Source organism: Strigops habroptila, chromosome Z, assembly GCF_004027225.2.
Source record: "Strigops habroptila isolate Jane chromosome Z, bStrHab1.2.pri, whole genome shotgun sequence".
Classification (NCBI taxonomy): Eukaryota; Metazoa; Chordata; class Aves; order Psittaciformes; family Psittacidae; genus Strigops; species Strigops habroptila.
This window is the reverse complement of record NC_044302.2, coordinates 34,089,666-34,333,458: the sequence shown is the minus strand read 5'-3', so window position 1 is coordinate 34,333,458 and position 243,793 is coordinate 34,089,666. Positions and strand designations below refer to the sequence as shown.

The window sequence follows — 243,793 nt, the reverse complement described above, 5'->3', positions numbered from 1 at the left end:
AAAAAAGCTAATACAGGACTGAATGTAATGCATTATTTCACTCTAACTCCCATTCAGCCTCATATATTTTCCTTTGTTTACAACCAACTATATTTTCTATATATTCTCCTGCATACTCCTTGATTAAGCAAGACCTACCTTCATTCCTGCAGAATGCAACAAATCAAAGAATTTTCATTCATACTTTGGAGTGAAATTTGCAAGCTTCTGAGATCCATGAAAATATATACCCTTTTTTCTGTTAGCTGCAAATAAAACACAACTATGTTAGGAGATCTGGCACAGTATTCTGAGATTTAACACCACTGAATTGCATACTTCAGAGAGTCTGTTTGATGCTGTTAGATTACTTACTTTGAGTGAAATCCAGATCTCACTGAAGTCCAGGCGGAATTTTGCCTCTATCTTTCTAAGCAGACCAAATGAAAAACTCCAACTGCAAAAGGTCTAGGCCCATACACATGACTGAGAAGTTATTGGCAACCCAGGCTGAATACTTTCAAACAATTGTTATGCATATGCAGTACAAACAATAGTATATTGTGTATGTGGAAACTTTGTGCAAGTCTGAGCCCTTTACTGCTTCTGTGTCTTTTGATGTTAAACTGCCACTTCTTTTAAAATGTATGCTACCAAATTACAGACTGTTCTTATAAATCAGTAACAAAAGCAAAGAGAAGCTAGAGAATATCAAGGTAATACAAGTGCAACTACAACTGTCAAATGTAACCTGACTTGCTTTTTAAGTGCTGTTGCTTAAATGAGTATAAGAAAAACAGATAAATAACAGTAGATGAGGAAAAGGGCAAAGGACAATAGAAGTATCTTGGGAAAACAATACAACAAAGCATCTGTTTTTTTCAGTTCTCTAAATGGCTGACATGCAGAGCACAGTTCTTTTCCAACCTTTTTTCTTTTTAAATGCTTCCAAATAGCTTTAATATATTCCATCTATGCTTAGAGAAAATAATGAGCTGACGAATAGATGATACTTTGAAGGGATTAACTGTCTGCTGCAGAAGAAACTAGATCAACTGCAAAATAACCACAAAACTTAGTGAACTTATTATTTATAGATCCTTTCCAACAGAAAAGCAATATAGTCAAAATTAAGTAGTCTTTCTTTGAAAATTGTAGTTATTTTGATAAACAGTGCTGTCAAAGCAACAAACGTGAATGCCACAAACTCTAGATCACTCACTTTCATGTAAGGTTTACAAGGTTTCTTGTGAGAATACTTCATAGTTAAAGTATGTCTTCCCTTGGGGAACACACAAGCATTTAATTTTTGTTTTGGCATTGGGCCCATTGTGTTTATGAGGTTCTTTGGAGAAGTGGAATTGATGACCACGAAGGAAAAAATGAGAGTTACTTATTTTAAACCCTGACTATAACTTTTCAAGATTTTTCAGAAAGAAACTATGCTTTCTTCCAGATATATATGCATAAAAGGGGATTTTGTTGCAAAAAAAGCTTTGGAGTTCCTTATTTAGCCTATCAATATATACCAGTCATATCAGGCTTTATATTGTAGGGTTATTTATCAATCTATAGTGATATCCTTTGCTGTTTTGCCAGCTACACTAAATACCATGTACTACATTTTCTTGATCTCCAATGCACAGTATTTTTGTTGGCAACCAGAAGATTGCAGGTAAAACTTCAACTCAGTTGAATATTCTTCGATTTTTTACATAAGCTTTTAAATTATTAATGAAAATTTAACAAACATTTTATTCATCTTGATTGCTCATGCATCACATTTTTAAATTTACACTACAGATACAAGAATCACTTTAGGACTTCTGCACAAGTCCTAAAGACTATGCAGTGGAGCATGGACTTACAGGTACAAGTCATGCAAGAGAAGTTTTTTTGTGGCAGGTCTGCATGACACTGGCAGGACCGTGTGATGTGTGTTGCTATAGCTTTTCTCCTAAGTGACTCTTTCTGACAATTTGCATAGATTCTGGGCACAGTCAGTTATGTTTTATAGCAAAAGACTAATTTTCTTTTACTGTAACTTGTGAAAGATTTAGGCACTGTAGGCCTAATCTTTTTGAGTTTAGTCCCATAGAACTCTAGGCATCTTTTAGTGCACCAAAGATAGTGAAAAATGAATATGTTCTGTGTGTGACAGTCTCACTTGGTGTCTTCCAGGAGCAGGAAGTTTAACTGAGTACTGCTATACAGCAGTTGCAATGTTAGCCAGGTAATGTGAATAAAGAACATCCATTCTGCTGCTTGCTAGGTGTCGTGGCTTAAGCACAGCCAGTAACTCAAATCATGTAGACAAACAAGGAATTTAACCTCAGGGATCTGTTAAATGGGAAGATGGGGCAATAAACTTGATAAAGTTCTGATACTCTAATACATGTTAAACAAATGCTAAACGAATGTGAAACTGGTCAAATCCTAGGTCACTTGGTAATAAAAAAAGCCAATGTGATGACCTCTTAAGTTGAGTGTCACGTTCTCTTTCAATCTGTCTGGGGTCTTTTTTCTTTTTCCCTTTTCCTCTCCACCCTCTTCTTCAGAGAAGATACAGCAACATTTGCAAAGCAGAAAATATCAATTTTCACTCAAAATGAAAATCTTTTTACTGTCGTGATAGCAAACCTGTTGATTTCAACATCAGCCTTTAAAGTAACATGATTTTCCACTCTGTTTCTACCATATGACTGTTGTCAAAGGATTTCAGAAGTACAGCACAGTTAGAGTTTTTCTTTTGTTTATGCAGAAATGCTAAATGCTCTAATGCAAAGAACATACAGTGGATTTTACTAGATATTAATCATCTCTTTTAAAGAAAGATCTGTTTATGAATTCTTTTCATTATCATATTTTAACAACTTTATGATATATCAGTAATTGCTTGATTCTCGATTTTGGCATTTCCCTTCCTCAACTGTAAGACAGTCTTAAATTTCAGAACTGTTCTTCAGTCATCTGGTAGCTGGATTCCACTATATCCTCTACTTTCTTCACTTTGAAATGTAAGTTTGATACAATCAGTTCTGAGAACACCTTTCCAATATCAAATACAAGATGCATGTCTTTGGAGTGCATATGGCAAAGGCCCAAAATGAAGAAAGTAAAAAGCAAATGATTGCCAAAAAGATATGAAATTAATTTCTTAACTGTACAGGTCTTCTGTAACTTCAATTTCTAAAAGTAATATTTTAATGAACAATTTTCATTAAGCAGTGCAGTCTCTACAGAAGCTAAGCTGAGATGGAACATGTTAAAAGAAAAATCCTAATGAAACAAGAGGGATCATGAGTGCCAAAAGACTACTTTCTCTCATCTAAGTTTTTGACATTATCATCCAAGAAAATAAAATTCTCGTATTTTCTACACTAATGGTACAATGGTTTGCAAGGCTATGGCATGGCTGACGATAAGGCGAATAATATTCACTCAGAACTGGCACAAAGCAGACTATGTCATTCATACTTTTGCAATGTTTTCATAAATTTGCTCTTGGCTACATCCACAGCAGTTTCACTGACAATGGCACTATAATCAAAGTCCTGATACGCAGGCCTAAAAATTTTTAACCTTATTCCTTTTCAGCTTCTGGCTTTCCATAACAGTTATCAGACTGGCATTTGTGAAGCTGATGTCTGATTTGTTGGCATAGTTCACACACGGCAGCTAATTCTGCTGGGTTCTTGTTCAGCTGAATCTAATCTGTTGGAATTCAAGAGTCAGCCAGACTCGTATGCAGTATGCAATGGAAAAGGCTGCTTATGAAATCTAACACAGAAGCACTAGTTAGTGGACCTTAATAAAAAGGGTTAAGAAAATGTTCTCCTAGTCCCTTCTCTCATGCTCCTGTCTTGAAAGTTGTGGGTTAGTTGCTTTCTAAAGTGTTTCTGATAACTCTTCTCTGTCTACTGTGTACTGAAATTGACAGAAACATAAGTCTGCAAATGCCAGGTACCCAAGTCAAAAAACACTTAAGGTTCACTCTTCAAACTCTGGTCTACAATCTGTGCAGAAATGTATTTTTCAAGTGAATGGCTGGATTTTCTTAGTCACATGATTCTAAGAACTGCCTTTTTCATTAAAAACTCTGTTGTAGTACACAAAGCATAGCTAAAAACATTGTGTCTTCCATATTGCCTACAGTAAATGTGCCTACAGCATTTCAACTGAAATCTCTGAGATCTCTTTCATCCAGCTAAGACCTTCCCAGGTGCATAGCTGCACACAGAACTTCTCCAAAATTTCCTAGCTAATTGTAATAAGTCAGTCTTGTTTCTGTTTGTTCTTTTAACCAGATAAGATTTTCTCCACAATGCAAAGGACCTTATTTAATTGTGGCAGTACCAGTGCGGTACCAAAATTTTCTCTAACAGATAAACAGCACTGGTGAGAACCTGCACACAGTAGTATCCACTCAGGTAACCTTTATGCCATACCAACAGACATCTTGAAGTCCATCACTTGCATAGACCATGTGCCTTTCATGGCACGTAATAAACTCACTGTCAGGTCTGTTGCTTCTGTTAAGAAAACACCTACTCTGCAAATGGCTCTCCAGCATGTAATGCACACAAAGTTTACATCAGCAAAGGAACTCTGAAGTTTCCTAAATGGAAGGACTATCTCAAGCCCTTTAGCCAGCTTTGCATACAAACTTCCTAGAGCTGTCTGTAGACTATAGAACTCTGCCTTTTACTTGTGCTACGAATCAGGACACCTGCCCCCAGTACTAACAAAGGAGAGTTGTAGCATGATCTTTAATAACCTACTTTGCAACTCTAGGTTTGTTTTTCTTGTTTTTGCATTTTGGTTTTGGTTTTGGTTTTTTAATTTTTTTTTCTTCTGTTGATTCATTTTCACTAATATGAGTAATGTGAGTTGATGAGTGGTGCTGTGAGAGAAGGGAATGGTATCAAAGTCTAAGACTTTGTTATGCACTGGAAGATGTGCACAAGCAAGCACAGGGTTTTGCAACAGATAAGAACTGTTTATGATCTTACACCTTATGATTCATATATGAAATGGGCAGCAAGCATAATGGTTGCAGTTTCGCAAACTTAAATTGAAAATTATCCTGAATGGTGATTAAATTCTGAAAAGTGTTAAAGGGCATCTTGGGATCTATTTTTACTCTTCTAAAGAGTGTTATTAATAACAATGTTTACTACATGTTTACTACATTACATATTAATAACATGTTTACTACACAAGGCTTGAAGGCAATCAAGTACAGGATTTCCATCATGTTTCCAGATGATAACAGTAGTCCACCCCTTCCTTGATTTTCTAACTTGTTTTTCTTCACTTATCTGGATATGGACAGTAAAAATCCCTGCTAGTTGTCCATCCCACTCAACAAGACTTCAGCAAGCAACAAACAAAAGGCAGCATGCACATAAATGAGATTAATTATTTGTCCACTAATCAACATATTACTACAAAAACAAGAACTACATATACCTGCAAACACCTGCGTCTGGCCATACATGATTTTGAATTCAGTATTCAGTTTTGGTTTTTGTTTGTTTATTTGTCTGTCTGTTGATTTTTTAATCTCTTTCTGTCTATTTCAAGGAACAGGGTTTCTAAGCAAACACTGGTGTTCTAGACCACCAGCTGTAGTTACTCAGTGCAGAAAAAACATCCTGAAAACCTAACTTTCATCAAGAGGACTCAGAAAAAATGTGGTCTCAGTATGGGCATTTGAAGAGCAAGCAACACAAAGTATCATTTTAAAACATCGCAAGGTCAAACAGAATTATTATTTAATTTAACTGGTTCCAATCCTGCCATGTCATCATAGGAGATGCACAGATGCTGAAATGAGAGCCTGCTCATGTAACATAATCTGCGTAAGGTGTATAGTTATCTGTGCAATTCAGAGCTTTTTGCAGGAGTTAACAGCAATCTTTGGACTAGCTATAGTCATACTGTCCACTGTATCTGATTGATTTTTTTTTTTGGCCTTATACTTTAGTTTTATGGTATAGTACACAATCTTTCTTGCACCTATGAGGTTTAGGTACTTGATTCTACAATGATAATACCAAAATAGAGGTTTAGTAAGATATTGGCTCTGTAATAAATTAGGATTGGCTCTGTAATAAATAAATAATAGCTTTCAAAAGTCTTTTTAAAAGATCTTTAAATTAATGTCTTTAATTTGGAGAGTATGGAAGAACTGAACTGGATGGCAGGAAGGAAAGCTATACACTTGTCCTATGGCCATGAATTCTCTTGCTTTGGCTTTAACGCTGGGTTATTTCAGTTATTCTTACTGACTCAATGTTAATAAAAACTCAGTGCAATAGGTTTCACTATTTGTAAAGCCAGAAACTGTACATAGGATCTTGACTGGGTAGAAACAAACACTTTAATTTGGCCTTTCAAAATGATAGTATTAAAATATTTTAACTTCACAAAGGCGCAAATTTAGAGCTATCTAAAGTGTGTCAACAAATTAATTCCTCATGATTAGATATTTAGCAAACGTGAGTGAAAGTATTTGCAAAGACAAAACCCCATGAAATTGAACGGCAACACGTGGTGTCTAAGTTATTACATATATACACATGAAACACTGGAATATTACACTGAACTTTAAAGTAGATTTTTCTGTTGTCTTAAGGGGTAGATAAGCGTCCTGCTTCCATTTATATTTTTTAAAATCTCCTACCTTGTAATTCTTCCTATTGCAAACTTTGGGAGGAGAGGTGGGAGGAAAAAACACCCAAAAAACCAAACCAACAAAAAACCAAAACCATAAAATGTCAATATGAAGCCAGCAAATCTTTCAGTTTCTTTTCAAAGTTTTCCTCAATATATTAAACTTCTGAATTTTTCAGACTAACATCTATAGTTAAGTACTGAAGAGGTCTTGCCTAATTTGTGAGCTGAAGCTCTTCTGACTGCTTAGCAGACACAGACATATTGAACTGACAAATTGAAATGGAAGCAAAGCTGATACCTGTAGATAATTTTCACCAAAAAAAAAAAAAAAAAAGGGCAAGCAAATTCTTAAGAACCATATAGAAAAAGAAATATGTATGATTTCCAGACAAAATAACAAGCCTGAAAAAGTCACTGGATGATAACCTCTTCCTCACTCCAAGTTGCCTAGTATTCATTACTGTATTTTCTATTAGGGCTTTTTTCTTCTTTTTTTTTTTTTTTTTTTTTTTTTTTTTTTTTTTTTTTTTTAGATACAGGATCTCAAAGTTACTCCTTTGGACATTTGAAATCATGAAGTTATTGAGCCTCAGCACATCACAGTAAAATAAGCATATATGTTATTTCTGGTTGGTAGAGTGGAAAATGAGGGTTAGAGAAGCAAAGGAGTTGCCAGACAGTTTAATAAAAAGAACATTAAGAATCTTCATTTAATTGCTCTGTTCTAGCCAGCCAAAAATACTCACACACACAAGTAAATACTGGGTCAGGTTCATCTGCAAGTATTTCATTCTGTTCTTTTGCATAAGATTATTTCTTCCTCCTACTAAAAAAAACCCCCACCCAAACCCAAAACACAAAGGCACATATGGAGTACATACACACACAGTCTCTCACAGGTAAATGTAATCAAGAGGGAAAAAATACCATTAGGTTAGAGAAATCACCTAGAAGGAAAACTCTTCTCTTACTTGAGAATATTTGCAGTCAAACAGTGAATACACTTCCCTACAAAGAATTCAGTGATTCTTTCTAACAGTATTATTTATGGCTTTAGTACCTACTCCTCTCACATGGAAATTAGTCTGAGGTTTTGCTCTGTATTGCTCTTTGACAGCTTACAGTATCAGCGATTACAGGAAAAGATGAGAGAATTTGTAATGATTAACCATTCTCTTCAGTTATTAATTTTCAGAACTTGAAGCTGAGATTGCTTCTAAGCCATTCTTCAGCAACATATTTATGGGATCAGAGAGTAGTTAAAAATATAAGGAAGTGTGATGCTTTCAGTTCCTGAAAAACACATTTCTAGGGATACCACCAATAAACAAAAAAGCTGTATTTTTGTGCAGTCCTTTTAAACAAAACACCAAAGATCATTTAAATGCACACAGGCTAGAGGATTATATATTTTTCTGCCCAACCACCTTTAATCAAGTTCCTCTGAAATGTTAACACATGATTTAAAGATATACATTTTCGCAAGACTTTTAGAAAACAAAAGTTTTGAAATGCAGCTATATTCTTTACTGATTTGCAAAATACACCCATTTTTCCAGCAAGGTTTTTCTTTAATTCTCCATGTTTTAACAACAGGGGGGAAAAAATGAAAGAAAAAAAAATAATGGCATGGGATTTGCTTGTTTAACTCATTAAAATCATCGGAGCTTATGTCAGAAAAAGAAAAAGCTGGATTGGGCTCTACTAGTTAGTTTTACTTCTGAAATACTACTCAAATTTACAAAAGATAAAAATAATACACAAAAGCTATAGGAAAAAATGTGGATGTATCTACTTTCTGTGCTTCATGGGTGCTGAAGTACTTTCGAACAGCAAAGTAAATCACTTCAATTATTGTAACAATACTACCTACATTGTAATGCCAGAAGTAATTTGTATCTGCTCAAGATACTAAGTATTGCCGAACAATGGTAGAAATACAATGTGTATTTTTAAGAGAAATCAGCAGAGAAAGAAAACTCACCGATTTATCACTTTTGCCTGAGATGAAAGTCTTAAGCTGTGCTCAGTTTAATTATTCTGAGGTACATGGTCAATTAGCATAGTAACTGCAGCACAGCATATCAATACACTGAAATTCCTCGCAACTACCAAGAAAGTAGGAGCTAAACACTGTACGTTAAAGACTCATTCACGCTGTGAAGCTGGAGATACAGCAGCCACAGAGGCTCGTTAGAGGCAGTTTCAGACACTTACTGTGTCTACATATTGTTTTTTTCTGAAGACTGTATTCAAAATGGTTTAACTGATGTTGAATCACTTGTTAACAGTCTTTACCTTTCTGCCAAATGAAGGCTAATGCCGGAGGCCATCGGTATACAGAAGCGGTTTACAACTATGACATCAATAATTGTTTAATCATGTAATCACGGAAATAGAGAGTGGACTAGAAGCTGACATGCTTCTGAGTATTGGGTATTTGATGGGTTCATATAAATTGGCTCTGATGTAACAAAAATCTCGCCCTCTGTTCATTAAAGTATTGCTTTTTTACTTGCAGAATTAATTTACTTCTTATTTTGAGTCCAAAGGATTTATGTCTTTGTATTGTTTATGAACTAATAAGAAACAGCCACCTACAGCTTGCTTGCTAAGTAAAGCAGGGGAAGAAAAAGATACCGTCCTGCTATAGTTAGTCCTTTTTGGAGTGGGTTTTTTCAGTTATTAATAGTTGGAATCCTTTTGCACAGCTTTGTATGTGTTAAAGAAAACAAAACCAAAAACACCACAAACAACCTCTTCCCCCAAAAAACTAACCAATCAAAACCAACAAAAACCCCCACACCCAAAGAACAAAGAGAAACCACAAATACTACAGCTCTGCAAGAGTATTTTATATACTACATTAAGCTCTGACTTCACTATTGAAAGATGCTTTAAGTTATACAAACTGACCCCTCATTCTTTCCCTGTGATAATTCTCACAAGGCATGAACAAAGGAAAAAAAAAAAAATTATTAAGCTTTCCTTACAAACGTGTCTGAGATTCTTCTGAGGCAACCAAAAAAAAAAAAAAAAAAAAAGTGTTAATTATTTTGCCTTCTGTAATGGCAGTGATTTCCACATGTCTGTCCATGCTGGGGGTAAAAGACGAAGGAGACATTAGATGTGCTCATTCCTATTCAAAAAACTCAGTTCAAAGACAGCAAAAAATTGGAAACACTGGTTTGTTTGGGTTTTTTTAAATGAAAAGGAATGAAGAAAAGTTTGTTTTTATGGTGCCTGCAATACCTGGGGTATTCAGCTGATGTACTTTGAATCCTAGTAAGGCTAGCCCACAGACATCAATATATTAAAAACAAGGCTGAAGGAGACCACAGGGAGACAAAATTGAGACAAGTTTTTAGGCCTTTGATAATTAAGATTTGCAAATCGTACAGATCTTTCGATAATATAGATATTAAAAAAATGAAACCACGGGATTGATTCGAGGAGAGGAGAGGGACGCAGGGGAGCGCAGAGGAGCGTAGAGGAGCGGAGTGGAGCGCGGAGGACAGCAGAGAAGCGCGGAGGAGCGCAGGAGAGAGCTGAGGGGCGCCGTGCGCCGCCAGCCTCGACCGCTAGGGGGAGTTGGGGCGCTTCCGATGGCGGCGAGGCGGGAGGAGCGGCCAGCGCAGCCCCCGGGCCCCGGCAGCCGTCACCCCGGCAACGCGGCGGGGCGGAGCCTGCTCCGGCGGGAGCCGCTCACCTGCCCGCGCTGAGCTGCGCTGCGCGGATGACCGCGGCCGGCGCCGCCTCCCGCTCCTGTTCCTGCTCCTGCTCTGGAGCGGTGCCGCCGGCTTCTGCAGGAGGGGTGACCGGCCGCTGGTGCCGCCCTGGGTGGTCAGTGGGAAGGAGTTTTTTTTACGACTGCGTTTCTCGGCGCACCGTTATGGGCGGCAGACGGAAACTCATCCCAACACAGCCCGCGTAAAACCCCATTGCGGAGTCCGGCGCTGAAACGGTTACCTTCAGCGACAAGGGCTGTACAGGAACCACTCCGACGTCTCTGTAATTCAATTAGTCAGGTTTCCAGAAGGTGGGGTTGGGTGGTTTTTTTTGGCATGGAGGGGGAGGAGAAGCCTGGGATGACGCCTCCTTTCTCGTGATTCGAGCCAATGGCGTCGAGGTGGAAAAAAAAAAAAAAGGAAAAGAAAAGAAAGGAAAAAACCCAATCTGTAAGCAAACAGCAGGCTGTGCGCTGAGTGGCTGCGCGGGCAGACCCCCCTTCGACAAGTAAACTGCATGCAAAAACCCCACATGATCGAGCAGCAGCGCCCGTGCTCCGAGCCTGCCGTCCGCACCTCCACCTCCTCCTCGCCTCCGTCCCTCCCGCACACCGGCGCCAGATCCCGCCTCGGACACACGCGCGTGCATGTATGTATGCGCGCGTACCTCCGCGCACCGCGTACCACCCGCTGCGGCTGCCCCGGCCGCGCACACGCGTGCACCTCGGCAGCGCAGCTCGCCTGGCTCCGAGCGGTTCCAGGTTGCTGATGTCGGATTTACACGCAGTGAAGCGACCGGTCATTGCAAAAGGGGGCGTGACTGTTTAAAGGGGATTTTTTTCCCTCCCATAAAGCAATTTTTTTTCTTTTTTTTTTTTTTTTCCAAAACCGACTTTTGCCCCTCCAATCCTCGTCGCTCTTTACGATCCCTCCCTGCCTGCCGCTGCATTCAAGTTTATTTATTTGCCTGCTGGCGTGGTATATTTTTCGTCGCTGCTCTTGCTGCTGCTTCAGAGGGGAAAGGGGAGCAGCTTTTGGGCAAGATCTAGACGAAGAATTGGGTTTCTTTCCTCCCACCCCGATATCCTTGTGTAGTCATCTGAGGGGTGGATTCTTTTTTTCTCACCCCCTTCCTGCTCTTTCAAACTGTTTTGTCCTTCCGCAGAAGTTGATGTTCCCGAGACTGGACCCTGCTTTATCAGAGAGAGGTTCCGGGAGACTGAAGCAGGAGATTTCCGCACCTCGCCGTATCGCTCCGTTCGTCCCCCGAGCAGGAGAGGCGAGCCAAGACCAGCATCATCAGAGGAGTTTGCAGGCTTGATTTTCTACTTCTCCGAGGTTCTGCTTTTTCTCCACGCCCCGTCATAAAACAGTTTTTTTTTGATTTCCATCTCCTTGGTTTCCACGCCGCAATATTTCTTGGATTGGCCGTTTCCCCCCTCCCCCACCCCCCCACCACTCTTTTTTTTTTTTTTTCCCCCCTTCATTTTTTTTTTTTTTTTCCCCCCTTCCGCCTTCTCTGTTGCTCAGTCCTTGGTGCATCCACCGCCCAGGAACAGGAAGGACAAGAAACCACTCTACAAAGTCTCCATCAAGACACGCTCTGTGCTGCAGAACAGGCTCCCCAACTCCATCAGCGCAGCAAACAAACTCCTCAGGGCTTTTGCGTCGCGCACCCTTTCCCTCCCCCCTTTTTTCTTCTATTGTTCTTTTTTTTTTTTTTTTTGTGTGTTTGTTTTTCATTTGCGGAGGGGCAGGAAGGAAAACATAAACTTTGTACTTTAAGATCCGCTGGTTCTTCTCGCCCCTCTCCCAGCCTTTAAGACACTGCCAGGACCGCCCGTGGGCTTGCAGGGGAAAGATCTCCTTCCCTTTCCCTCCTCCCCGCTCTCCTCCTCGCTCTCCCGGCCTCTCCACAGCCGCGGGGCCGCTCGCAGGGGACTGAGGAGCGGCGCCCCTTTGCCCGCCGCGCCGGCGGGCCAGTGTATGTCGTGCCGTGGGCTCCGTGCGGGACGCCCGGTGAATGAGCACCGCCCGCCTCTTGCCGCCGCCCGCCTTGGCTCCCACCACCCCGCGCCGGGGTGAGGCTCCCTGAGGGACCGCGGATCGCGCCTCTTTGCCGGCTGCCCGTCTGCGGCGGCAGACGCTCGGTGCGGAGCCCGCCCGGCTCTTGCGCACCGCTTTTTATTTATTCACCCCGCCGCCTCCAGCGCCCCGGCTCGGTCCTGTCTGCGCCCTCCACACTTGCTTTTATTTTAGTTTGTTTTTATCACCCCTCCGCCCCCCTTTCTCCATCTCTCTGCATCCCGCCTCGCCGCGATGCCGCACGTGGAGATGCTGCTGCTGGCGGCCGCGGCGCTGTGGGTGTGCGTGCGCGGCCAGGAGCCCGGCGCCAAGGCGGTGGCCGACCGCTACGCCGTGTACTGGAACAGCACCAACCCCAGGTACGCGGGGCGGGCGCGGGGCGAGCAGAAACTGCCCTGGCTGCAAGCTGAGGGGAGGAAAACTCTTTTTCGGAGGGTCCGGGATACAGGCAGCGACCGCGGGAAGGGGGAGAGGGGCGGTGGCATTTTTCTCCTCTGTGTCCCCCCCCCCTTCCCCCGGGCTCGGCGGGCACCGGGCGGATGCTCCTCCGGTGCGGCGTGGGCTGCGGGAACACAGGCGCCCCCGGGAGTTGGAGTGGGATGAGGGGACGCGGGCAGCGGCCGTCCCCCGGCGGGCTCCCGCGGCAGGCGAGGCGTGTTCCCGAGGCGGGGGTCTCCCTTCCTGGCGGGGCGGGACAGGACGAGACGGAGAGGAGCAGCCGGCCTCGGCTGCGCGGCAGCCGCGGGCGGGATCGCTGTCAGCTGCGGCGGAGGGGTGTCTTTCGCCCGGCCCGGCCCGGCCCTGCCCTGCCCGCCCAGCGGGGGGCTCTCCCGGGCAGGCTAGAGGTACCCGTAAGCAGCGAGGTAGGTACGGCGTCCTGGGCCAGGGCTGCCGGCGCACGGCCGGTGCCCCCGGCGGGGTGAGCGGTGCTGCAGAGCCTCCCCGCGCACGGGTGCGCAGGAGGGTTTCCGGCAGCAGGCTTAGCATGCGGTTCAGCGAGCCTGCCGCTGGAAACGGAGGCTTCATTTTTTTTTTTTTTCTGGAGTTTTCCTTCGTGTTTATCATCAGAAAATTTCAGTCCTGCTCCAAATGGCATCCATGTGTTTGGGTAAAAAGCCACCTGGGTATTACTTTTTTCTTTTTTTTTTTGGTGCCTTGGTATAGTGCTTGTGAGCAAACTTGTCCGTTTTTTAATTGTCTCTACCCCACCCCCCCGCCCCGGAAAGAAAAAACACCAAATCCACAAAAAAACCCTGTCTAGCTAGAGTTTAAGTAAATCTGGGGACATTTTATCTTAGGTTATCTATTTTTTATGCTTCTGATACTGCAGTTTGGTTTGAGATTAGTGCATTGATTTTTGTCACAGGTCATGTTTTTTAATAGATCTGTGTTGCCTGCAGAGAACTCCTCTACTCGGTATTCCAGAGTAGCTTCAAAATAGGTGATGCAGAAGTTAACGGGCAGAATTTTCAAGTGCCCAGGCTGACTTAGTCTGCCCAGCACTTTAATGCTGTGTTCCTGGTAACAACGCCCCAGTGATAAGTAGTTGTCAAAAAAAGCTTGAGACAAAGAAGATTTGTCCAAAGTAACAATCGTGCCTGGGAATGATGAACATTTATAATTCTAAACGCCCCTCTCTACATTTTCCTCTTTTTACATGTGTGACTTTAAAAAAAAAATAAAAAATAAGATGTTCAGAGTAAATAAGGTGAAAAATTACATCTCACGTCAAAGAACACACTTCTCAAAAAATTGTTTGTCTCTCAAAACCAGAGTTTTTTCTGTTCTTCTTAAGCAAAATGAAATTAACTGCTGGATGGGTGGGTGGGTGTATAAGTAAAATTCACAAATTCCACTGGGCAGAAGGAGGATTGTTGAAATAGGTCTGACTAAATGCACACATTGGTGGTGTAACAGCTAAAATACTGCAAAAATAGCCTTACATTCAAGATTTTTCACTTCTGCTGTCCTGTGTGTGATGAGCTTACATAGTAACTACACATAGGTGAAGGTAGTGGAAGGTACAAGCAGCACTTATCTAGTTGGTAGGTATTATGCATTGAATGGATTTGTAAGGATTCTTGTAATTTTAATCTTATTTTGTTACCATCAATGAAATTTCTTCTTAGTCCAACATTAAACATCAGCAGACTGCAAAGAAAAGGTAGTCTTGTTGTTCTTCCAAATGCTAGAGAAAGAGTGAATTATGTTTCTAAACCCTCTCTTTTAAAAACAAATTTTCTTGTCTTAAAATATTCACTGTGCTCTCACAGTGCAAGTGTCTATTTGGACATGGCATGTTTATCTGTGAGTGAGAAATATGAGAAAGAGCAGGGAGCAGATATATTACTCCTTTGTTTTACACAGTGTGCCAGTTTTTGTGTGCTTTCCAAGTTACATGATCATTACAGAAAAACAGGCAAACACCTGAATTGTAGGTGTAAGAGACCCAAAGAAAAGAGAATGCCCCTGTTTTGAATTCGTTTCGTTAGAATTTAAGCTGAAGGCAAAATCCGCTTTGGTTATCAAAATTGTCAGAGCAGTTAATTAACAATGTTGCAGGAATAACTTCACAATGATGTATCTGCTTCCAGAGGCAGACTTGGGAGATGAACAGTCTGTTTCTTATACACATAGAAGTAAGTAGGGTTGCTTACTTGGTGATAACCATTTGAAATTAGAAGGCAAAATATACTGTCATTTGTTAAACACAAATACCATCATTGTGCTTTAGCTTACTTCTTTACTGCATTTATTCAGAATTAATAAACTGCTGTAGTGCTAATTTATTCACTTTAAAAATGAAATGTTCATAATTTTGATAATGATTAAAGGCACTCTAAGGTTCCATCAAAACTTTGAAGAATTTAATAATGATTGTACTTTCCTCAGACACGATGATGTTTAGTTTTTTAATATGAAACTCTAGCGATTTATTGAAATACATAAAGATCACCTTCTTTTTAAAAGGCACATTAGTAAATTGATGAGTAGCCCAATTGATAAGTGTTCCTGGTGTGAACAATATTTGGTAAATAAAAAAAAAATCCTAGGAGCCTATTAGCAAAGTTCTTATTACATTTCTTGGTTAGTTGCCAAAGTTCTGCTAGAACAATTAAAAATGTCCTATGATCATTAGCATGTAGAAGTATTGAAGTTGCATATTCTTACAGAGCCTAACTCTGTTCTTAGAAATGTTTTAAGTATTCCTGTGCCTTATTTTTGTTATGTATTTAATTATCAGTGTACATGAAGTACCATAAATACTGTAGTCCAGTTCTAGGTGAGATTATGTTAAAGTGTCAGGGTCCTAAAGTATAATGAAGTAAGGGGTTTTAATAAAATTTTTTTTTTTTTTTTGATTGGTAATAAATCTCAAGTAAGCTTGAAAATCTGTTCTAATATATTTTTTTTTATGTAGGCTTAGAATTAAGCCTACATAAATTCTAGTTACCATCCTAAAGTGCATTAGTCTTTCAGCACTGTTTGCATATGTGTTCTTATATGGGACAGCAAAATGTTATTGTCAAAGAATGTTATTCTGAACCCAACATTTAAAATAGTTTACGGATTTTGTTTTGTAGTGGAGCATATTCACTTACTCCTGGTTACTAGTGTCCTTGAAGTTAGAATTTAGCCAAAATGTGTATCTGGGCCAAATTTTGAAGTGGCCTACTTGCTTAGTGCTTGCTATTTCTTTTAATCTTGTCGGAGTTCAAGCTGAACTACTTGTAATTGTTGCTACATTTTTCTGCTTGCAGGGTTGTTGCTTCCAGATTGTGGTTTATGTTTAGGTATTTCCCTGTAAGTTGTTTCAGTGGCAGGTTATGTCGTTTCAAAAATTGTTGCAAGTTTCAAGGTGGTTACAAATACTTGCATTTCAAGTCTAGTTTGTGGTCATATATAGAGGCCAAAGCTTGTACTCTCATGAAAGCAAATATTTTTTTTATTAGAAGTATTATTGGATTTGGCTGTATCTTATACAGGAAAATTGTGTATAAAGTTACATCCACAAGCGAACTATAAAGATGTAGGATGCTCATATATTTTCTCTTTGTGTGTTTATGCGGATAATAAAATCAAGGCATCAGATGGTTATTAGAGAATTTAGATACTGAAAAATCATTTCAACTTCAATGGGTGAGTTTCCATAATTAAGCTGGATACCACTATTTGATCAATATTGCTAGAGGTGTGGGGTTTTTTTGGGGTGGTTTTTTTTTTTTTTGTTACTTTGTTTTTTGTTGTTTTGTTTTGTTTGTTTTTCAAGATAGGTACTTGGGAGCAATGAACAGAAAAATGAGTGCATGCTTCTGAAAATTCTATGCATAGACCAGAATTTCACAATGGGTGTCTAAACTTAGGTGAATTCTGTAGCTGAGTATTTAGGCACTGGTTCAGGAAAGCATCCGACTTCCCTGAAGTGCATACTGATGCACTTAAGTTCTGTTGCAGTTATGTGGATGAATGGATGTGTACTTAAGTGCCTCCCTGAACCAGCCAGATGCATAGAGTTAATTTTTAGAAGCCCAAGCCGTGGCTGCCTATGCATGCCTGGCGCTGCTCAGGAGTATTCTGGCCAGCTGGGTGGATGTCTGAGCAGCCTACCATCCATTTACATGTGTTTGCAGATTTCACCATGGCATGTTGGTTGATATGTTGAGGTCATGTGGCTGGTTTATTTTCTTTGTTTGGCTTGTTTGTTTTCCAACTAGGAATAGTTCTACCTGTGTTCAGAGATTAGAGAAACCATGCAGGAATGGCTGAAGTCGAATGAAGATAGTTATGTGCACTAAGAACAACGAAGAAGTTGGGGGTGAAGAGGGGCAAAACCAAGGCATTTGCTTTTGTTTTGGTATTCCATATAAATTTTATATGTCAAAGGAAGCATAAGAACTGAAGTACTTGGGGTACACACACACTCACTTCTATGTAACTGTTTTGAAACTACATAGCTTGTATTTTGAGAGCACTTTATCCAGCAGCTTGCTCCGAGGGCTCAAGAAATCTCTGACTGATTTCTTGTAATGAATGACTGGTAGTAGAGCCTTCCATTCTTTACACCTACTTTCTGTGCTTTAGATAGTTTCACTAGCACCTTGTGTATCCAAAATGTTTTTATTTTAAAAGTGGGGTTTTGAAACAGTTTGAAACATTCTGTGGAAAAATTACACAAAGAACAATAGTTTCACTGGCTTCCACCTTCATATAAAAGGCACCTTGTTAAAGCAGTACATGGTCTTCAAGAAATGCTTCTTATTAAATCTTTTCCAAATGCACATAGTAAGGACACTTTACTGCCTTCTGTTTGCTAGCCTTATATCCTTTCGGAGAGGGACAGATAAAGATGATCCTTCCTTTCTCTTCCCTGTTGCTATGATCCCAGCAATCTACCAGTTTCATGCTGGGCTGAGAAAATGAATGAATGCAGTTAGTTCTTCAGGAGTCATGGTCTTTGCGTTCATATAGAGAGGGATATGTAATATGTATACATTCATATGCAAATATGTATACATTTCAATGTATGTATATGTATACTTACACATATATATGCACATATATACATATGTGTGTATGCATTGGCGTATGTCATTAGAAGGTGGTGTGGTGTAAAGTAAATCATGATGGTTGAGTGAGAAAAAAAATCTCACTCTTAAATGTTTAGAAAACAGGTAGCTTTACAAACTAACTCCCAGGTCCCATCTTCCACCTAATGTCTTTTGTTTTAAAATTAAAAATAATAATGAAATATTATTTTTTTTTTTTTTTTTAGAATCTGTGGTTTTGTTCTTGGCCATCTTCCCATTGTGCTGTTTCTTTGCACACTAGTAGTTGCCAGGTCAATAGGTGGGTAGGTAGATAAGCAAGCACTCAGGCACACAAATATAGAGAGAAACAGAGAAGATTACAGGGATATGCTTTGAGAGCTCTCTGGGCCTATTAGAGTACCTTGTTACTGCTTCTTCCTAAGCTAGTCTGTTGCTGGGCAGAGTACTACATTGTTGGAATATCAGACTTTAAGAAAGCACGTAAAGAAGGCTGGTCATTTGGATCACCTTAGAGAAGATACTAACAAAGACGCTACCTTTCCTGGAGAAAGCATGAATATACAATAGTTTGTCCATAGCTGTGAAATATAACCTCTTGCTTTGGCTCACTGCTTTTCAGATCTTTAAAATGCAATTAGAAGTATTCTGGAACTGAGATTTTCTTCCAACTTTTTGCTCTGCTATCCAATTCTGAGCATTGTTTTTTTAAAATGTCCTTAGTCTTATGATTAATTTAATATTCCAGTGTTTCTGAGTGGTGTAATTGACTGCTGAGAATAGAGGTCCCTATTTTGTTTAAGTTCTCATTGCATTTGTGCTTAAAATTTAGTCAGTCAGCAGCACACCAACATAATGAAATGGAAACGTTTGTTTTAAAATAAACAGACATGTTATTGAAATTACTTTCTGGTGGTATTACAGTTTTTGTGAGTAAGCTCTACTGTAATGCGCTTCAGCATAGCTGAATGGAAGACTAGAATCCTTCATGCACTAGAAGTCTTCCTTGCATTTCTGCATTCTCTCTACTCATTGTAATCTCTACAAGCTAGATTATAGTTGAGCTCATTTAAAATGGTGGTATTATTTTGTAGTATGCAAGCATGTATAGATGTCTGAAATCTTTTTTTTAAGAAACTGAGCATAGATTGTTACATTACAAACCCACAAATTCCCACTCCTACAGATTTTTTAAGTAATTTGTGTTAAAATCAGTTATTTGAAAATATTTGCAAAAAGAATGCTGGTCCGCAAGGATTGAGATTGTATTTCTCTTCTGTAGAACTCCAATAAAAGAAAAAGACGTGCATCTTCTCCAATACACAGATATGTATATACATATTTCATCTGGGGAAACATCCTTCATATTTTACTGTTGACAGGTCAATGAAAATACATTGTTAGATCCTAGTTTTATGAAAAAAAAAGGGTTGTTTTATTTTTGACTGCTGCAAAATGTAGAAAAATTGTTTAATGTCCATGTTCTGTTAACTGATATGCTTGGAGTTTTGTGGGCATTTTTCTCTTTAAATGCATGACAGTAAAAATGCTGTCAAAAGAAAAATCAGCTAATGAGAAGATACACAAGACTCCTGTTAATTAGCAAGATCTGCTTGAATGGCTAATGCCAATTTGTAGCAAATTCTTCTTCAGGTTTGGCAGTTTTTACTTGAAAAGCCTTGAAAATTACAATTCTTATTGTCACTTGCATCATAGTCTAGTGGAAGAATTTACAAATCCATGCTGATACATGGCATGGAAGAAAAAAAATATCTCAAACTGACAAAACTTCTAAGTAGTTAATTTCTACTTTGGTAATTCTCTTTTCCGTCATGAATTCATCATATTAATCTAATGAGGAACTGTTCGACAGTAATACCCACACTAAAACATTTTACTTTGTGTTTATCACTGAGTATATTTGTTGTTTGTTTTCATTGGACTCTTGAAGAACCATCTTATTTGGTATGCACCAGTTTTAGGTTTTGATGATGGTAATGAAATGGCGCTGGAGTGCAGACAAGGAATGATTTGCTTGTGAATCATCTGGTGAGGTAAAAAACTGGAGTAGGAGATGCATTGACTTTGACCACTCTTTGCTAGAGTATCTTTTTGTTCCATTCTGAAAGATAAAATTTGGCCTTGTGACATTTAAAAGGATGCATATTTTTACATGTGTTTTGTGTTGTAATTAATGTTAGCTGTGTATCATTGACATTGTTTATCTGCTAAAATACAATTTTTCCTCCCCCAAATATTGAAGTGTTTTGCTTAGAGGTGAGTGCTGGCCAGTGGTGGGCATCTTCACATTGTGTGAGTTGTTCATCAGTAACAGTTGATCGCTGCGGCCCTTCCCTGGTGGGTAGCAATGAAGCACCACCTTTTTGCTTTTGTGGACTTCAAAGCAGTATTTTTCATATTCATAATACAGTTCAGAAGAAATTCTGCTTGCTCACATTATGTTATCACTTAGGGAATTGCTAAGAAATATATATACATTTTTATTATCATTCTAGTATTATACATTGGATTTTTAATTTTTACTTTGTATTTGTTTTAATTTTCTAAATAAATCTGAGTATCTTTCCTCAGTCTGTACCTTTTAAACTGGAGCTGAACACATTCTAAATCTTTTCATGAAAACTAAACAAAAAAATGCCATATCCCTCAATGTCTAGTATTTTGTTGTTTTGGCAGTGCTGTGTAAGTAAAATATAGATGTATTTTTTTTTTTGAGAGGACAGAAAAAAGTAAGTATTTTCCTTTAGTTACTGATAGATTTTATGACGATCTTTGAGGCTATGCTAGTTCATCAGCATTAGGTAAAGACTGCTAGCAGCTTTCATGATGTTGGGTCCACCGGAATTGTTAAAAGTTGTTGCAAAGAAATTTGCTAATTAAGGTTGTTAATGAGCAGGAAAACCAGCTGGGGTTTTTTTAATTTTGTTTGTTTGGTTGTTGGTTTTGGTTTTGGTTTTTTTTCTTTACTTTAGTTGTCTGATCAGATTTCAGATTTTAAAAAAATAGTTATGTATTCATACAGGCAGGGTGTTTGATGAGCAGAAGTTAACAAAATAGGAGCTATCAATCCTGCTCTCTTTCCTATTGTTTCCAGCAATGAAGGAAATAAAGAGAGACTCTGGAATTTGAAAGTATTGACCTTCTGACACGCACACACAGCATGGTCATTGCACTGGCACACAAAGTGCCTTAAGCCACCATAATGGCAAACTGCATTTTTGAAGTTGCTGATTTGAGAGCCAGCTGGATGGGGGATGGACTGCCAATGTTGATTCTGCAGCTATTTGAAAGTTACCACTTTAGAGCCAGACAGCTTCACTTTTATATTCCCAAACTTACCACTTAGGAATAATGTTGCTTTGTTCAGCTTAGCCAGGGATTTGTGACTGCTGCATAGACATAGAACCGTTTGGTCCAGAATTGTGTGATCATTCTTCATAGAGATCTGCTTCACAGAGTAATTTCATTCATCTGGTAGTGGGGGAGGGATGAGAAACAGTGAAGGGACATTCAGATATAATGTTCTTCAAGGAAATTGTGCATCCACATTAGCTAGTCACTCTTCTAAAGCTTTTTAATGATAAAGGAAGAGATTTTGATCAAGTAGTTAAAAGCCAATTTATACCTATGTCTTCAGACTACATGTGATCTCTTGGGTAGGCTCTTCATGCATAGTCTGGAAAAGACCTCGTATTTTATGTACTGCAACAGCTCTTCTACCCTGCCCCCCTTTTTTAAAATTTATTATTTGTTTACAGTTATTGCTCCGATACACTTATACATCTTTTTGCAGTTCTCTTGGGGCTTAGTTTATTAAAAATTAGTGATCCATCACTAAGCGGGGTACAGTACAAATGCTGGTGCTCCCAAAAGGGAGTTTTTGTGCCAAACTAGAAAAAATAATAGGGATACAAAAGCTGCCAAAAAGCGTGTCTCCCAATTGCTAATTAATCAGGCGAAAAAGCACCTCAGCAACTACAGCTGAATGTGGGAGAGTTTATTGTAAATACTGAATAAAGATATGTTAAGGGGGCATAGTGTCTTTGTTTCTAGCTATGTATAATTAAAAAAAAAAAAAAAAAAGAAGTCATCTATGAGCCAGAGTTGGTGGGGATTTCTTTTATGTTGATGGCATTGTCAGTGGATAGATCTTTCAAAAAAACCTTATGCTACTTTTGAACAACAACAACGAATTAGCATTTTGCCTGGGTTTCTTTTTCTGTCTGTTTTTAAGCTGGTGGTTATTAATAATAATATCTGTAGGCAATAAGCAAAGCTTTAGAAAAGATATTTTAACAAAATCATATCTTCAGTCTTCTGGGTTACAAGGTATGGGAGAAAAAGTACCATTGCTGTGAATATCTGGTATCCAAAGCTGCCAATCACTTTCGGCACAGCACCCATCATGGTCACTATGCCCATAATTAAATTCCTGTCATTAGTGTATTTTTCCATAACATTCACAATGGAAAAGGCAAGGGGTCCTTGCAGAGCTATGGCTGTCAGGGGAACAATAAAAACTAATTACACACTCTCCTGTCACCATTGTCAGCTCTGCTTTTGGGGGGAAAGAACATGGGAAGTGTGTGCCTAATAATTATATATATAAAATTATATATATACAATACCCAATTGGGGAAACTCAGTCATAGTGCAGTGACATTTACTTGGAAGTTTATTATTCCTGCATTCAAATGATCTTAATTTTAGGGTTGTATTTGTCACTTCACTTGTGCCTAAGTTGCATATACTTTTCCCTTTGCATTTCAGTCACTTTTGCTTTTCTCTCTTTCTGTCTTGCACGCTTCCCTGTGAACTGAGCTTCCCAACAAAATTGCTGAGATCAAAGGCAATATTTGCCTGCATTTATTAACTGGGTGTAAATCATCTTAGCCTTTGTATACTTTTGCTTGTGTCCTGCATAGTAAAGCAGAATTAAAAAAAAAAAAAAAAAAAAAGCTGCGTGAAAGCAGCTAGTTTGCATGTTCACCTTTTCCTTCTGTTTTCAGTCCATGATGTGCAGGTCATCTTCAGCAAAATCGGGTTAGAGATTTTTGAATACTACAGTAGCGGCTTTGGTGTGTCAGTTCTACTTATCGATGCACGAATATTTCCAAATGCAGGCATAAGTAATTGCAGAGTGAATAATCCTGAATGCTGTCTTTAAAGACAATAAAAAGTGAAGTTGTGCTTCACAATAATATTTATAATTATTTTTTGGTATTTTGTAAAATGAGTAATTTAAGCAAGTTTTTTAGTCCACTGATTTAAAAGACAATAGATCCTCAAAACCAGAAGTTTAACTATATTTAGGTACTTAGAGTTGCAGACAGGAGCCATGTGAGATTTTTGAGACTGCTTGGTGCCTGATTGTCTTAGATTTTATTTCTGTATTTTTATACCTATATGTTCTTAAATATCTTAAAAAAAAAAAAAAAAAAAAAAAAAGTCCCTAAATTTGATTAAGGAAAGTGGTTTAAATAAATACCCTTGGTTTTAAAAGTTGCTGGAGTCAGTAGGAGCTGATGGATACTAATGAGGAAATTCTTCTATTTATTTGGATTGTGTGCCTTGATAGATATTAAAAGATCTACTGTAGTTTGGTTGGTTGGGTTTTTTTGACACACCACTTTCCAATGCTTTTTTATTGCAGTGTTTTTGGCAGTGTTCAGATCCAGCTCTGTTGAAGGAAAAAGATTCTGCCACTGCTTTGTATGGGAGTTGATTTAGGTCTGTGTTGTTGATTTTATGGTGTAGTTCGTGAATAAGAGTTTCAGTATTTGGGCTTGTTGATTTTTGTGAGGCCACACAATCTGCATGTATCAAATCTAGTGAGAGGACACAGCAGCTTCAGACTATATATCTCTGTGGGTATTTGTCTGATTGGGTCACAATAAGTTCTAGACTGATTTATTTTTAATTTTTTTTAACAGTTTTTGCGGAATAGGGACCTCCATCTTTTAGGGGGTTGAAGCAGGTGAAAGAGAACCTGGTAGTTGATTTGCTACCAGCAGTTTCAAAAGTGAGAATTGGTTTATCATATGTGATTAGCAGATAGGCATTAAACTCTGAGAGGTTGGACACCTTATACAGTTGAGGAGAATTTGGTATGTGCCAAAAAAAAAATTAACTTAAGATCATGAAGGTAAAATTAATCAAATATAGTAGCACACCACTGGGATACAGGTTATATATATTCCAAAGCACTACATGCAGTATGTTGTTCTCTTCTAGATAAGATATTTCTTAAAGACCAGATGGATCTTGTGAATACCCAAATAGGATAGAATTACTTTTTCTCTGAAAAAATGAAACACTCTATTGAGGAAAGAAGTCTCTGTTTTCTAAAAAGTAGAACAATAGTCTTCTACAAAACGGAAGTCCCTGTTTTGCTGGAGAATGCTACCTCTTCTTGCAAATGTAAACTCTTTAATATATAAACCATGTAATTTATACCTATTTACCAAAATGGTGAGCAGGGATTCCTGTCCTGTGCTATGCCACTGTATTTTGAGGCTGCCGGGAGAATGAGAAAGCAATTTTTCTTGAAGCAGTTTCATTTAATGGAGTACCAAGTATGACATTTTTCTTGGTTTCCAGTGGACTTGTTGGTGTCTAGTGGCTATGAGATACAACATAAGGAGAGGAAGACACATCTTTCAGGAAGTGCAGCACATGTTTAATTTGAGACAACAGATGTTGATGAAATAAGTTTATTTTTCTTAAAATTCAGTCCCACAAAAAATCAAGTTCTAATTCTTGAACTGTATTTATTATGCATACATGCGAAATTGGATCATGTTTTGTAGCTTCTGTGTTGGTAGATCCAGTTGTAATGTAAAACACTGGGCTCAACTTAATGTTATCTGTATGTATTCGTAGTGAGTTGCCTACAAGGTTTCAGGAAATCCTTGAAAATTTTCAGTGAAGTTGATTTTTTAAATATATTTCAAAAGTGTCCTGTGAATGTTTAATAGCTTTTTATGCCAAGTTCATAAATGTTGCAAAGGAATACATACACAATTTTATTGAAGAACTTATGTTTTAAACAGTCCCGAAACAATCTACCATTGTGAAAAATACTAGGAACACTTCCTGCAGAGAACATGATCATTTTGTAATACACTTCATAGCATAATCCTTACTTAAAACCACGAAATATAAATCACTCTCTCAAAAGTTATATTGTAGATAGGAACTTCACTAGCAAAAGGGCTGAGGGATTTCAGAGTATAAAGAGATTTTTCATTAAAATAAAAACAAAATAAAAAGTGTTGTTATTTGCAGTATCTTTAATCAAGGTGGTATGAAATTTGTCATTAAGTTTAAGAATCACATTATCATAACAAGTGGCAGTGTGGATGAAAAAGGAAAATTAATTAGAGAAGTAGATCATACTTGTTTCTCATTATATAAAGGCTATTCACTGCATTCAAATTCCAAGCAAACCCTTTCTCTATATCTCAATTATGTAAAACTTGCTTGCAAAGAACACTTTATGAAGAGAATCTCTGTATTCACTGTTTCTAGTCTGAAGCATGTCAGCTTTAAAAAAAAAAAAAAAAAGAAAAAAAGGTTTTTTTTTTTAGTGATTTACAACATCACTTTAATATTACTTTTTCAGACCCTGTCTCTGACTGAACTGCATTTTATAGCTTACTGTAAAAAGAAATCTCCATTTTCCATTTTTCATACTAGGTGTCTTGATTTAGTATTGATCTAATGGCCATCTTCAGAACAAAGCATTTGGAGGAGTTTTGTAAGCATTTTATTTCAGGTGTAGAGTTTGGACCTATTGTATTATTACTGATGAAAACAATTTTGCCTTTGTAACTTCTGTTCTGTGAGTAAATCAGACCATTGGCATGCCCAATTAAGATTTCTGTACTGTTTTTTTTCTTACGTATGTCAGAGCAATGATGCATCTTCTTTGTGTTTGTGCGGTTATTTTCTTCATAAAACTAGTACAGTGGATGGCTATGAGACTTGATTTTTAGATCAGAATTAGTATCAGATAGGTTTAACTGAATCTTGTTGAATTTTCTGTTTTCTTTCATATTCACCTCTACCCTTCAGACAGAATGTCCTCTGCTTTCCACACTCTAATGAAAATATCAGAGACAGAGCAAGTTTTGGTGATGTCTCAGTCCCAAAAATATGGTGATGTACCCAGGTGAAAAAGTTCTGTGGTTTTCAGTTAAATATGCTAGAGATTAATAGTGGTTCCTGTTAGGGATAGTATTCCTAATGGGTTTGTTCTGACAAACTTTCCCACCTTTGAGAAGGAAAAGAAAAAATAGTATTTTTTTTAAGACACATTCATAGGTTTTAGAGAGAACCTTTCCTGCGCTTTCTTCTTATCATGGTCCACATCATTACAGTAATGTTCTTATTTAATAAATAATATGTCAGAATCAAGAATAGTGTTTGCACAAATATGGCTTGTCAGTTGAGAAATTACCAGACTAATGCAGAATATCGTGAGTTATGGTAATAAGGGATTACTAATTACCTTTTTCTGCAGTATTCCATAATAAGTGGTTGTGAATAGACTTAAAGTTGTATTCTGCAGTATTAATCTAATGAACAGAGGGTAAAAGAAATAGTGTGTTAGCCATACTCTGACCATATGCTGTGCTGTATTTGCATGAAATTCCCATTGAGCTTACTGAATGATTTGGGATGTTATTTTATTTTTTATGTTGCAGTAGTAGACGACAAGGAAGTATCAATTGCTCAGTCAACAGTACTTCACTGTGCTTCATTCTCTTTTATTTCTCTCCAAATTAAAAAAAAAAATTATTAGTAATGCTAAGCTATGTTAAAAATTAGAAAATGATTAAATCTCTCTAACAAAGATTTAATGTGTGTTTTCATTTAGCACTTCTGCAAAGCCTGTTTTACTTTTTAGTTCGGTGGTTGTTTACAGGATATTGTTTTCCTCTTAAAAACTTTGTTTCCATCTTAGCTACTGTTTTGAGTATGGTCACAGATTTGTTTTATATATGTTAAAGCTTATTTATCTGTATATTGATTAAAATTTTCACCCTGCGTATGGTGTTAGGAGAATGCAATATAAAAGATGGGTAAGATAAACTTGTTACAAACCTGTACTTATTTCCTCACGACTGGGAAGCCTTATGACTTTATTCTTTTGAACTCTGTTTCGGAAACAAGCATTTCATAGTTACTCAGGAGTCTTACCTCTGTTGAAGATGTGTTTGTGTCTTCCTTTAATTGTACTAGTTCATTCTACCTATCTTTTGGTGCTTATAAGCTTTCCCTGAAAGTGAGAGGAGTGGCACTGGGAATCAAATTTCAAAAACTGAACAAATGCCATGACAGTAAAGCAACCTTCTCAAATAAAGCAACTCACACAATTAAAACTCCATGCATCTGAAAATTGAACATGTGAGGTGGAAAGGGACATGTGTTCTGCTGTTGCATGCCCTTTAACCTCAGGGCTGAAATAAAATGTGTTTTTCAAAAGATCCTGACACATCTGAAGCTAAAGTTATAATTTTTCCTGATTTATGACTGGTTTGTCAGGCTCTTTTACACAAAACTTTCAGTGGAGTCTAACATAAGGAAGCATGTTCAGACAGGACTCCAACTACTCTAAACAAATCATACAGCTGCCTTTCTGTTTAAACAGGTAAATTATGTTTGTTAATCCAATTGTATTTCACTGTCAGAAATGTGTTTTTGGAACGTTTGTTTTTGTTTTTTTTGGGGTTTTTTTGGTTTGTTTTTTTGTTTGTTTTTTCTTTTTGGGCAATGTGGATATGTTAAGGGGAGTAAAGGAGGAATCTGAAAAAGAAGGTGGAGAGATTCTACAAATGACAACCTCAGTTTTCCACCAGGATGTTTCTTTTGATTTTGTTGGTTTTGCTGCAATTCTGCAAGCTTCTGGAAATAGATGAATACTTCTGCAGAAGCGTGATAGCAATGCAAAAAGAAAAAAACCCATGATATTTTAATGAGAAAAAGAATTATTTAAAAACATTTAATTGTTCTGTCATTATGTGTGACAGAACACATTTTTCCCCTTTTTGGGGACAAATACAGCTTTCATATGACCGGTGCTTAAGGTGCAAAAATGTCAATTCTTAACCATTTTTCTATCTTTGTTCTCTTGATAAGCTGAAAGTGTGTTTTTTACTTATGGTTTACAAACATCAGAAGGTTGTATCTGTGCAAAAGGGCGCACTGCTATACTTTATTGACATGCTATAATCTGTGGTCATGCTGTGACCTAGGTGTTGCAAAGAGGACAAGAGGTGGGTTTCTTTTCACACTTCATTTGCTTGGGTCACTTTAAATGGATTTGCATATAGTAGCTGTCTAATGCATGATTTTCAAACTTGGTAATCAGTTTAGGGGGAAAATTGCTTTCCTAATTGTAAGTGGCCGATCACTCTTCAAACATAACTTGTGGTATTGTTCAGCGTCCTCTATACTTTTCCTGTCCCCTTTTCCTTTTCCCTTTTTCTGTGACCATGAATATTTCCAAGAGAGAGTATTTTTGGTTGTAATCTGTTCATCCCTTTTTTTTTACCTTGTTAGAATAAAATTAAATAAGGTCTCAGGGTTCCCAACTAATGCTTTCTGCTTGGGAGGAGCCACGAAATAATGGCTTCGAACTGCAGTAAATATTGACTGGATCTCTGAGCTGATCCTTGCTCAAAGCTGACTCTGAAGATTTGAAAGGCTCCTATTGTTCCTTCTCAGTCATCTCTCCATAGCCAGGGCTAAAGTATGCATGTGTGAGGAGAAGAAGAAAGGCAATGGGGGAAATTAAACAGTGAACACAGCTGAAGGTGTAACTGCTCAGTGCAAAGAAAAGGGAAGCTTCCAAAAAAAAAAGGGGGGGGGGGGGGGCGGCAAGGACTTTAAGCTGTGGGTTGCATAAAGCTTTGCAGAAGTGGAGTGTCCAAAACCACCCTCTTTCTGTGTGAGGTATTAGATGAATGTAGTCTTAGCATTATTTAGGTCAGGCGTGGAGAAGGGGTACCAACTTTTTCCTTCAGGGGATGGTTCTTGCCAAAGATTCTGCAATCCTTTGTGAACAGCTAGGCAGTGAAGGTGGCTCCTTGGGCAGCTCTCTCTCCCTCACTGTTTTAAGGTTCTAATCAGAGCAGAAATGGATGAAGTATTTTGGAGAGTTTAACCACTCCTGTTCTGTTCCATGTAGCTGTTGTCTTTGCTGTGCAGACAAAAGGCAAGATGCAGAGGATGTAGTCTAATTAGGCCACCACTTTTTATTAATTCATTTGGGAACATAGATTAGCAATAAAGCGCAGACTGCAGATTGTTGTGCTTTCCTTGGCTGCTCCATCCTCACTGCATGACATCCTCACTGGATGGCAGAAGCTTATACTTGTGTTGGGTAATACTGGGTGGGTAATACAGCCTACTACATTACATTCACCAAAACTCCGTATGCATATAGATCCCCGGCTTCTGTGATGAACTTGAAATTTCATCCCATCAGGCTTCCTAGCTCTCTCCCTCCTCCCTCCCTTCCTGCCCATGAAAAGCCTTCAAAGAAAAATGTGATTGGCATTGTACCAGTCTCAAAAAAACCAACCAAAAAAAAAAAAAACCAAACCAACCAAAAAAAAAAAAAACAAAAACAAAAACCCCAACCCACCCAAAAAAAAAAAAAAAAAAGCTGCATCAAACTAAAAATCTAACAAACACAAATAAAAAAGATAGGTGCTTCTTGAATGTAACGAGAGATGTCTTTCATATTTCACAATGGTCAGCTGCCCTTCTCCCTTTCTATTGTCTTAGTTCTCCATTCCCTCCTCTCCTTCAGTCTAGATGATGTAAAGAAACTTCAAAGGGCCCATGACCTCCTTTTCTTCCTACTTGCAAGACAAAGCCTTGCCCTCTGTGTTTAAGATTACCGAAATGACAGTGTATCTGTCTCATTATTGTAAAGCATATTGGGATATTTTGAATATGAAAGGAGCTATATAAAAGCAAATTCTGTTTACTCTCCTCAGATGGGAATAAGATTGTCTTGTTACTGCACTATTCCTTTATCTATGTAGCAGAAGTGCTTGACACTGCATTAATAACGAGTTTGCACTGTGCTTTGCTTGCACCCTCTAGCAGCAGTATAGCAGGAAGAAACCAATCTTCAAGGGTGGGGTAGGAGAAGTTGAAACAAGGATGGAAATTACCTGAAATAAGAATATACTTTTGATAAGAAACTTCAAGTATGATGCCTTAAAGCTAGCAAAAGCATTGTTTTTCAAGCTTATGGAGCTTGATTTGAAAGCCAGAAAAAATGACTTTTGATAAGTAGGTAACACCTTATTATAAATTGCTGTGGAGCAATGTGATTGAATTTTAGTTAACCAGGATTTTAATTTCACTAGAGATCAGTTGATTTGGTGTGTAGGTTAATTGAGAATAATTGAGAATATAAAACGTGTTGGGTTGAAGTAGAACTCCCTCTCACAAACATTTTCCCTCCCCCCTCTTTTTTTTCCCCTAATGAGAAGAATACCCTATGTAAATATTATTTGCTGATGTCCAGATCCGTTCAAGTTCCTTCATCTGTTCTGAAGACAGAAATGCATAGTTGAGGCATTTGTAGTTGTGATTCAGAAGAGGAAGGTTTAGATTTACTTTTTTTTCTGCAGTGTTTTCCTTTGAGCTAGTATTTTAAACACAAAAGATGTACATCTTGTTAGTATTGCAGTTTTAACCAGTACTTATGTTTTCTTCTGTCTTGGAGTTTGAACCAAGAGCTGGAAAATACATTTTACTGAAAACCACTGCATCACAAATGAGGACTTGAAAAAGTTAAACATCATTAGAAAGAATTTTTCTGTATGCCTTGAATGCAAAGTGACTTTCAATAAAGCCCATTTAAGGAAACAAGTAACTAGACTGTTGTCTAGGCCACTTTTTTTTTTAATATCTTTGTCATTCGTGTGTATGCTTGCCTTCCCCCTTCCTTACCTAATACAACAATTTTAGTATTATGATTGATATTTTATAGACAGGAAAATTCAGTTACTGCTTCTGCAGCAATTGGAATACTTCTGTTACATGACCCATAAGGTTTTTATTTTAACCTTAAAGCATATGTATATGAGATAGTGTGAAGTGCCTGCATTTTGGAAGGGTTTATTATTCAGAGTGGAAAACAATGTACTGTTGCACAAATTATCCCTCTTCTAGTTTACAATTTAGAGTAGGGTCTTGGGGTTTTTTTTTGTACTTGCCAAATCAACAGTTTTAAATGGCACTCATTTGTGAATTGAATGGCATTTATTAAAAGAGAATGACCCATCAAAATTGTAATGTATTTATTTGCTTCTTCAGTCTTATGCTAAAAATCTCAAATATCCAACCCCCCAAAAAACCAAAATTGTGTTCCTTCACTATGGTAGCTGATATTTCAGCTGCAACCACGAGATTTTTAGAAAGCTTATAAATCTTGGCTGAAATATGGTCTTACTTTTTTTTTATCTCTCATGCTACATTTGCCTGACAGCTCCTTAATGCAGCTTTATTTTGTACGTTAACGTTCTAAATAGCTGTTTTCCCATTTCTGTAGAAGTCAGTTTGAAAAACAGGTAGTTGTTTGTACTTAGTACAGTGCACCGAGTTACATTTGTTTTCTGCAAAACTTTTTGATTGTTTATTCTGTAAAGATTTATCTGATTTTCAAGTGAGTATGATAACTGTACCATATTAATGCAAAATACTCTGCTTCATATGCAGTCATGCCCACTGTTTCTCTTAAAAGTTCCACATTTACCTTTCCCATTTTTATAATACCAACATTTTATGTTGGACAAATATTATCATAAAATTGAATGGGTTTCTTGCAGTCTTTTGTTTTTTTATTTACTTTTTTTTTTTTAAATTTAATTCTACCAGTGTTTTCTTGAAAGAACTTGAAGCATTAGGATGTTGAAGGGCTGTGAGAAGCTGAATTTCTTCAACACTCTCCTCAAGAAGAGTGTTTATTTTACAGTAGGAGGCCTCAAAGAACAAACCAAAATCATACGAAGACCTGTTAGGCATGTTTCCATGAAGACTGAAGCAAATGGATGTGGGGACAATTTGCAACATAGAGTTACATTGCCTAGTGCATTGCTAACCATTTACATCTTTTACACTGAAAAAGACCTACTTGAGAAAAAAGGGAAGAAAAATGCCCATCATTCATGCAGGTACTGATTTTCAGTTCAGGTTCACTGTTATCTGTTTCCAGGTTTGATTGGTACAGCCCATTTCCCGTGGTAGTGTGGCTTTTTGGTGAATTAATTGAAATCACAAAACATGATGAAGAGCTGTTCTCCTAGAGCATGGGGTTTGTGCCCAGTCAGTCTGTTGCTTTAGGCAGATTAATCAGGGATGCACACAGCCTGCTAACTGAACACAGTTAGTTCATGTGTGTCTTTCCCTCTTTGTTTTGGATTCAGAAAGGAGTTAAACTTTATGTTCTTCTGTATTTGTTTGCTAACCAGAGTCTGTGTTGACTTGTTCATTTGCGACTAACGAGAAATGTAGAAATGAGAGTTAGCAGGATTTGACTTGGTTAGTCAGAAACAATACTAAACAATGGTACTGTAATTGGGCAACATAATTTTATTTCTTGACAATCCAGTACTGAGTTTCATTGCTATATTTTAATTGTAACAAGAGAATAATTTAGGACATGAAATTCAGGAAAATATACAGGTGTATATTTTTATTATTATATGTTTCAATTATTCTTGGGAAGGATTACTGGAATTGCTGCTTTTGCCCGCACTGAGGATATGCATATATATCCTGTGTTCGTATTTGATATTTCTATTTAAAAAATCAGTTGTGACTTACACCGATTAAATAAAAGTACTTCTTGCCAAGCTGTTATGTCTAAGCCAGTTTCCTTCTATTTTTCTATATTCTTCACGTTTGTGTGTATGCCTTACTTCCTTATTTCTCATCCAACAGAACAGTTCTAATATTATGATTGGCATTTTACCGCCAGGAAAATTCAGGATGCATCCATGAAAGTTCTTTTTGAAGCATTAAAATTTACTCCTTCAGAGTCAACGACATGCATGGACATCTTCTTTTGCATAATTACTTATTCTATTGCAAAGTATTAAAACGGCTGTACCAAACAGGACATAACAAAGCATGAACCCAAGGGGTTCCTGAAGGTCTCCATTGTAGTTTACAGTCTCTTGTCTGAACTGGAAGTTCAGAACAACTTAATTCTATGCCATTTTTGTAAACAAAACATGAAAACGCTCATTTAATCTCTGTGGATGTTAGATATAAGCCCAAATCATCCTTAAAAAGCAAACGCCTAGAGAGGTTACTCACTGATTTAACATAAGGATTCTTACTAAAAGCTGCTCTAACTCTGCCCTGTGGAATATCAAAATTGGTGCATGTTTTAACAATGGTCTGTGCAAATTTCAGCAGATAAAATTCATGATAAAATAGCACCTTTAAATTCTGGTCTAATATCTGTGAAAATAATTTGAACGTGTCATATAAGTGCCTGTCTGACCAGGCAGTTCGTTAAAGTACAGGGACATTACAGTGTTTTAGTAAAGTATGAAATTGTGAAGGGCTGGTTTTACTTGTACTGGTTAAGATACTGTGATTTTTTTGTTTAAAATAGGTTAAAGAATCTTACAATTCATAATAGGCTCTGCCATGAGTAGTCAGGAAACAGATACAAGTGGCTTGTTTTTTCTACCTGATCTTTCACTTGAGCGTTCAACCTCTGATGTACTGGGGAAAAAATACTTATTTTCAGAAATGTATTTTGGAAATACACCTCAAAATACGAAATCTCTAATTTTCAGCTAGAGAACAGATGTATAATTTTATTCTTAGAGCCTTAGATGAAGAATTACCTTCATTCATAGTGAATTAAAACCAAATACTTGTAGTGGCTTTCAACTTTATTAATGCAGAATTTCTAAATTCTGGCCTCTAGAATATTTTTAAAAACCCTATTTAAGTTAACGTAATTTCTGAAGATAGGCAAATTGCACATTCAACTTCAGTTTTGAGTGTGTTTTTCTACTAAAATATAGCAACTGACCAGCTTTTTCTTCAGCCAGTTTCCCGAGAAGTGTTCAATAATGTCTTTTCAACAGCTTGTCTAAATAATTGCTGAAATGAGGGAAAGCTTTCACTTTCTTGGTGAATTATAAAACACACACACAAAAATCCCTACACTTTGGAAAGGTTAAAGCTTTTCGTGAAGGTTAATAGAAAATAAAGAAGTGTAGCAATGTAGTGTTTGTTTGAAGAATTTGAGCCAAGGTGTCTATTTATCTCTAATGGTGGATGACAATGAAGGATTTAAGAAGTCATCCCACTTATTGTCTCCAACACAAAAACCTTCCGCTTGCATCTTTCAGCCTGCTTCACTACTTCTGAAGAAGAAATGGGCAAACTGCTGAATTTTTATTAATCAGCTTAACTTAATGAGATGAAAAGACCTTTTACAGAATTACTGGGGGAGAGATATGCACATACAGAGAAAACCAGGTTTGAATGCTTTCACATCTAGAAATTTTCTTCATAACAGCTGGGAAAAGTCAGACCTCAGTTCTGCTTCTGGCTCCCTCACCTGTCTCTTCGTTTCACTTTCCTACCTAATTTTAGGTCTTCTGTAGACACATGTTCATGAGGTGTTCCCCCCTTCCCCACTCCTTCAGAAACAATTAAAAGGAAGGCTTAATACAGGTTTCGGTGGAGATACCTTTGAGAACTGAGAAAAGAAAGAATAAGCTGATAAAACGTGACTCTTCTGATGGGGAACCCTGTTTGGGTAACTTATCTCTTCTAAATTCTTCTTTCCCTTTCCTCCCTCCCCCCTGCTCCCTCTCCTTTTCTCTCTTATCAAGCCCACTTCATAAATGGTAGCAGCTGGAGATCTTTTTAGTGGCACTTAGGGATTACTGCCCTTCAGGATTTTAATAAGCCCCACTGCCTGAAATGCCTGTGAGGGTGCTCTCTGAGACAATTACCATTCAGGACTGGGATTGAGGGCCCTTCATGGCCCAGATGTCCAAGGGGCTGTGCACGGGCAGATAACATTCCCCAAACAACAGATCACTGGACAAAAGAGCTAATGTTTCCTTTTTTTTTTTTTTTTTTTGGTTGGGGTTTTTTTTTTTTTTTGTTGTTGTTTTGTTTTTTGTTTTGTTTTGTTTTTGGGTTTCTTTTTTTTTTGTTTTTTTGGTTGGTGGTTAGGATGAGGAGTGGGGAGAGCAAGAAAAGGAAGTGAATAAGGGGGTTCTATCACTTTGCAGCTAATCAAAGCTGTTTGCTCATCCTCATATATAACCGGATTTAAACTGTGACCTCTTAAGAACCACAATTTGAGGTTACATATCCCTATTCATTGTAAGGCAGCTGCTTTTTGTAATTTAAAAGCGCAATACCCCTGATCATGAGTAGTATTTCTTAGCTGCCCCACAGGAAGAAATAACCTGCAAAAGGCTAGAATGAGGTCTCTTCTTATAACCTGCAAAGGGCTAGAACGAGATCTCTTCTTACTTACTACTGGGAACAAAGGATAAATATTCCAAGCAGAACTAATTGGTAGCTGTGGATGTCTGGGAGAGTCGGGAAAGTTTGGAAAATACAGCTGAGTAACAGGGGGCAAACATTTAGCCAGAAGAAAGTGCTCATTTAGGTTTGCTTTTACCTGCAGCATGGCATGGCTTCTAAGTGAAGCACATCAAAATGAAGTGGTGGACTTCTGAAAACACTTTTGCGTTGGGTTAAATTTTAGCTACCGAAATGAGGGAAGTGCAGGGTTTAGGAGAGAATGTTTGGAGTTGTTTTTGCAAGGAGCACTCCTTGGTGACTTAAGTGCTTGCAAAGCTAATTTCAGTACAGCCAGAGCTTTTTGGTCTTGCAGTCCTGTGCAAAAAGTGGAAATTGTGGCTTATTAGCTGAACAGCTGTTCTCTGTCTGGATGGACAGACATTAATTTTTTAATCCTTGGACCCCCTGATGTCAGAAAAACCAATTTGTGCCTCTTCTCATTAAAGTTAATATTTGTAATACAGAGCTCTGTTGCTGCCCATTTGCTTTTGACTTCTGCAATGAATACCTCATTTTTAAAATCATATTTAATAAGAGAATAAAATACATTATGTCATAAAAAAGAGAAATTGCCTTAAATAAAAAGCATACAGCTAGACTGTCTTATGGCTGAATAGTTTGGATGAATGGGACTAATTCTGTAGTTATTGATCTTGAGGTTTCTTCTCCCATACTCCGGTAAACTGTAGCAAGTTAATTTGTGGAATGGTTGAAATACCAATTCAAACTTTAAAAAGAATATTTGAGTGCTCTCCAAGAAAAATCACAGGTATGAATTGGTGGTGCGATTTTACATGCTGATAATGTGTATGTAAACAGCTGTGCTTCATAAATGGTTGATTTCAAAGAATTACACCTAATTAAAGTAGGATGATAATTTTTTACTCTAGATTGTGTGGTGATGACTAGGGCACAGAGAGAGAGGTCCTCCTGTTTGTTTTAATGCTACTGAACTCTTCCTCCAAATATTAAGATTTCTCAGCTAGGTTAGCTGTGTTGAGGGATACGTCTGTGGTTAAGAAGTCATTTGTAACAGAAATAGTAATAAAGGAAGACAGTCACCTGAAGATTATGTTTCATTAGCCTCTTTCATCTGATAAGCATGATTGCTTGGATATACCCTCATTAGGAAACTGAATGAGTGGCTTTGTTTCTCTTCTGCAGACCCATCAGACCTTTTTTTCCTCTGCACTTAAGTGTTACTAGGATAACAAAATTAAGAAGAAATAAAACATTCATAAATCAGAGAAGACTTGGCTTGCAATGGGTGCAGGTTGCTGACATTTTCACAGCTCTGGTATCAATGGCCATATGAGCCAGACAGTGCAATACTTGCAGCAGTTTCTCAGTGTTACAGGTTTTGAAAATTCTGCTTGCCACACTTTGATGAGCAGACTCATCGGTATGATTTGAATAATCATTGAAGTGGATAAGGTGAGTAAAATTTCTGTAGTTTTAAGAAAAAATACCAGTTTGCATGGTATCTTTTGAGTCAAATTTAATTTGCATGAGAGACAGTATTATAAATTGGAGCAACTGATTTAACATTGCAACTTGAGTCTTCTGTTCAGTTTGAATTGGTAAGACTGGAAAACTTCAGCTAAAGCTTACTTATGTATATATAAATGGTGCTTCAAAAAGTCTGGTATGTGGTCCAACACTTGAGAATATCCAGTGTATGTACTGCTGCATTTTAGCTATCTTCATGCTGGAACATCTAGGCTTTTATTTTGATAATAAATACCTATGTAATGCTACATATAGTAGCAATTGTGCTCTTCAGGAACATCAGTGCAATTCACTGATTGTCCTAGAATTGGGTGAATACAAAACTGGACTAACAGTGTCATGGTGAATCAGGCTAAAACTTTAGCTAGGATGTGTAGAACTATTTAGAATAATGGTACAGTGTTTCTTTGTGTCAATGTAACATTAAAATTGCTTTATGGGGTTTATGGATGATTTCAAGATATTTCCAGTTTCTGGTATGTGGGATTTATGTAAGGAAGAGTGTGTTTTCAGAAGGACTTCTGGTCTGTGAGTGCCATGTGCATCCCCTCATCTCTGAGCATTGCTGCAATGTCCAAATATTAATCAAAATAATTAAAGTTCTATATAATAGTTCCTATACAAAGCCTATGATTCCTCATACCATGTTGAACATCTAGGTTCCTTCTCAATATTCAGGCTTTTGCCAACTTTTTTTTGTCTTTTTTTTTTTTCTCTATAGTAGGTTAATTTTTAATACCATTAAGAGATAAATTTCTTACTCTCTGTCTTTTATCAATATTCATTGTTAATAGCAAAGAATGCTAAAGATACATGTAAAGACAGGACTTGAAAAACAGAACTGTATTTGAAGGGCTATTTGTAACATATAAAAGCATATACCACTGGAATATTTTTATTCCCTTTCCTTCATCTTCCAGCATGACGTGTCTGATTTTAGCCTTTTCACACTTTTTTATTTCAGTGTCAGCAGACAGTGTATGCGCAGTAATTTACCTGACAGTGTCTACTGCTGCCGGGTCTAGAAGCCTGATGGAGTCATGGAACAGCATTATAGTGCTTGTCATTCTAAATGTCATGGGCATTTAGCTAAGGGCTCCTGCAGCCTGCATGGATTATCTCCATTTTTTGTTTTAAAAAAGGTACAACTCTTAATTAAAATTTATACTTTTTGCATAGTTAATAATATATGCCATTAAAAAATTATTGGATCCTAGTATCATAAAGGCAGGTGTGTAAAAAAATTATCTTCCTTTCATTTACCAACAATGTTGACTGTCCTTCTGTGTATTTTTGTATTCCTGAATAGTTGCAGAAATCACAGAGGAAATACTTCGAATAAACTTAGATCAGGTGGATGAAATAAAAGCCATTAAAAAAATGGTTGCTTGTCTATTGACATAATCTCTGGATATTATTTATAAACTTAACCAGCAATTACAAATCTAGGGGAAGTAATAGTTTAACATTAAAATATAAATTATTTTATTAACATGTTACCTTCCACTATTGTTCTGTTAACTGCAGAATCATGTTCTGTAAGTGATAAAATATTAAGTAATTTCACTTCAGCAGTTCTAAAATCTTGGACTTCTGTCTCATGTCTTTAATGAAGCCTGTGATTTTAGATTTCTGTTCACAGAGGAGGGTGCTGCTATCTCAATGTCTCCGTGAGCACGCCCATTCACACTGTTACAAGTGCTGTCCTGCAACACAATCTGGTACACTTAAATGGCCAAAATTTTTAGGTGTCCTTTAGAGAAATGAAATGATGTTGTTAGTATGTGGGAAAATGAAAGCAATCCTAAAAATATAGTGAAATGTAGCAGTTAATAGGAATATTTTTCAAAGTGTTCCATGGATATAGTTTCCCATTTGTATGCTAGAGTAGAAATTAACAGTGTCTTTTCCATTTTATGGATTAAAACTATTTCCTCAAGTCTAATGACATGTAGAAAGCTAGAGGGGAAAAATGCTTCAAGGAATTCATCAGAGAAAAAGTCTCTGGACCCAGCTGGGCCCTTGATATTGGGTCTGGTTTTATGCATCAGTGAACAAAAGGGACTTAATTGGTGTTTATTCACTCCAAGTGTCCCAAACAGTAAACAGGAATAAAAGTGTTCAGAAGTGTCTGCACGCCATTTCCTCACAACTTGCTATGACTCCCTGGTGCTTCTGGTTTTGTCAGATTATTAGTCTGTGAAGGAAGAGATAAAGCATTTCCTTGTATTGAATTTTAGCATGCTCTGTGCTTTGGGCTGAATGAAATATTAAAGGCTGTTTGCGATCTCACAGATCAGTGGGGTAGGCAAAGTTTCACACGCACATGGAAAGGGAGGGCAGACTGAGGTAGAGGCATCCATGGATTCCTGAATTCAGATTTGTTCATCGTTGCTGTATTTCCCTCCCACATACAAGGACGCCACACCCACATAGTTTTGAATGACAAGTTTTAATTATTTTTGTAAGCATCTCTGGACCGTATCTACTTGTTAATCCTTCCGTTGGCTCTGGCTACTTAAACTATTTCATAAAGACAGTAAACATCACTAATTGTAATGAACTTTCCCAATGTAGCATTCCTAAAACTGTAGAACCTGCAAGATGTGCTCCTGCGAATGAGAGGGTGTGCATTTCCTGGTCTCGTTTTCATCAATAGAACAGATTAATTACAGTTGGGAAGGAGAGCAATAAATGATAGAGTCCATTTGAGAAAGTAAAATACTTTGGGATATGTGAGGTGGTTAAAATGTAAAGGGTTGGGCGTACTATCTATTTCTCATTTTTATAAATATGTATACTTTGTATATGTGCTTACATGGTAGCAAACTGTCATTACATATATAGCGAGATTGTCAGAGTATTTCTGTAGTGTTGACTAATGTTCTTAATATTATATAATACTACACAAATGGTAATTGTCCTATAGAGAGATGTTGTCCGTGGCAATCCTTCTTGATTAAAATTATCTTACCCGTTGGCTCACTGCTGAGACCTTTCATCCCATGGATGGCTGGTTTTACAAGTTTGGCCTTATATGTCAGCCTGCCTGTGTGGAACAGAACTGAAATGTATCTATATTACTTAATGAGAAACTTTGTCCTAAGTGTAGGGAAGTCTCCCACTGTGAGGCTGTCAACTGCCTAAGCCCTAAAATCCATGATAATTATCATGTCCATAAAATGCCCCTCATTATGGCACATAAAATGCTTCACTGCAAAGAGCTGCTGTGTGAAGATTGTATGCTGCATACCAGTCAACATAAAACTCCAGAGTAAAAAATAAATAAATGGACATTATACTTGGTTTCATTTGCACATTTTTTGATGAAGGAAATTTCCAAGTTGTCTGGCCGTGGTACAGCAGCAGTTTCATGCATTCAGTCTTCACTACAGAGGAACTTAGTGGCACTCTCTACAGTCTGGTGTGCCCTTCTAGTCTGTTACAAATACACATGCTGGCCCTGGCAGAAAATGGTGCACAAGGAGTTAAGAAGGCTATTTGCCATCGATCAATGCTGAAAAAAAATATGCAGTAAGAACTCAGCAACCTTCCAAAGAAGTTGCTTTGAAATATTCATAGAACAATAAAGGTGCAAATCCTCCTTTTTATTTGAAGGGAACTTAGCAAAGATGCATCTAACTGGAGGAAATATGAAAACACTTTTCGTCAATTACTGATCGTTAGCTCAAGGCAAGTAATGAAATTGTTTCAGAAAATAACTGCATGATTATTTATTGACTTTGGCCACATTGATTTGCTAAATCATATGGATGTTATTAAGGTTTGCTTTTTTAAGCAGCAACACCCACTGCCCCCCTCCACCCCTTTCTTTCAACTGACATGGTCAAATCCCAACACAGTTTTGAAACCACAGTTTGAAACGTTGTGTATTTCAGTTATACATGTAATGGTTTCATATTTCTTAATTCTGTCCTCTTGGCCATCTCCACCCTTTGTATTTTGGTCTTTTTCTGTATAGCATGACCCTCAGCTCAGATGTGAAACTATGAACTGTATTATTGTATGTGTACTTTTGGTTCAAAACTCATTTAACTAGAGTGTGGACTATGTTTTTAAAGTGGAAACATTCCACGTATCCTACATTACAATGTCAAATTATTACCGGATTTTCAAAGCAAACAAAAAATGTAATTTAAAACCATCTCTCTCAACTGCAGATATTTTAAACAGTCCCCTGGCTGTTTTAAAATAACATACGTTAGAGCTGTCTCACATCTTGTTACTGTGAAGGCTGGTGACAGAAATGCTGAATCACGCAAAGGATATTATAGAAAACTAGGAGCATACTTAAACTAATCCAGATATTGCAAACTTGTTCCTTAGCCATTTTTATCCGAGAAGGGCCCCATTTTGACCTTTACCTATGCATTTTGAAGTAAGTATCAGGTGCTCAATATTTGACTGTCTGTGAGATAGCTCTGAGTTGAATACTAGGAGCAAAATTTGACTCTGGAATAGAAGTTTTAAAATTTGGTATCAGTGTCTAAGTGGCAGCACCAATGTACTGAACATCCCAGCAGAGAAAAATGGACTTCTGATAGTTAATAGTACAGAATAAATTTTTCTAATATTCTGTTCCTTAAAAAGGCAGATTTCTTTTCCACTCTTAAATAGCCAAACATTTTTTTATAGCTGCCTTTTATAACTTTAATATTGCATCCGCTGCCTGAAAACTCATTTTTAACCTTTCGTTTGAATGAGTTAGAGGTGCGGGAGTCAATGTACCAGAGTTTGCAAGCTTCTTTGGACCATAGGCTTTGAAACTTGCATTTTCTTATGTATGTGACTCTCAGTGATTCTCTTTTCTAATTAAGAAACTCTTTTTTAACCCTCTCTGTTGCTAGACCAACAGCAATATTGCAGCAGGTTCTCCCCATCATCTCAGCAGGGGAGTTGTCAGTACATTAAAAGGCTGAGCTTTCCCTATGAGCACATCCACTAGCCACATATCACTGCTAAAAGAAACATGGCACGCAGGTGTTTAAATTATTTACACTCATAATCGGCCTTTATGTTACATTGCCGAGCCAAGCCTCTGTTATTCTAGTGCATAATTGATGTTGCTCAGAAGTGGAAAAGTTAGAAAAGCGGAAGTAATGCGATGCGAAAGTGGAGTGCGGCAACTCCAGCTGGCTCAGCCTGCCTGGGCTGATCTCCTGCATGACCAACTGCAGACACAGGGTAATGGGCTGGGTCTGGGCATTGTGTCGGGGGCTCGAGTTGGCATTTGAGGAGAAAAGGATTTCTTCAGCAGAGCTGTGTGACTAGTGAGAACTTGAAGGTGCTGGTAGTTTGTCTCAGACTGCTTCCATAAAGGTTTCATAGGAATTAAAGTCTGTATTCTCAGAAGGGGGTAATTTGCCATGAATCCTGTGTGATTTTGGTGCAATGACAGGTATCAGTGGATGGCAAAAGGGTTGTAATGCCCTGGTCATTCTAGAACAGAGAATTGCTTAACCAGGAATATTTTATAAAGGCTATAGACCTTCAGAAATTCTGACCATTCTGTCATACACAGGAATGTCTCTCACAAAAAAATAATCCAAAAACTGTCCTATTTTGGGAATGACTTTTGCAATATTCTGGCTAACTTGGATGTGAATTAGTACAATATATAATATACACAATTGTTTGAACATGTCAATTATGTTATTTCCAGATGCTTCTGTTAATTTATAAAGCAACTTAATAACTAATTTCTGACATAAATATTGAAATATTTTGTAAAGATCTTATTTTTCTGCCCTCCCCTCCCTTTGTTTGGCTTTTTAAAATTTTAAATCAGCAGTTTTATTTTTCTGTCTCTCTAGCATGCTACATGTGTGTCTTGTATGCTAACGCACCTCGCACAATGTTAGGACAGAGGAGGACTGATTGCTTCTTCAACGTATAAAGAAATAACCTTTTTATTAAACAATAATGATCGTTGTTTTGGGCTTTGGCCTTTATCTAATAAAGTCTGTAAATGTTTAGTACTAAATTATTTTGGGACAGCAGCAATTCCTCTGTTGCTACCTTTTCTAGATTAATGTCCTAATCACCAAGCCCCCTCAGCGCTTCCTGGTTGTTATAATCAGGATGAAAAAGGATATTTCACTACAGAAACAAGAAAGATGGTCAGAGTAACAAAGTAAGTTAGTCAGGAAGGTATTGTGGTTTGTATTATTGATCTCTAGATACATTGAATATTTTTTTGTAGCAGTATTTGTCTTTGAGGCAACTGGTGTTTAGCCACTTGGTGTGGTTGCAAGTAGACCTCTTGTGTAACTGGCAATGCATGGTGCTAATGAGAAGGACTTTCTCCACTTTTGTGAAAACAAGGGCTGCAGCTTGAGTAAACAGTATTGGTGTAGCTGAAAAGGACATATTGTGGCACAGGATGCATGGCTGAAATAATGAAACATTTGTGCACCTCACTTTTATTTTGATAGAAATTCATGCACTTCTAATAGTTGCAGCCCCTGACACAAACACAGTGTTTTAATGAAGTTGAACTGATTGTATGTTTTTGTATGGAGTAACACACTTTCTTGTGTGCATGTTGGAAATGACCACAAAATATACAACTAAACCTCTGCTTATATTACCTTCATATACAGAGGTATTTCTAATGCTGGCATTTGCATTCTAAATGCTCACTCTGTGACAATTCTTCAGATGATAAAGTGGCTAGTAAGTTTAATTATTATTTCTAAGCAGAAAAAAAGAATGTTTAATTCCCACTCATTGTGAAGAATGGTGCAGAGATCCCAAAAAATGTCATCCCTATGTTTTAATAAACTTGTCTCATTAATATTTCCTGTATTAATTCTGCCAAAAAGATTCAAACAAACAGCAATAAAAGAAAAAAAGAAATGAAGGAAATCTTGCAAAGATTATTATGACAAAAAAATGTGCAAAATTACATTTCATACAGAAATGCAGTTTTGTAATGTTTAATGAAGCAACACAAATCCTTACAGCTTCTTTGATTATGGTACTATAAAATACCCTAATAAGCTATAAAGAAAGAAACCTGTGTCCTGTTGAAAATAATGACTGTAGCAAAGTCCTGTGCCACTACATTAGGGAGGCAAAACCAGAGAGAAAAGTAATTAGATGCTGAGGAGGAAAAATCCTCCAGCAATCTTTTTTGTCTGGCACTGTGTTAAACAGCAGTTGTGAAGATATGATATTAAGAAGCAGATTTTTTCAATTAGAAGACCTTTCGAAGACTTGGTTTTGTCAAAGTTATTTGCATGTTGGAAGTTATTTTTGTGTTCCAGAATAAGGAAATCAGTGTACATACCATCTATGTGTTTATTTATGACCATGTACATACATGGTCATGTGTTTGTGTGTATATAATTGCTGTATAAACTCATATTCTTGTAGACTGTTTCTGTCTACCATAAGTATACTAATATCAGTGTCTAAATCAAGATTTCAACCTACCTTTGGCTTCAGAAGAGACAGAGGAAGAAAAGGCTTTGTGGTATGAATTGGGGTCTCTTCTTCCTTGTCTTCCATCATTTAATATGTTATTCAAAACATCTACTTTAAAGAAAAAGATTTGTAGTCCTCTAGATAAGTGAAGGATTTAGCACTGACTGACAGAAATTAGTATCCTAGCTGCAGAGGTGTAACGGTAATGGTGACAGCCTGAGTTTTAAAAGTTGTCTTAGGGAAGTTCTTGCATGCCAGCATTTTAAAAATCCAGATATGTAGTCTGTTTTGATAACTTAAAGTGCAGTTACCATTTCTTGTGTATTATACAGTTAGTGAGTCAGCAAATATAAATAGTTGCAATAAATAGTTAGGTGCAATAAGAAGTTAGGTATTCAATCAAAAGTTCTTAAAATGTGACGTATCAATTTATGAAACATCTTCAGGTATGGGCTGCTAATATATGTGGGTTTCTTAATGCATCACTTATGTCTCAGGCCTTCAGCACTCCAAGGTTTTGTGTTCTTTTTTTTGTCCTTTTCTGTTTCTAGGATACTTTTTGTAAGATAGTTATATATATATTATTGGAGTGTAAATTTGTATATATGTATATATGTAATTATATTTGTAAGATAGGTATATCTTTAGTAGCTATAAATATATAATGATATAAATTTAAAGAGTCTCTTCTTCTCCAGCAATAAAGGTGGGCTGTTTTCTCAAATCTGTCCAGGCATGTTCCTTTTTAAACTGTAAGGAGAAGGCTCCAATGATTTAATACTTTGTTGTAATGGTAATTAGCACTAAGTTATAGTATATTTGTCTTTAGAACTACATTTCTTATTGATCCCAAATTAAACTGTTGATCATAGAGTCGTAGAATCGGTTAGATTGCAAAAGACCTTTAAAATCTTCTAGTCCAACCATTAAGCTAGTTCTGCCAAGTTTGCCACTAAACTGTGTCCCTAAGCATCACATCTACAGGTCTTTAAAATACCTCCAGAGATGGTGACTCCATCACTTCCCTGGGCAGCCTGTTCCAATGCTTGACAACCCTCTCAGTGAAGAAAATTTTCCTAATATGCAATACTGAGCCCTGGGGAACACCACTTGTGGCCAGCTGGATTTAACTCCACTCGCTGCAACTCTCTGGACCTGGCCACCCAGCCAGATTTTTACCCAGTGAAGAGTACGCCCATCTAAGCCATGATCAGCCAGTTTCTCCAAAAGAATGCTGTGCGAAATGACGTCGAAAGCTTTACTAAAGCCCAGGTAGACAACATCACAGCCTTTCCCTCACCCACTAAGCTGGTCACCTTGTCGTAGAAGGAGACCGGTTAGTCAAGCAGGATCTGCCTTTCATAAACCCATGCTGCCAGGCCTGATCACCAGTATGGACCACATGATGGCACTCAAGATGAGCTGCTCCATAACCATCCCTTGTTCTGAGGTCAAACTTAAAGGCCTGTAGTTCCCTAGATCCTCCTTCTAGCCCTTCTTGTAGGTGGGCATCACATTTTCTAACATCCAGTCAACCAGGGACCTCCCTGGTTAGCCAGGACTGCTGATAAATGATTCATTTGTCTTAGTGAGCACTTCCACAGCTCCCTCAATAGCCTTGGGTGGATCCCATCCAGCCCCATAGACTTCTGTGTGTCTAAGTGGTGCAGCAGGTTGCTAATCATGTTTACTACTTAGTAAGTAGTAGCCAATATTTTTGAGTTGAGTTAACAGTGGGGATCTGTCATTTTCTGTTTGGTTAGAGAGGTGCGCTTTGGAGTGGCTGGTCAGAGTCCAGCTTGAGACATAGTGGTAGATGGCTAATGAGCTTTCTGTCAGAAGGATGAGAGTTAAATCTTGGATCACAGGACCATCCAGGCTGGAAGAGACCTCAGGAGATCTCTTGCTGCCACATGTCCCTGAAGGCATCCTTGCTCCCAGTGGACAGGTCAGTTCCTTTGCTCTTTGCAGGGCTTTTGCTGAAGTCATGATGGTCTCCATGGCCTCCAGCTCAACTCACTTCAGTCTATTTAGAGTGAGAGATATTACACATGAAAGAATTGCACGTAACATACATAAAGCACAAGACCTTTAAGTGTGCCCAGAGGGGTCTGTGCAGGGCATCCAAACCACTCATCTATCACACTGAATCAGGAGGAGCTGAGGTTGTACTTTTAAGATGGTTTCTCCACCTCCTTACTGCCATTTCGATGCTCAAGCTCACTCAAGCGTCAAATCTTTTCATGAGTGCACGGCTTGACCTCTGCACGCTATCACTGCAGAGGGAGTGCGCTGCTCGCACCCGAGAGAGAAATTAACCCGACTTTGCCATTCCTGCAATTAATCAGCTCACCATGTATGAGGTGGAGACATCTAAAAAACATTTTGCTCTCCTTAAGTAAATTTAAACTTTTTTTTTTTTTAAATTTTAATCCTTACTGTTGTTTCAGGTCTTTTTTTTAATGATTTTTTCATATACTACATTCCATACTGCTTGGTATAGTGTGTAATTCACTCTTAAGAGTAAATCTGAAAACACCTTGATATCACAAGTTGCTCTTGTTTTGGTTTTGTGTATGTATGTCTGTGCTTCTTTCTTTATGTGCATAAAAAAAAAAAAGAAAAAAAAAAGGAAAGAGAAATTGAGACAGATATTTCCAGAGGCAGGCTAAATTGCAAAAACTTCCAGTGCATTCTTGGCTGCTTTTAAAATCATATGCATTATCTCAGAAACTTGTGGTTAAGATGTGCATTTGAACAGGTACCTTCTGTCACATGTAGTTTTCCTCTCTTCCTTTCTTGGTCCTTGTATTTTTACTTTTTGTGTCCAGCAATATAGTCCTGTGCTTGATTTTGCAGAGGCAGAGGTGCCTAGGTGGAAGACATCCTTATTAAAGTGTATACATTTTTTCTAGGGAACTGCATATCTGGATGGTCTGGATAGCTCCATGGTGTTTACCTGAATTCTTACTAGCCTTATTTATGACTTGTACTTGTGTGAGAACATAAATAGCTGGAGAGAAAAGCATGCAGGAATACTATTCTGCAGATAAAGGAAGGTGGTGTATTTCCGTATTTAGCTTGTCTTTTTCCATTGGAGAAGGAAGAATTAGTGCATCCTTCAGGGACATAAAAGATTTTTCTGCCAGAGTAATTTACAGCATGGACTAAGTATTTTTTGTAGCTGCCAAGTGCTTTTTTTAAATGTTTTTGGAAGTAATAAGGCAGGATTACAAACTATAAATTGTTATAGTGGTAGCAGCTCACAGGCTTGCCCACCCGTTCATGCTGCATAATACCTTATGGAAAGTTATGTTTAATTTCACTTACTGGAAACTTAGGACTCAGTCCACTCAAATGCTTTGATGGGCTGCTAAATTTGCAAATGTCCTGCAGCTATAAATTACAAATAAAGATTAGTAGAAAGAGTACGTTGCCATACATTTCACGTGGTTTACTTAATGTCACAGTCTTGCCTTCCCCACCCCCCCCCTCCCCCAAAATGGAGGCCCACAAATGGTGCAACAGGGTATGTCCACCATCTGCGACCATTCTTATTTCTGAATTAAGGTTTAACTACCTTTTGTTGTTTTGATAATTTTTTCCTGTTTGTTTTTCTCATGAGAAATGAGTAGAAGTGTGTGTGCACGTTTATTAACTCATGGACAACAAATAGGAATATGGTAATTGCTATAATCTATAATGACATGATTAAATTGGATAGAAACACTTTTTCACCTACAAAAGGAAGTCAATTAATACTTTTTATTCTCAAATATTAATGAATGTTGCTTCTACCAATAGAACATACTAACCAAACTTTATGAAAGGCTTAATCATTAAAATAATCTCTATAATCAAGTAGCCATTATTCTTTGACTTCACTGACACTTTTTTACGTGAAAAAGGATTATTTTCAGTAGTCTATGGATTTTGGAGTTGGGCCCAAAAATCATTTGCTTTATATATATAACTGAAGGGCAATAGCAATTTATACCTTTTTGAAACAGATTTTTCTTTTTTTTTTTTTTTTTAATCTGTGAAGGGGACAGCTTGGGCAGCAGATGAAATAATTGGATTTCTTTTCTCCTGAATATTTTCCAAATTTGTATAAAATAGCTGTCACACTTTGGAATTAATTGCTCTCATTCTTATGTTCTTGGATTTCAGTTGAGTTTTAGATAAAGAAATGTGACTGTTTTGATTACTTTTTATCTTGAACATGTCATGTTGTCCTCCCTTCCTCCCCTAAAAATAATCTTTCATTGCACTTGTCTTAATAAATGTAAAAGCTGTTGGTAATTACAACTAAAAATGGTACTGATTGATCACTATGTATGAACAGCTCACTTAAGGAATAATAAATGTGCTTTCCTAGTACTATTTTAAATAAGATACTTTAAAAAAAAGTTTTTTGTTAATTATTTTTCTTTAAGAGTGTATCTGTAAATGAGTGATAGCTTTGTAGTTTTGCATGACCAAGATTTTGTGGAAGGGGAAGATTGTTGTTTTTAAATGCTTTTGAGGAGAGCCCAGTGTGCCTGTGAGGGCTTTTTAAAAATATTGTTAACTGTCCTTTTGGTAGGACAGTAGAAATTTGTGGGAATGGGTTCTGTTATAAAATCTGAGGGCTGGAGAGTTATTAACAATTCGCCTTTTTTTTTTTTTTTTTTTAATTGAATGAATATTAAAAGTATGGTGCTGTTTCTAGTTGTAAGTTAAATTTATGCTCGTGATCCTTCTGTGAAGACAATAGAAGCTACAGACAGAATGTAAACTCCTATAAGAAAATCATACAGAAGAGAAATATTTCACTGGTCATAGATTATGTGACAAAATTATAAGTGGAGTCTTACAACAGGAACTGGGTTATTAAAGTACAATAGTTACTTTTACATGTATCCATATTAAATTAAAGAGTGTATTGATTGTTGTCCTCAGAAACATTCTTAAATCCATTTTATATTACACACTAAACAAGAACATGGACTCCCTTATTATTCTTTTCTGAAGAAAATAATGTTTATTGTCTTCAGGAGAGTTTAGGAGAAAAAAAAGCAACTTACTAAAAAATGCTGATTTGAAATATATCCCTGTATGGTTCATCCTCTTTCATTTGAACCAGATATTTTCAGTGCTTTTCCTGACTTAACGGACTGTTCTGGAAATACAGTATGTAATTTTTCAGAGCAGTCGCGTGGCAGTTTTTTCACTTGATATGGGAAATGCAGCAAAATGCTGCCATTTTCCCTTTAAGTACTGTTCTCTTATTAGGTGCTAGGTAATGGCTAATCCTTCTTTGTATCCAGTGTTCATCTAAGGTTACACAGATGTAAGATGTATTTCAGATATATTTCAAAGTTTACTCAATCTGAGGCTTGCTTCTTTCGATTGCTCGGACAGTTGGCCTGAGACAAACAAGTATTGTTATAGGTGATGTAGAACAGCAACTGGGGAGCAGGACTATATAGCAAGTTTTATGGTGCCCGTCTTTGGAAACTGAAAAGGACACTTAACATATTCCAGAGGAAACCTCAGAAAGGACAATATTTTCAAGTATTTGCAGGTCAATATATTAGGATTGCTGGGAAGTTCGTAAGGTTGTTGAACTGTGAGCACCTCCAGATGTTCTGGTGAATAGCTTGCTAAGTAAACTATTGCAAGTCACTTGAACTTCTCTCTGCCAGTAGTCTCAAGTGTAAAAACTGATATTAAAAGCAGTGCTTTATATAATTATTGAGTACTGCTGCCAAATAATGATTTTAAAATCCTGCATTTGTGTTCTACTACCAGTAAAAGAGTGGGAAATAGATGGTAAAGGAGATGGGTGAAGCCAGAAATTAGTTAAGGCTAATCTGAACATGGTAGATTTTTCTAGGGGCAGGTAATTCTTTGGAGGCTGTTAATACAAACCAGGTGGAGTTGTATCTGAATATTCTGAAATATGCATGCTAGACACTGGAATTTGGCTCTTCATTTAGTTAAGTAAAACGAACAAACAAAGAGACCATTTTTGACCTTTAGTTTTTGAGGGAGAGAACCTAAGAAGAGGACTAACTGTATTTTCTGCTTCTTAAAGATGCCATTTTCTGCTCTGGCATTTTTGACAACTGCACTTCGCAGCGATCAGTCATTTTTGAAAGAGGGTATTTGAAGATTAACTGAGATATTAATGTCTTTGACATACAGTTTTATGTCATTAGTGTAGATTTTTACTTGAAAACAAAGAATTTTCTGCCTTGTGGGTAGTTTCGCTTGTTTAAAAAGTGTTTGAAAGTCTCCCCACATCTTTTGTTTCTGGTCATGGCTAATTCAACAATGTTGTTAATAGGAGGTATCCCCCCAGGTGAAGCCACACTTGTATTGATTGCACCTTATGGAAAGTGAGAATTTAAATGTTGGTTGTTGTAAGTCACAAGTGTAGTGTTTCAGTTCCAAGAATTGTGTCTATTTAGGTATGTTTTTAGTATCTTCTTTAGAAGTATGAGAAGAGAGGTAACAGTTTGCCACACTTGCACAGTTTGGCAAAGATCTATTCTTTTTGAATTCATTGCTTGGGAGTTGTTATTTCTAATCACATGCTTGATTGACTCCAGCTAAATGACCGAAAAGGCAGGGAGTTAAATCTAAAACTGTAACTATGTATTTTAACTGAAAATAGGTATCATCATGGAATATGTTCTCAATCAGCACTTGACATTCATCTGAATGTATAGCTTAAAAAAAAAGGGGGGAGAAAAATCAAACAAGATAAGCACTGTTCTATCCTTGGGCAGGAGCAGTGTGTGAAAAACTGTGATTGAGCTCTGAGGATGAAAATTGAAGCCCTGGAGCATACATAGAAGTAATAAAACTGAGGCCCCTGATGGGGTTATTCTAAGTGCGGTTAATATTGCAAATATAGTATGAGAGGAAAATCAAGTGACCTTTTGAAATCCTTTCTGAGATTGCCAAATCATTTTGAAATTTCAGAAAGATACTTTTAAGTGAGCTAACGAAAGAACTCGTTTTTGGAATAAAATGGGATTATATGCAAATGTTATCAATGTTAGGAAGATGTACACTACGGCCTTGTCAAACTGTTTCTTAGACAAGAAGATCTTAGATGAGTGCTCTCGTTTTCTCCATAATGAGAAAAAGGAGCTTTTCAGTTGTTCCTAAATTGAAAGGAGCTAGAGATCATAACACTGGAATAGCCAAAATGTAAATTATTTAATTTTCAGAAAAAATATGCAAAAGGGAGTAAGGGAGTGTTTTGGGTTTGTTTGTGGTTTGGTTTTGTTTGTTTGAGAGTTTTTTTGGGGTTTTTTTGGTTTTTTTTGGTTTTTTTAACAAGGGAAAAATAATGCTCCTTGCAGATTTTTTTATTTTTTTTTTTAAGATATCGGAGTTGTTTTTTTTTCTCTGTACTTCAGACATTTCACTTTGTAGTTTTTGTTCTATCTCATAACACAGATAGAAACTGAGATTTTAAGATACTGATGGAGCTCCTTTTATGTTCAGCAATTTCTTGTTCTATTATTCTACAATTTAATTGTGAACAAATCTTTTTTGCCCCTGAAAACCTGTATGCTTTGAAGTATCCAAGGTGAACAAAGGAAATTGGCTTTTATAAAACATGTGAATATATCTGAAATTAGTAACAGCAAATAAGAACAGAATTGGTAAGGTGAATAATTTACAATGCCTGACAATGATTTTTTGTTTGTTTGTTTTATTTTTAAGGGAGAAAATTGGCAGCAAGAGGATGATAAAATATGAGATGTATTATTTTGCAATTTTTAAATCCAACTCATTATCTCATTGAAGTCAGTGGAAAAAATAGTGATTGCTTCAAGTAAAATTAAGAGAATGATCTTTACGAGAACAAAATAGACTTAACCTCTAATACTTCTGGGCATGTTTTCTTTCTTTCTTTCTTTCTTTTTTTCTTTTTTTCTTTTTTTTCTTCTTTTCTTTTCTTCTTCTTTTTTCTTCCTTTCTTTTCTTCTTTTTTCTTTTTTCTTTTTCTTTTTTCTTTTTTCTTTTTTCCTTTTTCTTTTTTCTTTTCTCTTTTTTCTTTTTTCTTTTTTCTTTTTTCTTCTTTTTTCTTTTTCTTCTTTTTTCTTTTTTCTTCTTTTTTAATTTTTTCTTTTTCTCTTTTTTCTCTTTTTTCTCTTTTTTCTCTTTTTTCTCTTTTTTCTCTTTTTTCTCTTTTTTCTTTTTAAAGCAAGGCACACATGCTCATATTTTGCTCTGGTCGTTATTGTCTTTTTAGTAATTTAAAAGTGAGGTGATTTATAAAGAGATATGAAAGTTTTGACATGGTCAGAGTATTTGGTTTTCTTACAGGTAGAGGATGCTGATGCGAAGTTCAGCCATAAGAGATTGATTTACATTTGCAGATGAGAGGAAGATTTGCATTTGCTGGATGTCATATAAGAGAGTGAAATATGGATCATATTAGTGCATGTTGTAGACAGTCCCATACACCGGGAAGAATATTTTTGTGTAGGTTGTCGGATAGTGACCACAGACAGGTACTTGAGTGGCTGTAGGTTCCCCCGGGATCAGAAGGTTGGACAAACTGCCCCTAGGATTTAAACAGGGCAGTTGTTTCATGTCAGTTTAATTATCCTTACATTTTGGGAGGCAGTCACTCCAGTGGTTTGGAAATGTTAGGAAATTGGAGGCTTTCACAGCTTTGAGGGCAAAGTTCTGATTGGGTTTGTGTGGTATACATTCACTTTGTGATAGTCTTAATGCAAGTGATGGGCTGTTGGAACCACAAGGCATGCTTAGTGCCAGTACAAGATTTAATCAAGACACTATCATTCAGCGGGAAATGCCTTTCAGTCCAATTTTATTTATATGAATTTACCCTGCAACTCAGTAATCTCTGCTTGGGGTCATTACTTTGATTTTAACTTAGCAATTTAACTCCTGAAGTGCTTCAAGTAGAAATATCCTTGAAGGAGTAATAAGCTTAAATAGCTCCAAATCAGTTGAAAATAGTTTTTTAATTTAGTTCAGGCTGGGAGCACAAACTGCCAGAAAAACAAGTGGATGGAGGGGAAAAAAAGAGATTGAGCAGAAATAGTCACAGTGCACCATACAATTAAAGAATTTAGAGATGGGGCAATAAAGGTTAAATATACCCCTTTCTAACATCCTGGTATTAATAAATATCTAGTGACAATAAATAAAAAGTAATCAGTCAAATAATATTTGCTTTAATACTCAGGATTTTTGTTTGTTTGGCTTTGATTATTTTGATGGCATTAATAATACAGGAGATATAAAAATGTAACTACCGCTTCCTAAATTAACCATTTAGTTACTAAATGAGGAGAAAACGTCTTAACATAAATAAAATAAAAATCTCTAGTCATTTCAGCCAACCCCATTGCTTTTATAAAGCACTTGAGATTTTATTTTCATTAGCAGTGAGAGGCACTTTGAAATGAGTAACTAGCAAATAAACAATCTGAGATAATTCAAGTTTATATTGTTGAGTTAATAAAACTAATAAAATCTCTACATTTCCCAGGGTTTTCCATTATTACTATTTTTTTTATTTTTTTTTTTATTGCAGGAGGAAATTGTTAGGGTTATATAGTCTTAGGCATCATGGAAATTTTCTTTACCAGTTTTATGTTCTTTTATGACTTGATGAAGAAAATGAGGCTTGTTTTGCAGCTTGTGAACAAGGAAAATGCATCTTTCTAGTGGTTTCATCTGGGTGATTGTTTCTTCAGCAGCTTTCCCTCTAAGAGGACTCTGGCAGTGTAGCATAGATTTTACAGAATAGTAAATAGAAAGTTTCTTAGGAGCTTCTTTCCTTTAACAGTTACTCCGTTGTATTAATACCGTGACCGATAGAAACACCAGGAGTTGCGGTTTCACTTGAAGTGCCCCAGTCAGTCAGTTCTGTAAAGCATTATGCTTTGCCGTACTGCTAACAGTTTTTCTTCTATGCAGCTACAGAAAATTTTACATTTTTATTCTTTTAAACATTGCTTCTTTCCCCCGTCTTCTTCCCCCTTCCCTTCCCTTCTCTTCCCTTCCCTTCCCTTCCCTGAGCCTGATTTAAAAATACAGTGATATTTATCTAACGGAGGTTTAAAATATGCCTTTTTCTTCTTTTTTTTTTGCATTACCATGTGCCTTTCTTGTGCTTATTTGGATCACTGACCTGTAATATGTACTTTCTAGTAACACCAAACCTTCTCTTAGTTTTAACAAAGTCTGGAAATAGACCAGATAATTTGCAAAGGTGATCTAAGGGTTGTTCAGTAAGGTGTATTACTGAAAATCTATAATCCTTTTATTTTATGAGAGGATATTTTGCATTATGCTATGTGGCTTTTTCTCACATTTTCTTAGTTACACTGTAATTTGCATTCATTATCTGGCAGAGTTATTAACTATGTGATGCGTAAATCTCAGTAAATATCAAATGAGAAGACTATGAATATGAGCAGAGCAAAAATGCATACAAAATAGCCTAGCAAAGTTTTAAGTAATTGAAAAATATGAATACACCACAAAATATTTGAGTGAGGTTTTTTTATTAGGTCATGAGTTTTGTTTAGTTTTTAAAATAAATGTCAATCTAACATTTGTTTTCCTGACTTCATGGTTAATAACACTGTTTTATGATCTGTACATCGCACACATAACTATATATGCATATATATGTCTGTCTGAGTGTGTGTGCATCTCTTCTGAGCTGTGTGTATATGTACGTATTCTTTCCAGAAAAACAAATTAAGACAATTGTGTTTGGTTTGTTTGGTTTTTGAGGTTTTTTTGGTTTTCGGTTGTTTTGGTTTGGTTTGGTTTTGTTCTTGTTTTTTTTTACATGGCAATGACATTGAATTTAAATAAATGTCATTTGTATATAAATATACTAATAATTTGTAAAACTTTATAATTAATTTTCACTGCATGTATGGTAGCATTTCAGAAGGAGGAAATGGGAGAGTTGAAACCACACTCTGTTTGATGCTCCTTATTTTTACCTTCCTCCACTTTTCATTGTAGCCAAAATCCAGATAGATAGAATGTTTTTCTGCATAAGAGGGAGAACAGCACTTCTTGAATGAACAGATGTTTTGGGTTTTGCACTTAGTCTTGCTGTTAGCAAGATGGTATCCTGAACAAAGCTTGGCTTGGGATGAGCAAGCCATCAAGTAGAGATAATTTCACTTCAGTGTATGGCTGAAGAAGAGATTTTTTTTTTACCCACACCTTTTTTGTGTGCAGGTCAATTCCAGTGCTTGCTGTTTTACCCCACGCTGGGTCGCGGGTCTGATTATAGCTCATGCTGCATTGTCATTCCCTCCTCCTTCCTCCTTCTTTTTTTTTTCACTTTGTTTGAATGTCACATTAGTCAGTAAGGAGTTAATTTCCAATGAATACTAGACAGGAGCTCCTCTGTGGTGTGGTGTTTCATGCAAGGTTTTCATGTTTGTCATTGCCCCTCCTTTCATGCTTCTGTGGGTATAGAAATGTTTGGAGGCAGAGTGGGGAGCAGGCGCTGAGCTTGGCGGCCCTATGACTGCCTGGTGCATTACCCGCTGCCACTGCCTCCCTCACACTCCTCTGCTACTCATGGCATGTAATGCTCTGGGAAGCGTGGAGGAGGGAGGCAGCGCTAACTCCAAATTTAGCCTTCCAGAAATTTCGTTCCAAATCCAAGCCGTCCTCCCTCTCGGGGAGGAGGAACAGCCCAGGGTGGCTGTGCTGAGGTCACTGTAAAAGTGCCAGCCGGCGCAGTGATAAAATGCAGGCAACAGCAGTGGTCGGTCACGTAATTGTGATTCGTTGTGGTTGGTTTTTAATAGTCTCAGATTTGATGCCCAGAACCTGTATGCTGCATTGAAAATGGCAGCTAGCCTTTTTTGTGAAACTCTCACTAAGAGCGTAGCTCTCCGACAGCGGTGCATGGTTTTTATTCTCTGTCCCACCCCCAGTGAAGTAAAACCCAAAACACTGAGAAAGAAGCACCCATGAAGCAATGAGGAAAGGGAGTGGTGCAGCATTTTTTCACGATAAGATGTAAAAGGTAATAGCTCAGCAGTTTAACGGGCTATTTTCCTTTCCACCTAGATTCTTTCTACCTAGTTTCTGTTCTATGATACTATGATTCTGTTTGTTAGTGTGACCTCATTACAAAGACTGTCTTTGAATAACGAAGCCAGTTCATGCATTTGTTGCACTGTTTAGGTTTTCAAAGCCTCATTTATTGGAAAATATGGAAATACTAGTGATGCAGCCTGTCTGAAATGGGTATTGTAACCTCTGAACCCAGAAGAAAAAAACAGGTCATACTTCCTAAAACTATTGTGCTCAGCAGAAATTCTCTATAATATGTTGTCTTTGTATGTTCAGAAACGGGAGAATCTAATAACAGTATTGTAATGAAACAAAAGAAACCTCTGAAAGTCTTTATAGCTGGCACAAAGTGCTGTAATATTTTCCCCAAAGCAAAAATTGTCTAACTGTGTTGTTTCCCTCTATAAAAAACTGTAGTGCTATGTGGTGTTTCATACCTTTATCAATTTGTCTATTTAAGCCTGGAAATATAGGAGAGATGTAATTTAAGCCTGTGTTTTGAATAGAAGTGTGGGGTTTTTTCTTTTATGTTGCCATCCTTTTGGGCTTTACCTATCCTTTACTCTTACTGTTCTTATTGGCCTCATGTTCATGTCTTTAAATTCATTTCTTTGCTCTTATTCGTGGTTGTGGGGTTTTGGGGTCTTTTTTTCCACTTTATTTTTTCTTTTGGCAATAATAAATTTAATTTGTTACTGTAATCTTCTGAGATGTTCTACTTGGTTATCTTTTTTTAATTAGTTGCTGAGTTTGGAAATAAGGGAAAAGTAGACTACAGGCTAGTTTCACACTCAAATATTTTGCTTTCTAGAAAATTATGTGCAATAGGAATAAATAAAAACTTTATTTTCACAAAGAAAGCTGTTTTACCAGTGATTCAGCATGATGCTGAATCTCTCAGCCACACTTTTTGCTGTTATTATTTGGAGTGGTAACTATAGAAATTCTTACTGTTATTACTGTTATTTTTTTCTGAACAGTTCAGGCTGGCATCTCGGCTGCTTGCCAGTTTCGGCTTCATTCCACTCAGGAATTATTTGCTTCATTCTTACTTGAACCTGCCACTCATGTTTATAACAGAGATGGACAGATCAAAGGAGTCAGAGCCCCAGGAAGAGGGAAGCAGAGCAGTCCTCATTGGCACAAAAGGCAATTAATTTGATTGTTAGGATTATTATTTCTTTAATCTTTAGGAGAGCTTTAGTAATGGAAACTCTGTGAATTAAGTAAGTATTCTCAATGATAAATCATGATGGTTTAAGAATAATAGTTTTTTGTATGCAGATGTGGAGCCCTATCCTAATTCTGAAAACAGTATGAGCAAGGGTGCTGGCATCCCACCATGTGAACAGGAGGACTCAGTCTAGTAGGTGCCGTGCTGAACACCATGAGTTGTTGTCACAGGGCTGAGTCCACAGAAACTACCAAAGCGGCAGGCCTATCTGGAAGGTCAAAACTACCAAGTGCTTGAAGGACCTGCTGCGGAGGGGCAAGGTTTTAGCCAAACCCATTTTAATAACTGTTTTAGATTAACAACAAACAAAGGAAGGAACTTGGTTTTACAGTAATTTGTCCCAGATGCTATTGCACATAGGTCTGAGGTCTACATTTTCGGTGGAGTGAATGTTTTGGTCAGAACCAAAACCAGAAACGGACAGACAGTAAGGAGGAAGAGCTGCATGCTTTAAAGAAGATGGGGATCCTTGCCTTTAATTAACAGGCCTTATCTTCTCTCCAGTAAGTGACATGATCAATTCCTTTTTAAAGTGTATCTTTGTTGTCTGAGTAGCAATAAAAGTTGGCCAGTTGTTGTCCTTCTTCAGTCACTCTGCATCCCAAGGTAGAATGCATTTGTGCTGCTTCTCTTTACTGCCACGCTGTGGAAAAAGAAGCCTGCCTTGGATGCTGTACTGTGTTTTCCACAGCATGGCAGTAAAGCAAAACATTGCAGTTTTATTTCACTCACAAGCAGGATTGGCTTTGCTTTTTTTTTTTTTTTTTTTTTTTTTTTTTCTTTTTCCCCTCTTTCCACTCACTAGGCAGCCTTACTCACACTAGATGCATCCTTACATCTTATGTCTGGGGTAGGGATAGATGTGCTACTCTCCTCTCATATTGCGGCATTGTGTTGACTGATAAAATCACGATGAAAAGAAATGAATTTTAAATAAAGTATTATGCTTCTGAATTAACTACGTAGATGTGAATTTAACCATCAGCACCATGCCTGGGAGCCTGCCTGGGTAAGAGGGACCCTGAGAGTCACATATCAGTGCCTGGGACTGCAAGGCGTGATATGGCAAAGGAGAGGGCCTGGTGCTCTGCAGCTGGAGTGGATCAGATGTGGATCGGAAACTTCTCTTGAGAGGAGAGGTCTGTTCAGGATGGAGTGAATGTGCTTGGACATGGTCTGTGCGGAGTGAGCCTTTTTCGATTCTTGAGCATTGGGCTCTTGCCAGATTAGGTTTGGGTGAGCAGCTGGATGGATTTACTGAATGACACTTAGGTAGTAAAAAACTGAGTGTTAGTGGTTTAATTTTAAGTGTCTGATCTACTGTCTTTGTACTGTAGACGTAACTTGTCAAGACAACGAGCAGTGTTTGCCAACCACAGTGGCAAACGCACTGGAAACTTTGTTCAGTGGAGAAAGGTACTGCTAATGTCTGCTCTTTCCTGTGCTATTTTAGGACTTTTTGCCTCATGCCTGTCTATTTTCTCTTCTTCCATTTCTCCCTTCCCCTCCAACCAGTAAAGTGTCTGAGGAATAGAGAAGTAAGGACTGTGGGAACTCAGCCTTCCCAATCAATCTGCCCCAGTCTTTTCAGGAGGTGAAGCAATGCAGGAAATGTTCAGTAGGTCAAGCCTACTCTAGGTTACTGCCATTTAAAGGCTATTCATATGCACAAGAAAAGTGTGTTTTTCTTACTTCTTCACAACTTCTTTCAGTGAAACTAGCTAATATTTCTTTTTCATGAATCTCATGCAGACAAGGAATAATAGATGTCTTTAATGTAACAACAAATGGACATAGTCGTCTAGAAAAATCTAAATTTGCTTTGTCGCAAGACAAGGTCTTTTCAGGTTTCAGCCTCTACAACCTCAGCTGCCTGAGAACATCTGGGAGAATAATTATATGTGACAACAACAAGGCAACTATGGGGTTTTTGTTGTTCTGTTCTGTTGTGTGAGGTTTTGGGGTTTTTTTGTTAGTTGGCATTTTTTTTCCCTTGAGGTTGATAGGGATAGCTCAGTGGCTTAGCCCTCATCCTGGTTTTTTTTTGATTCTGTCAAACAAATCTTAATTAAATGTGTGGCAGAGTGTTTTGTTGAACATTGCACCTTATGATGGTGAATAAGTTCATATAAATGTGTGTACTAAAAAGACTGAGAAAGTATGGTGTTTTCCCATATAAGTATGTAGAAGATGCTGCTCCCTTTTCCCAGAGGTTATTGGAAGCCACCTTAGAGTGGTAGTTCAAAAAACACATTCAGATCTTTTAGCATTACTCCTACATCATAAAAACAACAGTAGGAATGGTAGTTATCGCAAGAAGAACCCATAACTGGGTATGGAAAACAGTCTTCTGTTATGTGTATTCTTTGCAAGGAGAAATACCTTTCCTACCAAAAGTCATAAAGGGAGTTATGGTGGGATCATGAGTTAGTTACTTTCTCAAAAAGTCAGAAGGTAGGTGAGTAAAATGCAATCATTTGCTCTGGGTATGTTTTCTGTTGTTTAATGCGAAGGACATGAAAGCAAAGCAGTCAGAAAAAACCTTTCTAGCTTTCTTTTTTCACCCTTCATATACCAGATGCTTTTTGTCTTCTGTTTTGTTTTTGATTTGTTTTTTTTTTTACTTAAAAAATTATTTTTGAGATCGGAACTGAAAAGTGTGATCATTTGTTTTAAAAGAAATGAGAATATATTTAACCATGGACAGTGAATGTATTTAATCCTGGACAGTAACAAATAGAAGAGAAGCCTCTGACTGTGGTCTCAGGTAGCTTGCTGTTGGGGATATTGGATTTAGAACTTTTTGCCACTGTCACTGAAGGACAAAACCATCTTTGGGGTTTTTTTTGTTCCTGTGACTTAAAGCAAGAGCCTACTTTTAGGTGACTGCTAAACTGGAGAAAGGTATGTTGTTACAGTATTGTCTTTGTTAGCATCACCTGTTGAGGTGCTTAATGCAATAATACCCTGTCAAAGTAGGACCAAAGCATATAATTGTGCAGAAAAATGGACTGTGAAAAGTACATGCCTGCTACTAAGCTATTTCTGATTCATTCACCCAGCAGGGAAAGTCAAACCATTTGAACAGTTAAATGAAAATCATTCTTGATTGCATCTGTCAGCTTTGGCCAGGCACCTGTGTTTTGCTTTTCTGTGATTGCACTTAAAACTTTGAATGCTCTTTTGCCTCTTAATATGTTGGTCACCCATGGAGTCAGATCAGCTTTTCTGATGTATTCCTTCTTAAGAGGAGCAGAAAGAGTGAAGGGGACTTCTTTGGTTCTTGTATAATTTGGTTTCTATGCAATTCTGATTTTCCTTGAAGTTTGAAATCCAGATATTTGCCATTTCACTTATGGCTTCGTATGTGGAATAAGCATGAAGGGAGAAACAAGAGACAGAGGAGAGGTGGAGAATAAAAATGGGAAGAGGCAGAAATATTTTTGGGAGGAACTGGGGATTGTCAGCTCTTCGGTGGTTTGGAACAAGCAGTCTGTGTTGTGTCCCGTTCATTCATTCCTCCTTGTGTCCTCCTCTATTATCTGTGATTTTGGTGTTCATCCCACCCTGAAATGACCTCATCTGATATGAGATGAAGGTGAAGATTGTGGTAAGGCATGGAGGGCTGGTATCCCCTGGAGTACTGATTTAGCTATTACTTAACAATAGCAATTGAAGTTGTTCTCCTTGAGTGCACTACGTGAAGTATTATAGTAGTAAGTGGGAAGGTAGTCATGAGAAGATGTGAAAGCAAAGAATTCCTCCAAGGGATTAAGTTATTTTCTATCTTTTGTATTTTGGTACCATGTATGCATTACTTACTGTATGCTAAAGTTAAAACTCAAAACTACTAAGATTTTTTTTTTTTTTCTGAATAAACAGCATTTCTTCTGTACATGATGATGTGCCTTGTTAGTAGATGGTGTTTTGGTATTTAGAGGGGTAGATGGGTGAAGGAGTACAAGGAAGGTTTAATCCAGCACCAGGACTGCCATTCACAAAACCAAAGTGGAGCATTAGGTCTGAAGATGCAGGTTGCAGCTCAATTATTAAAATGGATGTTCTAAAATTGCAATTTTACAGCATATTCTCCATATGATACTTGGAGAAAATAAAGGTTAGTTTTTTCTGAAAAAAGTGGGTCTACCAGTTGTGTTTAATTCTACGACTAGGTTGCCTCACTCGTACAGATTACATTATATTCTCATGCCTTATATATGGAGAAGAAGGGTCAGTGATGCATGCTTGCTCACTTGCTCTTGCTTATGCATACACAAACACACATGCTTACTTTCTCTCATAATATCAATAAGGGGGTTAAAAGAGTGAAGGAGAAGAATATAAACAGAAAAACCACATCCTGACAGCTGCCTCCTGTTACTCCTGTTTGTCCTCCAGACTTTTAAATCTTACAGTGGCTCCTAATTTGTCCCGCATGAGTCTTCTCCCAGTGGGGCTGTTTTCTGTTTCCTTTTTGCTTTCATTTGATCCAAAGTAAACAGTTAACAAAGAATAAACCAATTCAGGCAGCTGTCAATGGACCATCAGCTTTCAGGTGTCTCGGACAGCAAGAAGAGAGCATATTATTTTGAAGGTAAGAAGGGAAAATGAGACTGAAACTTGATGCCTGTGTGGACCATAAAAGTACTTCCAGGTCAAGTTTGCTTAAGGCAATGTGGTCACAGTTTGTCAAGGACATAAATTTTGGGACATTTGTCTTAATGTAAAAAGTCTTTTAGATTAAAAATGCATGGGGTGCATTACTCAAGGGAAAAAATCACAACATTTTACTAGAAATACATGAGATCTCAAGACTCTTTTCACAGGGACCTGTTGGAAACATTGTGCAAACATTGCAGCTGCAAAATATGAGACTGCTGCATTTGTTTGCTGTTTTTTAAGATGAGTTTTCCTACAAAGTCTGGATGCATCTTTCCTTTTACCTGAAGGAGTATCCAGGAGTGGGGGAAATAACCCACTTTTCTCTTAGAGGTGTATAGAGGTGTATAGAGCATATCAAAGCAGCTTTCTCCTGCCTGCCCTGTTAGGTTAATCTCTTCTAAGTGCAAATTTCTTATCATGCCTGTAGAAATCAACAAAGTAATTTATCTTATCACTTCAAAACTTCTCTAATCAATGTTTAGGAAGGATCTAAAGGGTTCCCATGGCACTTCCTCCAAAAAAACCCAACCCAAGACTTGATGCCAAAATAATACACTTTATATTGAGGTCTGCAAAATAAATGGCATTGCAGCTAGTCATTATTGGCTCCGCCTTACAGTATTAGAGTAAAACCTATCTTGCTGCTACCTAAGACTTTTTATGAAACCCTATCACTTTTGCTGAAGCTCTGCTTCCACTGAAATTTGGAGGCGTGTCTACATATGCCTCCAAATGATCAATCTACAAATGACTCGCTTCCTGTCATTTCCTAGCTTTGATGGCTTGGGGTTTTTTCTTTTCCATAATGTTTGTATGAGAATGATTTTCAGAAAGGGTAATTCCTGCTATAATGATATGTGGTGCATTTGTGTAATGCAGCTCTCAGGGCTTAGTGCAGTGTTCTGCAGGTTCTCCCATTTCTCAAAAAAAAAAAGGTCCATTAGAAGAAAGTGAGCTGTGTTTCTCAAGTCTGCTTTCATCATTTTCCATTATATTGAAATAACTAAATACTGAAGTAATTCTCTAATGATAGAAGAATAATGCAATTAGCTTTGAACACCTACTTCTTTCTCAGGCAAATAGTCCTGCTTGACTGATTTGAACCTCAAGGAGAAGTGGGACTGAAGGGAGACTCGAGCTCCTGCATGGTGAAAGAATCTTTTACCTGAATGGTAAAAAAACCTGTAGTCCTTGCGGTAGTCCTATAGGAAAGCAACATAATGAAGGCTAGCTGGAGCTTGGATGGCCTTGCCAGGAAAAGTTACATCTACTGAAAGTGAGGCAAGAAATATATGGCAGAAGTAGGCCCTGAAATCAGTCAGGCCTCGTGAGAGGGAACAGGCAGGTTAAAGGGTATTTAGGGTCAGGACACCTATGGGAAGAATTTTGGAGGGAGGGCTGGAGCTTGGCCAAGCCAAGGTTGTGAACAGATAGGCGGAGGCAAGCTTAAATGGACACTGAATTTTGGAGGAAGAAAACAGTAGAGCCTGTAGGTGGCATAAGGTGCCTCATTTGTGTTTTTTCCATGAAATTGCAGGGCTGGCTAGTGGAATGTCAGAGAAACATTGAGATCTGGCTATGTGATGGTTGCTGCTAAGATGTTGGTCACAGGCTGAGCTTAGGGGCAAATACAGATGTTTCTGGGGTAGTGGCAGCCGAGGTATTGAACTGTAGTTCAGTATAGACGGGAGGTATGTTATCTGTATGCTGCTCGCTGTTAACAGTACCAATTTTTAATTTCACTCCAGTTTTTGAAACAACGACTTCAGGCTTTTTCTGTTGGAGCGACTGGTAAAGCTAATGCACTTTATAGCATTTGCTACATTCCTGCCACCATGTTGCCATGACATCTATCTATGTAAATTTTCGTCTCCATGAAAATACCCCATGTTCCTCCCTGCCCTCCCAAGAGTTTGAAACTGACTCAGCATTTGTTTTGGTAAAGTACAGAGGCAGGGATACTTTTTTCTCTCTTCCCCAAATTAAATAAAGGAAAAAGCAGTCCCTGTGCAGCTTTATACGACGGAACACTGTATATATATATATATATATATTCTGATTACTCTTATTTTTAAAATTCTGTTGAGGCATGAACTCAGTCCACACCTTACCAGAAACACAGAAATCTCCAGTTTCCTGCTGCTTAGCAGTTGTACAAATGGAATATATATATGTCTCCTTATCCTACACAAATTTGCTTGTTTAACATTTATTGAAATGTATCCTATTATGCCTGATGCGTATCTCATGGACAAGCAACAAGGAAGCTTTGGGGCCAGCTGCTCACTCTCTTTGGGGCCAGTTGAAGTTTTGGTTTCATTTTATCACTTTTACTTAGTCTAAGTGCTGGACTGTTTTTACTTTCTGCCATTTTATTGTCAAAATCGAGTGTCTAAGTATGCTCTGATTTGGTTTTCTGCTTTGGAGACAGGATATGCCATATTGTTTCAGTGAGCCTGTCAGCACAAAATCATGGTTTGGGTTGGAAGGAACCTTAAAGCTTATCCAGTTCCAACCCCCTGCCACAGGCAGGGACACCTTCCACCAGACGAGATTGCTCTGAGCCCCGTCCACCCTGGCCTTGAACACTGCCAGGGATAGGGCAGACACAGCTTCTCTAAGCAACCTGTTACAGTGCCTCACCACCCTCACAGGGAAGAATTTTTTCCCAACATCTAATCTCAATCTCCCCTCTCTCAGGTTAAAGCCATTCCCCCTTGTCCTGTCCCTACAGGCCCTTGTCAAAAGCCCCTCTCCAGATTTCTTGTCAGCCCCTTTAGGCACTGGAAGCTGCTCTAAGGTCTCCCCAGAGCCTTCTCTTCTCCAGGCTGAACAAGCCCAACTCAGCCTGCCTGCAGAGCAGAGGTGCTCCAGCCCTCAGAGCATCTACGTGGCCTCCTCTGGAGTCACTCAACAAGTCCACATCCTTCTTGTGTTGTGGGCCTCAGAGCTGACTGAAATACTGCAGTTCTGGGAAGTGGTGGGGGGAAAAACACAGAACCAAAACCAAATAAAAAACACTCCAAATGAACAACAAAAAGAAAGAAACAAAAAAAACCCCAACCAAAACCACACAGAAAGTAAGAGTTAGAAAAAACTGCCAGTAATTAGATGGCTAAGTTGAAGAAGTACTGCTGTTAGGGGTTTATGTCTAAGTGAACAAGTTATGTTGTGAACTATGTGTTTAATTTCCCTAGTTATAGTTACTGTGAAAGAGCTAAAAGAAATGTGAGGATTTGGGGAGGTGGTGGTGGGGGAGCGGGGAGACAGGGGGAACTAGAAAAAGGGCTGGGAAGGAGGGGAGGTGTCCTCTGCAGGAGCTGGGAGCTGGACTAGAAATAAGGAGGCAGACATGAATGAGTACTTTGTGCCAGAGTAAGCAAGCAGTGCACGCAACACATACGCGCGAATGTGTGTACACAAACCTGTATATTTATGCGACTATGAAAGAGTGGTGTATATTTATGCTACTATGACAGGGGTAGGTGTTGAAATGAGTATCAGCGATGTGCAGTTTATGGGACTTTTATTGTTGGCAGCAGTATTTGCCCAACTGAGTATAGTAATACATGCTTGTCTCCCACAAGACATTCCTTTCATCTCCAGCTAATGCTGTTTAATGGGCCTCGATAAGGACTTCGTAAACAGAAGCAGAAGCTGCATGGTCTATGTGTGTGTGTATGTGTTTAGCTTCGCTGTTTTCACTCTCCCTCTTGCTTGGTGAAACAGCAATTGGAAAAATGTCACCTGGAATGGAAGAAGGGCCTTGTGCGGCTGTCATCTCTCATCTGTTTTTACATGCTTTTGCTTCACCTGCATCGTTACCTTCTCTTGGGTTGCCTTAGAAGTAAACATAGCACTGTTGGAATAAGAATAAATCAGCTGTATCTCTTCATATTTGCTGATTTCTATGCTAAAGTGTGGGAAAAAGAGAAGACTATCAAGTACCACCAGCTGATTTTTGAGAATATGAGTATGAGGCACTCAGTTGGGAACGAAATCTTTTGCTCTGTTATTTATTTTTCCCCCTTGAACTATGTTAACATTTTTACAAATTAAATATAGTCTGAGTTTCATTCTTGACATGGCAAAAGCTTAATAAAAAAGGCTCCAGGGAGACCTTGGAGTAGCTTTCCATTACCTAAAAGGGACCTACGAGAAAGCGAGAGAGGGACTTTGTACAGGGACATGTAGTGATAGGAAGGACAAGGGGGAATGGCTTTAAACTGAAAGAGGGTATATTTAGATTAGATATTAGAATGAAATTCTTCACTATGAGCCTGGTGAGACACTGGAACAAGTTGCCCAGAGAAGCTGTGGCTGCCCCATCCCTGGCAGTGTTTAAGGCCAGGTTGGACGGGGCTTGGAGTAACCTGGTTTAGTCCCTGCCCGTGACAGGGGGTTGGAACTAAATGATCTTTAAGGTCCCTTCCAACCCAAGCCATTCTATGATTCTGTGATTGTAAAACAGAATATTTGCTGAGATCTTTGCTTTGGATTTGTTCTTTTGATTTTTTAAGATGGTATTATGCCCTCCCATTCTACTCCCCCCATTCCCAATCCTTACATCCAGCAGAAAGAACATAAATGCCCTTTCTACCCAAGTTCTTTAAAAGCGTCCTCCTGCCTCCTACTCTGTCTTGTACCCTAAGATGTATGAGAGGAAGTCATTCAACAATGAAGATGTGTCTACTGTGCTGTAGTATTTATTAGAAGGATGGAATAATGCAAGCTCTTCAGAGATTGTCATGAGGTTAAAATTAAGACAACTGAAAAAGTGTGAAAGAAATATAGTTTTCTGGACATGGCCTTTCTGTGTATGCTAAAACTGAGGATGTGGTCAGACCACAGAGCCATATACGGTTAAAGAAAAAGTTTAATACCAGGACACGTTCGCTATTATTCTTGTTTCTTGTCTATTCAGTGTTTCAAGCTGCAAGTAATAGATGTTGGCCTCCTGTGTGAAGTGTATCTATTTTTCAATGAGTCCCTGGCCTAGTTAGTTGTTTCTGCATTTATTAAATGACACAGAGGACCTCCTTTTGCAAAGAGTTGTTGCTTTTCCCATTCCTTATGATAATGAATTAATAATTTTTCTCTCTTAATTAGGTTCCATCTTCTGTTCCTGTCTTGAATTCTAAAGGTTATAGTTATTATCATATTCATAAAATCACCCAACTGTGTAAGAGAACTTTAACAACAATTTTAAAGCCAAGTTCCTCTATTATGCCTCATTCAGTGTGCGTTTTGCCATCAGTGATAGGAAAGCTGATCATGTGGGGCAAGTCCTGCAAATGCCTTGCTGTGGTATTATAGCAGAAATATGCCACCTTGCCAAGAGAAGTATCTCTGTATTTCAATAAAACTCATACAAACTAGGGCTTCCAAACACAAAATGCCCAAATATGCATAGCTCTTGGAAGAAAATCTTTTAATATTCTGGCTTCCTGTAAATCTATACTGCTCAGAATCTTCTTGCTTGCTATAGTAAATTGAATGCCTTAAGAATATATACTGGCTTTCAGTTGAGAGTGGATTTGGCATGAACTGGCAGCCTTGGCTTTCTGTCTTAAGAAATCTAAAAACAAAACCCGATAGACCAAGATGAATACTATGTGAGGGTCGAATAATGATTTATTTTCCTGAAAGGGGTGGAGGGCACTGGCGATTTGATCTTAACGTGCAGGTACAAGACCTGCAGCTACAGGTAGATCACATTGCAGTGCTTGGCACAAGGTTAAATTTTGCTTCTCTCTCACCCTACAAGTACACTCCTTTTCTTACCTTTCTCTGCTTTTCTCTCCTGTGTTCTCACTTAGTCTGTAAGAAGTACCTGAAGGTAAAGCTTTCTTTCATCTGTTTCCCAGCCATCCATTCCTTTTGACCTAGACTTACATTGGTTATATTTAAATGACAGTATATTTACAAGAAGAGAGAAAATAAAGATCTCTGGATTGCCTGCTTGACTTAATCCCTTTCTTAAAGGAATACCTCGTTTTTCCACTGATAGCTAAGTAGTATGGTCACTGTCTGAAATCAGCTTTAGTAAGTGATTCTTCATCTTGCCTTGTGAGTGATTCCTCACCTCATCCAGTGGGTGGTTGTCTTTGGTTTTGGCCTGGCTTCTCCTTCCCCTTGCAGTCTGCAGTCTGCAGTCCTGTGTGATACACTGTGCTCCTAGCTCGATCTGAATGAACATGCAACATGACAGATGATCTTTGGCATGAGTATCAAGCAATTCCTACACATCAGAGATTTGAGGGTCTGAGAGTTGAGATCCAACAACTCTTCTCTGGTCAATTATAATATCTTATCTCCTCTGGCAACCTGCTTCGCCCCTTCTCTCAAAATTACTGCCTGTTCAGTATGATGTCTTCACTTAACCCTCTGCCAGAGGTTACCAGCTTTGTACCTAAGTGCTAAAAGGGAACATGTGCCTTTTCCCCTTCACAGGTCAGTGCATTGGTTTGTTCAGCTCCTCAGCTGCTGAGGAGAGCAAGAGGACTGAAGAGTGTGGGTGATGATGGCTGAGAGGTTGCTCAGTGATGGAGGGGCGGGCAGGCAGCTGGTATTCAGCCCTCCCAGCATGGTTTGCCAAAGACATCTGTTAGTGCCGTCAGTCCTTTCTTATAAAAGTGGTAATTTTTTGCCTGCCTGCAGTGGTGAATTATAGTTCTCAACCCCCGCCTGTGTTCTTGTTTGGATCTATTTTGGAGGTTTTGTCTTTGTGTTATTTGAGAATGGCCAGGGAGCTCTGGAGCAAAGTGGATTAAATGTTTGTTAATCATCCTTAATACTCTTTTTGCAGTTGAAAATTATGCAAACTTGATTCTTCTCTACCTTACATCTCAGTTGGTTCCTTATCATGCTGCCTGCCATGTCTCTTGACAGGGACAGGCAGTGGTATACTCATAATTGTGTGTGCACGGAAAACCAGTATGAACTGAGTGTATGTGGTGTGCAGACTGAATCAGGCTGTATTCTCGAAGTGACAATCTACACAAGTATTGAGGTACTGGAGAAAAAATCTTGTCGGTGTTGCCATTTAATTAACTCTTGATGAAGCTGGGAAAGTGTGCACAACTGTGTAATTTACATACTGACATCTATTTTAGAAAGTAGCAATACATTATGGGGGCTAAAAGTGAAACTACACTTAATTTCAGCTTTTGGTGATAGGGGTTTTTTTTGAGCGTGCTGCTAATGATAAAGGAGCTATGGGCATCTCCCAGTAAATTTGTTTGTATAGTGTAAATTGTACTCACACAGGTGAGGAGAACCTTGGGACATGGATCTTTGGCACTGAGCTATAAATTTCCTTTATCTAATAGGCATTTGAATGTATTTCTTCAAGCACTTCAAGAATCCCATCCTTCTCAGTGTTGCCTTTGGAGTTCAAGGTTTTGGAGAAGAAATGCATCCCAGGAGAAGGGTCAAATTCTGTTTGCATTTGTGAAGATCAAATATATGTATAGGAATTGGTAACACTTTGCAATTTGTGTCTGATTATTTTTTTGTAAGTTTGATGAAATACGTGGCTGTTGCCAAATATACTTTTTCCCTAAGGTCTTTTGTGGGTGGGTAATATCTTCTTCTCTTGTCCTCAGGGGACGGAGTATATTTGGATCACATTTACAGATTAGTCAAAGGTGTCTGTTGCTGAACTCTTAGCAAGTTGCTACATTCATCCCTATCTCCACTGTCTCTTGCTGTCTTTAAACACCTCTTGGAATTTCAATAGTTTTAGGAGATATCTCTTGGGAGGTGGAGAATAAGTATGAAGTATCTCAGTCTCCCTATATCACCTGAATTGCAGTTATTCTCAGGATTTGGCTTTTGCTGTGTGTCTTCCATCTCTAGTTTGTGGTTTTTATTCCAGAATTTGGTGAGGAGCTGCTTTAGCTTTGCCCATTTTACTGAACTAAGGAAGTCTGCCTGGACAGGGGTTCAGTGCGTGTGCATGCAGGCAGCTGATGGCTTTGTATTTCATTTTGAATTCAAGATGCTGCTGTAGCAACTACAGATGGTGGGGGTTTTGCATAGAATTATCAGCTCTGTAGCTTAGGTGGCTGAAAAGCTGTTGAACTCATAAAGGAACATATAGATTTTTTCTAATTTGGATACCTTTTATTTGGAATTGAAAATGATAGCAACTTAGATCTTATTTGAAATGTAACATACGAGAAAGCTTGAATTAACATTCCTTCTTGTATAGCTAGTGTCTTTGCTTTTTTTGTGTAAGATGAATGGATAGAAAGCAAACCAGTAACACTTCAATTTTCTGGCTTGGCTCATAGGACTAGAAAATTGGGAATTAGCAGCTGGGAATGACTAACATAATTTTTAGCTTACTTACTCCAGGAGTTCTGGTGGGGATAACCACCAACAAAGGTGACTAGTGGCATTCAGAATGAAATCTTGCTCTCTTGGGATTAGCAGCAGTTGCTGAAGCAATGAATAAACAAGGAGTTAAAGGCTTGTAATTTTTTAATGTTTTAGAATAATAGCGAGGAAACAGCAGCAAAGGACTTGCTTGCCTCCTTGTCCAGCAAATGGAAGAAGTGTCCCTCCTTCCTCTGCTGGAGTTCTGTAAAGCAGTAAAGTGTTACCCAAAACCTAGGTGGAAAAGTGTGTTTGTGTTGCACTGAAGTATGCTTATATAAAATTGAAGTGTATTCTCTGCCCTAAAATATGCTACCAGGTTTGTGTATTGAGTATAGCTTAAGGCCTCATGGTAGACTGCATATAGAATCATAGAATAGCTAAGGTTAGAAAGGACCTTAAGATCATCTAGTTCCACCCCCCTGCCAATGTTGCTGATTGTAGGAGAAAATAATTCCCCCCCCCCTTTCCCTAAACAAAGGGAAATTTCATGCAGAGCCAGTCAGTGAAACACTGGCTACAACATAAAAGCCAGAATGGCGTATGCATTTGTGCTTTGCCATAGAGGCAAATCACCTACTCCACAAGAGCAATCAGTGAAATTACTAGACGTAATTGATGTTTGTGCAAAACAGGGAGTACTTGTTTTTTTCTTTCTTGTGGTTCATGTTTAGTGTGATAATGCAAATAAGTCCTCCATACCGTTCCCTACTCTGTCCTGTCACATGTACTTTTCATCTTTTTTCTTTGTCTTGTGGGTACTAGCAGTTGCTAAATGGCTTTTATGGAGGGTAATATATTTAGGAAGCAATTTCCATTTGAGATTTTTACTGCTACCTCTCCCTCTCTGTGACCTAGGGAGTGAAAGGCTGATATAATACAGTTATCTTTCCAAGTTGAGTCACTTTAAAGCATGTGCTTGTAATATACGGTTCTTAATAATCTTTCCTGCCACAGAGCATAAACTGGTCTCTGAATGAGGACAACCAGATGAAACTTGCGTATGTGTTAACATGGCTTGGGCAGAATCAGCCAATTTCAAGGCGGATTAGTGTCAGCGCAGTGAAAACAGGATAAGGGAAGTATGAATATGGGGAGAACTTGAGTGTCACTTGTGAAAAAAGAAAAATCTGCATCGGATTGTTTCCCTTCATCAGTCCCTCCCAACTCTGAAACTTTCTTGTCCTGTCTCTTGAGCCTTTTGTGCTGTAAGTGTAGGATGACACAACAGGACACAAAAACTGAAAGGAGAGCTGGCCTCCTGCACCGGCTGCTCCCTGTCCCAGTCTGCAAGACTGCAGGTCCAAATCAGCAGGTTTCTGTTCCTTGTGCTCCTCCCAGGCGCTACCTCTGCTGTCCTGTTTTTGACCTACCTGGGATTCAAGTGTGTTGGTGTCTAGGCTAAGGAAGATATATTTTAAAGAAAAAAGGCCTTGTATAAGGTAACATATTTTGAGAGGTTTGTACCAGCTGCGCTGGCAGAGAGTCCTTAAGCCTGGGATATCTGGACACCTGCAGAGACCTTTTTTCTTAGGAGTCCATCCTGTAAATAACCTTTCACTGGGAATGCTGTATTTGGGCAGCTGTGTACCTTTTTTCATCCCAGGAACTGCTGCTCAACTTTGTGGCAGTAAGTTACACAAAAACTTGCATGTATGGTGAATTTGCCCTTTATAACCTGGCTGAGCAGCCTGGAGCTCATGTCATTGCTAACTTTTGTTTTACCCTTTACTCATGTATTGTAATAGTCCAAGAGATGCTGTATGGTTAAATGGGTTTCTGCTGCAGGTTTCGTGTGCACTGCTGGTTTAACACGGCCTTTTTATTCTGCCGAGCATATAGTATATCTTGAAATTTTCTTCCTCCAAATTATCTTTTTCCATGAAAACAATAAAAAGTGCAGTTTATCCTGGAAGTCTTATTTTATGGAATTTACAAACAGCTTACTCATTCTTAGTACTTCTCTCAGATGTGATTTTTTTCTAAATGGCCTGCTAAAATTATCTGAGAACGAAGCTATAAAAAACCTAGGGCTTTCACATCTGAAATGATGAATAAAAAGAAACCTTCAGAAATTTCATTCTGATTTCCATGTGATAACTGGGGTTTTGCCTTCAGGAACAAAAGATTAGTAAGTGGCAAAGCTTACTTCTTGTAGGAGTTTTAAAGTAATGAGATAGTTGTCCCAACTTGCATCAGCTCATTGAAAAGCATAAAATATATAACTGGATCAGCTTTCTCCTAAACTACGTAATTTAGGTTAGCATAAATGCATTTTTATTGAAGTGGGATCTTATATTGATTTATTATCTGATTAATGTTATCCTTCCTATCCAAAGTGTGTGTTTTCAGATTCCATTTCCTACTGATTTTTAGTACATAGTTTCTCCAAGACTGTAGTGCGGAGGGAGTTTCTCTTGGGATGAAACATTTCTGGAAGAAAACTTCTTTTTGCTAGGGAGCCGCATGTTGATTGGCAATGTTTTCTGAGCTGGTTCAGCCATCAGCATCCACATATTTGAATCTGCAGAGATTTCTCTGAAAGATCAATTATTTTTAACAGTTGCTTTCAGTCCCCTCAGCTTTCATTTTGCCCCTCTTAGCAAATATAAATAATCCCCAAAATTTTGTTATTTTCCCCCTCCTCTTATAAAAATGGATGCAAACCAAGAAATGAGACATTTCTGCTGTAATATTTTGGATAAGCTTCGAGCTTTACTAACCCTATTTTATTTTAATCTTCTGTCACACGCTGTAGATCTTGGCAAGCTGAAAAGTTGCGGTTCAGCTGTTGTTTCCATTTTATTTTCTAAAGATGTGATATGTTTACCCAAATAATGAAAAGCTGTGAAAAGAGCATGATAAACACTTCTCTGCACCTCCTCCTCTCCACTGAAGTGTTTTAGGGGTATATAAAATATTAAATAATTACTCTGCACCTCAGGAAGTACCCAACTACTTTATCATGGTGAGGTAGATACAGCCATGTAGATATATGGGGAACTCCTCTTCTTCTTCAGAACCATAAAAAGAATCCTGACTGTAAGTTACTTAAGCTATTTATCCAAAAAGCTGAAATTCTCCTTGTCTGATTTTAAAATCACTGGATGGCTCTTTATGAGCTTTGTTTTATTTTGTGTCTCTCGTACTTTTTTAATACAGCAAATTGTGGCTGTAAAGTAACTCTGTGCTGTAATATGGAAACAAAGAAGTAGAGATTTTACAGAAATTATTTTTTTCAGAGCAGAATCTCTCAAGCAGTTAAGCTTGTCATTTTGGAATCTAGTGCATGCACCATAAGCAATAAAATTTCCAATTCAGTGGTAAACAGTCTCTTTGAACTGAGCTGGGGAGCAAGCTGTCTAGTTTAAGTCCTGAGCTTGACTGCTGGTAAAGGTAGAAGAACATTGTGCTAGAAGGGTTATTTTCAAGTTGCCTGGTATCACTGAGGTCTCTGAAAGGATCTCAGAGGAGCCTAGTCCTGTTCTTGCTATTCTAGTGTTATGCAAAACTGGTAGCAACAGCTTGCTTTCTTCTGTTGCTAATTTTGGTCTGTACTTATGCACCTGGCATTACTGCAATTGTTTTGTAAGTTTTATAAACTTGCAAGGAAGGAGTCATTAAGCATCTGTTTGTAAGTATGGAAGAAACACTGTCAGTGCTTTCACAGAGAATCGGTTCTTTTTTTTGTTTTGTTTACTTTGGGTATGCACAGATTAGTTAGGATAATAAGTGCAGCAGTATTGGCTGTCTTGCACAGAATCAGATCTTCAAGCCTGGTAGTAACAATATTGAAGGTTTCTAAGAAAGTTTACAAAAATATAAATCAATATATTTCCTCAGTGTGCTAGCCTGGCTGTTGGCAGTTGGTGATTTAGAATAAGAAAAAAAAATAAAATCTGAAATTTAGCTATTGAGAGTCATTTAAAATATTGGTTAAGAATGAGATTTGGAAGCATTTTAACTTCTTGTGATTTTGAGCAGACACTGGGTTTCTTCTCTGTGTGGGAATAGTTCTGTGAATATTTCTGATGGCCTAAAATTGCACAAAATGCTTCTTTTAGTTGCCCATAGGTTGTAAGGCGTTAAAAAACAGAAGGAAAAACTCTCACGGCTCTAGTGAAGAAAATAACTATTCTTCCTATGTGCTTTGCTGTGTCTATGCAGGGTCTTCTGTAAATTATTTCATCTATCTTGTTTTCTTTAGTAGTGGGGATATGAACTGTTCACCACACCGAAGTATGTTTTGATCTAGGAAAAAATGCTATACCATTTCAAAAAACCCTCAACCCGAAGCCAATTAGTAGAAAGTTTCTCATATTCTGGTGGCAGTAAAATTTCTGAAACTATAGATCTTGACACCATTCGAAAAGTAGAGAAAAAGTAGCAGGAGCAGATTAAATATTTAGAATGATATTTTTGTGAATTTTATTCGGAAATTAAAACAGCTGGGCAATAGGATTTAAGTACAAAGTTGGCCAAGAGATTAATAACTTGAAAGGTATTTATATAGGTAATTTTTTCATTTTGATTTTTAAACTCAGGGACTTTCAGTAGTAAGCAGTACTCCAGCTGCTGTGTGGCTTTCAGAAGCTGTTGCATGGATGTCCGTGTTGCTAAATATGCTTTCTTGCAGCTTTAAGAATGTGATTGCATAGCTGACTAGTATGTTGTCTTTATGGCAGGACTGAGATATTGCTGCACTCCTTGTCCAGAGCATTTAAGACCAGTTTTTATGTCCCATAAAGTCAATTATATACTTTAGACTCACAGAAGATTTATTAACAGAGACTTCAAGAGTGAAAATTATGTGATGCTTAATTGGTAGGGTATTCTCTTCCTCACGTGTTATAGTTGCTATAAGCAGGGAAGAGTGAAACTAACTGTCATATAAAATTACTGAACAAAGCAGCAACAGAATTGCGGCTTAATACTGTCTTATATGCGATGTAAGCGATCACAAACTACGTCTTCTAAAACAGATAGGTCGAGTGCAGCTGGTGCTCCAGTAGCCTCCTGGGGCTTTCTGTTGCTCCTTTTCAATTTCCCCTCATCCTGAGTTTCCAGTTTTAATCTGGTGAGGATTTGAAGGACTTTTGCAGCTCGCTGCAGGGATCTTTCGAAAAGATATACATGGGAGCAGCTGAGCCATTTGAGCACCGAGAAAGCTTGAAAATGAGCTGACCTTGAACGAAACATTTTGCTTTGGTTATTGTTAAAGGTAGGAGGGCTTCCTGTTACTTTCTGCCAGACAGCTCACCCGTTGAAGTGAGAACCTTAGCTTGCTCTTGGATTAGCTGTGAAGCTGGCTTACTAAGCACCTTGCTCTAGTGTGTGTACAGGTTTGTGCTTATTAGTACAAAATCAATTTGCTTGCCTCTTCCCAATTCGAAGATTGTCTTTTGGCTAACCAAAGTTTTACAAAATGTTTAGCAAAGATTTCTGCTAAGCAGGGTGGAGTAGTGCTGTTCATTTTTTCCTTTAAAAACAAAATGGTTTTATGTACAAAGAGAAAAATGCTTTTCTCATCAAAGGCATATCTCAAATCTGCAGTTAAAAGAGGGTGTTCCCACCCTCCACTCCAGCCAAATTCCAATTGAAAAGCATAGCTTGCAAGTTTGAAATGGGGCCCTTAGGTTGTTTTAAGCTCCATCATACTGATATTTTTCTCAGCTTTTGGATGGTAAACAAGATCTGTGATTTCCATTGGTAATATAACTTAACTTTTGGCAAGGTATAGAGCTTTGTTCAGAAACGAGAGATGAGCTTTGTGGCTGAAGCTACTGAGGGACACATTTTACATTTAAAGATCACCCAACTAATCTTTGTTTTTACGTCTCTACAAAAGCAGCTCTTTATGGAGCTCAGCAATTTTAAATAAAATCATCTTTGCCATTCCAAAACTTGGCAAAACACTGTGTCCAGATTTCTTCTAAGCAGGGAGAGGCCAAGCTGATCTCTATATTTTGTAATAATATTCTTTCTTGTTCTGTGTTGGACAAGTAGATTTTGGATGCAGTCCATCTGGAATGTTAGGTACATCGTAGAAACATCCCACTGTTGCAACAACTACTCTAATTTCCAAGTGCTACTAGACAAATTTCAACTCTGGTTCTGTCAACATTATCTCTTGGGGGTTTAACAGATATGGGTCACCATCCTTGAGACAAAGGCAAATGTGCTTTCTCCCTGTACTAAAACCACTGCTGTACAAGCAGCATCTATGTAAAAAACACACAAAAAAACCTTTTGCCAGAATCCCAGGGGGGTACTGTTCATGTATTTGTGATTCATTTGTTCAAAAAAATAATAACCAAATATGAATGATGGCTTCAGATGAACTCTGAAGGACACAAGAAATGAGAATGTTGTTTGCTGCTTTGAAAGTGAGGATCTTGGCTTAGGTTTTGTGACCTGGAAACAAGTACTGGCAGTGAAAGGTGAAAACCTGTTTGATTGGCCTGTGGTCTTCTTGATCTGTGAACACAATTTTGCATACCATCTGGGGAAAATATCTTCAACTGGCACAGAGAGGAAGTAGGCAAACCAAGAACAGTGTCCAAATGTACTTTAATTTCTGTTGCTCTTGAATCTGTTCATTTTCATTTTGATTAAGGGACTAGAATTGAACATCTGCAAGGTACAATGTGCAGCTATCCCTGTCACTGGGTACGAGATCACAAGGTTGTATTTAATCGTAAATCTATTACAATCTATTACCAAGGCTTCAAAAATGCCTCCCCCTACCTTGCCTTCAGCTTCCTGCTTCCAAAAACCAACAGAAGCTTATTTTAGATAATTGTAAAGCTGTTTTTTTTTAAAGGAGCACTACAAGCAAGCAAAGGAAATTTAAGGTTTGTTACTGTTAATATTAATTACTTTTACTTAGTCATTACCGATAATGTGTGCATTGCTGTCTTGATTGCATAAGAATTGTATCTGAATCTTTCCTTAAAGTATGTATTAAATTAAGTGGATAAACTGAGTTATTAGGGTTCCTTTGTTAAACTGTACTATACATACTAGCATTGTTTTTTGTAGAACTTTAATTTGTGGAGGTTTTGTTTAGGTTTTTTTGACAAATCTATAGCTGTCCCTGTCAAGAAAGAACAGTCTAATTTAATCTTTAAAGAGACTGTTTTTTTGTAACTGGAGGGAAAATATATCCAAGGCATTTCCAGCTGTCCACCTCATCTCTAGAATCTAATGCTTTGTCAGTAGCAGTCAAATACCAGATCTTTTCTCCCTGTAAAATTCCTTACAGACATGGAGTAATTTAGACTCCTTCTGGTTTTGCACTTGTTTGCTGAGTATACCTGCAAAGCATGAACAAAAAAATTACAAATTAGAGAATGGAGCAGAAACACAGTACAATATAGGTAAAGAGAAAACAAAACTGGCTGTAGAGAAAATGTGGAATATGTGAGAAGGAAAAGGAGAAGAGCCTAAAGCACACTTGAAAAGAGATGGAGCTGAGTCTTCACAAGGCTCTAAAGAAATTTGTTCTTTCAAAGTGCATTCAGAAATACTGGGCAGATGATACATTGTTGAAAGCAGAAAAAGCTGCCAACATAAGGGAGTTGGACATTAAAAGGCAGTTAGTATGGCTTTCTTTTATCCTCTACTGTGTCGAATTAACCTTCTTCTAAATTTTCCTTATTCATTAAACAAATCAAATCTTCTCTGAGCATTTGAGAAATATCAGAGACTTCATGGTTTGTTTTTAGTGAAAGCTCAGCAAGCTGAAGGGATTGCTCCACTAGCTGTTTTTTCTCACTTTGATGCTTGTATGGAAAGTACTGCTGCCACAGAGCTTTTGGGGTAAATGCTCAATTCTTTAGCTCTAACAGTCTGGGGTTTAAAACAAAATCCTTCCAGTAAAGGTATACAAGCCTGCCCTGACTTACTGGAGCCATACCAGGCTGTATTGCTGAAGCAGTGGGAGTGGCATGTGTGAGGTGGGAGTAGCAGAGGGGCCAATCGAGAATGGCCAAGGGTGGGACTTTAAAAGAAATGTTACTTAGGAGTGTGTCAAACCCTTCTGTTTTTCTAATTCAATAATAACAGAATTCTGATTCCAGAATTGGTGCAAAATTGTAAAATATTTTGCCTGGAAAAAAAACTCCTATCTTTTTTAAGAGACCACTTTGTGGTAAATATTTTTCATCCCTGAACCCTACTACTAATTCTAGCATTTGACAATTCCCCAAATTATTTTATAAATAACTTGTAGATCTTATTCCTTCCAAAGGGCAGTCTATAAAATGATCATTTGGTATATTATCCAAATTTTTTTTTCTTTTTTTTTTTCTTTTTAGACAGTCAGGGAAAACCTGGCACTACGATGTAATCCTCTTAGCTCACTTCCTTAAATAACATTCTAAAGTTATATGATTGCAGAATTGTTCTAGTGCGTGAGCCTGAGTGACACAACTGTTACGTGCAAAGTACTATGAACTTATCTTCATAAGTTTATATGTTTGGGAATGAAAGACGATCATGTGTAAAATGGCTTACCAAAGGCAGGGGGAGATAGCAGAGCAGGGAAAGGAGAGGGGTAGTTTATGAAACAATATCATGGTAATTGTTTCTCTGTTTCTCCACATATTGGGCTGAGCCAAAATGTTGATCACTTTAAAATGTGTTCTGTGTAGGACTCTTGTTAATCTTGCATTTGGAGATGGTCCTTTCATGTCTGGGGTCTGGTGTGCACTGAACGCTCGAATTTACTGTGTGTCTTTGGAGATGAGCCAATTTATACAGCACAGCATACGAGGTGTTGAAGGCATGTGCTAGAGGAGGTGGTGGCCCTTGGGGAATATTTCTTGCAGGGGAAACGTTACTATGGTGATGCCAGTAAAGCAAGAAATGAGGTAATACTTTGTGATGGTTGGAGGGAGATGTGAACAGCTCTTGCAGATGACTTGTTTGATACCTTGGGCACTGAAAAATATGTTCTGATTTTTTTTTTAATGTTTAATCTGATTAATCGGTTATGAATTTCTGTCTGCAGAAGTTACATTTTACACAGTGTATTTTCACCTTATGGTCCACTTTAATTCATCATCCATGCTTTCCCCTGGTTGAGAAGTAGTGAAAGACTCCAGTTTCAGGGATTATTGTCTGAAAATAGTGTCATGCTTTGTCAAGGGATGAATTTTTCATATTAACGCTTACAAAGCAGAGACAGTACCCTGCACTGTGGCTCTTTACCATATCAAACAGGAATGTCCTTCAAAGTCTTTGTCAATGATGGGTACAAATCAAAGTGAGAAAAATGGTACATACTGAATTTAACACAGCTGTATTTTTTAACATGTAAGTAGGCTTAACGTTTCCCCACCGTCTTATGTCCATCAAGATCAAACTCAAGTAGGCATTCACATCCACAACTGAAAGCTGTGAACCTTCTCCTTTAAGTTAATCATAGTCCAAACTCTCCCCCACTGCTTTTTTTAATATATCTTTTAAAGGCAAGCGCTAAACTTAGGTTTGCTTTAGTCTTTCTTTTTGTTACTCTTTTTCTTCTTCACAGTTTCAGGCCCAAAGACCTCTTTTAATAGACATTAGTTAAGGCCTGGAATTGAGTGGACATTTGTGAAGGAGACTTGAAGTTTGGGACAGAATTGTCCTTTATAGTTTTTCCATGGAGGAAAAAAATCTTCTTATGAGAATAAAGACTTTAGCTTAATCTCTTGCCATCTGGAAAATGTAGAAGTCAGAGGTTGTTGGCACTAGGTCACATCCCTTATGTAAACTGTCAAATTCTTCTTGTATTAATGGCATATCAAGTTAAACCCATGAGGTTTATCATTGGCCAGAGCTAATTTATTGATTTCTATTTATTTATTTATTTTTAATTCTGATTATGTCTTATTTAGTACTTTATAGTCTTGACTGATTTTTGGTAAATATTCGTCTTCTTGGCTTAGTACAGAATTTTCTAGTCTTTCCCAGTTCCTTAGTTCTGTAGTAGATTATTATGTTTTTTAGAGCCCTTTATGTGAAATCCCCATGAAGGGGAGAATTTTCTCAAGTGACTTTTGCAGCTAATTAGCTTGAAATGAAGCTGGAGACAACTATTAGGTACAGTGAGATGGCCTGACACATGCCACCATATGTAATTCTGGCACTTCAAATTTCTGGATGCATACTGCGACCCAGTGTAGTAGTTATGTGTGGATGGCTCCTCCACAGCCTTAAGTAGAATCAATGAAATTAATGGGGTTTTTCCCTCCTCTCCTGAAGGATTTAGCATGGTGTTTGTTTTTTGCTTTTTGTTTGTTTGTTTGTTTGTTTTATGAGCAGGCAGGCTAGGGGGAGTAGGGTTGCCATCACATCACACTCCCCTTCTTTGTGCTCACAACAAGCACACAGAAGTGACAGCTTTCCTCTGCCGATTACCACAGGAAAACAAAGAGTGTGGGGATGGGACAGAAACAAAGAATGTTTATAATCATTAATTTTTGGTCTGGGAAGGTACCTCTCTCTGGAAATTGGCCCTTCAGCTCTTTGCTATATTGACAGCTTTATTCAAAGATGGAACACTTGACAAGAGCTGCTGTTACCAAAGTTGATATGTATTGATTTTTTTTTTTTCTTTTCTGAATTTTTTCACAGCTTCTCTCCCATCCCCAAATAAAAGAGAAACTATGAACTCTGTTTTAACTCTTTTGATGATAGGCTAAAACATTACACCAGTGAAACCCTCTAAGGCTTGTTATTGCAGAAAGCAGGCTTTAATGTTGCATGCTGAGAATAATGGCCAGTAGATAAAACCATAACGTTTTATTGCCAGACACTTCGTACCCAGCATATTTTGCCAGAAGGTAAGATGTGTCTGGGAGAGAACAGCATACTTGCTTTCACTAGTACTTTATTATTTCGCCTTTCCCATGTGATTAGGGTCTTAACTAAAGTAGAACAGTAAAACAAGACTAGGCAAACAGAAAGTTTTTACAGCTGCTGATTTATTTTAGCCATTATGTCTCCACTTACTCATAAATCCCTCCTTTTCTTTGGGATGTTTGGAGGGGAGAGATGGGAGCAGGGGCAGGGTAGGTGTTCTCAAGCTACACAGCCCATCCTCGTCCCGGGGTAGTTTGTTCTCCCTCAAGTGATGAAGAGGAGGGGTTTTTTTTTGCCCTGGGATAGCAAATCTGAAGTACGGTAGTTAAGAGAGGGGAAACTGCCATGGGCAACAGTGGCAGCCCTTGCAGTAAGTTGCCTGGTGCTCATTTCCAGCATCGTTGTTGCCGTCAGAGCAGGCAGAGCTGAGTGGAACATCTTAGCAGATTTTCTTAAGTAAGTGTTTCCAATTGGTGATGGTGGGAATGTGCTGGTGGACAAGCTCACTGCCTATGTTACACAGGATTTTCTGTCAAAATCCTCAAGTACTACAGGGGTACTGATAAAAGGGGCCCCTCTCTGGTGGTGCAGAAAACTGTTGCTACAAAATACCTTTGTCAAACCCCAGCCACAAAACAATGTGAAAAGGGACGGTTGAATTAAGTGTGAAGGTGGAATGAAGAATAGGAGTGTGATGGAAGCGCGAGAGAGAGATACAAAACTCTCACATTCAGTTGCTATTCTGAGATCTTAGTTTGTAATACATTAACTCCAAACAACGTGCCCTATTGTTGACTAGCAGGATGTCAAATTTGTTTATGACTGTGCCTCATAGATATTTGCTTATAAAACTTCAGCATTTGCTTGACTTCCTATTTTTCAGCAAAGGAAACATGAGTGTTTCTCTCAGTACTATGGCTCTGCTGCCAGGGTGCAGGCTAGTGCCAGCCTAGGTTGTGTTAGCTTTGAAAGGAACTGGGGCTGGAAAAGTATCATGGCTCAAGGTTTTTTATTTTACTAAGCCATTTTCTTTTCTTTTATCCCTTGGTAAGATCTTGCAGTGGCACAATTGGTCAGGATACAGCCGATCAGGTTAAGGATCTTTCCAAGGGACAGTGCCCATGATGAGGAAGACAGCAGGATGTGTCCTGGGCAATTAAAGACAGATGTGGGAAGGGTACCAGATTGGCGGAGAGAGGAGGAGTTCACAAAATCAATCTAATTTTCTCCTCTTTTGCTGAATTAATCAACAGTGAAGCAATTCCAGACTTCTTCCCCGTATTTCCCACCCCTTACCACTCCCTTTCTCCCCCCTACTCCCCCAAACTGCAAAACTGGTTTAGTCTCAACAGAAGCCGGGGAATTTTACATTCTTTATAATATTTAGTACCCTGTGTCTGTTCAAAATGCATTTCAGTAGGCAGGTTCTCTATCGTACTTCTCCCACAGAGATTTTGCTGGGCTGTAGGGAAATTGCTGTGTATGGATAATAAACACCATCTTTAGGGAACAACCGTTACTTTTTAGACAGTAATATTCCCAGGTTATGTTATGTAGTTGCGAAATTATGTCAAGCCTTTCATCCTCTGTTGTGTATTCCTCCACAGACAAGGGTGTACGAACACTCCCTTGACAGCATGAGAACCATTCACTGCCCTTGCATTTGAAACGTGCTCGAAATTCTAGCAGGAGGATCCCACTGAATTCTTTCTTGTAGCCTGCAGAGGAATGTGGATTATTAGTGGTACAATTTTATTCAGAAAAAAAAGTGCAGACGTAGATTTGATTGCTGTTACATTTTAATTGGCGGATGTAGATTTCTCCCACTGCAATTTGTAAGGCGAGTGGCATGATTTAGCATCATGCCCCCCAAAATATGAGTAACACTAAAATAAAAATAAAATAAAATAAAAATAAATTAAATATAAAATGTCAGAACTGGAGATCCCTTTTACTGACTTTAGGTGTGTTATGCTGTACCCAGACAGCAAGCTGTCTGCACAGTGAATAGTTCACTGGTTGTGTACTTCAAGCTTGTAACCACAATGTGTTGCTTTATCACTGAGTGCTGTGGAATGACCGACCCAGTGGTTTCCCATGCATTATCACTCACGTCATAATCAAGGATTATGCGCATCCTTGATGCTGGAGTTCTTCCTATTCTAACTGAGGCAAACCAGAACAGAAGCCACACAGCAGGTTGCACAGCTTTTGATGAAGCTTTTTGCACAGTCCACTTTCTCTTTAACTGGGAATGATCCCTAATAACAGCTGCTACCAGTTTTACTATTAGTTACTCACTTACAGACAAATCTAATCCAGGAAGGTAATGTTAAAAAAGCACGCATACTGTCAGAACAGTTGAAATTACATGCACAGACAATTAGTTACACTTGTAGTGGTTTTTCTTTGTCAGTTTTTGTGTTTTTGTTGTTGCAAATTTCTTCTGCTTTAATTTTTAATTGTTTCTCTTTGGAAATAGTCTTATGAACACTGTTAAGTCTGGGTAAGGTTTACATTTACTGCTTCCTAATGTGCTCACAATTAGTGAAAATGTGTACACTGTATATAAAGTTAAAATTCTTGTTAAAATTCCCTAACACATGAGTTTTTACTGTTTACAAATTAATGACACGAACCCATTTGAATACCAACCAGGAACTTGTTGTAATTGCTCACACATAAGTAAAATCTTTCCATGTGTTTTAATTAGTTGATACAAGGGATTAAAATGATTATATGGAAAACAGTGCAGCTTCTCTCTTAATAAATCAGGCAATGTTGGTGCCAAATCAGCCCTCGATCCCATTTGAGCAGAGTGCTTTGATAAAAGCACCAATCAGACCACTAAGGCTTCCTGTGGCAGCAGCAGTGTAGATCATTTGGTTTGCTGATACTGATGTGCAATGTGGGATATTAATCAGGACTAATTATACGCATTGGCTATGAAACAAACTCAAGGCCGGTGCAGGGCATGCTTCTGTATGTAATTACTGACTTTAAGGTACTGGGTTAATTGATAGAAATTAAGAGGACTTTTCATTTTCTGATATTGCATTTCAGAATACCAGCTCGCTACATTTGCTCCTTCTTTGTAGTTTGGTCCAGTTAGTTTTAAACGTGTGCCCGTATATGGTTAAGTAGACATCCATTACACTTTACCTATTTTTTTGCTTTCCTGTTCTGTACCTTTTAATTTTCTCTTAAACCCTATCAGAGAGGCAGCAAACAATGAAATACATCTAATAACGTTAGGCAGCATGCTCTGGGACTGCTGTGTAGAATGCCATTAGCTTATGTTAGACATTCAGAAGAATTGCAAAACCCTGTTTTGTGTGAATAACACTCAGGGCTGCTTTTTTGATGCAGATTAGAATGTGTACATGTTTACCATATGCATTTGGTGATGCACTTTGTGTGTTAGGCCAGCAAATGTGTATATATTGGGGGTAAAATGTCGGTCCAGTGTGCTCTCATATCTATGTATCTATGTATAAATTTGAGTCAGCGCGCCTTTCTGATTTATGGTACAAGTGAGCTTATTTGAGATGTCTGAGAGGTGAACTTGAACACTTGCCCGTACAGAAGGGAAACTGGAATGAAGAAAGTTTGAGTGTTCTTTGACTGGTGACTACTGATGCTTTTGTAGTTTTACTATCTTAGTCCACCAAAGGTAAGCTAAGATTGATTACAGAATTGGACTGTCGTTCAGGGCTTTCACCAGAATAATGTACCAGACAAAAGAATTCAACAAATATTCCCCTTGTTATTTATTAACTTTACACTTGTGCAACTGTAATCGTAAATGGAAGATGAAGGTCTGAGTATCCAATTAAAACAGATATTTCTCTTTGTGTCTTATGTCCCTGCTTCCTTGAGGCATATTGTTAGGTGGCTGAATCAAAGAAAACGTAAGAATCGGGTTTTGTTTTTTTGATGTGTTTGTTGTCATTTGTGCAGCTGTAAGAAAAATGCTCTTCTGTGTCTATCAATCAGGTCTGTTTTAATAAAAATTGGTGCTAATGGGAAAAGCACTGTCTTCTTTTCACAGAAATATGTGACTGCGGTTTGCTCAGCGCCATCCATAACAAGCAGGAAACTTGCTACTGTCAAAGCCTTTTTCTTTAAGTCTGAACTTCTGTGGCATAAATTGCTTGTAGGTGGGGCGTGAGCCAGTCCGTTCCCATTGTCTGTGCAGAACTAGCCACGTGAATGCCACAAATTAGTCACATCTAGCGTGAGCACAGAAAGCTCTCACCCACTAACATGTTTGTTAAAGCAGCTTTGAATCTGAGGGAAAGAACCTCTCAAATGAACATGAAAAATGTTGGGCTTTTAAAGGCCAGGGAATTGTGCAGCCTGACCAGACCTGCCTGCTACCATGTGGGGATGGGAAGACTACCAGCCTGGGAGGTTTTCTGCTAAATAATCTGCTTTGACTGACTGATACTGGGGTTATAAATGAGCTGCTAGCTACGGCTGGGTTGGCAATCAGAGCGCAGTGCCAGCTGTCTGCCTTGCTGGGGAACAATAGCAGTACCCTTTGGCGTGTAAGAAAGGGACATTCAGGCATAACGTTTTATTAGACTTTGAGATAACCTTTTCTTTTGCAAACCTCAAGATTCTTAGATAGGAATTATACAGTGTCATTTATAATTAATCTTTTTTCTCCATGCCCATTTGTGCATAAGAATTCCTTAAAAATTATCCATGAATGGCCATCATTACGCATTCTGGTCTTGTCTTTCTTTTCCTCTTTTATGTTTCTTACCTGAAAACTGAGGTGATTTTGAATCATTCTCTTCATGTAATTTAGGAGGGGGAAAGAAAACCCAGAACACCCAGAACCCCAGAACAACCAAGTCAGGAGTACAGACAAGAATACTATATTTCTCTGGGACATGCTTGTAATGCTGTGCCTGAAGAGAAGGGTATTAATGTCCTTCCCCTTCCTTCTCCTCAAGTCCTTTGCATATAAAGGGATGATAGATGGAGAACTTTTGAGCTTCTTTGTTTCACAGGATTCTTGGAGTACAAATTCTTTGGAACAGAAACAGTTTCTATTTAGGTACATGCATGAAAGCAGACACATACCAGCCACTGTCAGAACATACACGTAATTATTATATTTATAGTTTATGATAACAGGGCTGAACATGAACAGCAATCGTAGCTAAAGGACAACTTCTTAACTCGTGTTAAAAGCATGGTGTTTGCCTCATCAAAAACTTCAATTGAATGCTGTTTTCCCTAGTCTTTTGTTTAAATATTTACCCTAAGATGCTAAAAAATCTTGTCTAACAGAAAAAGTGTGCTTTTGACAAACAGAAACTTCACTGTGGAAGGCCAGAAATCATATTAGCAAAGAAAAGAAAAGACACCATGACATTTAGATGAAGATTATAATAAGTACGAAGCATCAAGCATGCAAACTTTTTGTGGTTTTTCTGATCACCTGAAGATCCTAGCTAAATCGAAAGTCATTTCAGGTGTGGAGCCTGAGTTCTTGGGCTGCACGCTTTGTATTATTTTCCTCTTAAATCTTCATAAGGCTTGTTTTCTGCATCATGTGTAATTTTCTTCTTTCTTTCTTTTTTTTTTTTTTTTTTTGTGCATAGAAAGCACACAGCCTGCCATGGAAGGTGTGGAGGGGGGGGAATGACGACATACAAGTCTGCTGTGCACTTAGTCCCACCATGGACTTTCTTCATGGCTTTGCCTTGGAATTGCTCTCATACCACTGCTGCCCTTCAAATCTGCTGCAGCATCTGTACTTTTCCTACCTCAAGCCTCAAGTCATGCTGAAGGTCACATTACAGCTAACCCCAGAGAGCAGAACATGAAGTAAAGGGTATACAGTTTGTCAGAGGTGACCCTTCTGCATTTGGCCTCTGGGAAGCTCTGGTGTAATGACAGAGCTTAACAGCTTGCGCAAGCACTAGCAATTTGGGATTAGCCCTGTTAAACAAATGGCTGGCTCATATTACTTGCTTTCTCTATCATATTCATAACTTGATATTCAAGAAGCTCCCTTTAGGAAGTTGTGAAAAGGAGGAAATAGAAGAATTGCACTGTCTTGGTGATTCATTGCTCACAGATGTTATTCAGAAACTTGTCTGTGTATCCTTTTTCGGACCTCTGTCTGAAAACAGCTTGTGAAGACTCCTGTATAACAAAGTTTTACTGAAATGTAAAACAACTGTTTTCTGAAATGCTGAAAGTGCTAGAAAAGCATGTCTTTCAGGTACTCCAGAATTAACTGAGACATAGATCTCTGAAACCAGGTTAGCTTTGAACCACCACCTTTTTAAGTACAGAATCTTTACCCAGATTCAAATGTAGTATAATTTTAAGGAAGAATATAGGAGTCGAAGTTGGAAAAGGCTGATTTTATCACTGACTGAGATGGAGTTAGCAGTATGATAATAACTACTATTAGCTACTCCTTGCTTACCAGAACAAGTTCTTCACTGCATGTATCTTCAGTGTTGTTGACAGCTGATGCTTGCTTTCTATTCATAAGTGATTTTGGATCATTCATATTATTGCACTCTCTTATTAGTCTCCTTGTCACTTCTTGTTGAAAAACCATAATATTCAGAAAACTATATGGAAACCCCGATAATGCTCTAAAAGCATGAAACACTAGCTCGGACACTGACAAACTGCAATTCCTGTTCTCTAAGTAGACTAATAAACAAATTTGGAAGCTATCACCTATTCCATTTGCAGTGATGTGAAGGAATCCTTGACAGGTCAGAAACGTTGTTGACTTATCAGAACATTATCTAGTGTCTGGACTTTTTGGATACCTGTGAAAAGAAGAATCTGGAAGATTGTCACTTGCTAAATAGTTCATGCAGTATCTTATCAAGAATTCAGTGTAGTCCAGCAGAGTAGACTACATGGTAAAGTCTTGTAGTAAAAAATGTTTACTATGAAGGGATGTTGTTACTGCAAAAGGCTATCTGCTCTTCCCCCATCATCTCATTACCTCTTCCTTTGTATCAGCAGAAACATCTCTTTGCAGCAGAATGGACCTATGCCAATTCAAAGGCATTGTGGACCTATAACATGAGTCATGTGGTGTCTGTAATACAGGTATAAATAGATACTGAAAAAGACCGGCAAGGTCTCAAAGGCAGGAAAAGAAGAATGTTTATTATTTCAAAACCCCCTTGTCTAAATTTCAGAATTTGGTTCCCTTAGACTGGAAGATTTGTTTAGGGTGTTTTTTGGTTTTGTTCTGTTTTTTTGTTCTGGGGTTCTGGTTTGGTTTGGTTTGTTTTTTTTGTTTTAGTTGGATTTTTTTGGTTGTGTTTTTCTTTTGTTTGTTTTGGGGTTATTTTGGTGTGGGTTGTTGGTTTTTTTTCCTTAAGTGTGGCTAGGAAAAATGTATAAGCTATGTAATCACTGCATGGCTGTCAGAGGACAAAGTAATTTTTTACAGACCGAGGGGTGATTTATTGCTGTGCTCGTGGGTTTTTTTAGTGTCATTAAAATTGAAATGCCCTTTTACAACTACTTGCATTTGTATGGTTATATTTATTTATATATTATGTTTTGGTTAACTTTCAATGTTTAACTTTACAAAAGTATTTTTACCTCTTGTAGATAACCTAGATCCTGAGGTAGTAGAGATCTTCACAGGTGTGTTTTTAAACTCAGCGGAATGCTGTTCAGCAGTAAGACTTCTTCATGCTGCTGTATTAAAGCATGTCTGTATTATAGGGACTTATACAATATATGAGCTGACTACCTGATTCTCTTCTGTTGCTCTTTATGCAAATATTTCTTCTGTTAGTGCTGTATTATGAATACATTTGTACTGTAATTCATCATGTAAGAAAAATCTTTAAAAAAAAATATTAAATGCAAGGAACTTCAGCCTCAGTGTCAGGAATCTAAGGAATTTAAAGTAAATTTTATGTAGCATCTTTCAGATTTTTTTATATCTCAGAGTACTTCACAATAATTGGTTAGCGGCTAGAACCAATCTGAATATATTTTATCAAAAGCTGGTCTATTTATCTTGACAGTTTCAAAATGTATGTTCAGGTAAGTTATATATATATAGATGTGCATTTCAGTTTAAAGCATTCTGGATTTTTCTATTTTGAAGTCGCAAAACTAAATAAGTTTCTTTTCTAAAAGATAATGGCTTTCCAGATGTATCAGCAACTATCTTTTCTGTTTATGTTTGAGTTATAATGCAACTGACATTCTCTCTCAGTAATTCCACTCATTATACTGCAGAGATCACTACGGAAGCCTCCCTCTTCAGCAAGGCAGAAAGTTGTTTTAAAAAAACTTCTTTTCAATAATTTATTTCCCCTGCTTTGAGAGAAAATATTCTTTCTACTCTTTAAGTTAACTCAATGTGCATGCTGATGAATTCCATGAGAGACAGTCACTCTGCATTTAGTCACAGATGGATCAGTGGCACCACAGATTATTACTAGGTTTTGGACTATGGTGTTGAAGAATTCACTGTATATGTGTTTTCTGAAAAGGACAGATGGCACTGGAACTGTGTTTCTACCTTTATTTTTAAATATCCTTTAAGTAGTGATTGTATAGGAAAATACCTAGTCACATTTGGTTTCATAAATCTTTGGAAACAATCAATCCCATTGATTCTTGTTATTAAAACTCTATGGCGCAGAACCCACACACAGATACATTTGACCTTCTTGTATCCAATAAATCCTTTTTTTTTTTTTCTTTTCCCTTTTTGCGAATAATCTTACTATATTATTTCATTTCTTTAATAAAAGAAGAGAATTGGAGGGGAGTAATTCACTGGCTAAAACCATGGCTTCCACATTCAAAATTACTGTCATACATGGTATTTGCATGCTAAGTTTCTATATATTTGACGGACTACTGCCTTAGTTGGCAATTTCTTTGCAATCTTTTTTATCTTTGTACATAAAACCTACTTAGCATGGGTGGACAGCTAGATGGTTTTGAGTTTTCTTTCCATATCTGTTGTCAAAATTGCTCAATATTAATGCTGTACTTATATTTCTTCAAGAAACATGCAAATGCAAAACTGATAGCTGAGGAGTCAGTAAAAACAAGAGGTAGTTACAAGCTATTTGTCCCAGAGTTTTGTTTTCTTGTTTTTTTGGTTTTTTGGGGGGTTTTTTTGGTGGGGGGGAGGGGTTCCTAGCTGCCTGCTATCATTCCCCAAAATCTTTTCCCATGAGACTGTTGTCTGCTCCTTGCCATCAGCCTGGATTCCACTAAGGTACCTCAGTGCCACAGGCAGAATGCTTTTCAAAAAGAAATTACAGAGATGCTTTGTATTGCTCTGGAGGTATATCCTCTGCCAGAGTAATGTGTACTGCAAGGTCTACTTTAGATGACTCTCATTCCTTTTGGTATGTAGAGAGTGTGAACGGATATGGGGATTTTACCTTAGCAATCCAAGGCATGTGCCCTACAGAGCATGAAACGATGCAGCTATCGTTTTCTAAGTCCTGCTGGATGCAGAGGAATGTTTATATAGGAATAATCAGGGTATAATAGAATATGATGCTTTTTGTTTTCTTCTTTCCCTAAAAAAAAAAAGGAAAGGTGAGTGAATGTGTTAATTTGATTAGTGTCAATCAATCAAATTGCAGTGTGTGCTCACAGCCCAGAAATCCAGTTGTATGTTGGGCTGCATCAAAAGGAGCGTGGCCAGCAGGTAGAGAGAGGGGATTCTCCCCATATACTCCGCTCTTGTGAGAGCCCGCCGCTGCAGTTCTGCATGCAACTCTGGGATCCCAACACGAGAAGGACATGGAGCTGCTTGAGTAAGTTAAGAGTGAGTCAAGAAGATGGTCAGGGGACTGGAGCACCTCTGCTATGGAGACAGGCTGAGAGAGTGGGGCTTGTTCAGCATGGAGAAGAGAAGGCTCCAGGGAGACTTTATAACGGTCTTTCAGTGCCTTAAAGGGGGCCAACAAGAAATCTGGAGAGAGAATTTTTACAAAGGCCTGTAGTGACAAGACAAAGGAGAATGGCTTTAAACTTAAGTGGATTTAGGCAGAGGGTAGATTTAGATTAGATATTAGGAAGAAGTTCTTTTCTGTGTGGGTAATGAGGCATTGGAACAGGTTGCCCAGAGAAGCTGTGGCTGCTCCATCCCTGGCAGTGTTCAAGGCAGATGGATGGGGCTTCCACCTGATCTAGTGGAAGATGTCCCTGCCCATGGCAGGGGGGTTGGAGCTGAATGATCTTTGTGGTCCAGTCCCTTCTAGCCCAAGCCATTCTATGGTGCTATGTTCATATCTTGTATACATTCCTTAGCTCCTTACACACAAGTTCCTCTGAAGGTAAAATCTATAGCTTGGTTTCCTTACAACTTACTTACGACAATGATACTTAGCCAAAATATGTTGAGATGACTGAGCTTGATAAAATAAGATAGAAAGCCTTCAAGTTATTGATACTCATTTTAAATACAATAATGCTTTAGGCATCATCTTCATTTTTGTGACAAGGTTGTCAGACAATTAACTGCCACAGCTCTGCAGGCTGAAATTTGGTTTATTGTGGGTGGGAAAGGCAAAGAAATCAGTCACAATAAAACCAGCTAGAAAGCTAGAAGAGAATAGACCGTGCTCCCTGGACCACGCAGATCTTTTTGCTGGATGTCCTGCCAGACAACGGGGGAGAATAACTGTCTGAAGGTTTTGCATGTTTTATCAGAGCAGGGTCATGGAATTGACTGTCTGGCAGACAATCTGATTTGGGAATTCCAGTCAGCCATACACCCATGTGTTGACTAATAAGTCAGTGGCTTACTAAGCCTTGTTGTTACTTAATATGTTTTTTGTTGAACAACCTGAGGCCTTGCAGGAGAGCCCTGTTTGTGTTGTAGTCTCTCCCTGTTTTATTCCTTTTCCCCTACCTCAGAGCTCTGCTGGGTTCAGAAGCTTGCAGGTAAAGGCTCTTGGCAGGAGATGCACCTGCATTTCTGGTGTGCTTGCGATAGTCATTTGATGATGTTACTGAGTAAGGAGGTCTGAACTGTTGACATCATACAAGTTAATTACCTATCTAGAAAGTGGAGGCAATAATATGACCAGTATCACCACTTTGAGACTTAGTAGTTACTAAGGCAGTGTAATTGCTTGATTTGTGTTGCTGAACCAAACAGATGTTAGCAGTCATTTTTATAAAGCAGGATTCTCTTAAAGCCTTTTAAAAGGAGATTTCCGGCTATCTAAATTTGAGATTTTGATTTAGGTTTCTTGGTATGGCATACTATGAAAATACATATATAATCCAGTATTTTTCAGACCTGCTTTTGTGGCTAAACCTTGGTATTTACAAGCAGCTGTATAGGTTTCGATGGTGTTTTTTGTGCTTTGAAATGCCGGTACTTTCACATCTAAATACTTGTTCTAATGCCTAAGCCTGGTGATTTTAGTAATATGTCACTGATTCATTACAGACAGAAAACTCTGAGAGCAGGCAATTGCTTAGGACATTTAATTGCTTGTGTGTTTGCTTTCTTTCTAAATTCATTATCTGCTGCACAGGAAATAATTTTTCACGTCCTATCAAAAAATTAAAATCACATTCCCTTCCAGTAAAGATTTTTTTCTTTTTACGTGAAATGGTTTGTGTTTTCCCTACCGAAGAGCAAGGTAGCCAACAGAGGGAGCACAAATTCTGTCATGTTCCCAGTCTTGGATGCGGGTGATAGCCTGACTGGTAGGACAACTGGGAGCCATGTCTCATAACAGATGTGGCACAGAGAGCAGTGTTAAAATACTGCATCAGTGCAGTGATATTTGAGTACATACAGAGTGTTGTTATTTTTTGTAGGTAAAATCCATTTTGATTTTTATTCTTTTCTTTTTGATGAATCATTGTTAGGACACAAAGTATTACTAAGGATATAACACTTAAAACCAAGATTCATGGAAGTAGAAACAGCACACATTTACTTCTGAGTTTTGTCCCTGTCTTTATACACGTCTGACTGAATACAACACTGCAAGCATAATGGATGCATTATTTATTAATTATTACTTTTCATGATTTGTGAGGGCAGGGACAAAAGGGTAGTAGCATCTGTGCATAATTTGAATACAGGTTTAAAGGCCGTAATCACCTTTAATTTCTGTATCCAGAAAAGCTGGGTTAAAATGAGACTCTGACTTTTCCATTAAATGGACTTGGGAACAAATACTTCCCATACGTAGATGCTGTTTCTTATCACTATGATTTGTTGTTACTTTGATGTTCTGAAGTTAGAAAGGAGTATATTAGTGTAGCTATTATTATTGCTATTTATTAAATCAATTTTCCTTGAGAGTATAAGGGTTTCCTTTTGACTTTATATTCAGTTGCATGCAGTGTTTATGCACTTGAGTTTTTAAATTATTGTTTTGACAGTTTTCTTCACATTTAGTCATTTTAGCCTAACCACGTGTATGACTGAGCTCATAGGAGTGGTTTCTCTGAAGTGAACAGGACTGCCTGTATGCAAGAAGGCTTGGGCATGTGTAACTTAAGTAGAATTGCTGTACAATTTACAGAGACAAGAAAGTTTTATTAACTTTATTTTAAAATGTGCATTTCCCTGTAGATGTTTTTTTTAACCTCCGAATTTACAGGATGTTATATGAGTTTGCAATGGAGAGCTGGGACAGAGGCTTGCCAAACTCATCTCTCATGTACTTAGACTGCTAAGTATAGAAACAGCTTAATTGGCCTGGTTCAAACTGGGGAAATCCACAGATGTTAAAATCTTTGTAGCTTGCTAGCATTGCTCTGAGACATCCAGCCACCCAGTGTGTGCTACTGTTAAACCTTTGAGAATGGAGTCTGCTTTCTTGGCAGGGAATTTATTAAATCAAATACTGACCTTTTTAAAGCCAGTAAAGGCAAGTGTTTCCTCTATCTGGATATACAAACTAAATCTCCAGCGATGTGGTCTTGCAAGCACACTGCACAGCCCGCTGCCCTACTCTTCTATAAAAGAGGCGCCACATGGTGACAACACAAACATTGTCAAAATCCTATAATGGGCTCCTAAAGACTTTTCTATCCCAAGTATGCTATTAATTTGTACTGAAGGAGCAACTTTTGGCTGACACAATGAAAAGAGGAAAACATTGATGGTAACAATAAGGGTCCCTGTTAGTTGTAGTGAAAAGTGACGACAGTATTGTCTGGCAGGAACCTTAGGCTCTGCATGTGTGAGCAGCGTCGTTTAAGCTGTAGTTTTATAGATCAGTGTGTTGTGTTTATTCTGAAAGGTAGTGGGCATGGCTCTTAGTTGTGCCTTGCAAGAACATGGGGATTTATTTTCAGTGCAATGTATTAGTTTCCTTAACTGTGGATGAAATGTCAGTTTCTTGCCTCCTGAACAGCTGTGAAAATTTTGTCACTGAAACAAAGGTATTGAACTGCACAATGGTTTTTACACTGCTCAGTAGAAGAGATGGAACCAGAATTTCTGTGTAGCGAAGCAGGAAAGAACTATGCTGTAAATGTGTGGAGCAGAGATGCGGTTAATTTTTACCTCAGTGTTTTTATCATAACAGCTTTTTCCTTCAGCTTATTTATGTGGAAGCCAAAGAAGAAGCAGCTCTTTGCCTTGCTAGAACATGTAGAAAATAAATACATTCTGTATTTCTAACTGAACTGGTTTCTTAGGGTCAAGTTTTACTCCTCTGACTTGCATGAGCAATGGTGTTAAACTGAGGGAAACCACAGTACTTAAATTTGACACTTAGAAGTCTACTGAAGTATTTTCTCCTATCTACAGGCTTTGGAAGACAATGGAAATAATTAGTAATGAGTGCTACCGAAGTATAATGGACCACAGATAATGTAGCCTGCAAGGGAAGCTAAGGTTTAGAAACAAGTGATAGCTTTAAGTTTATAAGGAGGACATTGTATGTTTCATCCTCTTTCAACATTTGGATCATTTATTTCCCCCTGAGCAAGATGAGACTGTAATGTGAAAAGGTTCAGGCCCTTCTTCCCCACCCATATTAGTGATTAACAGAGTGAGTAATGACTTCAGGCACCTTTGTGGCACAGTGATCACGGGAACAGAGTCCCACCATAGTGAAATGTGGTAACAAATGTAGTAAAGTAGGAGAAAGGCAATATAACATCTGCTTTGCTTTTTGTTTGTATTTTAAGCACAGCCAGAGCCCAGATAAGATCTCTGTTCTTTTGTTGTTCTTCACTGAAATAGTGATTCTTTAAATCTATCTTGAAACAAAGAAACAAAACTTGAACTTCCCTGTTTTAGAAAAGAAAGAGAACACTTTAAGGTGGGATTCTCAGGACTCTCAAACCTTTCTGTTATTGAGTTGTTCTTTAGGAGTCCTTTTTCGTTTCACAGCAATTTTAAAAATGTTGATCAATTTATTTGTGTGCTAGAAATTATCTTAAGGAAAATCTAAATTAACCTCTTGCTAGGGAAAAGCCAAAACAAACCTGAAAATGTTTTTTTGAGGACTATGAATAGGCAGGATGTTGGGGTGGGAAGAAAAACTAAGTAAAAATGTCATCTTAGAAAAGCATAATCTTTGTAATGGAAATTCCAGTTGTAATTGTAATTGGAGAGAGTTCTGTAACTATGCAGCACTACACACATCTGTTTTAATGACTTTGAATTAACTTCATTCAGCAAGTCGTGTTCAGATTGCTAGGGAAGAGCACTGAACTAACTATGTGGTTGGCTCTGATCAATGCTAAAATACACAGACAGATTGTGAAGAATTTCATGGTTTCCTTGTGTGCTGAGATATCTTTTTAAATGCATCTAATTGCTTTGCCATCTAAACTGCACTTCTTAGTTAGGATTTTGGAACTCAGTTATACAAAACTCTATGCCCAACTTGCAGCCCTGACTTCTGCCACAACAGGAAAAACTTGTCTACTGCTTGTGTGCCTATGCAGATTGTGTGTACAGTTTGGTAGAAGTTAGCAACTGGCATGTTTCTAGAAGTCCTTCTGATGTAGGCTTGATGGGTTTAGATGAACTTGCAAGAGACATTCTTGAATTCTACCTTTTATCCACAGGCTACATTTATCTCAAATACTGAAACAAAAGGTTCAACTCACTGCACAGCTTTCCTGTCTGGCCTTTAAAGCACTTATTTGCATGAGGGAAGTTGAAGATCAGTTTATTCATGCCTTCTTTGCAGAAGACTCTTAGCAACACTTACTTAGGACTATTTCAAAAGTAACGGAGGCTTCTGTGAATTGATACCTGTCTGCATGGATGAAGACCACCAACTTACTTCCTATAGTTATTAAGGTATGTCAATGACGAGACCTTATGTGTTTTGTCACTGTGCTTGAACAAGTTCTTGAAGTAATTTTGTGTTGCTGCTAAGCAGTTCTGTGTCACTTCTGAGCTGTTAGAGCAGCCATGAAGTCTGATTTTTCCATAGCCCCATGCTTTAATAAATGTCAAAGCTAAAGAAAAATATTTGTTATACCTTTATGGGAAGAATGTGTTCATACCATTCCTGAGCATGATAAGTCCTTTTGCCCAAGAAGAACCTCTGAAAGAAGAAATCAATAATTTTATTATACTTCTAGGCACATGCAGTAGTATAATGCAGGATTAATAGCCCTGGAGATGATGCCTTGCTTGTATGTGTGGTGGCTTTCTGTCTTGTTTGTGAAGTGCACTCTGCTGCAGCATATTGCATCACTCCCTCCCTCCCTCCATTCCATGGTCTGCAGTTGCTGCTGCAAGATGTCATCCCAGGCCCTCTGTGCAGGTCAGACTGCAGGAAGGACAACTTACGCAGCCAGTAAAGGAAGCTCAGCCTCTAGGTTTGTTCTGCTTTCTGTTGCTTGACAAAGTTGTCTCATAAATATACTAATCATCAGCACCACTGCTTGATTGTTTTTTTTCCGGCTGATTGGTTTCTTTCTGTGCTGTGCATTCAAGTTTCTTACCAGTAGGAGTAAAATTGAAATGACTGGTGGAATTTCATAGAGATCAGTAGTATATTTCTAGCCATATTTCATTTGATTAGCAGCAACCAGGCCTGCTCCAACCTGCTGGTCATGCTTCTTTTGATGCAGCCCACCACATGGTTGGTTTCTAGGCTGTGAATGCACACTGCCGGCTCATGCTCAATGTTTCATCCACCAGTACCCCCAAGCCCTTCTCCTGAGGGCTGCTCTCAATCCCTTTATCCCCCAGCCTTTATTGATATGGGGAGTTGCCCCAGTCCAGTGGCAAGACCCTGTACTTGGCCTCGTCGAACCTCATGGGCTTCACATGGGCCCACTTCTTGAGCTTGTCTAGTTGCTCTTGAATGGCATCCTGAAGACATCTCTAAGCCTGTCTATCTGAATCCGTTTTAGAGTTAGAGAGGTGTATATGTTTAATGGACATTGCAATCCATCTCCTGGGAAACAGCTAATTGGATCTCATTAGATATTCCTGTTAAATTCATGAAAACTTGCTTATCTGGTAATTGCTTTCTGTTATCCACGGTATGTGAGTAAGTATTATTATGGTGTGGAATATGTATGGCATAGGCACTGGAGGGTAGGCTATAACTCAACCAGCTACCCTAAGAGAGGTAAATACTACTTTGCTCTTACAAACTATTAAATCCATGTGTACTCCAGCATCTTTGTTGACATTACAAGCAGGTCATAACTTGTAAGTCGGGGTTTATGTGAAGCTGCCTTTGTTGAAAGAGTCTTTTTGTGTCTCAGGGTGTGTGGGGTGACCATTTGTGTTATTTTCAATGTGTTAAAATTTTCAGACAGAGAAATGCGATGCAGCATTTCCCATGCTCTATGTTTGCAATAAGGGAGCAAGACTAGAGGAATAATAAAAAGAGCAGCTTTTTCTCAGTCTGATTACAACAATCCTGTTTATATCTGCTAGGTTGTCAGCTCAGGCTGATCTCCAACTCTTTTCCTGCCTTATTTTTCCATTCATCATTCCTGAGAGCACAGAAGGAGGACTAGATAGAGTGTTCTGTGCTTGCTTAGGCCTTGGCAAATAACAATTCATCAACATCCTAGCTTTAAAAAAGACCATTCTTTGGCTTGGAAGAGCATTACAATTTACCCAGTGTCGCCTGGTGTCAAGAAAATCACATGACTGGATCTAAAACAAAGAGAATCCTTTCTATCAATCCTTTTCTCTTGATAAATTCATGGAGTTATTAATAAAAATAACTGCTGTGTTGAAGGGGAAGTGCATTAAAGCTCTTGTTGGGTAACCTTGATATTTCATGGATATTTCTTGGAGAAAAATGTTCAACATAATATTCCCCTCACACAACCCCCAAAGCAAGAGCAAAAAAATTAAACCCCGCAAAATGTTGCTAGAGGGCTTTCTATCTATAGAGGCTCTTTTATTACTATTGTTTCAAAGCTGTTGTTACACTGGGGAAGAGTAATATAATCAAACCAATTGGCTGCTGGAGATCTTTTTTAATACACTGCTTTGGACACAGTACATATGCTCTGCAAATAAATACAGAATTAGTGTTCCTGTTGGAAGCACTTAGTGAGAATGAGTGATTTGTCTTCCTTATGAAAGGTGCATATATTTCTTGTGTTAGCTGTTTATCAGGCTGCTGTTTTTCTGCTTATGGATTCTGAGATGGAATTCATCATTTGTGAGCAGATGTTCTGGAGACAACCAAATTGATCACAAGGGTGAACTGAACAGCAGTACCAATGTTGGAGGACAGCCTTTACAAATCATATCTCTCTTGTTCTGGCTCCTCCATCCTCCTCTTATTTTCAGTCATTAACTGTCCTCCAGAAGGTTACAGGAAGAAAGAAAAATCTCATTCATGTATGCATGTGTGTGCAAGTTTGTTTTTCTTTGGAGAGACACTCTCCAGTACAAAACAAAAAGAACGCAAAGACTGAGCCTGTACTGGAATGTCTCTACTGTAAACCAATTTCTAATTCTATCAAGGAGGGCAACATTTATTATTGCTGGTCTTTTTTTTTTTTTAAGAAAATAAAACAAAATCCCTAGCATGCAAAATGCAGAATTATAACTCTTTAGGAAGTATTGCTTGCTGTTTTATCTAGCTGTTGCTATGATGATTTACTTTAATTGTTGGTTGTCTTGCATGCATATCAATGTTTCAGTGAAGTTGATGGGAAGGGAGAGATAGCCTATTACTTGTCAAAACTGACTTTCAAAAGTTCAATTTCCTCTCAGTAGATACAGAAAAGAACTGCTGGAGCCGTGTTGATACATGGCCATTAAGGACCTTTCTTGCCAAAAAAAACCACCTTTTGTGCCTATGTGCAGTTGAAAATTGTGGGCTGGTGCCAGAGGATTGAAGAGCTAAACACATGCTGCTGAAGAGCTACATGTGGCTTTCAAACCACAGGTTTCTGACCCCAGCCTTAAGTAATTAACAGCAGCCTTTGGAATGATGCCGCACTCAGTAAGAATTGCTGTGAAAAAATACCTGCCCTTCTTCAAAAAAATGGAAAGGTTTGGAAGCAGACAGTCTATTTCATTTAGAGCTGAGGGCAGAAATGGAGTTCTTTGTAACCTTTGTAAATGGATTGATGTGTATGGGGGCGAGGGGTTACTGTGAAATGTCCTAGTCAGAATGGTGGATGAGGAAGCATATTGTGTTCAGTGCTCTACAAACAAGACTGGTGGAAGAAATGTGCTTAGAAAAAGGTGAATATTTTTACATTAGAAACTGGAAATCCCATACATAGTTGTATTTGTGTTTAATACAGGTCTAAATGTTTTCTACAGCACTGGGTTTTTATTTCATAATGGTTTTCTTCATTTACGCCAAAAAAAGGAGAATGAACTGGTTAACCTCTTTGATACCGGTAATGTTTCATGTTCTACTGAATATGCACAAACATGAGGGTTTTGATACAGAAGCTGGTGGAATAAATAAATATGGCTAGCAGCTGAGATCACAAAATGCATGCACCATTTGGCATGTCGAGGCCTGATGTCTTGACAGACAGGTAATGTTTGTGAAAGATGTGGTTTTGATGCATTAAGAAACATGAGTGGTTCAATGCATAGTCTTTATTTCCTTGCTTACTGGTAGGCGAAGAAAAGTTTGGGTGACAGAGAAGAACGTATGTTCCAAGCCTAGCATTTAGCTTGGGGTTGCTGCCTGCGGTCACCTATGTATGTTACCATTGTATTGAAGCACATTCGTTGCAAATACTAAATACCATAGGTAGGCTTGTGTGAAGCCACAATTTTAAAATTAAGAGGAGGTTATCACTTTTTAGGTGTGACTTTTAAGGATTGTGTCTGTCCGTGGGAAAACAGGATCCTTCAAAAGGTTTATTCATGCTGTCTTTACCTGCACTCCGTTTTTTAGAAGGTTAGAAGGAGCTACTTTTGGAGTTCACAAAAATCCGATACTTGCTTTTTTCCAAGCACTTCTTGTGCCTACTTGAAAACTTGGAGTTCTGCAAAAGTGTCTGAGGAACAGACTTTTTCACATGATGAGAGAGGTGGATGTTGTTTGGTACTACATGTTGCAGAGGAAGAAGCTCATCTGTGATCTGACCAGCAGTGAAGATCAGGGAGGCTGCCACAGATGCTGGATTCTAGGAGCTGTGTACTGCTTATTGCCGCACTCTTTAGAGGTAGAAAGGCCTCTCTTATGTACAAGCAGTGTGGTTTTATTCCTTGCCTGCCTTTCTAACTTAACAAATACCAGATTCAGTCTGCATTGACGAAACGGTGCTGACTGGCCATGACTTGGCGCTCTCCATTTCTCCATGCACCTCTTCTTCGTGTTTCCTAAGCTGTTTTAGTTGCCTAGCACAGAGGCTTCATTTAGAGGTTTCTTTCAGTGCTAGCTGCCTTTCCTTAAATGAACGAATATTAAATTCAGTGTCTTGCGTTCAATTTTAAATTAATATCAGGCCCAGCTCTGTCTGACTTGTGTGTCTCAATACCAATCTCTTAAAAAAAAGTTTCTAATCTCTAATGAATTTGTGTTTTTATCACAGTACCAAACTTCAGATATTTTTCTCAGATACCTTTTTCATGAGTAGTGCTGGCTTTCTCAGGAGCTGAGGATCCTCAGAATATCTTCTGGCCTTTTTTTCAATGTCTCAAGTTGGGCACTTCAGACTTATGCACAGAATTAATGGACACTTTGGAAATACAGCTTTTAATCTCTGTGCCCTAGTTTTCTGTTGTAAAATGCAGGTTTATAATACTTGGCTGCATCAGATGGGAATATGGGGTTGTGAGGATTAATTAGTTATTTTTTAGAAGTAGTTTGCATGTGTGAAGAGCCATATAAATGTGACACATGTTCTTGCTGTTGCTGGGTTTTTCCTTTCTGCCTCCTACCTATCGTTAGTTTGACCTGGTTAAAGAGAAAAGAAATTAGTCATCTAACCATATTCTATCTGTGTGTTCCTTCCTATATGTCTTAGCGATCCTATGCCTTTTTTACTGTTCTTCTTCACCTTACTATGTAAGGACTTCTCATGAAAGATTAATAGTCATAGCCAAGTGCTTGGGATTATCTGAAGAGTACTTGGGTCCTTCTTTTTCAAAGTAAAAATGCTGCTTCAGTTAGAAATTTTGTTGTCGAGTGGTTTATTATTTTATTGATTTTCTTTACAAAGTAGAATTAGTTGCAGTGGCATCTTCTTAGCTGGAAAGTACAGTTTATTATACGGTAATAAGATACTTTATCCCCAGGGCCTAATTCTTACCTAGTGCTCAGAATGAGCTGGGCACAGGAAGAATATGAGTTATTGAGTGAAGTAAACTTTTTTGAAGGGTTTTTGTGTGGTCTTAGGCAAATGGATTAACCTAGACTTTTCACAGCTGATTACTAACTGCATGTTCCTCATTTTCTGGTTGACTTGAGTTGAAACTATGGGATCTGATCTAAAAAAGTGCTGAACTCTCACAAGTGCAATTGTAGTCAATGGGAACTATGTTTTGAACATGAGTGACAGACAAAGTGCTAAACACACTGAAACACTGCAAACTGGGAGGGGGAGGCTAAATTGTTGGTCACTCTTAGCATTAACTTTTTTTTGCCTCAATTCCATCTCTGTACAGTGCAGTTAATAATACCCTTCAGCTGACAGAAGTGTTAAAATGTAAGTTTTGTCAACATTTGCAACCTAAGTAAATACTGGAGTAAGAGACAATGAGAAGCTTGTGACATTTCTTATTGCAAAACTTTTTTTAAATAGGGTGAAAAATCCCGCAGTTCTGTTAATTAAAATGTTTTCTGCTGACAAAAATTAACTGTTCCTCAAATAGAGTTTTCTTGTTCTGGCTGACTGAGGCAGAGGTCCCATAGAACAAACAGTACTATAGTCAAGTAGTTATGGACTGCATCATAGGAGATGCAAAATAAGACCAAGGTAGAATGCCAACTTTTCAGCATTTCCTAATTTTGAAAAACTTGATGTTGCAATCAGCAGATGTTTTTAACAGTCTTCTGGAGTGTGCAAGTGCATTTTTTTATTTTTTTATTTTTTTCATAGCAAATCAAGCTGTTGGTGATCACTGAGAATGCTGGAAATTGTAATTCACTCCATAGTTCTCTGCTGTTTGGGCTAACTGAATAAATGGTAACAGCAGCAGGTTGTAATCTTTTGCATAGTAGCACTGTGCAGGGAGGGATTTGCTGATGGGCTTTGATATTTTCTGACAGCAAGGTAGTGGTGGGAGTTGGGAATCTCCGTGCCAGAATCTATAGGGAAGCATTTTCTAATGGACATAGATTCTGCTATCATTCCTTCTGCCTTCGCATCTGTACTGTCCTCTGCCAGCCTCTTTTCCTGTTTAAAATGCCCAACAGAAATTTTCCAGTTGCGGAAAGTTGGGCAAACTAAGAAATAAGTAAAAAATTGAGCTTTGCAAATGAGAAATACTAGATTTATCTTCATAGATGTTGTCTCCAGTACCTCCATTACTTTCAATGTAAATGTTTTTGCTGAAAGATCTGATACACTTTTTTAGTTGCAGAAGTTAGTTCTATATGTTCGTGTTCAGTCCTGGTACCAAGACTGTAGTAATAATAAGGAAAAAATTAATAAAGACACGAACATCCCAGATGTCATGCTCCCATCTACATAATAGTAGCAGACCTACCATTACAGAAGCAGATCTATTGCCCATGTTACTTAGCTTGTTGTTTTGGGGCTTGAACTACTGAGAAGATATGCTCGAATGTTTATGGTCCTAAATTTGGAAAGATAGGCAGAATCCATAGCAAGTACTATACTTGAAGAACATGTTCCAAATTAGCTCTTTAACATAGCTGTTTAAAATCTTATTCTTCCCTCCCCCGTCACCATTTAGATGCAAAGATAAGGTGCAGAGTAGTGCCATAATTTATTTTTTTTAATAGAAATTGGACATATTAAAATAAATTACAGTTGCTGATGCTATTCGTAAGAGATTCAAGAGTAAGAACAATTGGGTTTTTTTCTTGTCTTGTATTTTCATATGTGCAAGTTAGTTTTATACTCAAGAAAGTGGGAGACAGAAAACACCTGTGTTCAAGAGACACCTTTGCCGGTGCATGCTGATTCTGCTCTTCAAAACCCCACCTATTTCCATTTTGGACCTCTTCTGAGAAGAAACTTTCAGATGTCAGCTTACTTTACTTTTTTCCTTTTATTTTTGCTTGCTTGTTTGTTTTTTTCACACAAGGTATACCACTGAAGAATTAAATTTGCCCATTACTATCCTATTCTATAGGATACTATTCTAATTATCTTAAGCCTCAGTCTCTCCAGCGTTTATGTGTGATCTTGAGTAACTTGATTTTACAAATGAGTTCTGCTGAAGTTTCTTACATGAAAAAACTCACAAGCCTTCATGTTTGTGGGATCTGAATGAGAGAGAAAGAGCGAAGGGAGCAGGGAAGACAATTTGAATTCATATTTTCAGTCCTGAACATTGACAGTAAAGAATGTTATCTTGCCCTTCTTTGGGGAAAATGACCCATAGTTGAATTGGATCAAAAAATCCATTAATGACATGAATTTGAGAAGTTGACATCTTAGGAATTTTCTAAGGTGCTGCACTGGTTTCTGAGTCTTATTGCATTAGTATGTCAAGTGTTTTTGAATCACGCTGCCTGTAATTGAAAGGACACGGGACTGGATTTTGTTTTCTTGATCATGTACACATAAAGGCTGTTTGCTGCCAGTAGAGAAGGAATGCCTTTTTATATCTACCCACATGAGGTAGGCTTTTTACGTATATTTGAGTTTAACGTTCCTGTCTTTACAGGACCTGGTCCTGGAACTGTATCTTCATTTTTTTCCCTCTTGTTTGGACGTAGAGACTCCTGGTCCTTCTCTCAGCAAACTCTTGATGTGCCTAAAGAACTACATAAAAGAGAATATTTTACATTCAGTTCTCTTCATCAGTACCATTGATGAAGAGAATGGTACTTCTTCAGAATGGTACTTCAGAATATTTCTTACTTACTTCCTAAAGCCTTTTGTTGTTGTTTCACACAGGTCTCTTCCAGTCATAAAACAAAAACATAGACAAAACTGCTCTTTCAAAAGAAAATTATTAAGAAAATGGAAGAATTCTTATATTAAATACACTCTCCTATGGTGTTTCTTCCTTCTTCTTTCATCCTTTCAGTGATGAGTTGTAGTCTAGGGCCTCAGGACTTTGATTAGTATCTAGTTAAGGCTGCAACCTGTGAAAATATTGGCAAAATCATGGAGGACAATGAGGGTTGTTTACAAAAGTTTAAAAATTTTGAGTATGGTGAAATCACATCAACTTGTAGTTGTTATTACTGGACATCATGTTCACCAGTCTTCACATGCCCAATATTGTATTGAGATTTGTGTAAGGAAAACCTGAGAGAATAGCCCTCAGGCTTAGCCTTGAACTGGGACAAACAAGATTGTTTTCTTCCAACTTAGGAAGGTAATAATAGTAAATTAATGAAACTTTGAGAAGATCCTGAAATCTCTCAAATAAGCCTTCTGTTTGAAGGTGTGACTTGAAAGGATTTATTATCCTCATATGCATACAGCACCTGAATTCATGCTCTTGTGAATTCAGGAGTTATAATTGACAAGAGTAGCTCATTGATAGTATGTAATTGTAGTTCTGCTTATGGCCACATGCATAGGAATTGCATTTCACACAGGCAATATTTGATAGCATAAGAAATGGCCAGAATTTTTTTATTCTTTGAAATTCCCTTGTTCTGTTTCATCTCAGTCTGTCAGACCATCTATCTCAGTGTGCAGAATTTCCTAGCCTTCCTAAAATAGTCTGGAACAAATAGTCATGGCCATAAGATAGCTAATGAGTAATTTAGTGTGAAACACCATGTAGTAGCTGTGGCTGGTACCTGTTCTAACTGTACTACACAACTAAAGGTACAGATATTTTTTTTAAAAGCGTATTTTGAGTACTCGTGGCATGAAGCTGTTTAAATAGCAAAACAGCAGTAGCATAACTATTGCCTGTAGTAATATATCTGTACTCGATATGAGTTTGTCTATATTTAGAGTATAAATGGTCTGAATCTTTTTAAGTTCTTTATGAAGCCCAGGAGGATTTTTTCTTAAATCCCTTTTGTGTACTGGAGTAGTTTCTTTGCAAGACAGTGATCTTGAATTAAGAACACTCCCAGGAAACTGAACTGATGTTCATTGCTGCCTCTTGCCGTTCTGCCATAGCTCTCGAGAGACAGACTTAATCCTGTGTGCGTACAGTGCAAACTATAGTCCCTTGCATTTTCTCTGTAAAAGCTTCAGCTTCCCTAAAAACATATAGTAAATTAGCATGTGTTGCGCCCTTAAACAGTCCAGACGTGTAAAGCATAGTTCTCTTGCTGAGAAAATGATCATGACAACATTCAAAGAGCCTAGTGTCTCCCAGCAATCTCCCAAGGACATCTCAATGTGGCATGACCTTTTCAGGATAAATGGGATTTTAAATTCAGCCTTTTCATTAGCGTCCTCTCTGTGTATTATGTCTTGAAAGTTGGAGGGAGCTTTGAAGCTGTGAATGTTGTGACAGTGGCAATTGTTTCTGTATGTGCATTGTTAATTGTAATAGCAGGAAATGTGCAAGCCAAATCAAAACAAGTGAGAAGAGGGCAGAGGGGGGAGAAGCCTGAAGAGAGAAAACTTCAAAGTGAATGTAAGCAGTAAAGGTGCAAAAACTGCAATTATGTTATAGACAAGTAAAACTGTATAGACAAACCGAGTTGTGCCTTCCCCCAGGAGAGAGCAATATGGAAGCATTAGCAGCAAAACTATTTTCATTCCTGAAACTTGTTTCGCTCTGAAGGATGTATTTCACTCTCTCTGAAGAAGTGAAGAAGAACGAGCCACTGATCTCGATAAGATGCAGAACAATGGTTTGAATGCTGAAAAGATGCAGTGTACATATCTGAAGTAGCTTGTTGGTCTCAGGGTTGCACTGCATACATCTTGTACCAGGCATATTTTTGTAGTTAAATGGGCAAAACTAGAATCATAATGTAAGTAGCTGTAATAGGCCACTAAGCCTGTCTGCTGGCCATATTTTTGAGAAAAGGGGCGTTGATTCAAGAATTATTTCACTGATTCAAATGAAGCAGACCAGAGAGGATCAAAACAGACAAAAAGAGATGTATTTAAAGCACGCCCTATGCTACAATTTTAATTAAGATAAAAGGAGGTACTTATGGAAAAGCACATATTTATAAATGGACTGAAAGAGTAAAATCGTAGCTCAAACATGACATACATAGAGTTGTAGTTCTGTTAAGCTTCTGCTCATTTCTCATCTATGTTTTGATTTCTGTGGGCTCAGAGGCAATGTGGATAATGAAACTTAGGGCATGGTGCTTCTTGAAGGCTAAAGAAGTTGTAAGTTGACTGGGATCTTAGAAATGATCTTAAGGCAATGTAATCAGCTTTAAAAAATGCTCTAATTAGTATTTTTAAGGCCATTTATAACATGCTCATTCGTGGGGGTTTTTCCGCTTTCTGTTCTCTTAGTGAACTACTGTCACAAGGTAAGAGAGAGGGACGTAGAATATGAAGGATGAAGCATATGCCAATGTTGGTGGGCTTGAAAAAACAAAATCTTTAGCTGTAGAAAAAAGATTGGGGTAGGGGAGGGGAAATTGAATTTGGGAAAGGGGTATTTTTAGATGTTTAGGTTGAATATTGTCCAGGTTGGTTAAGAAGGGGGAGAAAAAGTGTGTATTCTTTTTTTCTAATGTGAGCAAGCTTCATCTGAAATTGTAAAAGATTGTCTACAGAATGTCACTTGGAATATTCATTTTGCAAGGTTTAAGTAACATTAATGGTTAAATAACATCACAGCAATGCAGTATTAAAAAGAGAGAAAGAATCAGAAAGAAAACGATGAAGTCAGGATTCCATTCTACCTGATGACAGGGATGCTAGTGAATTGTGTGAACTGGAAAGCAGAAGCTGCTCACATGTAAGGCAAAAGAAAATACATGCCCTGTAAGTTCTCTGGGAATATTAATGCTGGTGGCTGAAGCTGTAAACAATCTTTCTAAATTTAAAATTAACCTATCTGTGCTATTGGTATCAGTATTTGCAATCCAGTGGTGTTTATTAAAGCCATTAACAGCTGCTGTGTTTAGTCCTGAATATGCAGTGTTTTCCTTCATCCACACTATGCTATTACCTCAGCTATATGTATGTGTCCTTCCAGTGCTGAAGAAGAGTTAGGTCCTAGGACTGTGTTCTTGATGTAGCAGAGAGCACATTACATCTTGCCACTTATATGTGTTAAATTATATTCATGGTGAAAGTCAAGGTCTTGATATGCTCACTGTTCTTTTTAATTGGCTTTATTTGCTGCTATCATAACAGTCTTATCTCTGCAGACAGTTGCATGGATAATATTTGGAGATCAGAATTCAAGCCCAGCCACCCAGTGTCATCCAGCAATTAAGTGTTATTTGATAGTTCTGTCTGTGGCTCAGGTGCTGAGGAGCTCTTGTCTCTGGTTGACAGTCTTTATAGCATCATAAAACAGTTCTCAGGGGAAATGTGGATATAGAAAGCTTTCCAAATGGAAATGGGTTGAAAAGCCTGGGCAAAGTGCAGTTCAAGCTCTACTGGCAGTTCAAATCATTGACTGTTGGCTAATGACTATGCAGTTCAGGTCTGGAAGATGTTTAATTATTTCTGTTACTGCATTTGGTGAATGAGTGAAAAAGCTTCTGTCTCCGTGACATGGGTGCTTACGTGTACTATGAGGGAGAACATTAAATGTTTCAGTATTGCTTTTCTCATGGCTAATTTTATCTTTCGTATGAGAACTATGTAAAAAACATGCTATGTTTATTGGAATACTGGATGACTTCAGCCTAACTGCATAAATCGAGTTAATTGCAGTTGCGTTCTTCCTAGGTGATTCACTGGTTGATTAGGTAGACGTTCTGTTATTTTGTTGGGGTTTTGGCTTTTTTTCCTAGTATATGTTGAGAGAAACATTTAATAACAGAGCTGCGAAGGGAACATGATGCAACATAAGTAGAGTTTGCAGCGACTGCAGCATTTCTTTACACCCTTTTTGTTACTAAAACTGTGCTTCCTGCCTGTTGTATGGAAAAATGAGGTAGATATACTAAAGGTTTCTTTCTCTTTATCCAGTGCAGATGAGGGCAGAGACAAAAGAATGACAAATAGGATTGCTAAGTGGAGCACTGATCAATAGAGAGTGCTGTCCATTTGGGTAATGGACATCTCTGTCATATCAACTGTTAAAGAATTCAGTTGAGATGGGTCCCCATAGATCTACAAACCGTAAACCATCTAATACAAGAACCATTACTCTACACCCCTAATATATAGAGGTAAATCTCAGGAGCTCTGTCTTTGAGATGCTAGAAGCTCTCGTTTGCTAAATTTATTAGGGTTTTTGTTCTTTATTTTAAACCATCCTTTGCTTGGAGACAGCACTTCTCTCCTTGAAAGACAAGATATATTCACACACACGTTATGAACATCATTGTGCTTGTTATGTTTAATAGAAGTGATAGCTCTCCAGTTCCCCTGTAGCCAAAGAAAGTAATAGTTTTCTTTAAGACTGAAAAAATAGCTTTATCCTCTCAGAGCAGTTGTGAATAACTAGTACAATAGATTCTAGTGATCGTTCTTAAGTCCCCTTGTGTCCAAAGGTGGCTACGTTCCTACCAAGTTTTGCCACGTAGGATTTCATCATCACCTGTGTGAAGTACATAAGCCAATGACATTGAGATCAGATTTAGAATTAATCATTTCTGATGATCACCACACAAATCCTTTCCTGTCCATGAATGGCCAGATTTTCTGGAACTGCATGCTCTGTGGCCCCTCTCGACTGTACAGGCAGAAGGCTGAATAATACGCTGCTTCTGTCCTGACACCCCTGTCTCTGGGAGATCTTAAAAGCCCATGCTCCAGTAAGGTTAGGTCAGCTCATGAAGGTCTTGCAGGAGAAAGATATCCTTGGCAGACAACTGAAGACTTTTGAGGTGAGAAAACATATCTGTATCTTTCCATCCTGTGTCACCTTTTCGGAATTTTGTATGATGGGATCCTCTTATTGTCTGCTCCTTTCTACATGCTTTTTCACATATGCCTTTACTTCTTCAAGGTGGTTAGAACTCTCATGCTTAGTAGGACCTCTCCTGTCATTTGCTTTCCTTTACTCCAATATTCCTTCAGAGTTAAATACTACCTTTGGTTTCGATCCATTCCTCTATGTCCCCCGTTTTTCCATTCAGCATGCTTCTCTGTTCTGTCATCGTTCATTTCTCAGGTCAATATATTCCATCAATGGCTTTCCTGTAATTGCTTTCCCACAATAGGGAAAACAAAAATTGGTGATATTTTTCTTTCCAGATCTCACTAAGCAGAGCAAATGCAAGAATTCCCTCCCTCCTCAGAAATTAGGACATCAGGATGTGGGGTTTTTTTTGCTAAATTTGGTGGAAGATCAGCCCAAAAGATCTGCCAAGAAAGGGTCCTGAAGCATAAAAACACTTTGAGAAAATCTGAAGGCAAAGGGGGCTAAAATATGCTGGTAAAAGTTTAAATATATTTATAAAGGAAATAAATTAAGCATTTAATTTCAGTGGGAGCGGATTTGGATTAATATTACTACATGCTATCATGCCATTTTGTAGAGGCTTCTTGTTGCATGTGGTAAGTGCTTTCTGTGCTGATTATTCTCACAAGTTCAAATCCGACAACAAAAGAGTAAGGTTTTATTAGGAAGTTATTATTTAGCTATTATTTAGCTTTTGGGGTACACCTTATTTTTAGAATGTTGTTTAATCCTCATATGATAAATGGAGAAGGAAGTGGAATAAAATGGGCTGTGTAACAGTAAAGAACCAAAACTGCACTTTAGCTGAAACCTTTGTTGTAAGTTCTTTTCCTTTCCTTACTTGTTTGCTATTTCATCTATCATCCTTGACTGCTATCTTCCCATCTTTGTCTGATCTATCCACAGTTAGCTTCAGACTACTGTGTTCATGTATAAGAAATTGTTTCAGAAATTACCCCAGAGATGACACTCATAACGTTGCAAATATGATGTTGGTGCAAATTAGGAAAAAAGGGAGGGAAAAGGATCAAAGGAAAGGACCAAGACATTCCTTCTCCTTTTTGAAGCTAGAGGCTAAACTTTTGTGTTTCCCTAATTGAATTCAATGCAATAAAGTTTTTGTGTAAGTCAGAGAAAATAGTTGAAATATTTTATGTATTTTATCCAATTTTTCCTACCTCTATGTAATTTTCACTTTATGTTTTTCTGTATCAACTGGTTCAGTTAGAAGCTTCTTCTGTCCATTAGCTGTAAAATCCAGGTGGGAGGGACCAAGTGAAGCAAAGGTAGGTTAGTAGTCCAAGTACACAGGGTATGGTTAATGAAAATAGTTCTACTATAATGGTTATTTATTTCATCAGTTTGAATCATATTTTATCTGAATGAATTAACTTTATGATTGCATAAAAAATGCTTACCTGTAGGTTAATAGTTACTTTGTACCTTTGAACCTTAAGCAGCTTAAATAGTTTGGTGTCAGCATAATGCCCAAAAGATGCGGTACTATTTTTTGTGTTTAATATAATATGTTGATCTTATTTCCCTCGTGCTTTCTGATACATTTTCTTGTAAAGCATCTAGTTTGCTGTGTACTTCATCATTGACACGCTGTAAAGGCCTCTGGATTGTTGGTTACATGTTAGCTGGTGTATGCCAGTCTATGAGGTGTTGGACATCGTATGTGGTTTTCTGTGTTCTGCACTGAGGAGCTGAGTTTAAGAGAGCTTTCATGAGCTTTATGCTTGCATCTCCATCCAGATCCTTCCATCTTCTGCCTTACGAATTATGGAGTACACAGAATGTAGTTTTTATTTCTTCTGCTTTAATGCTTTCTGGTTAAAATCAGTTATTCTCAAACAGTCCACAGTAACTGCTACCTGCTAAATCCATTATCAAATCTAAACATTGTTGTGAAGAATAGGTTTTCACTAGGCAGTCAGATGCAGGTCGTTAATTTTCAGCACTGCTATTTGACTGCTAATGAGGTCGTGACCCAAATGGCAAGAGTGATTTTACCTATCAAATGTCCTACATATTCCAATAGGCTGCTCACTTGCAGTCAGGGGTGTTCATCAGTAATTGTCCTGTGTTGCATTCACGCTGCTGCTTTGTCTTTTAAGCTTACCTTTTAAGCACTTTCTACATGGTGGAGAATTCCTTATGTTCCTCTTTACAATCATTTATCTTCAGCAGGACCCAGAAAACAAGGCTGTTCCCATACTCCATTAACCTCCATGTCCTGAGCCTAATTGATAGATATACTTCTTTTGTCTAAGGACTGTTGCCATCTGTATATTTCTTAACTGTCCCTTACTTTGAGGAGCATCACTCCGCTTTATCACCTTATATAAGTGTGCTGTTCCCTTGCTCATATGGTTGACATTTATTTATGGCTGACACACTAACAAAAAACAAAACAAAAACCAAGAAAGAAAAAAATTATATGAACAAAATAGGTTTCCTAGCATAACAAATTTGGGTTACATATGGATTTTTAAGACCTTACAGCGCTCTGGGAGATCTTTACTCTGGTGTGCCCTAAAGGTCCATGGATTATGTCAAAGTACTCTCTGAAAAGACGGCCGCCTTGTGATTTTTCTCATGCTGACTGTGATCTCCATCCCTTTTGCTGTGGCACGCAATTTTGTACACTTGATATGGATGGTGCATATTGCACTCTCATTTTTAAACGTATTTACACTCAACATGGAGCAGAAGGATGGTGTTGTTTGTCCTATGGCTAGAACAATGTTGAAAATAATTTGTTTTGCTTTGTATTCTGTAGCAGACCTGCTGCATAACCTTGGTTAAGACTCTTTTTGTGTTCATCAATTCTCTTCTGATACAAATAGAAGTTATTTTAATTCCTTTTTTCCTCCACCAGTAGGGTGGGACAGTTTGTAGATGCTAGCGGTAATTGAATGCTAAGTATGGTACTGGAGCTATCCAGACACCCGGATGATATTAGATACTGAGATCCTGAATAGACAGTCTGAGCAAAACAGCATTCCTTTCCCACAGCAGTAAGCAGTATTCTGCAGTTCTGAACTGGAGCTTTTGAATTTTAAATTATGAAATGTCTTGATTTGAAGTAAAAAAAAAACCCTAGCAATGCACATGCATACCTTCCAAGCCCCAAACCAGGTATATCAGACTTGGCTAGTAAAATCCAAACACCTCCTCTTGCAAAAAAAAAAAAAAAAAAAGAAAAAAGGAGAAAACGAGTTTTAGGCTACTGCCATGATTTTATAATGAAAAGAAGAAGGGTGCTAATGACGCACCAGAATCCTCATATTGACTTTCCTTATTAAAAACATGTGATATCCAGTAAAAACTGCCTTTCGTTATGGTTAAGCATGTGGATTCAATGGAGTATAAAGAAAGAGTAATAAAAGTGAGATATTTGTGTATGTGGATTTGGTCTGTTTTTCAGCTGAAGTACAATATATTTTTCAGCTGAGTAGATTACTGTTTTCCAGTTAATATACACTTTCTTCTTCAGTACTGCACTTGTAAACATCTCTGATTGAACTAGTACATTAAAAAAATGCTTCAGCATGCAAATATGTTGTATTCTAGAAAATAAAGCATACAAATAATAAATCCAAGTATATAACCAGGATTTGACATGTCAATGGTATATATGTATGTTTAAATTATGGTGTGTAATACTGCCTGGTGTTCTATTTTAAGCATATAGGAAAGGTGTTTCCTACAATAATAATTATGGCAAATATTAAACTTTCTTTTTTTTTTTTAATTACCATGAAACTATTACTGATCCCTGTATATATTAAAGAATTTATTTTCTAAAAGAGAATTAGCAAGTTTTAATGGAACCTTATTTGTATTATTAGGATCTATTTATACAAGTAAAAGCAAATTTATGGCAGAAGAGGAAATAAAAATATGACTAATAAAAGCATAAAATCTCCATGTTGGAGATTCAGACTTCAGTTGTCATTCTGAATTTCCAAAGGAAACCTAAATACAAGCATTTAAACCTACAGTCAGTCTCTCCTTAGCTCAGCTGCAAAATAAAACCATTATTATAGCTTTATTACAGCTAAGCTTTCTGGAGGCAAGCTTTCCAGAGGCGAGCTTTCCTAGCATTTGTGTGATGTTCTTCTGCAAGTGCACTTAGAGCAGGCTGCAGATAAATTCACTTGATGATGACTGCAGTACAAAATATATATATATATATAAAAAAGAAGTTTTTTGTTTACCGTGCAGAGCACTCTTGCTCCATGCAGCATATAGTATAAAAATTATGACATGTCAGTATTTTTGCCTTGCCACGGTGTTCAGTACATTCAGTAATTTATGGAATGTTGCAGTTGTCTATTTTTCTGTTTTATCTGTAGCTTCCCATAACAAGGAAAGACTCTATTTAAAATTCAGGACTTTCTTGTGAGAGACCCCGTGTTATCCATTTTCAAAGCAGTTTCCCTGTGGTGATGATTTGACATTATATTGGGTGACTCTAGCGGCTTTGGGTCAGCCAGTTTTATTTGCTTATACGAATATTTTCCAGAATAGAATAAAGTAGCTCTGATCCTGATCCTTCAGAACATAAACCTTTCACACGTTAATAAATACTTTAATAAATCCTGTTTTGATTCCAGTATTTTTATGCCATTCATGCTTTCCCCATTCAGTTTTGTTCTCCTAAGAAAAAATGCTGTTCTTTTTACCTTATACAGACTATTAATTGTAATTTTTAATCTTAAAACAATTGTAAAGGACTGCCAACACATACTTAGCATAATATGTGTTGTTTTGTGAAATAAAATTTTGATAGAGGAGGAATGAGAAAAAAACCCAAGGAAACATGACCCAAAGAATCATTCTGAAGGTGTCACAGCCCCAACATTAGGTATGTTTTAGGGAACTTAATCCTATCAGTGACTGTGAAGCCTGGACTGTTCTGGTATCATGGGAGGTCACTTGTTGGAGTAAATTTTTGCTGTTGTTGGAAAGATGATACTCATGCTGATGGAAGTGAGCAGGGTTTCTTCCAGAATGTGACAAGCGTTTACTCTGCCTGTTGTGTGCAGGACATGCTTAATGAATAATGACTTTTCCAAGCCTTGTTCTTAGGAGTTCCAGTTCAACATATGTGACCTATGGGTTGCATATGCTAACTTCAGAGTTTTAACTTCTATGTTATGTGCTACTGATTTTTCATCTCTTCAGTGCATAGCACAACACTGTGGAAAAAATAAAAGCAATAGAAAATTTTTAACAACAGGTACGTTATAGGTGAGAACAGTGTTTCATAAAAGGGGGGTGACAAAAGCTCCAATGCTCTGAAAGCACAGCTAGTTAAAGAAAGACAGATAAACATCCAGAGAAATTTAGACTTGCTATTTGTGTGGTAAAGGATTATAAACTGAGGAAAAATGGGTCTGAGAATTTTATATGTCTCCTGGTCTGTCAAAACAAAGAGCCTGGCTATTGCCACCTGTGCCCCCAGCATGAAGTGCAGATTAAGCATTGTTTTTGCCAGTGCTTACTGAGCTTGTGGAAATTTCAGCCTCTGCAGGTTTTTCAGGGGTAGGGGGATTGAATGTTTTGATTTTATTTTTTCTTTATATGTCTTCTAACATTCTTTTCTTAACTTCATTAGGTTTATTTTACGCTGGACTAAGGCAGAAGCACACGAGATGTATTCTGAGGGTCTCAGTTTCTGGTAGTCTGTGTTTACATTTGCCCCTCATGACTGTGAAAAAAGGTTTGCCTCAGTATTAGTCTCAATGCAATGGTGTTTGCTGAAGACTGTAGTTGAGAATTAGGAACTGATGCATTCATCTCAGTGATGATACAGTTAAATTGTAAGACCTGCTGTGTAAAGGGAGAAGATGACATTAGAGAAGCAAGCCTGTCAATTAAATATTTTTTTTTCTCCAGTGTCTGCAATACCCACTAAGAACCTTTGCCTTTAAGATGAGAAAGATGCTCCCAAGCACTGCATTTGCTGCTTTCAGGAGGAATAGGATGCTGGTGATAGTTCAGAGGGCCAGTCCTTGATTCACTGTGAAGCAAAAGCCCACCACCCCTGCTGGAAAGCAGGGAGTCCAGGCTGTACTGGCTTTACAGCTTAGATCACATCTTTCAGCCCTCCAGAAAGTTTGCTGTACTGAGAAATTTCATCGCAGTTCAGGTTTAAAATACATGTTGCCAATACGTGTCACACTTCAGAATCTGTTAATATTAACAGTGAAAACCTATTATATAGCAGCACAGACTTGATTGCTTTCATGTCTGAGCTCTTACAAACTAAACTTCTAGGACAGCCCCAAATAATCACATTCTACTGAGATGTTTCCAGTCTAGAAGCATACAATAGATTTTTAAAATGCACTCTTTAACATAAAAAATTATCTATTACTTCTAGACTAATGGCTGTGGGCCTAATTCACCTGCTCTATAAACCTGTGAGTTCTTACCACGTGAACAGTCTGAGTTTGATTGAAGACAATGAGTCAAATTCTCAAACATGTTACTAAATCTGTGCATTAGAATACTGTAATAGATGAGATTCACAGGAGTGTGTCTTTCTTAGATATATATCACCCTACAAACTGTAAATCTGAACAGCTAAACAGATTTATTACAAAAATCATTAGGAAAAAAATACAAAGTTTCAATATCTGGTTTGAGTAATAGTAGCAAAATTAATTCCTGAAGCAGATTCAGTTATATTTTAGTCCACAGAATTTGATTTATTTTTGAGACATAAATGTTACTGGTATGGAACAGTATTTTGTTCTGGTGAATATGGCTAGGAATATTTTTGCAGTTAGTCTGTATGTATATCAACTATTTTATTCTAGAGAGAATTTTTTTTTATGTTTTTTGCAAGTTGAAGAAATGGATGTAAAGAAGGGGCACCTGTTAGATGCATGTATCAAAATACTGTTGCTAAGGACAATCGTATATTACTTGCGTACTCTACGTCTTGATAAGATGTCAGAATATGACTAACATCTAGACCCTGGATTTTCTTTCTGATAATAATCTGTATGCTAGGAAAAGTTGTTGGTTTTTTTTTTACAAAGTTTTTAGGCTGTCACCTAAACCTATCTAACACCTAATTATCTAGGTATTAGATAAATCATAACTAGTATAATTCTCTAAACCCTTTCCAAATGCAGCATGCTCAATATTCAAACAGTCCAGTTGTATCTGTAAGTGCAGATATCAAAATAGAGTGTGTTTGACCAAAAATTTTCAGGAATCACGCATGTACAGAAGGAAGGAAATACCTTAATGCACTAAACTCTAGATAGCACATATGGAAGGTACATTAGATGTGCTGTTCCAACTGAACCTGATTGAAGTTAAAGAGGTTATGCTACTGATATTACTGCATCTGTGGCTATGTTCCAACATAGTTCTGCCTGTCTAATTTTTTTAATATGTATATACTAAGCCAGGTGATATTGAGCCAGGTATAAACTAAGCCAGGTGATACTGAGGAATCGAGGGCTATCTACACATTGGTTTATGCTAGAAGGCTGGAGGAAAAGGTCTCCTATGGCAGAAAGCTGGAAGTGGGGACTACATGATATGTCTTTTTCATTTGGCTCACCTTTAACGTTTTCATCATTCACATGGTCACCACAACAATATTACTGAAAGAATTATACAGGTCCAATTTAGTCATATGAAAGAAGACCATATATAGGTGGGACTATTTGCTGTCATAGTACTACTTAAAGTTGATCCTTTCAATGATAATCATAGAATCATAGAATAGTAAGGGTTGGAAAGGACCTTAAGATCATCTAGTTCCAACCCCCCTGCCATGGGCAGGGACACCTTGCCCTAAACCACGTGGTCCAAGGCTGTGTCCAAGCTGGCCTTGAACACCGCCAGGGATGGAGCATCCACAACCTCCCTGGGCAACCCATTCCAGTGCTTCACCACCTTCACTGTAAAGAACTTATTTTCAGAGAATAATAATTGTATAGAACTCTGGTGATTCAGCAACACAATTCTAGTTCTTCTGTTTGTCTATGCTTTCTTTTCTTTCCTTTTACAAAATTAAAGACTTCCAGTATTTCTCTAAATTTTTTGGAGGGAGAAATAGACTTTCCTATGTATATTGTTGGTGATACATTGAAAAACTAAGAGCAGTGGATATGTGTCATGCGCAGCAAAACTGTGTGAGTTCAGGGCACTGGAAATACACAATTCAGGAACTTCTAAATTGGTTGTTACTTTCTTTAGTTATTCTTCACTTGAGAATCCCTAAGACCTCCTCAAAGGTATTGCAGATGATCAAGTAGATATAAAGGAATATATGCTGTCAGTCTTGCTGTTGGCATGTTTCTGTATGCTGGTTGGGTTTGTAAAGTGTGTTCATAAATTTTTATATGCTATTTTAACTGAGAGAAAATGCACATGTACTGTAGCTCATTATTGAACCTGTTTGCATCTTCTATTTTAAGAGTATTCATGTTAAGATGGACAAAATCCAATCTGATTACAGAGTTCCTTACCAAATGAAAAAAAAAATCGTAAAGAATTTTAAGAACTAATTTATTTTTATTTTCTTTTTTAGTTTCCATGTTATGGTAGAATACATGAAAGGGAATCTTAAAGCTCAATTAAAATTCTTATTCTTTGTAGATAGGTAATTACTGGTTTCACTGATACTGTTACATGTAAGAGAAACCACAGTTTCTTTCAGAAATTAGTCCTGCATCCCACTTTTCCACCTATCCAGTTCTGTTCTCCAGAAACTGGACAGGTGTTGACTGTGAGGTGTTTGCATACGTCTCTTCAATCACAGCTGTTTTCAATCATCAGCCTTGCAAGTAACAATAAAAAAGCCCGAAATTACATAGAAAGTAAAGTTTCTTTCAACTGTGTCATAAAAGAAAAAAAAAAAAAAAGAAGCTTTAAAATATTTTTAGTACATATTATTTCCTGCAGGAAGGAGGGTTGATCAATTGGTAACTCATGGAAGGGCAGATTAAGAAGTCTAATAAGAAAGCATGGAGAATAAATTAAAAATGTTATGTTTTTATTTCACATACATATGATAATAAAGAAGAGTGCTGTTGAAGGTGAAGAAAGGGATGGAGAGAATTTCCAAAACACAAACTTTTTTTGATACCTGCATAAATGCTTAATTTATTTTTAAATTCTGTATGCAAAGTATATTGTAAGAATATTGTAAGAGTAACGTTAAGGTACTAGAATCAACATAAAGAGTGGGGTTTCTACTTTTAGAGAATTCTGAAGGTACTTATGGCCTGGAGTCTTTATTGAGCTCTTTATGATTTCTATGTATGGATCTGTGTTTCAAATATTAAGTCTTTATATAGATACTTATTAAATGCTTGAGAAAAAGAAGGTAAACCCATGTTTATATCTTCTTTTTTTATTATTATTTTTTAATTCTTTTTCTTGACTATGGCGCTTTTATTTATTTAATTGTGAACATACATGGACTGTGCAGAGTGACTTATTAATTTTGAGTTGTTGTTGTGTAAAACATTAAGGCTTTTAAATTGCAGGGGAAACTTGTGTAATGGACAATAATAGACAATTCAGCATTTTGGAACTAATTCTTTATCATCTTTACTCATGTGAATGTCCTCTTTGTCTTCAAGCCCTTCATGATGGAAATCACAGATACAGTCCAGACCTCTGTGCCCTGTTGAATGAAATTTCAGGCTGTTTCCGTAGCTTCTAAAATATTTAAAAATTATTCTTATAGGGGTTTTGTAACTTTGAAACTTCTATGTTTACTGTAAAACACGTAATTTATAAATTGCCATTTAACTAATATGTAAATACATTCAGGAAATCCTTTTTCTATAGCAAGTTTTTGGTCATTCCCCTTCCCCTTATTTCTAACAACTACAATGAACATCTGTATTCCTCTTTACAGCAATTCTTAAAAGCATTCCTAAGCTGGTGAACTGTAGGGTATCCTGAACTCTGTAAGTGGCTTATGTCTTTGAAAGCGTATGGCAGGACTGCAGGAGTTCGAGATGTATAAATAATATGAAACCACTCCCCTCACTTTGTTTCTGCCCACTCTGACTCTGGGAATGTGTTCTCAAAAATCACTAATTTAAAAATAATTTAAATAAAACTAAAGCCATCAAAATTATGTAGAAAGCTGTAGCTTTAAACCACTATGTATTGGAATTACTCTGTTATAATAAGAAGGGTTAAAGAACTTAAGGGGGAAGGGGAAAAACAGGGAGATCCATTTAGTTAATATTGTCTGTAATCCCTAAACAGTTCATGCTACCTGTATGGATTGTCTTTTTCCAGCCAGCTGTAAAAGCAGCTGTGCCCCTCCTCATCTGCATACAAGCTAAGTAGCAAGTCTTGTTTGTTATTACAAATGGATTTATTTCAATAAAGAAATGAAGCAGGGGATTGTCAGATAACGGCACTTAAGCCCTTTGAGCATTACAGCAAACTTGTGGAATATGGGCACTGAGCCTGATAAGCTTTTCCTTCTTTGTTAGTGATAGAGCCTTGCTGAGAAAATACATTGTGGCCTGGCCTGTGGTCTTCTTTCAAGCTTCTCTGGCAGCATCAATCCTTGCAAAAAACTTGGTCTGCAGGTGTGCTACTGAGATTTCCTTCTGTTTACCTTTGAAAACAAGGACATGCTGCTTCCAGTGACATAATCTGTGGTGTATATTTTACATTCAGACATATACATGAAAGGATATCCACTTTTTGCTTCATGTTGCATCTTGGTTTGGGACTTGGAGGACATTTCTTCATTGCAGAGCTTTACATATGGTTGGCAGATTTAGTGACTGATCAGAACATCTGATGGCTTGATCCTTACGAAAAAGTCATGCTTTTTGAGTCTGTTGTAGTCTCAGAAATGTAGTAGCTGAGCTGATATATATCACTTCCTCTACCTTGCCAAACCAGACATGCTGTAATTGACCTGTGCAAGGAACCTTTCCCTATCACTCACTTGGTCATGCATAGCTCCAAAAATTAAAATTTCAAGCTCTGAGAAGAACTCAAAAAATCAAGCTTTCTTGCCTTTGCAAGTGCCTTTGCACTGAAAGTAATTTTTTATTTCCAATTGTGAAAGGAAAAAAACCACAAAGTTGTGTTTGTGAAGGGCATTTTGCCTTTAGTATTTTGTGTTTGCAAAATGGATGGCATCTTCTGAGGGGATGCGCTTAGATGATGGCAGTACAAGAGCTAATATTAAGCATGCTGTACAGAAGTTAGACAAAGGGACTAAGAAAAGGGAGGACTGTCAGGAGTTTTGTAAAAAGATGTTAAACGGAAGTGTATCACACAAGTTTAGATCTACTTCAAAGTTAATTTAGACTTTTAATATATCCCTAAAAATATGTGTATATATCCTGTTCTTTTAAGAGTATTTGTTCAGTTTGAAAATGATGACAGGCTGTTTGTCAGTTGCTGTTATTTTTAGGATCTGAGACCAACATGTGAAGCAGTATGAGCAGATCACTATAACAGATTATGTGGCTTTGCTGTCTTTATTTTTCGGAAGAGCACTGATAAGTTATCTTCATAGATTATATGTCTGTATTTTACTTCAGACAGTGCCCCTGCATTGAATATCTGATAAAATACTTGTGCAAATGTTGGTAAGTGTAGAAATAGGATAAAATAATATCTGAATATACTGTGCATTAAGGCAGGAGTCATTTGCTAATGTCACAAGAATGTGAAACATTAATATCTAATTCAGTTTGACTGCCTCATTTGTTCTTTAATGTGTCTGTTTATTTAACTTTAAACAGGTATGCTTATGTATATGTAAGTTCTATAAATATTATTGTCATGTTTGCCAGCCACACTGCTACCAGAATTGAATAATGGTGTGGACATGGGGAAGCTTCAGATAATGGACGAAGTTATGTAGCTTTTAGTTACATTAAAGAAATTTTGCATAATTTTAGAGGATTTTGTGGTTTCTCATGAGCTTACCATAACTGGATTTGTGACAAATGGAAAAAAAAAAAAAAAATCTAAAATGGGTTCTTTATATTGGAAAAAAAAAAGCAGGGCAGGAAGAGAGGGGAGATGTTGATGATGTTATTTCCATGCCATAGGAATTTCTAGCTGCAAAGGGTTACAAGAAATCAGACCTTTATATCTGTCACTTTTGCAGGATAAAATGATATGGACTATAGAGTAATTTGGAATGGATTTTTTTTTTTTTTTTTTTTTACATTTGGAAATGAAGACAAATTTCTCTGACAATTTAAAGCTACTGTAAGACTTGAAATTCAGGGAAAGATACAATGGCTATGATGCATGTGCGGGCCAAAAAAGAAGTGAATGGTGAATCCAATTTACTTCATGGACATGACCAAGGTGTATGTGCATGTGTGAATAAAGAAATCACCAAGACTTGGAGAACAGCAGAAGTTTAGTGGAAATAAAAAAATAGACTAGAAAATGCAATTTGCAGAAATGGGTGAAGTCCCTTTGTTTTTTTCTTTTCGCCATAAACTTGCCCCAAAATGGCTGTATCATTTGTTGCTGCAGTATGGAAAGGATTTGGAGAGAATTTCTTTTTTTGACCTCATTTATTCTTCTTCACTGCCTCAATAAGTTTAGGTAAGTTTTACTTCTAGACCATCATTTTCTTAACTGGTTTACCCATTAAAGATAGTTAAATATTTTGAAGTGTGTGCTGTGGTGTGGGCCGGAGACCTTGAAGAAGGGGAAACTAAGGCTCTACTTACAATCTTCAAACAACATGCTTGACTGTATAAATAGCCTGCAGCAGCTGATGATTACTTATGCTGTGGAGGTGGAGTAAAAGTAAATTTTCAGAAGTAGTATCACAATGACCCCACCCGTCCTTTATCACTGTCAAACTAAATTAGATTGAATGAAATTAGGTAGAAAAAAAATGTGTTTTAAGACACTTGAAAATGAACGTACTCAGAAGATGACCTTGGTGGGATTGCTCGTGATGGCACAGTGGAGCAGGTCCACGCAGTTACCGTGGTGTGGAGCACACTGGTGAAACAGGCCTTTGTGCCCTCATGAAGGTCTTGTCATTTGAGCCGTCATCTTGAACCTGGTAATTGGGGCTGGTAATACCTCATGTGGTCCGTGTCTGTGAAAGCTCTCTGTAACAGAGCGTATCAAGAACTGAGGAACAATCTCTTGGTTTATTCCATTTATAGTAGTTAGTGACAAGCCAGCTGTGGTATTTGCAAACTATATCAACTAACCCATACAGAGAGGGATAACCCAGAGTATGTTACAAGAGAGCAGCTATTGTTGTAATACAATGACACTGTGATTTATGAAACATCTGACAAACATGCCACTGAAGAAGTCTGTTCTTTGTATCTGTCTTTAGTGCTTACTTGTGTTGTGCTGGTGACATCCTGTTCCTCTACCTCCTCAAATACTTCTGCGCCCTTGTTGGAAATGAATGGAAGGCCCCCTCTTTCTTTCTGAGTAGGAAAGACCAAGCTATGAATGAGATATTGGGAGAGAGTGGGAAAATGAGTCACTGTGCTTTGTCACAGTTGGACTCATTTTATCACACCTGACACAAGCTAAACAGTACTTACAGTTCAAAGGAGAAAACCAGTCCTTACTCTGGTATCATTTAGTTTCAGTTCCAGAGCTGCTGAAATAGTAAAATACCTCCCAAATGTGTGCATGGCCTCTTTTTTGCTTGTTTTTGCTTTCAAAGAAAATATCCAATGAAGTTGTTTAAGCAAGACTCCATTTTCCATCAACCCCAAGCATTTTTAGTAAGTCTGCAAAGTAACTGTGGCACTTACTGAAGATCTTAATTTCACTTTTAAGAGGTACGCCCATATTTTTAATTTTTTTTGTGTGTGTTACATGCTTTCCAGGAATGCTTCTGTTTGCCAAAAATAATTACTCAGCCAAGCTTCCTATCAATATTGAGTTGGGTTTTTTTTAAGTATAAAAACCAGTAGACTTTGCTGGTTCTGGCATCAATTTTCTTGTAGTGTTGAATGTGTTCTTTTTTTCCATGGAACTTTGTTCCTGCACCTATCTGTGTCTTGTTTCCATATTGTGCTTAAACTGCACATGCGGATTTCACAATAGATGAAATGAAATAGTTGAAGAGCCCAGCCCTACCCACTGAGCTCAGTCACACAACACCCGTGCTCCCATTGTTTCCAGTATTGGACCAAGACCCAGATCCTTTCTGGACAGAAAATAGGAAAAACAAGAGAGCCTAGCAGGTCTTTGAAAGATAACTGTGCCAAGGCTTTAAGTTTGGTTTGTTGGTGGGTTTTTTGTTTTGTTTTTGGTTTGGGGTTTTTTTTGTGTTTGAGTTGTTTTGGATTAGTTTGTTTGTTTGTTTGTTTTGGTTGGTTTTGGGGGTTTTTTTTTTAGTTGGTTTGGTTTTGTGGGGGGGTTGTATGCTTTTTTTTTTTTTAATATGTCACAGTAGCACTTGAAAAAGTACATGAGAAAAGAAATGAACAGTAGTTCTTTGTGCAGTAATGGTACCTTATATGTCAGTGGTGATGCTGACTTCCTTTGTAAAATACTATTTACTAGTGAAAAGTGCCAAGATCAAGGTATTATTCTTACTACAAGTGTGGTGCCTAAATTGAATTCAATAAAATAAAATAAGACTGACTCTTTTTTTCTTCCCACCTGTTCTTCTTGAAAGTTTAATCACATTTACATTATTCTTCCTCTTGTCTATGTAGAGATTCAGTAAAGCCTGAAAAGCGTAGTCAATATTATTGGTCAATAGTTCTGTTCATGGAAGGGATACTTTTAAACACTGAATAGGGCTGTTTTTCTTTTGCTAAACAGACACAGCTGTCTTTAAACTGTTAGCTAAAGTTAGATGCAGCTTGAGGTATAACCCAATGAGTTACACCATGCTTTCAAAACAGCAAGGAAAAGTTAAAACAGCTGCAGAAGTAGACAAGCACATATAGAGGAGGACAAATCCATGGAGCCACATCATAAAACACCATTACAAGCATGCCTGTGGAAGCAGTTTGCTGTCTTTAACCATACATAGAACAAACACACAAGAAACTCCACAAGACCCTGTTTAGAAAGAAAAATGGAGAGTCATCATCTGCTTCCCCAGTGGTGTTTCTCTTCCTTCATGCTGCCCAAGTGAAGGCTAGGGACTGAAAGAGAAGCCATCTGGTGATGCGCCGGGTGGTGTTTGTGTATGGTTGCAGTCAGCACATAGGGTGGGATCCGTGTGGAAGGAGCCTTGTCTGGCTTGAGGCCATGGTTTCCTGTCTCTGTCACTCCTTATGAAACCCTAGGCTTAGCGCTTTGGATATGGTAGGATGTAGAAACTCAAGCCTGTGTGCCCTGGCTCCAATGGCTTTCCTAAACAACTTTACTGCCCTAGCAACACGTACAGCAAATTCTCTCGAGGGAGCCCAGGCATGTGTGTGCAGCAGAAAGGTGCATGCTAAGAAGTGGCAACAAAAGTAGCTTTATGAAAATGCCTTGGAGTGGGGAGAGATCATTATTTGCATGGTATACCATACCCTCCTGCTTTCTAATTGTTACTAATCGATGGAGAATGTAATTTGCAATCTTTCAGTCACCCTTAGTTCATGAGAGTTTGCTTGCTACATTGTTCAGCCTACTGGCTGCCCTTTGCTTATTAGGCATGGTCAGTACTCGGAGCTTGCCTCTCAAGCTATGTGTATGCATTAGCAGCCCTCCTACAGGCACCAAAGGCTTGTCAATCACTGTGACCTCCAGGGCCCTCTAACAAACCCAGCAAACAAGGCATTGAGGTCTGCAATGGGTTTTTTATTTTTTCAGTTAGGCTTTTTTGAGTGGGTTTCTCTAATTACTTGAAAGTGTATGCAAACACTGAAGGAGAATTAGGAGCATCAAGTGGGGCCTCTGCTTTTATTAGGAGACTCTTTCTTTTCTAAATAGATGTCAAACATATTCTTTACTCTTTAGACAGTTAACCTTTCATCTCTCCTGTAGCAGAAATTCCACTCTGAGGTATGCTAATTTGCTATTCGCCACATTCTAAAGTAGAGGGAAAATGTCAGTTGCAGTGCCTTCATTAAAAAGTCCTTTATACAGATTGTACACATTTTTTGCATTCTGATTAGTTACATTTTATTAAATAACAACCATCTAGTCCCCTTTCCTGAAAAAATAATAAAATTAAAAAAAAAAAAACCAACCAAACCCACACACAAAAACTGAAGATGAATCCTAGCCATAGATGACTCTTTCCCAGGCTTGAATTCAGCATGAAGTATTCCCTGGCTTCATTTACTAAGAAGTAGGATGCAAATGTCCCCCACCATCTCCTGTCTTCATTCTACCCTTACTTCAGACTGAAACTACAAAACCTTCTTCCACAGCTCTGTTACTGTTACTAAATAAATGTCTTTTATGCAAGACTGGGTGCTAGAAGGGATAAAACTGGGAAGAAGGAGGCACAACAAGGCGAGACTTGTGTGAAAAAGTGAAGCTTCTGTTGCCCCTCTCTTTCCAAAGTGATCTTCACTCTTTTTCCTGTTCAGTTGGTGTGTGTGATAGAGTAAAATGTCTGAGCCAGCTCTGGCTGCAGAAAGGAAGAGATACCTGTCCTCCTGAACTGGTCTGCTCAGACATGCTGCACTGTTTGAGCTAGCATAGGTTTCTCTGTAAGATACTTTGCGCCAATAGTACCAATGCCACGTTTTCAGTTGCAGGGGAGTGAGAAAACTCATTCATTGCAGATTAGCAGTGCTGGATTTCTTATGGCATCAGGAACATCTATGCTGCCTTCTTCTCATTTTAATTTTAGTTGTTTTGAAAAACGAAGGTGAAAGGAGCATGAAAAATGACTTTCTTGTCCTTGTCAGATTGGAAAAATATGCTGTGGTGTCCATCAGGTTAGCTAGTGTGTTACTGGTGGCTGTCTCTAAGACAGGTATTTTTGTATGTGTGTACAAATCTATAGCTGCTGTAGGAAGAGGGAAGCTGTTTAAAGAACTTCCTATGCACTTTATGGGTACTGTGGTTACAAGCTGTGGTCAGGCAGATGGTGGGGAGGAGAATTGCGCTAAGCTGGGGAGATGGACCCTATGCTATTGCTTGTGGAGATGTGCCTGTAGAAAACCAGTAGCTTTTGTTGCATCTTTGAGGTCATCCATCAAGAGATAAATGTAGCAGGATTTGTTAATTTTTTATGCTCTTTCCCTGACATTTTCCATACTCCTCATAAAGAGACTTACATTCACGGGCAGCTGTGAGCTATTCCAATTTGTTTAGTGCTCAGGATTTTATTTTGAGGGAGAAAAAACACCAGCTCCCCAAACCACTGGGCAATTTGAATAACTCTGCCTCTTGGTCTCCTCCCACAATATAGTTATTTTATTCCTAGAACTTCCTTCTTACATCCTTTTTTTTGTTTGTTTGTTTTGTTGTAACTAATGTACACCTTTTTCTATCAGTTTCTGTTGGGAAGCTAAGCCAGATTTCTGTTTTGAAAGCATGTTTCATGAGAATCCTTTCATTTTTTCAGCGCCTTTTGTTTGTTTGTTTATATATGATTTCAATAAATACTTATTCAATGATTTTGTGATGTTTCTAACTGAAGTAATTCTTTTAAATTTCCTACAGATTGTTATGGAAGGCAGTAGCAGCCATATGAGGGGAAAGTAATAAAAAGTCAAATTTTTAAGCATAAGTAGTAAAAAAAATATGTTCTGAACAAGAAAAAGCAGCCAATCATTTGTAAAAAAACCCCGAAAGGTTTGAAGAATTTTTAGGATACGTACTTTTTGTGTTTCATCCTTTTGAGCAAGGACTTTGTTTTCCTGACAAGGTAAGAGTATCTCATTTGGGTTATTTCTGCAAGCACTGAAGGCACACACGTTCTTGAGCAAATTAATTTAGCCATTTGCATGTGAACGGTCATTCCTCAGTACCTTTGCTTTGTACACAGCTAAGTGAAAAATTGAAGCTTTGTAAATGGATTCAGTTTCGGGTGCTGGTATGCTGTTTCATCTGCTTACCCTGGGAATAGGAAGGACGAAAGGGGGAGGAGAAATAATTATGGACAAAACAGTAACCTTTTCTTCTTCTCCCAGACATTCTCATAGGCAGAGAAAAACACACAAATGACTCCTTGCCTATCACATACTTGGACATTTTGTTAAGATGGAACTTTGTGGATTCCTAGGAGGAGACTCCAATTTGTATTTAGTCTGAAGCACCCAGCGGCAGAGGGGAGAGGGGGAGGCGGTGAGAAGGGGCATGCCAGAAGCCCTGTGCAATGGTCCTCCTTTGTTTGGGTCTAGAAGACTGGCTCTGTCAAGGTCTCAACTGGGGGATGTTTCCCAACAGTTTCAGGGAAAGTAGAAGGATTATTATTTTCTTTAATGATGTGGCAAAACACACAGCTTAAACCAGGAAATGAGGACCAGAGTGGCCAGTGAATGCGATGGTCAGGAAAAAACTTAATTTTGCTTTTGTGTTGTTTTGTTGGCTGGTTTGCTCCATGCAATGCAAGATGTGTTATTTTTTTCTCCCTCCTTGGTACTGGCAGCTGTTTTTTGTGTTTGCTGCAGATGTTCAGGAAACTAATTCCATGGCTTGCACCTGTGTGACACTGACCTAGGTCTACCTTGCCACATCCTGCTTTTATTCTGCTGAACAGATCAATTTGCAGTTTATTCCTCATCCCTCTCTCTTTTGTCCACAAAACCATCCATCAACCCTCTCCTGCCTCCCCACACCTCCTAGGTTGGGGGTGCTGCTCGTTTCTGTGTCTCAAGGCTGCACTGGCAGAAGAATGGAGTCCAAAATTCTGTCAGGTCAAGGTGCCATCTATTAAGACAGTGTTCACATTTTCATTATGAGACTCTATTTGAGGGATTTATAACTTGGTTGCACAAAATTGGTGCAGGCTGAACTTGTAATACATAGCTTTTATCTGGGGAAGCAGTTTCTGTTCTCTTCTAGATTCTCAGCCAAACCCCATGCATATATAGGCTTTGCAGCTCCCCCCACCAGGAGGTGGAGACAGCGGCACTTTTAGAGAACATTTTCACTTTTGTTTTGTTTTTAGGCATCGGGGGGAGGGGGGATGGTTCTCAGATGTGCTAATGCTTTTAGCTAAAATTGTGTTTTGGCAGTCTTTCACAGGCTTTCTGAAGCCTGGAGTCAGGCTGCTGCCGTTTGCTTCCTCCTGTTTTTACATTGCTTATAACCTGAGCCTAAATTACCTCTATTTTGCATTGATGTCAAGATAATAAGGAACAAAAAGTAAAGCCACTGCCTGAGGCTTGCTGAGTGAACCTGGAAGTGTGCTGAAGCACTTGGCTGCTGCCAAGTGCTCTCATGGCTGGGAGCCCTCAAAGCTTTTGCAAAGGTGGCTGTGGAGAGAGGGCTCCAAGGAGGACATCTCCTCCCACCCGGCAGCCTCCCCTTGCCCTGCAAGGCACCATTGACAAGGCCAGAGCCAGAGATGGCCACTAAGGCCCTGGCAGGAGCACTTCATATGCTGCATTTTTATGAAGCAGCCTGGTTTTGTGGCATGCAAAATGAAGGGGTAAGCTGTGGGACAGAAGCAAGAGCGATAGAAAGAAGCACCTCTGCCATGCTCCTGCACGCTTTTTTTGTGGATGCAGTTATGTGTGAGACGTCAGGGAATGCAAGCAAGGAGGGATCAGCGTTGCTACGCTGTTCACTGATCCCACAACTGAAGAAACAAAGATTGGGGTCTCATTAGGCAATTCCTTATCTTCCTGAATACCAGCTATGACGGACTTAAGAACACAGACTTCACACTGGAAATGTCCTTTTGAACTTGCCAGAGGCTGCCTGTGTTGCTGGCAGATCCACCTACCAGGAATTTAATAATACACTGGTGATAATTCTTTTACTTCAGATTTTCAATGATCAGCAGCATAGCGGAGCACCTCAAGTTGAGGAGTCTCCTTATCCAAGGCTACAAAGCCAAGCCATACTTCCCAGAGAGAGGCCTTCTTCTTTAATAGCTTTCTCAGATAGAAGCACTTTGTGCTATTTTTCTGACTTCTATATGTTGGCACACATTTTAGTCAAAGAGTAAAAACTATTGCTAATGGTTGCATAGGCTTGCTAATCTTACAGATTTACAGAGTTAAAGGAGAGAAAATTATTCAATGCCAAATTTAGTAAATACCACAAAGGACACTTTAATTTCCTTTTTTTGACTTAGAAACAGAAAAACGGCACAAGTTATAGAAAAATCCACCTTGGACTCATTTATGAAACAGCTTTATCATCTAGATCTTGTAATCAGACACATGGATGGTAGGTTTTGCATTTATAAGTTACATATTCCTTAGGTGGATCTAGTACATGATCTGCAATTTACACGCAATACATCTCGGGCTGCTCTGTGCAGTCTTGAGGTTATTACTTCATTACCTTTTTTTCTAAATAAGTGGTAGGACTTACAGTGTGATGTTTTTACTCCACTCCACTAAATTTATGTGGTAATGCTGGTGCTACAGAGGCAGACACAGCTTGCAGAGTCTTTTCCAAGTATTCACCACTTCTCTTCATACAAAATGAATTTTGCTCTGAAACCAGAATACTAGCTACAAAGTACATCTGATAAATCTAGAAAAAGAAATTATACAGTAATAAATATAGTTCCAAATATGAAACAGAAATCTCTCACGGAAGATGTACATCTCAGCCTTATTTTCTATTATTCTGGAATATATCTATTTTGAAAAGCATTACTGTTACATTCCTACAGTATCTCTTTTCTGGCTCCTTTTCACTCAGTTGGGCTGTTGTTGTCACTGGCTATCAGCATAATGATAACTCTTAATAATTTTAGTGAAATGAATAGAAAACTTTTTGCTTTTATACAGGGACATGTATTACCCAAAGTTGCAATTGTGTTCAGCCATGTGTTGTATGTAGTGCACAGCTAGTTTTCACCTCTTGAACAGTTCAAGTGTGGCAACCCCGTCTGGGGACTGCCTCTGGAAGCATCTTCTTTTCCATAGCTCCCTAGGAGGTGTCGGGTGCGCTTCTGGTATTCATGAAGGACCACAGGCTGAGTGAAGGATTTGGAATGCAGCTCACCTTTTCTGTCACGGTACTTATGAATTTTTGAGACTTTATACTATAAACTGATAAACAATTATCAGCTAAATCGTAGCACTTAGATCTTGACAGTTTTTTAAGGATAAGTTAAAAAAAACCAACAAAACCCCACAAAAAAATCCCAAAAGAACTTATAAGATAAAAAGAAGTCTCACATTGGGTACCTCTTCTGATTTGATTTTAAAGGTGTTTCTGACCTTGACAGATATTTAGATCAAAGCCAATATTTGTTATATAACTAAACTGAAGAAGAATGGAGCTGTGATCTTGGCAAGGATTTAAAATCATCTTTGTAGTTTGCTTAATAAAAAAAAAAAAAAAATCCATAGTTGGTTGCTTAAAAAAAAAAAAAAAGAAAATCCATAGTTATAGTAATTTGTAGTGCAGGTGTGTGTACCAGCTAGATGTAGTAGACTGTAATTATGCAGGAGAGTTTCTGGTCCATAAAGGGTAGTAAGCTCTGAACTGAAGTTTTACATGGCAGAAATGGTAACTGGGAAGGAGCTTTTGATGGCAAGCATTCAGTGCTAACGAGGGATTAAACAGGTGACTGCACAAATGGTGGTGCAAATTTCAAGCCTGATATTGTGATGTATGACCCAGCCCTGAAAGTTCTTTCCTAAACCACAGCTCCATAGTGTGAAAGGTTTTGGCAGATTGTCTGGTTTTAGGTCTAGTTTCTTACTCCTTGGCTAACTGTTGAGATCTCCCTGTAGTTGAGCATTTGTCATTCTCAGTTGTGCTGACAGCTTGCACACTGTGAAATGCATCAAGGGCTAGATCAAGATAAAAAATAACTCTGCAGTGGGCCAGCTATTGTTATTTTATCCAAATCACTTCATGTATCAGAGTCCACCTTATAGTCCCAAGAGTTGTTTTGGTACAATTAGGGGGCAGTACACTGCCTTGACACATAGGCTTAGGCTCCTTTAGTTGAACCACAGTGCTGAAAGCCTTGTATTGCTGGAGAACTACTGCCTTAGGAGGCTGTTTTCATCAGTTGTGTAAATGGCCTGACTTTTGCAAGGTAAACAAAGGTGCTTAATTATTTCAAAACTAGTTTGAAGAAATTAGCTTTTATTGTGCTTTCACTGTTAAGTCAGTTTTTGCCATCTGAAGGCAGGGGATCGCATAAAATAGAGCAATGCTACATTTCGTGTGCATAGCTTTTAAACACAGAGCAGCACTGGCATGACATCTTCAACAATGACACTCATGACTTTGGCATTCCATGTTTTTTGTCACCTGGACAATTTGCCATTCAAGTCATAAATTAATACATAAGATGGTGATTGGTTTTGCTGTAAATGAAATGGGTCCAATCACTGACACACAAATGCACATTATTTTGCATGCAGTCACTGTATGAAATCCATCGGCAAGGTTAATTCTGCAGTTATACTAGTGCAGCCCACTTGCACGCTATGTGTTATTTTATGTATGTATGCCAGTCTGTAGAGGAGAACTGATTGTTTTCTGGTACAATTTGCTAAAGGATTCTCTTGAGGCAGATATGGCTGTGATTCTTATTAAATCTTTTTATATGCAGTGTCACTGCAAGAAGTTAGCATACTTAAAATCTTACTTTTGTCATTAGAGTCCGCAGATAGGTCTTAACATCTCTAGCAATAAAACATGTTGTCTATTATATAAACTTTTGTTTAAAAAAACCCTTCATTTGTTTTCTGCACCGTGGATGTAATTTCAAATATTAAATCTTGATAGAGAAACTTGCATTTGAAATTAATCTCTTCCTTTGGTTCTCCTTGGAATTGCTATTAGTATATTTTAACAGGGCATGATTCCAAACTTAAATGTTGCATTCAACAAAACAGCAAATAACTACAAGGTAATGGTGCTTTTAAAGCATATACACATCCAATCCTATGATATAACATAGTTTTCTGTCTAGGTAAAGGCTTTTTCAATTTTAATAGTAGTTTTTATTTTCTCAATGGAGTAAAAAAATCGACATGTGGAAATACTCAGGAGTTGAAAGTGATGAAAGTGTAGATTTTGTATTAAAACATTTTTAGCAGAGTATATCCTGAGGGAAAAGGAGGACTGTAGGAGGTAAATGACTTAATTAGGATGCAACTAAAAAGTCTCTCAAAATAAGCATCTATTGTATACGCTGAGACAATAAGCAGCATGAGTGTAAGTATGCAACTTCAGGAGAGAGCTGATTTTTGCTGACAACTTTAGATCACTGTTTTGGATGTACTGGTCTTAACACTCTCTGTACCACCCAAGTTCCCAATTCAGTTCAGATTCAGCAAAAGCCTGTAATTGTATTTGTTTGGGGTAAATTTAGCAAGCTGCTCCTGATTACACCTTAGCCTGGGACCATCTGTTGATGGCAAGTCTCTCAATGGAGTCTTTCCTGCAGGCGATGAAAGGGAAGAGTGGAGCACCAATGCTGTTAGCAAGCAGATGCATGCTATCAGTGAACGTCCTTCCTGCCTTTCAAGCTGCCAGCTCTCAGTATTGATGGAGTGTCGTATGCCTGCAAGCCATTGCAGCCGAAGGCAAGGAGAAGTGCTCTCTCAGGGCCCATTCATCAAGTCTTTCTGCTGGGGTTTTATGGAGAGGAGTTCTGAAGGCACAGCTTTGTATGTGAACAGAAGAAAAGACTTGATTCTTCTGTGCTGTCTCCAACTTGCTCATGACCATGTGTGTGCTTTCCAGCAGTGGGCTGTCAAAAGGCTGCCATCACAAATAATGGGATACAGCTGCTATTCATAACAAATTGAGTACACCCCAAAGTGTCAGGGTTGGGTTATTTTAATTTCATTTCCACTACTGAGGTTCGTCCTAGTTGATTTACTTAGGATGAAAAAGATGCCAGATGAAACATATCATTCTAGGGGATCATGTTTAGGAAATCTGTCCTTGACATGCTGGAGAATTTGTAACTGCTTGTGCTGTTGATAGCACCGTTAAAGGTTCTGTAAGTCTGCTGGTGGAATGGAGTTTTATTTTGTTTTGGAGGTTTTTTTCCCTTCAGTCCACTGTGAGCAGCAGCTTTCTTTTGCAGGGAGACTTGGAAATAAGATAGCACGAGTTGCTTCATCCTGTGTCTTGAAACAATTGGAGGAGAGAAGTAGACAGGCAGTGTGATGGACTGGATAATGAGTTGTCTGTTAAACTCTGGGAAGCCTGAAACAAGATCAGTGAAGTGAAATGACTGGTTTACAGTTTGATTGTAAGTGGTGTATGGCTCACTTCAGACAACCAGCAGTGTGCTGCTCATAGAGTTAGCAGCTTCATTTAAACATCTTTTCTGAGTCAGCTAGGGTAGAAGGAGAATTTACCAGTTCAGATAGTGTTAATCCTGCTCAGATAACAGAGTATGCCATAGAAGCTCCACCTGATCTCCGGTTTTTGTTGATGAACCATAGAATCTGAGCCCTTCCATTAGCTCTTAGCTTTTGTGAACCAGGAAAGGCAGGGGAAAGATACAAGAAACAAATTGTACCTGTATCAGAATGTTCCTGTATCATACCCACTACATACAATTAAAATCCATTTATCCTTGTTCAAGGAAAAGGAAAGTAGTGAGAGTCACTAAATCTTATACTGCTGCAAGAAGTTCCTGAAGCCTTGAATTATCAATTTTTATGAATGTGTATTTGATTTAGTGTTATGAAAAAGTGTTATGATTGCATATTTAATATAAGAAGTTAAGACTGCTGATCTGTATTCGGTAGCGCCTTTCAGTAGTTCAGTATTGAGCATCTTGAAGTGGCATAAGAAGTGAAAGTACTTGGAGTTTAAGAGCCTGAGACGGTTCTGTTTGTAATGATGGAATTTAACAAATGTGAGATTTAATCTTCAATGATGATTGCACTAGTCCAGTAAATAAACACAATTTCTGACACAGCACCACAGTACAAGGTGTAATTCCATGCAGAAACTGTACAAGTGCATAGAATGCACAAAAGAAGTGAGATGAATAAAATGTGTTGGTTAGAGCTGATTCTTGCATAGCTTTTTACTTTTTCTAAATGAAATCAGAACTTACATTTAGTTATGGTAGCCAGTGATTCCAAAAACATATGTCGAAATTCAACTATTTCTACAAATTATAAGAATTGCTTGTTTAACAATATTATTTAGAATAATAAGCTGGATTCATTTGTGGTGAGCGTGCTGCGCTGAAGTGAGGGCTGGGCAATGTGCAGGAGAGGCATAAGACAAGGCGGGGGAAACAGAGGTATAAAGCAGCATGACATAGAGCATGCGACTGCTCAAACTGGGATTTGGAGATGGATGACTGAATCTAGTAGCCAATTTGCTAGATCACATGCCTTCCCTGCCAGGTAGTACCTCAAGCAAATAAAGAAATAATCAAAACCTCTGTATTAAAGTTTTACATCTTGCTTGTTTTAGGAACTAGACTTTGACTGTACAACTACATACTGACTCCAAAACAAGACATTGTAAGTGTCACCATTAGTTGGGCTTGTATTTCCTCACTAATCCCACTCTGTTTTCATTGACGTCAACATAAAAAGTCCTGCTGATTTTTGGATGAAGCTGGTCTTGAGCTCTTTGTAGATTTAACTGTGGCTTTTCAGGCCAGTTCTAGTTAATGATCCTCATGAAATGGTGCTCAGTAGTTTCTTTGAAAGCTTCTGTAGGCAATAGCCTAAGTCATAAAACCATCTGAATAAATTTGTGCAGCAGGCCAAGCTTGAAAAGACTCTTAGCTGCATCAAAAGGAATTTTTATTTCCAAGTCATGGCAGCTGGCTATTCATGAGAAAGTTTCAGTAGTACACTGTTCTTCTGCTGTATCTGGTTTATTGATGCGTGAGGAAGAGTTAAATCTTCATTTCTGTTATGGAAATGTTAAGGTTATGTGGTGCAGCATGGCCCTTACCTTGACATATTTAAAGATGATGGTTGTAGCGCAGGAGAGTTTCTCAAATTCTTGACTGTTCAACACAGTGTAAAATAGTAAACAAACAATGCACGTGTCATTGACCTTAAGCATGGGTGAAGGTCTAGCATATCTGAGTTCAGCTTTTATGCCTGGCAGTACCGTACAAAAGAGAAAAGAGATACTTTTAGAAATGTAAACAGCAGCACAAGCCCATTGGTGTTCGACATTTCTTAAGGTAGCCTGTTCAACGAGATGGCAACATACAATAGAACATAACAGCACTTGGTCAGATAGGAAATACAGATTAATGACATCCTGCTTTTTTTCATTATAATGGAAACACATGATAGGATTGCCAGCATGCATTCTGTACCAAGTTATAAATAACAAATTTTCTTTCTCCCGGCCTCTTCTCTGCCATTCCCCCATGTGGCTTTTTTTCAAAGAACTCAACCAAAACAAAGCTCACAAAGCAGACTAATTGTTTATGATGTGCTGTTACAGTCAGGAGGAGATAATGTCAACATCTGCTGATGGGACCTGCAGCCTGGGTCAGGCTGCAGAAGTATGGCATTTGGATTAAGAAAAATATAAAAGGCCCTAGTCAATAGACTGTCACAGAGCCAAGTCACAGCTGCCTCAGAGCTATTGATCAGTATGATTTCACCAGGCAAATTCTCTCAACCAGAGTGGCTATAGAGCACCGCAGAACTGAGTCACTGACCTGTTTTTGTTTATTTAGCTTTCTCCAGATATTCTGTATGGTTTACCTGCTTTGTGATCCGTATGTCATTCCGTGCTTGGAAGATTGATCCATCTGTGTAGGTAATACTTTCACCTTAGGGCATTCATATCTTTTCTTCCATGTTGAAATAGAGTATTACAATAAAATGGCTTACAATGACAGGGAAAGAGTGAGAGTGGAAGAAATAAACTCCCTGTTATGGCAGCTTTAATTAAAACCAGAAAAAATATTTTACTCTGGTGTAGTCGATAGTTGATACCGCTATATTTAGCATACATCTGGGCTAATACTTTTATCAGGCATTTGCTTCAACTGTTAGGGTTTATGGAGTTTTTTTGTCATTGTCTGTGCCTGTTAGTTTCAAGAGATGATGATCACAGCTTCAGGGTGAAAATATATCAGGATTTTTATGCCACAAAAGACATAAAGCAAGGGTGACGTGAACATGTGGAGAAAATGTCTCCAAATAAGAGAAGTACAAACAAGTACTGATAGGAAATAAGCAAAGAGGATTACGCTTGCTTGCTAAATTTAAACTGCTGGTTGCAGATATACTATATCTTTTTAATATGAATTAACCTGAATACTGTTAAGTGCTTCCTAATGATACCCTCCTTGACCCTATAAGTGAATAGTAGATTGTGGGTGAGAAACAGAGTTCTTCAACACTAACAGAATGTGATTTTTGTCAGGGAATTCAGGGGAGGACTGGCTGAATACTATTTTGGGTCAGCAGGTATTCTGAAGTAAAACCTGTATGATTATTTATTTAAAGCAGACCCAGGCATTAAACCAGTAGTAGAGAGCCTGAAGGCTGGAGTTTATAAGCTGCAGAAAATGTTGCAAAAATAGAAAGGCTGTTGTAATATTTTTTGTGGAGCAACTGGCAATCCTGAACATTAGGTCTATTGTGCATGATTGTTGTGGAGGTAACATAATTTATGCCAGCATAAAAAAAGGAAAGGTTTTTCTTCTCCAAACAGAGCACCCTGAAGAACAGAGGGGTGAAGTGCCTTTTTTTCCTGTTGTAATTGTCACTGTTTCTAAGTGATGATGTTTCTGTGACAATGAAACTGGAAACGATGTTTCAGTTCACATGCTGTCTTTTTGGCATACATTTGGAAGTATCTTCCATTGGAAGGAATACTTTCCCTTGTAACACTTTATTACTAACATTTTAACACTTCTTATCTGAAGAAATCTTCTCACTGGGAACAGTCGGAAGTGAACATAAATAACCTTTGCACTGTAAAGTCTATTTGCATGTTTGAATGCATTTTTTTTTCTCCCTCTTTTCTCCCCATCTCCCTCCCCCCCCAAAAAAAACCAACAAAAAAACCCCAAAAAACCCCACCAAAACCCAAACGCCTCTACTGAATACTCTTGAACTGTAGTGTCTCCTGCAGTGTTCTACGTGTGGTTATTTTGGAAGAGCGATAGCACTTCAAATTCATAGCCTGTTGTATTTGGGAATAATTTTTCCATGTAGACAAGACCCAAAGAAGATAGAAGCAGCTGCTCAGTTTATCCATGCGATTAGAAAAGTATTTCTTTGATTGCAGAATTCTTCATGCAGGACAGACACTTTACAAGTATTGATCCAAGTGCAGACCAGAGAAGAACTTGTAAGCTCCAAATGTAATCATCTGAAACAGAGCTTTTTATGAACTGGGGAGGTTCTATTTCCCCACCTAGATCTCTCCCTCATTTAACAAGCCAGGATAGGTAAAATGTACCCAATTGTTTTATCGAGAAATTTAGTGAGAATTTTATCTGAAGATTATGGAGTAGTTTTCAGGAGCTCTGGTTTTTACCTGTGGAAAAATCTTTATTGTTGTAGAAACATCCTTTGGGTTGCTTAAAACCCCCCATATTTAAAATAAGTAGTATATCCTGCTAATATTAACAGTTTTATAGTTGGACCGTTTTGTGCGTGGGCTTTTTTTTTTTCCCTTGGTTTTTTTTGGTTTTTTGTTTTGGTTTTTTTTTTATGGCTCTTCAACAGCTGATACGTAATTTTAACGAAAGAAGTGTTCTGGAAGATTCAGAGTAGTGGTGAGATAAGCCCTCCTTATTTAGAATGTGTATCAGTTTGACATACAGGATTTAGAAAAAGATCAGTTGACGTTAGAGTTCGTTTGTGCAAGATGTTTTACTGATATAACCCCCCCTGAATTTAGGCTATTCAAGAAAACTTAGCTGACTTTGGAGGAGGAGGCACTCACAGTTTCCATTCTGTTGTCTCAGCAGTGAGAGTGACTACAGGGTTTTGACTCACCAGTGCACATTCTTACTACAGAATAAACCAGATCAATTTCATTGCTCTTTTAGTTCATGTTGTTCTAGGAGCAATGTAAGCCAGACCAGGAAAGCAAACCTCAAAATATTCATGCACCTCTATTCTGAAGTTCTTTGTACAGGAATTTCTTGTGATACATCCATAGTTCTATGATTATTCTGATGCAGCTGTATGATTTTATTTCCTCAGATAAATAAATGTGGATGTAGTTATCTTTCTGGATAAGTAACTCCTTCTATAGTGGTAGGCTATCTTGGCAGTGTCGTGGTTTGAGCCCACAAAGAACTGTCGAGGTTTGAGCCCAGCCAGTAACTCAGAACCACGCAGCCGCTTGCTCACTCCCCCCCTTCTTCCTCCCCCTGCTCCTGGAGGGATGGGGAGGAGAATCAAAAGAATGTAACTCCCACGGGTTGAGATAAGAGCAGTCCCGTAACTAAGGTATAATACAAAACCACTACTGCTACCACCAATGATAATAATGATTAGTGAAATAACAAGGGGAGAGGATACAATTGCTCATCACCTGCCGACCGATACCCAGCCTGACCCGAGCAGCGATCTGGGCCTTCCGGGTAACTCCCCCCAGTTTATATACTGGGCATGATGTGCCATGGTATGGAATACCCCTTTGGCTAGTTTGGGTCAGGTGTCCTGTCTCTGCTTCCTCCCGGCTTCCCCTCCTCCCTGGCAAAGCATGAGACTGAGAAAGTCCTTGGTCGGAGTAAACATTACTTAGCAACAACTAAAAACATCGGTGTTATCAGCGTTGTTCCCAGGCTGAAAGTTAAAAAACACAGCACTGCACCAGCTGCTAAGAAGGAGAAAAATGATTGCTGTAGCTGAACCCAGGACAGCCAGAGAGATGCATTTTTAGAGGTTGTCTTTAGATGCTTACCTCTGAGTTGGTGCAGAGCAGATTTGAGCTTTTGGGGGAACTACTTTATATGAGTACGATGAAGCTGTGGTTGAAATCAGAGATTATGCCCTTGCAAATGTGTGGGTTTTCTGAGGAGGTGTTTAGGTTGTTGGTTTTGTTTGCTTGTTTGTGATGTTTGTTTCATTTTGGGGTTTTTGTTATTAATTATTATTATTACTTCTTTTGCTATTTCCAATCTCAGCTGTGATTGATTGTTTAGCAGAGAGACAGGAGACTTAGTAGAGAGAAAAAGAAGTGTGGGAGCTGGGGTCCAGTTACTTAACACATTCTGCTCCTGAGCCCTTTAATTTTTCTTATCAGTTATTCACTTAAGATAAGAATTCTGTAGATAAAGTTGATCTTCAAGAAGAGGAAAGTGGGGGGACAGAGAGGTTTTGGAACTTTATCAGCTTATTCGAAAGAGCATTTTACTGTAAAGGTTTAAAAGAAAAACTCTGAACTATTCTGCCCATATTAAATAAACAAAATGCAAATGAAGGCAATACAGACTGAAGTGAGTTTGCCTGTCCTTGGTCCTATCCTTTCTTTGCTCCTTGTCACCATGGTTATCTTCATTTCTAGCAGTCCAGTGAACAGCTACTTAAGGTCAACCCTTTTTCCTGCTCAGGGCAGAACATGAGGACCTGGTTTGCTCTTGCTCTCATTTGTATTCGCTTGATTTTGTTCACAAATCTGCTCTCAGAGGAGAGCCTTGTCTTAGGAGAAGAGCAGATGAGAGAATCATTAAGCAAACCCAAGAGGTTCCTGTTTTGGACCTGCAATTATGATGATACTTAAGGAATTGAGGAGAAATTACAATTCTATATAAAGATTAATTGTGATTGTCTGCACATAGATAGCTTCAAATAAGAGTACTTACCTAGCTTTCTTTTTTTGTTGTTGTTGTTGGAAAATAATGATTATAGTGATCATGTAATCTTCCTTTTTCATACGATGAGATGATGCTTGTGGTAGTGTAGGGATACTTGGGATGATGAGTGGTGGAAGGATGTAATTAACAAGCAGTTAGGTAATTTATTAATTTACCACATAGAGAACTCAGTACATCTCTTGGAGAGCTGAGATGTTTTTCTTTTACAGGGTTGTTGGAGTAGTTAGGTAATAGAAAGGCAATACAGATTCCGAAGCATAAGCCAGGCAGCTGGTGCTTTTCACCCACAGTTTTGCAAACAGAGGCAGGACCAGAGAAGAGCTGAATTCTTTTCTGTCATTTACCAAAGGTAACAAAGTTTTTTAAAATTTATTTCACAGCCAGTTTCTGCTGTCAAAAGCACCTGTGCCTTGACAGTAGAGATGCACAAGTGTTTCTATGGCTAAATTTTCATTCACACAGCTATTTTCTGCTACTGATGATAGCTGAGGTATAAGGATAACCTCTTTGCTTTAAACATGGGACTGGCTTCTACAAGAAATACCTGTTCAGTATGCATGCTGCTCAGGTTTTATCTGAAAGACATTGAAACACATACAAAAAGAGAAAATTGGATTTTTTTCAAAGTTACCTTAAAGCTGAATCACATACTAAGCCAAAATATTTTTTTATGTACCATTAGAATGCCTTTGGCTGAGATGGTCCAGATAATTCACAAGGTAACTTGGAAATTAAATTGGGTCATGAGTGTTCTAATCTAAGCAGAAGATGCTTAGTGGGTACTTTCAAAATACAAAATTCTTTGTCAGTTGTCTATCATATGTATGAGATATGGTTCAGATCTGATCATATGAAATACTGAGAAAAAGACAGACTATTGAAGTCAAGCTGAATCCTTCCAATTCATGCTGTGACATAAAGAAAGTGAAAGAATTGAATATTCAGTTAGCTCAAAAAGATCTGTAATAATAAGGAAAGAGCATGTTCATGTACTGATGCATCTTTTTTATTGATTTTTAAATGTTCTTAAACAAGAAGGGGAAGAACTAGAGAAAAGTCTGTAGTTGATACAGTCTATGTATAAATCTGCAGAATCAATACTTCAGAATTTTACTGATAAAATACTTCTACAGTGAATTAGCATCTCACAGGGTGCGTGCTGTCATAAAACAGTTCACAGTCTCCTAGTTCGATTCACAAAATATATTTCACTTTTTTTTGTGATAGATTTTAGTACAACACTAAAAGTGCATCCATATCTAAATGCATATTGAATTATTATGAGTTCTTTCTCATAGATTTTTAAGGTAGAAATACTATTTCTCATCATTGTTGTTATTGACCAAAGCCACAGATATCAGCTAGTAGGAATATAATTGTTCTTGTGACTTTTGTGGCTGGCAAAATAAGGAATTTTGAGATATTGTTACTATACTAGGCTCATTAAATTTATGCCATCAAGCATTTCAAGTAAAGAAAATGATTATTTTTTCTCTGTTTCCATCATATGGTTCTTAAAGATTTTTAAGGCTGTTCTTACAGGTATATGAATGTGTGGGTATTTGACATGTAATTATTCAGTGGGTTTTTTAGATAAACCTTCTTTATGTCTCTTAATATTTTTAGCTTATGATACCTTTATTCCTGAGACCTACACTATCTTTTTAGCTACAGTAATTACTACATGAGCTAGTGAAAGTAATCAGGTCCATGCATTATGTCCTACATTAGCCACCACTGGTGTTACGACCTAACAGTTTCCCTTTTACCAAGGTAGGAAGAGTACCAGCTATCACTTATTTGGAATAGTTTGAAAAATCTCAGAGCATCAGCTCAGCCAGAAACACAATTCACAGCAGCAAATTCAGTCTAATGTATTATCTCTTGGGCTCTCATCTTTGAAGAGGGCTTGTGCACATCTGAATAAAGACCTTCACTTTTTCTTTACAGTAATGGTTTTCAACAGAGGGACTTTATGGAAGAGAAAAGATGGTGTGTTACTGAATATGCAGGTGGGATTGATTTTAGAATGTATTTAAAGATGAAAATACAGCTTTGAGAAGCAAGCCTTATTTTAGGAGTACTGTTCTTCTACTGGTAAAAAGCATATTGTTTTCAAAAATGAAGTGAAAAGCTGAAATGAGGCTGTATAGGTAGATAACAAACACCAGAAGACAGGAACTTTAAATTGAGTGTTCAGATTAAAGAAGTTTATTATAAAACATCTCGCAACACTTTTATTTCCATAATCCTTCGGGGAAAGTGTGTGGCATCTTTTTTCTCTTGTAGGCAAAACTGTAATAAGCTAAAGACTGTTACGAGTGTAAGATTTTTTTTAGTGTTCAACAAGCACCTTTGACTAATTCTTGTGAACCAGCTTGGTTAGTAATTAACAATCTGATGCCCATAAACACAGAGTGCAAACCCCAGTGGTGTTGCTTTGTGATAAAACTGCAGCAGGAAAGGACAAGTAGCAGCTACTTGCAGTCCTTCTCAATTATTTCTCAGTTACCTTTTTATTTTTTTTTAATCTTTTTAATAATGTAGCTGAGGAGCTGCATTTAGTTGCCTGTGCCACTAGTGACTAGGGACTAGTCACTAGTGACTAGTGTGTGCATAGAGTTGTGTAAGAAACCACTGGGAAGTGAATTTCTTGGCAGGAGCCTCTCCTGCTGAGTTGCAAAGTGCAACAGTCCTGCAGTGCTAGGGAGAGATTTTCTCCAGTGAATGGCAAGCAGAACTTGTAGCATTTGCCCTCTCAGGCAGAGGTGTGTATATGTCTGAGTGTGAAGAGAGAGTGAGAATTCCTTTGGGAAACAGCATCTATAACACAACATATGTAACACAGTGCTCTGCAAAGGATTTCTTAGGGAAAAAACTGGTGGGTTGTTTTTGGGTTTTTTTCCAAGGGTAATCAAGGCTGAAATGCTTCTTATTCATAATTGTGCTCTACATCATTCAGTTTATGTTGTATTCCCTAACACTGTGCACTGGATAAGAGTAGGTACAATAGCTGTGGGTGGATACATCTTTTATAATAACAGCCCTTTTTGGAATATAATTTCTCATCTTAATCTGTATTTTTAGGTTTCTGTTAGCAATTCTTACTAGAGTCAGTATTGAAGTCTTGTCAGTCAGGTGAGGAGGTGTTAGCAATGGCTGATGCTGTCGTGTGAGAGTTCCTGATGTAGTTCATGCACCATGATTTAAACTATGATAGCATGAGTAGTCAGAGTCATCAGGTAAAAAGCACAATTTGTGCTTTGTAAAAACAAAACAGAACAGAAGGTAGAAAATACTCTCCAAGAAAAGGTAGTAGGATAGTGGGATATCACACACATAGAATCTAGCCAGACTTTGGCTACTGATTTAAAAAAAATGGAAGTGAGCCAGATAGATACTGCTTGAATAGTATTTTTGTTTTGTCAAAAAGCAGGTAGGTTGAGGGGTTGCATCTGGTGTAAACAGTGTTTGATGGATTTCTGTCACATAAACGTTTAATGAGAAGTCTTGTCTGTGGGCATTAACTGCAGAGAAGGAAGAACATGTGAGCTCTTCTAGGTATGCATAGATGTTTTCTAGCCGCAGTAAATCATGCAGCTATTTACTCTTAAATTTAAAAAATCAAAAATGTGTCAGGGTGAAGATGGGAAATAAAATAAAACATGAGATATTGTATAAGAATATTTCATCCACTTGAATACGTTTAATATGATACTTCATAATCTTTTATCAATCACAGGAATAGGTTCAGAAAAATCAGAAAAAAGCAAGATAAAAGACTCATCTGTGAAGATGAGCCTGTGGAGACTTGGCTTTTCTGCTGCAGAATGAATTTTCCTGCTGACCAGAAAAAAAATTCTTGCCAAAAATTCTTATCCAGTCTTAGCTGATGCAGTTAATTCTCTTAAGAAGTATTGCAAACATCAAAACTTCACCTGTTTCATCAGCTCTCATGAGTCATTAGTCATAAGCACTCTTATTTTCTAGGAAGAAAACTTTTCCCTTGTCAACTGACAGTTAAAACTTTCTAGAGGATGTTGGGATACGTTGATGGATTATATTAAGAGTAATATATCACATATTACTTCATGTATTACTTCATATATTGCTAAGTATTAGATGTAAGTTGAAAAAATACATGAGGAACAATCAAACATCTTTCATCCCTCTCCAATCCTCATTAAATTAGTCCAAAACTAAACCATAAAATGAGAAAAGAAATGAAGAAGCTTACAAAGTCTTTCTGTGAATATAGGGTTAAAGATTTATGTACTTATGCAGCTTTGTCACTTTTCGTCTTTCATTCCTCCAAGCCTGTTTACTGGTACCAGTCTGTGTTACCAGAATAGAAAAGCCTGCATATATTTAACGTTACACAGTTTTGGGATTGCATGTGTTCTTAAAAAGAAAATTTCTCAGCAAAACTTCAATCTGTGAAGTTTTAATCCAACAGTTTATAATGTACATTGAAGGTTAATGGAAGTTAATATAGCATTAATATTTTTCACGCTTTTCACTCATTTACAAAGTTTGCTCCTGTAACCTTTCAGGCATTCAGAAATAACACGAGCAGTCTGGAGTCACTGCTAAATCCCTGAGTAGCTGAGGGATTTCGGGTATCTTCAGTTAGGCAGCCTGTGTAGCTGCTAGCTCCCAGAGGAGGTAGAGGAATTAACCTTCGGGGAGAAGGGAGAAGTCCCATGAGCACAACAGGGTGGAGCTCTTGCTGGTGTTCTTGCGCTCGTGAAGCTGCAGCAGTATCATTGCTCTGTACTAATTAAGAATTACTGGGAATCTGACATCTAAGGATAGCATGAACTTTAATGTGGATAATCCGGGGGGGAATGAAAGAGGGGCAAACAGCAAGAGGTTCTAAAGCAAGCAAAGAATCAGAAAGGAAAAGAACGTTGACCACATGGACTTCAACAGTCGACTTGAAATAAGTGTCCAAGTAGAGGACTTGGTCACTATTCACAAATTACACCTCTTTGTGAGAGAGCAATATCAAGGAAAAGGTTTAGGCTCTTACCAACTAAACAGTGAGATGTCTAACATTTTGCTTGGAGATAAAAGCTGTTAAAAAGTACACAGTATTATTTTCTCTCACGGCTTGTGGCTGGAGTATTGGTGTCCTGTTTCCAGGGTGATTTGTGCATTTTATATTGATCAGCTTTTGTAGAAAACCAGAAATAATACCAAAGGCAGGAATTATACCAGTAATATGTAAGTTATTATAAGTAATAATAAGTAAGTAATAAATAAGTAATAAATAAGTAATAAATAAGTAAGTAGAACATGCCGCTAACTTACTGGATAAAAGACGTGTACTACAATTTCCCTTTCCATATTTTAAGAAGAAAGCGACTATGACTGTGTGTTCCAAAAAGTCCAATCCTGGCTGTATGTGTTGGGCATAGCAGACAATCCTCCCATGACCCTGGTAGGAGTCCCTAAAAAGCTGCTGTCCCCGGCTGTCCTCGAGCATATGGTTAGACTTAAAAATCTAACTAGCTCTCTGAGAATATCCTGTCTTTCAATATGGGTTTACTTAACCCACCTTCAACATTGGATCAAAAGAAGTGTGACCAGCAGGTTGAAGGAGGTGATCCTGCCCCTCTACTCTGCTCTTGTGAGACCCCACTTGGAGTGTGTAGTTCTGGTGTGCCCAACATGAGAAGGACATGGAGCTGTTCGAGCAAGTCCAGAGGAGGGCCGTGAGGATGATAAGGGGGCTGGAGCACCTCCCATATGAAGACAGGCTGAGAGAGTTGGGGCTGTACAGCCTGGAGAAGAGAAGGCTGCGTGGAGACCTCATAGCAGCCTTCCAGTATTTAAAGGGGGCCTATAAGGATGCTGGGGAGGAACTCTCCATCAGGGACTGTAGTGATAGGAAAAGGGGTAATGGATTCAAACTTAAACAGGGGAAGTTCAGGTTAGATATAAGGATGACGTTCTTTACTGTGGGGGTGGTGAGGCACTGGAACAGGTTGCCCAAAGAAGTTGTGAATGCTCCATCCCTGGCAGTGCTCGAGGCCAGGCTGGATGGGGTCTTGGGTAACATGGTTTAGTGTGAGGTGTCCCTGCCCATGGCAGGGGGGTTGGAACTAGATGATCTTAAGGTCCTTTCCAACCCTAACTATTCTATGATTCTATAAGTGAGCCTGGCTACCTTGACATGGATGCAGCTCGGTATGCACCTGGCTGTATTTTGCTGATTTTGCTTATCACATGGTAATGACAAGAGGCAGAATGGCCAGGTGGGGATGGTAATGTCCTGGCCTCCTGCAGGTTTCATACTGTTTTCCCAATGGGTCAAGCTTTTCAAAGGACTTGGTCGTGTTTTTGGACCCCCGTGTAAATTAGGGACAGTGGTAGTCAGCTGCTGTGACTGGGACAGCTCACGGTCCTGGACATTAAGGAAGAGAATTAGGAAATAGACATGCTTCCAAGCTCCTGAATAAGGGTTGATTTGTTTGTTTATTTATATCTTTTCTTCTAATTCAAGCCAGTCATTAGTGATGAAAGTGAAAAAATGAACCTGTTTCAGATTTAAAGGTTTGCTTGGTTTATTTTTGACTAATTATTATTAGCTTTTTCAGTATTTTTAAAACAAGTTGAGCAAAGATTGCAAGCTAGGGACATTCTTCTATTACTAGGACCCATGACAGAGGAAAGCCATCATTTTTTTTTCAGAGGAAGGCACACAGAGTTCCTTTCTGAGGGATAGCTAAAAATGAGAAATTAAATAAACTGGATGAGATTAAAAATAAAAAAAAGAAAAGGAGTATAGCATAATCTTGAAGATCTTTGAAAGACAAATGGATTGCTGCTGTTTATATTGTTCTGCCCAAGAAGAAAAAAAAGTAAAGGAGGATAGAGTAGCTTGATGTCTAAATGAAGTAATCTCCAGGAAAAAAAAAAAAAAAAATCGTATTTGTTAAACTGTATAAGAAAAAAATCAGAAGATAATATGGTTTTGTTCACAGTATTACATAAAGAAGATTAAAGACGGGAAACAAGCTGCTGAAACACTGTAAACTAATTAGTTCGACGAATTGTTTTCCCGAGGTTCATGAGATATGAAACATTGGCACCAGTGCATGAAATACACTCTGCCTCAGTGCTCTTTTCAATTTATTTTTCTGTTAGTGTCAAATGTGTATATAAAAAAAGAGCAGCCAAAAAGAAAGAGGTTACAGAGGGAGACCAAAGCCTGTCAGATGATTGAGGCTGACATTTTGTCATCTTAAGCTCCCTTCTAATAAATGTGTATAAATACTAGCTTTATTTTCTGCTATCACAGGCTACACTGCCCAAATGATGTTGTGATGAGGCCCAAAGGGGTTTCTGTTGTTGCCCTGTGCTCAGCTCCATGCTAAGCTATGCACAAACGAGCTGACAAGTTGCTAATTAGCTCACCCAGCATAGGGGTGTTTGGGGGGGAGGCAGGCGAAGAGGGACACTGCATGGGCTTTGACCAGTGTGCGATGCAGGGCGTTGGCTGGATGGGGGAATAGCAATGACAGGTGCTAAGCATGGTAAGTGTTTCATCAGCTTCGGATTTTTGTCTTTGTCAGTTGACACATGAATTGGGTAACAGGCTAAATAATGCAAATGTTCCAAATACTTTCTAGAACACACGTTTGTTTATGTGCTGATAGGGCTTTCCTTCAGGAAGCCAGTAGCTTTAATAAATGTAATTATTGGTCATTATAGTTTGATAAATATAACCTGGTAAATTATATTTAATTTGGTAAGTTATTCTTTTTCTTCTGCACCACACCTAAAGATTTTATGTGTCCAGTATTGTCATGTTTGTAAGAAGATATTCCTATTTCTTAATATTGAACAAAATACCCAGGATTTTGCCACTCTACAGAAATTTATCAATATAGATTCCTCTTTCTTGTCTTTTTTCTTTTTTCTTATTTTATTTTTTAGTATGTATAGCAGAAGGTGAGATATGACTGTATCGAATCCTACATAATCTTTCATATTAGATGAGAACTTCAGAAAGTAGTGCTTGAGTGGGGGTGTGTGTGCCTGCACAAATATAAGAATAGTTTTGCTTAGAGAGAATGAGGAGAGAGAAATCCTATTGTGACTTCAGGTTGTATTTTTAATAGTACTGAAATACTGAGGATAGTGAACATTTCAATTTAGACAATAGCCCAAGAGGTTTTCAGTAACATCTAAGGGGCCCTGAATATATAGCTGAGATAACGTAATAGGGACGTAGTAGATACATCGTTTAGCTGAAGCTTCATCAATTACTTTCTGGAGGTGACGAGAGGAGATTTGTTTTTTCCTCTGGGTTTCATAATGATTTTTGTGTTCCATGGGACACACGTGACATTCTGTTGTATATAACCAGTGCAGAACTTGGGAGCTGTTGATATTTATGCTATTATTTATGTAAAGAAGTCTGCCTAGCTTGTTTCATTTTATTATATTTTTAATGAATACAAATCTTTTTGCAAATGTTTGTTATGTCTTAGGTGGTAATCATCTGTTGTGTTTGAGGTTAAATTTCTTATTAAGTATGCTACTACTTAATATAGGTTTGTAGCTCTACAAACAAAGCAATGGGTTGAAGCGGAAAAATAGGAACCAGTGAAAGGAGGGAGGAGGGAAAGACACTCTCGAAATCAATTACTGTGTCATGTCCTACTTTTTAAAGCTCCCTGGTAATGTCCTGTTTGGCAGCAGGGGTACCAACCCAGTTCTGGAATGACATCTTTAGGAAAAAATAATCTCACTTGAACGCAAATCATTATTTGTCCAAAGTAGCAGAGGGTAGGGGTACATTTACAAACCCCTTACTCCCACTTGCTTTTTCATTTTTTAGCTGTTGAGGTCAGTACTTAAGCCTAAAAAGTGAAACTATCCTGGGAGTCTTGGTAACATGGGTTCTACTGAATTACAGCTTTTAAATAGGCAAATCAGATTCTAATTAGCATCACAGTCAGAACAAAGTGCTATTTCTTATTACCCATTACAATGCATTTGCTTACATATGTATCCTGCAGTTACAGATACAAATTATTCATTGTTTTTTTCTGTTGGTCAGAAAGGTAGCATTTGTTACTTATGATTTCTGAAGTTACCAACCTGAGCAACGCTATAAAATCATTGTTCACAAACACATGAACAAGCAGCACTTGTCGATTTTATGTCAGGCCCAATGAATTAAAAATCTGCCTAGTGAGGAGGATGATTGCCTCCTTGTAAAGGTGACAACATAGCCCAGTCTTTCCCCTGGCAAGGTGATAGAAAAGACATATTTGTAGTCTGCAGTAAAGTAGAAATTTAGAAGTGAAAGCTCTTGGTCTTAATTCGACATTTTCTTCCAAATCTGGAGCTACTATGCAGCCTGATGCCATGACCAATTTTGTTATGTATTTCTCCTAAGAAATACTTTTTTGTGTTATTTCCATTAGGATATAGTATTTAATATTGCTTAGTAATACTCCCTTGGAAGAACATATGGTACGCAGTATTCTATCATAGAATCATAGAATAGTTAGGGCTGGAAAGGACCTTAAGATCATCTAGTTCCAACCTCCCTGCCGTGGGCAGGGACAATAAGAAATAAACCTTAGCTTCTTAAAAGGAGTATATTTCAGTTTAAAATGGTATCTGATGAAGAATGAGCTAATCTGTTGAGAAATAGAAGTGAATAAAACCTCAAGACTTTTTTTCAGAAATAATTAGATACTGAGGGACTTTTATGAGTTCCAGAAGTAAACCTGTGTGACCCTGTTCTATTTAGTAAGACTGATAAACTCTTGTTAGTGTGTTTACCATTTCCCTCTTGCATTACCACTGTTTTACAAGCTGTCTAGAAGTTTGCAACTTTTATGCTACATATTTTCTTACCATCTGACTTTCATGACTTTTTCCATAAAGTTTATTGGTTGTGGGAGTCTTAGAAATTCTAAACTACTTGATGGTTCTGACTGCATCCATTATAGTCTTCTCCCCCCCCCCCCCCCGGCATCTGTGTGGATATCTTCTGAAATTTACAAAACCTTTGTGACTAATCCCATAGGCTGACCAACACACTGAAATCCTACCAGTGTTTGTTGCTGCTAATTATTCTGGGTAAACCTATGGGAATCAGGCCCTTTCTTAATGAGTTTGGGAAAGCAACTGAAAATTTCGTTCACATTCGAGAAGATTACTTACCTCATCTTTGTGACTTCAGTTCAAGGTAAAAACTTGTGTTCTGCATAGAGGTGGTGTGCACAAAACTGCTAGATTAATTTTGTTCCTTGTTAATTTAAAGTGGGGAAGAGAAAAAGAGAGAAGGGACTATGTTTGGCACTGCAGTGTAACAAAAACAGCTGCGTAATGTGGCACAAGTGGGTTATTAGATATGACATAATGTGTACTATTTCTATCTATCTATTGCATTATATATCTGTCAGGGGTTTTGGCAGTCATTTTTTCCTGAGTTTGAAATCCTTCTCATATATTTTTAGTGGATATCAGTTAAAGTGTCCAGAAATCCCTCTGCAACCAATCAGTTTTGCTTCCTCTAAGTATCTGCCTTTAATTGATGACTTGTTAAACTGAGTTAAAAAGCCATGGGGACCTCAACCTGCACTTTGTGGACACAGCTGTAACTTGACACAGAATATGTGTCTGGAAAGGTTTAAGTGGCATGGCTACATCTAGATAATTTTTTTGTAATTAGAAATCTGTGTAATTGAACAAGTGTCAAATTTTTAATTCTTCTGGTCAGGAATACATCCTGTACCTCCATGTTTTGAATATGTTATATATGCCTGTTTTCTAATGACTGTTAAAGAAGAAACACATTAGCAACACTTCTTTTTTCTTGTAATTGCACAGACACTTGATTTTGAAGGCAGCAGAAGAGCCAGCACTCGCTGGTAGTCTGAAAGAGATTTTCTTTTCATTGGGAACACTTTTTTTGCCAAAAGAAGATACCAAAAAACCCCACACTGAACCACAACGCAATCCTCTGGAAAATCTATTCCTACTTTTGCATATCGTTGCTTTAAGTAGCCTATGTATCAACAAATGTCTTGTTTGGGTGTCTTACTAAGTTGCACACTGATATCCTTGTTGGTTTAAGAATTTCTGCGGTGTTATATGATGTAGATATTTCAGATTAGCGAAAGTGATCTAGAAAAATAAAGCATTATTGTGTGTCAGCATAGGCTATTGGATTTCTTACAGGATGTACCTTACATATAATAGAACATAAAAGGAGTGTCCGAATTCACGTCTTCCTGCCAGAGATTTTAGGGCCACACATTCCAAATTTGAATAAACTGGCAAGATTTTACCTATACAAAACTGCTAATGGCAGTTTTTGGATGAAAATGAAACACTGAAAACCATAATCTTTGCATTCTGCTCAACCACTCTGCAGTTTTGCATTGCTGCAGGCAATGCTACAGAACTCAGTAACATTCACACTTGGAGTTACTGGTAGCCAAAATGGGTAAATCTTCACAGTCGTGAGTTATTAGCTTTTCAGCTTTACCAAACACTAGTGTGGTTACTTCCAGCTGTTATTTCATGCAGCTCTGTATATTGCTCTTAAATGCTGAAAGCTTTTCTTTTATTAAAAAAAAAAAAAAAAGCTATTTTTCAAAAGTGTATACATGTAAAAATCTGATAATCGGTTGTTTAAGTACCATGACTATAAATTGTTCCTTGGCAATGTGGTAATACAAACCTTTACAAATTTCCAAGTGGTTGAGCAGAAGAAATTGGGATTGAAAGAAAAAAAGAATAGTGTGAAGAATAAGTACAAATGGGCTAAAGAAGAGCTGGGATTTCCTGAGTTTTGAAACAGAAGACTCTCTGAAGTGGGACTGCTGGATACAAGAGGGAGGGAGAAGGACTACAGTTAGCAAACAGCTATTCCTGTGGAAGTTTGGGGGCGATCTTCTTTTCACAAAAATCCTTAGGGAAAATAGTATTTCTAACAAATTGCATTAACATCTGTAGCTTTGATGGTTTTAGATCTTGCTGCCCACAGCTGGCCATCATACCTTGCTGCCAACCCTTGCGCATCACTGGAGCTGGCAGAAGGTGCCCATGCCCTGGGACTCTGGCTTACCTCATCAGACAGCCCATGAAATCTGCTTTTGCTGTGCTTATGGACAGGCGTGCCCAAAGTGTGGATCTACCGATTCATAGACAAAGTGTTTGCGTATGCCACCACTGGCATGGTAACAGCAGCTTGAGAGGGCTGAGGTGTGCTGGGGCGAGAGTCACGTAAACAGCATCAGCTGGGAGCCCACGGGTCAGCAATGTACCAAATTAAAATTAAGCAGAGAATGAGTGCTTCAGAAAATGCCTGCCAAAAATTGTTTACAGATTTATATTTCAATCATGTGATTTGCTTATGCAATTCTTCATGCTCACTTTGAGGACTCTGCATCCTGTTTTTCTTTAATCATGTATTTTACGGATTAAACAAAAATGATTCTTCTTTTTTTCCACTTTGCTTCTCTTCTCTGACAAGTTTTAATATTCCCAGGAAGCACTCTGTGTGATTGAAAAGAGTAGGGATCAGCCTAAAATTCTGCAGCTATCCCATACTAATTTATTAAAAGGAATTGTTTTCTAATGGGGATAGAGGAGAACAGAGTTGTAAGAAAGTTCTTCGAGTTGTATTTGTGCAAGTGCACAACTCTGCCAAGTTCTGTTCCAGCCGTAAACTTATTTTATCATTTTAATTTCTTGAATTCTGTTTGGTTTATAATATTAAACCATTCAGCCCCAAATTTGGCAAACATTTGCCAATGTTTGCCAAAGTGTAACACATTATCCTGGTTAGACTGAAGGATCTATGCTTTGGGAACGGGAAAAATAAAAATTCTAGTTCCACCTGTAACAGAGGCTTCTCCCAAAGTACATCTTGTTTTGGGAAGAAGAGGGAATTCACACTTAAAGGATTTGCTTGCTAGATGGAGCTGCCGGAACTGTGATTAAACAAATCAGGAGTTTTAGCTTGCCCTAGGGTGCTAAGCAAAAATATAAGGTAAAGGCAACATAGTTTGCTTTTCAGAGGAACATGTGGAGCAGCCTAAACCATTATGTCTGAACAGATGAATGGTGTTTTGCATGTCATTGGAGACCTGTTCTCACTGTAAAGATTCCAGTAAGTCAGTTTGCCAATGTTACAGTTAAGGCTTTTCATCAGTCTTGCATTTATGTTACTTAGGTAGTTTTATTTCAGAAGTGCATATAGCTCAGATAACTGATCAGGTTCATGTAACTGATCTGTATCTGTTTGTGATTCTACCCACTTTGCCTCCCACATGAGTTGTACCTTTCTTGTGCAAATAAGCTGCCGCTACTGCCGCTGCTTGATCTCTACATTACAGATGTTTCTAATTAACTCTACTGTGACAGGCCAGGAGGATATAGTTACAGAGGTTGACAGGTCCCAGAGTCCTTGGAGGCACTGTTCTGTCACCTGACGCATTCCTTGTGCTAACACCTTTTTGGCAAGCTTTCCTAATTATTACAGCCAACCAGTACCTTTGTGTTTAATACGGAGAGCGTGGAGTGATAGTGTCTAAAAGTCACCAAAGAATGCAGGCTTCTGAGAACCGAAAGGTTTCGGTATCTGTTTTGAGATTAAGAGGCATTGGTGCTGCTATTATGCCCGATTTCAGTTTTTTCTACATTGTTTTGTTTTGCACCAAAAATGCACTTAGCCTTTCTTAGCTGTTTAAAATCACAAATACTATATATGCCCCCCTCCCTTCCTGCAGGGCTTCACACCAAGTAATTTATCAAAGCTTGATAACCCACAGGAAGGACTGTGATAGTCTGCATTCTTGGAAGATTTAGATTGTAAAGATAATTGACAGCCAACCATTGGCATGCAAGTTACCATGGGTCATCTCATTGTTTTGCAAATTTTAAGTGGTGATTATGCTATGTAATGCACTTGCACCTGCCTCAGACTGGGTCAGAGATCCATCAAGTGGAGAGATGTGCATACACATGAGGAATCTCTTGTGCTAAATGAGCATGACTGCTCCTTGGTTCTGGGTGAACTTTGCATTTAAAGGCATCTGGAAGTGGTGAGCAGTGTTTGCTAGGAGGATATTGCACCTGCACCTGGAGATAGATGAGTATCCTGAAAATGTCTTTAGCTCACTGCTTGATACCGAACAGAAGTGAAAGTGCATGCACATTTCGTTAATGAAAGATAGGAGATACCTTTCCGATAAAGAAAGAATGATTTTTTTCTTAGACTAGGAAATGAGAGCTGCCTGTCTAATGAATTTAAGATTGAGAATCTCATTCTCTTAGATCTATCACTTGAGAATAAGAGTAATTATTTCCTATTGCTCTTCATGGAATACAGTTATAATTGCCTTATTGTAACAATGTTCACATTAACACTCAATTGTTAATGTCCTCCTAATTTGAGGAAATCATCACCTCTTCATATTTCATCACCAGCAAATGTTCTTACACTTGGAAGGGCATTTGGAATCACTGAATAAAGAAAGAACACATATGACATATCTTTAGCTGGGAGGGTATAATTTAGATATATTTATTGACTTGAAATCTGTTTCTGTTGTCTTTTTGGATAGTGAAACTTCTTTTAGAGCCTAATTTGCACTGACAAAATTGTTTATTGTACAGAAACAGGAAGTCCTACGTAGTATAAATACTACAATGTTTTTCACTGGCACAAAAGTGCAATGGCCTTCTTTATTTTTATCTCTTTTCTACATTCAGTTTTGTGCTGAAAGATACATTAGTAAGGATGGAAAAAATTATACAGGGACCAGGTCAGGCTGACAGTGGTGGCGTGCAGTTTTCCCCTTTCAGATGGAGCAGCATATTCCTCATGGTTTTGAGCCAGTCTGCAGACTCCGAATTGGTGTATTTTGGACCAGCTAGGGTGGAAGATTTGTACCAAACTAGCACCAGTTACAAATGGGTGACACCTTACTAGGTGTTTCCCTCTTTTATTTATTCTTTCAAAAGAACATTTGTAAAAAATATAGTTTGAGTCCTTCTCTTTAGCATGACAGAAGGCCATAGGAGCCTGGAAGGGTAAGTGGGAAGAAAGATTAATAGGAAATTTCTTGACTGGAAAAACTCCTTCCTTCCCCTTATCTTCTGGCTGGAAAGGTTCGCTGGAGGGGGTGCCCTTCTGTTGTGCTCCTTCCTCAGACTTCCTTCACTAGGAGGTTATCCCATAATAGCCCAAGATGGAAAAACTGCAAAAGGAGCAGAGCTTTCTAGGACTGGGGACAAGAAGAAAGAAATGGAGAACAAGGGAGAGAGGGGAATCACCCTTGTCTTAACTTGCTTCTATTCATTTTCTTCCATTGTCAACTGCAGAGAAGCAGACATCATATTGTGAAGTTATTAACTTCATTTAAAAAAACACCATGTTTGTCCACTGGCTGTCTAGAGCCAGTGCTCTGTAATGCTACAAATACTAACATTCAGTTATATTTCAACAATTCCCTTTAGGTCCGTTTTCACTAAATCATGCTGCAAACACACTGCAAGTGTGTTCTCTAACACATGCTGCAAGTGTGTTCTCTTTTGTTGGAGTATAAATGGTTAATCTCCAGTCATGTGGATTTTAGCATATAATTTCAGTTCTTAGATCTGTCAGAGCTGCTGATTCAATGTTGGCTCCTAAAAACAAAATACATTTGTGTGTAAAAGGGAGAAGGAAGAAAAGTTTTATTGTAGGACCCCAGGGAACCTCTTGTATTATAGCAGTGTGATAGCTGAATACTGGGGTATTTCAAAAACACCTTGAGAAAGTGAGCCCACTCCTCTAAATAATGTTGATTGGCACAATTATTATTCAGGAATGTCTGTGAAAGGATCATTTCTAACATGAGCTGATATCTTATGAAGTAGTTTGTTGACAAGTGAAAAACTACAAAATTAATTTTCTTCTCTCATAAGAAAGCAATCATTAGTTTGTTTTCTCATAAACATCTCATCCCCGCCCCCTTCTTTAAAGTACACACTGAAAATATTGTCATTAAAATACTTTTTCTTCTCTGCCTATGAAATGTTGTTTAAAACTTTTTTTTTTAATGTGTCTTGCCTGTTTAAATCTGTGTTATAATCCCATTTATTTCTTTTCCTCCTAATTCTCAATGAGTTGTGCTGTAGTGTTGCATCTGCTGAAACATTTTCTTCTAACATCCATGGAAATTATAATTTGTGCTGGTTTCATGATTGTGCAGGTGACTGTCACAGCAAGTGCTAGATGAATATGCTCTGCATGTCTGTGTGTGTGTGTGAGTGCAATATATCCTAACAACATAAAAGAGAAATAATCTCCACTAAGAAATACTCAAAAGTAAGGATTAGTACGTGCACATTTTGGTTTTCCATATTTGAAGTAACAGATCTAAGTGGGTTGTAGAGTTTTATTTTGGTTATGCTTGGGCTTGTTCACTGCCCCTGACAAGATATGTATCAACTCTTTAACTACGGGGAGTCTGACCTGAGATTTTCTACCACAGCATGTATGCATGAGCATGGTTGCTCATTCTCTCACTGTCCACAACTTCTTTTTCTGGGCTCCAGTTACAGTTTCACAAGTGTTATTATACTCACAAGATACACGATGTGATCTGTTACACTCTCTGCAGCGGATGGTGTGGGAGAGGCAAGGGGTGCAAGGAGTGCAAAGACCATGGCTATGCATTCCCTCCTCGGGAATCTGGGAGGACTGTTTTGCCATGACCTTGGTCTGTTTTTTCTCTACATTCTTTGCTGTCCCCAAGCTGTAAGACTGATATATTTGGACAAACTCATTTTGTTAAGTGGAAATCCCCTTAGAAAACTAGGAATAGAAATTGATTGGAACTCTACATGATTAAGTGTTCAGTGATTTTTTTCCATAACCTATGATAAATTTACTTAGGAGCAAAGTCTAAAAACTATTTTTATTATCTGCTTCATATGCTTTCAGCTGGAGTTGTCTGAATTCTCCCTATACTTACTATGACAGGATAGTTAACAGTGGCTTGGCCAATGTGTTAAAAGCTATGTTTACAAGAAGAATACATCAATGATTTTCCTTTACCAGAGGTTTTGTTTCCAGTTTTAAATAGCTATCTTAAGAGAATCTTAAGTATGTTGCATGTTGCTCTCTCTTTTAAAAGAGGAGAAAGAAGCTGAAGAAGTTATCAAGGGAATACAAAGAGGGAGAGAGGGAAGTGCCAGTTTATGAATTCTTAAGCCTATGAATGACTATGCTAACCTATAGAAGTAATTAAATCAGTAGAAGAAAGAGCTATATTTTTAACAAGCAATGATTCCTTTGTTTAGGGGACACCCTAACTTGCCAGGTCACTTGCTTGCCATGTGAAAATACCAGGCAGAAAGCAAAAATGTGTATTATAAAATGATCACTGAAGAAAACATGGATTGATTATGTTTGGGTCACAGGCACAAACCTTTTGGTGTTGTTTTGCCCACAACTCTACGAATTGACACCAAGCACAAAACAAAAGGGCTTTACATTCCCAACAGATACCATCCCTCAGTCAGGGGCACAGGCTGCCATGAAATGCCATCCCATTCCTGTTAAACAAAAGGGCTTGGAATGAGAAGCACTGAACTATTCTCCAGATGTTTATCTCTTCGATTTAACATTCCTTCATTTATGTGTGAGGCAAATACCTGCCAAGTACAGTATTTTATTTAACCCCAGGTTCTTTTGAAGCAAGTAATAATGGAGAAATTGAGGAAGGAAATTTATTTCAGCTAAAGTTTTTTTCAGTTTGGTTGAGGAGATGTAACCTGCAGCAACTCTCTGAATTTAGGGCAGCTGAGAGTGTGGTGGAAGCCAAAGGTATATTGGCTTGCTCTAATACCTCAGTCAAGAAGTTGAATTTTATGTGCCAGGCAGGGAATGAAAAGCTACAGCATTTTAGGGGTGAAGCCAGGGCCAAAATACCTCATGGTAACTTGCTCCAGTGCAAGAGTGCCTTGTCTCCCTGTGAAATTGTGTGTAATAAATTTCCTGCTGATGCTGTATCAGCAAGTAATTGCTTTTACTGTATCTTAAAAGCTTTTCATACTTTTAAGTTCTTCAGTGCTCTTTAAATTTTATATATTGCTTTGAGTAACTGTCCTTCACACTTAAACCCCCTTCTGCTTCCAGCCTTACTGAAAGTGAACCCTGCATAAGAAAATTACTGCTGTGCTTGGAAGAGGTTTGCTGGCTAAACACTTCATTCGTAGATATATAGCTCAATAACTGCATCCTTTAAAAGAGATCGTGAGTTATGTACCATTTGAAGCATTTTCAGATGAAAGTCTCTTGCTCCCTTTCTTCTCCATATTGCTTCCCTCCCCTTCCTCAAAAGGAAGGAGAAAATGGGATGTGGGGAGGTGTGTGGATTTATTTAAAACTATGTAAAACATAATATTCAGCTGTTTGTGGGGAAACATATCTAGCTATATCATTCATAGATCAATTCTGGCAGGAGTTCTCTCAACCGTATACTCTAGATCTAGTCATTCCATTGGTTACAGTTCCATTTTATATCAGTATTACATTCTTACAGTGTCAGCAGTGTTAAGCCCAAGTGATTTTATTTCTGAACCCTTTTTTAAAAACCATATTTTTAGCTTAATCTATTTCTTCGTTGCACAGTGATTTAAGAGGTATTCAATCCATTTCTCAAATTTTTGGCTGGGAAGAAGCTTTTGGGATTTTTCAGAGAAGGGTCATACAGTTAAAAGCAACAATAAGTCTCAAAGACACAGAAAGGAATCACTCCTTAAGGAAAGCAATTCAATATGAATATTTTCTTGCATTTGTTAAAAAACCCCACTTTTTTTGTAGGCATAATGTTAATATCCAGCTGTTTTTAATGAACTTCTTGGGTTATACTCTTTTCTGTTTTCCGTTCCTTCAGGCTGCTTTAGTGAAAAGAGAAGAGTTCCATTTGTAAAGCGACCTGAGGCTACTATAAACATGCAAGAAAAGAGAGCTTTAAAAGCATGTGTGAGACTCATCAGAAAAATCACAAGTAAAATTCTAGCCCCTCAGATGCCCAGTTTTTTTCTATTATTATTTTATAATGTGCAGCCAGAAAGTAGAGATTTTGTGGAATCTTGTTTAAGATAGTGGTAGATTCCCAGTGACATTAATACAAACAGGTTCAGACCTTCTATATTAAATTGTTGTCTCCTATTGAGCATTTTGGGTGGCTTGCTTGGAACAAAGTTTGCAATTGAATTTACAATACTAACACCAACTCAGCAGTGGAGCAAGTATTTTATTTTCTGTTTATTTGCTACATTCTTCAATGCAAGCCTTGGTGTTTTAGCCAAAAGCTTATTACGTACATCTAAAATGCTTATATCTTAGCCCGTCTAATAACTGCATGCAGTTAAGATCTTGAACACGAAGTACAGTTATTGTAGTTTCATTGATGACCTGATATACTCAAGGTATACCAAGGCAGACCTAAAAAAGAACATTTTGAAAACTTGCAGGAAATAATTGATCAAGTAACTACATAGTTCCTGTATGTAGGACACGCTAGAATTTGTGTAGCCTAAAGCAGAATGTTCCTTTCAAGAATTTTTTTTTTCCCAAACCTCAAAAAGTATTTAATGAAGAATTCAGAACTCAGTTTAGCTTTCTTTGAGTCTACAATATCGCAGGAGCCGTTGCATAAGTCAGATGGTTATTTAAAGGTACTGCCTGTATTAGAAAATTTACTTTTTTACAAATCAGCTTGATTAAATCAGTTAATCAGCTTATTGCTTTATTTGTTTAATGTCTGTTGTGTTTTAAGGTAATTGTTACTGTGGTCTTCTGCGTAAGAAGGCAGCCTCAATTCTATAGTGGCTTACTAGGTGCTACACTATTCAGCTACTGCAGCAGCTAATGCAGTGGGATGAGATGAGAGGTCAATGTGGATTCCCTGGATGATTACCCAGCCAAGCAGCAAGTAGCTGGTGTGGTCCTAGGACCTCCCCTCCTTCCTGGGTGGCTCTGACTGGTGCAGGGAGTGAGAGGGAGAAGCAGCTCTCTGGTGTTGAAGCTGGGTTGGTCATAGTCAACCCAGTTACACAGTGCTATACCATGAGCTGTGCTGGGCTGCACGGTAGGGAGATTCATCAGGAGCTGAGCTACCCTGGACCATCATCACTCCACTAGGTTATGAGTTTCCTTCTGGAGGGGCAGAGAGGCTAAGCAATACTTCCAAGCATGAGCTGCCAAGGGGATAGTATTTCTGGGGCAGAAAGCTAGCAAAAAGACACCTGTCCTGAGTTCAAGTCCATCTAATGTGTCTAAGACCTGAGAGATTGATATAATGTCTGCTGAGTGCCTCTGGAGCCAGTGTAGGGCTGACAAAAGACGTGCAAATGCATAGCTAGCAGGACTTTATGAACCCAAGTAAATATATTGAAGTAAAATATCCTGTGGTATGTTACTCAGGCTTTTCTATTACCCATGGTATTTGTTTGCCTGTTACTTTTGGTGACGGCAGTTGCCTAATTATATTGAACATCTTGAATAGTTAGTCAGAGGAAAATACTGTCTATGAGTATGTAAAAGGACTACATCCTTGACTGAGAATAAATTGGTGTCCAGTGTGCATAGACTGTGAATTGGTCAGAAAGAAATCATGTTGTTTTCCATTCTCACCTTGAGTAATAACGCTGTCTGAGCTGTGAAGAATCTAGATAACTGGAAATTAAAGACTGAAGATATTCAGATGGAGCTGCTGCTTTTTCTGGAGTGTTTCACACCAATAAACAAGCTCTTTTAGAAGAACTTGAATTTAGCTGGTAATAAAGATTATCCAGACAAGCTGGTCTCAGTTTTTAATTTGAAGTTATTAGAGTTAATTGTAAGAAGAATGTGATTCAGAGTAGCTTTAAATACTACTTTTCGTGGTAAAAAAATTTCTAGAAATGCAAAGGAAAGTTGTATCAAGAGTAGATGTTACTTTTTACATTTTTACTTTGGTGAATTTAATGTTACTCAGTCAGCTTTCCAAAAAATCAGTTATGCTGTTGTGCTTCCTATGCGACAGGCTGCAACTGAACCTCATTATTCATACAGTATGTCTGTTTGTGATGTTACCAAATCAATTTGTGCTGTATCTATTTAGCACTTATGGGTAGTTTGTGCTCTTTTATGAGCAGAAATAGTCAGCTGGCAATAGTAGAAGACAGAGCACAAAATGGGTGGAGTCCACAACCTCTTCTTTGTGTGGTAGGTCCTTCTTTCATCCACTATCAGATTTTTCCTTGTCTCATCAGTACAAAGCAGATGCTAAGTCAAAAAGCAAATACACTCTTAGTTCTTTATAAATCAATCCTTTTACCTTGTAACAGGCAGAAAGTTAAATGAGGGTAGGGAAAGGTCTCTGTCTTCTCTAAAAGGCAGGAAAGGGCCATGCCTAGCTGTAATAGCGTATTGGATGTAATTCTGCTCAAAGGCATTGGCTTGGCAGGCCAGTCTTGCCAGAGCTCAGGCTAGTGTAAAACAAAGCATAGGGTATTTCTTGTGTTGCTGTGATGTACTTCATAGCATGAGTGAAGGAGCAGTATGCTGTATCAAGCTTGTAAATAAGGAGAAAAAGAAATCTTGAAGGTGTCACTTGCTGATCTATTGCATGTTTAGGAATTGAGAAGAACATGCTCTGTGATAATTTCATACTCTAAAACTGTCCAGTTATCTCTGGATATTTCATACTCTTACTGTCCTGATTTATCTCAGACACTTTTTTTTTTTCACAATTTGGAAATAAGATGACAACCCAAATGGACAGGATATGAAACCAATCAGAGAAGGATGTCAGAATGACTTCTGCAGTTATGCGAGTACAGTTGGATGCAGTGCAGTTAACTGTTCCTCTCTGCCTTGCCCCTTTTTTGCTTTCCTTGTAAAGCACCTAGGTGTACTTACTGACCTTTGGCAGTTGATGCTATAAATGTATCTACTGAGTACAAATTCCAGTATAGTCCTTCACTGCCAGTTGTTACCTACCTCTCCAATGCTTGCAGATAATGCATCCTTTCACAGGAGTGGGCTTCACTGTTCCTCATTAAAAAGACAAAAAGTTCTTTTCTTTTTTCCCCTCATTGCCTGATGAAACTTGCTCTCTGAAACTTAGTTTGATTTTATTTCCAATTCTTAGCTGTGCAAAATGCACTGGGAATTAAATTACAAAGCTGATGTTACCTCATGTTCTGTAAACTAGTTCCCTGAGGCATTTCATCACTGTGCACACTTGAGACTTTACAGTGTTGCAGCAGAGCTGCAAAGTGCCTAAACGAAACATTATGCCATTATTAAAAACAAAATAATAACCAAAATAAAAATAGGTTAAAAGGGGGAGAAATTCTTCCAGACAGGTCTGTAGGCAGAACTGCCAAGTGCCACATATCCCTGGTGACATGCCTTTGGCAAAGATGTCCTGGAACCCTGCTGCAGTCTGTGGGGAGGCAGCCGGGATTCCCTTGTGAGTTGTCCTGCCCACTAAGCAGTGCTTTCTCCCCGTTGGATCCCAGCCATGGTGCTAAAGCCACAGCTGGGGTGCAGATGACATAGGAGCAGGACACATGCTGCTGCTCTCGGAGGGGTCCCTAGCCATGAAGCAGAAGGCAGCTGGAGCGGAGGCTAGTCCCAGACATCGCTTCTGGGGTGAAACACAGTGCAGAAGCAGGTGAAACCGCGCCTTGAATCCTGTGTTCAGTTGTAGTTGAGTTACCATCAATAGAGGTATTTAAATGAGGTGTAGATGTGGCACTAAGGGACGTGGTTTGGTGGTGGACTTAGCAGGGCTAGGTTAACAGTTGGACTCTATGATCTTAAAGGTCTTTTTCCATCCTAAATGATTCTATGGAGAAAGAGGAGGAGATTGCTTTGGACTCCTCTTTACCATTGAGCCCTTGCCCAGATGAATTGGATCTGGCACAGCAAGTTCTAGTCCTCTGTTAATACAGTCTTATGTTCTAGTTTCTCATTGCTCCTATTATGTATTATGATCACCTAATATGCATTCTGAATATTTTTTATTATTTCTCATGTTAAATTCTTACCCATATTCTCCACTTTATATGAGGGGTTCTGCTTGTTGTGAAAGGAGCTGTCTTCTGTTAGGTTTGGCTCCTGAAGCCTCTGTTTAGAATTTAGTGGGAGAGGAAGAAAATAAAATTGTGTGTTTCACTAAGTTCTATTTTTTAGATGTTTTTCTTTGCATGAAAATACTAACTAAAAATCATAGATTCGGGTGGACTAAAGGTATATATGTTCATAAATCCGTGTTCAATTCATTCAGTGGGTTTAAGGAAAATAGTTGCAAAAGGTGAAGCACTCATTTCAGCATTAAAAAGGAAAATTAAATTTTAAATACTGTAAATGAAATTATGAGTTAAGCTTTTCCAATGTCCCAAAAGCAAAAGTTATTTGCACAGGAGTAATGCTTAGGTATTTATTCATCTTACACACTACAGCTACTTCCTTCCAGCTGATTCCTGTGGTGACTGCTTCAGAGGTGAAATGGTTTTGTGTAAGCCCCTGAATCTTCTGACTGTATGAAGAGATTTGGGTGAAATTCAGGTGGCAGAAGCTAATCCTGGTGTTGGCAGGTCTCATGCCTGTGCAGCTGCTCAAAATTCATTGCAGAAAAAAACCCTGAGTGTTGAAATTGCAGGAATAGCAGATAAATCTGAAAGTTGGATATTCTGCTCATCTAATCTTCCTGATTAGAGATTTATGTGGCCTTATAGTGTCCAAATCATTCAGCCATCAGTGGTTATTTTCCCACAGCAATGAAATACTGCCATTTTTGCTATGGAAAACACAAGGTAGGACACCATACAGGAAATCTCATCTGGGACCTGAGCAACATGGCCAACACTGGACCATGGTGTTCAGGTCCCTAATCTACTGCTTGTTTTCTCTCATAGAGGCTATCTGCCCACTATTTGCTGCAAGCCATAATGGACAAGAATAAGTAGTATTAAAGAAATAATGTAGATAGTCATAGTAAGCTCTAAATTTTAAGTGCTCTTCCAGTGTCCCAAAAATGCCTCGATGAGCTCCTCTTTTTACATGTTAAAATTTTGCAGAAATTCGCTTCTTTGCAGGAGAAAACTGGACAGGGGTCCGCTACAGTAACAGTCTCATCGTGGCACTGTGACACTCTGTTCATCAGCTGTTGGGTCTCAAGAGTAATATGTAGTCAGGTGCTAAGTAGCTGAGAGGTGCAGTCTTCAGTGCATTCGAGTTCTTGATATGAAGCGTGTAGGTGCAGGGAAAGGCTTCTTTCCACTTGGTCAGTTGGTAAGTTAGAGGGGCAGAGGCTTACAAGCTGTCTTCTGTCACTCATCTTTCCTGCTGTGGGAGCTCTGTTTAAGTCAAACAAGTTCTGGAGAATGCCATCTGGATGGAAAATAACAGAGACTTGAGTTGTCAAAGCCTTAGACCAAAACAGAGAAGAGTGTTGAAATGTTGTCTCCATCCAAAGATTAGGACACAGTATCTTACAGCCTTTAGCTGTAAATGGTGAAATAGTAGGACTCCGTGCAGGTTTTCTGCTGTAAATGAAAACGTTGCTGAGCTGCAAAATCCTTCAGACCAGGCTGGAAGCAAATATGAGAGCAGTTTTGCAGATACTAGATGTAGCCCTGCTGGCGCTCTAAACCATCTCTGCAGAATGTCTGTTGGTGATGAAAATCCCTCCTTACTGACAGGGGGGATTTACACTTCAAAAACTTAAGTTATTTCCTGAAGTTGTAGTAAGTCAGTGATGAAGGCAACTCTTCTGCACTGACCCTCATATGAGACTGCTTTTAGGTCATTGGTGGCTTGATTATGCTCATACAAATGTTTGTTCCAAAAGCATGTTGAAATTCTCTACAGTCTTAATGGACACTGAAAGGTCTGGGATATGTCTTTTAGCTGAAGCAGACATTCATGAGATGCTGCTACTGTTAAGAACCTTGAAAGTAGTGCTGCTTCATGCTCTACTTGCTCAGACAAACCCTTGGTGGCTACAGGGCAGTTCTGAGAGCAGCTGGCTCTTCTGCGTCTGTATTGTTGCTGTGTACTCCTCCTACTGCAACCTGCTTTAGGGGGAATGGGGGAAGCCTTTACCCCAGAGACTAATTTTTGGACTCTAGGAGAAAGCTACAAAAACTTTTACAGGAGAGGTCTACTGGCCTCTGTGTGAATACGTGGTAACCAGGTGATAGATGCAGGAGCAAGATCCTGAGCTGGCTCAGATTCTGGCAGTGGCCAGACTTTCTGGGAGCATAGACAGTGCCCTTGACTACTGCTGTCAGTCACATCAATGTAAACCAGCAGGCATCAGCAAAGTTAATAAATGAAAAAAGCAGGGCAATCAAAAGTGGATTTAATTAGCTATTGGTTCTAATTACAGTGTTGTTTTGTGCCCTACTGGATTTCATATCAGAAAAGTAGTTGGAGTTTATATTATATATAAACATATATAGATATGTTTATATGTAAATAAACATTTATATATGTTTACCAAGGTACGATATAGGAGGTGTATGTATACATATGCATTAAAAATGGACTGAAAATCCTGCTAGCAGAACAAAATGTTGCACATGAAATCCACATGCTGAAGACTTGAAACTGGAGGTTCTGCTTCAGTAAGTCAGTGTTGTCATCTATTATGGGAGCTGGGATGCCAATGTTAACTAAACCAAATTGTTAGTTTTACAGTTCATTAGCAGTCTTGGTGAAATGAGCAGCTCATACTGAGCCATCTGAAAAAGTGTCTGTTTCTAGAATATTCTGAACCCCAACTACAATGTTGAGGAGAGACAGCTGATGTTTTGTCAGTCCTTGTTTGTTTGAATGGAGGCAGTTGGGGTTGCAAAAGAGATCTGCTCATTCAGTACTTGTACTTCATTCTGAGAGCTAGGGATGGTTATTGTTTCAAGACAATTTCTATTTCGCAAAGATATATGGTCTCCTGACACATAGAGGATCTATAAACTAGGTCTGCAGTAAGCTCTTTCACACATTTACTCATTCCTTCTTTGGTTAAATGATTTCCAGCAACACACTTGACAGCCGTAGATGTAAGGGTCCTGCACATCTCTCCCTGGACAAGACCCGTTAGCAGTGTGAGCAGGTCTGGGTGCAAATACACACAGCTAGCTGATTCTTGCTTATCCTGACAAGAAGAATGTAAAAAATGTGCCAGCTTTCAAGGGTCAGGGGCTAAAATATGGATGTGTTTATTGCATATTTTGGTTGTCCTTTTAATAGACAGTTTGACACATTCTTTCGGTGAGCTCTCTGGAAGACAAATAGCTCAAAATGGACACAGGAGAAATCGCTCTTGTCAGGAGTCCCATACATGCAATTACCTTCAGGTGTCAAGTGTACTTAGTGACTGTTGATTTTAATTTTTTTTTGCCGTTCAGACATTTATACCTTGTTGGTGAGCTATTAAATTTTTTTAATATGGACATTCTTAGAGGGAGAAGGTGAAAGATCAGTTGTTTCAGACTTTGCTTTCCCTTATGAAATGCCTGGTATCCCATTGTAGATAAATTTTTGAAGATGCACTTTTGGTCTGCATTTTCAGTCAGCCGTGTGGAAGGATGCCTAAATCTCCTTGCATAACTTAAGCATTGAAAGCTGCTTTTAAGCTTTTCTTCTATGTGTAGGATAGCTAGATTGCTTTGAAAAAAATGGAGGTTTTGTTCCTTTGCTTTTAAGCTTTTTGTGTGTGATATGCTGAACAGTTTTGGAAGTTATTAAATTGGCTAATATACCATGGTACAAAAACAGTGGCAAGATGTGCTTCTTAAAATTACTAGCCTGTGAATGTAATTGTCAATATGCTACTCTGCATTCAAATGAATATTCAAATTTTTTTCAGAATCAAACAACTAATGGAAGGATGAAATGATTGTAGTCAGAAATCAAAAGTCTCAGAATACAGAAGAGAGAAGTACCAAGAAAATGCAGTATGAAATCTACTTTGGATATGACTAGTTTGAAGTTTTTCTGGTGTCTGGGAATGTAAATAATGTACAAAAAATGTGGGAGAGATGATGTAGTCAATTACAGAAAGAAAAATGGATGTTTTATTGTGGATGGACATATTTAGATAAAATCAGTCAAAACACTGCAAAAAAAGAGTTTAAATTAATTTGTGTCGAATGCAGTCAGCTCTTAGTAATTTAATCGAACATAAGATAACCATTTGCTGATCCAGAGACTCCTGGAATTTCATGTCTTGTTTTTCAGTCCCAGCATTTGACTGGTTCTCCAAATCCAAGAAAAACTGGAGATCAGCATTTTTTTTAGTCTGTATAAATGCAGTCTCAACATGACAGCAGTAGAATGTTTAAGCTAATTACGAAAGGAATTACTGGCTTTGTTCGTGTAGGAACTCCTTTAATATTTGCAAGAGTGGTTTAATGATGTGATCTGGCATTCATTCTGCAGTGCATCATCATCAAAAAAAAAAAAAAAAAAGCCCTCCGTTGTTTTTGCCTAAGGGTTGCTGAAAGTTGATTATTCTTCTAATCAGAACCATCACAATCAAGGCAGACAATTAGCTAGGTTAGGTCTCTGCCGACTTCTCCTGTGGCCCTAAGCATCAGATGGCCTTGAGCACTCTAGAATCGTTTCAACAAGTATTTCAGTAATACCTGTTTTGATCCACCTGTTGTCATTAAGACCCTCTTTTCTTCTACTGAAGTGCTTAGTTGCGCGTATGCTTATTTATATTACAGTGATCCTGAAGGCATTAGCTGCCCTTCAGAAGAGAAAGCTCACTAGCTTAGACAATAAATACAGAGTTTAAGTTTCTAGTGTATAGTATGAAATTGTAGACATTATTTTGATATACCATGCATGTGTTTGTGAGTGCGTAGCTAATCCTGTATTTTTATCAGTAACATTTTTTTTCACACATATATTTAAACAGTCAGCTACGTAATTGAAGATACAACTTGGGCGTGTCATGTGGTGAACCTTTGTAAATGACAACATACTCCTGCCAGCAGCCTGCTTCAGTCATTAATTCTGGTTTTCCCCAATTATTTTTGCATGCAGCTGATGCTGTTCTGCTTAGCTGGAGTTCATCTACCCAAGTGGCATACTTGATATCTAAATGAACTAAATATTATACTTAGTAGGTCTGATTCTGTTCCTGTTCATCCCATGTATTTATGTGCTGAAGCAAGGGAGTTGCTCCCTGTTTTGCCCTATTGCAGAAGAAGGTGAAACTTGATGCAGTAGCTCTTGTGGGATGGACATTTTTGTCTACAGATCATGTGTAACTGAAGTGAATGGCAAGCTGTCACGTTAACTTGATCTTCCCCTTTCTCTCCTATATTCTTAGAAATCTTAGTGACTCAATAATGCTTTTCTTTCTTCAGTTTCTAGTCTCCTTTTGTATAGTGTGTGGTTTAGTATTGTTAAAAAATGAAATAAGCCCAATATATTTAAAATATAAAAGGCATGTTTAGCTTTTCTTTAACATAGACAAAAGGAAAAGTAGAGCACAGAAGGTGACTGAACTGGTAATTCCTTTCAACACCTGTCATGACGCTCTGAAGCTTGTTGGTAATATTAACGTCAATGTCATAATATTTCTGTAGTACAAAAATTAGTATGGAGTGACAAAAAAGTTTTTAGGGGTTGTTTTTGGTTTTTTTTTTCTTTTTCACAGTATGGATTCCTTCAGTTATTATTGAATATAAGAATTGCTGCTTGGGTCAGATAAAGAGTTTTACACCAAATTTAATACATTCTTTAAAGTAATGATTCATGTCAAGATGATTCTTTTTCTGTATTTCTCGATGAAAAAACACAGCTTAAGTGGCTGTTTTTTAGCTGTGTGATCTTGCTACCACTGCAAACAAAATTTTGAGGACAGAAGCTGTTTTTTATAGTGTTAGACAGCAGTGTGGTGATACATGAGTTTTATTTGCTTTGGAGAATTTTAACAACAACATTCAGCAGACAAAAAAGTCTAATTTAAAGGTATAGCAATGAGTGAAACAATGTTTAGCCAATCAACCCCAACATATTAAGAAGTCATCTTCTCTGTTGTGCCACACTGGAAAATTATTTCTATGTTTCAGGTTGAGAAGTTTAAAATAATTGATTTTGAAGGGAAGAACAGGTTTCAATTAGCTTTAATGCAAGTTTACTCATTTGTAATGCATTTACAAGAGTAGATATTCTATACCCTGTGTGTTATGAGCACAGACATTCGAACAGACACATACAACGCACACATACATAACTGATACTAACCGTTTGAGCCGACTTAGTCTCTTGCTGTCTAGGTATTTAATCAAGAGCATCATCTCAGCACATAAAAGCAAGAAAATTACATGGGTGAAGTGAATTAAGCTTTAATGTTTGAACACATAGGAATTACGTGCTGCCACCTACATTCAGTTTACTGGTTAGATTGATGGTAGCGTATTGATAAAGTCTTGGGTCGTTTTTTATCTTGCTTAGCATAGGGATAGTGGTGGTGATGTCATGACCTTCTAATGGACCAAAGACCCATATTTAAAATGTTAATCCTGGTAAGAATTTTTTCTTTTGTGCAATAAAAGGTGCCCACTCATTAAAGTAAAAGCTTTTTAACCCTTTCCGTCTGTGGATTAAGAGTCAAGTATTGACTGCGAAGATATCTGTAGTTCAGTTTCCCGGAGATAGAATGATTAAATGAAAGTCATAAGAGGAATTACTGTAATAACATTGGTAATGAATGATTCTTAACATGAAGTTATTTGTTACCATGTTTCATATCATAAAGTGCTGTGTTCACACATTCTTCTTTGGCTGAGGTAGTTTTCCTGTGACATCAGCATAATAATGAATAATTTTATACCCCTGTGTAGTCCATGCAGATTCACTGCTTTGTTGAATACTTTCTGCACAGTTAGGCCTCAATGCAGGAAAGCATTTAACCATTTACCTAAATCCTTCGGCTTAGTATGTGTTTAATTCTAAAGCATCAGCTTAATTGCTGACTTGAACAGAGCTGCTTATTAGAACAGAGTCCCTTAATAGTTGCATATCTGTAACCTTTTGGGAACTTTGGAGCTACTGTGTCAGGATGTATTTTTTACATCAGTCACAGCTATTACTTAAATAAAGAATAAATATTCATGTGCTGTTACAGAATGGTTACAGACTATTCTATAATCTAACAAAAGGTGTCTTAACATAAATTTAAGTGCATTTAAATGCCTGAATTAAAACATGCCAAGGTGTAAGTAAGGGGGAAAATGCACTAAAAAGCTGAAGATGCTTGATCATTAACAGAACTAGTTCATAAACAAAGGCAAAATAACATGAAATGGAAAAAAAACCCAACCCAAAACCAGTTAAGCAGCTTGATTCAGCAACTCAGAAAAAAGTCCAATAGCTTAGCAAAAAGCAGTAATTTTCTATTGGCTTATTTCTTTCTGTAATCCAAGGAACTGTTAACCTTTTGTAAAGGATTTGGAAGGTGTAGGCTGCTTTGTTTCTTTGATGTAAAAGCTAAAGTACGTGGACACATTACCATACTTCATTAGTGTCTTAACAAATTAAAACTTATTTTTAATATATCTAAAACCATTATTTGTATTTCATTTGACATATTTAACGTACAAAATAATTGAAGTGGGGTGTTTTTGTTGCTGTTGGTTTGGTTTGGTTTTTCACTTCATTGATGAAGGGAAATGTTAGGAAAACAAAGCAAATGACCTCCAGCTGTTCAGCATGTTATCTGCAAGTTTGGTGGATACCAAAGCCTTAAATTACCTTTTGCTCCTGGGAACTTGGAAGGCATAATTTAGGAGAAGATTTTTCACTTGAGGGAAGGAAGTAGAGGTCTCTACATGTGTTTCTTGCTATGTGGTAGGAAAAAACAGGTGTAAACAAAGTTGTTGGATTACGTTTGCTGTGCTGTGAAGATTACTGCAATATCTTTGGGCATAGATAACCTCTCAACAACCTTAGAGAGCAAGCCTGAGCAGTAGAATAGTGTTCCTGAAGAAATGACCATCTGAATAGGAAGTGTGCATCCTTAAAAGAACAGGACAAGCTGAGCAATATAAAAGTCTAAGATATCTTTGAAGTGCAATGAAAGACTTTTCAGTCGTATTATTTTTGTTATGAGTCAGAACGTACAAAATGAAAGGATAGATCTTGAGGTCTGTATTCTGTTACAGTCAATCCTTAGCTAAACTTGTGTTGCAGACAGTAGAAAACTAGGCAGCCTTCATTTGTCTAGGCTTTTTTATGTGGCAGCCTCCCTGGAGAGCTGGCGAGATGCACTTAAACAGACATCTAGCAGATTCTTTATCTTAAGTGTTTATTTTGATTAAAATTATGAACTGAGATAATAAAAATCTGCTTTTTCTCCAATGAGTAAATTTGTCTCCACAAAATCTTGTGTTTGAAGGGTTGATGAGGTGTGCTCTTGCCTCTGACTGCTACAGGTAGGAAAGGTGAAAACGTTCAATTGATAAACATCTGAAGATGATTGCATTTGATTAGACATTTGTAATCAGCTGTATAATTTATTATCACTCTTTTTCTAAACAATGCAGCATCACATATTATAAATTACTTTCTTAGCTATGAAATTCATAGTACAAATTGTATCCCTGGTAGAAAGATGTGCCTCAGGTGTCAGGCTCAGAAATTCAGAGAAAGGAGCAGGAACCAAACTGTACAACTCACTGTCCACAGACTGTAGTACACCAAATTCCAAAAGTTTCCAGGAATTCAAAAAATCACCAGACCAACAGATGAAGAAACAAGGAGACTGGCTTCAGCCCAATCATTTTTGATTCACGATGTTGTTAGAGACTCCAAACACAAGTCTCAGGCTGCCTGTAGTATCTGATTGGATGTGTTACCTTTCAGATTATGTTACTAGCGTCTTCAACACTGAAGTTTGCCCTGTAAATCTAAGTGATGCTTTTGACAGAATAGTGACTCTTCCTTTACCTTCCCCTCCTTTCTCCCTTCGTACATCTCTGCAAGTTAAACGCCCATAGCAATAGAAAATCGTTAGCCAGGTAGAGTCTGTAATCATGAGGATTAAAGCTATAAGAGCTGGGACAGCTTATAATGAGAGCCTGAACTCTTTGGTAGCACTGCTATGACATGTTGTGCCCCTTTATCACCCTTATCATCCGCAGCATGACTGTGTCACTGAAGCCCCAAGATGCAATGAGTGCTTTGCTTTAGAGGCTGCAGTAAAAGAGAAATACTAAGAGATCAGGTGAAAGTCATTTGTGTCAGCTTTGAACAAATTTTACAAATGCAGGGTCTGAGGAAACAGTCGTAACAAGCGGAATGGAAAATGTCCAGCTCATCGATTAGAAGGTGCAGAATGATACAAAGTTAAGTGGGTGAGGATCTTGCAGTACTTCAGAATCTCTGGAGTACTCAGATTTATAGGTGGGAAATAAATGTTGATTTGTTTATTCCCTCCTTCATAGGAAGCAAGCAATTAGTTTGTATTTTTTAATGTTTGCATTATCATTGAACATATATTTTTCTCTAGTGCCTGCTATAAAAAGCTAATATAGAACCCAGCTGTACAAATAAACACAGTTATGAGTGTAATAGGGAAGTGATTAACAGTAAGTGGAGTAAACACATTTTTGCAGAATTTATTTCTTAAAGAGCTTCTAAAGCATAAAACCAAATAAAAGATGTCTGTACTTTAAATTCAGTGTCATTGTTAACTGTTATGATGTAACTGAAATTTTTGTTTAACAATAACATCAGAAAAAAGATACTTCAGGTCTTTGAATTTAATGGAATTAACATATGCCATTCAAAGAACTCTTTAAATAAAAACTTTACATTTTAAATAGGACATATGCCTTTTCTATTGAAACCTACTCCTTTCCTCCTGTGTTTTGTAGGGGTTTTTTGCCATGATTCTGGTAATTGAAGCTTCCTCCTGAATGTAGGTTTTCTTTATTTTGGAAAGGATGTGTTTCAGATGAGGCGCATTAAAAAATTTTCAACAATCAGTTTTTACTAAGAACCAAACCAACAACAACCCCTCCCCTCAAAAAAACCCTCAAATCAAACCCACAAAAAACCCAAAGCTGAGATTTTTTTTTTTTATTTTTTTTTTTTAGCCTCCCCAGAAATCTAATGCTTTTACCATACTGGTTTTGAGGAGATTTCTTGGTTCTGGAAGTTAAGAGAATTAAAAGGTTGTAAGCGGTCACCTGCAGGATAGCTGTAAACTTTCATAGCAGGGGAAAAATGAAGACTGAGAAAGCAAAGCCTGAGCAGTTACTTTACCAGTGTTATAAAGCTTAGCCTGTTTTATTTAAGGACAGTTTCCAGATCAATTGCTTATGCACAAGTAGGTGCCTCTGACATTTCAAAAGGTTTAGTTTTTGTGTTAGCGCAGAATAAAAATAATTATCATGAGTTTGGTATTTTTTAGTGATGTCTTCTGTTCTGGCCAAACATTCTTTGACTCTTCAGAGTGCTTAATAATTCTTTTCTTTAAAAACCTAGATGCTAACTCAAATTGATTTGTTTCATGTTTCTTCCCATGTTCTAGTCCCTATAGTAGATCACTTGACTCATTTAAATAGTCAGTATGAAGTACCCGATATAATGGTAACTGATCAGAGTCTTGTTATTTAACAAGAAAAAAATGCAGCCATCCAAACAGGAAGGCACAATGTTTCTCTTGTACCGTTGGCTGATAAGAAGGGGTAAGGGCATGAGATTCTCCAGGGAGACAGGCCATGTAAAACTGAGGCTTTTTCTCATGAAATCCAGCTTAATACAGCTCTGTTCTTTCTGATTTTAATTTGTTTGGAGTTTTTGCTTTTGAACCCACCCAAATAGTGTAAAGAATCTCCTAGATGAGGGGGACATAGCAGGAATAAAAGGGGAAGGCAGATCTCTCGCAGATGCACGTGAAGTGAAATGCAGGGATATCACTCAGCTTTCTCAAGAAATGTGATAGGCTCTTGCAGACAGTTGTGAAACTGTAATTTGAAGTCTAAAGAGCTCTTTCAAGTGCAGGAGCCTGATTCTGCTCAGCTGTGTAATTGTGATGGAAGGGAGCTAGTTGAAGACAGACACCTGGAAACAAACTTTAGGGAGGCCTGTTCCAGCAGAGTGGGTGGGAGAGGAAAATGAAGGTTACAAATGATAAGTTTCTCTGCCTGATTGATAATGAACTAGTAATAAGTAGCCTTATTATAGTAATAAGTTTCCCATGGAAGCCCAGTGATTGTGGAGAAGCTTTAGCTGAATGCGTGTGACCACATCTTATTTTGATCAGCTGTAGCACAGCAAAGCTGTGTAATTATCATAATCTAACAATTAGCCTGGCATCCTTTCCCAGTGTTTAATTACTCCAATAAATGCTAATTGAATAGAGGACTTAATGACAAGAGAATAAGTTTCTTTCTGCATTGTGTACTTAACTCGCAGTCTTTTCTAGGCATAATTGTTGAAAACTGGCTTTTTTGAACAACAGCCTTGATTAGTTGTTTCTCTTCTGTTTTGTCAGTCAGTGTTTTTTCTACTACATAGTGTTTTCTCATGGTGTTTTGAACTTGTCTTAACTCGTGAAACTGTAACCTAAGGACTAAAAGGTCATAGACAGCCCCTTTATATTACAGGGTTTTTTTGTTTGCTTGCTCAGGCTAGTAATATCCTGCTAGAGATCTAAAATGTCACTGACTTGCTACTGTTAGTAAACCCACTTCTCTTAGCATCTGGAAAATGTTGAATTTTCTTTTGGTTTGAATAGGGCTAAAATTAAAATAGCTCTTTGATTACTTCATTGTTTGTGCATCAGAATCATTGTTGATGTCAGCAGAGCTATGGGAACAGAGTTTGGGAAATGTTGTGACAAAGCCAGTAAAAAGAGCAGAAGAGCATTAAAGAGATTATTTTTGCATAGCACAGAAATAGCATTTTTAAAATTATCTGCAGTAGAATGGTACACTTAATCCCACGACCCCTCAGATAATTAACAACCACAAGATTTCCCCCATCACACATAACAGCTTTAAATTAGTTGAAATGAGGAGGCTTGGACTGCCTAAAAGAGTAATGAGGCACAAGTTACCCTGTGGTGTTCCAGGAGCAGCATGTAGTAGAACTTGGGATGGTCTAGTGCACTACGCTTGCCACCTAAACAGAAGCAAAAAGCTGTGAGTAAGCTCACTAGTGTGGAATGGTAAATAACTGACATCATCACATCCTAAGAGCAATTAAAATGTCCTTTTAAAGAATGTCAGCATTTTCCAGAAAATGTTTGAGGTTTGTGTATTATTGCATATACAAATACATACTTTATATTCATCTCTCTGTTATTAATAATTTAAGCAAACAGTTTCACAACTAGCTAACAGAAACAAACTTCATTTTCAAGCTATTTCTGAAGCTTTTCCTGAGTGTAGAGCATTTGTAAGAGATGTTTCTATTTTCTAATAACATTTAACCTATAGTGAGTCAGCCTTTGTGGGGATACTTATAGGATCTTTTATAGGATCTGCTTTTTTCATGATACTTTTAGGATTGGACTTCTCTCTGAAACCTGGCTCCATTAAATTTAGTTAAAACTGGTTTAGTGGTTGTGAAAGTTAAAAAAAAAAAAAAGTAAAAGTAAAAAAAGGAGGAGCTGGTTGACCAGCAGTTACTGGGATATGCACATGCTGCTCACAGAAGCCTTTTTTCCTCAGGAAACAGGACAAATAACTTTTTGCTATGCTGTTTCTGAAGAACTATGGGTAATTGTGGTTTGTATTTATCCCAAGAAAGAATGGATTCAGAGAATTTAGTTGATGTTGCTTTGCATTTCAGATTATCATTTGAGAGCAAGGCAGCTGGTGTAAGGCATTCAGCAGTGGTAGTGTCCTCTGCAAATTGATGTTATAGGCTGTGCAGGCTCCAGGCAGCAGAATTTGCATCTGAGCCCTTCTGATGCCAGAAATTCTGAAGACCAGAATTTCATAATTCATTGTCAGAGTAGGTATTTGAAGTCTTGTCCTGCTCACAATGAAGCCTTTCCACGTTCATTTGACAGAACATACTGAAATAAAGAAAGGTAGACATAGTAGAAAGAAAATTTTCCAGTACAGTTATCTTGAAGTAGAGCATCTGGTGTGTCAATTTTACAGGAAGGGTGATGGAATACAACTAATCAGATTTGTATGGGAAGCAACAAGCAGAAGCTATTGCATTTTTTTATCTATCTAAATGATAATGGGCAATTAGTGGCGTTTGCTCTTCTTAAACTGGATTTTTATAGTGTTTATTCCAAGAAAGGAAGGAAGAAAGAAACAAAAACCAAACAGAACTGTTGCTGCATTCTAAATATCTGCTTAAATGAATTGTCATTTGTTTCAGTGACCAGCAAAGTTATTAAATTCAAGATAAGCCACATATGCTTCAGAACTTAAAATTATGAAGAGAAACGTGCACACAGTCTGTGTACTTTCATTTGTGCTAATGGATAAACAGAATACAGAAGGCGTTAATTACTCTGAAAATGTTTTTCTAGTCTTGTATTTCTGTGGTTAAAATTACCACGAAGTTCTTTCTCTGAGTCCTGAATACCTGACCATTTCATCAGTGGCACTTGAGCCAGACACAGAAACATCTGTATGACTGTCTTTGCTGGAAGCAGTATGCAAGTTTTGTGTAGCAAGATGATGTTTGTTGCTTATGGAAATGTTTAGGCTTAGAAGCTACTTAACTATCTGTCTCTGTCTTCAAAATGGCTTTTATGGCCCTACCGCCCAATAGCTAGCTTTGTACTATACACATTTCCAAGACACTCTTTGAATGCCACCTGACAAAAACCAAAGGTTAATTGTCTTTGAAGAATAGCTGTTTTGCTGTGTTTAAGCCAGAGTGCACAGAGACAAATGACATGATTTGCAGAAGGTTTGTAGATCCTGTCAGGCTTTCGGAGAAGCCTTTTCAGTTGGTTTATACCACAACAAAATGTTCTGTTACGTAACATCTAGATAGGACTTGTAATGAGATTTGTATAAAGATCCTGATTACCACATGGTTCCAGAAGGGTGTGCAAGTGCAGATGGAGATCTTCCAGAACAGGATGAAGACCTAGCTGAGTAAAGGAAAAGTACATCAGCAGCATTATTAGAGAAAGCAGGAAAGCAAGTTTTCTATTTTGAATTGAACTGGAAAAAAAACCAAACTTATTAAACCTTAAATGCAGTCAACAGGATATCTGCTATTCCTGTCATCTCTACAAATATATTTGTTAATGGGTTCTACCTTCCCTTCATATGTTGTGCTCCTTAGCATATGTTGGCAGCTAAACATTGATAAATGCTTTCGTTTGAAGTGGAACTTTTGTTTCACTTCAATACCTGACATTACACTACTAATAAGAGGTTTTCAGCCTGTGAATGTTAAGCGTATTCCTCTCGGATGTGGTTTAAAATTCTTGGAAATGTGTTTCTGAAGTGTTTCCTTTAAAAGCTTTGAGGAGTCTCAGCTGATTAATTTTTTTGTGAGTTACTCATGGACATCCCTTGCCTTTCTGTTCAGGTTAGAGGCCTTTGTGTTTCCTCTTCAAGATGGTAAATGCAACACACCTCCTTGCAGCTGGGGAAATAAGAATGGTCTCAGTTCACTCCAAGAGGCATGCTGGAGATATTAGCCTTTTTTTGAAAAATAAAACCAGTTCTACATCTCTTCAGTATACATGCTGAGATTTTGATTACTGACTTCTGTAAGATACTACAAGAGGGGAAATAAATACCTGGCTGCTGCTGCTTAGTTGGCTAATAACCTTTCTTCAGTACTGCTGTTACTATATTGAGTGAAGAGTCTGCACTCAGAGCTGCTTGGTACGTGTTTTCCCTGGAGCCAGGTTCACTGCTGTGGCAGCAATTCAGCTAAAGGCCAGTTTAGATCACTTAAAATATACACCATCTTCTCCAGTTTTTAGATGCATAAATGTAAACACCTTCTGGCTATGAGGAATGACCGTGAAAATAGAGAGCAGAAAAGGAAGGACACTGCAATAAAAAGAACTTGGTTGTATGCTCAGACCTGTTTTGCAGGCAGCGCTTGCTTCTTACTTTCCATGTTTCTGACAAGGCAGCGGTCACTCAACTGCTTCAGCACTTAGGAAGTCAGAAATAAGAATGAATCTACTAAAACATGAGTGATCAAAGAGGATGGTTGTGTTGTGGTTTTGTTTGTTTAACAAGAATACTGTAGGGACTTTGTCAGAAGGGAGTCAGATGAGCTCTTTGTGTGCACTATTGGGTAGAACCACTCACCTGGTGCAGATTACAAGTTTGATTTCATTGCTAAGACGGATTTAAGATGTGATCACAAACGCAGGTGTCTGTCTCTCTGTACTTATCATCTCCATCTCCTCCTGTGCAGTCGGATTCTTCTCTTCAATTTCAGCTGTTCAGAACACAGAGTCTGTCTGGAAAATGTCTGTCTAGACTCTCCTTTTGGTTAAAGGAGAGAAATAGCTGCTTCCAGAGTGTGATCCATCTCATTCCAGTGTACTTTGGGCCTAAACAGGCCAGAAGAATTGGACTCAAGTTCTCTCTACTAATTTCAGAGAATGAGGAGAAGCAATTCATACAAGGCTGTTTGAAAGTCTGATGTTAAGGAGACCATACTGATCCTGGATGTCTTGAATTACATAAGTGTAGTTCTGAAAGCATATCGTTTCTGTCACAAAACTGTAATTAAGCATTATTGTGAAGGCACAAGCTGATATAAGAGGTAGCTTTGAGAATCCCTTAAGAAAGCTGCACTGTCTGTCACCTGCATGGTTAAAAAAAAGCACACATACACAAACACACACACATATAAAAAATAGATATTAATTTCTACTTATTAAAACTGTAATTTAAAAAAAAAATCACTGCCAGAATGTGGCTCTCTTATTCGTAACTTGTTAGATACCTTTTTCATAACCTGTAAGAAATGGCATACTGCTAGCTGATACAGAGAACAGACACCAATTTGAAAACAGTACATTACTGCAAATCTGTTAGGACAGTATCTGTTCAGGTGACAGGTTTTGAAAGCACTGGAGTACAAAAACACATTTTTACCTAATGATTTAGATAAATGTAAATTCTCCTGGAAGAACTGTGGTTCCGAGAGGCTTTTCCATGTTACAGAATGGAACTGTAAGGCTGTGCACTGGCTGAAATTATACAGATATGTCATGCGTTGATGCGTGTTCAGTTTTTCTCCTTTAAAAAGTTATTTTATTGAAGTTAAATTATTGTAAGGGTATGAAAATGTGTAGTTTGCTCTGAATTTATCCTTGGAGGGCCAGCAGATTATTGCTTTTTCTCTGAAATTAGATAGAAGGATCCAGATGGCAGATTTCAAGCCCATCAGGTGTTTAAAATATGCCCCTCAGCTAAAAAGAAGTATTATAGTTAAATCTGTCATGGCCTTTTTATTCCTTTGTGGTACACTTGACAACTGCAGCCATGAAAAAGAGAAGCTACAAGTAGCCCAGTCAGCCTGAAGTGGAGTAGGTCAGTGGTTGGTTTCTTTGGCTGCCCCAGGGAGTTTGATAGACTTACAGACCCGGTCTATGGAATCATTAAATCCATCATGGTGTAAGCTCCCATGGAGGCAGTGAATTTGTTCCCATGGTTTCTTCCAGATACTATGGCAGGCATTAGAGAAGTAATGTAAGTGAAACATGGAGGGGAGAAAAAAGGACACCCTCCCTGTCACCAGGAAAACAATAATCTCACATCTCTAAGAAGTTCTCAGTAATAATAATAGTAATAATAAAGTGTATCTGGGCTGGTGCCTTGCACTGCATTTCTCAGCTGGCACTCATTCAGAACTGTCACATTAGGCTGAGTGCTGATAATTTGTATCCCAGAATCCTTTTATCTGAACAGAGCAATGTCTCCACTGTGTACTTTTGGCAAAGGAAATGCACTGCTTTTCAGTATCTTTACAAAGCGATAGAGGCTTTTCTTTGCATCTTGACAAACTGCTGCTAATCATGAAGATAGAGTAAACCTGTTTGTGCTCTTGTAGTAACTATAAGTACTCACAGTCAAATCAGCTTTCAGCATAGGGGTGATTACTGTCTGATTCAGAGAAGAGGATATGTTTGAGTTATTTATATGCATGCATATGAAGATGTTTATATAGATGCTGATTTGGGAAGGCTGGTACAGTTTTGGCTTCTTCTCTGCTTCTTGCTTGTTTCTTCAGTTAAAAACAAGAAAAAACCCCACAACCAAATAAAGCAGACACTTTGATTTTTTTATTCAATAAACTGTAGGGAAAGGTAGCTATAACTTGGTGAGAATTAGCTCTCTTGTAAAAGAAGAGAGCAAAACCTTTATCCAGAAGCTTGTAAGATCATAGTCTTGCATAAACAGTCTTTGATAGCTCTGGTGAATTGTAAAGATTATTTTTGAGAGTAAATGCACATGGCTGGAGTGAAGTGTCATTAGTGCTGCCCCTTTCATGAGAATGTTACTCTGCAACAACGTTATCATGAGTTAACTGTGCTTACATCTAACCTCTTCCTGTGATTTTTAGATTCCAGCGGGGCGACTACCACATTGATGTCTGCATCAATGACTACCTGGATGTGTTCTGCCCTCACTACGATGATTCAGTTCCAGAAGATAAGACCGAACGCTATGTTCTGTACATGGTGAACTTTGATGGCTACAGCTCCTGTGATCACACTTCCAAAGGGTTCAAGAGGTGGGAATGTAATCGGCCGCATTCCCCAAACGGACCTTTGAAATTCTCAGAAAAGTTCCAGCTCTTCACGCCCTTCTCACTAGGATTTGAGTTCAGGCCAGGCCGGGAATATTTCTACATCTGTGAGTATATAGAGATTTACCACTGTTGCACAGCAGATGCAAGAAACTTAGCTAATTTTTCACCTATGCTGTGTGGAAATACAGGGGGCCAAACGTGGTATAATGCAGATGTCTTACAGTGAATGCAGGCTTAACTATTCCCAGATACATTAGCTAGGAATCTAGCTAGTGAAAGTGAGATTAAATCACAGCTTCTTTTCTCACATGAAATAGCATGTCAGCATGTTCACTGAACCGTGGCTGACTTTTAAAGCAAAACGCACTATTATGTTTATTCCAGCACTCTGAGTGGCGAAGGAGGAGGTGGGGGCAAGAAGGGTAGGATGGAAGCTGTCCACAAATATAAGAAAAATAATTAATCCTTTGCTCAGTTAAAATGCTCTTGCCTCTGTAATAGTAATTACTCAAGCACAGTGAGGTCTGTGTAATTTCCAATTTGTATTGCTACTGGTGTTAGTACTCCAGTGATATTTAAAGTTTTAATTTCTTAGGGTGAATGCTCCTAGCATAGACCCAAGTGGCTCTTTTTTATTTCCTTCACTTCCACCCCCCATTTTTCTTAAACAAGCTGCTTCTGCCAGGGTAGGTGATGCGGGATGCTGTGGGAGCAGGTGGCAAGCAGCAGAGTATGAATGGGCTCACGGGCCTTCACACTCGCTGCCCAAAGCAGTGGGGAGCACCCTTCAGAGCTCTGCCCTCTCCTCTAAGGAGGCCTGCATCAGGCTGCTCCAGGCACCCAGGGTAGCTGTAGGATATCGTCTGGGGATAAGGAAGTTAAAACATCAGGAAGTTGAAAAACAGTGGGTTAAGCAAACTCTATTCCCTGACCCCACTGTGCAGTTGATGCTGCTTCAGCTGTTTTGTTTGGTTTTTCCTCCAACAAAAGGTCTTATTTCATCAATTTGTTTGGTTTTTTTACCTGAATCTTCCACTCCTGACAAGTTTTGACCTCTCCAGCAATATTTTTTTTTCTCTTTTTAGTGCTAAACTAGAAAGTTGAAAGCTTTAGGCAGACTGTAGATCCCAATAAATAGTGCCTTCGTATGTGTAGCTGGCCTTTCTACTGTGAAACAGTCATTCCACCTCATTTCACCAGAGAAACTGAGCATGTATGATCCCTGTTTTACAGCCTCATTTCTTCAGCATTGAGATTTTTCTTTTCCCTTTCCTTATGTACAGGGACATACATTCCTACTGGGTAGTTTTTCATTAATTTCCTTTTCTCCCAGCAAACAAAGACCTTAAATGAATGGTGGTTCAACATCAAAAGAACGATGCCTTGCTCTTACGCTGAAGCACAATAACAATAATAATAATGATAAATATAACCTTAAAAAGCAAACTGGAATGTTATTTAAAGCTGGTTTTTAATATGGTTGTGAGAAATAATGTAAAGATATCAGAGTTAAATGGACAATATTCTAGGATAAATAAATCTATACTGTGTAGGCCTGGTCCTACCCATGTCACCCACAAAAGCTTCCCACTAACATCAACAGCAGGTTTTTGTGATTTGAAATTCTTATATCAGGCTCCCTGGAAGCACTGGATTTTTTTGGTGGTGTTTTTTTGTTGTTGAGGGTTGGTTTTTGTTGTGGGTTTTTTTTTTAGTTCATGTTGCTTTGGGGTTTGTTTGGTTTCGGTTTTTTTCATTTTGGGTTTGGTTGTTTTTTTCAGTTCCTGAGCATCATCAGTAAAACAAGAAGGAATACTTAAGCTAAGGAATGCAATCTTTACCATCACATGATCACAGTAAAATGTAGCACAGGGATGGATGGCATCAGTATCCGCAAGCAAAAAACCCCAGAATAACAAAACCAAAAGACAGTTTTCTAAATTAAAAAAAAAAAAAAAAAAAAAAAAAAAAAGAGGTGTCTAATAAAGGTGAAAACCAAACATGAAAGTGAAGGAAAAAGATACGAGAAATTTCAACTTGGTCTCTCTAGCTAATAGTTTCATTGTTAGATCATACAAAACCCATTGAACTCTCAAGCAAAACAATATTGTTCAAATACACCCAGGTTGCTTATGCCTGGTTTTCCTCATTTGTGGTTAAATTCAATATTTAACTAAAAATCATTATGTATCTTTTATAAGATTCATTCAACTGAGTCATTTAACTGTCAAGGGCTCCCTTCAAGATAATTGTTCCAAAGTGTTTTAAAATATGAAGAGCTTTATGATATCCTACTGCATTTAGATGTTGGGTTTTTTTTTAAATGAAAGGTAAAATAGCAAAAAATAGCAGCAAAGAGACACTCATTTCCTAATAGCTTATTTATTTGATTCACTAAAATTAAATTTTTAGTCATGTTTCAGAGACACAAAAATGTTTTTCCTCCTTTTCCGTATTTTAAGCATTTTTTTCCTTCATCCTTCACTCTGCTGAAGACAGTAACAATATTGACATTGCAGGAGTTGCAGGCAAGCACTGTGCACTAAGTTAACAATTATATACAAGCCCTCTTGGGGAGAGTTGTCCATCCTAGAATGTTTTTCTCTTAGTTTGTGCTGAAGAAACAAGATGGTGAAATGTTGTTCCTTGTTTCCTCATCAAGATTATAAGCAGGCTCTAGTTCAGGCTAGGGAGACCACCTTTGTTACCTTATGTGACTTCTTCATGTTAAAGAAATTCATGCTTTGCTAGGGAAGGTTTCCTTTTCTCAGCAGATCTGAAACCTTTGCCCGCTCTGGAGGAGAGAGGAAAGGCCAACTAGGTACCATCAGTCTGGAATATTCTATTCAAGAGTTACAAAATACGTCATGTAGTCTAGACCTCTGGAAAAACAGAAATATGAAGTGGATGGTTAGGTATTTAGCTTAATTACTGCTAGGTGCTTTTTTTGAAGATCTTCATGGTTTACCTTTTAAGTATGTGACTTGTCTCTCATTATTTTCAGAAAACACAATAATTTGAGAAAAATTACTGTCTTTCTGAACTGTTTGTTTGGAAAATGTCATTTTTCTGTGTTATGCCATTGCCTGCACATATTACTGATGTGATCTTAGATCTTTGCATGCTCATTCTAGGGGAATACAAGAAAAAAACTATCTGATATCAAATTTACATTGAAAAAGTGAATTCACCATTGCAGACGTGATCAACAAGTACTGACTGAGTTCACTTTTGAAAGAAGAAAAGATTATTAAATATTTACAGAGAAATTAACTTTTATTTAGTTAGGGAGTGAACAGTGAGGGGCTGGGGAAAGTAAATAATTGATCATGACCTGAAATATAAAGTTTTACTTAGTTCTTAGCAGGTGCTCACCTAAGGTTAGTGTATGTTAGCCTGAAAACAGACAAAACAGCATTGTTACCGAAACAGAAGCAAACGAAATGTAAAAAAACCATAGAAACTGAATACTTAGTGGTATGACATTAATTTTAATGTCCTTCAGAAGGGAACGTAAGTTTGGGTGTGTAGGTTATGTGGGGTACTGTGCAAAGGAAGATGAACACAAAAGCAAGGAAGGGGAAAAAATTCCTAAAATGTACACTGGTTTATAATTATGTAATTCAAAATGAGGGTATAATTTTCATTATTTTAACTTCATTATCATTATTTTATTTTTATTAATGTGTTAAGTATTGAATAAAATACCAGTAGCAACTTGACAGATATGCATCAGAGCTGTCGAAATAAAAAATGAAGACATATCAAGAACTAGTCTATTAGAGATTACTGCAGAATCTTGACCGTAGTTTCCGAATCAAGATCCCGTGCCAATTTAAGCTAGACCACTTTTCTTGTTCTTTTCTTGAAAGCAATGTATCATTGTTGTAGTGTTGGAAGTTGTACTAATATTAGGCTGTAGCATATGCTGTTTTCTGAGTGATCAGTCCAGTTATTTCATTAAAGAATTCAGTATTTGACATGATTTATCCGTAAGAAATCCATACTATTTTTATCATCTTATCCTCCAAGATTTTATATGTATAGTTTATTTCATCACTTGATCACAGTGAATATTGTCATTTGTATATTCTTACACCCTCTTCCAAGAAAGACCAGGTAGGTTTGCTCTTCTTTATAGTCCTCTTGCTGCTCTCTTTTTTTCTGTGAGATCTTGAAGTCTTTTGCTAGCAATTAGCAAGTTTTAGCAGTTAGCAGGCTTTACATATGGTCTATCTAAACATAACTTGTGGTTCTTTCATTGTTATTGAGAAAAGAGCTCCTTTCATCTTGTAAAAATCCTGTTGTCTTACCTGTGTTTTATTTATGTAACATTTTTTGTTACTCTTTCTTTCTGCTTTATCTCATGCTTGTGTCTTTCTGATGTTATTTCAAAAGGTTTATGCTGTTTCTTTGTATCACCTTTAATGATGTGTCACTATTGCTGTAGCTTTGTTGTCACCATTTATTTGCATAAAGCTTCTGATTGTCATTCAAGGAAGTTTCAGTGTAACCATATTCCTCCTGAATACACCAGGATAGTATGCTTTTATGATTTGAATTCAGTTATGGTTATAAATAATATTTTTAAATAATTCTTAAATTTGTGATTAAATTAAGAAACTGAGTTTGTAAAGCTCTGCTTACAGTTGTACATACACTTGTTAATAACATCCAGCTCTCCTGTACTCCTGTTCCTCACAGAATATATTCCCAGAGAGCCTGCTGTTACCTATTTCCTTGATTTTCTTGATGCTTGCCTTTGTACACCAACATCCTTGTTCCTCTGCACTAATTACTTCTTTTCCTGAAATTTCTGACTTTTATCTCCTTAAGGCTTTTGTTCAAATGATATTCCACCTTGATGGTCACAGCTGCTGCTTCTATAAGAAAGCTTGTGATTTTCATAATTTTGAATATAAAATTGTCTCTGTTCTGTTAGCTTTTTCCATCTCTGTGACTGGAAGTTGTCCTCACCATGTTCCAAAAACTGTGAAATTGTTTGAATCCTGCTGTAATTTTTCTCTAACAGCTGCCAGATAGTCAGACCATCTCTCTGCAACCACCTCTGGAGGCTTCTCTGATTCAAAAGATCTTAAGGAAATACAGTAGTACAAAAAAATGTTTATAATACCTTCACTTCTTTTTTTTTTTCTTTCTTTTGTCTATTAATTAGGTAGTTAGCATATCTTACTAATAAGGTTTCCATTTGAACTCTTATTGAAGCAGTAAGTCTCTGATGACAGTTAAGCTGAGCTTATTCCCTCTTCTCCCTTCTGCCATGTTTCATGAGTGTGTGGTTAAGTGTTGAGTGTTTGTTTGTGCTATTTTTTTTTTTTTTCAGTCTCTCTTGCTGTCCTCTAGCTGTTAATTTCTGGGAGGCTTACTGGTTTTTTGTCTCAGAGCTGTAAAGATATCTTAAAATCATCAGAATATGTTTTTTCTGTAAGAAGGCATACTAGTAAAGACAAATCTTTTAACCAGCAAACTGACCTTGACGTAAGAGGCAAATTATACCATTTGGGAAACTCAGAGAAAATAAAGTGAACATTTTATCTGTGCATTTACCTATGTAAATGCAAACACACTGTCAGCCTGATTTTAAAGTAGCCGTTATGTAGGGGAGAATTGCATCTTGATGTTCACTAGTGCACTTAATTCTGATTCTTTTTCAGAGTGTCCTTACAGTTGTAGTGAAGAAATTAGTTTCCATTTTAATAGCAATACTTAATTTATTGGCAAATACAGTTTCTGGGAGTTTCTGTTCTTCTGCTTATAGTTACAATAAAGACTAGACATCTCTTGCAGTCAGCCATTTTGCACCTTGTGCGTCTACTTGTTCAGCCAGTTGGACATTTTGTACACTTCTAATGCTGCTTGTCTCACGGAGTCCTTGGCTAAATCTCTGTGGCTTCTTGACCAATACCCATGGAGCTGTTTTCTGTAGGACAAAATAAGACTATTCGTACATGAAAACAGATTATTTTGCTTTTTTCAGTGAGCACAGTCTGCAATTGTATGAGAAGATCTTTCAGCAAAACCCCTATTTGGGTGGGTTTTTTCCTTCATATATATAACTTATTTGTTGTAAAAGGCCTGGTATGGATATTTTCCCCACTTTAATCTGTCAAAACTGGGACTCAAACTCAAAGATTTATCTTAGGGTAAAGTTTGGACTTTAGCTTTAGAGAGTTCTACGAGGTCTAGAGAAATGAGTAGAACAGATTGACGGTAAGTCTTGTCAAGCCATACTCAGCTTATACTGTGGGCACTAGAGTCCCTGTATTAACTCTGTAGGCTAAGCTTCTATTAAGAATTGTTTCTACTTGTGGAAATGGTTGACTTGAATAGCAGATATTTTGCTTTGAAAGTGAAGACTGGATTTGTCTTTCAGCAAATTATAAACCATTTGTCTTCAATTTGACAGCTGTTACTTAATGCAGGTATTGCCAGTGTTCGTGTTTTCTCATTGCTTTTTGAAGACTTGAGGTCAGAAGATCGCTTTTGGAACTCTGTCTCTGGACATTCTGGTGCACATCAAAAACTAAAAAATGAAGGTTAACTAAAGAATGTTATTAAAGGATGCTGAGGGAGTTACAAACACTTTTAGTGTGTTAATTGCCCGTTTCTTTTGGGGAAACATTATTTATTGCCAGGTAACCCATTAACCTTTCAGTCAAGATCTGATCAGCATAAACACTGATGCTACTTTTACAACAGTGGGCTCAGATATGCCACTCCACTATGAATCCTGCTTTGATAGCTGGTTTACTAGAATCACTCAAGATGTTCCGAATGAAATCAAAGCATTTAAAAGGGTTTGATAAATGCATACTTAAAAAAATATTTTTGTGTGATTAGACAGACAAGGAAGGTGACCTTTAAAGGAGATTCATGCTTAGCCTAGTGTGTAGATTAAAGGACTAGTTTCTGTTAGAAAGCATCAGAAGAATTAAGTGCTGGTCCCGCTAAAAAGAAAACAGAAACAATCACCAGTGTCTAATAGATTTTGATGCTGGTAGTGTTCTTAGAATCCTCAAAGGCAGCGTTAAAAACTGTTGAATAATTTGGGACTCAGGAGAAATCCATAAAAGAAAATGAAGAGAAAACTCACAGAAGTGCTGGTGTCTATTTTTTGAGTATTTCAAAAGGAACGAAAGTCTTTCAGATAACAAGTTGAAAGATGGTTTGGATTCATGTTCTTCAAAAATTCATGAGCTGTTAAGCTCTGACAGCAGCATAAATATAAAAACTTCTATTTACATATAAAGAAGGATATACTGTATAACTGCAACTTTGAAAGCTGTCTCATGAGCATATTTTGTAAGGTTTTTATCCCTGTAGGATGACCACTGACTTGTGTTGCTTTCTACTGAAGTACTGATTTTAGACATTTGAGGAATGAGGGAGTGCCCACAGACAGAAAGGATGAGAGACAGGATTTCTTTCCTCTTGTCTTTTTTTCTTTCTCATCTAACATACTAATGAAGGTCAGTTCATTCTGTAGGAAAATAGAGCATGTATTGAATGTTGTTATTTGACCATCAGATCACAAGCATTAAAAACATAGATCAGCTAGATTGTGGGTAAAAGACCACCAAGAAGCATTAGGAACTTGGTAAGGCCATATGTGGCACACCTGCCTTAAGGCAAATAGTGACTAAATCTTCCAGGCTAGTGGCTGTGGATTACTGTGATTTTTAACATTGATGATTCTTGTAAAAATCCCATTACAAGTTTCTTAGAAGTATTTATATTCCAGTGTTCTGCTGGAGGTACAATTGAATGAAATACAGCCCTTTAAATCATGATGGACCATTCATCATTCCTTGCTTTAAATCAGTTTTTGTGTTCAGCGGCTACAACTTTAACATCTCAGAGGTGGCTATGGGTGAGGCTTTTTTGCAGTGGCCCTTCACTGGGATGTTATGAAATTAATAAGGTGAAGCATGCGGATTCCTTGGATGGAAGAACTCATAGAAGTGGAGAGTATTATTAATAATTATATGCGGACTTATGACTCTGTAACTGTTCTAATTTGATTTCTGAGCAAACTGAAACCTGTTTAATGAGCTGTTGTATTAGAAGTACGCATTTTGTAACATGGAGCAGATGCCAACAGAAATGGAAATAACGTAGCAGTGACATTTGGAATAACAGTGTTGTACTTCATTGCTTCCATGTCATCAGCATGTTAGTCTCCCTGTTCCTCAGACTAACTCACCAAGGCAGCACTTTCTCTGCTGATACTGTCTGTGTCATGATACAAACTGAGTGTATACGCATGCCTGCAATCAATAGACCAAACCCAAGCTCCCTCAGTGAGAAAATGCTTCCACATGCTGAGCAATTGGTTAATGATCTAGTTTCATAGGTTAATATTCAACATTAAACTCCATATTTTCATAAATAATACTTGGATTTAAAAGAAGCAGATATGTTTCTAAGCTACCTAACCCTCTGATATTATAGGAAGCTGTAAAATAGAAGAATATTATGGAATTCTCAATAACTTTTCTTTTTATTCCCTAGTAATGCATACTACTCAGACAAGGTGGACAAGACTCTGGGCCAGAAATGGCACATGCAGTTAATTATGTTATCTTCAAGATTCTTGACAAGTAGAATAAATCATGTAGAATCAGATTTTTCACAGAGTATTCAGAAATGCATAGATGTGCTTTATTCTGAAAAATTACAGAAAAATCTTTTCAGTCATTGAAATGTTTCCACTTTCCCTCAGGAAAGCAGTAGGTCATCCTCAGATCTACATTATTGGCCAAATGAGATTTTTACTGTCTCTAAAATCTCCCTGGTTTCTCTTTTACATCATGGATATTTAATACTGTAAGTATCAAGAGGTATAGCCACCTTAGATACAGCACTGCTTTAGGGAATTAAGAATGGCTTGAAGGTGTATCAGGATCTCACTCGTGCTGTACCTTTGTGCACGAAAGTAACCAGGCTCCTGATGATGGATATGGGGAATAGCGTTGCTGTTGCTGATCTTCTGGGGGTGAAATGATCTTAATTATTTGAAGGATAATCAGAACAGCAGTATATTAATCAATTCAAAGAGCTCTGACAATTCAGTAGTGATGGCGTTCAAAATGTGTTCAGGGAAAAAATACTCTAGAATGGCTTAACATATGTTTTAAGAGCTGTAGGGGTGGATATTGTTGAAGATACGAGCTTAGATTTCCTTTTATGTGTTTTCTGACGCATCTGTTTTTGGTAATACTGGTCATCTTCCTGTATCTTGATGCCTGTATCATTAAAAACTGCATGTGGACTACTTCTCTCTAATATTTTCGGCTTTTGCAGAAGGCGTTTAGCTGTGGGGGCATTGAAGAATGCACTCTCCTACAGCATAGAGCCCTGTATTGGGACTGAAGTCAGGATCCCTAGTGGCAGCTACAGCAGGGCATGCTATCTGTACATAACCGAGAAATCTTGAGCAGAAATAAACTAGCCTCAGGCTGAAAAAGTTATGTCTTTTTTCAGCATCCTGGGGTCTGTAAAAGAATGCAACCTCTCCTCTTGAAGAGGGCTTAATATTAACACCTCTTGGCTTCTGGCTGGTGATGCACAGAAAAGACATGATTTTTTTTTTTTTTTCACCAGAGGAATGGATTTTTTTCTCAGTTTTTGCCATTGGTGCTTCATGGAGGTGGCATCTGACCTCCTTAGGTCCTTCTTATAAACAGCATTAAGAAGTAGTAGGAAGGAATGGCATAGTCGAAACTCCATAGGTACATCAACAAGGTAGAAAATGTATTTCTTTCTCAGAGAGAAGCAGAAGCAAAGCATATGTTTGTTTAAAATAAAGGTGCATTCCAGTGAGTATGATGAGTGTTGTGTAGTTCAGACATGCGCAACTGACACAGGTAGGTTATTGTTTAGCAATTTCTTCTCAAATTTTCTTATATTTCACAAGGCTTTTAAAATTATTTTATTAGCAGTTGAATATAAACAGGCAAAATATAATGCTACTGGAGGTTCAAATGAATAATCAGGTATAAGAATACATTTAAAATACATTTAGAACATGCCAAAGTTATTAGCTGTCGAAACAGGTGTCTAAAGCCTTGAAATGCAGGTATTATTCATTTTCCACCATTGATCGTGCTGTATCTCTTACCTGGTTCTCACTAGAGTAATAACTGCAATCACAAGACTGCCTCTGAGGAATGAAACTTCTCCTTGACAGCTGTTTGATGGTATGCTGTGAAGTGCCCACACTGCAGCCCACGTTCTTTGCTGCAATACTGCATTTCGAACTTAAATTGGGAGGACTTTAGCTGTCTCCCATTATGACACTAAAAAAACCACTGCCAATTAGGCAGCAGAAGCAACAGCCGCCTCACAGCTTCACTGTTGTAACTGGCCTCTACATTTGTACAAAACATGCCACACATTCCAAATTACAATAGGAGGGTGTTAGGTAGCTTTCGCTGCTGACCCTTTTTCTCTGGCCTGAGCAGAGTGATAGGCCAGCATGGTTAGAAACTATTGCCAGAGATAGAGTTCCTTATCTGTGGTGCTGCACCTGTGGTAGCTTTGCTTAGAAACGTAACCAGTGCAACAGCATATTTTGTTCTTAGTCCTACTTGAAGTACTCAGTGGCAGCTCAAGTGAAACTGTGTAAATTAGTCACTGTCACATTTAGGCATTAAAAGTGAATTAGTAATTTATATTAATCACAAATGTTTCTCCAGGTTTTATTAACAAGCAGATTGGCTGCCAGAATGCTTTCTAAAAGACAGTTTTTTCGCCTAACTGCCACAGACAACAAAAGGGTTATTATGGGCATTTAGATAAAGATTAACGGTTTCAGCAATTCATTTGAGGAAAACTGTATTTTACTATATATTCCACTTCAATGCAGACCGTCACAGCCAGCATGATTTGTTGCCTCCTTGTTAAAATTATACAGTGGAGACACAAGATGGGGTAATTAATTTTAAGAGCAGAAACAGGTTAATCAACAAAGCAGAATGAGGTTAGAAAACAGACCAGACCCACATTTCTTTATTTTTTGGCAAGTCCAAATTTCCAATAGGAGAAGTGAGATGTCTGTCTAACTGCCATTTTAGCATGTTTTTGTTCCTTTTGTCTTGATGCTTTCTTTTTTCTTTGTCCACATCATGGCTTTTTTTCCTAAAGATGGCTTCATGTGCCCTATTTAGATCTCCAGGAAAAGGTAGTACAGGTGACTGCTTCATATTCTGCGCATCTGCAAGTAGTTCTGTGGAGTACTGTAAGAGTGGTCCATGAACTCAGTACAGGATGTAAAGAAATGACTAGAATATAAGAAAGAGGTCAAAATGAATATTGCAGAGTTTAACAGCAATGCAGGGCAGACTGCCAACATGACCTTCACACTTTCATGTGTTTTGGACAGACAAAATCAGTTTCCCAGAATACTACTTTTTGAGCTTATCATGTTCAAAATAGTTGAAGAATAGACATGTGTCCTGGGTTCAGCTATAGCAGTCATTTTTCTCCTTCTTAGTAGCTGGTGCAGTGCTGTGTTTTTTAACTTTCAGCCTGGGAACGACGCTGATAACACTGATGTTTTTAGTTGTTGCTAAGTAATGTTTATTCCAACCAAGGACTTTCTCAGTCTCATGCTTTGCCAGGGAGGAGGGGAAGCCGGGAGGAAGCAGAGACAGGACACCTGACCCAAACTAGCCAAAGGGGTATTCCATACCATGGCACGTCATGCCCAGTATATAAACCAGGGGGAGTTACCCGGAAGGCCCAGATCACTGCTCGGGTCGGGCTGGGTATCGGTCGGCGGGTGGTGAGCAATTGTATCCTCTCCCCTTGTTATTTCACTAATCATTATTATCATTGGTGGTAGCAGTAGTGGTTTTGTATTATACCTTAGTTGCGGGACTGCTCTTATCTCAACCCGTGGGAGTTACATTCTTCCAATTCTCCTCCCCATCCCTTCGGGAGCGGGGGGGAGGAAGAGGGGGAGTGAGCGAGCGGCTGTGTGGTTCTGAGTTACCGGCTGGGCTCAAACCACGACAGTTCTTTTTGGCGCCCAACGTGGGGCACGAAAGGTTGAGATAACGACAGATCTGACCAGAGTGTGCTTAATCATATTTGTGATAAGCATTCATTGTTACTACTCGTCACAATGGTGATTATTTGGCTCTCAGACTTGTTGCGCTTGATCTCAGAGTTTCAGCATGTTGTACCTTACTTACAGCCACTATTTGCTGTTTTAGCGTTTATCGGCTGGGGGGCCTGGGCTAAGGTTCTTGTTTCACTGTACTTCATGGTAATGACTTGTAATACAATAGACTCATTGATCATGAAACTGGTCTGGTTTGTGCTTCCAGCGTGGCCATCACCTCTATACATTGGGAGGTATATAATGAAATATTTTAGCAATTGCATATCTTTTTTTTTCTCCTCAGGGGGTAAACTTACGAAGGAAGCATTCTCTTTCACCCCCCGTTCCCCCACCAGCCTATTTGCAACAGCAGTTGAGAGTTCTGAGTGTTTTAGATGGCCTTTGAGTACCCTTGAAACCTGCCTGCTGATTGTGCTGGGGATCAGCATGTTGGCAAACATACGGAGTGTGTTTTACCCACGGCCATCCCGTTGTAGGAACATCCTATTTCGTTTAATCTCAAAAATTCAGCAGTATCAGGTTCGAATCTGGTCTAGGATTAGACGACGATATAGGAGGACCACCAGGAGATTTTCCCTGAGGCTGGACAGTCATGAGTGGCAGGGTGTGTGGGATAGTATGGGCAAGTACTTAGGCCAGTGGGCCCCTCCAGTGCTTTGGAACTTCACCACTGAACAAGTGCAACATCCGGAAAAACTAGTAAAACACTTAAACGAGGTGTGCTGTCGTCCTGGTTATACCAGAGAGGGACAAATCATGGCAACGTGCTGGGGCTTGGCCTACGCCTACAGAGCCCTGCTCAGCACTATCCAGCACCTTCAAAGGGAAAAAAGTGTCTCTGGATCTGATGGCAAAGCAACAGACAACGCAGCTATGCCAACTACAAGCACAGCAGCTACTCAGACCCTGACCACAACAGACAACACAGCTACTCCAAGTACAGCAGCTACGTCAACCCCAGTGAGAAGCACAACAGCTACTCAAACCCTGACCACAACAGACAACGCAACTACTCCAACTTCAAATACAGCAGTTACACCAACCCCAGTGACAAGCACAACAGCTACTCAAACCCCAACAGCAACAGACAATATAGCTACTCCAAGCACCGCAGCTACACCAACCCCAGTGACAAGCACAGTAGCTACTCAAACCCCGACAGCAACAGACAAGGCAGCTGTTGGTGTTACTCAACTCCCAAGCACAACAGCTGCACCAACCCCAGCAATAGACATTGCAACCACTCCAATCCTAGTGGCAGGCACTGCAGCCACTCCAACCACAGTGACAAACACTGCAGCTAAACCAAATGTCCAGTTTGTGACAATGTCTGTTGCCCCTGTAAGCAAAAGCCAACAAAGAGCAACCCGCGAAGTGAAGAAAGATGAAGACCCAATGCCATTACTACATGCAACAGCATCTGAACAAGAGTTACTACTACGTGGGTCAGAGGAAGAGGAAGAAGAGGAAGAGGTGACTTCTCGACCCCGGACCTCAACCGAACTGCGGAATATGCGAAAAGGTTTCACCCGTCTTGCAGGGGAGCACATTGTCACCTGGTTGCTCCGATGCTGGGACAATGGGGCCGACGGTCACGAACTAGAAGGTAGGGAAGCCAAGCAGCTGGGATCACTTGCTAAGGAAGGAGGAATTGACAAAGCGATTGCAAGAGGGAAGCGAGCCCTCAGTCTTTGGAGGCGGCTCCTGGCAGCTGTGAAGGAAAGGTTTCCCTACAAAGACGATATTACGAATCGCTCAGCCAACTGGACCACGATAGAGAAAGGCATCCAGTCCCTGAGGGAATCAGCCATTATAGAGATGATCTATCGCAGGCCGGATGCCAGGAACACATCCGTAGATCCAGATGAAGTCGAATGTACACGACCCATGTGGCGGAAACTTACACGGAGTGCGCCATCATCATATGCCCACACATTGGCATCAATGAGCTGGAATGACGGAGTATCACCAACAGTGGATTGCCTGATTCGTCAACTCCGAGAGTTCGAAGACAATCTCACCCCTTCCATCATTTCAGCTGTGGAAAAACTGTCCCAGGAGTTCAAACAATTGAGAGACGATTTATCCGATCTATCCAGCTCCCCACGTGTACCAACCCATGTCTCAGCTATTAACAGAAGGCGCCCTACTGCTCGAGAAAGAAAATATAGGAGGTACACTCCACGGGCCACCCTATGGTTTTACCTGCGGGATCATGGAGAAGACATGAGAAAGTGGGATGGAAAACCTACTTCAGTTCTGGAGCAACGGGTGCGTGAACTGAAGAGGAGAACAATGGTCAAGGATGATCCTCCCAGGAAAGCTGCTGCTCCAGTCTCTGGCGAGCAGTTTCCCAGATGGAGTGAAAGAGCTGATTTTACTCCAGCTCCTGTGATAAGGAATACTAATCCCTTTCTACAAGACAGAAGTGGAGAATTTTATGATCACTATTAGAGGGGCCCTGCCTTCAGCCAGGTGGAGGAGAGGGATAATCGGGTTTACTGGACTGTGTGGATCAGATGGCCTGGCACATCAGTCCCACAGAAGTATAAGGCTCTAGTAGATACCGGTGCACAGTGTACTCTGATGCCATCAAGGTATCAAGGGGTGAAACCCATTTATATTTCTAGAGTGACAGGAGGATCCCAAGCGTTAACTATGCTGGAAGCTGAAATCAGCCTGACTGGGAGGAAGTGGCAAAAGCACCCCATTGTAACTGGTCCAGGGGCTCCATGCATCCTTGGCATAGACTATCTCAGGAGAGGGTACTTCAAAGACCCAAAAGGGTATAGATGGGCTTTTGGTATCGCTGCCTTGGAGACAGAGGAAATTAAGCAGCTGTCCACCTTACCCAGTCTCTCAGAGGATCCTTCTGTTGTGGGGTTGCTGAAGGTCGAAGAACAACAAGTGCCAATTGCAACCACAACAGTGCACCGGCGGCAATATCGCACCAACCGAGACTCCTTGATTCCCATCCATAAGCTGATCCGTAGACTGGAGAGCCAAGGAGTGATCAGCAGGACCCGCTCACCCTTTAATAGCCCCATATGGCCAGTGCAAAAGTCTAATGGAGAGTGGAGATTAACAGTAGACTATCGTGGCCTGAACGAAGTCACACCACCATTGAGCGCTGCCGTACCGGACATGCTAGAACTTCAATATGAGCTGGAGTCAAAGGCAGCCAAGTGGTATGCCGCAATTTACATTGCCAATGCATTTTTCTCAATCCCTTTGGCAGCAGAGTGCAGGCCACTGTTTGCTTTCACTTGGAGGGGCGTCCAGTACACTTGGAACCGACCGCCCCAGGGGTGGAAACACAGCCCTACCATCTGCCATGGATTGATCCAGACTGCACTGGAACAGGGGCAAGCTCCAGAACACCTGCAATACATTGATGACATCATCGTGTGTGGTGATACGGCAGAAGAAGTTTTTGAGAAAGGAAGGAAGATAATCCAAATCCTGCTGAAGGCCGGTTTTGCCATAAAACGGAATAAGGTCAAGGGACCTGCACAGGAGATTCAATTTTTGGGAATAAAATGGCAAGATGGACGTCGCCAGGTCCCCACAGACGTGATCAACAAGATAACAGCAATGTCTCCACCAACTAACAAGAAAGAAACACAAGCTTTCTTAGGTGTTGTGGGGTTCTGGAGAATGCACATCCCAAATTACAGTCTGATTGTAAGCCCTCTCTATCACGTGACTCAGAAGAAGAATGATTTCAAATGGGGCCCTGAGCAACAACAAGCCTTTGAACAAATTAAACGAGAAATAGTTCATGCAGTAGCCCTTGGACCAGTCCGGGCCGGGCCAGATGTGAAAAATGTGCTCTATACCGCAGCTGGGGAGAATGGTCCTACCTGGAGCCTCTGGCAGAAAGCTCCAGGGGACACTCGAGGTCGACCCCTTGGCTTTTGGAGTCGGGGATATAAAGGATCCAAGGCCAGCTATACTCCCACTGAAAAAGAGATACTGGCAGCCTATGAAGGGGTTTGAGCTGCCTCAGAAGTGATCGGAACTGAAGCGCAGCTCCTCCTGGCACCCCGGTTGCCTGTGCTGGGCTGGATGTTCAAAGGCAGGGTCTCCTCTACACATCATGCAACTGATGCTACATGGAGTAAGTGGGCCGCACTAATTACACAACGACCTCAAATAGGAAATCCCAGTCGTCCAGGAATTCTAGAAGTCATCATGGACTGGCCAGAGGGCAAAGATTTTGGGATGTCACCAGAAGAGGAGCTGATGCGTGCTGAAGAGGCCCCACCATATAATGAACTGTCAGAGAGTGAAAAGCAATATGCCTTGTTTACTGATGGGTCCTGCCGTATTGTGGGAAAGCATCGGAGATGGAAGGCAGCTGTGTGGAGTGCCCTGTGACAAGTTGCAGAAACTGCTGAAGGAGAGGGTGAATCGAGTCAGTTTGCAGAGGTGAAAGCCATCCAGCTGGCCTTGGACATTGCTGAACGAGAAAAGTGGCCAGTACTTTATCTCTATACTGACTCATGGATGGTGGCAAACGCCCTGTGGGGGTGGTTGCAGCAATGGAAGCAGAGCAACTGGCAACGCAGAAGTAAACCCATCTGGGCTGCTGCATTGTGGCAAGATATCGCTGCTCGGGTGCAGAACCTGGTGGTGAAAGTACGCCACGTAGATGCTCATGTACCCAAGAGTCGGGCCACTGAGGAGCACCAGAATAACCAGCAAGTGGATAAAGCTGCTAAGATTAAAGTGGCTCAGATGGACTTGGATTGGCAACATAAGGGTGAATTATTTTTAGCCCGCTGGGCCCATGACACCTCAGGCCATCAAGGCAGAGATGCAACATATAGATGGGCTCGTGACCGAGGGGTGGACTTAATGATGGACACTATTGCCCAGGTTATTCACGAATGTGAAACATGTGCTGCAATTAAGCAAGCCAAGCGGTTAAAGCCTCTCTGGTATGGAGGACGATGGCTGAAGTACAAGTATGGGAAGGCCTGGCAGATTGACTATATCACACTCCCACCAACCCGCCAAGGCAAGTGCTATGTGCTTACCATGGTGGAAGCAACCGCCGGCTGGCTGGAAATGTACGCTGTGTCCCACGCCACTGCCCAGAACACTGTCCTGGGCCTTGAGAAACAAGTCTTGTGGCGACACGGCACCCCAGAGAGAATTGAGTCAGACAATGGGACTCATTTCCGGAACAACCTCATAGACACTTGGGCCAAAGAGCATGGCATTGAGTGGGTATATCACATCCCCTACCATGCACCAGCCTCTGGGAAAATCGAACGGTACAATGGGCTGTTAAAAACTACACTGAGAGCAATGGGTGGTGGGACTTTCAAACACTGGGATACACATTTACCAAAAGCCACCTGGTTGGTCAACAGTAGGGGATCTGCCAACAGGGCTGGCCCAGCCCAATCAGAACTTTTACGTACTGTAGAGGGGGATAAAGTTCCTGTGGTGCACATAAAGAATTTGTTGGGGAAGACAGTCTGGGTTATTCCTGCTTCAGGTAAAGGCAAACCCACTCGTGGGGTTGCTTTTGCTCAGGGACCTGGATATACTTGGTGGGTAATGCGGGAAGATGGGGAAGTCCGATGTGTACCTCAAGGGGATTTGATTTTGGGGGAAAACAGCCAATGAACTCAATTGTACGCTGTTGCCTGCTCTACAACACTTTTATAGCCCACCAGCTAGATACCTTCAGGTCGCCAGCAATTGACCCTGACTTCCCTCTGATCATCACCTCAACAAAGAATGAATTTTGAGGAAACCAGATGAGCTCAGCAGTGTCCAGACGAGTTTGGCAGTATCATCAGCAGGCAACAACCCAACACTACATACCGTCCCTCCTGCCCTGAAAGGCTATTACAAGAGATGGAGCCTGACATCATGGACTGGATGAGTTCAGCAATTTTACAGGGATTGGTCCATGGACTAGGGAATGATATCTTTCTCTGTGTGTGGGTGTGGGTGTATATATATGTGTATATATGGGACAGGGGTGATGGTGTGCTGAGAGATGTGGGATCTGAGCATGACATGAATGATATGGAATAAGGGGTGGATACTGTCCTGGGTTCAGCTATAGCAGTCATTTTTCTCCTTCTTAGTAGCTGGTGCAGTGCTGTGTTTTTGAACTTTCAGCCTGGGAACGACGCTGATAACACTGATGTTTTTAGTTGTTGCTAAGTAATGTTTATTCCGACCAAGGACTTTCTCAGTCTCATGCTTTGCCAGGGAGGAGGGGAAGCCGGGAGGAAGCAGAGACAGGACACCTGACCCAAACTAGCCAAAGGGGTATTCCATACCATGGCACGTCATGCCCAGTATATAAACCGGGGGGAGTTACCCGGAAGGCCCAGATCACTGCTCGGGTCGGGCTGGGTATCGGTCGGCGGGTGGTGAGCAATTGTATCCTCTCCCCTTGTTATTTCACTAATCATTATTATCATTGGTGGTAGCAGTAGTGGTTTTGTATTATACCTTAGTTGCGGGACTGCTCTTATCTCAACCCGTGGGAGTTACAATCTTCTGATTCTCCTCCCCATCCCTCCGGGAGCTGGGGGGAGGAAGGGGGGGAGTGAGCGAGCGGCTGTGTGGTTCTGAGTTACCGGCTGGGCTCAAACCACGACAACATGCTATATTTTGTTTCATTATGGCTAGCTCCCTTTTTTAATTCCACTTTGGCGCTTAGGATGGTATAATATGAAAAGAATCAAAACACACGTGAAAAATCAGCTGTTTGCTACAAAGGAGACAAACAAGGGTTGAAGGAGAAAAAAAACTCATTACAGAGAGATTGGAATATTAATTGATTTGTGGCTCTGACAGTTCCCTTTGGATATCTAAGGATCCTGTGAAAAGAAAGTGTAGTCTCAAACATAAAATTTCGTCCTGTTATTTCTTTCTCTTGCGTAGAGACTCTCTGAAGCATCATTAAGTTCCAAATACTTTCAGTGAAATAATTCACAAGAAAAGGGCATGATAAAATCAGTAGAGGTAGTGTTATTCCCCTGAGAAACTTACTGTGGCTGATATTAGAACTGTAACAGGAAGGCTTCTGTTCAGCACCAAATTTAAGAGATTTCTGCAGGGGTGATTCTGTTTTGTGGAGGTTTTGGAACTCCTGTGACATGAAGTTAATGTGACCCGTTTTTTCTCCAAATTAGCACTTGGCAGCTGATGAATTCAGTGGGGTTTGAGAACTTGATCATATCCATGGCTTGATATAAGCATGTGTGAAACTTGCAGTGGAACTATTTAGTGACGGATCTATTACATTTCCTTTTTTTCCCTGAGGTCAAGTGTTAGCTTAGAGGTACTATTCTTTCAGAAATGACAAAATATTTGTAGCAATGTTTTCTTTACTACCGGCTGGCCTTTTTTGTTGTGTTTATCATGTATTTATGTAGCAGCTATATGTTCTTACATGTGCAAATATATCATAGAATCATAGAATGGTTAGGATTGGAAAGGACCTTAAAATCACTTAGTTTCAACTCCCCTGCCATGGGCAGGGATGCCTCACACTAGACCATGTCACCCAAGGCTCTGTCCAACATGGCCTTGAACACTGTCAGGGATGCAACATTTACCACTTCTTTGGGCAACTCGTTCCAATGTCTCACTACCCTCACAATAGAGAACTTCTTCCTTATATCTAACCTAAATTTCTCCTGTTTAAGTTTGAAGCCATTACCCCTTGTCCTACCACTACAGTCCCTAAGGAAGAGTCCCTCCCCAGCATCCTTGTAGGCCCCCTTCAGATCCTGGAAGGCTGCTATGAGGTCTCCACGCAGCCTTCTCTTCTCCAGGCTGAACAGCCCCAATTTTCTTAGCTGTCTTCATACGGGAGGTGCTCCAGCCCCCTGATCATCCTCATGGCCTTCCTCTGGACTTTCTCCAACAGCTCCATGTCCTTCACACACATATATACACACGTATATTAAAAAAATAACATTAAAAAGTTAAATCTTTGATTAAAAAATCTTTTTGTTTTAAAGACTTTAGCTATTGTAATTACAAAAATGCTTATTTTGTCAAACTAAATATATGCATAATTCTAACTCCTGACAGATGAGATCTTTGCAATATAAAATGCCAGTGAAGTGCCTTCTGGGCATTGTATTACACTTTCACTAGATTATCATTCTTCTCTATGGGCTGGGCTGGCCAGTTGTGCTTTCTTGTCCTGGATGTAACCATGCCATTATCACTACACATCACTTACACTTTCCAAAATGAAAATGAGGGTAAAGATATACAGCCCAAGTTTAGATCAGAGACTGCTTGCCATACTTCTCCAGGTAGAGGTGTGACTGTTGTCTCTAATAACTTTACTTCCCTGCTATGCTTATTTCCCTTTTAATTCTTCCTGGTGACTAATGTGGTAATGGATATACATTGGAGGAGAAACATTTCCACTGAAGTCTTTCCATGTTGAAGAAAATTTCAGAAGGAGCCATTCTCTACAAATGTGATCCAGCTTCCATAAGGAATTATGTCCACTTTTCAGAAAGTTTTCAGATCCACCAAGATCTGTGAGATGCAAAATATAAAATGTTCATTTTCACTGACTCTCCAAACTATGTGTCATGCTATGCTGTTGCTGCCTCCTTAGTTGAGGGAAAAACTGTCTTTTCCAGTAGCTTTACAGTTACCTCACACTTAATTCTGTGTAATGGTCAATGTTTGCTATTCATTCCCAGCCCCTTGATCTGCTCTCTGCTCAGTCACACCTACTGCTTGTTAACATCAAAAACAATAGCATTGCTTCTAACCAAGTTGTGGGATAATTTCGAAATCCAATAATCTGTTCTACTTTTTACACAGGTCTAAAAGATGTACATTAAGAGTTAGCTTGGAAAAAGACCTTATAAAAGACTATCTAAGGAGAATATTTCTTAATATGCTGACCTAGCTGAGAAGAGTTATTTCTGCCTAGGACTTTTTCATTTTAGTGATCTAGAGAAGACTTTGAGTGAAAAATAGTCTTAAGACAAAAATAAGTCTCTTGGAGAATCTGGTGCCACATCTAATTTGTAGACAGAAAAGGATGACAAAGTTTTCGGAACTGTATTGACTATGAGGATGAGAAACATTGCGCTTTAGAGATGTAAATTAAATTACACTTCTGGTACTTGTGCGGGTACAGCTGGATTTTCATAAGGATGTATGCTATTCCGCAGAGTGCTTGTGAACAGCATATGGTATTCTGTGTACTAATATGTACATGTAAATCTGCACTCCACCCTTATAAATATGAGGTGAAATTATAAGCACATGTACATTCTACAAGAAGTCAGAAATGAAAGCCACACAAATAAAACAGCACCAGAAAGACCCGTGACATAGCCCTAGCTCTTCATCAACTGTATTTTAGGTTGAAGAAAGAAGACCCTAAAATAATAGCTTTCTGTAAGGGGAGTGGGGAAGAAAGTCTAAAAGTAGTGGTAAGTTCTTTTCTGTGCCATTTCATGAAGAAACAGCTTTATTTATAGACATAAATTTCCCACTGCTGGTTTTGCTTTGGATTTGAAAAGTAAATAGAGATTATGTATGTACATTGAATGCTAAAAATCATTAATTTCATTCACTTTAACTGGACTTCTGAAAAAAATCCCTGACAACTGTGCACACAGATTACTTGATCATCATACTCTTTTTTAACTTGACCATCAGTGAAAATGACATTGATTTTGGTGCATCTGCATTTAAGTGGAACCTTTATCTAGGCTTTAGGGGACTGATGAAATGCACCTGACCACATAGATTTTTTAAAAAAGAACAACAAAACACCAACAGCTCACCTAAACTTGGGGTAGAGACAGTATCTGTAATTTATTCTATGTAAATTGCACGTTTGTGTTTTCAGTCCTGTTCTTCCTTGATCCCAGTCCAAAAGTAGGTAAAATAAATAGCTTGCATATTACAGGCCGTATGTCAGAAGTGCTTAGCATTCCCAGTTAGAGTCATAATTTTAGAAGTACTTAGCTGTCACTTAGGTATTGAAATAGTTGGCCTGATTTCTAAAATGCTTTGCACATGAACCACTGAATTCTTCTGAAAATGTGATCTCTATTGTGGATTGTAAACATCTTGAAAGCTTGTCAGCAGGTTCTTTTGAATGGTGTGTTTGTATTTTACCAGGTTTTTTTTTTTCATTTGTGTGGTTTTTTTCTGTTGTTTGGGTGTTGTTTTTTTTCTCGTTTATTTGGGGTTTTTTGTTTGTTTGGGGTTTTTTGTTTGTTGGGGTTTTTTGTGGGGTTTTTGTTTTGTTTTGTTTTCTTAAGTGCGGATGCTTGAGCCCTGTTTCTGCTTTTCCATAATCAAGGGCTAAGATAGATAGTCTAGTATTGTAAACTGTTCCTTCCTTTTAACATAAAGTGTTAGCTTAGAAACACTTGAAACACAATGAAAGAATCATTGTAGCATTCATGTGGATGGAAACTGACTTTAAAGTACAAGGTTTCTTTTATACTTAACTACAGTTTTAAAGAGCTATCTCAAGAGCAAGTGTGTGTGTCTGGACAGGTATGCTTTAATCAGATGCAAACATCTAGATGAAGAGACCAAAAACAGGGAGCTGGAGCATTGGGCTGTCTTGGCCTTTGTCTCAGGTTCCATGCTCCTCGGAGGTGGTAGAAGCAGGGCTGATACCCTCTTCTGGTATGAAGGTGCTTCACTACTCAGCAGTGGGATTTCCTGTAGAGCTTTTGCCATCTGTGGAAGTGTTCAAAAAATGCGTAGATGAGGCCCTTAGTGACATGGTTTAGTGGTGGACTTGGCAGTGCAGGGGCAAAGGTTGGACTTGATAACCTTTAAAGGTCTTTCTCAACCTAGCTGACTTCTGTGATTCTAAGTTATGTAGCAAAGCCCTGACATTAAGCGGATGGGATTTTTGTTTGTGAGCCTGTACATGCATATTTTGTCATCAGTCATGTCTCAGGTGGGAAAATTTTAAAGAAAAATCATTAAACATCCCCATCCCCCGCTTTGTCATGAGCCGCTAATGACTGTAATCCGTGAATACAGCCGTATGAACATCCTTCTCCTCCAAGCAAGTGCACACAATTTCTATAATTAGAGATGATGGAAACTTGTTTTTACAAACACCATCTCCTTCCATTGGAGGTGGCTCCCACATGTCATTGCTGAGGCTTGGGCTGAAAAGCAGAACTAATGAAGGAGTTTTCCAGCCTTTGATGCATTTGTGGCACCTACTCTCCCTGCTGGGCTGCACAGCACACCGGCCATTTGTTGGCAAGTTCATATTTCACACTACAGGGAATTGAAATGAACAGACAGGAGAAGAGTTTTACTTCCAGTAGCCTGTGTATCCCTAGACTCTGATTTGGCATAAAATGTCTGCTTCATGATCTGTTTCAAGGCCAGTTCCCTTCCGCCAACAAAGGTTATGACTTCAGGCAAGCTGTGCTTTTGCTGGCAGGGTGAGATTTGCCTGAAGGCTTGATTTAGTCAGAATCAAAGCATCCTGCCACAGAAATGCTTTTTTCAATTACTCCTGAAGAAGCAGCCAGACAGTAAATGTATTAACATATTGAACAGTGAGTAAAGGAGGCCATTGACTTCTGTTATAGGGGTTTTTGTGAGAAGTTGATATAATCCATGTCTGTGTGCATGTGTAGCTGGGAATAAACATTCATTACTGTTCTGATAGTAAGAGAAGTGACAGATGTTCTACATGTACCTGCTTAATCAGCAGAGTCAGTAAGTAAATCTGTTAGTTTCAGCTACAATTTATGCATATTTTCCATTTACAAAGTTAATTAATTGGTGTAATATTGATGTAGTTTCTGTTGAAGTCTTGGGAAATAGGCCCTATAAGATGCAATGTTTGGAGACACATTGATGCATTAAATCTTTTTTTATATTCATGGTGGGCAGCAAATTTCAGAGGGTTTTATATCCTTCAAAAAAAGTCAGTTTTTGAACGACTGATATAGATTTCTTTGTGGAAGTGTCATCTTGATCTACACTTACGTGTATACAAATAAAATCCACGTTCCTTCTTGCAATAGCATAGTTAGATTCAACCTTTATTAGAACGAGTAGCATATTAAAATCTATGTGCTTCACTGCCATTGATGCACAGTCTTTGCAACATATGGCTATTTTTCCTCCTCAGAAAAAGATCCTTTCTCTAAGTTAAAGAAATTAGTAATTGAATATTTGCATATCTCCAAGGAGCCGTGCGGGTTAAACTCTGCATTCATCTTCTGCGGTTCTTAGGCCACTTTTGGTTTAAGAGTAAGAACTATTGCCTTTATGAAGTGCCTTTTTCTATAGAGTCAAAACCTCACAGCAGTGCACAGAAAGCCAGTACTGTAAAGGAGCTAAGTAGAGTCTTTAATAGAGCAAGCTATGTTGTAAGTGTTTTTGTTCCTATGGAGCAGATAGATTTGGTTCCATCTGTTCCATATTCATTACAAAGGAGCTCACTTGCAGGAGGACTGACTTCCCAGGAGTAGCATCGTAATGATCTTTTCGCCACAGATTGAAAGGATCGGAAAATGGTCACTTCAGCTCAGCAGAAAGCAGCTAGCACTGATAGTGCTTCCAACCTGCTCTTTTCTGCATCTGGTTCAAGGTGCATGTTTTTTCTGAATAAAACAAAACAAAACCATAAACCTTGATCTCCTCCTTCCCTCCCTGCCCCTCCCCCTTTTCCCCCCATGTCAGTCCTTTTTCTGAGGAGTTCAGGATATTTTCTCAAACAAAAATGGAATGACATGTTGCAAATAGAGGGTCAATTTTTTTTCATTTGATCTTGGTATTAAAGGCAGAAGTGAAAAATGATTTACTGCCAGTCTGGGGTCTGTCTCCTGAACTTTTCTCATCATCTCTACTGTCTCAGCAAGGAGATTCTGTGAACGAGAAATCTGAAGTCCACAAAATGTGTGTGAAAGTTCCTTGCTGGGTTTCGTAATTAGGATGCTTCAGTGCCAGCTTTGATTACACACCTTGTGGGCTTTCAAAAGAAAACAAAAAAAAAAAAAAAATCTGCTTGATCCAAGAAAAAAAATGTTCCTGTGTCTGCAGGATATTTCACAAGGGGAGAAGAGAAAAATGCAGGAGTGTACTACAAGTGCTCTTACTTGGCTAAAGAAAAATTACTCAATGAACCTTGAAAGGTAAACTGGAAGTTTACAGAAATATTAAAAATTACCTAGGAACACAGAACAAGAAGAATCCTTCTGTGTCGTTGGTTCTGGCTATGCAGACCTGGATTTGCTGTTGTCAAGGCTGGAATTCCTGCTGCGGCATGCTGGACCCCTGTGTCTCCATGCTCCAGGATGGGTTGATGCCTGAGGCAGCTGTGAGAGTGAGATGCGCAAACATCAGGCATGCTTAGCCTGCCTTAGCTGGTACTGCAGCATCCATGTAGATGCTGCATACCCAGGAGTTTTCTGGCCTTCTGGCCAACAATACCATATCGTGTCATTCATGTGTATGAAAGCATTCGCTCCCCTTGTTGTTTAAGACTCCAGATCAAACAGGACATACATATTTGCAGATCTGATGCTTCCCCCACCCCAAAGTAAGAAATCTGATCTCAGATTGAGGATTTTGTTTGTTCGCTTGGGAGGGTTTTTTTGAGTCCTGCATCTTTGCTGCAGTAACTCATTTATTATTTAATATTTAATGTATATTATTATTATATAAATAAACTCATTTATTTATATATTATATTATTATTTATAGTTTATAAACACACATTTCAAGTGTCTTTTTCCTGACTAAGGTAGATGAGAGTATATCCAGGCTTCTTTAGAGAAACTTGGTACACTGAACCCTCTTTAAAACATGAGAGGAAAGAAGCATCTGATGCACATACTCATGCATCTCTACATAGCTACTAGAACTATATCCAGTGCAGATGTTTGTTGATGTGAACCAGTCAGGAACTGAGATACAAATGTAAGGATATCTTCATGGTTACAGACTGTTGGTTAGGCATTGTACAGTTCACAGCAGGGTTGCTCCAGTATTACCAAGCTTGAGGTCTCTATCCACTGAGGAGTGGGGACACTACGTTAGGTTAGAGGCACTTAAATTGAGTAGTGATGGTCTCAACTGTGTGGTTGAGAGAAGTGAATTGGCAGAGATTTTGTCCATCTCTTTTGAACTGAAATATGCATCAACAAGATGGATTCAAGCAAGTGGATTTGTGTTGTCCCATATTGTTTTCCATAAGCATGATCTTAGATTAGATACACATCGGAAGCACCCTTAGAAACTGCTCACAACTCGGTTACGTGAGTTCCCTGACTGGTTCACATGTAAAGAATAGAGGAGCATGCTTGCAACAGGGAGGTGCTTGTTTAGATCAGAAAGTAGCAGGTGGAATATAGAGATCAGGATTTCCCAATCTCTTTGGGAAGATTGTTAATGTGAAACAGAGACTATTCAGGAAGAGAGATGGAGAAATACTTGAGGTCTGAGAGGACAATTGTTGTAGCATTCAGGAAGATAAAAGCTTGAGAGGTACCTGTGTGTTTCAACACTTTGATGTGGTATTCATTGCTTTTAAGAAATGGTTTCCAAACCACCGGGGCTTTTGAGTCCCAGTTATGGAAAAGTGTACACATATATATCTAATTTTGAGTTCATCTGCGAATGATTACTGGAAATAGGGCTAAACATCTTGTGTATACATTAATCTAAAAAAATAAAAAAAGGCACAGAAGGAAATAATTTGTGGCAGAGTAAAATGAAAGGTTAGCTATCCTATGGGTGTTCTAGACTTTCCCACAGTCATAGTTATGACAGTCTACAGTCCTTTTTTTGGTATAGGTGAGACATGTCAGATTCCTGACAAGGCTGCTGTTATTCTCATGTATGTTGTCTTTTTTTAAATAATGATTTCAAAGCATGAGTGTGACCTGTGGCATTGAATACAAGTTAGACAAGTGAAATAAAGAAGCAGGGATCACAAAATTTTAAATAAAACTGCTATTGCCTGATACCCTGAACAAATTTTGGCTAAAGAGAAAACTTCAGCTTTCTGTGCTCCAGAATTTTTAATGGTAAAGTTGATTAAGGGTTAAGGAAATCCCTCTAAGGACTGGATAAAATTTCTGGTTCATATGGTGGAGTGATTGAAGGTTCAATAGTTCCTTTGAAGGACTGAAGCAAATTGGGAATTCACCTGATAAAGATGTACTGTTATAAATATAGTGCTGGAATCTGTTATTGTATTTGTATTCTACTTGTTCATGTTCCAGGACCCCACCATAAGGTGTAATGAACCAGAAGGTCTCTGCCGTTACGATCTTTACTGGTCAGAATCAGAGCTTGACTTACGCTGCACTATCATGTGTTTTGCAAACTTTACCTTTTTTATTTTATATCTTGTTTCCATCCTGCACAAATTTGGATTTATCTGTGTAAGAGCTGACTGTGTGCGTAACGGCTTTCTTTGTAAAGGCTGTGCCAAGGTGCTATTAGAATTTTGGCAAGAGAAAAATCCCTTCAGAAATCTTTTGGGCAATGGTATTCTCTCTAAGCAGTCCATTTGCAAACTTCTGGGCATGCATATGCACTCAAACACATTCAAACTTGCATTATTCTGACTGTTTGCCTTCATATTAAATAACAGCAAAATACAATCCCTAGTCTGTGCTTTTTTCTAAATTTTCCCCGATCTTAAGGCAGCTTCTTGAAGATCTCTTCCTGCCTTTGCATCTTCTTCCTTCTCCATGAGACATAAACAAAATATTCTGTTGCTTTGCTTAGGTGAGTCAGCAGAAGTAACTTTTCATGCCTTTGTTGATATGGTTGGATGGGACTTTGAGCAACTTGTTATAGTGGAAGGTGTCCCTATCCAGGACATAAGGGTTTGAACTAGATGATCTTTGAAGTCCCTTCCAACCCAAACCATTCTATGATTCTATGTATGTGTCACACTCCTAACAGGATACATTTCTAATTGCTTCTGTATTTTTATAAGCTAACAATATTTACAGGCATAGCATAGAAAGTTAGAAATGTGTCTAAATATTTTAAAGGTAATGGCAAGCCCCTGAAAATAGAGTTGAATTTAACACATCTCTCTGCATTAATTATAGTTTCAGAAGTAGGAAAGCTAGACATGGATAATATGAAGTCCATTAAAATATATGAGGTTTAGTAACATGATACAATACCCACAAATTCTGTGTGGGTGAACATGTTGCTTTAAAGATCAAAAAGAGAAGGCCATTATTAACAAAACTATAATGTCTCTTCAAAAGATTTACTTATGTCTACTTCTTAGAGATGCAAATTAACAAAATGGGTAGCCTGCTTGAAGAAAAACATTCTATTTCTAGTGATACCAAAGGAAAATCAAAGTACAGAAGTGCTTAGGAAAAGTATGAGGATATATTTTTCTCTAAGTGCTCTATTTGATAGTATTAACTTGTTTTGTTAACAATTTACTCTAATACAGTCTTAATGTTGTGCAATAACTGTATTTGGTTTTGTTAATGCCATTGAAAACCGTAATGAGATCTGAGGTTTTTATTTCATTCAGTTAATAAGTGTTGGTTTGTTGCAGTACAGTAGTATGACATCAGTCATTTATATTGTGCTAGTGCAGAAATGTTAGCCTTTATGGTATGTAATACAGTTTGCCTTTATGAAAGAGAAACCTTCTTATACTAGAGAAAGGCCTGTAAATATTTCATGTATGAGCAACTATATGATCTATTCTTCACCTATACTTCCTTATTTCACAGGAGCTTATATGCAACTAAAAGTCCATTCAAAGTAGGATATGCCTTTCATTTATTTCCATCTGAACTTTCTTTGGTTTTTAATGAGAAGAAGCACCAGAGAGGCAAGATTGATTCTCTGGGAAGCTCAGGTTGCAGTTAGATAACAGCTTTGTCCTGGTACATAAACAAACATAACTGTTCTTGCTTTTATTAAAAAAAAAAAGTCTTTGCAAAAACCAGCCAAGCTTGGTTCTTGCTTCTCACTTTGGTTCAAGGCTTAGTTCAGGGCAACAGCTCAGTCAGGATTGGGTTTTTCTGGAGATAAAATAGCTGCTTTGTTGTCCTCCTGAAGGTGTGAAGAGTACAGGCTGCTATGCATTAAGGTGATTTTGTTTTTTCCTGAACTCAACTGGACTCAGTGACTTGTTAGGACAGATAATAACAGTATGAGTATAACAAACCTTTGGACTGAACCCAAAGTGATGCTGTCTGCCTCATATGAGCCCTCAGCTGCTGCTGATGTCCAGAGATACACAATGCTGAGAAGGACTGGGCTTTGGGATGCTTTGACGTTCTGATGTTTAGTCAGACTAAAAAAGCCTGACTCCAGTGCACCAGCCAGGCCAACAACAGAGGTGTTTTGTCATTAAATCAGCCTCTAGGACAGATAAGGAACCTTCCTGAGAGAGATACAAGGGTGGCCATGCTAAGAGGAAATACTGGACTAATGGTTTAATTAAACTGGAAGTCCATCTCTTACCATAAATTACTTGATTTTGTTTTGTGTGACTTTGAAATGAAACCTGCTTTCAATCCATGCAGCCTTCAACCACATATACAAGCTGCAATGGATTAGAAACTGCAGTAAAAATTATATTCTTCCTGGCCAAGCAGTTGTAATGGGACAGTTAATTCATCATTAAGTGCTAATGCAGAAACAAGGTCTATGTATTACTTTCTTCCAAGAACTCTCACTAAAATAGCATTTGTCTGACAAGTTATTTCCATTTTGTAGGCTCTTTTTAGAGGGTCTGAGAAATATAGTCACCGGTGAGATAGGCCATAATAATCCAGTGTTTTTACAAGTCCAAAGCTGGTGAGGATTAGGTATAAAACATTAGAAAACAAAAGTAGTATTTCACAGTTTGTTTGTTGTTGTGCACACAGCTTTTATCAAGTCTTTTTCTCCATTGCTGTACACTTTGTGATTTGTCTCTTACATGAACTGCAGAATATAAGTTTGTGTATGTGTGTAGGCATGTCTATACCTACATACAGAGATGAGTACAGAAATACTATGTGATTGGTTTTACATTCACTTCATAAAGATGTAGCTGAGCATACAAGAGTAAAGCAAAATACGCATTTGTACTAGGTGCCCTTTTAATACTGTGGATTTTTAAACTTCATTTGGAAATACTAGTATCCATAGTAATTTGCCTTTATTAAGCCATAGGCATCTGTTCGATTGTTTATTTATTTTTCTTGTTAGGTAATATTTCTTAGTTTTCAAGTGTTCTTGGCATTCCTAGATCAGGTGGTTTTCCAGATGAAACTCGCGGTCTGTTGGCTTGAGATTTCTGAGTCTTTAACTTGCTCAGAATTTTTTTTTTGTGAAATCTCATCTTGGTGATGGCTAAACACAGACACTTTGCAATAGCAAGGGTACAAAAAAGTTTAGTCACAATTTATTAAGGAAATGTGCTTAATTTTTAGGTCTGAAGAATGAGTAAGTCATGGACATTCAGTATTTTAATTTTCTCAGAATAGAGTTGTGTTTTTACTACCAGAACAAAACTTTTGCTAGTATGTTGAAATGAAAGAGCAGACATGCAAGAACTCTTTTTTAAAATTAAACTCATGAATTAGTGAAAGGTGGGATTTCTGTAAGACCAGTATTTATCTATTTTTAATTTTTTATTTTAGCACTTACAAGGAAAAAATGATCAGCAAATCCTTTCAGGTGGCTTCTTTCTTAATTAATAATTTTGAAGACCCTTTGTTGTCCTGATATATGGGTCTTACTTCATGTATGGACACAAAGGAATGCTTTATTAATTCATTAAATTCTAGCCGACTTTTTCAGTTGTACCGTGTATGCAGATTTGTAACTTTTTTCAATCTATCTAAAGTGTGATAAGAATATTAATAACTAATTCTGCATTTACCTGCCTAATTTGCATACATTTGTGTTGTATAGTAAATCGCATGAAAACCTACAGGGGAAAGGCTCAGCTCTTCTAACAACTAATAGGCTATTTTTCCTTTTGACTTACGCAAATTGAGAAATATTGCCTGTGGCAAACATAATAGAAAACTGCATTTTTAGTGCTCCCACACATACTCATTTCTTTACAAAGAAAGAAGCAGATGACTGTTCTTAAAAATAAAACTTTCTAAAGGTCCGTAGCTGACACAGGATATTGGATGCTAAAACACTTCAGGTTGGTGGAATTATGATTTGCGGGCTATGTAAGGTTACCTGGATATTGGATTTGACTAATGGGAGTAGTATTGTGCCTGAAAGGAAGAGAGGCAAATCATAGCTATAAATATTTTCTCCTGAAGAGATTGTCTGTAACTTACAGGACTAAGAGAGTGGAAAGACTGAATAAACATGAGTTTCTGATTTACAACATGCAGCATCCTGTGTATGGGGTTGCTGCAAGTTCTTCCTTTGTGGTGTTTTGCCAGGTGATTACCAAAGTTACACGTGCAACCCTTTTGACTGGGAAGTGTTAGGTGTTTACTCTAGCTATATGCATGTGGCATCTCAATTTAGTGTGCTAGGGAGAATTTAAAAATTAGTTCCCTATTCACTTCCTAGTCTGAACCAATACTTATGGTCAGTGCTTGTGGTTGGGAAGTACTTATCAGTGCCAAAATTTGTGTAACACACACAGAGGGTGCTGGTAATAGTATATCTGCAGTGAACTGAGGTGAGATCTTGGTGTGATATCTCAGATCTTCTCTACAAGGAGCCCTATTTCTGGACATCTTAGCAGAGGCCAGAAGACAGTTTCTTAAAATAGTGAGAACAGTCTTGTCTCCATAGTGTTTAGCGAACACTGCTTTATAATTCTTCCGAGAATACTCCGAATGAACTGGTAATAGAAACTTGAAAAACAAAATAGCAAGAGTTGTCATCTGCACAATAGCTGCAGCATGCTATGTCAGGGCTTGGGGATGTTGCAATTCTGTATAAGGAAGAAGTTTCTGCTCCTTTACCAGTGTCTGCCCATTCTAAAACAGATGTGCTATCGGAGTGACTTAGGTAAATGGAGAGCTATTTGTACATTGAATGGTTCCAGTTTTGCTGTCTAATAGGGTCCGTAGTGGATTGTGCCTGGGATATTAAATATATTTGTAGTGCTAAATGAGAACTTGAGTTGCATTTAATGATTTCTTTTTTTTTTTTTTCCTATATCAGGACTTGTGTTTTAAGAAAAGGTGCAACACTGTAGAAAGCTAAGAATGAGTAAGGAGGCAAGCAGAGGAAACCACTGATTACATGTGAATATCAGTAAATGGGATGGTTGAGACACTTTCTGTATGTGGCATCTTAATAAATTGCTCTTAGGTTAGAAACTGAGCCTCAGATAGTAGCCAGCCAAACTGCTGCCTGTTTTAGGAAAGGAAATACTTAATTACAGCTTTTGTCACATGACTAGCAGGTCCTTATAACCAAGTTATTTTTGCACTTTTAATAGTTTTTTCTTTTTTGTATATTTACTTTTTAATTACCTAACTTTGTAGGTTATTGGGCCATATCTTGATGTCACTTTTAGGAGTTTGGGCGATTTAATGTAGTAAATTCAATTCTAGTACTGTTGGGGGAAAAAAAAAAAATCCCATGCTGTTTTCTGTGTGTGTTACTTTTTGTTCTCGATCTGTGACTTCCTGCAGTCATTGAATAACCTCGCTAAGCCTTACCAGGCTGAGGAAGGACCTAACCTGTTATTTATATCTAATATATTAATAATGTGCCATGTGTTTGCTAGCAGAGAACTGCTTAGGAGTGGGATGAAGGGAGCTGTATTCTCTCTCACTCTCTCCCCCTCCCTCTCTCCCCCCCCCCCCCGGTATTTAACTATAGCCAACAAATACTGAAATATTTATGGTTCGGTTCTAGATATGGAGAGATTAATTTTCTTCACTCTCCTTTCCTTACAGAGTATAAAAATGGTAACCAGAAGTAGTTCAGAAAAGAGAAATTTTCTCATCTAATTTGGTCTTTATGGGCCATTTTTGGATGCAGCTTAGATCTAGTCTTATGTGCAGCAGTTCATTGCAAGGGGTTTTTTTGTAGTTCAACTAATGGAGGCAGAATATTCATCTCAAGAATACAAACATCATTACTTAAATTTCTTCTAAATCATGTAATTTTCCTATTAAAAAAAAAAAAGACACCAAACCAGTTATTTTTATAATCATTGAGGTATTTTCATGTATCTTGTGATTTCAGAGGGATTTTTGCACTTCCCTCTAACCCCAAGTCTTCGTGTAACTGTAAAGTCTGAAACATATTCTTTAAAAGAGAGAGCTAGGAAATTGTCATGAAGTTGCTGGTAAAGTTGAGGTAGAGCCAGGGAGGACTGAAGTATCATAGGAATTGTAATGGCATATAGGAACTAGTAACACTGAAGAGTTCCTTTTCTATTTTTCATTGTGATTCTTCCTGACACAAACTAAACAGTCAGACCTTTTCTATTCTAATATCATTCATTTAAAAAAAGAGGATGTAACCTCTTTTGCTCCTTATAAGGGATCCTTTTTTCAAAGGTGGGCTTTGGGTTTTTTTGTTTTGGGGTTTTGTTGTTGTTGTTGTTTTACAGCAAAGTTTCAATTACATTTTTTTAACGTGGGAATTTTTGCTTTTGAAATGGAGAATGTTGCTTGGAACAGGTTCCATTAGCATCAGAGCTTCCTGCTCCCAGAACTGGCCTCCGTTTTACAGCTAATATCACCTTTAAAATGGGCAAATGGAAAAGCCTCATACCAAAGCCTTAGGGGCTTACCTGGTTTTGTGCAGAAAGGAGAATGAAGTTTCTCTTTGTACCTCCCAGAAAGGCCATCTTTTCTTGTACTACAGCTAATTTCAGTGGAATGTAACAACAGCGATACTTAACCTGGAAAGCAACTTTTAACAGATCCCAGATAAAAAAGAGCAGCAATCTCCTGCGTTTCCTGACTCTTCCCTGTGGGTAATATATCTGATCTTAAGACAAAAACTGCAGTTGGTCTTTGTTTTTTCTTTTAAGATGAAAAGAAGAAAGGGAGAGAGGGAGAAGGAGAAAGGAAGAAAAAAACAATTGATTGCAGTCATGAATCTTAGCAAATAGATATTAATTTCTTCAGGAAGGCCGAAGAGATTGCAGTGTATTCCTACATCAGCCTCAGTCTTGGTTGTTGAGGCAGAGGTAGCAGAACAATATGATGTCACTTGATCATTTATTTTTTTAATTCATTATTATTCTTTCTGAAGGAGTAAAAAAAGTATTAAAGAGGAATCTTTCTGGGTTTATTGCAAACATTGACCATACATAATTTCCCTGGAAAGTCAAAAAACACCTTTTCACACTTATTGCTAAAATTGTCAGTTTCTGGGATGATGATTTAAATGCAACTGCTATGGTTGCAGTAGGACTGTAGTTCCTGGTATAGTCTATAGCTGCAAACCAGAGGACTGGTGGAAAAAGGTTTAAGCAGGGAACGGATTTTAATATTTTCATTCCAAAAACCATAGAATCATAGAACGGTTTGGGTTGGAAAGGACCTTTAGATCATCTAGTTCCAACTCCCCTGCCATGAGCAGGGATGCCTCACATTAGACCATGTCACCCAAGACTCTGTCCAGCCTGGCCTTGAACATTGCCAGGGATGGAGCATTTACCATGGCCAGTCACTAGCGGTGTTTGCTCTTTAGTGTGTGCAAATATTATGTACACATATAAACTTAAATGTACAGAACATTAATTTTCTGGTTTTCCAGACAGAATATTATTAGCTCCTAGCTATCCTAGCTAGTCAGTGGTATCCTTGTTAGTCACTGTCTAACAGAGTATTCTAACATACAGCAGTGAGCAAAGCATGCTTATCTTAGGGACATTAACAACAGCATGTAAGCATCAAAGCTAAAACTTCCTTTTAAATAAGTGTGTTTCATGATGCACTTCTAAAATAATTTCTGAACAGAAGAATCTGTTAGTGATAAAATTGTTGTAGGGACTCTATTTTGGCTAATGTTGGAAATGTTATTTCCACCTTTATGCTAGTAATGTGGTAATGACTATAGAATTCTTATCTTTCGAGATCTACAACTGTCTGTTTAGTCTGAGCAAAGTATTTAGCCAATTGCATATATTCAATCAAGGGCACAGAAAGGACACAATTTCCTGAATATAACCTCAGAGTGCAAATATTGTGCCCTAAATAACACACCAGTTACTGTAAATGTCAGTAAAGAGAGTTTTTCTGATTTTGGTTTAGTGAGAACCTATAGCAAAGCCAGCTGTTAACACTTCTTAACTGCTTGTCATTGTGAAGGGGAAACACCATTTCTACACACTTTCGTCTTTTGATTAAAAGAGGGAAACAATTTTTCAAGCACTTTCCAACAGGTGCAGACCCACAGCATTAGCTGTACTGGACTCTTTACTTTGCTCCTTCTTTGTGTTTGTACTGAATTTTCTAGTTCTTCTCAGTAAGTTATTCTAGGAAAAAGCTGATGTCTATCTTGGAAGCACATCATCAAAGACAAAGAGAATTTATTTCTAGCTGGTTAAGGAGCCCTTCAAGTGTAAGATTAACATGAAGACAATGAGATTCATGTCTCTGTAAAAAACATTTAAGTTATTTGTCACAAACTGGACAGAATTAAGAAAAAATGGATGAAACAGTGATAAATAGAACAAACTAGCATCTTGCCAGCCCAATCGTCTTTTGTAAATCAGGATAGTCTCCAATAGTTGCCATTTGCTGCAAAAGGCAGCTTATTCTGCCTTAATACATAGGGTTTTTAATTATGGGTAAGACTATGCAATGAAAAAAAATTAATTTGCAATGCCGCAGGCAACATTTTCAGCTATAGCTTTTGAGGGTTTTTTCAAGGGTAAAAAAAACATGGATGTGAATAGTTTTTCAGAAGTGAAAATCTGTATGCCTGAGTCAAGCTGCTTGGATGCCAGCGTACATGTTGAACTGCAAGCAAATGTACAATTTCAAAATTGCAGACATTGGTGAAAGTTACCAGTGTGTTCAGACTGGCAGATAACACACTAGGGAATCCAGTCTGTGGTGACAGGCAGGCGAATTTCCCTATAATCATGTCTTTTGAGGCAAGCATAGTTCTAGAAAGGAAGTTTTCACAGCGGCATGTGTTCCTGGGGTGTGGACAGTAGTCTTATGTGTATGATCTTTTCATTAGACATCATGTTTCCACTTACTCTTTTTCAGTAACTACTCTTAAAATGAAAAAATTTCGATGGGAAATTACAAGGTAGGACAGAAAGAAGGAATAAGCTGGTTTTGGTTTGTTAGTTATAGAACACAGGGAATCACGTTTTGACTGAAGCAATGTAGGTCTCTTCTCAACAAAGGCACATGTATTGGAGCATATTTTTATATATACAGGTGATTTTCCTGTATAATTTAATGGTGTATATGTCTACTTTTGTAGTATATACGTATATACGTAGTTCTATTTTTAGCATTGTCACCTTCAGTGTCCCTTTGTTTTTTCATCTCTTTTTGGATTGCTGAAGCCCATGGCCTAATGTTTCAAGACTAGCTTTTCTCTAAGTCATCTTAATTATTTTGAAGTGTAATTTTTCAGAGCAGACACCTGCATTACAGCAGAAACCATATTAAACAACCTCTTGAGAAAAAGGTGTGGAAAGGTGAAAGGAGATAATGAAACATTGAAAATACCATGTGCTTCTCTTCTTCCATGTAAAATAATCAAAAAAGGGACTAGAATAAAATCTGCAGTTCTTTCCCTGCTTTTGCATAATCAAAATACTTTGTGCACTTGAAGCCCTTACCATCAGAGTCTGAAATGTGTCCAGGCCTTCAGGTAAAGGGGAGATAAAGGATATTTTATTTTAGCACAAAAAATGATTTTAATTTTCACTCTCTTTTCTATTTGTCTTTCCTTCTTCCCTGTTTACAGCTTCTGCGATCCCAGATAATGGAAGGCGATCCTGTCTAAAACTTAAGGTCTTTGTGCGACCAGCAAGTAAGTTCTTAAGGTTAAGCTTCTGAGGGTGGCTTTGTAGCACATGCTTTATTGTGTGGTCTAGTAAACAGCAGTAAATCTTATTTTACTGTTCAATCTTGTGTATCTGTTCTGTACAGCAACATTTGTGCTATGATTTTCATCGTATTTTCTTATCATTTTTCATAAAGTTTTGTTTTAATTATATGGCAGTTGCTAACTTGTTGTTTCTTAAACTGTTGTGCAAATGGAAGGCTATACTGGCATTTGGACAAGTGCCACAGACTTTAAAATATAAATATGCTTAACTATATAGACTAAATAGAGAGACAAAAGAGAGGAAAGAAGGAAAGTGGGGAGTTTAAGGGTGTCTCACTAACATATTTGGCTGTTATCTCTATTTTTGTTATAGACAGCTGTATGAAAACTATAGGTGTTCATGATCGTGTTTTCGATGTTAACGACAAAGTAGAAAATTCATTAGAACCAGCAGGTTAGTATGCTTAGAGAATCTCTTTTAACAAATGTGTGTATCCCTCTGGTGCTTCAATACTTTTTCTCCTCTTCTCTCTGCATGCTTTCCATGGTACAACTGCTCTGCTTTTGCACATTTCTAGCAGTGCTAATATCACTTATGCTTTCCTGTATCATTGTTTAACACAGGGGAGAAAAATGTTGCTTTATTTGTTTTTTGGGTGACGTGTTTAATAAAATGTGTGTGCCAGTGTAAAATTTTTTTCCAGTATCCTGAAGTCACTGGCCCATTCAAGCCGAAACCCCAGCTCACTGACAAAACTCTGTTTACTAACTGAGCCCAAAGTTTTAGAAACAGTCAATGGGCACAACTTCATTTATTATGTGCTTTCAAAAGACTTTAAGAAAAACAGAACCACTGCTTGTATGACACAGGTATGCATCTGACTGAGTTAGTGTGTAAGTAAGCAACTAGTCCTTTAAAATTATATATATTTGTATGTATATTTGGTTAGGCAATGTATAATTTTTTACACACATGTATGCACACAAACACACACACACTCTGATATCTATAAATTCCTATACTGTTTTTATTGAAACAAATTTAAGTTTTGGGGGGCTTTTCTGTCATTTTTTGCAAAACACTGCCTTAGGAATAAGAATAATACTTGCTATGATAAAGCCCTTCAGTAGCCTAAAGCAAATTTACATTAACCTCCACCATCACAAACTGATATGTTTCTGTGTGGAAAGTGCGTGTGTATTGTTTGTATAGCTCAGGTTTATCACAGAAACATTTTTAATTCTAGGGGTGTGAGTAATCCCACCAGGTTCAGTGGGATGGCTCATGACGGTAAAATTAGGTGGATATGTAGGAAGAGTATTTACAATAGTGGTATTACCTGTTCATTTTATATATACCTACACATTACTCACATGTTGTAGTCAAGCCTCAATAATTAATGTACACAGTTAAAAAACCCCAAAAATATACCAGAAAAGAATTGCACACATGCCATTTAGTATCTCGGTTTTTTTCCCTTTCCTATGCTATTTGAAAGAGACTTCCTTTTTGGTGTGAAGCAACATACTTTTTTTTTCTTTTTTTTTCTCTTTGTTATTTGCAGTTTCTTTAGCTAAAAGTTGTTATTTATACAGAAGTATAAATAGTGCTTCCACAAGTCATCCAGTTCGAATGATTTACCTATGGGTACACAATAGATTTTACTATTTTCTTTTTAAGAGAATTTTTGGAACTCTCCTAAAAATTTCAGGTTTTAGAATCAAAGATGTTCTCTAAACAAAGTTAGATGCAAGGAGAGTACATTTACATTAAGATATATTTGTACACTTATTAACAGCATTCTTCTACAGAAAGCATTAAGATAATTTTTCCCTACCTCTAGGTAACCTATGAATCTAGAAATTCAATTCACTTCTTTACATTTTGTGATTTGGTGAACTTGGGCAAACTAATGTGCATTTCGCCTGCTACTGGTTTGCAAAAGAGATCATCTGAGTACTATATGCCTGATTTTAGTGAACTTGTTAAACATTTTTCTTACAGCAGCGCTGCTCACTTCCCATTGAATGTCTATACCTAACTAGCACCATCACAAAAGCATGTTGTTAGAAAGCAGCAGGCAAACCAGTGAACAAAAACCATACAGAGAGCATCTTGCAGTCTGAGAAGAAATACTGGTTTTGTTATCGGTGGGAAAGAATAGATTTAATGAGAAGTTTTGGTAGCAGAACGTTTCCACTCTTGACATCAGTATATATTTGCATTATTATTTGGACCAGTCACCATTAGATAATCAGTCATTCCTAGATTTGCCAACTGCTGTCACACTTTTCTGTTATTAGGCTGTTAGACTTGCCACTACCTTGGTGGATCTTGTTGCATGTGATCTGTGTCATGTACTAATTTACCTGCCTCTGACATGCATCTTCTGCTTCTGTGCTCTCCCCTAGCCTGCCACTGTCTTCTTCCACAGTAGACAGAAGAACGGGGAGGCAAGAGGGTCATGTTCAGCAGATTACTTGCTGTCACTTTTCTTTTAAAAATCACCATTTGTGTAATTTTTGAACACTTGTAATTACATTGGTCAGTTCAGAAACTTGTAGGAAAATGATCTATAGAGATTACACTTGTTTCAGAAGAGGTAAAAGTAATTGGCCTATTCCTGTCCTCCCCCTCTCTTCATCCTTAATAATAAAAATAAAAAGTCCCTAAACAAAAGTTGCAGCTGTGCATATATGGAAAATTTATACCTGAAGCAGATGATGTAAAGCTATGTGATCAGGAAAATTCATGGTAATTGAAACAGTTTTTTCTAATTTCTGCTGGCATTCCTAGTCTTCAGTGGTGACCTTCCAAATTTTAAGCACAAATTTTGTGCTCTTCACCACTTGCCTTCAGTGTTAAAAATAAAGCAAAACCTTTTCCCCAAGCATTAAACATTGTGCAGTGTTATAACTCTGTACCTCCAAGGAAAATTGTATTTGTGAAGTTATTTTGAGAATCACAGATTAACCATGTGCTCTAACATACGAGTGCAGAAACCTTGGGACTGCGCTGACAGAAAACCCAGATGGTTTAACGGAAGGAACCCATTAATGTCACATGAAAATTAATTCCTCTGCGAAGAATGGCTTTATAAAAATGGCACCATAGAAGATCTCCATATTTTTCGTGTAAAAGAAGTAATCTTTTTAGTTTAGGGCTTTTTTGTTGATTTTTTTTTAGCAGTAGCCAGTGTTCCAGTCATGACAGTATCTGATAGTCAAAGCGAATGAGAATTTATTACTGCTCTGCACTAGTTTTGCGCTATTGTGTTTTAGTGCTGACTCATGGATGTAATTAGGACAAAACTGTTGACATTCAACATTGCAAATTCAGACTCATTTGCAATTCTGTTGGTGATGCAAGAGGTGGAAGGTAGTGCACATCATTCTCCTCTGGAGTTTTAGTTCATCAGCAGTGAGTAAATGTTTCCAAATCGGGAACAGCTGACTCTATATATATGAAAGAAGAGTTAACAGGTACAATAGGGATATTTTTTCCCCATAGAATAGGGATATTTTTTCCCTGTAACTTCTTAGAGTATGATTTAATTAGGACCTGCTTTTGTGAAATGCTGTACTCTCGTTGCACTGTCACCAAAGTACAGAAATGTAACTTAGAAGTGAAATGCGAGACAGCTTTTGGTACTCACAACCACTGGAACTGGAACATTTCAGAGGCCAGCATTCACTGAAAGGGCCTTGTTCAGGGCTGAAATGCCTGGTAAGGTCTCCCTGCCATACATGGTGAAAAGCTGTAACCAAAGTCGTTCCAGCCAGCCTTTCCCACTGTCATCTGTGGGTCTGTCATCTGATGATGTCCCTTTCTTACAAATGTGAACATATTTGCAGGTAATCAGTGCTTGCTTTTCATACTTTTGCCTTGAGCAGCCCTGAAGACCTGTTGGTAAGCTTGACGTGATTGAAGCATCAGTTAGGACTGGGAAAAAAAAAAGTTATAAATTGCTAATCCAGATTACTATGCATCTTTCTGTGCAACTGAACTGGGTCTGAAGAGCCTATTAACCTAAATTATGCTAAGAAGTGCTCTACCTGCTTTTGTGCTAGGTGTCAAGGTTATGAAAGAAGGGATCTTGTTTCTAGCTAAAGTGAGGTAACGTGGAAGGCTCCACGCCAAAGCAGCATGGTGATCCCACTGTCCTGACTCCTGCCTTTAATTGGACTTGCACAGCTCTCACCCAGGATCATGCTGGCAGTGCAATTTGTTGAGACAGGAGCTATGAGACAGATACATCATAGATATGTCAACATATCTCACAAAATGGGGGAGCTTATTACACTAAGTAGTGAGATAGATACTATTAACTTTTCTGGAAACTTAGGCACTCTAAAATAACTTAAGAATAAATTTTGAGGCCACTTCATACTTCCTAAAAAGGTTTAGCCTATTTAATTCATTTGGTACTAAGAAAATACAAATCCAGAGATGAGCTTTTATGGCAAGCCTCAGACAGATTACTTTTAAAATAGCCAAATTAGATAGCTATGGATATGGAAAACTTTGCAGAGGAAAATACCAGACCTATAACAACACTGAAGTTGAATTTTACTTCACCTACCTACATTTATGTTACAAGCTGTGACTTTAAGGCTCATCTTTGGTTTACAAAAAACTAAACAGAACTTTATTTGGTATCATAAATTTAGTATTCGCTACTGTGTTCTCTTCTGCCACTAATGTATAAGCATGTTTACCTAACTCAGCTGGTTCTTTTTCCCATTAGTTTTAGCAGTGTATATGTAAATCTGGGGGGTTTTTTGTACCATAAAAGGTAGTCTGTTACCTGCAAGGTTTCCCAGATTGAGTATGTGTTCTAGAAAATTGGAGATTATCATGTGTTAGCCTTTAAAATTCTCTTTCAAGAAAGGGAGACTGATCTTATACCCCGTGTACATCCCCAGATGTGGTACACTTCAGTGGAAATTTCATGCGTGGAAGTGGAATATATGCCTGGGTTTACAGACTGTCATTTCAAATTCAGGAGCCAAAATCTGTAACTCAGTAAGGGGATTAACTGTGAAATTAATTCTGAGCACGTGCAGCTCTTCTTCAAAGCCTTTTGAAAATTAGGTGTTTTTATTTAGCTGCCTCCCTATTGACGTTGCTATCTAATAAGCCATCCAAACCTAGAGCTACAGTGTTTTGTTAGAAGAGGAATCATTCATTCCTTAATGTGCTGAAATCAGACTTACTTTCTGCTGCTGTGGACTTCAGTGGGAGTTTTGCCAGTAAGAAATGCAGGACTTGGCCCCGAGTTGGTTACATAATGAGGTATTACACGCTTGTGAAAGTCAATGACAGCACAAGGTTCATTGCCCTATTTCATAAAGGCACTGAAATCTACTTACAGTTGTCGGCTCAGTGAGAGTTTATTAAGGATGCAAAATCTCATTGGAATGTATGCTTTCTGTTTGAACAGATGATACCGTACATGAGTCAGCCGAGCCATCCCGTGGTGAGAATGCGGCACAGACACCAAGGATACCCAGCCGGCTTTTGGCAACTCTATTGTTCCTCCTGGCAATGCTTTTGATATTATAGCACAGTATGCTCCAGCAACCTGTTGCAGAAAATACCAGGGTCTTGGAACATCAAAGATCCACCTAACTTGTCATCCCACAAAAGGGACTTTATTGTTTTTGCAGATGTCAAATTGTTATTTTTCCCTTTTCTTCTCCCTTTAGCCTGAACTCAGCAAAAATTTGAAGGGGATAACTAGCTTCAACACCCACCCCTACCTACCCTTGACTTTCTTAACCCCTCCATATAAATAAAAGGACTCCAAATGAAAATGCCAAACTATAATAGTGACACTAGTGATTCTTATTTTCCTCTGCATTCTCCTTTAAGAAGTCACCTCTGTTAGCTCACTGTGTCATCTGTATGTGGACAAGGAAGAACAGTGGCAGATGCAGTCAGTGAAGGATAACGAAAATGTGTTAAAGCCTAAGAGAGTTTTTCTCTCTGATACAATATTTATGCCTTCTCGTTCAGCATTGTAAGATGATCATGCAAGGCGTCATGTCACCATGTCAGGACTGGAGGGGAAATATTAAGAATAGATATAATATAACACCATTTCCTCCAGGAGTTTCTAAATGAACAGGGTTCTGAAAGGGAAAAACCATGTTTCTTGTAGGACTGTCTTGAAACATCTTTGACAGTAGAATTTGTGCTCATGAGTAGAAATGCTGTCTTTGTTGAGAGGAAGAGGTTCATATTTAGGAATGTTAGCACACAGCAGGCAAGGTCGGATTTAGAAAACTTCACTGGGGGTGTGAGTGCCTCTGTTATTTCGTTTTAAGGGGATATTGCACACCGGATTATTTTATTTTAAAACAAATCACCGTGGTGCTACAATTTTTTTCTTGAAATGCAGAGGCACTTTTGAGAATAAAGTGACCTTCCCCAGCACTGACTTCGTAGCTGATAGCCTTGGATGCTGCTCTGGGTGTCAATACATGCTAAGAGAGGACATAAGTGGCCTGAGGAAACATGTTTGTGACACAGGATCTCCAGTGTGCTCTTGATCTGTCTCTCCTGCAAGTTCCTCAATCATGGGAACCGACCACATGTAGAAGAAGCCAGGACAGTAGTAGCATTGTTTGGTGGGGGGAAAAAAGTGTGGACTATGAATTCAAGTGTTGATTTTTTATCTTTTCCCCTTTCAGCACAGTTCGAAGAGTAGAGGAAACGTGTTTATCAGCCAGAGATAAACTAGATGGGCTCCCAAAGACTTAACAAAATATTTTTTTAAAAATCCACTAGAATAGAATATACATTATTTAGATATACTTTATGCTGAGAGTAAGTATATATGCTTGTCCTATTTAAACATGTGAGAGAAGTGGTAACCCTTGATGCAATTAGGAAATAGGACTGTCTTTCTTGATGGAATTAGGAGTGACCCTGTTTAAGGAATCTGAGCCTTGGCTAACGTAGAACTTTAAAAAGTCATTTGCCAGGAAGTGCGAGCCTTGGGATATGTTTTTGCTAGGCTGCCATGAAATTTGGACTGCTAAGCATAATCAGGGAAATATCAGACCAAGACTGAAACAAAGCTTTTCTAACAAAAACTGTGATAATTATGTTAAATGAGAAACAAAACATGGACCGGGGTCAAGCAAAATAAGAGTTTTCTATGTTTAATTCTGAAGTCTGCTGTAACAAAATTGAGTAATACCATTAATTGACAGCTTTTTATGTGCTTTTTTCTTTTTAATGAAGAAAAGCGTTTCAGAAGTTGAAGCATCCCACTATCCAAAAAAGGAGGAAAGGGGGAAATAAATTTAAGAAGTAAAGGGAGGTTTGTGCATGCTAAACTATGATCTGGGCTTGCCTGATATCGTATAACATTAGTGTAGGGCCTGTGCTTATAGGAGGAATACAGGAAATTTCTTCTAGTATGAGGTGCACACAATAAGATATGCAGTCTAAACAATGGGGGAAGTCATCATCTCATTACAGGCTATCTGTCTGGTACTTTTCTTTCTTTAATGTGGATGTGCATGGTACACACACTAATATTTCTTGTAGGTAGGAATTAAAAAGCTTTGGATGAGGTAAACTTAATCAAAATGCACCTTATCAAATGGCTTATTAACCAGAGTACAGATAATATCACATTATAGGTAACCATATTAAAATTATTCATAGCTATTGCAGGCGCTCATACCAGTAGTGCCAATTTAATGTAGAAATGGTGACTTTATTTTTCATTCTTTGTCTCTGAAGGATGTCAGAGTTCAAGACATATGTTTATCTACAGCAAAGAATTGTCACTAGTGTTGCTCCTGGTGAAAATCATTCCTTTGTTTTATCACAGAACCCTGTAAGGTAGGTGAGGAACACTGCTAGTGATGCAAGGCAGATCCCTGTGCTGTCTGATATGGTGTGGCTGGGAGCATATCAGACACTGGCAGTTTGGTACTCGGTGGCATCAGGCAATCCCAGTCATACCAAGTACATAAACACTGATGGGCTTTGTGTTGCATTTCATATCTCTGGATGATTTAAATGCAGATGTTGGTGCAAATTAATGGAGATTTCTGTTCCTTTCCGCTTTATCTGCCCCGGTTCAAGTCTGAGGGACTGATTCTCCCTCAGCCTAGGTGGCTTGCTTATCTCCAAGACTTGTACTCCTGGCTGCCAAGGACATTGCAGTGTGAAGCAGGGAAAATAGGAATCAGTCAGTTTAGTGGATACTGTGTATCCTTTAATAGACAAGATAACATTTTGTGTTAGTTTAGAATATTGTTTTGTACTGTACTTACTTGGATGGCGAAGGAAAGACAAGTAAAACTTTAAGCTATGTTCTTTAAATTCTGTATTATTAGTAACCTCTGTTGTACATAGTGTTTGATAATAAAGTATTAATTTGATTCTTATGTCTTTTGTAAGTGAGAACAATAGACTTTCAGGATATTAAAATCATGCGTTAATTACAAGACAGAGCTTTGAAGCATCAAGTGTGATCATGGCTGAGAACTGAGAGACAAGCGGCCATGACACTGCAGCATACAGGACTCATCTTTGAAAATCATTCATCTGTTGCAAGACTTCACAATGTCAAGACCTGGAACAACATGACTTGATGATCAATGTTTTGTCCTCAGTGTTTAAAGGTCTGATGTTGGAGCCCTATGGTTTCTGTGTTATTTTTTGTTCTTTTGTATCATGTTTGTTTCAAAAAGGCTTTGGGGATATAGAAACTCTTCTGTTGTTTTATTTGTTTGTTTCTTTTTTCTTTTCTGTTGGGTTGTTTGCTTTTTTTTTCCCTTCTGTTTTCTTTCTGGTTTTGTTTCTATGAATATTTTTTTCCAGAAAGGAACTTGCCAGTGTCATGTGCGATGTATGTATGTACTTGGTTCCAAAAGAACTAGAAACAAATTTGGGAGGTACTCAGAGTAGATGAAGTAGATTGTTTCCTCTCCTATACAATTGTGGAAGGAAAATGGTTGTATTTGTACCTGTTGATTCCCATCCCTAGCCCTCAAAATTGAACTTAATCCATTGCTTTGTGAGAGCAATGGTTTAGTCACTTTCAGAGGCTTAGAGTGTTAACTCTTCTCCTCCTTTCATTATGCTTGGATTTTGTAATCACCAGTTTCAATGTACAACTCTCCACACTTCTCTTCCCTCTTCCTGCCTTTCCTCCTCTCCCACCCTACTCCTTTTTTAATTTGGAGCTATGAATGGGCAGATCTGTTTCTGGTCTGGCATCACTGAGTTTTTCCCATGCATTTGCCCTCGAGCTTCTCAGATGTGAGACAAATCTCCCTACAATAGGCTTGCTGCCATTGTCTGTACAGTTTAATAGATGCTGGCATGTTGGAGGTTACCCATGAGTCTGCGAAATCTGCTTTCCATGCTTACTCTTGACACCCCATTGAAGGCACTCATTGTGTATGCATCTGGGTATGAAAGTCCAGCTCAGTGTGGTCCTGTGCTTGTACTGCCCTGCTTTGCAGTTTCTTTGCACTTATTCATTGAGTGCTGGTTTTGAAATGCTTACATTATATGAACTTAAAAGAAAATGTTAAAAAACAAAACAAAACAGAACAAAAACCCCAACAAAAACCACCGAAAATCCCCGCCCCATAAAATCTGTATTTGTATATACACGTGTCCGTACAATTATACTTAAATAAAGTTAAAGATTTTCATCATTTTAATTGGTTCTCTTAGGCTGTGTTTTTGTTCAATTAATTACATATTTATTTTGGGGGCTTATCGTACCTACCTTACATAGAATCATAGAACAGTTTGGGTTGGAAGGGGCCTTTAAAGGTCATCTAGTTCCAACCTCCTGCAATGAGCTGGGACATCTTCAACTACATCAAGTTGCTGAGACTCCTGTCCAGCCTGACCTTGAATGTTTCCAGGGACGGGGCAAGCAATGAGGAGTATGAGTGGGAAAGTGTGAAGAATACAGTGGACGCAACAACTGACTATCCAGAGCTGTTACTACCAACATCCTGGCTGATCTAAAGCCTGGCTGCTTTTCATGGGTTTTTTTCATGTGTTCATAGCTCTTCCAGATACTTAGGAGTGTAAGGAATTATGCCAACCATGTGCTGAAGCATTACGTGGTTTCCATCATCACTTTTGCCCTGCTCTGGGCCTCCTGAGCAGTCATGCTTTCTCCCCTGGGTGTGGCATCATCTAACTCTGGATTCTTGAGGAATAGAGCCAGCTCCAAGGGCATGCAAACAGGGCAGTTGCATAAGGTGCTCCTGTACCCAGGATGCCCCTCAGACTGACAAAGGGGTGGGGTTGGAAGTGGGTTTGAAATCTCAGCCGTGTTTTTCTTTACAAAAAGGATGAAAAGCGATCAGAGCAGTGGGAGCTTTGTGGATGGGAGAATTTGAGCAAGGGTGCCTCCTGAAGAGATAAGGAAGAATGGGGAAGCAAGCAACTGGCTGGCTGTTTCTCCTCTTCCTTACTTCCACCCTCACCGCTACAGGCTGACGGTGGTGCCTCTAAAAATGCACAAGACTGATTTGGTGTTGATTTGTATTTAGGTCTGAAATGGTTGTCTTTGACAGTGTCCACTTACTAATCATATGATGGGTTTAACCTGAAGATTTTGGTTGCAGAAGGTGGGGGGCACATACCAAAACCTATAATACATGCACCATGCATTCAAAACTCAGCTGTAATTACACCATGGTAGAATTAAACTCACTGAAAGCTTTTTATTACATTTAATTAGTTGACAGGGCAGCAAGTACTAATTATAACTTACTCTAACCTTCTTTACAAATGAGAAGTGACAGCTTGCTGAGAAGAGAAGTGTGAGTATTTGATACAAAGAATTGATGAACTAGACTTTTTTCCTCTGGAGCTGTGATGTTACAACCAGGGCAGAGTTATAAGTGACACATGTTCAGTATGTCTTAACATAATAGCCACGTCCAGAAAATATCCTTCAGTCTGACATACTTAATAGCCTTTGCTCAGAAGACACTCTGCTTTTGCAGAGAATGGTATTTGATTTCATTTTTCTGCATCAGCATGCACAATAGGCCTTTGTGCTCCCTCATCTTTCCTTCTGCAGAGTAATACTGCTCCCAGAGTACCACTGAGGGCATTTTTAGGAATATTCAGACATGTATTTTACCACTATCATATGGTTGTATGCCAAAGTGGTTGTATTCATTCAAGACAAACCTTTGATTTATATACGTTAGAGATGTGGCAACCAGCTAGGATAGTTAAATTTTTACAGGTTTTAACAGCACAGAATTGAAAAGTGCCCCCTTCCTTAGAGCTCTTATTTCTGTTAGCATTTACCCTTACTAGGAAGTTTAGTTTAAAACACGATTTAACTTTGGTTTACAGTGTATGCCTAAGAGCCCAAATCATGTCTCTATCTTCACTGTAAGGCCTGCAAAACAGGCAGCTCTTGTATGAGACAGCTATTTATGTTTGTTTGCTTTCAGCACCATTTCGATTTGCTGCTATGAATCAAAACAAGCTGAAGTATCACCAATTTAAAATTTTTGTTAACATTTTCTCCTAGACCACATAGAAGCTTTTAAAACAAAATGGGTTTTTGATGCAAAATATCCTTTGAAGGAAATTCAAATTGGAAGTGATATTGCAAAAATGTTGAAGAACTAAGCAGGCTTTTTTGTTGGTTCCCTCCCCCACAGATAAATCTGATAGCTGTCAGATGTCAGTCATATTTAATTTGGGAGAATTCAGACCACAGGATAACTCTTGCAGTCACCAGCACATCTTGAAACACTCATTTTTCCTATGATGGTTCTTCAAGCAAGTTCTCATTCTAACTGCCTCATGTCAGTTAGTTAGTTACACAAGGAGGAATATAAATACAAGATATTGCAGGGCAGCAACCTAGATGTCTTCTTGGAGGGAAAGAAGAATTTTGTTTTGCCTAGAACTTTATGAAAGCATACTGCATTCAAGATCAAGAGGATAAAGTGATTTCTAGATGCTTGTGCACACTGTAATGTATCTCTGAAGTAAAGGAAAGAAGGAAGGTACCTCTTTCTGTATATACAATCTCGAGTAAATTCTTACACACATCTATGAGTTCTTATGTTCAAAGCATGCTCTAAGTGCTATATTGTGGGACACACTTGCCCACTTAGCAATATACATTTTCCAGTACTAATTTTAACATTTAAACACATTTCTTTATCCTCAGACAAAACTGCTTTTTCAAAACTGAAGTTTTTGTCTGAGTGGTATTTGTAAAAGGAAAGGTCAAATAAATGAATAGGATACTGTAGGTATAAACATTCCTCTGTTCCTTCTATTGCTGAGAACCAATTGTGCCTTTCATTTTCATGTACTGTTACTTGCAGAATTTTAAGTAAACGTTCAACTAATCTCTGACCACCTAGCCCAAGAAGTTTAGGAAGTTTCTTGGTGGTTTGTTTTTGTTTTGTTTTTTTTTTTTTATTGTTTGTTTTGTTTTTCTTGCCTCACTGTCACTTCACCTATTGCAAAACAAAAGAATAAGAAGTCTAGAAACTGAATGCAACAAAAGTAAAGCACCTTTAACCCTAAATTCACAACCCTAAATTTCTGATCTTTTTATACTTGGGTATTGGGAATAAATTGAGTGCTACATATTGCAAATGGCAAGCTGTGGTCCTGCAGCAACTGCTCTTGCCTGAGGAGGATCAGAAGAATCAGGCCCTTGGCTGTGTGTGAATGCTTCAGTGGAAACTTGGCATGCTGTGCTTTACATTGCGCTGCCTGTATCCCAGTCCTTCTGGTACAATGGCGATGGAGAAAAGGGTGGGGAAGAAAGAGCTCATTCAGTCACAGATGGCTAAGCAGCAGTGGGAAGTATACAGCAGACTTTGAGCCAAGGAAATGGCTACTGGTGTAAACTGCCCACGAGTAAAAGTCTTGCTTATTTGTTGAAATTCATATAAGCATTAAAAAGAAAACCTGCAAGGTGACAGATTGTGTTTTCTAGAAGTGGTTCTCTGGTCAAGCTTTGCTGTGGAAGTCAGGGAGACAGTTACCGTTCAACCAGGCCAACATTGATCAGTTTTGAAAACCCACTAGCACTTAAAAACATGCACCCCATCTTGCCATTCTAACACAGGAAAAGCTTGGAAACTTTGCAATTGCCAGGGCTTCTCCAAGGCTATATCTGGAGCTGTTTATGCGGAGCTGGCAGCTCAGGATTTTGAAGAATCGGGCCGTTGTGAGAGGTCTCCCCCTGTTGCTGAGCGCTCTGTGTAGCGAATCCTTTAATGGTGGTTTTTAAACTTGGGTTTGGGAGTAAGTTTTTGTTACTGTATCTTTGCCATCAAAAAAATCCTGAAGCTGAATCAGTAATGCAAAGCACAGATAAAATGACTTTTTTAGCTACATGTCAGTTTAGGAGGACTGCAAAAAAGAGGGATGGCTGCTCTGCTTTAAAATGGGTTGGTGGATCATGCCCAGTATTAATGGTTAGACATTGAATGTGAGGAAAAGCCGATGAACCCATGCAGCGATGCTTATCAAGCTTTGTACATTAGTTTTACAATATCCTGGTTCTTTCACATGCTTCATTACAAGAGGCCTTGTGTTCCGCTTGAAACAAAAGCCAAAACAAGTTTGCGCATCATTCTTCCTAGTGAATATGTGCCCCTTTTTTTTTGTTTATTTAATCAGTTATTCTGCATTTTATTTGCAGGTAAAAAGAAAGGAAAACCCATGCACACTTCCTGTCCTCTGGTCTCATTAGCCAGATTTCCTTGAAACTCCTGTACTCCAGTGAAGTTTTGCCAGGTGGCTAAATTAAATGCACACCATATTAATATTTATGCTGGTTTAATGATGGGATTTTTGCATCCATGAACGATAAAGTGTTTAAGAGGAACAGATAAAGAGATTGGTACAAAAGAGTGAAGTGGTTAATATAACAACCTTTCCTAGCAGGGGACTCCATTGACAGCAGCAGGCAGTGCATGCCTCCCTCCCCTTCATTTTCCTTTACCACCAAAATTTGTGTGATGGGACATGCAGATCTTTCAGATAGCTTTGCAGAAAGCAGGTGTTTTATCTATGCTTTGTGCTACAGCCACCTCTTACATGCTTCATTTAAGGAAGCTCAAGGTTTTTTGCTGCGGACAGACCTTCAACTTTTGAATACTGATCGTTAATTCATATACTCTCCAGCAACATTTCCATTTGAATCTGAAGCTGCCACTTTGTTTTGTCCTTTAGGGACCAAGTGACTGGCAAGTATTTACAAGGTACCGAGCACTGTGGGCTTTAAGTCAAGGCAGCATTGTTTTCATGAGCTGAGGCAGGGAAGGACAATCCCCGCTCCTTCCTTCTCCGGTTGAATGGTGCTGAAGGGAGATCGCTTTAAGGTCTCACTTTTGGCGAGGTATAGAGAAGCTGTAAGGTCCTGAGGACCAGAGCCCTCTTTGTACTTGTCTGTAGCCACAACTGCTAAAAGCCTACTACTCTTTAGTGTCAAAAAGTGAAATGTTGTAAGGTCACGATAATGGCACTCTTAGAAGGAACACTGAGCATTTTACCCTCTGATGAATTTTATAGCAAGGGTTTATTACATGTTTACTATACCTAGGAGTGCTGGACCTAGGTAGGGAGCAGGTGTCAGGCAATGCCCATGTAGATAAGCAATGTAAAACAAGTAAACAAAGAAACACCTGCTTAAAAGACCTGTGTGCTCACCTTTTCTCTCTTAGCCAACACCTTCCTGCACTGTCCTGTTGTCAGATTGCTGGCATTCTCAGTAAAAATGCTCAGTTCGAGCTTGGTTTGGATCCTGAGTAGCTGCTATTCCTTCTATATTTTTTTCCACTTGGAGATACCACAACCCATTTACCTGAATTTTGACCTTTGTCCAAACCTGTCCTTCAGGGCTGTGCCCCACTGCTCATTGTGAGTTTGCCTGCCACAGTTCACTGCACACATGGTGAAGATCAGGCCTGAAACTGGGCCATTGACAGCAGCCTTGCTCTCAAAGTAGGAGTTAAAAGCTGCTTCAGGTAAGAAGGACTGGAACCTTGGACTAGTTACTGGTTTCTATATGAATCAGACAAACAGATGATATCACATGCATTTCAGGCAAAATAAAGGAATTTATTATAGTAAAACTGCTTTTCATTAAAAGAATGAAATAAAAATTACAACAAAACGGTGATTTGAAAGAAGCCACAGTTGAGTGCTTTTAAAAAGATTTATTCTATTTACATGGATGGACAGTCACGGAAACAAAAGAGGACCTTTGATCTTCAGTGCACACTAAAATAAATCAACATAGAACTTATGTGACTTTCTTGCCATCTTCTCCATATGGTAGTTTACTTGGTGTTATGCCTAATATTGTCAAAGAGAAGAGAAGAGAAAAAAAATTCTTTCTGATTATAAATGACCAAGCTATTTTTAAACTATTTTTAAAATTTTCATCAAGGGGTAATAACCTTGCTATGAAATTGGTAGATCCTTTTTTATGTGGTTTTATACCTGACACACAAACAGTATCATGGAGCAAGTTATCCGTGGCAGTATTATGTCTTGTCACTGTTCTTTTTTTTGCATCCTTTCAGTGAAAACTTATCCAGAAGCCATCACAAAAGCTGTTTACTTTGTTTCAAACATAATTAAAACAAGAAAATCACAAAGGAGTAAATTAAAGATCGCAGCCACTACTCTAGTTTCAGCTCTCTCAGGCAATTGATAACTCTCTTAAATGTGTGGTTTAATACACTAAGGAATAACAAAACTCTTCTATTTTGAGATGTAATGCAGCTTTCTAGCTGCTTGTGCTTCAGGAGGCTGAATACATTAAAAGATCTCTGTATTTCCCTATTGCTCTTCCGAATAAATTGTGAAGTCTGAAGAAGTTGCTGTTGACGAGACAAGAATGAAAATACACACCTCTGTCATGCGAAGCACCTGCTGTATCTGCAGGAGCAGGGACAGCTGTAATCCAGGACAAGTACTCGGAATATGTATCCCAGACACTAAATCTGTGATTGAGGAATTGGAAAACATGATGTTTTCAGAAATGCAGAAAGAAAATAAGTGCAATCTTGTGACACAGTTTGGGGAAAACAAACAAACAAACAAACAACCCAAAACAAAGAAATGTCTTAATTGGGCATCCTACAGAGAAGTGGAAAAAAGAAAGCCATTCTTGTGGTACAGCATTAGGGTGTGAAGACTGCCAAGAAAAATCTTCTGAAGGAGGGAGAAAACACAGAATGACTCACTGGGCAAGCAGTTTCCGTTTAGAAAAATTAGGCAAGAAATATTAACACACCAGATTTGGGAGCTGTTTACATCAACATAATAAACTGCTTATTGCATATACACGGTGAGTGATACCAAGCCGGGAAAACACCATGTCTCATCTAACCTCAGAGTATCTACTGTTAGTTGTAAAGGGTAAGTAAGAAACAATGCAAGTGTTTGAAATCTAGCAATAAACAGAGAGAAACTTTATGAATTGGGCACCTGATGCCATGCTGTGATCCCTGGCTTTTAATTTCTGGTCTGTCTCCAACTAAATTAAAAGAGAAGGTAACATATCTAATAGCTGTTCTGTCTGTAGGGCATGCTGAAAAGAACAGAATTTAAACACTATGTTATCACTCAAAGTATGTCTTGTAGACAGTCCTCTAATCCAGCTACTAACAAATATACTCACACACTCACACACACACACTCACATACTGTGTTTTATGTATCAAGCTGTGTAATTTGCTTATGTATTTTCAGGGTATTGTTAACTCCACCATTAAGAATAAAAATGAAAACCTAGGGGCAGAAGTTGAATCTTTTGAAACACAGTTGTTGAATGGAGTGGGAGCAGGAAAGGGTGGGAAAACACGGTAGAATGAAGGAAATACATTGGCTCTTCCTAGTGATCCAGGGTACTCTTTCCCTTTTGCCCAGCCCTAGAAGCCAGTCATTTCTTAGTAAATAAACTTGAAAGCATTCCGTCATTAGGTAGCAATGTAGGATAAGTGGCACGGAAAGATACTGTGACAAACTTGTTTGGGCAGAGGGCTAGGTGTGGGTACATATATATGGTTGAAAAGCCTTTGCACAGGCAAAAACCCATATGATTGATATGTACTATTTTTAACAGAGGAAGGTGACCATGACTATGATCAACTACATATTTGTGGCTAAGAGTGAGCAAGGCCCTAACGAACGCCGTAAACAGATTGTCAGTCTGAGCCTGGCTATTGAACACAGGAAACAGAGCTCCATTTTGCGCAAATGTATTAACTGCTGTCGTGGTTTGAGCCAAGCCAGTAACTCGGAACCACGCAGCCGCTCTCTCACTCCCCCTCTTCTTCCTCCCTTGGCTCCCGGAGGTATGGGGAGGAGAATCAAAAGAATGTAACTCCCACGGGTTGAGATAAGAGCAGTCCCGTAACTAAGGTATAATACAAAACCACTACAGCTACCACCAATGATAATAATGATAAGGGAAATAACAAGGGGAGAGGATACAATTGCTCACCACCGGCTGACCGATACCCAGCCAGACCCGAGCAGCGATATCTTGCCACAATGCAGCAGCCCAGATGGGTTTACTTCTGCGTTGCCAGTTGCTCTGCTTCCATTGCTGCAACCACCCCCACAGGGCATTTGCCACCATCCATGAGTCAGTATAGAGGTAAAGTACTGGCCATTTTTCTCGTTCAGCAATGTCCAAGGCCAGCTGGATGGCTTTCACCTCTGCAAACTGACTCTATTCACCCTCTCCTTCAGCAGTTTCTGCAACTTGTCGCAGGGCACTCCACACAGCTGCCTTTCATCTCCGATGCTTTCCCACAATACGGCAGGACCCATCAGTAAACAAGGCATATTGCTTTTCACTCTCTGACAGTTCATTATATGGTGGGGCCTCTTCAGCACGCGTCACCTCCTCTTCTGGTGACATCCCAAAATCTTTGCCCTCTGGCCAGTCCATGATGACTTCTAGAATTCCTGGACGACTGCGATTTCCTATTTGAGCTCATTGTGTAATTAGTGCAGCCCACTTACTCCATGTAGCATCAGTTGCATGATGTGTAGAGGAGACCCTGCCTTTGAACATCCAGCCCAGCACAGGCAACCGGGGTGCCAGGAGGAGCTGCGCTTCAGTTCCGATCACTTCTGAGGCAGCTCAAACCCCTTCATAGGCTGCCAGTATCTCTTTTTCAGTGGGAGTATAGCTGGCCTTGGATCCTTTATATCCCCGACTCCAAAAGCCAAGGGGTCGACCTTAAGTCTCCCCTAGAGCTTTCTGCCAGAGGCTCCAGGCAGGACCATTCTCCTCAGCTGCGGTATAGAACACATTTTTCACATCTGGCCCGGCCTGGATTGGTCCAAGGGCTAGTGCATGAACTATTTCTCGTTTAATTTGTTCAAAGGCTTGTTGTTGCTCAGGGCCCCATTTGAAATCATTCTTCTTCTGAGTCACGTGATAGAGAGGGCTTACAATCAGACTGTAATTTGGGATGTGCATTCTCCAGAACCCCACAACACCTAAGAAAGCTTGTGTTTCTTTCTTGTTAGTTGGTGGAGACATTGCTGTTATCTTGTTGATCACATCTGTGGGACCTGGCGACGTCCATCTTGCCATTTTATTCCCAAAAATTGAACCTCCTGTGCAGGTCCCTTGACCTTACTCCGTTTTATGGCAAAACCAGCCTTCAGCAGGATTTGGATTATCTTGCTCCCTTTCTCAAAAACTTCTTCTGCTGTATCACCCCACACGATGATGTCATCAATGTACTGCAGGTGTTCTGGAGCTTGCCCCTGTTCCAGTGCAGTCTGGATCAATCCATGGCAGATGGTAGGGCTGTGTTTCCACCCCTGGGGCGGTCGGTTCCAAGTGTACTGGACGCCCCTCCAAGTGAAAGCAAACAGTGGCCTGCACTCTGCTGCCAAAGGGATTGAGAAAAATGCATTGGCAATATCAATTGTGGCATACCACTTGGCTGCCTTTGACTCCAGTTCATATTGAAGTTCTAGCATGTCTGGTGCAGCAGCACTCAATGGTGGTGTGACTTCGTTCAGGCCACGATAGTCTACTGTTAGCCTCCACTCTCCATTAGACTTTTGCACTGGCCATATGGGGCTATTAAAGGGTGAGCGGGTCTTGCTGATCACTCCTTGGCTCTCCAGTCTACGGATCAGCTTATGGATGGGAATCAAGGAGTCTCGGTTGGTGCGATATTGCCGCCGGTGCACTGTTGTGGTCGCAGTTGGCACTTGTTGTTCTGCAACCTTTAGCAACCCCACAATAGAAGGACCCTCTGAGAGACTGGGTAAGGTGGACAGCTGCTTAATTTCCTCTGTTCGCAAGGCAGCGATACCAAAGCCCATCAGTACCCTTTTGGGTCTTTGAAGTACCCTCTCCTGAGATAGTCTATGCCAAGGACGCATGGAGCCCCTGGACCAGTCACAATGGGGTGCTTTTGCCACTTCCTCCCAGTCAGGCTGATTTCAGCTTCCAGTACAGTTAACTGTTGGGATCCTCCTGTCACTCTAGAAATATAAATGGGTTTCACCCCTTGATACCTTGATGGCATCAGGGTACACTGTGCACCGGTATCTACTAGAGCCTTATACTTCTGTGGGACTGATGTGCCAGGCCATCTGATCCACACAGTCCAGTAAACCTGATTATCCCTCTCCTTCACCTGGCTGGAGGCAGGGCCCCTCTAATAGTGATCATAAAATTCTCCACTTCTGTCTTGTAGAAAGGGATTAGTATTCCTTATCACAGGAGCTGGAGTAAAATCAGCTCTTCCACTTCATCTGGGAAACTGCTCACCAGAGACTGGAGCAGCAGCTTTCCTGGGAGGATCATCCTTGACTATTGTTTTCCTCTTCAGTTTACGCACCCGTTGCTCCAGAACTGAGGTAGGTTTTCCATCCCACTTTCTCATGTCTTCTCCGTGACTCTACAGGTAAAACCATAGGGTGGCCCGTGGAGTGTACCTCCTATATTTTCTTTCTCGAGCAGTAGGGCGCCTTCTGTTAATAGCTGAGACATGGGTTGGTACACATGGGGAGCTGGATAGATCGGATAAATCGTCTCTCAATTGTTTGAACTCCTGGGACAGTTTTTCCACAGCTGAAATGATGGAAGGGGTGAGATTGTCTTCGAACTCTCCGAGTTGATGAATCAGGTAATCCACTGTTGGTGGTGTTACGTCATTCCAGGTCATTGATGCCAATGTGTGGGCATATGATGATGGCGCACTTTGTGTAAGTTTCCGCCACATGGGTCGTGTACATTCAACTCATCTGGATCTATGGATGTGTTCCTGGCATCTGGCCTGCGATAGATCATCTCTATAATGGCTGATTCCCTCAGGGACTGGATGCCTTTCTCTATCGTGGTCCAGTTGGCTGAGCGACTTGTAATATCATCTTTGTAGGGAAACCTTTCCTTCACAGCTGCCAGGAGCCGCCTCCAAAGGCTGAGGGCTCGCTCCTCTCTTGCAATCGCTTCGCCAGTTCCTCCTTCCTTAGCAAGTGATCCCAGCTGCTTGGCTTCCCTACCTTCTAGTTCATGACCGTCGGCCCCATTGTCCCAGCATCGGAGCAACCAGGTGACAATGTGCTCCCCTGCAAGACGGGTGAAATCTTTTCACATATTCCGCAGCTCGGTTGAGGTCCGGGGTCGAGAAGTGACCTCTTCCTCTTCTTCCTCTTCCTCTGACCCACGTAGTAGTAACTCTTGTTCAAATGCTGTTCCGTGTAGTAATGGCATTGGGTCTTCATCTTTCTTTGCTTCACGGGTTGCTCTTTGTGCCTCTCGTTTGCTTTTGCTTACAGGGGCAACAGACATTGTCACAAACTGGCCATTTGGTTTAGCTGCAGTGTTTGTCACTGTGGTTGGAGTGGCTGCAGTGTCTGCCACTAGGATTGGAGTGGCTGCAGCATCTGCCACTAGGGTTGGAGTGGCTGCAGTGTCTGTTGCTGGGATTGGTGCAGCTGTTGTGCTTGGGAGTTGAGTAACACCAACAGCTGCATTGTCCGTTGCTGTTGGGGTTTGAGTAGCTACTGTGCTTGTCACTGGGGTTGGTGTGGCTGCGGTGCTTGGAGTAGACACATTGACTGTTGCTGTTGGGGTTTGAGTAGCTACTGTGCTTGTCACTGGGGTTGGTGTAGCTGCGGTGCTCGGGGTAGCCACATTGTCTGTTGCTGTCGGGGTTTGAGTAGCTGCTGTGCTTGTCACTGGGGTTGATGTAGCTGCTGTATTTGAAGTTGGAGTAGTTGCGTTGTCTGTTGTGGTCAGAGTTTGAGTATCTGTTGTGCTTGTCACTGGGGTTGGTGTAGCTGGTGTACTTGGAGTAGCTGCGTTGTCTGTTGCGGTCAGGGTTTGAGCAGCTGCTGTGCTTGTAGTTGGTATAGCTGCGTTGTCTGTTGCTTTGCCATCAGATCCAGAGACATTTTTTTCCCTTTGAAGGTGCTGGATAGTGTTGAGCATAGGCGTAGGCCAAGGCCCAGCACGTTGCAGCGAGTTGTCCCTCTCTGGTATAAACAGAACAACAGCACACCTCGTTTAAGTGTTTTACTAGTTTTTCCGGATGTTGCACTTGTTCAGTGGTGAAGTTCCAAAGCACTGGAGGGGCCCACTGGCCTAGATACTTGCCCATAATATGCCACACACCCTGCCACTCATGACTGTCCAGCCTCAGGGAAAATCTCTTGGTGGTCCTCCTATATCATCGTCTAACCCTAGACCAGATTTGAACCCGATACTGCTGAACTTTTGAGATCAGACAAAATAGGATGTTCCTACAACGGGATGGCCATGGGTAAAACACACTCCGTATGTTTGCCAACATGCTGATCCCCAGCTCAATCAGCAGGCAGGTTTCAAGGGTATTCAAAGGCCATCTAAAACACTCAGAACTCTCAACTGCTGTTGCAAACAGGCTTGTGGGGGAACGGGGGATGAAAGGGAATGCCTCCTTCGTAAGCTGACCCCCCGAGGAGAAAAAAAAAGGTATGCAATTGCTAAAATATTTCATTATATACCTCCCAAAGTATAGAGGTGATGGCCACACTGGAAGCACAAACCAGACCAGTTTCATGATCAATGAGTCTATTGTATTACAAGTCATTACCATGAAGTACAGTGAAACAAGAACCTTAGCCCAGGCCCTTCAGCCGGTAAACGCTAAAACAGCAAATAGTGGCTGTAAGTAAGGTAGAACATGCTGAAACTCTGAGATCAAGCGCAACAAGTCTGAGAGCCAAATAATCACCATTGTGACGAGTAGTAACAATGAATGCTTGTCACAAATATGATTAGACACACTCTGGTCAGATCTGTCGTTATCTCAACCCTTCGTGCCCCTCATTGGGCGCCACAAAAAAACTACTAGCAGTCTAAACACACGTGAGTATGTGAGTCTTAAAGGTATATTTTTCCAGTCTGCAGTGTCTTACATAATTTGTTATCGGAGATTAATTTTTTTTTTTTTGTCTACCTGCTCCCATCTTGCATGTAGTAGCAGAGGTGCAAGAAGCAGATATGTCATATGATCATAGAATAATTTTGGTGGAATAGTCCTTTCGGAGGACACCTGATGCAAACCCTGCCCCTCACTAGAACTTGCTGGGGAGAAGTACTTGTCAGTAGAAATGAGTATTAATTCACAGCATTAAAACTTGGATGAGTGCAAGCCCTAGCACTGAAGTGGCAGGGCTGATGTGGATGTGACTGGCTTCTCCTATGCCTTTGTGATAGGGTTGTTTGTGCTATGCTTTTACTATTTTTGGGGTAAAAATTTTAATGTATTTAAGTCTCAGGTACATGGTCTCACCTTTTGCATTTCCTTAAGAAGGGGGGGAGTGAGCGAGCGGGTGCGTGGTTCTGAGTTACCGGCTGGGCTCAAACCATGACAACTGCAAAGGCCGTGGGTCCATTGGGGATGTGCTGGCAGGGTAAAGATATAGGCAGTAGGGACTCTGGGGACTGCTGAGTTTTTAATTCAGCCCAACCTGAGATTTTCCCCTGTGAACCCTGCCTGGCCCTCCACACAGAAACTTGGAGACAGGAAAGCCCCCTAAGATAAACATATTTTAGCTTTAAGATCTGGGGTTGGCATTGCTCCCTGGCTGGTTCCCCAAATGTTTTTTAATATACTATTTTTCTTCTCTCTCCCTTCCCCCCACCCAGCCCTGTTTCGTTGGAACTCTTTATAAATAGTAATTAACTGCCTTGGCCAGGCATTTGAAGGTGGAAGGAAAGACGAAGCATTTTATCTGCTGGGTAGATATTTCCCAAATCATGAAGCTTTTTTTGTAATACATATGTCACATGGAGTAGAGGACAGACACAGCTAGAAAAGGACAGTGACAAGTAGTATGGTCTCTTTAAATGGCTCCTAGGCACTGTCTTTTGCCAGTCCAAAGATCTATTGGTTTTTTTTCTTAACCAGAATTCATTTACCTCTCACTAAATTTGTTTACCCATTGTGATTTCCATCAGATGGATAGCGACCTTGTTTTCTTCTTCAAACCTTTTCTTTAAGTGTTGTTTCAAACTTTATTCTGTGCTGTCACATCACATGCAGCTTTTGCCAGCCAAGAAACACAGCTGGGAGGCTAAAACCACTTGTGATGCCTCACACTCAAGAAACACTCATCTTAAAACAAATGTCTCTAAAATATTCTGCCAAATGGTATCTGTGTAAATCTCTCTAATGTCACAGAAAGGCGCAGACACCAGAAGCTCTATGTGCACAAGGAGAAGATATCACTACCTACCCACCTGAAGCAAATCCGAAAAATTCTGTAACTTTGAGTGCTTTACAGATCTGCCCAGATCTATTTTTACGTGGCAATATAAAAACTTTTTTAATGGTTGTTAAAACTAAAAAACTTGGAGTAATAAGAATGGTTTGAAGGGGTCAAAAATTAACTAAGAGTTTGAAAAATGCTGTATAATTCTTCACTCATTCTGTAGGCAGTCAGATTGGGTTATTTTAAAATCAGCTGTAATTTGCATAACATATTTTACTGTTATAATTCACTGTTTGTATTTATAGCCATGTCATAACAATGGAGGGTTTTCTTTTTATTTTTGCTTTTGGCTGGAGTTTATGATGTGTGTGAAAACTGAGTCTAAGAAGTCATGCACTGTTCCGAAAGCGCAAGCCAGATGAAGAGACATTGGATTGTTGCAGGTTTAAGCACTGTTTGATATGATAATTCCAGCCTCCAAGAATTAGCCTCACCGACTCTTGTTTTTCGCCTCTTAACTAAACAAAGTAAACCTTTTGGAGTGACTGATAGTTTGAAATAGCCAACTATGCACACACACTCCAGTTTTAAATTAAGGTTGGCCAGAAATCTGTTCAAACAACATGACACTTTTGTTTTTACATATTCATCCAGAAACAAAAGAATGCCAGTGAATGCCAATGTCTTGCAGAAACAGTCAGCTACCAAGCCTGAAAATCACTACATGAACACACTGCTGCAACAGAACAAACAGAAGAAAAGGTCATTTCACTGCATTCTATATTTTGGGGGGATTTGAATCCTCACAGTACATATAGCAGAACTGTCATTTAGAAACAGTTTTGAAGGTTATATCAGCAAATACGACTGGACAGGAATTGCCAGAACAAAATTCTCAGAGGCCATGTATGGAAGCTTCAAACTGTAAAAGCT

General features: G+C 38.6%; 1 protein-coding gene across 2 annotated transcripts; it reads left to right on the top strand.

Annotated features, from left to right (window-relative positions):
* Positions 1–10,342: 10,342 nt before the first annotated feature.
* Positions 10,343–228,813, top strand: EFNA5 (ephrin A5). 2 transcript variants are annotated; one of them, XM_030471088.1, is made up of 6 exons: positions 10,343–11,037; positions 11,554–12,832; positions 181,803–182,095; positions 219,031–219,096; positions 219,488–219,568; positions 224,559–228,813. In XM_030471088.1, exons 2-6 carry the CDS (start codon positions 12,708–12,710, stop codon positions 224,678–224,680), a joined length of 687 nt encoding a protein of 228 aa, XP_030326948.1. In that variant the 5' UTR covers positions 10,343–11,037; positions 11,554–12,707; the 3' UTR covers positions 224,681–228,813. The 2 variants fall into 2 exon arrangements, with proteins under 2 accessions (XP_030326948.1, XP_030326949.1); XM_030471089.1 differs by lacking the exon at positions 219,488–219,568.
* Positions 228,814–243,793: the final 14,980 nt, after the last annotated feature.

Bases quoted from the DNA above. Each gene is read 5' to 3' on its own strand.
- EFNA5 (XM_030471088.1), top strand. From the start codon at position 12,708: ATGCCGCACGTGGAGATGCTGCTGCTGGCGGCCGCGGCGCTGTGGGTG. The intron at 182,096-219,030 runs GTGAGTATATAG...CCCTGTTTACAG, and splicing joins CCGGGAATATTTCTACATCT to CTTCTGCGATCCCAGATAAT. The intron at 219,569-224,558 runs GTTAGTATGCTT...CTGTTTGAACAG, and splicing joins AAATTCATTAGAACCAGCAG to ATGATACCGTACATGAGTCA.